Source organism: Phyllostomus discolor, chromosome 6 (assembly GCF_004126475.2).
Source record: "Phyllostomus discolor isolate MPI-MPIP mPhyDis1 chromosome 6, mPhyDis1.pri.v3, whole genome shotgun sequence".
Classification (NCBI taxonomy): Eukaryota; Metazoa; Chordata; class Mammalia; order Chiroptera; family Phyllostomidae; genus Phyllostomus; species Phyllostomus discolor.
In genome coordinates, this window is record NC_040908.2 from 24,829,063 (window position 1) to 25,117,420 (window position 288,358).

Consider the following 288,358-nt stretch of genomic DNA (forward strand, 5'->3'; position numbering starts at 1 on the left):
ATAAGAAATATAAAAGTTGAGCCCACAATGTATCATTCAAAATGTTAACAGTTGTAAAGGTAATGGGCAGCACATGCCTCTGAGGTGCGCTAGCGATATCAACCGTGCGGGCCCTGGGAAAGAGGCCACCTGGATGGGAAGCAGGATTTGAGCCTGAGCAGAAAATTAGGTAGAGATATGGCTTCAGCTCTTGAAAGCATTAAGCAAGGAATTAAGAGGAGAAATGGTCTCTCATTAATAATAACAAGGATAATAACAACAACCTTAGATAGCACCAACAGTGTACCATGGAAGCCCATTCTAAATTGACACATTAACTCATTTAATCTTAATAACAAACCCATGAGATAGATTTAGAGCCACTATCTCATTATAGATGGGGAGCTCAGGCACAAAGAGTAGGGTAGTTTCCCTACTCTACCCCTGAGTTACCCTTGAGCTACCGTAGGGTAGCTCCTGTAGGGTAGCTCAAGGTTACAGTTTGTAAGTGGCTGAGCTGCCATCTGAACCCAGGCTCATTCTATAGAACATATGCTATACAGCCCAGCCTCTCACTGAGCAATTGAGTCTGTTGACTAACATTTCCTTTCCAAAAATTGCACTGTTCTCCTAGGGGATGAGACCTAATCGAAACATGGAGAAACAGTGGTGACTAGGGTAATAGGGATGCCACATTGGGGGTGGTGACAAATTAATAAGTAACAACAAGAAAAGGCCAAGAGTGTTTTGATATGGGAAGTTTCCAGACCTGGAGGAAGAGAGTAGGACTTCTCATCTGTTTCAGTAACAAGGAAAGGCTTCTCACAAAAATGAACATAAACCCAGAAAGATGAGTAGGAATTTGCCTGATAAAGAGGTAGAAGACAGATTCACAGGTGTGTGAGGAACTGGCAGGAATCACATAAAGCTAGAGCAGAGAGAGCAAGGTAAAATAACCGAGGAGAATGGAGACAAAGCTGGCCACATTAAAGCATTTGGGCATTATAGAAAAGCCTATAAGAAGCCTTGGAGGGTTTTCTGCAAAGGAAACTAGAAGACTAGATTGGAGAGTCAAGAGTAGAAGCACAGGAAGAGGTTGGAAGGGAACTATGTCAGTACTCCAGATATGAGGGTGTCCACAGCACTTAGTGATACATTAGATGTGGTGGACGGGAGAAGCCGAGGGAGACATTCAGGAAGCAGCATACAGAGAGGAATGAAGGGCTCCAGACATTGAACCATTACCATCAGCACTGATGGAAAATAACAAATAAAAATATAAAATGTGCTAATGTTTAGCAGTTAATAGCATCAATCAATTGAATGTTGAAGGGAACAGATTAATCTATCAGGAAAACATTAACATTTGAGATGCATAATATTAAGAGATAAGAACAGAGAAACATTGCTCAAATGGTGAGTATATACACAGAGGAAATATCTCAATATACAGAGAAGGAGCACAGAAAACCAAAGCAGAGATTCAGAAATTCAAATACAGAATGGAAATAAGAGCCATTATTAATGAGTCCTACAGGAGTATCTCTTTCAATTTAACAGTGTGTTCAAACTTGGACAGGCTCGGTGTTAGAATGAATGGGCAAGAATTAGCAGCTAACCAGAAGAGAATCAATGGTCCACTCCCTTAATTTTCTGAAAACAAGAAATTAGAATCTACTAGTTGCATCATAAAAATGAGTATGCTAAAGAAGGTACCTTTAAAGGGAAATAAATTCTGGGTGGGAAGAGAGGTCAATTTTTGTTCCTGTGATCCACTATTACCCTTAAAAATGATTTTCTGAGAATTGAAATAAGCCATACATGTCTCCATAGCAACTTTTACTTACTACAATGTTGACTATTCAAAATCATTTGAAGATACTACTGAGCTCAATGGCAAATATTAAGAGTATATAATCTTCAATATAAAACTATCTTAAAGATTCTGTAGAGATAAGATAGAAGTACAAAAGATTATAAAGTATTATAGACTGTAAAATACAAATTAATTTTTTAATTTAAGCTTGAGACTTCAAAGTGTTTCATTTTTATATCAAGCAAGTTTCTCTGACTGTATTTGTTGATTCACTTTTATTAGGGATACATCAGTAGAAATTTGGGGGGAGAAATTACATATTATATTAACAACTCCTTATACTTTTGCATATTTAGCAAGGATGTGCATCAGCCTCCTTGGTGGACTGCCTCTCCCAACACACAGCAGGGGAGCTAGAAGCACGTGCCCTTGAAACAAGGTCTCTGTTGTGGTTTGAATTGTGTCTCCTAAAAAAAGATACACACAAGTGCTAACTTTTGGTGCCTGTGACTGTGACTTTATTTGAAAATATGGTCTTTGCTGATGTAACCAAGTTAAGATGAGGCCATACTGAACTAGGATAAGCCCTAATCGAAAGACTGATACCCTTGTCTGAAGAGGGAAATTTGGACACAGGTACAGATACGCACCACATGACGATAAAGGCAGAAGTTGGAGTGATGCATCTACAAACCAACAAACACCAAAGATCGTCAGCAACTGCCAAAGCTAGGAGACAGGCAAGGAACATGTCCTCCCCTGTTAGTCAGCTTGGGAGACCACAATAAAAGTGCACAGACTGGAGAGCTTAACAGAAATTCCTAATGGACTTTGCCCTGCTGGGTTGCAAACCTGCTTCAGGCCAATAACCTCTTTACTCCTCCTATTTTTCCCTTGTCTATTTTATACCTGTCCAACTACTGTACTTTGCAAATAAATAGTTTGTTTCCTAGGTTTCACAGGTCCAAAGGTGGGGAATAATTTTGCCCCTTGATGGACCATACTTCATGTCTCATCTAAACCTGATTTGGATGAATTAGCAGAGGAGATTTGGGACTTTGAGTTAATAGTGGAATGAGATAAGATTTTGGGAGATGTTGAAATAGGGTGAATATATTTTTCAAGTCAAAAGAACATGAATTTAGGAGGGGTCAGATGATAGACTGTTGTGAGTTGAATGTGTGTCCCAAAAAGATGTATTCAAATCCTCACTTCCAGTACCCAAGAAAGTGACCTTACTTATAAATACACTCTTTGCAGATGTAATCAAGTTAAGATGAAGCCATACTGGATTAGGATAAGTCCGTATCCAATGACTAGTGTCTTTATAAGAGGTACATTTGGACGCAGACACAAAGACAATGCCATGTGGTGGCAGAAGTAGACACTGGGTCATGTCATCTACAAGCCAAGGAACACCAAGGGTTGCTGACAACTCTCAGAGCTGGGAGAGAGGCATGGAGCAGACCCTCCCTCAGTTAACCAATCCTACCCATGCCTTGATTTCAGACTTCCAACCTCCAGAACTTTGAAACAATCAAGTTCTGTTGTTTTAAGCCACCCAGTTTGAGGCACTTTGTTACAGCAGCCCTAGGAAAGGCATACCATTTCCTTCGGTATACTCAGGAGAAAAGAGTAACTATAATTCTAGTATGTTAAAATAGAGAATCTTTTAAAAAAAGAAAGAAAGAACCTGACACCAACCTTTCTAATTACAAAATTCCTGAGTGTTTTTTAGGATCTAGTTTGCATATTTACATTGAAACACTCTGGCCTTAATCAGAAGTGTCCTTGTACCCTATGGATTGAATGTCTGAAAGGAAATTTGGAAGCTGTTGTCAAGATCTCCGCATATCAGAATGACAGGAGGATGAGAGTAGCCTTGACTGATCAGTCACACTCCCTAAGGCAAGGGACACTCACCAGAATTAAGAACTAATACATTAATCCAGGCATGTTGTGAAGGCTCCATGAACAACATGTAAGGTGATTTTACTACTGAAGATATCAAGGTCACCACGTTGAATAGGGTATCATCAGAGCACTAAATCAGATACCAAGATTAAGGGAATGTTCCAGTATTAGAACATAAAAGACAGGATGGGCTACAGTGTAGAAATCCAAGACACAAAAATTCCTAATTTTACTGTCCACTGAAGTGAGGACCATTTGAAATAACTTGTGCTTTATCAGGACTTTTCACTTTTTAGCAAGAATCTATTCATTCCCATTCTATCAAATTATGTCCCCAAGATTGATAGAACATATCATTTTTTTTACAAAATTGAGCCCTGGCTGGGATGAAACTTGTCCACTGTGTCACTCTTTCCACAGGAAGCAATGTTTACATTCTGTAAACATTGAAAAATAAACAAAAAAAAAAAAACCCTAAACTAAGGTCCTCTTCAGTTATTTATGTGAGAGATCTGCTGCACACACACACGAAGTCTGTTTTTCAAGGAGCATCTCTCCCAGAGATGTTAGGAAATAAATATGCACAAACGGTTGTCCAAATGCCGGCGATACACTAAATCTAAAAACTAAGGGTTCTATGAATCTTTACTTTTGAGCCTCTGCAGTTTAAGAACTCCAAATCAAACAAATAACCTTTCCCATCAAATATGTATTCATCAGCCACATTCAATTAACAGTATTATTTGACATTTTCCAGCTGTGGCTCCATTATCTGTCAAGGACACTCATTTTTGAGATAAGAGGAGAAGAAAGAAGTAAAGAAATGGCGACTTGTCTATACACACTGTGGCCTTTGATTCTTCCAATCAAAACCATCACCCAAATAACCAAGCTAAACAGTCCATTTTAAGAATAAAAAGAGGCTTCAGAAATAACCTTCATTAAGGAGTTGCTTTATAAAATTAAAGATAAAATAAAACTACAGGGAACTTTGATTCCTTAAGGATAAAAAAGATGAGTTACGGACAGTAAAGACAGAATATCTGGCCTTTTGCATTTTTTCCTAATGCATTAAATTAATGCAGTTTCAAATTAAGTCTGTGAGTTCCATTTTCTAACTTTTGTTCTGAAAACATAAATCCTACTGAAATGGAACAAGAATCAGTTGGAAAAACCTCAGTAGCAACGGTGGGAAAAAAGCTATGGAATACGAATGAAACTCAACAATCCATAACTCTTAATGCAGAATAACATTTAAAGTTTAACTAATCCCTAAGTAGCTTTTAGAGTCACCAGACCTAAATATATTGGAAAGGCAGTACCTGATATCAGGTTAAAATACATTACTAAAATCATGATATTTCAAGAAAACAAAAAAAAAAGGATTGATGTTTACCCTTTACCATACAGACAAAACTAATAATAATCATATAGGTATTTAAAATCAAAACATACCTGAGGAACTAACCATCCTCTGTATTTTGGTTTGAGTTTCAGTGATGCGGACATGTGGACATATCAGTCACAACAAATGCTATGCTCCATCAAATGCTCATTCCAGGTTCTTCATCTATTTTAAGAAGATTTTTTTTAGCACAGTCTCATTTTTGTTCAATTAAACCATGCAAAAAGGAATGGCAAGTCTCCCCACATATGGCACCTTCTGTAGTCTCTATAAAGTCTACAGAATAAAGTCAATTCTATGTCTACACTGAGTAAACATCAGATGGGATTTTCTGCTGTTCTCTTCTAATAAGGAGTTCTAATCTTTCCTGCAGGCCTCTATCATGAAAGAATATAAGTGCTTCTGTTAGGTCATTTCTGCCATCAGAAGTAAAGAGGCCAGGAAGGCTGAGCTCTCAGGAGTCTACTGCGATGAGATTTCCACAGGGCACAGAGCAGCTCTCCGCCTGCCCCCTTCATTGCTGTCCCTTAAAACTTCGTGACAGCAGCCTTGGAAATGAGCTTCTTCATTTCCTTCACACATTTGCAGAATAAGTCATCGTGCCATCCACGTTTGCCCCGAATAGTTATTTTGACTGAAGTAGTCTGTACCTTACTGAGGGCACACTTAATGTTTAAATGTAGGCAGCCCCACCTCACAAAATAAATTTAGAATCCGTCTTTGAAAATACTCTTATTGACATACACTTTGAAGATTCAGAAAATTATTATCATCATCAAATCCAAATTATCTGAAGGAAGAAATGTGAGTCTTTTAAGTAATAAAAACTTTATTTAGGGTCTCTAATTGAGGTTCACTTGCTTGGGATGTTCTGTGAGCCCCATCAAGTTCAATATGGCATGGATACCAAATGTAGAATCTACTTAGAAACTGAGCACAAACACACACACTCACAATCTTATTTTGCAGCATTTGCCAGGATTCCTATTCAGGGAAAGGAAAGACAAACTTGAAATCCATTTATACAATTTGTGAATTGCTCCCACTCACAAGTCATTAATAACTGAGGAAAAACATATGCATTGCATATCTATGAATATAATGGTAATTGGTTCAAACCTCATCTCTCTTCCATTTCTATGTTCTTTATTTCCGCAAGTTATTTATTTTTAATTGTATTAAATTCATTGGTTGACACTGGTTAATAAAATTATATAGGTTTCTAGTGTACAACTCTATAACACACTATGTGTATCGCTTATTTAAATGTGCATTGAGCACCTGAGCACGGGCCAGGCACCACTGCAGACAGTATCCATACAGCCGCGAACAACACGGAGAAGTCCCCTACTATCAGGGAGCTTACAGTCTGCAGGAGGGGCAGTGATAACAAACAAGTTAAAAGCATAAGCATTATCATTTCAGAAAGCAATCAATGCCGTAAAGAAAATAAAACACAGGTTAGCCTGGGGGGAAGAAACAGCCCTGGAAGGAAAACAACATTGAACTGAGATTGAATAACAGGGAGTAGGTGCTCATGAATTCAATGTTCTAGGCAGAGACGACAGGAAGTGCCAACCTCAGGTGGAATAAATGTGGCATATTTAAGGAACAAAGGGAAGCTCAGAGTGACTAGATCTATGGTGAGATCTATGGGGAGAATGGTGAGGGGTGACAGCAGAAAAACAAGCAGGGACAGATTCAGTAGCATTTTGTAAGCCATTGCAAGGTGTTGTATTTTGTTCTTAGTATGATGGAAAGCCCTGAAAAAATTTAATGAAAATAATTATATGATCTGCTTTACATTTTTAAATTTCCTTCTAGCTTCTCGGACCAGAGTGGTGGTTCACACCAGGCTGTCTGGTCCAGGGGGCTGCAAACTGAGGGGAACTGGAACTACCCTGGACTGAGATGACCTAAGGCTACCTCACTCTGCATGGACCACATGATGATACCTCGTTCAGCACCTGTACATCACAGGCAAGGCTAGCTACAGCCCACACTCTCCAGCCACAAGGAGAGGTCACTCTTCCTGCCACTCCAGCCATGTCATTTCTTGAAATAAAGTACCAGCAATGCAAGTAAATTCACCAATAGGACAGGCTGTCGCTAGATTACAACTGAAGTTACACTGTAACAGGCATCTATAAAATGCTGAAGAAATTCAGTGTGCAGAGAACAGAAAGATAATAAATCCCAGTTTGTAGCATTCAGTGATTTCAATAAGAAGTAGCAAGTCTATTTGTACTGAATGTAAATGTGAAAGATAATGGATTGTTGCCTAGCAAAGGGGAAAAGTGCTTTGTCATACAATAGTTCTGATTGTTATTTGTTGGAACAGGAAGTGATTGATGTTTGCTAATGCATATTGTTTAAAAGGCACATTTTTATGGGCTCTAGTCCTGTAAATGATTTTTTTAATGATCATGAATTCTCAATTAGCTGAAGCAGGAAAGTAAAAACAAATCTCCAGTGTGAAGTCTACAGAGGCCAACCTCAGAGGGGAAGAGGAAAATAGTAATGTCTGTGTCAGGAACGTCTAGTAATATCATTTCACCCACCCCTACCGGTGAAGGGGACTCTCCCTTTATCAGGGATGGAGGAACTGAGGCTCAGAGATGTTACAGAGCTTGACCATTATTATAAAACGCATAAGCAACAGAGTTGTCCCTGTAGCCAGAGACAGACCTGAGTACAGAGCCTATGTTCTTTACATTGCACCATGCAAGGTCAAAGTCAACAATAAAGGAATTGGATGTTGCCTTTAGGAGAGAAGAAGGTGAATTTCTGGAGAATCTGAATATAAAAAGAACTCATGTGTCCTTCCAAGAGATCTTCCATTCCCACCTGCTGACCCTCGCTGCCAACAAAGTCTCAGGGCAGAGCCACTATGAAGAAGGCAATTTGAACATGGCCTCTCAGCTTCCTTTTCAGATCTCCATCCTACCGAGCAATGCCTTCCTGTTTTCTTTATTTTCTTGGCCTATATAAATACCAGCATCTGCTCTCAAATCCTTCATTCATGTTAAAATGGAAGTTACTTATACCAAGCAGAAAAATCTAAAAACGATATTCATTCTATGAGAAGGAGAGATTTAAACTATTCAACTTTATCTCCATATTTTTCAGAAATGAGTCAGTAGACAGAGATAAGTTGTAGAGAACCGGGACCTGTCTCAGGTCCTGGAACCACAGCACAGATGGTATCTCTAGCAAGCCTGAAGTACACCCTGGTCCAATAATTGCCCATCAAAGTTTACCCGACTTACCTTTTACTTCTCTCCCCTCCAGCCAGCCTTCCAAACATACTTTGTCCTCCATTTCTTTAATTCAGCCACTACCATAAATCCCTCCTGAAATTCTCTCCTTCCTCTTCTTTGTGCACAACTTACTTACCCTTACATTACAGCTCTTGCTCAGGACCAGTACTGTTAAAAATAATTCATTTTTTAGCACAAAATACTTCCAGTGTTACAACTTTTAAAACATAAAAACACATTAAAAGGAAAATTTTTAATTCAGTGTGATTCTATCACCAAGGTAACCATTTTTAATCAGTTTTTCCTGTACCTAGGGCTTTCTGATCATTCTAGGTCTTTGTCCCCAATCTCTCCTCTTTCCCTTTTCTTCTCCCTCTCTTCTTTGAATACCATCAGTTTACTGCTACAGGCAGTTGCTTATTATTTATTCAATCAGTCCCTTAAGAAATGTTTAGTAAGCCCTCCTACCCTGTATCAGACATCATACTAGATGCCAGAGTGGTAAATGGGAGAGATAACAATTTCTGCCGGCATGATATTTATAGCCTAGTGCCTATTATCATGACTTATTACTTAATATATCTAACTTACTGAGTTAACAATCCATGCATTTTATAAGTGAACATTGTCTCCCAAGATTCAGTGAACATTTCAGTGAACTGAAACTCCTTGAGGTCAGAAAACACATAATGTCATCATGATCAAACACAGAGCCAGTGCCACTTAGCACAATGCTCAAAGGAAACCCAAGTCACAAAACTGGCACTTTCTTCCTATCAAAACAGCTTCAATTATGTGGGACAGAAACGCTATTGCTGGGCACAGTTGTTGATTTACATCTCTTCATTTATACTCTGTTCCATTTCATACTAGACTATTGTTGTTAAAAATACAGGGTGGAGCAAAAATAGGTTTACAGTTGTTCATATGGAAAATAATACAATGATTAGTAAATAATAATAGAAGAATAAACTCTGTGTCTTGTGTACTCACAACTGTAAACCCACTTTTGCCCAACCCTGTATGTAACAGAGTATAATTTTAATTTGAGGATTACAGTTTATAGTCTGACCAGGCAGAAATGAAGCCCACTTTATATTAATATGGTTTCTGACCAGGATAAAACTTAAAAACTGTTATCCGATCAGACACAATAAACAGATGGGGAATTATAGTACAATAAATGGCATGTGTTTAAAGTTTGTAAGATCATCACTGTGACATGCACAGTATCTGACACATCATAGATGCTCAAAAATATTTGCTAGATTAAATGAATGATGTTGAAAGTCTGGGGGTAAGAAAGGCAGGTGCATTATGAAGGAGCATTAGACTATAGGTCAGGTGATATGGGTTCTAATTCTACCCTAACCTTTCCAGATAAATTCCTTTACCTGTATGGGTCTTAATATCACATTCAAAGAGAGGTTTGGGTTATTTACAATTCAGTGCCTGAAGAGTAAATGCAAGACAAGTAACCCAAGTAATATATTTATTGTGACATATTTTGCTAGACTTGTACCAACTGAATACAAATGCATATGCATTCTTTCCTTGCATATGACTTTCAATAAAAAACTCTTAACTACAATAATATATATAAATCAACTTTTAAGGCATAGAAAGCCACCATATCCTATAAACTTATGATGCACAAAGTAGAACATCTTTGGGGGAAACTTTGATTACTCGACACTTCTCTATTAATCTAAAGTTATTAATGTATATCATAGATTAAAAAATAAATACTATGAGTTAATAAATGCAGAAAACTGTAAATGAATGAATGAATAAATGAATAATAAATAAATACTATGTATCCATCAAAGAGAACATTCGTTCCTTATTTTTCAGGAGAACCTTCTTTTTCCTTTAAAAACCTTTTAGTTTTTATTTTCCCTTCATTTCCTCTTCCCTGTGATCATTCACTCTCAATCTCCTACAACTCTTTACTGATAACAGGGAAATATAACCCAGATGAGACACATCTTTGCCATTTGGCTTGTCTAACTATACTAGTGAGCAGACATTGAAAATAAGAAACCTGCCTATAGAAAAGCTCATATAGTATCACAGAAGGAATCATTTGCCCTTTTTTTTTCTTTTTTTTTCCCCTTTCCTTTTTTTCACCAATCCCTTTTGGTTCTAGTATCAGGCTTATTCACATCCCAGATTACTCTCCAGTCCTGTCTCCCATTAGCCACCTCATGCAGAGCAAGTCCAGCCATATTAAACTGCAGCTTCAAAAACCTTCCATGCACATCCTTTTTTTATTTTACAATTACCGTTGACATTCAATGTTATTTTGTATTAAAGTGTGCAGCATAGTGATTAGACAATTAAATGCTTTACAAAGTGATTCCTCCAACATTTCCAGTACTCACCTGACACCATACATAGTTACTGCATTAATATTGCCTATATTCCCTATGTTGTACTTTATATTCCCATGACTATTTTGTAATTACCAATTTGTATTTCCTAACTCCTTCACCTTTTCATGCAGTGCCCCCAACCCTGCCCCCAGCAACCATCAGTCTCGTCTCCATGTCTGAGCCTGTTTCAATTTTGTTTGTTCATTTATTTTGTTCTTTAGATTCCAAATATAAGTGAAATTATATGGTATTCATCTTTCTCTGACTGATTTATTTCACTTAACATAATACCCCCTACGTCCACCCATGCCATTGCAAATGGTAAGATTTTGTTCTTTTTATGGCTCAGTAATATTCTGTTGTATACATATACCACTACTTTTTCATCTGTTCTATTAATGGGCACTGGGTTCCTTCCATGGCTTGGCTATTGTAAATAACACTGTAATGAACATAAGGGCGCCTATATTCTTTTGAATTAGTGTTTCCATGCACATTCTTATTTCAGAGCCTCTGCCCATGGCGAACCTTCTGTAAAAATTTCCTCCCAGCCTGGCCTCCCTTGTTTACATTCCTCCTGCTCATTCTTCAAAACTCAGCTTAGGCATCACTGTCTCTAAGAAGGAGTTCTTGACACAACCTTTCCTCACACTCCATCCTTGCCCAAATATTCGGTAAGATCTTCTCCCACAGGCCTTGCACAAACCTCTGTGATTATCACCTTTCATGTTTCTCACACTAGTTTATCAGCTTTTAGAAGATAAGAACCATCTCTTCTTCATCTTCCTTGCCCAATGGGAGAGCACACAGTAGGTGCATAAGAAAGGCTCACTGAATGAATGAATCAGTCAATAATAAATGAAAAACTTTCTGTACCAGATATATAAAAAATAAACTTAAGTGAATAAACCAAATACAGGGTCTCAGTACCTTTTCTCCCTCATAGCATGTTCTCCAAATAGCAGTGGATATTGTTTAAGCACATCTATTAAACTGCAGGCTTTATGAGAGCAGAAACCAAATTTCTTCCCTTTGTAATTTCTTCTAATGGTACACAGAGAGGAAAGAGCTTTAAAAAAATTTAGGACAAAAGTTACATCCACTTTATACCCCTTACTTCCATGGACATTTAATATTTCTCATAGGGTTGCCCTGGAACCACATACATAGGCTGCCTAGAAGTTAACCTCACAGGGAACCCCAAAATAATAATTTACATAAATACTTTATACAAATCTTATAACACTTGTGAAAACAGGAATATATATCTTTAAAACAGAGGACCCTCAAATAGCTTTGAGCCCAAGCTCTTCACTGCACTGATGAGACCAGTGAGACAGAGTTTCAGTGAGCTGTCCAAAGCTACACAGCTAGTTGGTTGGGGTCCTAAGTGGAGGTATCCACTGGGGATTAGAAACTTCTCCCAATATACATTTTTAAAGGATTTTTAAACTATTTTATGTATTTATTTATTTTTAGAGAGCAGAATGGAGAGAGTAAAAATGAAAGGTTGCTATAAGTACCATTTACAGTACAGAAAAATTATATATACATGTGCTATATATATATAATTTTTTATTCTAACATGTCCTGGAACTAGCAAGCCAATGGTAGAAAAGTCTATGTATCTCCCACCTCTTATCCTAGTACAATACTCACTCTAACCTGACTCTCAGCACTCCGCCAGGCCTCCCTGCTTACGTAGTTGTCAAAGATCAACGGACTCCCGGAAATGCCAGGTAAGAGACATCACAATAGCTGGATATTCCATCTTTTACTGTGAGTGGTGCTACAGCAACCTTTTATTTTTTTGTCTTCTTACACACACAAAAAATCAGATACTTCAAGAATTAAATTGTGTGAAGGAGAAGTCTAATGGCTATTTGTGAGAAATCAATTTTAATGGTAAAAATATGATAATTCCTGAAAATAAATCCAGTCCAAAAGCCTAAGCTTAAAAAGCTGCAGGGCTACTTTTTATGGGCATCTAAGTGCTCAGCGATGACATCCGTGAATTCCCCGAGTCCCAGTCCCCACAGTATAGGATAGAGATAGCTGCCCCGTCTACCTTATGAAATTATTTTAAGAATCAAATTCATGCATTTGAACATTTATTTTAACAATTTTTAACAAACACTTTTTAAATGTCACGATTCTAGGCATCCGTATTACAATTGTAGATAAAACAAAGTCCTAGCTTTCCTAGAATGTATGCATCCTAAAGAGCAAGACAGACAGAAATCAAATAAGTAGATGGATATATACTTTCAAGGAGTAGGGAGACCTCACAAGAAGTGTAAGCCAGGATGAGAGAACAGAAAATGTCAGGGAAGTCATGTATCTGTTTGGGGAAGAGAAACCTGTTCTCTCTGAGAGGAGATCTGAGGAAAGTGACCAGTCTTTTCTGCCTCCCACCCCTTACCACTTACCACACATCACTCCCACCTGAGCAATGGCCCACTGTCCTCTGAACAGCTCACGGTATTTCCCTGCTGCTCTTCACTTGTGCCATGCCCTACACCCAGATCTACCCCCGTATCCACTTTCAATACCCTATTTCTGTTTTAAAGACCAATTCAAAATACCACTTCAGGAACTGATGTGATCTCTCTAGCCTCTGATTCCCAATAGCACACTCATCATGCATGCATCTTCTTTACTCCTCCTGCAAGTATTCAGTGAGCACCTACAATGCATTTTACTTTACATTATGATTAATTATACTCCTCTCTTTTCCTTCACTTTCCACCTTCCTTACACCCTACTGAATTGTAAGCTCACTAAAGACATATCTTTTCAGCTTTATCCTTTCCAGAACCTGCCACAATGGCATGCATCTAAGAGACTAAATGCATGCTATCTGAATGGAGAAATGTTATAACCTAAATAGGAGGTACCATCTCAGCTCTCTTAAAAAAGAGAGAAATAAAGATCAGCTGTCCCACAAACATCCCCATCTGTCTTAGAATTCTCCTACCTCAAAATCACATGCCCCATGGAAGGACTGTGGTCTCCCTCAAATTTGTCCTCCCTTCCCTCCACTGGGTTCCATTTGAGTGTTGTTAGACAGAGGGCACGTGTCTACAGTGCGTAGTGCACTTACAAATAGTTTGCAGATCTTGCCTTGGAGCCAAGCTAAGAAGAGGATGCAGAACACACCCCGGGCACCCAGTAGACTTAGACATGACAAGGCAAGTGGAATAAAAACCTTTGAGTTCATCAGCATTGGAGCCCCTGCCACTTCAAGTTCCATGAGGTCCAGGGCAGCAACGGAACCCAAGTTCCAGGCAACTCAAGTCCTGGCTCTGATCATTTAAATCCTGATACATGAAATCTCTGAGAGCAAAAGAGAGAACACTGAGAGATACAAAGTTAAAATACAATAAAGAGATGTCAAAAATGTTCATTGGAGGTTAAAAAAATTGCATGCCCATTCTGAGAGAACTTTCACTTGTTCCATCAGTGTATCTGAAACCACCCCCAGTCATGTGTCCAAGTGTGCCAGCACTGCGACAGTAACAAAAGGCAAGTTGGTAAAGGGATTTGGACAAGATTGGACACCTACATCAGTTTGCTGTGTTCATACATCCCTCTAATGTTTTACTACCTGAATTCTGCAAAAAAACACAAATTTCAGTAATTCTTGGTTTGCCAATTTAGGAACATTTGATCTTGATGAATAGGCAAATATTTTTCCCTACAATTTAATGCATTCTGAACATGCTACATTGAGTTCCTTCTTTCTTTCCACTGCATAGTATTCCACTGTGTAAATGTAGCACAGTTTTTTGATCCGCTCATTTTACTGGTGGGTGCTTAGGCTGTTTCCATCACTTGGCTATCGTAAAGAGCACAGCTATGAACATAGGGGTGCACAGGCTCTTCTGAATTGGTGATTCAGGATTCTTAGGGTATATTCCCAGCAGTGGAATCAGTGCATCAAAAGGTAATTCCATTTTTAGTTTTTTGAGGAAATTCCACACTGTTTTCCACAGTGGCTGTACCAGTCCGCATTTCCACAAACAGTGCACTAGGGTTCCCTTTTCTCCACATCCTCACCACCACTTGCTGTTTGTTGTTCTATTAATGACAGCCACTCTGATGGGTGTGAGGTGACATACCATTGTGGTCTTAATTTGCATCTCTCTGATGGCTAATGATGCTGAGCTTCTTTTCATATTTCTGTGGGTCGTCTGTATGTCCTCCTTGGAGAAGAGTCTATCCAGGTCCTTTGCCCATTTTTTAATGGGATTGTTTGTCTTCCTGGTATTGAGTCAGATGAATTCTTTGTATATTTTGGAGATCAAACCCTTGTCCAATGTATCATTGGCAAATACATTCTCCCATGTAGTCAGCTCCCTTTTCTTCTACCATCTACAATAGTTTCTTTAGCCTTGCAGAAGATTTTTAATTTAATGTACTCCCATTTGTTTATTTTTCCCTTTATTTTCCTTGCCCTAGGAGATATATCAGCAAAAATATTGCCACATGGGATATCTGAAATTCCACTGCCTGTGTTTTCCTCCTACCTTTTGCAACAGCATGGAGAGAAATAGAGAAAATTTTGCTAAGTGAAATAAGCCAGCTGGTGAAAGACTAAAACCATATGATCTCACCTATAAGAAGAACCTAATGAACAAGATAAACTAACAAACAAAAAAGAGCCAGAAACATGGAAAGATGGAACACACTGACAGTGATCAGAGAGGAGGGGTATAGGTGGAAAGGGAAAGGCACTAGTCAAAGAACATGCATGAATGACCCATGGACATGGACAATGATGTAGGGATTGACTGTGGGAGCAGGGGTGAGCTGGGTGGAGGGATCAAAGGGGGAAAAACTGGGGCAACTGTTACAGGATAACAATAAAATATTAAAAATAAATCAGTATGCTACATTGACAGTCCCTGGTGTAACAGAAGGTTATTTCTGTTTTTGTTGTTGTCCTCTGACTTTAGGTAAGGACAAAAGAGTTAAGTGGAATGCCATAGTCATTTAGAATTTCATGTGCATTCCAACGATGTCAGTATTGGAATCAATTATACTGAAAAAGGATATTTGATGTATCCGAAAGAGTCAGTCATGTGGAAGAGTATACAATTTCTGGTACAAATTCTGAATCTTAGTTCTGAAAGCCTGATACTCACATAACCCAGACTGTGTAAATTTTCTGACCTTAAGTTAAAGCCTCGGAAATGTTTAGCATTTATTCTATAAAATACTAGAACAAGAGAAAGTACATGCTCGCTTCCCTGAGGCCTTCATCATTCCCCAGTGTTTTATCGAAAAATGTGTTTCAGTTTCTGAGTTGTGGGGATAAAATGGTGTAACCCAAAGTTTTGGGCTGTATTTTGTTGTATTAGAGAAGATCTGGTTTGACTGTCTTTTTGTGTAGAGTAAATATCAAAGTGGAAGAAAATGCTTTTCCATTGTATAAAACTTCCCACAAAAAAAACACCACCAGCAATATATTTTTTGATATCTAACCAAAATCTAATTCACACAGATCATTTTCTTCAGAGTCTAACAATCTGTAAAGTCCAAAGTTTTCTACAACTTTTTAGAACTATAGTCTGAGACAACAATTCACATCACACACTTTCACACATATGCAGAGACACATGTGAACTTGCGTGCATGTGCACACACACACACACACACACACACATACACACTAAATACTTTTTCGGCCACCTTACCAACGGATCCCATAGCTAGGTTCTGGGAACCAAAAGAGATAGGAGGAGGCATTGTAAATTTGTGACTGTGAAATGAGAAACAAAGGAGATCCAGGGAGAATATTCTAGAACAGCAGTAATTTGGGAGCCAAAGAGAGCATTCATCCAAGACAAGGGGGGCCAGTTGAAAAACCATACCCCCACCCCCCCAAAAAAAAGATCTTTGCCTAGGTTAAGCAAGTCTGAGAAGGCTAATAGAAGGCTCAGGCTTGAGTTCCTTTTGAGTCACCCATATGTAAAGCAGAACAACCTTCCACAGGAGTTTGGGTAGGGAGGGTATTCTTATAGCCATGAAGGCTATTCACACAAAGATATTCATTATCACAGCCTAAATATTCACTCTGGATAAAATGGTTAAGAAAATTGTCAGTCACTCAAAAGACTGGCATACAGTTATTAAACATGATGCCAATAAAAAGCTTCTGATTGCATGCAGGAAAGCATATATTTTGATAATAAATAGAAATAATCAAGATAGCAAACTGGATAGAAAAACAACTCTGCTAAAAACAAAACATAGTTTATGTTAAAAAGAGGGTTGACACAGTATGGAAAACAGTATGGAGTTTCCTCAAAAAATTAAAAATGGAACTGCCTTATAACCTAATAACTCCACTTCTGGGTATAAACACAAAGAAACCCAAAACACTATATCAAAAGAATACATGTCCCCTTATGTTCACTGCAGTGTTATTTACAATAGCCAAGTTTTGGAAGCAACCCAAGCATACATCAATAGATGAGCGGATTAAAAAGCAGTGGTACTTTTATACAATGTTATATTACTCAGCCCCATACACAAAAAAGCAAAAATCTTACCTTTTGGGACAGTATGGATGGACCTAGAGGGAATTATGCTAAGTGAAATAAGTCAGATGGAGAAAAACAAATACCATATGATCTCACTTATATGTGAAATCTTAAGAACAAAATAAACAAAACTAACTAAATAGAAACAGACTCATAACACAAAGAACACACTGGACGTTGCCAGAGGGGAGGGGGTTTGGGAGATGGACGAAAAGATGAGGGGATCAAGAAGCACAAATTGGAAATTACAAAATAGTCACAGGGATATAAAGTACAGCATAAGAAATAAAGTCAATAATATTGTAATAACTGTGTATGGTACCAGGCGAGCACTGGAAAGAAATATCAGGGGAATCACTTTGTAAAGTATATGATTGTCTAATTACTATGCAATATACCTGAAGCCAATAAAAATAATATTAAATATAAACTCTAAAAAATGAAATTTAAAAAGAGAAATGACAGATTACCTCAAAATAATAAGATGTTATACATAGTTGTAATGTTTTCCTTTTTGTTGTTGTTGTTTCATTTTCTCCATGTGTTTTCCTAATTTTTTCTTACTGTTAATTATTTTAATAATAAAACGCCATAAATAAGTTTTATTCATTTTCTAGGTTATAGCACCCAGAATTGTGCTATCACAAAACGAGCTCAGAAGTGGGAATCAGAAGACCTGAGTTGGAGCACAAATCTGTCACTGTCTCATGGTCTGGCGTTAAGCAACCTTCCTAGCCTCTGATAATCACCACCAGATCCGACACTTTCCCCAGTGCTTTGCCAGCGTTATGTCATTGAATATCCACATCAATGAAGTAAATAGATCTTGTTCCACCATTATATAGATGAGAAAACCAAGACCTTAAAAAAAAAAATCAAATAAATGCCTAAGATTATGGAGCCAGCCAATGGTAGCACTGGAAACAGAACTCAGTACTGACTCCATGTCTCCTACACTTTCATCCGTGAAATAAAATATGCTTCTTGAACGTTTCTACTTATAAGTTCACTGGAATGCAGAACTCTGTGATACTTTGCTCACTGATGTATCTCAAGCACCTGGACCAGTGCTTAAAACACGGTAGGTACTCAGTAAATATTTGTTTAATGAAAGTACCTGCTGAAGAGACTGAATTCATGCTTCTGAGAAGTCTGCAAACATTCTCAAAAGTCACCTTTTCACCTGCAACCTTAAATTTCTTTGAAGTCTCAAATTTCAACTTAGAACTTCATAGTCAACATTTCATAAATATCACAGATGTGGGTTAAATAATAATATCCTAATATGTAGTTTAACCTAAAAATCATTTTCCAAACTCTTCAACTCTTCCGTAACTTTAGTCTCCTTCCCTTCACCAAAAAAGTAATATCAGTGGTCCTAAAACATTCGACATATTTATCCTACAGTTTCTCGTATGCCTGGCACATCTTACATACCACCCTGGGTACATGCACTTGGGCTAAGGAACACGGATCTACGTGGCTTTCATGTTCTCACCAGCTCAAAAATGCTATGCTTTTGCAAAAGAGCACACTCCACCAAATAAAACTGAACTAGTGAGACATGTGATGGAACCTCTTTGTTCTGGACATAAAGCTTTTATGTCTATTGTCTAAGATGGCATTAGATTTTTTGGCAGCTGAAATAAATTAGCTCATTTTAAGCTTGTAATGAATTAGAAGCCCTATCAAATACGGGTGCCCAAATTTATGGCATCTCTGGGCCACACTGAAAAAAGAAGAGTTGCCTTGGGCCACACATCAAATACATTGTGCCACGTAATGACAAAAAAATATCACAATGTTTTAAGCAAATTTATGATTTTGTGTTGGGCCACATTCATAGCTGTCCTGGGCCACATGCAGCCCATGGGCTGCAGGTTGGACACCCCTGCTCTAGATCTTTCTTATAGGAACTATGGTAAACCCAGTCCCCATCTTACATGGGCCTATTTTTATTTTTTGAACCTCCATGCAGGATTTTATATTTCCTCCCTAATAAAACTAACCATAGGTTCAGGTCATCATTCCAGTCTGTTGAGAGCAATATTGAACCCAATTTTGCCATCTATCATAGCAGCCATCCAACACACATGTCTTTTGTGTCTTTATCCAAAGCATTTATTAAAAACAAAACAATGCAAGACAGAGCTTCAAGGCATGCCACTAGACACCTTCATCTAGGTCAAAGTTATTCATGACTGAGAAGGAACACTTGCCTAAGTTAAAGGACATATCAAAACAAGCAGGTGTGGGATATTTTTATATTTTTTAAAAAATGAGAAATTTTTTTTATCTCTAAAGGACTAGACACACTGAACTAGAATGACAAGAATTCATCAGCATGCTAGGTACTGTTGATCAGTTACCTGTGAATTTGCCCATCTGTACTTACATCCACTTTTGTCTGTAGGATATAGAAAAATTGTTAATTGTATGAGCTTCTAAATCAAGATCTCTGAATGATTTTATTTCATTGCTTTTTCTCTAGAGTTCAAAAACAATAGGTAATTTTTTTCTGGAAATTAACATCCATTTCACTGGTATAAATTCTGGAATTTTCCTTTTATCCATCACTTTTATCCATCTGAGGCAGGTGTTAACAGAGTCCCACTCACACACCCCTTCAGTCTGCCCTGAAGGTCACTGCACATGTCTTCATATCTGCCACAGGGCATCCTCTGCCAAAGGAGCCTGCCCAAACCCAAGAGCAAGGCAGAAAGAATTTGCCAGAAGGCTAATTCCCCAGGGCATCCTAATGAGGGATGAAGTTTGGTGAATCAATACCCCAGCCGATTCCCCTTCAGAGAGACAATTCTGAGGTATGTTCAGCAGTCTCTCAGGAGCTAAAATGGCATGAGCCTAATTCCCAACAGGAACAGCTCACTGATCAATGCACCTTTGCTTCTTCCTTTCATCTTACTTCTCCACTCCCATTCTGTGCTTCCTGGGGTCACTTTCTAAAAACCTACTGGTGCCCCAAATCCTTATCTCTGGGTATGCTTTGTGGAGAATCAAAAGGAATCTAATCTCCTATCCCCCCGAACTGGTCCATCTGTGTGATTTTTCTAAAGTTACTGAGTTTGTCCAATCTCATAAAAATGTCACTTCACTGCCCATAGATGCCACACATTTGTGCATACAAACTAGAAATAATTGAAAACCTACATAAGAGTGCTTTCGTACCCCTACCCCATCTCTCTCGTGCCAGAGCAGCCCTTACTCATGCTTATTCTACCATTTACAGTGTGGAAGTCATTCTTGTGGCTGGAGGAGAGGAAACCAAAATAAAAGTTAAGCAGCATTGTCTTTTTTTCTCTCAAGATACCTTAAGGTCATACTGAAAGTCTTCAAAAGGACCTAAGGTTAAAATATATAGGATCTGGCAGGAGTAACGCCTGCTTGAGTGTAGTTGGTATGGTAATAATTATAGTTTTAATTTGAACATGTCAAAAAATGGCATATGGTGTGCTTGAGTGTGACATCGTTATATTATAGAATTACATGCTTATGATTTTGTAATAAAAAAGGGGCCAGACTCTCTCTGTATGCATGTGTATATATGGTGTTAAGACCAAGCAATATCCAAATACTCAGTTGAAAAGTTAAATTAACCATTTATAAGACAGCATGTATCTGTTAAGATATTAAGAGACTAACCACTTTGGCAACTGGGAATACTGTGTTTTTATCATTCAAAGACCTAAATTTCAAAGTAGGATTCTAGTATTCTTTCAACAAACTCCCAGTATGTGCCAGCACTGTACTAGAGAATGGAAAGCTACATTTAGGAATAAACTAGGCCCCTTTAAGGGGTTTACATTTCAATGAACAGAACTAGGGCTAGGTATAGGGAAGAGTGATCCATCTGATCACTCCACACCACCTCCACAGAGCCATTCAAGTTGGATCTTCAACTTCTATATGAGCCGTATGCCACCAGAAGTAAATTATTCTCATATAAAGTTACTTAATTCATACCCTAAAGCTTCTGGGTCCTTTTAATAAACTGATATATCTTCCTTTTTTCACATGTTTTTATTTTCTTTTTCAATTTTACTTTTCAATAACAGTTTACATTCAATATTATTTTGTATTAGTCTCAGGTGTACTACACTTTTTCACCCAGATAATGAGAACAAAGAATAGACCCTAAAGTTCCCAGAATTCTTTGTTGTGTTCTATTTCCTCTTAATTCTCTTTCACTGGGATGCTTCATTTGGCTGAAAGTGAAGGCACCTTACTAAAGGCACAGGAGGATTATGCTGTCGGCAGAGGCATGGAGCAAATACGGCTGAGTCTCTGTAAAAGGACCTGTGCCCACGGGAAGCCTGCCAGGGTAGCACGTGGTGCCCAGCGACCGCCTCGTAGTCAAGAACATCAAGCTGCCTGAGGAAATGAACCACCGAGGGCACCGTTTCTGAAACTGCTACAAAGCACATCTATTCCAGATGTGCCTGGCACTAAACTGCATTAAACCCTGGTAGGAAACCGGGCTCCCACAATGGGGTTTCACATGTTAACTCTGAGGACAGATTTGGGGACATGTCACTTCAGATATTGCTTGTCTTTGCAAGCCTTTTCAGGCGAAAAACACACACAAAAAGTTTACTATGGACATACTGCCTGTGACTTTGTATACTGTTTACAATGACCTTTTTCAGAAAATCTGCTGTTTACATGACTCATTCCTTTTTTAGACTAGCATAGCAAGGGCTTTTAGAAAACCCAGCTCTTCAAATACCTGAGTTTAAAAGAAGAAACGCCATCTTCTATTATGTTTCTTTCATTAAAGTGAGTCAGATGTATCACCGCTGTTTAAGCAGAATAGTTTAACAGATTTGTTCTGAAAGGAAAACAGTTCAGGAAACACAGTAAGAGGTTTTCAAGCCCTTGCTATGGAAAAAAATGTCTGCTAATGGCCCACTTCCCCTCTTCCAGCGGAATGCCCTGTGATACCCACCTCTGAGACAGTCGGCTGTGAAGACAGGCACTTTGGTTTTCTACTCCTTGACCAGCTTTGTGGCCTTAAAAACCTAACTTCATCATTCTGAGACTCAGTTTCCTTCTTCTTTTTTCTTTTTTTTTTTTTACAAAAAAATGGACTCCTTAAGGATTAAAAAGGATGACACAGGGTACATTTACAATGCTTGGCAGGTAGCTCTATTCGTAAGTAACTGGTGGTACTGGAGTAACACCTGCAATAGCAGCAGCACACCCTGGGACAGCTTCTGACTCAGGACACTGCTCTGCTGCTGCTACAAGTTGTACCCCGGGTTCCGGGAGTCCACAGGTTTGAGCAATTTTCCATTATGTTTCACTCCTCAGTGTACCTTGGACAACTGAAGTTTTCATGCATGCACAGTGACTCAGGGTCAAGGACGACAGCAGCCTATTCCAGTTTGGGACACTGTCATTCCAGTGACTCTAACACGTCTGCATGTCGTTCAGAGAGATTTGTCTCTCCTTATGACAGAGGATAACGGAGAGGCATCCTCATTTATCCAACCTGTCCAGCAAATATTATTTATGTACATCAACTCTTACTGATTGAATTCTATTGTGTATTCAGCTTCTTACTGAAGTGGGAGCTGCCTGGACCATTAACTCACTTGACATGGGTATTTTCTAACACTATTAAATACTAAAGAATAAAAACCTGTCCTGCTCAACATACAAAATGTTTGCCATACAGATTAATATCAAGATATGTGCGAGTTCTAGAAGAAGCCTCAGTGTTTGTCGGGTTATTCGCCAACCACATTACCATATAGTAAAATATGTTGCCAAAAAAGCACTCTTTGGAAAGGGCATTTCTTGTGTTGGTTTGCCTGTTTTTGCTATAAATATAATTAGCCATGACAATTAGCATAGGTTCGGGTCCTCAAAGAAATATAATAAACTGAAATGAAACCCTGCTACAGGCCAGCCGTTGTAATAAAAATGAAGCATGAGACACAACCCGGGCGAAAATGCTGCACTTCCTCAGGCTCGTGGCAGCCAGATGCACCCTCTCCGACCCTTGTCAGAGCAATAAACATTTTATATGGGCTGGTGGGTGCTTTTTTATAAGACAGTTTGCACAAATGGCATTTTAATACAGAATATAATCCAAATTTATAAATTTTATACATTTCAAGGTAAACATCCAGACAGTACTAAAAATTCAGAGACAAAAATTCTCAATACATAAAATTCAAAATTTATAACAAGAAAACTAACATGGAACCCTATTTTTGGACCATGTGGGTATTGGCCTACGACTTTTAAGGGAAATTATAATTCTTTGTTGATCATTCAAAAAACACAAACTCTAAGCATCTGGCAGAAGCATTTTCACACTCTGATTTTCCATGGTCTAGTGTATGTAGAAATGTTTCATTCAATACAAAAAATGCTTGTTGTAAGAAGTGACCATATGTCATTTGGTGGTACCTTATGACTTCTGCAGTTCTTTATCATTCTTCCATTGCTATTTCATTATCATATAATGTGAGGGGTATGCTGGGACCCACAGATTTCTCAGATTATAGATTTCTTTTCTGCTCAATGAATACTTTGGAATTTTGAAGGTCATAAGTAGCAAAGATAAGACTGCACTTGCTCCTAAGGTCATGGTAACCACCATGAGAATAGTTCTTCTTAGTCAAGGACTGGGATGAGTTCACGATGGCCTCAGGGTAGAATGTCATGTGCGCTGATGAGGCTAAGCCAGAGAAAGGCATCAATGCTCAAGGAAGGGTTGTTTTACCTATACTCCACAACCCGCCTTGGTATTTAATGCTCCCGTAACTTGTTCTCCTCTCAAATAAAGAAATCCATTGTTCTGAGCTCTCTGGTTTTTTTCAAAGTTACATTAAAATAAGAAATTCAGTCTCACTGTTTGCTTCTCAAGCAGACAGATGTTTAAGAAATTACAAGTAACTTCAATATATGCAAATCTTACTTTTCCTAAAGGGAAAACATTGTTAATGATGTTCTGGCAGTGACAGACTTTTCTTCACCTAAGAAGGTCATTTGAAGAAAAATTACTTGTTATTCAAAATGAACACAGATTTAATGCAGAATCATCTACAGTGTTTCTTGGGCATTTTTACTCTAACGATGGGTAGATCTCAGAAAATTCACTGAGAAAAACTCATTTCAGAAATTCACACGACCTGTTTTACTGAGTCATCAAGGCCCTAATTACTCAATATCCATACTCACTCCCACCTATTTCTATTGGGAATAATCACCACCAATTTGGTAAGTGGTTTTCTTATTTTAATATGGCTTTAAAACAAGAACATTTATAGAAACATCACACTTCAGAGAGACTTGTACCAATTTCAAAGAGTTAAAAAAACTTTTTGAAAATGGGGACACCTGTAATAGTGTCAACAATAAAGAAAAAATAGAATCTAAAGAATAGGCATAAATTTAAGACCACCGATACTTTGCTTCTCATCTACATGTTTAGAAAATCTTAATCATACACTGACAGACTTATAGAGTGTTTTGTTTTGCTTTTATTTTGTTGGTTCATTAAGATGGTTTTACTTCATAAAGCTCAAGGAAATTATCAAGTCATGGGCCTGGGCAGCAACGGACAGTGAGTGTGTCATTAACTACGTGGACGACCTGTACCAGTATCGAACCCCTCACAACCTTGGTGTCTCCTACGGCAAAGTGACACGGTTCAACTAACGATTTCTAATGCCAGGCTTTGTATTTATAGCTAGTAAATACTAGGAGGACTCACCAAAAATTTCCTAATATGACAACTAATTTTTCTATGAATATTTTTAAAGACAATTAAGGTAAGAGGGTGGCCATATCTTTGCATGTAACTCAAAGAAAAGTTCAGAAGGGTACATAAACAGTCCATGAGAAGAAATTGTGTGTGTGTGTGTGTGTGTGTGTGTGTGTGTGTGTATGTGAAAGAGGGGTGCTTTATCTCTTTATCTTATGTTCTTCTGAAATGTAAAAATGTTTATATCATGAGCATGTAAATTTGTGATTAAAATCACTTAAAGTATACATGAAAATTTTAGTACAAATATTAATTTAATGATTTCCTCACAAGTACTATTTTTGAATTTCAAATATATAATTATTATCCCATGGCTATACTGATACTGTATAATTTTTTTCAGAAAATATTTAGATTTAGAGTCGTCTCAGTCCTAATGTTCTCTCCTTTCATCTGCCTATCCAGTTTCTACTAACTTTCAAGTCCTGTTTCTGCATTACCACCTTCTCCTTCCTCGGCTTCTCATAAGCAGCCCCACTCCAGGACATACACAGTAATTCAATCATGCTCCTCTCTCTCCCTCTCTTTCTCTCTCCCCTCTCTCTCTCTAACCCCTCCCTCCCTGCCTGCCTCCCTCCCTCCCCCTTCTCTCTTTTTCTTCCTAGACTCCAAACACACAGACTTGTCTTACTCTTCTTTGTTTCCTCCCAAATTCTTAGCACAGTGCCTGGCACAGTGCCTGGTGATGACTCTGTATATTTTATCCCTACAACATACTGTGATGGAATCTCACACTTTATAAATTATATTTAAGATATTTTAATACCACTGAAAACACAAGGAGAAAGAAAAAGAAAATTGTATTGCATAGTGTAAACATATGCACCTTATGGAAAGTAACAATTTGAGTTAAACGTCAGTGGAAGTATGCTAACTGGATAGGGATCTAGTTCTTTAGGACTGGTTTCCTTGGGCTTACTGGGTAGACTCAGATTCATCAAAAATGCCCACGGAATTCTGTTATCTAGATTTTTAAAATATTTTTCTAATCCAAACTTTTGCAATAATAGAAATTAAATTTAAATGAAAATGTGTTAGATTGGGTGGACAGTAAGAATCAGAATTATGAATTGCATCTCTCCATATGCCTTTGCTAAGTTAGCATCAACAAGTAGCCCATTTCTCAGAAGAGGGGCCTGAGACCAAGACTGAATCAAAGAAGCAACACATTTATAATGGACAGTAACTTGAATGGGTCCAGGAATTGCAAACAGGGAATTCAAAGTTCCCTTTTTAACACTCATTCTCGCCAATTTGGAGCTCAATTTTCTTATTTATAAAATAAATTTGTCATGCCTGCCTATAGGGTTATTGCAAAGGTTACATGGAGTGATGTATATAAAAGTAGCTCATAAGCTATTTATTGCATATGAATAGAATTTTATTTGTTATAGGGATTCCTTCATTCCTCTTCCCTACCCTCCACAGATTGGGCAGAAGTGCCATGGTGGAGTCGGAATGTGCCAATGCATGGGAACCACAAGATCTGCCTCCCTGTCCTTGCTCCTACCTTTCCTAAGTGGATAGCTTATGGCAGTGCTTTAACCTCTCTCTGCTTCAATTTCCCAGGGGAAAGAAAACAGTATCATATTTACATAGTCTAGAGACATTTGAAATAATCAAATAGAAAAATGGTTGCAAAATGCTTTGCAAATCAAAAAGTTTTCAACTAAGGCAGCATATTTGTGTCTTGAAATTGGGTGACAGAAAGATAAAGTGACTCATGCTAGAATGTGAAGCTATTATTTTACATAGGAAGAAACCAGGCTAGCACCTAATTTCAAATTTCTTCCACTAAACAATGTCAGTATTTGAGTAAGTATTAATAGATTATGTATACAAAACATTGGTCAGAAAAAATATATAACACTATAGAAATGGACATGACTTTCTAATAGAAAAAAAGCAAAAATATTTATATGCATAAAAAGATTAAAATAATTCACATATAGAGGTATTACTATTCAATTGCATTTATTAATCAAAACACATTTACTCTATGTACCTGACAATAACTTTACTGACTATTGACTAATTCATAATAACCACTGGTTTCCAGCCTCTCCTCCACTTTCCATGAAAACCAAAAACCCTTTATTTCCAATTCTAATGTTTGGGTATACCTGCTGCTTCTCCTGTTTGTGCAACTAAGGTTTTATTTAGGAATTGATCTCTCAGTCTTGTTCAAAATATTCTTGAGTATTAAACAACTAAGAAAAAGCCTGAGTTTCTGGCAATCAAAGTTTCTAACGCACCTTATCGATTAAGGTATAATGAATTGCTATTGCTCACTTTTTGGGTTTGATGTGTTTTTTAAAAAAAAATTATATCAACTTACTATAGGACACATTTCCTGATGTTTTTGCAAGTTTCTTCTGAGTTCAGAATAAAGATAAGTTTTTAAAAACTCGTTTCATACTTTGAGACAAGAATGAAAATGTGACCTTTTCACGTGTTGGTTAACTGAACACGGTTACATTGTGTGTCTTTTGTATTCATTTCCCTCTCCGGGCATAATCTTTACGCATTATTCAAATGTATTATTTTGACACACAAAAATCGTTCCAAACAAAGTTGCTGATCCTTATTTATATGTACAAAGGGATAAAGAGGTTCAATATATAAATCTTCAGATAAACAGAGTTTGTAAAATGTCATCCCATTGTGATCACTTCTGATTCTATAATTTTTGTCAATATCTGAAAGAAATCACCAAATTATTACAAGATACTGCAAAAGTACCCTCTTTCAAGAAAAACTTGCCTTTACCAGATTTGGAGCAAAAACAGCCTTGGAAACTCTGCCCTGTTCGTACTTAAGGCACTGCTGTCCTGTGTGCTATCGTCACTCATTCACACTCTTCTCCAACACTGGATCATCAACTCTTTAGGGCAGGGCCCATGCATAATCTATTTTTATAATTCAAAGAGCTTGGCACCTAGAAAGTGCATTGAAAGTATCTGCAGAACTGAGTTACATAACAAGTAATGTATACTGTAATTTTATAACTTTATCCTCTGTATTAACCTGTGAAGACTGAGAAAATACCATAAAGGACATGACTTTCACCAGCCATAAACACCTGCACAGCCTGCCTTCTTCCGAGAACCAAGACACACCTGCTCTTCTTCATCCTCACACCAGCACGAGTATGTAAAGACGTGCCAGAAAGAACCACACATCCAAGAGACCAACAGCTAGAACAACTGTTAACATGTTGTCCTGGCATCCCATCTGACCTAGCAAATCCCTTTCATTCTTAAAAGTGTTGCCTTTGGACGGTGAGTTACATGGCCCTGTTATTAATAGCTATGCTTCAGCCGTGTCCTTTCATTTCCTACTTGGAGACTTTGAAAGTAGGATCTGAAAAAACACAGTAATAGGCAAAACTGTGCAGAGAAAAAGACAGCGTAACAGGAGGTTGAGTTGTACATTTTCTGTTGCCCCTGAATTAACACATAAGACCAACGCTGAAATAAAGAGGCACAGCACATGCCACATTTTTAACAGAAAGGCTGCACCAGTCTGCATTCCCACCGACAGTGCACCAGAGTTCCCTTCTCCACATCCTCACCAGCACTTGGTGTTTCTTAATTTATTATATTAATGATAGCCATTTTGGCAGGAGTGAGGTGGTGTTGTATTGTGGTTTTAATTTGCACCTCTCTGACTGCTAGATACCAGTCTGGAAAACAGTATGGAGTTTCCTCATATAAAATTAAAAATGGACCAGCCTCTGACCCAGCAATTTCACTTCTGGAAATATATCCAAAGAATCCTGAAACACTAACTCAAAAGAATACAAAAACCCCTATGTTCATAGCAGTGTTATTTATAATAACCAAGATCTGGAAACAGTCAAAATGCCCATTAGTAGATAAGTGAATAAAAAAGCTGTGGTATATTTACACAATGGAATACTAGGCAGCAGTAGAAAAGAAGGAATCTTTTTGTAACAGCATGGATGGAACTGGAGAGTATTACACTAAGTGAAATGACCCAGGCAATAAAAGACAAATACTATATAATCTCATTTATAACTGGAACCTAAAGAACAAAATAAACTAAGGAGCAAACTAGAATCAGAGGCACAGAAACAAGGAACAGACTGATTGTTGTAAGAGACGAGGGGGAAGGTTGGGACTGGCTGAGAGAAGGTGAAGGGACTAGTCAAAGAACGTGCATGCATGCCCACGGACATGAATAACACAGAGGGGGTTGGCTGTGGGAAGGGGGAACTGGGTAGAGGGGGACAAAGAGAGAAAACCTAGGACAACTATAATAGTATAAACAATAGAACAATTTTAAATAAATAAATGAACCAAATGGCCAACATCAAGATTCAGAAACCTGTGTCACAGCTCACTGGGGAGCAACCAAACTTTCCTCAATATTCCCATGTCATCACTCCAGCCACGTCCCAATCTCGAGCTTCTTTTAGCTTATAAACTGGATTGGAAAGAAGAAAGAAAATGTGGGCATCCTGAGTTATTGACCTAGAGGGCGGTGCAGAAATCTGAGTGGAATGTAGTCATTCCCCCATGGAAGAGAGAGGCAGGTGCTCAGTGAATCATTCAGAGAGATGGGGCAATTTGAGAAGAGGAGACCAAAATCTCATTCCCCAAAGATATCTGCTTATGCCTAGAATTTAGAGATCTTCCTATAGAAGCAGGAGAAGAAAAAGCAAGACAGAGAGAAGAAACCATGGAGAGCCTGATCATCTTCTACCTGGAGTAGCAAAAAGTGTGCTCCTTAGGGTCACATGGACATGACAAACAAGAGTTGGACGTAGGCTATCCTGCCGCTACCAGACCTAGAAAGACTGGCTGCCAGGGAAGGTGCATTCAGAGACGTTGAGTCTCAACCAGAGACAGAGTTCCTCCAAGAACAATTGCATCAGGAGACACTGAGTCCCCCCACCCATCCCTTCTACAAAGGGTCATCCCAAATGCACACGAACTTCCAGGGAACCAGCCTTTGGATACCTGCTGCCCATAGGTCTCCAGTGGCTAGACTGTGTGGTCCACACTAACAGCAACAATGACAAGGCCACACAGAAGCTGGTTAAGAAGAGGACACTAGTACCTTTCTCCCCTCTGTTAACCAGTATTAATATATGAGGATCCAGAAAGACAAAAAGTCTTAATGATAACACAGCCTTTCCCACTCCAGGTAATCAGAGCTATAAGATTTAAGTTAGATAGGAGATTAGAATTTTAAAGCTAGAAAAGAATGTCAAGATCAACAGAGTTGAGGGCAACAATTAGGGCAAAGCAAAATTATTTCAAATTTGCATCTCACCAAGTTGACACCTAGTTACCAGAATTCAAAATCATGCTTTATTTTCCAAGTTCACCCTTTGGAAGTTAATCCAGACCTCAGAGACACAAGCTCGAGGTCTCATGTGCCCAGAAGGGTTTAGTGTCCAGCAGGGAGCGACGTCAGTCCTCCTTGCATCCTATGTTCATGCTCTAAGCATTAAATGGCTGCTCACAGGTTCACTAACTCATATCAATAGTTTATTTTAACAGTGTCTCACCCATTGATTAGAATTTGGCTGTAGACCCCAAAGCCTTGCCTGTTGTTTTCCTACCCAGTTTCCGAGGTCATGGTTTCACTCCTCCAACTCTGTCCCTAAAACCAAGGAACTCCTGTGCCAGGTAACCTGATGCCCAGGTCACAACCCATTCTGCCTTCATCACTTGCACTGGCTTCCCCTGCAATCTGCTGATGCAAGAAAAGAGAAAAGGAAAACATTCCTCATAAAAAATGTTGAGGATGCCTCTCAGAAATAGTAGCTTAAGAGCCATACTTGAATTTCCAAAGGGTATTCTTCTGAAAACATTCTGAAACACTATAGTACATCTATAGGTTTAAGAAATGGCTCTGATAAGAAAACGAAATTCCCTGTCCTAGCCTTACATAATTAGAGAGAAGTGTGGTATTAGCCCTAATAAGTCTCCGAGTCAGACTCGCTCAGGATTGACTCCCACCAGGCCGGAGGAGTGTAAAAGCAGCTGAGCTCAGTCAGAAACTGGCTAAGTAATAAAGGCCTATGTTAGCTGAGGGTGCCCTGAACCCTTTCTGCAGTCTTCACTGTACCTTTGTCCCTATGAGCCTCGTACTAAGGTCTTCAGTGTTGAATTACCCGTTGGTCAGGGGTCACAGATTTCTTGGCGTCTGACTTGATCAGGAATTGGAAGTGACCCCAATTAGTTCTGCTCTGGGTACGGAGTCCTGTTTCCTTTCGACGCGGCGATGGTCAATTTGGTGTTTACCACTGTGCCCATGGCTACCTACAACCCCCCTTATGGGAGAAAGATTAATAATAACAAATCTCTGTAAATACTGGTCTCAATTCTTATTGTATTTTTTTTCTATTACTGGTCTAGACTTAAAAGAAAATATTCCTTTGCACACATGTTCATGTCAATACCTCTTATACTGCACAGGTAGCCAAAACTCCACTCATAGATAGTCCAAGCCTTTAAATTCCAGGAGAAATGTAATCTTAACCATGTCCCAGCTCATACACACACACACAGCTCTCTATCACCATAACCACCACTAGCACCAGGCCAAGAGTCCAATCTGGAAAACAAAACAGCAAATTCTGCTGCTCCTAAGACAGCTAAGAAACAGATTAGAAATAAACCGCAATGAACAAAAACATTGTAAAATGTCTGAATAGGATTTAACACCATAAAAAGAATCAATATACTTAATTTTGTTTGGGGAAATGTTATTTGCTCTAAAAATCTACAGTGTGTAAAAAGGTAGGAAAGAAAGCTAAAAGTATGATATTATCCCTGCACACTCCCAATCTAGGATATTTAGAATAGAACCAACTTCTTGCTAGCACTCTCCTCTCTGTCTTTCCCATCCCTTTACCACCCCACATAATCATATGCTCAAGGTACTTTTCAGGAAGTCCCTTACATTCTTAGAAAATCATGGTGTGCACTTGGTGTAAAGCAAACCATGCTTACCCAAAGATAGGCTGTTTTGATGTCCTACAAGGAACATGGGTTCTGTAGTGAGGGAAGACCTAGGGTTAGCTCCTGGTTGTAACTATGCAAATGTAGGTTTATCACTTTTCTAAGCCTTCTGCAATATATGGTCATTTGATCCCATCTCTGAGTGTTATATTTATTATATGTTATGTATGTGGAAGAGCCGGCACCGACAGTTTTCTGATAGATGCTTTGCATATGCTTTGTAGTCCATAAACAAACTGAAATGGAGAAGCAGTTTCTGGATATTTTAATTATATATAGTTAACATCATTCAAATCTATTACTTAAGTGCTCTGTTTAAGTAGGCTTCATAAAATGGTTAAATAAAACATCAGTTTTTCCCCTTTTCTCATTAATTTTCAATTATTTACTCTTTCAGTTTTGGCTAGCAATGAATAGATTGTTATTTGCCCTCTAAACTCACCTGAGGAAACAACAAGAGTATTTGTTTTAATATCCTCAAATTCAAAACATAATCAAGATTCTGATAATCTGCTACGCTGGCAACCCCGAGAGAACATCGGGACAAAAATGTGATGAATAAGGCATTGTTTCCCTGTTTGACCACATTTTCATCAAAACAGCAAAATTCAGCATTGCTTAGCAACTTACAGTTTTTAAGTTTCTATTATAATAGAAACAAGAAACTATTTCCAAGGCCTCTTTTTTGTTGTTGTTGAAACAGCCTGCATGCATTTCTAACCAGCCACATGGAAAATAACACTGAGGCGTAAAATAGTAAGGGGCTGAGAGTGTGGTTGCAGGGAGAGGGGGAGGGGAAACACTTTTCAACTGTTATGATTGTCCCCTCCTTGCACACTCCATTCCAGAGATAAACCTTTCATAGGCCAGTCATAAATACACGAGACATATACAAGCCTGGTTAGAACAAAACCCTTCGCGGGATGGGCATTATCTGCTTTCAACCACCTGAATAATGATTACAATAAAATTGCTGGCTTAAAAATCAGAGCCACTCACTTTCTGTATGGATACAGAAACTTCTCCTGTAACACATTCAAACCTCTCCAGTGCTGCAGGGCAGGCCTGCCCCTAAATCACCATTTCCCCTCTGCAGAGGGAAGACCTATTCAGGTGGCTTCCTCCTCCCCAACAGAGGACAAACTGGACGCTTGTGCAGTGGAACTGGTCTTAATGCCTGTTGGCTTAAAAATTAAGAAGACTGGATGATAACTAGACTGATTATGATCACTTCACAAATATCAGATCATTATGGTGTATACCTAAAGCTAATTGAATGTCAATTACATGTCGATTTTAAAAATAGTGTCTTCACATTTAAATTCTCACATGAATTTTCTAATGAAAAATCTACCTCCAACATCTGAAACAGCAAGAAAACTGGACTTCACCAACCAGTCAGAGTGCCCGTGTCTCGGTCATCTGTGTACCCCCGGCACCCAGAGCAGGGCACGTGGCAGGCACTTGGCCAACACTAGCCGACCTCAGCAAAAGGCTGAAATGCGTTCAAGGACTAACCTTCAAAAGAATTTCTTCATGTTGGGGACTATCAGACTGCCAGGCTGCTCTGCACGGTTTTCCCACGTCTGCAACACAGTTTCTGCACCCAGCGATTTGCAGAAGGCAAGCCTGAAGGGCGATTCCAACCTAAGGTGTTTAAAAATAGAAGAAATGCACATGAGGGAAAACAAAACCCATTCTTTGGTCTGCTGTTCACTTGATGTATGTGCGTCAGAACTTTTCATAGTTATGTAATATTTAGGAAATTGCTGAAGTAGGACCTATCTAGTAGAAGTGGAATTTTGTCCTGAATCTCCACATGGACAGCTGTGGAACTGGGCTGAAATGTACGTCTCGTTCTGTCATTCTGGCCTTTTCTTGAGCTAAGCTGCAACAGTATGAAAAGAAAGCAAGTAAAATATAGAAAATACAGGTAATAATGGGTTCTTAGGGATCATTTAGATTCCGCCCCCCACCCATGGATATCTCAGAAACACCTCAGAAGGGTGTGTGTTTGTGTGTGTGTGTATTTGTGCATGTTGGAAGGGGGGTGGAGGGAAAAAGAGAGAACTCAGAAGGTTAGGGGTAAGAAAATCCTCAAAACAAACAAAAAGACTGGAGACTTTGTTATTGCCTGGTGTACATTCAACATGCATATAAGGACATATAGCAATATCACTGGTTGGGGGATGCTAAGGAGTTGTTGGTAACAATTAAAAAGGAGGAATTCCTTATCTGAACCTTATTGCTGCTAATTTGATTAAACAAGCTCTAAGTAAAATTTCTGAGTAGATTTTGTGTTCTCCCAAAATCAGTTCCACACAGATGGATTCCCGCTTGTTTCAGGGAAAAACCTCTGCCTTAGAGATCTTTCTGACCTAAATATGATCCACCGCAATATCTAGCACACAGTAACTACTCAACAAGCGTATCAATGTTTGTCTGAATGAAATAACGTTTCTCTTTAAAATCTACGTCCAGTTATACCTTGGGAACCGTTTTCCCATTACTTCTCATTTCTTTTTCTATACTTTTCTTTCTTGTATGTTTTCACCTAATAACTTATATTCACTTTAGTGTTCTTTTATATATCTGAAGGCTCCTGTCCAGATCTTACCGTCTTGAATCATCATAAAGAATATATACTTTAAAAACAGGGAATACATCTCCTTTTTCTTTTTATAGCCCCTTAGTTTAGATAAGGCCCTCCTCTTAAAAATTATAAAGTCTAGCCCTGGCTGGCGTAGCTCAGTGGATTGAGCGTGGGCTGGGAACCAAAGTGTCCCAGGTTCGATTCCCAGCCAGGGTACATGCCTGGGTTGCAGGCCATAACCCCCAGCAACCGCACATTGATGTTTCTCTCTCTCTCTCTCTCTCTCTCTCTCTCTCTCTCTCTCTCTCTCTCTCTCTCCCTCTCTTCCCTCTCTAAAAATAAATAAATAAAATCTTTAAAAAAAAATTATAAAGTCTGCAGAGTATGAAACTGGTAAAAGCCCCTTCCCTCATTCCACCAAACATACAGTTCAACTGGGACTTCTACCTTCTACATGATTCTACTGCCACAGCTCATTGTTCTAATAGTAGGTATTGAATTCCAGCCTGGCTAATCAGAACTTTTTCTGTTAGAGTTTTGATTCTCGTAGTACAGAAAGATTTTAAGAATGCAAACCCTGCAAGATGTGAACATAAATGTCCCACATGACCAAGTTTCCAACCACAGGGATGGCCTGCTCTGAAAGGATAAGGCCAACACAAGAAAATAATAGAAATGTTGAGAAAGAGGATTTTGAGGGCATTCAAATCCTTAACCACCATCTTGTATAAGGTCCAGCTAAACCCCTGACATTCCGGTGGTTGGTTTATTTTATTCACCCAATAAATGTTTAGTGAGCACCTACTACATGCCAAGCCTTTTGCTAGGCTGAGAGATGCAACAAAGATGAAAACAATATGGTCTCTGCCCTGGCAGGGCTTGTGAGCCATGTCCCCCAAATCCACGTCCCCCACTACTATCCACCTCTTTGCTTAAATTAGTTTGAATGACATCCAAAAAATTCCTAACTTCAGTTACTACAAATTCAGCTTCTGTGGACTTGTCTGTGAAGTTAATCATAACAATTCTTATGAAATTGAGTTGTTATGAAGTAGATTACAAAATCTACTTTCCAAACAACTGGGTCACCAACAAATTTTAGATCTTGATTTAAGCCTAAATTGCTTAAAATGTCCCTAAAGAATATGAGTACATCCTCTTCTGACTTACTCAACACCTAAGAAATCTCAAAAATTTTCTTTTACTATTTTTTAAAACACCCTCAATGTAAGCATAATGTGATATGACACATAGTTTTGCTTGCAGTGATATTATTTTCTTCCCCTACACCTACTGTGCAGGAACCCGACATAGTACTTTACTTCTTTTTCCCAACCTGAGTTCTTTTAAAATAAAACATAAAACTCTATGCCCATAGGTCACAGGTGGCAAACACAAGACCCGTGAACCTAATCCAGCCCTCCACCTTGTTTTATCTGGCCTCATACCTCCTTTCTACCTGGTGGCAGTGCCGAGCTCCCTGCCCCTAGTTAAGGAGTAGTTACATTTATACAGTCTTAAAATTACATTTGGCCCTTTGAAGGCAGCCACAAGGCTGATGTGGCCCCCAGAGAAAATGAGTTTGACACCCCTGCAGTAGGTGGTGTGAGACCTTCCTAGTGCCAACATTATCATAAGAATGACAATTATTTTTAATGTACCATCCTGTTAGGCAAAGAAAACTGGTTCACTTTCTACAATGTGGTCTTTCCAAACTGTGATTTGAGGAGGTCACTCCTCTGCTTCAGGTCCAACAAGGGATGTGCAAAGGATGTGAGTAAAACACCCCTTCTTCTGAACACCAGGCTGGTACGCCCTGCTGCCTGCCGTCACCCTTTGTGCCCTCGCTGTCAGGACACACGCATGTGAGCAATCTCAGCAAGGAATTCACAGGGGAGGCATCCACACTGAGCCCACCCCTCAATGTGCAGCCCCTTGCCAACATCGAGAAGGCAGCCTTCCCCAATTTTGTGATCCAGCGCTGCCAGCCCTCTCTCCCACTGCCACCCTAACAGAGCTCTTAGTTTTTATTTAAAGGCCTTTGGAGATCGCCATACGCATTAAAATAAAAAATTTTTAAATTGTACCATTTCTCACCAGCACGAGGTCACACGTGGACCCTAAGGGATAAAGGGTAGCTAAATGCTTTCCCACATTCTTCGCAGTCATTGCATTTCTGTCCTGGGTAGTTTCTCTTGGGCGTAATATGGTTAGAATTCCTTCTGATGGCTTTTCCATATAGATCATCTTCCTGAGGTTTGTCTCCAGGTTCAGTTAGTGCCTGTTGTTTAAGGCATAAGTGGTAGCTAAAATCTCTCACTTTCATTGACTCACAGGGATGCTCCGCCATAGAAAGTCTGCACTTTTCCCTGCCATTAGATGGTTTCCCTCAATCTTCATTCTGCTTCCCAGTGGTCTGTTTATTTTTAAGTTGAGACTATGGGTCTGCACAGGTGTCTTGGAGACTTCTGTCCTCCTCAGTCCTCAGCTGTTCCTGCTCCACTTGGGCCCACTGAGGCCGTGTTCCAAACGTTCTCCAGCATATCGTCTCTGCACAGCATTTGCTGGGCAGGGTCCAGCATTGCCCATGCATCTGGGAAGAAGTCCACAGCCACATCCTCAAAGGTCACCAAGTCCTCTGACCAGGCTGTCGGCAACCAGGGAGCCACTGCTTCCTCCTCCACATTCCCCTCCTAAAGACAGGTTGGTTCTTGAAAATGTCCCCTCTGAAGGAGACAAGGACAGCAATTGTCACCAGTTTATGTGATGATGACTGCTGGAGATCCCACTCCAGATGGAAAAACTAGAACTGCTCTTAGGTTCCAGGTAACCAGGAAAGCAGCGCCGCTCTGGGGCGCACTTCCACTTCCGGTCTGGGTTCGGAAGGGGTGGAAGGCCCAGGGCACCGAGGAGCAGCTGAGGCTGCAGCTGACCTCCAGGTCCAGGCAGAGGGATCCTACTGTCCTCCTGTGGGGAGAACCAGAATGCCAAGTCTTTTTGCCTAACCACTGCCTCCTGTTCTGGCTGGCTTCATCTCATCCTACTCACCCACCTGCACCCTATACCCTACCATCACTTGCTAGCTTCGCCTGGCCACATCAAGCCTGTCAGTTTCCACAGGCTTGTAGTACTAACCCTCCCACATCCAGGCAGACAAACAGCTGTTTCTTCTGCTTACAATAACCTCCATCCATTCTTGAATGCCTGGAGAACATTCACTCAAATGTTTCTCTCCTATGAAACCTTCTAGGAATCATCCCACTGGTTCACCAAGAAGACTAGTCCATTCAATTCTATAGGGTCATTGATTCTCGTTCATAACCCTCAGTTTTGAAGGGTGAGGGTTACATACTAGGCTGAGACTTCTTGAGAAGAAGAATGGTGCTTCATTAATCTTGAAACACTATTACCTAATACTATGCCAGGTACATTGATACCTCCTAAACAGGAGGAAAAAATCTGAAGAATTCTTGGTGATTTCAAATCTTGCTGAGTATGCTGTTCTGGATGAAAACAGGGGACAAAGTAAGAACCAATCATGATATAAAGTAGACTGGAGGTGTGACAAGCTATCTCCACAGGCCCAGATGGAAATAAAGCCACTATTTGTCTGTTCTAGCACTATGAGACCTGGAAGGAACCTCTATGAGCCTCAAAGAGGTAGCATCTCATGGAGGTTGAAAACACAGATGCTGTATTCAAGTCCAAACTCTAGCTCTCCCATGGAATAGTGCCATAACCTTGGGTAAGTTATGTGACTTCTCCAAGCCTCAGTATTCTCACCTGTAAAATGGGAATAATATTGGTACCTAATGGGTGCCTTTGCAACTACTTAGAAAACAATTGTTTTTCTTCTCTGTATAAGTAAGGGTTTATTATTAAAGGACTATATAATATATGTACCTATCCCATAAGTATCAATGACCTTCATGAGGATGCAGAAGAAATATAACCCTATTATGTTTATATGACTCTTTATATGGTTATTGTCCTCTAAATATTGCAAATTACCCATAATCAAATTAAATTATCACTCCCGAGTTCTGGATAAGCCTCATTCCTATATTTCACTATTTCACAGCAGTTGCAAATGTTGGTATGCTTGTTTGCTTTGTTGTTGTTTGCTTGCTTAAAATGGCTTCATTAAAGAAAATGTGACTATGAAATAATTTTTACAGCTCTGCAGAGGTCATACTTCATCATGATCAATTTTTGCACCTCTTGAGAGCTAACTAAGCCTTTTTGAACTCTTCAAACGGGAGCCAACCTCTGATATTGACAAGTGTGCAAACCAGCATGAAGATGAGGATCTAACGACAGGCAGTTTTCCATTCTTTCTGTAAAACAACACTTTCCTTCATTTAAAAAAAAAAATAACTTACTAAATGTCTCCGAATGTAAGATCAGAGGAAGGAGAAGAGTTAGAGGGTTAAAAAGGCAGTAGATTCTGGTCTACAGAGTTATTTAGAGGGCAGCAATTAATTTCCTTCAGAGTTCCCATCCCACACTCTGATTCAGTCAGAATAGTACTATTAGGCTTGTTATTGATCCAATAGGCATTCAATTTTAACTGGAGAATGAAGAAAACAGATGTAACTTATTTTTCTGTTAATCTAAGTGATACTTAGTATTGTTTGAATGAGATACTTATTTTCAAGAGTCCTTACACTCTGTGATTTTAATCATTTGACCAAAAGTTCTTAGGAACTAGAGGGTAATCTGTGACTTTTTTGCAGCAAAAGGAATGTAGCCAAAATAGTTCTCCACATCTCTGTGTTGGGCAAGTATGCATACTCCATTTTATTTACTCATTTTAAAAGGTGACATATTTTAATACCTTTCCTTGGCTTGAGAGTTAGGAATCAATACGCATGTGATTAGAAAACATTAGAAATATAGGGACTAGAACTGAAATGACCACTCTCAGGCAACCCAAAAATAAACTAATGTCCTGGTTCTTGAATACAAATGCAACCTTCACTCTCTGCTTAATGATTAAAATGTTCCTTTGAAACTAAATTTCTTTTTTCCTCTATTTTCAAGATGATCACTGATGAGGATTTTATTTTTGGTCTGCCAAATTATCCTTTTACATACAACTGACTACCCCCTGCAATAATGACACTTTAACTGAGAAGGTCCATTTTCTGTTAAGAACTAAGAGGGAAATATTGTGGGTATTTAAGTCGGTAAATAAAAGAACCAAGTGACTTTAGTGGAATAATCTAAAACAAAAACAAAATTTAAGAGATAATCAGGAAAATAGAATACCCCTCTCTGACTCTGGTATGATGAAGCCAGTTCATACCTACAAACAGCGCAGGGAGTTCAGAAAAATTTATCACATTGGCCTTTTGTTCCCCAAGTTTGTCCAAGTTAGTTCCCACTTCCCTGCATCACTACTTATCCTGAGCTTTCCTAGCACCTCAGCTTCCCATGATCCTCCGCCCCACCCCACACTTTTACCCATCACTGCCTTCTTCGACTCCATACCTCAGGCCTTGTTTTCTACCCAACCACTCATCAACCCTCCAGTGGGGACTCATCAACTGGACTCTTACAACAGGATACAACTTGCATCTGTTCTGCACCTCACTGAATGTTGCCACAAATAAAAGACTGTTTCCCTAGCCCCAAGGGATATACCAGCTGAATCAGCCAACCGTACTCACTCAAGTTACAGGGGAGGGAGGTTGAAGATTGATTATCTAAGTTTGTAAGGAGCCATAATTGCAAAGGTAAGGATGACACGAGAAAAAAAAATATGAACTTAGGAAAGAAAAAAAGAAATTATCAACACATACTGCTTACTACTGATAAACTCATAATGGCATGTCTAATTTGTACTTAAAATTAGTAAAAAAAAAAAAAAACCATAAACAATTTAGAGAAGATGCAGAGGCCCACAGATATTTCCATGTATTTTGACATTTTCTGAATCTGTAGTACATCTCGGGGAAAAATCATCTGACTAACATAGCTGGTATTTTTTATTCCATAACTTCCCAGGTACTCCTCAAACAAAATCTAAGAATTCTAAAAGTCCTACCTCTCTTTACTCAATTTTACTTGCATTGTTTTATATTATATTATTTTTCCTATTTATTGAATGAATTCAAAAGAGTACTTACAATATGTGCAAAATATATAATGAATACTCGTGCTGCCACTCGTCCCTAACTTCAAAGACAAACAGAGCCAGCCATGCTCCCGTGCACTCGCATGCAGTCCCCTCTCCACTGCTGTGTCTCACACTTTGCTCCCAAGAATTTTGTGTTTATTTATCCTAAACTGCCTTTACGATTTTATCACATATGGTTGTATCACGACAATGCAGTATTTGGTTTTGCATTATTCAAATGTTACACGAATGGCATGATTCTTCTAAAAATTGTTTATTTACTTCAAAATAATGGCTGATACAGGTTGACTCGTGTAGCTGAAATACACTAATTTTCAGACCTGAATTTGCCCTACTGTATGAATCCACCCACCATCAGCTCAGCTGGACATTTGGGTTGCTTAAAATTTTTGCAATTACAAACATTGCAGATGCAAGCATTTTTGGTTCACATGTGCGAGAGTTTCTCTTAGGCATGTGCCTAGGAGTGACACAAGTCTCTAAATATACAAGGTAGTATCAACTAGTTTTCCAAAAGAGTTTTGTCAACGTATTCTGTCAATCACTGAGAAATATGTGTTAATATAATCCACTCTAATGGTGGATTTGACTAATTCTACTTGTAGTTTTGGTGGGTTGGTTGCTTGGGGAGATGTATCTCTGTGTACATTTGTGTGTGTGTCTTTAAGTTCACAGAAACTTTTTTAATTGAATTTATTGGGCTGACATTGGTTAATAAAATTATATGGGTTTCAGGTGTACATTCTACAGTACATCATCTGTGTATTGCATAGTGTGTTCATCATCCCAAATCAAATTTCCTTCCATCACTGTTGATCCCCCTTTCCTTCTTCTACCTCCCACCATCCCCCCTTCCCTCTGATAATCACCGTACTGTTGTCTGTGTCTAAATGTTGGGGTTTTGTTTGTTTTATTGCTTAATCCCTTCACCTTCTTCACCCACCCCCGGAAGCCCCCTCCCCTCTGACAGCTGTCAGTCTGTTATCTGTGTCCATGAGCCTGTTTCTATGTTGTTTGTTAATTTATTTTGTTCATTAGATTCTACATATAAGTGAAGGGATTATGTAGTCATATGGTACTTGTCTTTCTCTGACTGGCTTATTTCATTTAGCATAATGCTCTCCAGGTCCATCCATGCTGTCACAATAGGTAAGATTTCCTTCTTCCTTAAGAACTATTACGGTTAGATAGCAGCTAAGAATGAGCGGTCAGAGCGGAAATAAAGCCAGGACCCTCGCCACTACAATCGGACAAAGAACTTAATACAGGAGGCTAGAAGCACAAGAAAGACATGTCTGACCAAGGAGCTCAGCAGTCATAGTGACTTGATAAGATTGCTGGGTGTCCTGAGCATTACAAGCAAAATAGTACAGGAGGAAAGGAGAGTCCTTGAGACTATACTGAGAAAAGGAGCTTCTATAAGCTTCTGTAACAATCTTACTAACATTGCCAGGTGTCCTGAAGTCACAGGCAACAAACAAGCAGGAGTTGTGCAGGAAGCAGGGCGGGGTGGGGGTGGTGGTGTTTGGATAGAGGGGCTGGTCCCTGAGATTCCATGCTGGGAAAGGGAGCTTCTGTAACAATTTTACTGAGACAAAGAGCCTTTACTGAGAAAGAAAGCCTTTGTAGCTGTACATTATTCTCAAGGGGGACGGAGAGAGAACCTAGAAGCCAGCTGAGGTATATAATCCTGGAACCCCAAGGGCTGGGTACCTGCTTATAGCTTTTGCTCAAGTGTATAAATAAACTTGCTGTCTCATTTCCACTATGTGTGTTTGTGTCTCACTTGAATCTGTGTCTTGCGAGCGAGATAAGAGCCAAGACAGGGAGGGAGCCTCTTGACTCAGGTCTCTGTCTCTCCTCGTCGGTAACATTGCAACCTTGCTATCAACTTGAAATCAGGGTCCAGCAGGCGTAACGCCTGCTCAAGTGCAGTTGGTAGGGCAATAATATGGGTGGGATAACTTATACCTTTAATTTGAATATTTCATCTACATGTCAATATGGCATGCTTGAGTGTGATATTGATATGTTATGGAATTACATTCTTAAGATTTTGTAATAAAAGTGTTTGTATTTAAAAAGAAGCATTATTTGTGCCAGGCCACATATTGTTAAATAGTGATTTTTTTATGCTTCTAGTAGTGCATTATTTGAACTTTGAATCCAAAGTTATTTGGTATGACAAAATAGTTTGTTTATTATTTTTCATTAGTATTAGCTTTCTTTATCATTTTTTAAACCTTTTACTTCCAATGGTTCATGCCCTTCTGTTTCATGTAGGTATCTTGTAAATGAAAGGCTCAGGCCAGATCCCCAACTGACCAGATTGCGCATGACCCAGTCAAGCCAGCTTCCAACCCTCTGGACTGCCCATGACTCAGTTGTCCCGACTCAAATGATAGCCTGAATTTTAACTAAAACTCTCTCCTGACACACACAATAGACACCTGGCGCCAGTCACAATGGCCGGTGGCCAGGCTGACCCTCTTGTCCCTGGGAACAGCCCAGCCCTTTACCTAACCCATTGTCCTGGCTCACATCCTGGAACCCTGAGGCCCCCACCTGGAAGAACAAGAAACTAACCCCTCCCCTAACCCCTCACAAACCCCACTCCTGCCTTCCCCCAGGGCTGAAGTCCACCGGGCTCAGCCTGCCTCTCAGCGCAGCAACAAAAAAAGGCACTTGAATCAGACCTTCTGGTTCCTCCTGCCTCTATTTCTCACACACTTCTAACAGTAAACAACCTGTATTTAAGTACTTTTATATAATCTAAAATATTCACTGTTTAACCAGAGATTTTAATCAATGTGCAATTATTATGTCCTCCTTTTCTATCTTTATTCCTTTCATTTATTTTTTACATGTTTACATATGCTATTTATTTCTGCCTTTCCTCCTTCCCCCATCCCCATTTTATTTATTTTCATATTCTTTGTTGATTATCTCTATTGTGTCTTTGTTTTCTATTTCACTGATTTTTCTTGCTCTTAAACCTGTTATTTCCTTCCTCCTGCTTTCTTTTGATTAATATTCTTATTCTTTTGTTAGTATCTTAAGGTCCTCACTTAGCTCACTAATTGTCAACTTCTATTTTTTTCCAATATAACATCTAAAGCTAAAATTTTTCTCAAATAAATTATTTTTATTGCCTCCCTCAAGTTTAATATAAAAATTTTGGCTTTTGCTTCTTAGCATTTAGTTTTATATCCATTATACCTTTTCCTTGATTTATGGGTAATTTAGAAATTTATTTTCATTTCTAAATATTAAGAAATATTTTATTTATCCTTCTAAGCTCTGACTTAATCATATTTTGTGGTCAGAGGTTTTGGCCAGAACAATAACTTTGCAATTTGATGAAAACTTGTTTCATTGCCAGTGCATATCAATTTTTATATTTGCCACATTTATAAAAACTTTTGAAAAATCTATGTTCTTTAATGTTGAACACAGAGTTTTGTGTAGTCTATAAACGAAGTTTTCACCTGTTGATCTCATCTGTACAGAGTTTGTTTTTCTCGTGTCTGTCTTTCCTATCAGTGGTGAGAGGTATGTCATCTCTCACTGTATTGGTAGTGGGTTTGTTGGTGCACCTATATTTTGAGGCCATTTTATAAGCTGCACACATAATTATAATCATTATATTTTTCTAATTAAACAAAAGCTTTTTGCTGTGTCATGACATTCTATATATGTTAAGATTTTGCCTTAAAATTCTTTTCTGAGATCAAAACAGCCACAACAGGTTTCTTTTATTAGTAATTGTCTGATAAACCTTCCCCCACTCTCACTTTCAACCTTTATGTATCCTTTAGATTTATCTTTTCTAAATAACATTTATCTGAATGATTTATTCTGTATGATCTCTGTCATTCAACTGGAGAGTTAAGTCTGTTACATTTCTTATCATTAGCGCATATTTGACCTCCTTCCTACCATATTTTTATTTTGTGTCTTACTTGTTCCTTTCCTTTTTTCCTGTTTTCTTGATTTTTTAAATTGAGTTTTCAGTTTCTTTTTCTTTAATGCACTTTTTAATATATTTATTTGGAATTTATACATTCTTTCTGTTCTTTTAGTGAGTACCCTTAACATTTCAGCATGCTTGCTTAACTTAGCAAAGCCTATCACTAAACTACCCCTGAACAATAAGAAGAGTTTAAAATATGTCAGGACTGGCCACCTCTGTTCCCAATTTACATATTACCAGACACTGTTGTCATTATTTCATTCAGATGATGTTTGTTTGGATTGTTCAAAGTATTTTTTTCTTTTATGTCTGTGATATCTTTTTCTGGAGAATAGTCTTTAGATTTGGAGGTTTTCTGAGAACAAATATCTTGGCAGTAGGATCTTTCTATAGGTCTGTATTAGAATATATTTTATATCATTTACATCATTTTTAATTGTAAAAATATGTGGTTTTAATTGCTTTAAGCAGAAGTATTATTTAGGGTAGCTGGTCCTTAATCCCTGCCAGAAATAAAAAAGCAAGTAAAAAATCTTAAATATTTGTAAAATGTGACCTAAAGAGGTAAATTGAAAAAAAAACTTTTTATACTAATAATTATCATCTTTCATATGAAAAGATAATCCACCTTAATAGAGCTTGTATTTGGGGGGTTGGGGTCTTTTTTAGAGTATATTTTATTGATTAGGCTATTCCCCCAACTCTTCCCCTCCCCCTCCCCACTGAAAACCCTCCATGTGATGTCCATTTCCCTGATTCTCTTCCTGTTCTAGTTGTTTGCTTAGTTTTTGTTTTCATTGTTTTTTTTTTAGGTTCATCTGTTGATAGTTGTGAGTTTGTTGTCATTTTACTGTTCACAGTTTTTGATCTTCTTCAATTTCTTAGATAAGTCCCTTTAACATTTCATATAATAAGAGCTTGGTGATGATGAACTCTTTTAACTTGACTTTATCTGGGAAGCATTTTATCTGCCCTTCCATTCTAAATGATAGTTTTGTTGGATAGAGTGTTCTTGGATGTAGGTCCTTGCCTTTCATGACTTTGAATACTTCTTTCTGGCCCCTTCTTGCCTGCAAGATTTCTTTGGAGAAATCGGCTGGTAGTCTTATGGGAACTCCTTGGTAGGTAACTGTCTCCTTTTCGCTTGCTGCTTTTAAGATTCCCTTCTTATCTTTAATCTTGGGTAACCTAATGAAGACGTGCCTTGGTGTGTTCCTCTTTGGGTCCAACTTCTTTGGGACTTTCTGAGCTTCCTGGACTTTCTGGAAGTCTATTTCCTTCACCAGATTGAGGAAGTTTTCCTTCATTATTTGTTGAAATAAGTTTTCAGTTTCGCGCTGATGTTCTTCTTCTCCTTCTGGCATCCCCATCATTCAGAGATCGGAATGTTTCAAGTTGTCCCAAAGGTTCCTAAGTTTCTCTTCATTTTTTTAAAAATTCTTGTTGCTTCATTCTGTTCCAATTGGATGATTATTTCTTCCTTCTGCTCCAAATTTTTGATTCGAGTCCTGGTTTCCTTCCTGTCACTGTTGGCTCCATGAACATTTTGCTTTATTTCACTTTGGGCATCTTTCATTTGCTCTTTCATTTTTCAACCAAGCTCAATCAGTTCTGTGAGCATTTTGATTACCAGGGCCTTAAATTCTCCATCAGATAGGTTGACTATCTCCTTATCGCTTAGCTCTCTTTCTGAAGCTTTGCTCTGTTCTTTCATTTGGGCCATATTTCTTTGTCTCAGTGCACCTGTTAAATGGTAAGGGGGCAGGGCTTTAGGTATTCACCAGGGTGGAACAACCCTCCTTGTTGCAAAGCAGTGCTGTCTGTGGGGGAGGGGCCAGAGAGGGAACAATATAGCTCACCTCGGTTGTAGCCCACTTCCCAATGAACCTCACTGTGAGACGGAGTTTCTCCCACCCCAGCAACCCCCTGCCATAGTTCACAGTCAGCTCTGAGCCTCAGTTTCCTGTTCAGCCAGCCCTGCCCACACAATCCGCTGCCTCGCCCGGGGGTTCTCTCCATCCACCTGTCTTACCGGTTTGGTTGGTCTAGTTGACTCTTTCTTTAATTCCTTGGTTGTCAGAGTTCCATGCAGTCTGATTTTCTGGCACTTCTGGTTGTTTATTGATTTTAGATTGGTTGTTATCCTCCTTTTGGTTGTGCAAGGAAGCGAAGGGTTTCTCCACCTCCATTTTGGCCAGAACCCCTAGAGCTTGTGTTTTGAATTAGAAAGATTTGAATAGCTCTAGCCCCATTACATGCCTTGTTTTCCAGATGGCTGCTGGCAACACATTCCTGAACTGGCAGAGGACAATTATTCCCATGGCCTTGAAACACGGCCTAGGTAATTGGCCCAAATGGAACACTGCAGCCATGTGTTTGGCTTCCTCAGCACAGCTCCGCAACCAAGTTCACCATCTTGATGGGTTATTCCCTCCAAAGGAAGAAGGCTGATTTTTCATAATTTATTCTTTTGAAAGAGAGAGGAACATGATTTGTTTTTGTTCCACTTACTTATGCATCCACTGGTTGCTTCTTTTTGTGTCCTGATGGAACATCAAACCCACAACCTTGGCAGATCAGGACAATGCTCTAACCAACTGAGCTACCAGACCAAGGCAAGCTGATTTTTATCCTTAACTTTATAATAATAATAATTCATATATAGAAATATAGCTGATAAATGTAGGTAGGACTAAATCAGAAAAGTACCATTTCTATCATCAACATAATAACTGACACAGACAGGGATCATCATTAGATACCACAAATTGTTGGATGAAAGAATTAAGGATAACAAGACATTCACATATTCTCTCATAGCATCCTAATCAAATACAAAGAAAAAAGCACATTTTACAATGTAGAGATTTCACATTCAAAACCTTAATCAAGTAAAGGTGTCAACCAATTTGGGGTCAACCTGATGTCACTTGCCTCAGTGTGATGCAATAAAAAATACCAACATGATCTATGTGGTATCTTGCCAAAAGTATTCAGCCTGAACTTAATCTTGAGGGGGAAAAATTCAAAATTCAAAAGGTGGAACATTCTATAAGACATTAAGTTTATGCTCTTCAAAAAAAGTGAATGTCATTAAAAACAAACAGAAAAAGGCAGGCAGAGTGTTTGGGGTTAAAACACTGAAGTGATATAACAACCAAATGTAATGCAAGAACTTTGATTGGATCTTGGATTTTTAAAAATCCCATATGATTTCACTTATATGTAGACTCTTTAAAATAGAAAAAGCAAACTAATAAAACAAATAAAAACAATTCATAGATACATAGAACAAATTGATGGCTGCCAGAGGAGAGAGGATTGAAGGATATATAAAAAAATGAAAAGGAGTAAGAGGGACTAACTTCCAATTATAAAATAAATCTGTTATGGGGACATAATAAACAGAACAGGGGATATAGTCAATAGTATCATAATAAATTTGCGCAATGACAGATGATTATTAGATTGATTGTGGTGATCACATTGTAAGATATATAAATGTCAAATCACTATGATGTACACCTGAAACTAATATAATATTGTATGCCATCTCATTTTAAATAGCTATATAAGTCACTTCCCCAGTATGGGCAGTATACACTAGGTAATGTTACCAAATTAATATTTGAGGTGTGAGATTGGCATTGTAGTTGTATAAGAGAATGTCCTTATTCTTAGGATTTACAAGCTGAATAGTCAAGAGTAAAGTGTTGTGATGGTCTCAACTTAGAATAAGAGAGAGGGAGAGAGATGGGGCAGGGGGAAGGAAAGGGGAAAGATAGCAAATGTGGCAAAATACTTACATTTGTATGAAGGATGTATGTGTCCATTTTCCTTAGTCTTAAAATTTTTCAAAATAAAAAGTTGGGGGAAATAATGTGGAAGATGATCTATCCATTCTTCTCCCTTCACACACACACACACTCTAATCCTGAAATGTAACCTAAGAGAGCTAGTTAAAATACATTTCATAGTGAAAGCTGATAAACACTGAAACAAATGTCTAAACAAGTCGGGGAATCTCCTCGTGGGGAGATCTTAAAACTTAGGTTGGGTGCGAGAGTGTCTAGACTGACTGAATATTACAATCACTCAAGCTAAATGGTTGGCCAAATGCTAATACCTCAATGCTAATACCTCCCCACTTACTTAGGATTTTCTGATCATTAATTTACTTCAAGGACATTTATTTAAGCTTATAATTAGTTGAGAATTCAACAGAACAATACAGCAAAATAATGTATTATTGAAGGTCTTTGAAACTACATTCAGGCTTCAAAACTGTGGGTCAGCACACTGATGCAATAGACCAGGGGTGTCAAACTCATTCTCACCAGGGGCTACATCAGCCTCATGGTTGCCTTCAAAGGGCCAAATGTAATTTCAACTCCTTAACAGTTAAGGAGTAGGTACATTTATACATTCCTAAAATTATTTTGGCCCTCCTCACCCTCCGTGAGGCTGATATGCCCCCAATGAAAATGAGTATGACACCCCTGCAATAGACTCTCAGAAGTAATATTGTGTTAGTACTCAATATCTCACAGAGCAGTTTAAAATAGAAGCCAGTTGTAACACCAATAATTATGGAAATACAATTTTTCCATAAGCCTAAAATCAATTTCTGGTCAATCTGGAATGTAAAACCAATTTATGCTAAATGTATGCTTTATATTGTTAGCTAAGAATGTATTTTAGTATGTACATTGTGCCCTCTTTGAAGAATCTGAGAATTTTAAAGTTGATTACAGGATTAATTTTTTCCCTGAATATTGTCAATATGTTAGGAATCATAAAATCTCTTGAGGAAAATAAATTTTTCACAAACATATAAATTTGTGAAAGAATGGGATGATTACAATGAGAATTATGAAACATAATGCAAATTTAAATGTATGCCAAGTCCTAATTTTGTAAGTTCTTTCACATTTGCATTAAATACAAACATAAAATAAGTCATTTTTATAACTACCAGAAATAACTGTGGTGATTAAACATCAAATGCATTAAACAATCTACAAAAAATACCAATAGGGTGCACAGCTTGAAAATATGAAATGTTGAACGAGTAACCTTACCCAGATATTGAACTATTTACATAATAAAGAAAACACAGTTATTTTAAGTGATAATTTATTTGTGACACTTCTTAAATGGTCTGTGGAGATATTTAGTCAAGGCTCAAAAGAGTATTTTATCCAGCAAATGCCTAAATCACAGAAGGAACTTTTTAAAGATTTCCAGGGTTGAAGATTTGTCTTGTTAATTAACACTTTTATCATCAAGAGCTTCTTCTGTTTACAAATGTTATCCCTTTTACATTTAATACCATTTTTCTTACTTAAAGTAAGCAGGTCAAAATCTGCACTGATACAATACAGTCATACTAATCAACTCCAAGTCATTTCAAAAGGACTCATCTTGCATTCTGTTATCCTGCTTCTTTGTATCTCTCTTGCAATGAGTGGCTTACTGGCAGAGCTAGAAAGCATACAGATCAGTGGTTTTCAATATGGATTCTGAGATGTCTTCATGATTTTCTTATACATTTCTCTGTCTCCTAACCAGCGATCCAGAGAGCATCCCAGAAAGCTGACATTTATCATAAAAACTTAAAGCATACATTTGAGGCTCACGTTCTCGGCTGTTCTTTTTTATTTAGTTTTTAAACTTCTCAATACTTTCATCTTTTCCTCTGTGGACCATTAATGTCAAAGTTTCTGAAAAAGTCATCAAATTTATAGACAGTGAAATTGGACATATGGATATTCTCCCAAAATTTATAGTTTTCAAGTAAAATGCTGACCAAAAAGTAATTACAGTAAAATTTATTTGTAATTTATATCCAGATGTTGCAATTTGGTTATTTAGCATGCCACAGGTAAAGAGAAAAATATTAAATTAAAACTATATTTAAAATAAGAAAATAACAACTATATTGCTTATAAGAAAGATGTCACAGGATCCAAGATAGTGAAGGAGTAAGTGAAAGCTACATAAACCTCCTCTCAGAACCAATCTGGAATTCCAACTAAATTGTAGAGAAATCATCCAGAATAACCAACTGAGCGCTAGATGGAGAGAAGCCTTATAACCACAAACAGAAGAAACCACTTCACCACAATGTAACTTGTAGGGAGCGCAGAGGAGACCTGAGAAGGCTGGCTGGGTTCCCATGGGCAGCAGCTGAAGTACTGAAGGGATATTTCAGTGGCCTGGGGGGGGGGGGGGGGGGTGGCGGGGGTTTCCCCTGAGAAGTATGGGGTCTAAACCCCAAGCTTGGTTCCCTACAATACAGCACCAGAGCAGGAAAGGAACCCAGATAATAGCCAGCTATGAAAAGCAGCAAGATATCTGTCTGCCAGGGAGAGATAGCTGGCAGAGAGCCTCTTAAAGGGCCAAAGCACAAAATTTTGTTTGCAGCCACTTACCACAGACGCCAGCAGAGGGAGGGCAGAGTGGACTAGAGACATTTGAGGAGAGTCTGGGGTTGGTGGCTCTGGGAATAAAACTAAAGGAACAGCCACCAGGATCCCTGTTCTCAATCACCCCCATACTTCAGAAGCCATTACTGTCATGCAGAGCACTATTCCCTGAATGGCATCACCCTCAGGGGAAGGAATAACTTCTGCGCCCAGGAATTACTCTGCCCCACACTGTGGTGCTTAAGCCAGGCTGCTGATCACAGCTTGATTAGATCAACAGCTGATCAGTTTAATGTCTGACTAGTTCAACAACTAAGCCAGAAAATACAAAGCAGCCAAAATGGAAAGACAAAGAAACAGACCCCAAATGAAAGACCAAGTAAATTTTCCATAAGAACTAGATGAAATGGAGAAAAGCAATTCATCAGATAGAGTGTTTAGAGTAATGATTATAAGGATACTCAACAGCATGAAAAAAGACATAGAACCATAAAAAAGGACCTTTCAGAAATAAAGAATGCAATATCTGAGATAAATGCTCACTGGGAAGAATAAACAGCAGGTTAGAGGAAGCAGAGGATCAAATCAGTGTTTTGGAAGACAGGGTAGAAAAAACACGGAGGCAGAGCAGCACAGAGAAAAAATATTTTTTTTTAAATAAGGAGAGCTTAAGAAACATTTTGGACAATGTGAAGCATAACAACACCTGCATCATGGGAACTAGGGAGAAGAGAATGAGTAAGGGATCAAGAACCTATTTGAAGAAATAATTACCAAAAATTTCCCTAATCTACTGAAGGAAAAAGTCATACAAGTCCAGGAATCTCAGGGAGTACCAAACAAGTTGGACCCAAAGAGGCCTAAACCAAGACACATCATAAATAAAATGACAAGGCTTAAATACAAGGAGAATCCTAAATGCCACAAGAGAAAAGCAGGGAATTACCTACAAGGGAGCACCAATTAGACTTGCATCTGATTACTCAATAGAAACATTTCAGGCCAGAAGGGAGTGGCATGAAATATTTAAGGTGATGAAAAGCAAGGACCTACTTTACCCAGCAAGATTATCATTTAAAATTGAAGGAGAAATAAGGAGCTTCCCAGACAAGAAGAAACTCAAGGAGTTTGCTAACACCAAACCAATACTCCAACAAATGTTAAAAGGCTTGCAAGAAGAAGAAGAAGAAGAAGAAGAAGAAGAAGAAGAAGAAGAAGAAGAAGAAAAAGAAGAAGAAGAAGAAGAAGAAGAAGAAGAAGAAGAAGAAGAAGAAGAAGAAGAAGAAGAAGAAGAAGAAGAAGAAGAAGAAGAAGAAGGAGAAGGAGAAGGAGAAGGAGAAGAAGAAGGAGGAGGAAACAGAGGGAAACAGTCTAACATAAAATGGCACTACATACGTATCTATCAAGAATTACCTTAAATGTTAATGGCTTAAATGCTACCACCAAAAGACCTGGGGTAACTGAATGGATAAGAAAACAAAACCCATATATATATGCTGCCTCAAACACCCACTTCAGATCAAAAGATACATACAGATGAAAAGTAAAGGGATAGAAACAGACATTTCATGCAAACGGAAAAGAAAAAAAGGTGGGGTAGCAGTACTTATATACAACAAAATAGACTTTAAAACCAAGGCTATAGGAAGAGACAAAGAAAGACATTTATAATGATAAAAGGAACAACCCAATAAGAGAACATAACCTTAGTAAACCTTTACACACTCAATATAGGAGCACCTAAATATGTAAAGCAAATATTGATGTATGTAAAGGGAGAAATTGATAGATACACAGTTACAGTTGGAGATTTTAACACCCCATTGACTTCAATGGATAAATCTTCCAGGCAAAAAATCAACAAGGAGAGAGTAGCCTTAAACAACACACTAGAGCAAATGAATTTAATTGATATCTTCAGAGTATTTTACCCCAAAACAGCAGAATACACATACTTTTCAAGAGGATATGGAATGTTTTCTAGGATAGACCATATGTTAGGACACAAAACAAGTCTCAATAAATTTAAGAAGACTGAACTGATATCAAGCATCTTCTCTGACCACAATGCTATGAAACTAGAAATCCATCACAAGAAGAACACTGAAAAACATGTAAAGACATGAAAGCTAAATAGCATGTTATTAAACAATGAATGGGTTAACAATAAGATAAAGGAAGAAATCAAAAAAGATAACTTGAAAGAAATGAAAATGAGGACACAACAACCCAAAATCTGTGGGATACTGAGTAAGCAATCCCAAGAGGGAAATTCATAGCATTGCAGGCCTATGGGTGGGGGCGGGGAGAGGGGACAAAAACACAGAAAGCTCAAACAAACTATCTAACTTTGAACTTAAAGGAACTTGAAATAGAACAACAAACAAAGCACACAGTAAGTAGAAGGACAGAAATAATCAAGATTAGAGCAGAAATAAATGAAAAAGAGTCTTTAAAAATGATACAAAAGATCATTTCTCAAAAGAAACCTTGCAGGCAAGAAGGGGCTGGAAAGAAGTATTCAAAGTCGTGAAAGGCAAGGACCTACATCCAAGATTACTCCATCCAGCAAAGCTTTCATTTAGAATGGAAGGGCAGATAAAGTGCTTCCCAGATAAGGTCAAGTTAAAGGAGTTCATCATCACCAAGCCCTTATTATATGAAATGTTAAAGGGACTTATTTAAGAAAAGAAGATAAAAACGGGTACAGTAAAATGACAACCAACTCACAGTTATTAAAAACTGAACCTAAAACAAAAACAAAAACAAACTAAGCAAACAACTTGAACAGGAACAGAATCACAGAAATGGAGATCACAGGGAGGGTTAGCAACAGGAAAGTGGAAGAAGGAGAGAGGGGGAAAAGGTACAGAGAATAAGTAGCATAGATGGTAGGTAGAAAATAGACAAGGGGAGGGTAAGAATAGTATGGGAAATGTAGAAGGTAAAGAACTTTTAAGTATGACACATGGACATGAACTAAAGCGGGGGAAGTGGGTGGGAGGGGGTGTGCAGGGTGGAGAGGAGTGAAGGGGGGAAAATGGGACAACTGTATTAGCATAATCAATAAAATATATTTTTAAAAAACTATACCACAAGACCACAGTAATCAAAACAGCATGGTAGTGGCATAAAATAGACATGCAGATCAATGGGACAGAATAGAGAACCCAGAAATAAACCCATGTTTATACATGGGTTTATAGACACATAAACATACATGTTTACATACAGATCAATGGGACAGAATAAAGAACCCAGAAATAAACCCATGTCTATATAGTCAATTAATATTTGACAAAGGAGGCAAGAACATACAATGGGGTAAAAATGATCTATTCAATAAATGGTGATGAGGAAATTGGACAGATACTTGCAAAAAATGAAACTAACAAAGAATAAATTTAAAATAGAGTAAAGACTTAAATATAAGACTCAAAACCTTTAAAAATTCTAGGAGAAAACAGGCAGTAAAATCTCTAGCATTTCTTTTAGCAAGAATTTTTCTGATAGAGCTCCTCAAGCAAGGGAAACAAAATAAATGCATAAACAAATGGGATTACATTGAGCTAAAAAGTTTTGCACAGCAAAGGAAACCATCAACAAAACAAAGAGGAAGCCCATTAAATGCAAGAACATATTTGCCAAGGATACATCTGATAAGGGTTTAATATCCAAAATTTATAAAGAACTTATACTACTCAACACCAATAAAACAAATAATCCAATTAAAAAAATGGGCAGAGGATCTGGATAGGCACTTCTCCAAAGAAGACATATAATTTATATGTAATTTTAATAAGTAGAGTTTTTCCTTCAATACCAGATGCTTCAACTGCTATGCATACCAGCAAAATAGAAATGAGCACAAAACTCTTCCCATAACTGAACATAGGCTCCATGGTGCGTTTGGCTGGTAAAGCCCAGGTGTATCCCAGGAGCAAGGGAGGCTGCTGGGAATTTGAGTTCTGACTTCTAAAATAAGAAGGCTACCCTCATAACTTAGGGAATTTCCAAAATATAGAAAGACTAAACCAAAGATGTTGAGTAAGCACCACCATGACAAATGTCCAATAAGCAGTGATGGGGCAGGACTCACTGTACTCATTGTACAAAGGGATGATGTGAAATAACTAAGATCACGACCAGGATATGGCAGACTTCCCAGGACATTCTTTTCCTGATTGAATGTCTTTCAAATTAATACTTCTAAAGAAACGAGACTAGCCACACACTAGATAGCCTAGCCGATGGACAAGTTTTAACACATAGAGGCAAAACTGCTTTCAGATCCAGTAAGCTGAGTGCTCTCACCCCAAGGCAGACAAAACTATCAATGTCTGAAAATGTCATCCCATTCACACATGACACCTTTGACATCTCAGCTTCTACCAAAGGCTTCAAAAGAGGGAGGAGTCCAAAGAGTTGGATGAAGGAAGGATTTTGAACTGCTGTCCACTGAATGCTTCAGAGGGCTTGAGGCCTATTTGATAATTGTGGACAAGCAGAACCTTGGTATCCATGTCTGTGAGAATTTTATGTGTGCTTCTTAAATTGTGAATTGCAAATGGGCAGGAATCCCAGGCTCACACTATTCTAATGGGCATTGGCTGTAATGCTTCCTTGGCAGAGAAGAAAACATTAAAGCTTCTCTCAGATGTCACTTGTTCTCCTCTCCTTTCCTTTTTCCCTGTATCTCAGTTTGCAGGTCTGTTCTTGCAGAAACATTTTTAATTTTTTGTTTTTGATTGATTTTAGAGAGAAAAAGGAAGAGAAACATCGATTTGTTGTTCCACTTATTTATGCATTCAGTAGTTGATTCTTTTTTTGAAGGTTATAATATTTTAATGTATTTACTTTTATTTTCTTAATTTTTTTCATTTTTCCCATCACTATTTATCCCCCATACTCTTTCTCACCTCTTCCCACCCCCTCCCCCACAGTCACTACACTGTTGTCCATGTCCATGAGTTCCTTCTCCTTTTTTTTAATTTTTGCTCAATCCCTCCTCTGTTCTGCCTCCCCCACCACCACCACCTACCCCGCCCTCAGAGCTGTCAGCCTGCCCTCTGAGCCTGGTTGATTCTCATATGTGCTGTGACCGGGGATCAAACCTGCAACCGTGGCATAGCAGAACAACACTCTGACCGACTGAGCTACCCAGCCAGGGCTCTCAGAACCACTTTTAAAAGTGACAATGATGACAGCAAAGCATGCCAATGACAAATATGCCAAGAGAGGATTTCCACACTTCTGCCAGATCTGGTGATGCCCTGACACATGCAGGCACCGTTTGTGCATGAGGACTAAATCACAAGATCTCAGAGGTAGGATTGTCCTCAAAACCATGGAACTCAGCTTTGTTCTGCCATATAAATAAGACTGAGAAAATATAAAAGTAGATTTGAGGTCTCTTCTATATGTCAAATGTAGCTACCATGGTTCTCCAAATGACTTAAATGGCAAATTCATTTTTCATCCATACCAGGGCACTAGAAGATACAATACAAATTGCATTTTTAAAATCTCTAATAAACATCTGTATAACTAGAAAAGTGTACTTTGGGACATGTACTAATTAAGAGACATTGTGACTTTAAAGGAGTTTTATGTTGAGGTTCTAAGTACAGACATATGGATATCTAAATTCTTCTTAATACCACAATGAAGAGGATTGGTCCGTACAATGCAGAATAGTTGTTTTGTTCATTTATGCTAGCTGTGCCTTGCTGCAGTGCAATTATAAGCTAAATTGCAATCTAGAAAAATCAGGTAACTATCTGTGACTGTCAATGTCAAATCTCTTTCAAAAGTTACTCCTTATTGTATCAGCAGGAGCATCTAAAAGTACAAAATTGTGAAATGAGCAAGCACCAAAGATCCTTTTTAAAAAGGCATTCAATTATTTGTGATTTAAATGACTAGGGCTTACTTAATAGTTTTCCAAAACAATTAGATTTTCTTTCATTATAACAGATGTTTTAAAAAACACTAAATTAATAGAATTTAAAATTTTGCATGTAAGTTTTAAAAATTAACTGAATTTGTGTCAGGACATTGAATTTGACTTCTTTATTCTGACTCCATGAAAAACAGTTCTAAATTAAACTGGGGTATTAGATCTGTCGGGAAGCAGTTAGTGCCCCTGGACATCATTCATATTTCATCTTGAAAAGTCTACTTCCCTCTGCCTTCCACTTCTGTCCTTTTCAACTCTACCCTAAATTTTTACTTCATTCTATGCATCCCGCTCAGAAAAATAACAGGGGCAATGATTTATTGAAAATTTTATGAAGTTCAACAGTGAGGTTAAAGAGTAGGTTAAAAAGGAAAGTGCTGTCTTGATTCTACCAATAGGTAACTTGATTTAATCTCTGTTTTGTTTTCTTAGGGTTTTTTCCCAACAGAAATTGTACTAGGTAACTGAGTGAAGTCCATAAAATGCCTTTAAAATCTGGAATTCATCTGCACTCCATGCAGCCTTGCCATGAGTTCTAAAATTTGAGGTAACACAGATGATCTTTGGCTATCACCACCTTCTTCAAGTTCATTGGCAAAGCAGTGCATTGTAAACGTATTGAGGTTAGGGAACCCCTTTTATTATCAGTTTTTATTTTTGTGGTTAAAGAAAACATCTCAGACTTCACAAAACATTCTGGATGGAGAACATAGGTTATGTTCTTTATCACTGACTTATTAAAATGGAATAACATTGAGATCTAAGCCAAAGAAGCAAAGAGTTCCCAACCACCACTGATGCTCTTTATTCTGCAGATTCTAACGCTATTATGTTTCATTGTTGTGTCCTTATTTTACCTTTTTGTCCTTAAAACATTGAGCTAAATCCTACTGGTAAACCACAGTCTAGGCTTTCTGCCACTCAGAGTTTTAATATAAAGAAAATGTCTTACTCATAGTAGAAAGAAAATAACCTTTATCCTTATATTCTATGGAAATATTGTCAGTGAGTTGCAAAGATTGTATAACCAATGAAGAACAAATAATTCCTCTAGAAGAAATTCAGAACATGAATAGCAGAAGAATATACAACCAAGAGGTTTAAAGTCATTACCTCTGAGTAAACAGAGTATGTATTTTTACTTCCTTTTTATTAGTAACAATTTCTGATTTAGCATAGCTTTTGTAAAAAGGATAGACAATGAAATTCGTGTTTCATTTTAAAATCACACAGCCAGACTTTATCTGCAACAAAATTACAGAGACCCCAACTTTCGGTCAAGATGGAGGCATGGGTAAACACACCTGCCCCCTCACATAACTGCAGCAAAAATTACAACTGCAGTACAAATATATGATGAAACATATATCGCCCAGAATTGTCAGAAAATTGAGCTGTAGGGAAGTCTAACAACCAAGTATTTAAAGAAGCCACCTTCATCCAGATGGGTAGGAGGGGTGGAGAGATGGAGTGGTGCAGAGAGGCACAGGGATGCAGAACAGGCAGTCCCACATCTATGTGTGGTAGATAAAAATTGGGAGGGATACCTCAGGAGTGAGGGATCCTAGCCCCAGACCACACCACCCAGCTCAGGGTTCCAGCTCCAGGAAGATCAGTCCCCACAAATTCTGCTGTGAAAACTAGCAGGGGTTGGGGTGGCAGAAGAAACTATAGTGTAGATTCTTAGGAGACTCCTCGTAAAGGCCTGCAACAGACTTAAGACTCACACAGACATACCCCCTCTGGGATTCAGCACCAGGGCAACAGCTGGAAGGGCACCAGTGGTATAGAGGGAGAAAGGGAAGTGTGAGTGGGAAGACAGCTTCCTCCCGGGCAAAACTCCAGGGGCCAGACAGCAGCATTGTCCCCTCTCTGAGTCCTTCCCTATGCAGAGCTATAGGGCAGTGACATGGGTTGTTCTCCGCCCCAGCAATTACCTAAGGCTCTACCCTACACGATCTAGGGTGAGCTTTCCAACAATAGGCCACACTACTAAGACAGGGAATAAAGGCAGCTCTACCTAATACACAGAAACAAACACAGGGAGGCTGCCTAAATGAGGAGACAAAGAAATATTTCCCAAGTGAAAGAACACAATAAAACTCTAGAAAAAGGCCTAAATGAAATGGAGGTAAGCAATCTGTCAGATGCGGAGTTCAAAACACTGGTTATCAGGACGTTCAGGAACTTATTGGGTATTTCAACAGCATAAAAAATACAAAGGCAGAAATGGAGGTTACATTAGTGAAATAAAGAAAAGTCTACAGGGAACCAACAGTGGAGAGGATGAAGTTTAGAATCAAATCAACTATTTGGAACATAAGAAAGATAAAAGCATTCAATCAGAACAGCAAGAAGAAAAAAGAATTCAATGAAATGAGGATAGGCTAAAGAGCCTCTGGGACATCTTCAAATGTGCCAAAATGCAAATCATAGGGGTGCCAGAAGAAGAGGAAGAGCAAGAAATTGAAAATTCATTTGAAAAATTAATGTGAGAAAACTTCCTTAATTTTGTGAAGGAAATAGACATAAAAATCCAGGAAGCACAGAGAGTTCCAAACAAGATGGACCCAAAGAAGACCACACCAAGGCCCATCATAATTAAAATGCCAAAGGTTAAAGATAAACAGAGAATCTTAAAAGCATCAAGAGAAAAGTAGAGAGTTACCTACAAAGGAGTTTCCATAAGACTGTCAGCTGGTTTCTCAAAAGAAACCTTACAGGCTAGAAGGGGCTGGCAAGAAGTAGTCAAAGTGATGAAAAGCAAGGACCCACAACCTAGATCACTCTATCCAGCAAAGCTATCATTTAGATTTGAAGGGCAGAGAAAGTGCTTCCCATACAAGGTAAAACTAAAGGAGTTCATCATCACCAAACCATTATATGAAATGCTAAAGGGAATTATATAAGAAAAAGAGGATCAAAACTATAAACATTAAAGTGTTAATAAATTCACAACAATCAAAAATTGAATCCCAAAAAACAGACCAGGCAAACAGGCAGAACAGGAGCAGAATCATAGGTATGGAGGTCATTTGTAGGGTTATCAGTTGGGAGGTGGAAAGGGAGAATATGGGACAAGTTGCAGAGTCTGAGAAGTACAAATTGGTAGGTACAAAATAGATGGGGGGGGTGTTAAAAACAGTATGATAATGGAGAAACCAAAGATCTTACATGTATGACCCACGGACATGAACTAAGAGGGATGTTGGAGGGAATAGGGGGAATGGGCGGAGGGAGGCAAAGGGGGAAAATTGGGACAACCGTAATAGCATAATCAATAAAATATATTTTTAAAAAATTACAGAGGTCCTTACACTTTTATTCAATCCTATGGTCTTGCAGGATGATCAGGATTTAAAAGCAACTTCACAAATATAAAAATAAAATTTAATAAAACTAATAATTTAATAGTAATAACAATAAACACCACAACATTATCTAAAACTTATAGTCCACACTATGTGTCAGGGACTATTCTAAATGCATCCACCTTATCTACCTTATTGAAATTTATCAAAGCTCTGTATGAAGTAGATCATGCTATTTCCCCATTTTACATGTGAGACAACTGAGATATAGAAAGGCCCAAGTACATAAAGTCCCAAGTTCACAACTACTCGGCTGCATGGTATCTCATAAGATTTATATTTGGGGTAGTGAATAATAATTTGTATTGATTTTGTTCATAGGAATCATTCTGCAGAGTGTTTCTTTTAGAAGATTAGAAATTTAGAAATCTTCTGGCTCTAAATTTCATGTTAATTGAAACACACTTCAAAGGCTATCAATGAGGGGCAATAAAAAGGAAGTTAATTGGAAAGTCTGAAGCTGTGATTGATCCCCTAGAGCACATGTTGGCTTTTCTTCCAAGAGCATTTGGGAGTGGAGTTTGTCCTAATTAAAGAAACTAGAACCTCAGGAGCTAGTCCATGACCCCTCCCTCCACATGGCATGGTGGGAAACAGCATTGCTTAAGCCCTGGTCCACCAAACAATTTTTTCTTCTCCTTAGAGTCCCACAATGCTTTGAAGTGCTTCCTTTTATAAGAGACCTAATGAGAAAGATGGATAATAAGCCTTCCAAAAAATCTGGGGTTTTTTTTAGGACAAATGACAATATTCTGCTTTCTTTAGAATTTTTACTTTTCTTTTATAAAAATTAATAACTCTTCATATAATATTCTAAATTATGATCCCTGAGCTTCCCCACTCAGATTCTTGTGAAATATTAAACAAAATAATCCTACCACCAAAGAAAAGCTTAAATGAATGATTTTTGTTGTGAATACAGAGGGCTGGTTTATTTCTCTTCGATGGCATGACGACTACAGTCATCCCTTGTGTCAAGGGGGAGCATTTACCTTCTGCTTCTCCCTGTAATGCAGAGCCTACTGTCGAGCTTTCTCAAAGCACATATAACTTATTTACAAGGGCCTCAAGACTGTTAGTATCCACATCAGAGAACAGTATAATAGTGATAGTCACTTGTGGCAAGAGGTTCTTTTATAAATTGCAAATCATTAATGCTTTGTTTTAATTTATTCATCTCTCTGGGGATCTGATAGTGATTGAATTCATAAGCTGATTCTGGCCTCTGGGCAAGTTCCATGCTGATTTATAAGGTGTGAAACTTTTAGTCAGTTCTGTTCTTGGGGATGTTATTCATCAAAATACAGAAGGGGATGGCTTAGACTGACGCCAGAACTCTAGGATTCTAGTTGTAGCTCTGACACTACCAAGGTCATTAGCCTTGGATGAGTTTACATTTCTGGGCCTCAGTTTTCTCAACTACAAAATAAAAAAATTCAAACAAATGATTTTTCTTGGGCCAATGTCAGTTCTGAAATTCTATAATTTTTAAGAGATTTTCAGTTTTATGTATGAGAAAATTGGAAAGCCATCCTGACTCATCAAAGATATGTAAATATTAAATTTTAACTGTTCAAGACAGAGTACACGTTATAAGTAGTAACTTTCTTATCATATCACCCGAGGCATATTCCCTAGGAAATATTGACTGTTTATATAATTGCCTTAGGGCACTATATAATTCAGATGGACACACAGCAAAAATTTTAAAAGGAAACCATATCTTAGCCTCTGCTTTCACCCATCTTTTATTTTTAATTAACCACGGAGTCCCTTTTTAAGCCCTTCTAAGATTATCGTAATTTGAACATGCCATCTCTTTCTTGCAGGGACCCCAACTAAAACAGTCACTACATCTCTTGCTACCATGCCATGCATGCTGTTTCACAAGTCAGGACAGAACTCCATGACTTAATCAAACATTTGGGTTCAGATATCCTTTAATTGCAATAAAAGCCACTATCCATAAAAACATTACTATTTTCTGTTCCTATATTTCTCTTATCAATTAGAACCTGAAATCAACAAAAATATAGGATTCAGGGATGATCAAAATTCTGTTATGGCCTAAGAACACCTTGCATCAGAATGATTCAAACAAATAAATCTAATCGACAATAGGACTGAATAACTGACCCACTATTAGTTCCCACCAGTACAGGAAAATGTTCTTGACAAGCTATCCCTTCACCTGCCCACACTTCAATCCAGCATATCTAGGGTTAAGCTCAAAAGGAAATGACAACTAGGAGGGCTTATGTGACATCACAAAAGAAGGACACTAAATGTTAATGTTGCTATTTATGTTGCCTTGGGATTAACATTAATTTCTTTTTTTCTCAGACCCTCCTCTATCTGGAAAAAATATAATGGAATTTCTATTGATCCTACCAAACAGGCAGAATTCTTAGACTATGGTGTCCTTGCATCCTGACTGAGGAAGATACCCACACACCAATCTCTTCGTTTAAATCAATTAAATAATGAGCCACAAGGTGCTAGAACATCTTAGCCTGAAGCAAACAAGGGCTAATTAATCTCAATGTTGGTGCACTAACTGAAAAGACTTGCCTATGCAACAAAAAAGAAGTTTCTAGACTGTGCATCCCACACCTGGGATCTTCAGGCCTGGGATTTCATGTCTGGGTTCCTAGGAGTCTTTAGAACCACAGATATGTGGTGCATGAGCTTTTCATGAGAGATGGACTCCACGGCCTTAATCAGAATTTCAAAGACATCTAAGAACTAAAATTAATAAGAGGAAATGGGCAATATGTCTGCTTCATTGGCTAGATCATGAAATATAGATTAGTAGGTAAGATACTTCAATATTATTTATTCTGATCCCATATATTCATCAGGCAACTTTCAGCTTTTGCTTTAATTTTCCACATCGGGTTTGGAAAGATACATCTTAGCATCAATAATTGCATTAACTAAAAATCAGCTTTATGGATTTGAAATAGATCTTTTTGTCCTTTTTCTCACAGCATGAATTCCCCTGAATAGGTTATTGATCGAATTTGCAGAACTCCTGGACTGGAGAACTGGGCCCAGGAACAACAATAATAATGAAATAAATCTCTGACATCTGAGATCTTTTCTGACCACCAGCCACATAACAGCCCCTCAGTGCTAAAGCTTTCACCTGGAGCTTTAATATGCCAATGTTGAATATCAAAAAAGCTCACATATAATGGTATAACTTTTTCTCATATATTTATTACTTTTTTCCTCACCAGGGAACCACCAATGTACAATTTAGTAACTATTAAAAAACTTTTGCTTGAAAAAATAGAGGTCCTAAGGATATAATAAATATATTTAGAGGTAACAAGGTAATAATTGCTCCTTTCTATCCAGATCAGTGGATTTCATTTCGGAGGCTATGTGCTAGAAGGTAATAATGTATTTGGTCAGCTTTGTCCCCAAATAGCTATTGATGTGATTTTTAAGTTTACATTTTTCTATTATTATGTTCACATAAAGGAGAACTCTCTTCAAAGGAAGTATGCTAGAAAGAAATCCATTGTGATACTGTAATGAATGTCCTTCACCAAATGCAAGATAGAGAATTAAGGCTGTAACTCCCATTTTCTTACCTATGCCGGAAAAGACTTGGTATCTCTAGTTCCCATCATAAGGTGCTGCCTTCTTGCACCATTTACCCATAATGGTGCTAAAGCACCCATAGAGGCTCTCCCTGTATAGCCTCCTCCATAGTCCTCAAGTTTCTTTCAAACTCTCTCAAAACAATCACTCAACTTTTCTATGGGTCAAAGCCAATGGTCATTTATTGATCTTTATCATCCTTAAGCTTCTACCATTTGACATAATGACTCCCTTCTCCAAACACTCTATCTCCTTGGTCCCTGTTTAACTGCTGAGATTATCCTCCTTTGGTTTCCTCATATCTCTCTGCTCATTCTCCCTTATTTCCATCACTGATTACTCAGTGTCTCAGCCTTTCTCTTAAATGTTGTGTTCACATGGCTCTATCCTTGGTGATGTTCTCATTGAGAAATCTCATCCACCACTTCTATGCGGCAACGCTCGCATTAGTATCTTCAGGACAGGCCACTCTGCTGAATATCTACATCCAGTGCATGTAAATACCAACCAGGCATCCCTACGCAGGTACTTCAGACTTGCCTGCCCCTGATGGAATTCATTATCCTCCTTAACCTTCCCGCTAGCCAAACTAGTCACTCCACCTAGGTATTCAAGTCAGAGGTGATTAACTCTCTCTGAGACCTTTACACAAGTAATATTGGAGCTTCAACCTCAGGAATAAATACAAATGTACTAGTTTAAAAAAAACATAAAAGAGCATTTCAAGAATGAAGATTTTCAAAAAGTAAATGAGTTGAGCACTTTTATGTGTCCTTTACTTTAAAGTTCCTTAAAAAAATTTAAAAAAACAAAGATGGGGAAAGTCAATGAGTCATGAAATATATATATATATACATACACAGACACACACACACTCACAGTAAATGGAATCTAAAGGAAGGAAATAGATAAAATGGAGATTCCAAAGAGAGTTGTTCTGAACTGAACCTAAGGAGTAGACCGGAGACCGAAGTACAGAACTGAAAACCAGAGAACCATAACTGCCTCATCATGTAAAAGGCCCAGCACTGTTTCTGTCTGGTTCATGCTGGAGCCAGTAATGAGGCCATCTGCTTGTAATGCTTGCTCTGCATGTGGCTTATGCCCAAAAATCTTCACGCCTTCCAGCAAAGTCATTTTTACACTGTATTTGACAGACAGAGCATGTGTTTGTGCTAAAAACACGGCAGGAAAGGAGTTTGGGGAAGTATCAAAAAAGCCTTAACCTTGCGAGAAGACAGACATGAGCTCTAAGGAGGTAACACTAAAAAGCTAGGAGCACTATGATGCTGAGGAACCTTCTAGAAGCAATTCCTTAGACCCATATCACACCATGGTAGGCAAGAACACATGTTTGGAGTTGTTTGGGGGGAAGACAAAGTACGGTGACCTCATTCTTTGCTTTTGAAATAAATTTATTTTCTTCAATATTTAGTTAAAAGTTAGAAAGCCAGAAATGACTTTGAAAATCTTAGTGAGAACCCCATGGCCAACTGGATAAAGCCCAAGTTACTTATCATGATCCTTTATAATATGACCCCAACTTCCTTTACCACCAAACATATCTCATGCCATTTACTATGATATACACTCAAATTTCTGACAATTCACAGATGTGGCATACTCTTTAATTCCTCCATATCATTGAAAGTGCAGTTTGAGCTGCCTAAAATGTAATTTTCACCTTTTTCCAAAAGGGGCAAGGAAAAGTGGACTTTCCCAAGATCAGACAAATTTTGAGTGTAGGACATGATAATAAGACACTAGATATGACAAAAGCATCAAAAGGAATGGTCACAAAGTTTGAATGGTCATAAATTTTATGCTATTGCAGTATGGCCCCTCCACTTCCATAATCAGTCCCATCACCATTGTCCATGCCCATGGTTCCCAAAATAAAGTACCGAGGAATAAATTTAACCGAGGAGGTAAAAGATCTATACTAAGAAAACTATAGGACACAAGAAATTGAGGAAGATACAAATAAATGGAAGCATATACCATGTTCATGGATTAGAAGAAATAACATCATTAAAATGTCCATACTATCCAAAACAATCTATAGATTCAATGCAACCTCTATTAAAATGCCAATGACATGTTTCACAGATCTAGAACAAATATTCCAAAAATGTATATGGACTCAAGAAAGACCCTGAATGGCCTCAGCAATCTTGAGAAAGAACAAAGTTGGAGGGATCACAATACCTGATATCAAACTATACTACGAGACCACTGTAATCAAAATAGCCTGGTACTGGCATAAGAACTGACACATAGATCAATGGGACATAATAGAGAGCCAGAAACAAACCCATGTCTTTATAGTCAATTAATATTTGACAAAGTGGGCAAGAGCATACAATGGAGTAAAGACAGTCTCTTCAATAAATGATGTTGGAAGAACTGGACTGGTACATGTAAAAAAATGAAACTAGACCACCATCTTACACTATTCAGCAGAATAAGCTCAAAATGGATAAAAGACTTAAATATAAGTTATGATACCATACAAATCCTAGAGGAAAACATAGGCAGTAAAATTTCACATATCTCATATAGCAATATTTTTGCCAGTATTATCTCCCAGGGCAAGGGAAATAAAGGAAAAAATAAACAATTGGGACTACATCAAATTTCCTACACTTAGAGAACTGGCCTTTGGTGTGATGACAGCAAGTCGTATGAAGGGATACCTTCAGAAATATCCTAATGGAATTTGTCTTTCCTCATAATCTGAGGATCTTACGAAGGACACTCTGTTAGATTATGCAAGGTTCTATTGACAAGGAACCTCAGCAGGAAGTTCTTTCTGGTCTTCAGTATTGGGAACAATTTTTCTTCACCTGGGAAGCTGAATTTATTTTGCTCTATAGAAACTCAGCCCTCTGCATTAGCAACTGGAAAGGTTGGAAGTAAATTTGAGGACCATCCTTTGTGAGACTATAGGACTCTAGAGCAAAAATCAGCAAACTTCCTCTAAAAGGCTAAATAGTAAATATTTTCATCTCTGTGGGCCATACTGACTCTATCACAACTAATCAACTCTGCCTTATAGTGTGAAAGCAGCCACAGACCATGCACCAATGGGTGTGGCTGTGTTCCAATAAAACTTTATTCACAAAAACAGTCAGTGTGCTGGATCCAGCCTCCTGGCTGCAGTTTGCTGACCCTGCTCTATGGCAGACTTTTGTAACAGTCTCAATCCTCATTCTGTTTAATCCCTTTAACTTCCTTTTCTCCTTGTGCTTTCTTACTCTGGTATTTATGTTATATGGCTATGGCTTATGTTCTTATGATGTCTTTCTGGTATTTTCTAACATAATAAATAAAAGTGTTCAAATTAACTGATTATGAGCTTGCTTTGTGGTTATATCAAGTAAGAAAGGACACTTGCCAAGGTTAATAGGACAAAGAAACATGTCAGATGGGATGGATTCTATTAGGAAATCTAAAAAGTAGAAAGTAATATTTTTTTCTCAATTTTTTCCTCTGGGTAAACAGCTAAAAAAAAAAGGCAGAGAGGGCCCAAACGGAGGAGGAGGACAACAGAAGAAAGGTAATGGCCAGGTAAGAAAGTACAGCAGCACTGGAGGTTGACCATAGGCCCTTTTTGTTATATCCAAGACAGCAATATTTGGAGTTTTCTGATTTTACTAATGTATTTTCATATTTCATGAAACCTATTTATAATACTGCTGTGTTTCACCTGCTTATTCCCACTGTGTTATTGCTCACTCACCTCTTTTGTAAACTCCTTAAAGTTAACTCACTCAAAACATACTAAATATTAATAAACACTAACATTATATACCAGGTGATGTTCCAGGAACCATGTATGTGACAGTGAAGAAAAGAGACAATGTCCCTACCCTCATGGCATTTGTTTCCCAGTAGAGAGGAACAATGAATAAATAAACAATAAATAAATACATCTGGAGGGGGAAAGGGTATAGAGGCAAAGCAAGAGGATAGAGAGTGATGGAGCTGCTATTTTATGTTGGGGCGATACCTAAATGAAGCATTGGAGAAAGCCATACAGGTCATATAGGGACCTCAGGGAAAGAAATTCTAAGGGAATTCTAAGGAAACAAAAAGTACAAAGTTCCAAGGCTCTGAGGTAGGAATGTGCCTGCCTTTAAAAAAAAATAACAAGGAAACCAAAGTGGTGGAGCACAGTGAGCGAGGGGCACAGCAGTAGGCAACAAAATCAGAGAGGGAGCAGAGGACTGGACCTCAGAGGGACTCCAAAGGCCCTGTTAGAACTTTGGATCTTGCTCATAAATGAAGGTGGCAGTATCATATGCCAGCATTCTGTTGTGTAACAACCTTTGCAAATTGGCTGTCAAATTATATTGTAGGGAGAGAAAATTTTAAAGCAAAACAAACAAATTTAAGAAAGGAAAAAAAAAAAAAAACTTTGGATTTTGTCCTGTGGGATATGGAAAACCAATGGAAGTTTTTGACCAGAGGAGTAATGTGATCTGGCTTGTAGTTCAGAAAGAACTTCATGACTGCTCCATAGAGAGTGCACAGTAAGGACAAAGGTAAAAACAGACAGATGGGTTGAGACACTTGAAATTATCCAGGCTAAAGAGGATGGCAGCCTGGACCAGGGTGACAGCAGAAGAGGTCATTTGTATTTACCTGAAAGAAGTATTCTGACACAGTTTGCCACCAACTTGGATGTGGGGGTATGAGAACAAGAAAGAAGTAAAAAATGACTCCAAAGCATTGGATCAGAAGAAACGGAAGAATGAACTTACCAATTTTCAAGATGTGAAACTCTAGGAAGTAACAGGGTTGGGAAGAAAAATCAAGTATTGAAATTGTTAAATCTGAGGTAGCTAAGTAGACATCTAAGTAGAGATTTTGACTATGTATCTAGTTATCTGAACTGAGAGTTCAGGGAAGAGTTACAGGCTAGAAATACAAAGTTGGGCATGGTTAACATATAGACGATATTTCAAGTCATGGCCTGGAGGAGATAATCATGGGAGTGAGTGAAATTGGAGAAATTAAGAATTCTCAACACTACACTCTGGGTGCTCCAACTTTAGGAGATTGGGGATGAATATGAGGAATTAAGCTAGGAAGAACAAAAGATAGTAGCCAATGTGGTGGAGGGGGGGATGAGGAAAGAGTAGACTCCTGGAAATCAAATATAGAAAATGTTTCAAAAATAATGGCATAATCACCAGTGTCAAGTGAGGCTGACAGGTCAAGGAGGGTAAAAACTGAGAGATAACCTTTGGTTTTGGCAACATACGGTCTCTGATCTGTCACTGGAGTAGTGGGTAATAAAAGCCAGTTTGAAATCTGTTCAAGCATGGGAAAAGATAAAGTGTAAGTAATGGGCATGGAAATTCTTTTCAGGAGTTCTGCTCCTCAGAGGGGAAAGCAGAGAAATTGACAGAAAGCACAGAACTCTATGCAAAGACAGGTTATATAGGACAGATATGGAGGTAGGATGTATAAGAAAAATTGTTTGCCATCCTGTGTGCTCCGCCTCCTCTTGTTTCTTTCTCTCTTTCTCTCCATGATATAAATCCTACCCTCCTCTATAGGTGCCTGGACATCCAGGGTCCTGAAGGGCCTCCCTATGCTCCACTGTATCAAAGCTCTCAAGAACAAAGAGATGACCCCATCCCACTGAGCAGATCATGAGGCTGCACAGATCTTCAATGGCAGATTCTTTGTATTTCTGACACTGATCAGTAATCCTGAACAAAAATGATGGATCCAAAATAGACTATCTCGAAACATCATCACAGCTCTACCGCCACCTCTATCTTCCCACTTAACCCTACTGCAAAATGCTATGATACAATGAATAACATCACTAATTTGGAAAACAGACGAAAGGTTAAAAGGTATTTTGAATCACAAATACTCTCTTTTTACATCATTGTAACATGTTGGGTTTCGTTCTGAAAAAGCAATTGGAATCAACCAAAATATCATTCAGTAGGTGAGTAGATAGATAAACTGTGGTATGTCCAGACGATGGAATATTATTCAGCACTAAAAAGAAATGAACTAGCAAGCCATAAAAAAAGACATGGAGGAATTTTAAGTGCATATTACTAAGTGAAACAAGACAATCTGAAAAGGCTACATACTGCATGACTTCAACCACATGACATCCTGGAAAATGAGGAAGGCAATGACAAGGTCAGCGGTGTCCAAGTGTGGGGCTGGGGGAGAGACCAATAAGCAGAGCACAGAAGATTTTTAGAACAATGAAAAATACTCTGTATGATAACAAAATGATGGATATACTCATATGACATTATAAATTTATCCAAACCCATGGAATGCAGAACACCAAAAGTGAACCCTAGGGTAAACTGTAAACTCCAGGTGATAACAATGTGTCACTGCCAGTCCATCCTCAGTAAGTAAATGTGCCATTCTGGGGAGCGCTGTTGGTAACTGAGGAGATTGTGTGTGTAGGGGGCAATGGGAGCACGAGAAACCTCTGTACCTCTCTCTCACTCAATGTTCTCGTAAATCTAACACTGCTCTAAAAAATTGTCTTTAAAAAAATAAAAGTACATCAATAATGAGTGACACAGGAGAGTTGATGTTGACTTAGAGTGTAACTTTTAAACTTCATGTTTATTCATTTAGTACACATTTCTGGCACCTACTATATGTAGGCAGTGTGCTAAGCACTATGGGGAGAAAACAAAGAATGAATGAAATAAGAGTGACTACACCAAAGAGATTATTTTATTCTCCTTTACCTCTGATGATAGTTAATTTTAGAACTTCAGATATTACTAAATCATAATTGTTTGCCTCAACTGTTTTTAACATGAGCCACTTTAATAAACTTCTGAATTCAGAAAAACAGAGGGAAATTCTCTAGTTACTTTTGCATCAGATTAGGCATGGTAACAAAGAATAGGTATTCCAGAAGTAAAGTTGAAATATTTTTTTAACTACTGCCATTCAATTATACTGTTTTTGTAGTAATATTTGAATTTGTATAGCAGTGTTTAAACATCAACTCTAATAAAAATTGATAGTTCAGAGGAAAATGGAAGTAGAACACATCCCTGAAATAGCTATTTATATGACAGTAAGCATGTTCTCCTAAGGTCAGATTAGCACCTTACGATGAAGTGAAATGCTAAAACTACACTATACTGTACCAAAACCAAAACATGCCACTGTTTTTATTTTTAAGTGGCAAGCTCCTATAGTACCAAAAAAAAATGCAACAGTTACAAATTTTTAATGTGAGCTTTTATTATCTTCTACACTCGGTTATGGCATTTTCTCTATTATATTTTTATTTATGAAAATCAAGACATTTTAAAGGCCCATTAGATGTATAAATTAGAGACATTTTAGCCCCCGGAATCTAAGTTTTGATTATTATGAGTGTGAATTGCATAGATTCTTTTTTCTTTACCTCTTTTGCTGTCAAAATGTATCATTTATTTTCTTACATCACAATACCATCGAAGGTTTGTAAAGTTGAATGCGGTGTCCCCTTGGCCTCGGCTCCCTAATGCACTTCATAGTGAGGCACACTAGTCATCCTCCCTGGCCAGCAGTATTCAACACTTGGGTTGCTCAATTCCTATCTCGTAAGTAACTGCTTCTTGGCTATTTGTTCAGTTACATCAAGGTGATGAGTTATAATTTGAGAATATTCTTCATAAAGCACTTTGAAAGAGAAAAAATGTCTCTGGTTTTACATATTTTACGTGTCCTGATTTTACCTGTATTATAATATATTAATAGTACATTCAGATATAGCTTTCAAGGAATTTTTTCTTCATGGCATTTTAATTTTATTAATCCCAAATCCACAATAATTGAGACAGAGTGAGTTAAATTGTGAGTGCTTTTAATCTCAAGGTCAGATTATATGTATGTCTCCAAAGTTCCTAAAATCACATACTCTACAGTGGATATTACAAAATGTTCTGCACACAGTCCCTTGTCATTCTGAAAGCCAACCACTCACAGCACTGCCCTCCAAAAGAACAAAAATTGTTTAACTTGCTGAGATTAAGATACTTCATGCCATTTGGAAGCAAAGGAATGTGAATTTCAAAATATCCCACAATCGTTTTTTATTAAGTCAGATTTTGTTTTTACCTATAAATCTTGCTAAAGTAATGGGCTTTTATTACAGAGTTAAATGTCACTTCAGTTTTTTTAGTTTTGTACTCTACTTGCAGTAGGTACATTATTTTTAGTGGCTTTTCTGAAATCAATCATTTTGGTACCAGAGTTGGAGTCTCTAACTTCTTGAGAAATCTCATAATAGCTTGCTCTTCAGTGCGTTGTTGATACAGAAACAAGCAGGCTGGGTTTTTTCCTATCTCTTCTCCTACAACTAGAATCTCATCCTATAAAACAAAATCAAGTGATTATCATGAGGGCCATTTTGCTTTTACTTTCCTTTCTATTTGAAACGCCAAAATAGATGAATTTTAATTTTGTTTTCCCCTTATCTGGACAAATTCAAAAAACATCAGTTTTCTTCTCATTGTTTTTATTATATGGTACTGCCATCTATGGGTTCCACTCAGAATAATTCTGGTTTGGGGTTTAAAGAAATTTAGGATTTAGAACCTAAAAGATCATCTAGTCCTCATCTTTTATTTAAAGACGAGAAACTCAAGACTCTAAGTGGCTAAATAACTTCAACACAAACACATGGCTAGTCACTAATAGAGGCTGAATTATCCCCAACATTTAGTATTTTTTACTTGTACATGTGATTTTAAATTCACATTTTTGCCTCATTTACAATTTGAACAAGCAAAAATATTTCTGTTCCTAACATCTGAAGATGTATTGTTTTTCAAAGTGAGGTAAAAATGAGGTATTTTAAATATATAAACATCTAACCACCTAAGTATCTTTATTATAATTAATTTGCATCTTTGTTTTGAGGATTTTTTTAAAGCAAGAACTCTGTATTTAAGACAGTTAAAAACTCATAATGTTAAGAATATATCTAACTAGGAAATTTAAGGTAAGTGTCATTTCTAAGTCAAAGGAATAAGTATTCAATGTAATTTTTAATTTCTCTGTAGTTATCTCCAAACACAAGGGGCTCAAGGAAAAAAAAAGTCTGACTATTATTTCTGACAATAATTGCAAAAAATATATTTTGAAAGTTTAATGGCAAGAAATTTTTTTGAAAGTTCAAATTTAATAAAACACATTGGAGTATAATGATTTTGAATTTTTTGGTGTTCCACTTAACATGCCAACACTTTATTAATAATTTTTACAACAATACACATGAATGGCATTGGTCTTTGGTTTGCTTTTTATTCAGCCATCAAAATTATGTCAGCTTCTGAAAATGAATTGGGAAACTTTTATCTTTTTCTAGGCTTCACCACAGTTTAAATGGTATTGGAGCTGTACATAATGTCATCCCCAAAGCCAACCCTCATTTTAGGTCATCGTGCTGCTTTTGCTCCCCCAGCTTCTCAGGGATTTTTGGGAATTGTTAGTATACCCTGAATCTGTTTCGGGTCTATGCAAGATGTTTTTATTTTGTTTTATTTTGTTTCATTTTGACTTAGAGCTTTATTGAGGTATAGTTGATATACAAAAAGCTAATGTGCACAATTTGCTGAGTTTGGACATATGCATAAACCCACGATATAACCACCACTATTAAATTAATAAATATATTCATCACCTCCAAAAGTTGCTTTGCAACCCTTCATGGTTTTTGTTTTGTTTTCATTTTTTGTTTTTCTTTGTGATAAGAACATTTAGCATGAGATCTACACTCTTAACAAAATTTTAAGTATGCATTCACTCCTTTTTCTGACATTGATCCTACTGGACTATTTCCTGATTGTACTAACTCAGTGCAATGACTGCCAGGTAGTAGCAGTTTCAAAAATCATACCCATAACCACTATTTAGCAACAAACACTAGAAATTAAAGTCTGTTTCTTAAACACTGAAATTGATAGATCAACCCACACTCGGACTTACCTACGGATCCTCCCTGACCTATTTATGAATAACTATCTAAGTTTAATGTGAAACAAGGCAATTACATAGTACGTAACTATTCAGGGAGAAAAATAACTGAGGTAGGTTGAACAAGTCATAGAAAAAAGTACATTCTTTCTGTATTTATCTACTAAGAAGATTCACAGTTATTTTAATGATCTTTTGCAAGGTGCAGAGTCCAGAAATTTCTTTGCTGTGTAGGCTAAGCCTAGAAAACTATACAGAAAAATTAAGTTAGTACAAAGAATAGTCCTTACCACTGCCCCCCAAAAGTAAAAGTCTTCTAACTAATGTCCATTGTAAATAGGAAAGTTATTTCTCAATCCTCCCTTTGTAAACCATGATTTTTCTCATTCACTAATCACATTATAAACAAGATAGGAAACAACATAAAACTGTTTCAAATGTAACCACATTCTCCCAGAGCTTACTGAAGGTTTAATAACAAAAATAATTATAATTAACATTTACACTGTGCTCACTATGTGCCAGAGAGTTTGACTCCCAAGTTCCAACTATTTAAACAATATTCTAAGTTTACTACATACAGAGTTCTGTATTAGATGCTACAGAAATTAAAAGCCTGAGTAATATCCAGTTGTGTCACCCCCAAAATTGTAGCCTTCTTAAAGAAATCATTGTACAAATCACTGGAATAAAGCAAATCCATGCACAAGAGAGAGGCAAACCAAGTGCTATTTCACATCAGATTAAAGTCCAGGCCAAGAGTATACACCAGGAAAACAGCATATAAAAGACAAGTAAGAGGGAAATTTCAGGTATATTCAAATAATATCATTACCCATTTTGGTAGGAGCTTCTGTTAGCTTTAAATTTTAGAAGATAACCTCAAAAGCTGAATTAGAAACAAAATGTAAAAGTCTTGTATGTCATAGTATATTTATGACTGATTTAGATGCAGAGAGTAACTGGAAAGTTCTATGAGCTCTGACCTGGAAAACTTGATAACAGGTAAACAGCAACAGGTGGCAAACAATGAAGGAGACTGTTACAATAACATCAAAGTAGTTGCAATGGAATTGAGAGAGTGGTGGGAGGAAAACAAGTGGATAGTCGCAGGAAGCATTTGGACAATGGAATATTCTATGACAGCATTCATTGACTGGATGTTGCAAGGAGGGCGGAGTCAAATACAACTCATAAGATGCTACCATTAGAAATAGAAAAATCAGGAGGGGAACACCTAAACGGAAAAATGACAAGTTCCTGTGAATTCAAAGTGCCAAAAACCATTCAAATAGTAGTCCCAGAAAGACAGGAGGGAACACGGATCTGCAGGTCAGGGTGCACAAGGTCATCTGAGTTATTTCCCTGTTGAAGAGATCATGAAACTCACAGGAGGAGCTGGAGTTAGAATGGCTTAGCAATAAGAGGGCCAATGAAAGAGCAAATGGGAAATCTTATTTTCAGAACCACAGGAAGAAAGGGGACTAAAGAAGGTACACACAGGTCTTCAGATAGGTCAGAAGACAACCAGTAAAAATACTATAGAACCAAAAAGAAAGTTTCAAGGAGGAAGTTGTCCAATGTTTCAGGCATGGAGATGACAATAAGGAAAAAGGCCTTAGAATAAACTGCAGAAGATGCTGCATGAGATTGCTGATGAATCTTTGACAGAAGATTTTTATTAGAGAGATCTTCCCAAAATACTCATTTTTACCAACAGTGCCTTTTACCAATGGTGTTAGATTACAACATTATGTGTTCTCAATTACTCATTTTCTTCTTACTTTTGCCATGCTTTTCAGTAGGATGAATGTATTTCCAACCCCACTGACTTTGAGCTTCACCTTATGACTTTTGGTGAACAGAATGTGAGCAGACTTACGCCACCTTCTATCAGAGATACAGATGAGGCCTCTCTTGTGTTCTGCTTTCGGCCGTGAGAATGGCATGACCCGGAGAGGGGCAGTTCCTTTAGCCTGTGTCTGGAATGGGAAGATAGATGGCACTAACCCCAGGTGAGCCCAGCCAGGAATGCTCAGCCAGCTCACAGCCCTCTTGTAGTATAAACTAAAAATACGTATTTGCTCTTATAACCCGTTGAGATATTGGAGATGTTTGTTTCCACAGCAAAAGCCGACTAATACATCACCTTTACACTGTTTTAAAATTTCAGAATCTTTGAAAATGTTGCTGTGTGAAGTTCCTCAAGACATACAAATTAAATATATTTTACCTTAATAGTGTCATAAAGTTGAATCAAAGTTTGAGATAAAAATCACGCCTACTAGCTTTTGGTCATTCATTTAAGTAATTTGTAGATATACGTGACTCTCTGTAAAGTACTTCTAATAATGTGATATACAAGGTATAAAGTGTGCTTTCTTTTAATTCGTCTCCATGGGCTCTGTAATAGCCATGCAGCCACACTCTCCTATTGCTTGGATTTACCATGGAAAGTATTTTTCCTCCCTGTTATTGTTGGCAAAAGCTGCATCATCTGGTCTGTTCAGAACTCTACAATCTGCACTGCCAATTGTGCTATTACAATGCCTCAAGATTTCCTCTACTTTCCCTTTATTCTTGCTACCTCCTTTGTGCCTTATGATTTGCTTTATGGCATTGTACTGTAGCTCTTGACATACAGTGCGGCACACTAAATTACCCTAGCTCAAATAAACCACTTACCATTTGAATATGCTCAAGCAATTTTAAATGTGATATGTTCCCCCTGGACTTGGCCTAAAAAATCAGTGACATAAAAATTAAGAGTACTTTAGCTTATAACCTGCACAATTTTCCCTTCGCTACTCCAATTTGTGATATTACTATAAACTGAAATTGTGTGTTTTTGAGGAAAGATAGTGCATTGCTTTGCAGTATGAAGATTTTTTCATTTATCATCACAATTTACTAAAATTATGACATGCTTAGTATATAAGAATATTGATAAACTTATGTTTCATATTAAATAATAAAGATGCAAAACATAATATAAATAATGAACATCTGAACATCTGTCCAAAATTTTCCTTTCTTTTATTTATTTTTTTATTGTTCAAGTACAGTTGTCTCCATTTCCACTCTCCCACAGCCCCCCACCACACCCATCCCTACCTCTCACCCTCAAACCTACCCCCTTTGGCTTTGTCCTTGTGTCCTTCATACATGTTCCTTGATGCCCCCACATTATCCCCTATTATCCTTCTCCTCGCTCCCCTCTGGTTACTATCAGTTTGTTCTTTATTTCAGTGTCTCTGGTTGTATTTTGCTTGCTTGTTTGTTTTGTTGAAAATAAGCCAGGCAGTGCAAGAGAAATACCATATGATCTCAAAATTTCCTTTTAAATATCATAAGGACAGTGCTGTGTGGTCAGAAGCATGTAGCTGATAATAATGTTACACCTGGAAAAAAATAAGGTTGAAGACATGCCCCTGAATGTGCTATTATCTTGAATACAGTCGTCACGTCTGTTACCATTGTTGACTGAAGCAGGAGGCAGCAGATGGCATGATGGGGCACTCTGGGGGCCGCCTAAAGTCCAGGTGGAGACAAAGGCGGGTACAGAACCGTAAGTGAAAAGATTAGAGAGATTTTTTTTTAAAGAACAAGAAAAGAAAGAAAGAGAACTCAGCAGCTTCCAAGGCATGGCAAACTGAGAAGGGAAAGCTCTCACTGGAAAACACATCAGAGATTTGCTCCGAGAAATGTTTTTAATAAAAGGAAATTTGGATTCTAGAAAACGGTACCTGTCCAAAGGCTCTTTTCGCTCTTCTATTACTTAAAATGTTTAGTTTTCATTACTCGTTAAATAATAGTACTGCCTGCCTAATTATGTTCTCAAGAGTACATTTAATTGTAGTTTCTACGTTCAGTGACTCCATCATTAAACCAACATACTATGACCTCATGATGTTCCCTCCCACTGGAGCACAATCAGAAAGCATAACCCACTAACCCCTTGGACTTCCCTTTTTTTCCCACAGAAGATTCATCTTGGATACATGTGGAAAAATATGGCATTTCGATTCCCCAGTCATTTCTTCCTTCAGCAATAGAGCACCTGTCAGCTTCCCTCTCACTGTGAGCTGTTCACTCTCTGTGAGCCTTAATCCCACGTGATCAAATGGAACTGGTGCTTCTTGACTACCCATCTGAACTCACCTCCAAATTCAGTTCTTAGTTCCACTGTGGAAGCTGAGGACAACAGGAAAGGTTTGACCTTAGAGTTTATTTTCTCAAATATCTCCACATATCATAAATGCCGTATTTCTCCCTAGTGTTTTTCTTCAGGTAAACATATAGCCGACATATCACAAAAGACCAAACATTAAATTTCTTAATAGAAACTATCAAAAGTTTAGTTCTCATGACTCATTAAATAATAGGACTACCCACCTAATTATGTTTATTTTTTAGTGTGTTTCTCCAATACAGTTTTGGAAACCACTAACAATAAAAACACCAAATTTCTCATCCCATGAGATTCCCCAAAGACGTAACTCAACAAGAGTGAGATATATAGGAGATCAAGATAAAGATGCCAGCCCATTTCATGAGGTTAGATAAAATTTTATTCATAAATTTCAACACACCATCCTTAGTGAAAATGTGTATAAAAACAAAATGTACATTTTCCCCTCTCCTGGTGAGTTTAAAAGTTTAGGCTCAAATATTAAGTATACCCATACTTAAACAATCAAATTATCAATATACAAGAACCAAACTGAAAGTGTTTTATTTCTTTGCCAAAATTAGGAGAGTTTACATAACACACCTTCTATGCTGATATTTTTCTCCTCTTTCTATTATTTCCTAAGATCTACAATTTTCTTTCATGTAGGCTTCAGTGCTTATTAGATTTAATATAAAATCAAAATATTGCTTCAGATTAAAACTGTATGTTATATTTTTAGGTTCCTAAAATGCCAATAAATTCTAGGCTAATTTTACATCGATATTTTAATATAACATATAAACAGAAGACATAATCCAGCTTAATTTCAATAAAAAATGTAGTTTGTGCATTAGGTGTTGTCACAACTACCACTTTACAGGTGAGAAATTATAACTCAGTGAATTGGGTTTGGGTTTTGTCTTTGTTTTTCTGTTTTTAATCTTGCTTTAGTTTAAAAGCAAGATTAGAAGGTGGAAGCACCACCTATGTTGGAGAGTTTTTGGAACATCCCCTTTCCTCCCTGATGCGATTCTACCTGAAGATCGAAATTCAACCTCTGGCCTGCCTTCTCGCACTGCCTGCCTCGCCTCCAGTCTCCCAGCACCGGACAGTCAGGCCACACCAAACTGCCCTGCACCTCTGAGCCTTTCCCTCACTATTCCTGGAATTTCTCCACTCTTCTTATGCCTTAAAACTCCTAAGTAATTTTGAAAAAAATCACAGCTCAAAAGTCATCCCCTCTCAAGAGAGCGTCCATGAACCCCCTCTTGCATTTCACGCCCACCAGACTGCATTATGGTCTCTCCCCCTCCCCCACCCCATCCCTTCTCTACCTTGCTCCAGAACCCCTCCCAGGCTGGGTACCCCTTAAGGACAAGGACTAAGGTTACTCTCTCCTAATTCTGTCCACTAAAATAATGCAGTCAGACCTTATGTTACTGAAACTTGAGTTCTAAATTTTTAACTGATGTATATTTTAGACTAAGTCCCAAATTAGTGTGTTTAAAGACTCCAATGGCTTCGAGTATAATTTTGTTTTATATCGTCGTATAACTATTAAGGAACTTCTTTTACCCCAGCTTGCCTAAATTATTAAAGGTACAATTCCATAACTGACTGGCAAGACAGACCAGCCACACTCCCCAAATTGGTCAGAAGATAGAATCTCAAATTATCTGCACACAACATCTTAGCTCAGCCGAGAGAAATTAAGTTTTTGGATGACTGACTAAAGTATGTGCAGTCCATTTACTCCTCCAAAGACTTCAATACAGTGTTTCCCAAGTACAGTTCATAGACCTCTTGTATCTTTGAAGACTTCCAGGGTGACTATCTAAAATGCAAATTCTAGGAAAGCACTTACTAACTAGTGAGCCAGAAGTCCTAGGGGAAGGGGGCGGTGGTGAATAGGAGAGATTCATAAATCTACACTTAAAGGAACTACCCATAATCTTCACTGCATTTGATCAGATCATCAAAGAATATTTGTATTGTTCCCTTAAAGAACAAATTCTACTGAGTTATATTCTAACCTCAGTGCTGTTTTCCTCCACTGATGAACATTATGAAAAGTCAATCTATTGAGACTCAACACTGTGTAATTTATGAGTGTTAGTGAGCACGCAGTTCATCATACTGTATCATATCTTTTCCCTAAGAATCCATAGGAAAATTTTCTCACTAGTCTTAGTAGGTATAACTCCCAAATACTATTCTGCATATGGTCATTACGAACCTTATCATCAGTCCCTTTTCTCTCCCCCACTGCTTACTAAAAAGGTCAAAGCCAAATCTCTTGCCCATCTCTAGCCAACACATAGAACTTTAAATCTTGAATTTAATGTACTATTATCATTCTTGCCTTCATTTTATTTGGTTGGCTTTACTTTCCTTTGCCTCATTTTTTTTCTAAAACAATTTTAATTTACTTAATCTTTCTATAGTTTATGCTCTGTTATAAGTTTATTTAAAGGCTTACAGGAATAGACAATTTAAAGACATAAGAATTTTAAATGAATAAATAAGTAAAGCATATCTAGAATGATTTTTTAAATTTAACTTTCTCAACTCATTTTATTATTGATTGATTGATTGATTGATTGGGTGACTTATTTATTTACTTCTACCCAAATCCCTGAGCCACACGTCTGAGTTCCTTTCTTTTCATGAACTTTTCTTGGGAAGTGTTAGCGTGGAAATGCATTTGCCATGGGGTTTCCCCTCTATATGATTTTCCTTTAGAATCTGTATTTCCTTTTACTATAAATCAATTTTACCAAATTATAGAAGACAGAAGAATTATTTTTTAAGTCACTCAAAATCCTATCATTTGAACACATCTATTATTTTTATTTTGATATATTTCTTTCCTTTCATATTTTGTCAATGTATAGCATTTATTTATTATTCAGCAAGCACCTTCCGAGTGCTGACGACATGCCAGTCAGAGTGTCACACACTGGGACGCAAATATAAAAGCAAAGTGATAGACTTCAGGCAGCTCTCAATCTAGCAAATGATACCAGTATGTGAAAAGGAAACCCAATACAATGTGATAGGTGTGGAGAAACGCAGGCCACCAGGAGCAGGTAATCCTTCAGCCGGGACCTAAAAGATAAAGAGGGGTTGTGTTTATAAACTTTGGAAAGAAGACACGACACGCTGCCACAGTGCGGTGGCTTCAGTGGGACAGTTATAAGAAAGGAGGGCATGAAGGGGTCAGAGGTCAGGATCACCTGCGTCCCACGGAAAGGAATCTGAACATTCATTCCAGTGACAGAGAAAAACCAAAGAGAGTTCCAAATGGAAGAGTGACATGATTAGATCTGCATGTCAACAATCCTTTTGGTAGCATCAGGAAGGACAGGTAGGAGGGGCAGCCATTGAAGACAGGTAAGCCATTTGGGTCTGCACTGGGAGTAAAAGTGAAGAGCCAAGGGATCCAAAGGATAAAAGTAAGGAGTGTTACAGATGATCAACTTAATCAGTGACTGGACAATAGGGGGCTGGGCAGAAAGTGGGGGGTAGGTTGGAGGAAAATGGAATTTAGGGTGACTTTGGTTTCTGGCTGAGGATGCTGGAGTGACCATGTTGCCAGTAACCGAGACAGGAACACCTGTTAAGAAGCGTGGACACAGAATTTCGGGGAAGGGAATAGAGGGGAGACTAAGGAGGAGACAGGAGTTCAGTGTGGGACACATCCTGTCTGCAGCGCCGGTGGGGCTCAGAGACACAGCCTTTGTCGGCCTTGCATAGACAGAGTTGGGAGGAATCTGGACAAAGAGACTTGGGAGCATTCCCTGAACAGCAGGTAGTTAAAACTGTGTGAGCAGACCTCCATGAGGGCTGCCCGAACGTGCCCTGGAGGGGATGGGAGGGAGGCAGTAAAGGCCTGAGGGACATGGATGGGAAAGTTAATGGCGGACAAGAAGAGAAACTAGCACATCCTGGAGTCGAGATTTGGCTACAGCTAGAGAGACACGCAGAGCCGAGGGAGAGACTTCTTTTTAATTCAGGGGTGAGAGGTTTGATTATGTTTTCAGCCCACAGAACACATACTTACAGAGGAGACAATGCTGAGAAAGGAGAGAGGAATTAATTAGTGAAGCAAGGACATGAGGGAAAATAAAAGGATAGGATCAAGAGACAAAAGCAGACATTAACCTAGAACCAGGAGGAAATGCTTTTCCTATGTAGAGAAGGGGAAAAAGAGAAAACATGGGCAGTGACAGAATGAGATTACAGATGTCGGGGAGAGACTGAAAGGCCCTTATGTCCATTAGCTTGTTGATGTTCTGGAGATAATGTCAAACACTGGTCGTGTACAGGGCAGGCAAGGCTCTCAGAAGAATCAGACACTATGAGAGGAGCTGCTACGGGGAATGAAAGAAAGACCCCCTAATGGTAAGGGGAGGACAGCCCAGCACCATCGCAGCTCCACTGTGAATTTACAGTGGCAATGAATTGGTTCATGATTTGCTTCCAGCTGCACTTGACCAATGAGTAAAAAAGCAGAGAATCCATATTTAAGCATTGACTAAAGTTGTGGACCGTTTCTAATTTTTGGTAGGAGAGGGGGCAATACATGACAACCATTAATGATAAGGTTTGCAGGATGGACCAAAACTTAGGCAGTGCTAAATAACAACAGGCCTCACCCTTCACTTCACGGAGGAGGAGAGCAGGCTGTGTGCCCTCTGCAGCTGGGAACAGTGCAGAAACGACTGAGCAAACGTTCTCCCTGCAAGCAGGCAAATCCCAAAGAGGATCTAGAAGGAGCTGATCCTCTTACACCCTCTTCAAAATTCACCAGATAAATCATTCCTCCTCTCCTGACAGGAGCAAGTGCAGGAACCAGAGCCAGGAGTTTTACTCAGCTGGAGGTCTAACCACAAGGAGCAGGAGTCAGGACAGTGTCCCTTCTATTGAGTTGGCCAAAAAAGTCTGTTTAGTTTTTCCCATAAAATAAAAGATACATTTTTCATTTTCACCAATAACTTTATTGATTTGGATATCTTGAGTATGTCAGCTACCTCCCGCTATTGGCTTCTGGTGGGTAAAGGCCAGGGGTGCTGCTAAGCATCTTCCAATGCATAACACAGCCTCACAGCAAAGAATTATTTGGCCAAAATGTCAATAGTACCAAGAAACTTCACAAACCACTTTTGACACCTCCCATCAGCCACAGCACCTTCTCCGTACACTGCACATGTCTTTTTATGCATCCCAGTTGCATTTTTCCCTTTCTTGAAATAATAAAGCATAATCTGCCAAAAACATTGCATATTTTCTTCTATCTTCAATATTAAAATGGCTGCACAGTCACCAATTTTTGTTTTTTAAATGCACACTGATATGACAGCTGTCACAATACAATTTAACAAAATTGTTTCAAATGAAGTTAAAGACAACTAAGCACTCCTAGAGCAAGCGTAGGAGAAAAAAAGTAAACAGACTTTTTGCCCAGCCCAATGCCTTTACACAAGCAGGAGAAAAACAAAGGGGATAGAAACTTGATGTGCTAGCAAAAGGGTGATTCTAGTGAGTGTCCGGGCTAGAAAAAGAAAGGAATGTGGATATGAGAGCCCAGTGAACATAAAGGAAAGAACTGGCCAAGGGTGATGATATCTAAGAACAGCCTTGGTGGGAGTGTGGTGGGTTTGGTGGAAAAGAAAGGATTTGAGAGATTTTTATCAGAGAGGAATGGAACTTAAAGCTTCAGAGAGCAAGCAGTTCCAGCCCATCACTGAAATAGGAGAATGGAGTGGATTAGGCTGCTGGCCACACTGCAGAGGAAAATCTCATGAAACTTGCCCTGGCTAATGTGGCTCAGTAGATTGAGCACCGGCCTGCAGGCCAAAAGGTTGCCAGTTTAATTCCTGGTCTGGGCACATGCCTGGGTTGCGGGCCAGGTCCCTTGTTGGGGCTGTGTGAGAGGCAATCAATCAATGTTTCTCTCCCTCTCTTTCTCCTTCACTCTCCCTCTCTCTATAAATAAATAAAATCTTTAAATAAAAAAGAAAAGAAAATATCAAGAAACTAGGTACTAGATAGGCTAACCCCAAGGACTCTCAGGTAACGCCCAGCTTGGCAAGACTAGATGTGGGGAGGAATACAATGAATCAAATGCCCAAGTCCTTAAAGAGAGGGAAGCAACCAGCTGCACTGGGTTAGCAGATGACACGAGCTGCTAGGACGACCCCAGCAACAAGCTGGAGGTGGGATGACCTAAATGTTGGATGAAGACTGGAGAAGGTTTTGTTTCTGAGAAAAACAGAAAAACAAAAAAACAAAAACAAAACATGCCTTAGTAGCAGCAAGAAAGTTAGGAGAATGCATTCATTGTCTTCCTTCCTTCTGCATTGTCACTGGAACATAAAAGAATGAGCAGCCTCCACTCGGGGCCAGAAAATGTGAGCCCTCCACTATTCCAGACTGCCTTCTTGAGTGTTAAAAATTACACAGAATGATGCTGAGGTCATAAGGGCCATGGAGATCTCCCCAAGGCACCTTCCTGTATAGTCTATCCCTCTGAGAAACTCTCAGTACTCATGGAAGAAGACCTGCAACACAGAAGCCTGGCTAGTTTGCATTCATCAAATGTCTCCTAATGGCTCAGCTAAAGAGTTTCCCAAGGTTATTAGTGAGTTAAGAATAAAATCCCAGTCTTCTAAACATGAGTCTAGGATCTTTCCAAGCACCCAGCAGCATTTATATGTGTTCCTTGACGTGGGGTGCTGATGAGACACCTCGGAAGTCAGCAGCTGAGAAAAAGGAGACTGGCCAGGTGGCACTCCAGGTACACCCCACCATTTCCACCGAAACAGCTTTGCTTCTATGAGTTTTATATATTGATGTTCCATTTGCTATTTGAAGTTAATATTTTAAAATATCAAGTGTCCTAGGCACATGTAAAAGTTTAGAAATAGGAAGTGATATTCTGGTATAGCTAGTAGTTGGGGGGCTTTGTTTGGGCCAACAGCTCTAACCTCCTCAATCAAGTGTGGGTTCCTTGAAAGTCAGAACATGTGTTGAACTTCGTTGAGTCCCGTCTCCGACAGGGTGCCCTACACAAAACAGTCTGCCAGAACATACATGCGGATAACAGATTTGACCCCTGGACACTTAATTACTCAGTGCCCTTTCCCCAAGTGTCTCCATTAATGGAGGTAAGAAGTAGGAAAGAGTCTTGTAGTAACAGAAGCATCATTTTCTGTAAGGCGTGAGTGCGAGCTGGGGCTCTCAAGAACAGAGCAAGCCCTGTTTATCAGCCAGTGTGTCTCACACCTGAGCTAGACACGGAGTTTGAGATGGGAACCGTGGTTGGAAGGTCCCTCCAGGGGCCCAGGAAATCAAATAATCCAATTAAAAATTGAGCAAAAGACCTGAAGAGACACCTCACCAGAGAGGATATACAAATAGCAAACAGGAACATAAAAAGATGCTGAACATCACATGTCGTTTAAGAAAATGAAAGCAATGATGAGATACACTATACATTATTAAAAGGCAAAAATCTAAAGCACTGACAACACTAAATGCTGGTGATGATGTGGAGCAACAAGAACTCTCATTCATTTCTCATGTTAATAAAATGGTATAACCACTTTGGAAGATAGTTTGGCAATTTTTTACAAAACCAAACATGCTTTTACCATATGATCCAGCAGTCATGCTCCTTGGAATTTACCAGAATAAGTTGAAACCTTACATCCATACAAAGCCTGCATATAAATGTTTATAGCAGCTTCACTCAGAACTGACAAAATCTGGAAGCAACCAAGATGTCTTTTAGCAGGTAAACGGGTAAATTAAATTGTGGTACATCTAGACAATAGAATACTATTCCCCTCTAAAGCCATGAAAAAGCATGGAGGAAACTTAAATGCACATTAATAAGCAAGAGAAGCCGATCTAAAAGGCCACATACTGTATGATTCCGACTACATGACACTGAGGAAAAGGCAAAACTAAACAGACAGTGAAAAAGATCAGTGGTTGCCAAGGACTAGGGGGAGGGATGGATGAACAGGCAGAGCACAGAGGATTTTTAAGGCAGCAAAACAATTTTTTATATGAAGCTGCAATGGTGGATACATATCATTAGATGTTTCTCAAAACCCAGAGGATGTACAACATCAAGAATGAACCCTACTATACACAAACATTCCAGAGGATTCACATGCCCAAAATATGTGTGTGAAACACTGATTGGGAGGGAAGCTGAGTTCTGGGAAGTCTCGGGGTGCCAAGTCACAGTTCTCTGCCCTGCTGGCTGAAGGAGGGGGAAGCTCACGCTGCCCTGCGGGGGACTCAGCGCACCCGCGTCCTTCCCGGGACTGAAGGAGAAGCCTTCACATTGTTCAGAGAGAACTTCTGCTGAATCGCACCCAGGAGAGACTCAATCAGCTTTCAGTGAGGGACACCATGAGACACAGCCCTGGGAATTTGTCACTGCCTCCTGCAATAAAGCCTTTGAAGATGCTGATTTAGAAAATGTGCCCTCTTAATAAAATTCTCAGGAGACACTTTATTCTTGTACTGTAAATAGCAGTCCATTTTCTGAACAATCTAATGGTTTTTATCTCTGAAGTAATCATATTTCCTTCTATACATTGACCAGGAGTGTAATCTGAGGCTCATGCACATCAAATGCCTAGAAATATTTTTAATATTCAAGTATTAATGCATTGATGTTATTGACTAAGACTCCTTATACATTTATTACTGTTTCTAACTTATTATAGGAGTTACTTCCCAAAAAACATTCATCACAGCTGGGTTGAAAGAGCATTTGGGAAATGTAGCAATGTCTTTTAAATAACTACACCACATTATGAGTCTCCTGAAGATTCCAAGGGGTTCACCTTCGTGGGTGTGAAACAAAAGAACAAGCAGCAAAATCTACTGAAGCAGGTCCATAGTCTTTTGATAGAAAAGTTCTTCTTAGCTTCCCTGAATGAGAGTTTTCCAGGAGTCCTGTTCTCCTCTGCAAGGTTATGCCTAGAATTTAAAAGCGGGCATTTCTGAGTTAGTTTCAGTCCTGACTCTTTTTATGATCCTGTTCTTTTTAGCCTTCCCCGGGGCCTTTTTTATCTACTTCCAATTTGTTATCTTCCTATCTTTTATGTATCTCACAAACTACTCTAAAATACTTTCTGCAACAAAGCATGTGCCAGGTGGATAAATGGGACCATAAAAGGATAGATCTTTATAGACCTCATGTTTCTTGGTTATAAAATGAAGAATTCAGAGGTATGATCCCTACTGTGTCTGCCCGGTCTAAAGCCCAAAATTCCATCAGAAGCTCTAGTACAACAATAAAATCTCCTTTAAAACATATCATATTTCAGATGTACTATCGCAACAACTTTCTAACCAAGAGCATAGTCATAAAAGTAAATAAATATCTATTTCAGAAAATATTCTATAACCTATAAAATGCCATTGCTTTTACTACATCTGATTTATTTTGTTTTTCTAATTAAATTTATTAGATTGACATTGGTTAATAAGAGTATATAGGTTTCAAGTGTGTAATTCTATGATACATGGTCTGTATTTTGCATTTTGTGCCCACCACCTGAAGTCAAATCATCTACCACCACCATATATTCCCCTTTTACCTGCTACTGTCTACCCCTTCCCTCTGGCAACCACAATACTGTTGTCTGTGTCTATGAGTTTCAATTTTATATCTCACATATGAGTGACATCATATGGTTCTTAGCTCTTTCTGACTACCTGACTTATTTTGCTTAGCATAATATTCTCAAGGTCCATCCATGTGGTCGCAAATGGCAGTATTTCATCTTTTCTTTTGGCTGAGCAGTGTGCCACTGTATACGTGCACCACTTCTCCCCTATCCAGTCATCTGCCGAGGGACACTTTGTTGTATCCATGTCTTGGCCACTGCGAACAGTGCTGCAATGATAAGGGTGCATGCATGTTTGAGAATAAGTGTTTTCTAATTTCTCAGGTAGATACCCGGAAGAGAGAATGCTGGGTCCTATGGCAACTCCAATCTTAATTTTTTGAGGAACTGCCATAAGCTTCTTTCCACCAGCAGGGAATGAAGGTTTCTTTCTATCTACAGCCTCTCCAATACTTGTTGGTGAGTTGATAATTGCTATTATCAACTTGTCTTGTTGATAACAGCAATTCTAACAGACGTGAGGAGGCACCTCATTGTAGTTCTAACTTGCATCTCCCTAGTAGCTAGTGAAGTCGAGCATCTTTTCATTTATGTCTTGGCCATTTGTATGTCTTCTTGGGAGAAGTGCCTGTGCAAGTCCACTGCCCATTTCTAATTGGATTGCTTGTTTGTTGGGCGTTGAGCTGTATGAGTTCTTTATATATTTTGGATATTAACCCCTAGTCAGAGTTGTTGTTTGCAAATATCTTCTCCCATTCATTTGCTTGTCTCTTTATTTTGTTGGCAGTTTCTTTTGCTGTGCAGAAGCTCTTTGTTTCCATAATAGTCCCATTTATTTATTTATTTATTTACCTTTACTTCCCTTACCTTTGGGGTCACTCCATCTGATTTTAGGGTAGTGCTTTATGGCTTTATAAAACCAGTAGAACAGACCAATTAAAATGTCAGAAAGAACCTTCATCTACACTTTTAATCAATTGTGTGTATTCCTCAATCTTCCACCCATTTTTTCCTTTAATTCTTTGTTCTATCTTTTCTTTCTACCAGTAGATGGAGACAGAAAATTGTGATTTGGAAGCAAGTTACAATGGTTTTCAAAATGTAACAACATAAAACATTGTGAATGTATTCACACTGAATGGTACACTTAACAAACAGTTAAAATGATACATACTATGTATATTTTACCACAATTATTTTCATAAAAAAAGTTAAATGAATCACAAGAGTTTGTAACCTTTAATCCTGAACCTGTACATTAGTACCTTGTACTATTCTTTTCTATTTGATATGCATGGATATCATGTATATTCAAAAAATTGTAAAACAACAGAATTAATTTGTAAAAATCCAACCTCCTTTCAATAATGCTGCTTTTTAAAGAAATATAAATGTCAGTTCACAGATAGCTGCCACAGAATTACCAAGATGATATTTTCTCCAAAGAATTTATAAAGTTTCTTTTATTTATTAAAAGAAACTTTATTTTAAACTTTATTATTTATTTTAAACTTTATTATTTATTTTAAACTTTATTATTTATTTTAAACTTTATTATTTATTTTAAACTTTATTATTAACTGATTTGCATAATGTTTTAGAGTGTTTCCTAGGGAATGTTTTCACCTGAACATGTTTTTGTGGTCCTCCCAACAGAGGATCATCCATGCCTACAGAACATACCGTGTCTGTTTCAATTCCCTCTGTCCAAAGAGAACATTTAATCACATTTCCTAAGCAAAGGCCTTCTTTGTTTTCCCTGGGGAAAAAACTCATTATATGTAGAGATAAAGATGCAGCTGGCAGTGGAGAAGGATATAAACATAGACATAGATGTAACTCTCATGGCCAGATTGAAAATCTTCATTTAGTATGAGGATCTGGAAGGAAAACATTGAAAACTTGAAAGAGGGAGAGAAAGTAAGAGAGAATTCAACCTGATCCTCATCGAGACCTTTTGTGCTTTGCAAGGTGATTGAAAGAGAAGATCCCCCTGAATTTTGATCCTCCAGCCTCAAAAGTTGCTAGCATCTGAGACAAAGACTTGCAGAGCTCCCTCTCCAAACCTCCGCATCCCTGCCTTGATATTACCACTTTAATTGTAAGCTCTCGCCTTTATGGCATTACTTCAAGATAGGACATCAGTACCTTCCCGATAACACAGAGAGACCAGTACAACACAGCTGCAGCACCTGCTTCCTGCTGACATCCAAGTGTGAACACATCCCCGGGTCCCCCCAGGTCCACCGTGCCTGTCCCTGAGGAAGACCTGCCTGTGCATGTGGGTATGCTAACAGAAAGTATCACCCTGGCCCAGACAACAACCCACCCTGACGGCAGAAGGGGAACCTACCCTTTTCTGCACCTGCAAATCCTAGCCTTGTGGAATATTTTGGAAAACCATCGAACCATGCATAGCAGCCAGTGGTCTCCCAGTACACATCACAGTAAATTCAAGGATAGCATGAAGTTTTGTATATTTGGTCCAGCCCAAAATGGTTCTATGCAAGTGCACAAAGAGGACAGAGTCTTCTTCTAGGGGACAGCCACCAAGAAACCCTCTATACACATCACTAACCCTTCCCTTGGCCGCAGGCCTCTCATGGTTGGATCTCTATGGTCTAACCGTCCCCACCCCTCACTCCCTCCCTGCGTTCTCTCGCTAGCCCAGATTCAAGGTGCAAAAAATGTGGTCACTTTTTAGTATTCTCAACTTATACTTTGAATAAATTGAGCTGCCTCTCAAAATTTACTTTATCAAGTACCACCATGAGAGCATATATTTCCTAATAACTCATAGTTATAAATAAGACATTTTACTAAAGCAAACACCCTGAACAGAAAAAGGAAAGGGCAATAATAAAGAGGTTGTAAATATATAAAATGGAATCTGTAAGAAGTCTCTTTTAAAGTCCCTTTGAAGATTTTTTTTTAAATAACCTTAAATCAATACAATTTAATTCACTAGCATAATGGCAATTAAAAGTTGTTACAAATAAGAAATATAGAGCAAGCCACATTACAAATATTTTTGTTGCCCTTTTAAAGATTTGTGAAACACAAGGTTGAACACGGTCATTTAATGCCTGTTAAACTGTCACCTAAATATCCTGTTCCTTTTAAAAGTACAATGTCTCTTAGTCCTAATGAGTCATAAATCTCTTACTGTTCAACTTGTGACTGATTCCAGGTTAAAGAGCACCACATAGCTGATATACATTTTTTATGCCATTAAATTGGTTTTGCTATGTTCTTTCAGAATTTTTAAAGTGTCTTTCATTTAATATATAGTGATTTTATATAATTAAAAAACTAAGACAATGTTTAAACTAAAAGCTTGAGCTTCATCTTATTCATCCTGAAGCAGGCTTCACCTCATTCATCTTTATAAGACTGGCGCGTAGTGTAACACCTGGCGTATTGCTGGCATCCAATAAATGCTAATTAAATTAAGAAAAAAAAGCTCCTCCACAATGAATTCCTCCCTGTATCTCAGCTAAAGTTGTATTGAGATCGTGACACCAGTGTCTAGTCCTGCCCACAAAGGACTTAAAACTTCTAAGAGGACTGTCTGTTGACACAGAAACTCATGGTGTATAGGAGCCTTCTCTACAGCCCTCCAGGATCCTGTGGTTATGTAGATGTGCACATTTGCATACAGTGCTTATATCCTGTATTTTTTTCATGGATTCTTGGAGAACCTTTTCCTGAATGCCTTGAATGTAGCTGTTGGGTAAACTGGAAAACAGCTACAAAACATTATTGTCCTTCACTTAAGTTAAAGAAGAGTGGAGGGATTTCGAGTGAATTGTTCCCATAATTTCTATTCCACCAGAATTATTTTTAGAAATTTAAAAAATACATCTATAACTTGGAAAAGCTTTATCCTGAGAGGGTTTTTTTTACCTCCAGAAATTAGAGAATTTATCACAACTTGTTTGGAGTCAGCAAACTGATTGTCCCCCGAGGTGGAAACCCCAACACCGGTAGTAGAGACCAGAAGAAAAAGCCACCTGAGTTTGAGGCCAATTTGAAACCAGCAGAGTGTGAAGCAGAAAATATAGCTTTTAATGTGTATCCCAGGAAAAAAATGAGAAAAAAGAATGCCACATATCGCATGAGAAAGAATACCCGTATATATCAGAAACTTTGTTTTGACTCAACAGCTTGTGTCAAAATACTTTAAAGTGTTGGTGTTTATGTAATAGTTACTTAGGTTCTACCAATTTTAAGAAAGTTGGCATAATATTTTTTATTGTTAGTGTTTTTCTTGATGTAGTAATATAGGCCTAAACATAAACCATAAAGATGCTTCTGATTAATTGTTAAATCTTTCATTTATCAACACTGTTTAGGATATTTAAAGAGCTTTGCAATATTCTTAAACATGGTAATGATGCAGATTACTGGGATAATATTATGAAGTTTGTTAAGAATGACATTAAACATTTCCTCTGATAAGATTAGTCACCTCAAAATTTTGGTAGGTTTCTGTGTCTAAAATACTTTGAAATTTCTCCTGTGTTCTAAAGTCAGGACACTGAGCTATGGATGAATGATTGAACACTTAACTCGTCCCATAACTGAATCCCACAGGAAGAACAAACCTAGAAAACTACATGAAACATACCTCCTCAGAAATACTATCATTCACTCTTTATTTTAACCATCTTCCAAAAATCTGCTATTTAAAAAAGCCACACATTATGCTATTTACAAATTTTAAATACTTGCAAATAGTACTACAAATATTTTAAATATTACTACAATTACATTTCCTAGTAGTTGTGCCCTTCCTGGGGTCCTGGGCTGAAACAGAGGGCAGTAACTGGTGTGTTGGTATGGTGCAGTCTAAGAGGCTCTGACTTACACACTTTTAAGCACTCATCATATTTCACAATTCCCAGCCCACTAAACCTGAGAGATGGACATGGGGAAGGAGATGCAGTTAAGACTATAATTACGATCTTATCCAATTTTTAGAAATGTGTCTCCTCTAGGACATCATCAAATGATCTTAATGTCTTCTCATGAGCCTTAAAAATCCTGTGACTGGCTACACACTCCAGTTAGCACTGAAAAGGTTTCCAGTGGATTCTGGAACCTCTGACACCTTGGCACAAAGATAATTGATTAGATTCAAAGATTTCTCCCCAACATCCAGCCAACATGAAGACTGTGTGAATTCTAAAACACTCCTTAATCTATATAAATCTACTCCAATCACAAAAGGAGACCACACACTGCTCAGAATAAAAGATATGGAAGGTTGCACAAAGCATTACCATGCATCACCACAAATGCACAGTCTCCTAAACACAAAGGAAGAAGACAAGTTACGCTTTCAAAGTTCTGCCCAGAATAACCATCACATTCCATTTCCCAAACACAATGGACCTTCCAAATTTTTAGTTCATTAGCATATAAGGAAGGTTCCACTCTTTAGCCAGCCATTCACCAGTCCATTCAGATCTTCACACTTACCAGGCCATTTCACACACACACACACACACACACACACCCCACCTGTGTACTCCCACCCCTACTCCAGTAACCCATTGTCTTCTCTCTGCTCCAGTTATACCATCCAGTAGACCACCAAGCAATCAAATACTCCAGTTCCTGGTGAGAAATTGATAAAACAATTACTCTGCTAGAAGTGAGACTTTTAAGAACCCTGAGCTTAGCTCTCTTTCCAATTTGGACAATGCACTTACTATTTCTGTTTCCCCTTCTTTTTAATGTGCTTTCAAACAGGGATGTGTGGTAGAGACTGATAGTGCTTTACCTTCTTCATTGTCCCCTACTCCACTCAGGGTAAGGACCCACCGGCTCAGCAACAGTGTCTCCACATTCCCTAACACCCCGTATCACACAGGGACTTAGTGTCAAACAAGGAGATAAAAGAGGTCGTGCTGTATGGACTTCTGTGGAGGTTTCTTAACAGGCTCTGACTGAGCTGGGAAGTGCCTTTTGTCCTCCTCGTTGCTTAGAACACAAACATGATGACTAGCACACCTGTGTGCATCTTGAACCATGATTGAGGATGAAGCCATTCTCCAAGGTGGTGGAGCAGAAACATAGCAGCTCCTGGCTCCCTGAAGATGCAGGGGAGGCCACCCCAGCCCTAGACAGCGTACCTCCAGCCGCCTTTCCCTGGGCAATGACACCTACAAACCTCTGTTGCTTTGGCTTTTCTGTTACATATAACTGAACTTCATTTTATCTAAAACAATGGTTTTTTTCCTAACCTGAAATGCATTAAGCCCCTAAGTGCTGACTTACTCATATAACTATTGTCCAGAAAAATGATATTCACCATAGAATTACAAAAGTATTCAGTAAAATAATGAGTAGTCCTTTCTACAAAATCATAACAGACCTGAGCACTGCCTTGATTGGTAGCTCCTGAGAGACACTTTTAAGAGACATTGTAAAGTAAACAGACATTGAGAACTCCAGCTCTACACATAACATTGTTTAAATGAAGCCTAAAGCACAAGTACTCTGATGGAGTAGGAGGTTAGTTCATTTGCTAAAACATCGGCAGCATCTTCCTCATTATTTTAATACATTTTTATTCATTTTAATAGTTTGCTTTTACATTTTGATCTCTCTAGTCTTTATATTTTCTTTTTAGATGCCATTTCTGCTAATATTCTGAAATGATTCATGAGTCACACAAACCTAACCCTGTTAACTCAGCTACGCCAAGGAGCGGGAACGAACTGCCTGCATCCCAATTAGTGTTCCCTGAGCCACCCCCCCACCCCGCCATCCCTAGGCACAGCCGCACTGAGCCGGCCCTCTGTAAAAGCAATGTGATAAAGAGCTGGGACCTGCACTGACAGCAGGAGGCTGAAGAAAGGAAGCATTTTGTTGGGAAATGCTTTAATAACGAGGATAGCACATTATTAATGTTTCCAGAGAAACACATATTCTAAATGAGGTCTTCAGGATAAGGACAATAAAAATCACCAACCTCTGTGGCCTCTCAAATGTGCAATTGCTTGACATTTGTCCTTGCTATCCAGAACTGGCAAATGAGCTTGGCCTAACTTGAGGAACTTCAGTTGTTGAAGTCTGAAAAATGTAAAATCCACACTATTTGGGGTAGTTGGAACATAGGACATGCTTATCAGCCTATCAAATTTTGTTTCACTGTTAGTAGCCAGTGTGAACCACTTCCTCTAAATTAGAAAACTTTCACTGATTTTACGAAAGCATCTGGACTAGGACTGAGCATCTAAGCATGTCCATTTTCCCCACCTCGGTTCTCAGCTCTAATATCTTCAGGAAGCCAATGTTACACATGGAACCACACAATCCAGGCACCTCCCTACTTTCCCCCCTTAGTGAAAGTGAACCAGTGAAACAGACCGGCATACAACACATAAGACATGTATTGCCAGGAACTGGCTCGAACAACTGTTGGTGCTATCTAGGCAAATCCGAAGCCTACAGGGTAAGCTGTCGGGAAGGGCAGGCTGGAACTCTCAGCAAAAACTAAAGCTGCTGCCGACAGGCAGAATTTCTTCTTATTCGGGGAAAGGCTCAGTTCTATTCTTATGACCTGTCAATTGATGGAGTAAGTCCCACACAAATTATCTATGAAAATCGCCCTTCCTTAAAGTCAAGTGATTATAGACTTTAATCACATCTATAACATACTTCCACAGCCATATCTGAATTAGTGTTTAAGTGACGGGTAAAGACCATCACACCTTTCCTTTACCAGCTCTTAGTCACAAACACTTAGCACGTCAGCAGGATCATCGTCAGCCCTGATTACAACCCTTTCAATAAATACTAACAAAGAGGCCGCAAATATTCGAGTTTTGATCCTCACTTTCCCATATTGTCTCATGTTAGAGGTTTTCAAGGACCTTTCATTGCAAAAGTTACTTTTCACTTTTTTATCCTCTCAGCCTCAGCCTTCATAATTAAAATGGACATTCAGGAAGTGCCCCATAAAACACTATTCCCACTGAAGTCTGTCTACGGCGAGGGAAAGAAAATTCCCAAGGTATTATGTAATAATTTTCTCGCTGTTCCCTCAAGTAGGAATAGGAGAGGGAAGCAAAGGTGTGGCCTGGCTCCCGTCCAGCGACCTGGTTTGACCTTTCCCTGAGACAAGACCCCCTGGGTCAGGCTGAAACACTACAGGTTCTCTTTCCTCCTCTTTTTCCTCCTCCTTTCTCATTTATCACAGCAAAACTACACCCACTCTATCTACCCACCCTGGAGCTCCTGCTCTGCTCTCTCCACAACATCGCAGCATTTTTAACTAAGAACTGTTGCATTCTGGGGCAAGGGACACAACCCAAAACAAAGATAATTTTACCACAAGTGAAAATATACCATGACAATGGTTTAGTGGTTGAGTTTAAGCTCAACCACTAGTGGTTTAAGCTTTCTGTGGTTGGGGGAGAAGGAAGGGGAGGCTTTTAAAAACATGAGTAAAGGGGACTGAAGAAATTTATTTTCAAAGACACAGGCTTGGGTCTAATTTGTTTCATTTATTAATTGAATGACCTTTGACAAGTCTCAGCCTTCTCGTGTTTCAGCTTTCTTGCCTATAAATAAGTGGGAGAGGCTTTTAAAAAATCACTAATTTTTTAAAGGTCCACTGTTTTTTTATCTTATGACTATAAAGCAACATAACATGGAGAAGAGTTGGCCAGAACAAAAGAGTAAAAGAGTAGCTTAATGAACAAAGGGGGTGGGTAGGATGGGGACATCTGTAATAGTGTAAACAATAAAAATAAAGTAAAAACAAACAAAAAACTACAAGGATTATGTTTAAAAGGAGGTTGGGCACACATCACTCAAAAACTTTGTCAATGACATGTTTTAAAAATAAAACCTTATACAACTAAGGTAAAAGAGGAAAAGAATAAAGAACAGTGAAATGTTGAGTTTGGAAGGAACAGCAAGAAAAGGAAAAGAATAAGAATAAGAATGCAAGAAGAAGAAAAGACGGGGTAAAGCACAGGAATGCATGGACATGCACAAAGAGGGAATGGTGGGAGCTGGGGCAAACCCAGTTCGTGACTCCTCCACAGGAAGTAACTACGGCTCATCTCTGCCCAACTGCGGTCATGGAAAATACAGACCTGGTGCTGTCAGATTTTAACATTTTTCAAGAAAAGCCAGAAATCTGGACTCTTATATGACCTCTCCTCATTTTTAAATGGGGGCAAACTAATTCAAATTCTAAAGAATAAAATGCAGAACACACCCAATATTCCTGCAGGTAGAGCATCATTTCAGGGCTGAGACTGGGGCTAGGGACGTGAGGCACTCGCCTCATAAACAACATCTAAGGAGACACCAAGAACTTCATTAGTCAAGATAAACAGTATTGTAATGCAATATTTTTATCCAGTAGGAGACAGGAAGAAAACAGGCTTGGGCGTGAAGATAACCAGCATTTGATCTGAGATACTGTGAGGCACCTAGGAAGGAGCCTCTAACGCATCTGAGAATAGGAAAGTAACATCAATAAGTGGAAGGAAAATTAATACTTATTCAATATCTGTTACGTGCCAATCTACATATACCACCTCGTCTACTAACAATTCTCAGCAGGACTCTTTAATTATGAGGTTTAATCTCTGTTAGAGATGTTTTAATGGATATTAAAGTTACTGCCCCAAGACCACACAGGCAGCCAATGGTGTAGCTGGCACTTGTCCGAATTCCAGGTCTGTCTGATGCCCAAATCTATTCTTTCCAGTAAATTGCGCTGCCTGGAGCAAGTCACACACATCTGCATGTCATCCATAAGCCTCGAAGTTGGATGAGGTTCCCACAGAGCTTAAATGACCCTTGCTGTTCATGGAGCCTGTGTCTTTAACCCAATGACTCCCTCGGGGACGGAGCCCTGTCTTCCTCTTGCCACTTTCAGCACTGGAGTCTCTCTTTGGATTAGAGCATTTCCACCCATTGACCAGCTTCCCATTGAGCCATCTTGTCTTCAAGTATCACAGTCTCTGAACTCCGCACCCAACTCACATGTAAAGACACCCGTCTTCCTTCCACATTTACTCACACCACTACATACGGCCTTGACAAAACAACCATTTTCCACACTCTTTGGGTCCTGGCCTTGACCACCAATTTCTCTCAGGACTTGCATGTGACTTCACAGCAGCCCCCTTACCGTGCTGACAGAGTTTCCTTCTTGGTCACAACTTTCCCCAAGTGCCCTGTTCAAGAAACTAATAATTGGGGCAAACATTTCTCAAAATATGACATCAAGTACTTCTTACACAGTTGATTAACTAAAGAACTAGGTTATTTGTTTTCAAATAAACGTTTTGTCTCCACCTTCCATACATTTCTTACAGCCCTGTCCTTCCCTTAGCCCCGCATCCTCCCTGCACTGCGCCAACACAAATCCTATCCGTACTTCTATAAGGAACTCACATTTCCCTCACCCCATAAAGCCTTTCACCAGCCCGGCCTGAATCAATCACTCTCTCTATGAGCTACGATAGTGCTGATTCATTGAACACTCATTTGCCATCTTATGTCAACAGCACATCAGTCTTATCTCCCTGACTGGATGGTAAGTTCCTTAAGGACAGGGCCACGTCTTAGATTTTGTTAGTGCTCCCAAAACTTCAAGAACAATGTAGGGGCTCCAATACATATGCCTGATTGACATATTTCTATTGCCAGGAAACCCCGAGTTATGGGCTTGTATCCTCCTAACCCTCATGTCTTTGACTTTTTATTTCTAAAATAAGAATAATATTCCATAAAATCCCAGGGGTGTTATGAAAAAAGAATGTAATGAAAATATTTTTAGCCCTGGCTGGCATAGCTCAGTGGATTGAGCGTGGGCTGCGAACCAAAGTGTTGCAGGTTCGATTCCCAGTCAGGGCACATGCCTGGGTTACAGGCCAGGTCCCCAGCAACCCCACATTGATATTTCTCTCTCTCTCTCTCTCTTTCTCCCTCCCTTCCCTCTCTAAAAATAAATAAATAAAATCTTTAAAAATATATATTTTTAAAATATCTACTGACATTTGGTTTCCTTCCTTGCAATTCTTTACCATTTTCTGCCCCCAGGTAGGAGACGGAAAATACAGCAAAGAAAGTGGGTTTTAACCTCAAGGGAACTACAACAAATGTGCATGCAGTTCTCTTTCAACAACACATGGGAGTGGGCTCTTCCTCATTTCTCGAGTTGAAACCCATCTTGGAATGGCTGAGAAAAGAGGGAAGAAAAGACACGAACTATTTGTGAATCCCCACTTTTTTAAAAAATTATTTAAACTGGGGGAAAATAAAACTACTTTGAATTGACATTGTTATTTTCCCCCTTTGTGAACATAACAGCTCGAGAACAAACAAGATAAGTTATAAAATGAAGAATGGTAGATGGGTTCTTTGCACATTAAAGTCACAGTGTACCAATTCTGACACCTATCTCCCCTCACAATAAATATACAATAAATGATTGTACGTAATGTCAGAAAACAATTCGTGCTGCAGAACCAAGGACACTGCGCCACTAGATGTGCTTTCGGCACTTGTTTTCCTGACTTCTTTAAAGTAGGTTAAGAAAAAAATCTCTCCCGACTAAGCGGAGAAATCATTATGACATAAGAATTCAGTGAAATTCCTCCCTGTTAGAATTTGCTAAAAGAAAAGTACCAGACAAGGGGACTTCAGGGATGAGTTTTCATAACAACAAATTAGTGTAGCACCAAGGCAGCACCATGAATTTAAATGAACTGTATGATATTTTCTTAAGTTTTCATGTAATTGTTCATTTCTTCTAAGAAATAGTTAAGATTACTGATTCCTTTGCATAAGTCAATACCTTCTGAACAATAAAGCTAATAGCCCAGGAAAGCCTATGAAACGGAGCCAGGTCGTGTCTGTTTCCAGGGCGCTGTTCCAGGAGGTGAACAGCAGTTTCTATTTCTAGTCGACGACTGTCTTTATCAAATTACTTCCTTGACTCAGTGACAGCTTTTTACAACATATTCTAAACAAAAGCTTCCATTTCTCATCTTTGTTCTGTGAGTTTAAGAATGCATTTTTTAAAGTAAAAGGATTGACCACTATTATAATTATGTGGGTTTTTAATAATATTGAAAAAAATCATGTGTGTGTAAAACTAGTTGTACAAAACACCACTCTTACTCATGTATGTATCCATCACGGAAACATAGATGGGTCTTACTAACTTCACTAAGGTTATGTTACCATGCTTCACAATTTTCTCTGGCATTAAGTTCCAATAGGGGCAGAAATGCAAGTATTTAAGTCTAGTAACATTTTTTTTTACCCTTGTGCTCTTAGCCATGTGGCCTTTCCAAAAAAAAAAACAAATGCAAGAAAGGACAATCAAGACAAAAGAGGCAAATACAAGGAAGTACAATCCAAGAAAAGCTTCTCCTGGAGATGAGGGATAAGTCTTTAAATGTTAGGTGATTATGTTACATCTATCTTATTACACGTGAGATGGTAATGACAATGATTGTTCACCCTCAGCTTCTCCTGCGTAGCAAAATTACAAAATGTGTTTTTAATGAATGCAGCACACTGGTTATGTTTCTCTGACTTCTATTTGGCTTAAAATGGCTTAAAATATTATGTAGAAAGTTTTAACTCTAGTAATCCAAAAACACTTCAATCAGAAAACTGTTTAATATCTAATTAAAGGACATTGTGGCTTATTTTTCTTCTAACTCTTATAAATGTTGGAACAAATTGCTCACTAGGTATTCTGATGCCACAATAATTTGGTATCCTGGAAAAGCTAAACCATACTTGTTTCACTGTTCTGTAAGTAAGGAAATTGAACTGGATGATATCCATGGTTTCTAAGATTCTCAGATTATTGACTGATTTGCCTAATTTTACATGTTAGAATTTAGTCACAGGAGCACCATTGACCTTGAAAATTTCTTAAATTAGAGAACAATCATGGCAGATGCAAGAATGGATGAGCCCAGAGTTACCTGAGACTTGGACTGTCCCCGTGGCACAACATTTTTCCCATTCTAACTATGGAGTAGTTTGATAATCGCTTGGGTTTCTAAACTGACTGAGGTTGGCCTGAGAGAGGCCTGATTTAGTTTTGACCATCAGGTATGACCTCAAAGCAGTCTCTTGGGGGTAAATAATCAGTCCTAAACTAAACCCTAAGACAACTCTGCCTGAGAATCCTAAAACACTTTATATGTAATTCACAAAAGCCCAACTCCAGAGGGTTATGGCAAATATTTTTATTTTATTTATTGTTGTTCAGTTACAGATGTCCCACCTTTTTCCCAATTGCTCCCCCCAATAATTGAACCCCACCCTGTTGTCTGTGTCCATGAGTCCTCTATTCATGTTCTTTTGCTTGCCCCTTCCCCTTCTATCCCTCATTATCCCCCTCCCCCTGCCCCTCTCATCACTGTCTATTTGTTCTTTATTTCTATGTCTTTGGTTCTATTTTGCTCATTTGTTTGTTTTGTTGATTAGGTTGTACTTATAGGTGGGATCATATGGTATTTGTCTTTCACCGCCTGGCTTACTTCACTTAGTATAACTCTCTCCAGTTCCATCCATGCTGTCATGAGGGTAGGACCTCCATCTTTCTGCTGCATAGTATTCCATTGTGTAAATGTACCAGTTTTTGTATCTACTCATTTACTGATGGGCACTTAACGCTGTTTCTATCTCTTGGCTATTGTAAATAATGCTATGAACATCGGGGTGCCTCGGTTCTTTTGAACTGGTGATTCAGGATTCTTAGGGTATAGTCTCAGCAGCGGGATTGCTGGATTGAAAGGCAGTTCTATCTTTAGTTTTTTAAGGAAATTCCATACTGTTTTCCACAGTGGCTGCACCAGTCTGCATTCCCACCAACAGTGTAGTAGGGTTCCGTTCTCTCCACAGCCTTGCCAGCACTTGTTGTTTGCTGATTTGTTTATGATGGCCATTCTGACCAATGTGAAGTGGTATCTCATTTTGTTTTTAATCCACATCTCTCTAATGGCCAGTGATGTTGAACATTTTTTCATAAGTCTATGGGCCCTCTTATGTCTTCCTTGGAGAAGTGTCAGTTCAGGTCCTTTACCTATTTTTTAATTGGGTTGTCTTCCTGGTGTGGAGTCATATGAGTTCTTTATATATTTTGGAGACCAAACCCTTCTCTGAGGTGTCATTGCAAACGTGTTTTCCCAAATGGTTGTTCCCTTTCCATTTTGTTGATTTTTTTAGCTGTGCAGAAGCTTTTTGGGTTGATGTAGTCCCATTTGTTTATTCTTTCCTTTAATCCCTTGCCCAAGGGGATGTGTTGGTGGAAATGTTGCTGTGTGGGATATCTGAAATGTCCCTGCCTATGTGTTCCTCTAGGACGTTTACTTAAGTCCTGTATCTATCTAGAGTTTTTTTTGGTGTATGGTGTAAGTTGACGGTCTAGTTTCATTTTTTTCCATGTACATTTCCAGACCTCCCAACATCACTTATCGAAGAGGCTATTTTTACTCTATTCTATGCTTCTGCCCCCTTTGTCAAATATTAACTGACAATAGAGACATGGATTTATGTCTAGGCTCTTTACTCTGTTCCACTGATCTATGTGTCTGTTTTTATGTCAGCACTAGACTGTTTTGATAACAGTGGCCTTGTAATATAGTTTGATATCAGGTATGGTGATCCCTCCTACTTTGCTCTTCTTTCTCAAAATTGCTGAGGCTATCTGGAGTATTTATGGTTCCATATAAATTTTTGAAATGTTTGTTCTATATCTGTGAAATATGCCATTGATATTTTGATGGGGATTGCATTGAATCTATAGATTGCTTTGGGTAGTATGGACATTTTGATGATGTTAATTCTTCCAATCCATGAACATGGTATATACTTCCATTTATTTGTGTCTTTTTTAATTTCTTTCTTCAGTGTTATATAGTTTTCTGAGTACAGGTCTTTTACTTCCTTAGTTAAGTTTATTCCTAAGTGTGGGAGGGCTCTGTCCACAGAGCCCCCCAATCCACCATGGATGAGGATAAGTCTACCAAGACATGATCTGCTTGGGGAGGAAGGTGGCTGTTCTCTCAGAGAAGAAGGGCCATGAACCAGTTCCTCAGTGGGCTTTTATTGGGTTCAATTTGCACAGAAATATAGGTAAACCTCATCAGTCATTGTCAGGCAGTAAGGATCAAACAATAGATAACATTCAAAGAACTATGAGGGCTTATTCTGAGTCAGGGACAGTTAACAAAAGGGCTACAAAACTTTGGGAAACAAACTCATTTCATGCTTGGACCCTTATCAGAAAATTTAGGGCATTATTAGCAAAGCAGGTTTCACAGGACTTTATGCATTCTTTCTTAGGCCTGATCACCCTGGGGAACCACCTGTTCCTGCCCAGGGCTGCAGTGCCCTCTGGCATTGTTTCAGGCTTAAGTCAGGTGGGGGAAGTAAGGCAGCCAAAAGATCAGGAGACTTCTTGCAGATAGAATGAGGTCTCAGGCTGTATCAAAGCCGAGGGGTGAGAGTCCATCACCCCTTTTTCCTATAGCCCCCGAAGTCCTTCCCTGAGGACCTCTTTGTGACCATGTCTGTCTTAGGTCATCCCTCCCTTGAGGATTCTTACCCATCATTGGCTAACCAGTTATCTGCCCAGGGCCAAGCAGGGTGAAGTAAAAGGGGGCAGAGGTGGTGCCCCTGCCAGGAAGATAAGCTTTGTCTCTTCAGTGGTCCCAAGGTTTCTTTACTCAGCCTTAGCCATGGAGGTTACAGCTTCTGAAACCAAGAAGGGTGGTTCCCAACACCTAAGTATTTTATTTTTCTTGTTTTTATAGTAAATGGGATTCTTGCCCCTGCCAATTTCTGTTTCTAATATTTCATTATTGTTGTACAAAAATGCCTTCAATTTCTAATGTTGACTTTGTATCCTGCCATTTTGCCAAACTCATTTATAAGGTTGAGCAGTTTTTTGGTAGAGTCTATATAGTTTTCTATGTACATTATCATGTTATCTGCAAAGAGTGACAGCTTTATTTCCTCCTTTCCAATTTGGATGCCTTTTACTTCTTTTTCTTGTCTGATCATTATGGCTAGAACTTCAATACTTTGTTGATTAGAAGTAGTGAAAGTGGACACCTTTGTCTTGTGCCTGATCTTAGTGGGGAAGCTTTTAGTTTTTGCCTGTTGAGTATGTTGTTGGCTGTAGGTTTCTTGTATATGCCCTTTATTATGTTGAAGTATGCTCCCTCTATTCCCATTTTTCTGAGTGTTTTTATCATAAATGGGTGCTGTACTTTATCAAATGTTTTTCAGCATCTATTTATATGATCATGTGGTTTTTGTCTTTTGTATTGTTTAAGTGGTGTATTACATTTATTGATTTATGGATATTGTACCATCCTTGCATCCCTGGAATGAATCCCATTGATCATGGTGTATGATCTTTTTAACATATTACTGGATCTGATCTACCAATATTTTGTTGAGGATTATAGCATCTATGTTCATCAGCGATATTGGCATGTAGTTTTCTATGAACAACTACATGCCAAGAAAGTTTAAAAGCTGCATAAAATGGACAAATTTCTAGAAACATATAATCCTCCAAAATTGAATCATGAAGAAGCAGAAAACCTAAATAGACCAATATCAGCTAGTGAAATTGAAGCAGTAATCAAGAAACTCCCAGGACACAAAAGTCCTGGGCCAGACAGATTCACAGGAGAATTTTACCAAACATTGAGAGAAGTGCTAACCTCAATTCTTTTCAAACTATTCCAAAAAATCCAAGAAGAGGAAAGACCCCTAAACTCTTTTTATAAGGCCAGTATTATCTTAATTCCAAAACCAGATAAAGACAGAACAAAAAAAGAAAACTACAGGGTTATGACAAATAATTTTTAACAATTTAAAGTGTATGTATGTTTAATCACATGCACATATACACATACATACAACTTAGGGCAAGTTGTACACTCTGTTAGAACATTTGATTTTTTTTTTACCTATCAAATGAAAGGAACAAACTACTGATCCCTAAAAGACCTGCCAGTTCAAACATTCTATGATTCCTCAAGTTATTATAGAGCCCCTATTCTACCTCCTTTAAAAACGGTGATGAATGAGGCAAAATTTTTCAATTAAAAGAGAATAGCCCTGGCCAGATGGCTCAGTTGGCTGGAGAGTGTCCCATACACCAAAAGGTTGTGGGTTCAAATTCTGGTCAGGGCACAAACCTAGTTTGTCAGCTCAATCCCTTGTCAGGGAACATATGGGAGGCAGCCAATCAATGTTTCCCTCTCACTTTGATGTTTCTTTCTCTCTCTCACTCCCCCTCTCTGTTCCTCTCTCTCTCTCTAAAAGCAGTAAAATATATCCTCAGCTGAGAATTTTTTTTAAAGTGCATTTTCAATTTGGAAAAGACATTTAAAATTCCAATGGCATATTGTAAAGAAAAAGTTTATGCTAGACTTAAAGTGTAAAAAATTTAATCACATTAGTTGTTAAAATGAAAAAAAATCAATGTGAACCCAAGCCCTTAAATAAATGAATATGCATGTTTGTGTGTGTGAATTACATTTCTGTCATTAGAAGTAACCCAACTCAAAGTTAGCTCATCACCAACATTCATGTGCACCCCTTGCAACAAAAAGAGCAAAGAAACTTACAAGGTAACTAATCCCAAGTAAAGAATCATAAATAGAATATACCTGGTTGAGGTTAAAAAGTAAGGATACTGTCAAAATACATGTGACATTGAGGTAAGGAGACAAGGAGACAGCTTATTTTCATTGCCAATTTGCAACTACTTGAGTATCCAATAGCAAAGAATAGCTAGTCAATTAGTACAAATTGGGCAATTAACTATCCATTATGTTACTTTTAGAAAAATAAAATTGTAAATTTACATAAAACTACAGAAGCAAAATGATCCTAATGATAAAGTTACTTTATATTATTTTTAACATAGAGATTAATATACGTTAGTATTCTCTTCTATTAAAAATATAGCAAATGCAAATATACTCATCTTAATCTGTGTAAATAGAGTGAATACAAGGAACTGGAGTAAGTCAAATTACCTCAGTAATGGCAGAGACCATTCCAAACCAGGAAAGGCTCATTACTAGTGGTCACGTCCAAAGACAAGGAAGAAAGATAAGCCAAAGTTAATCAGTATCTCTGGTCATGTACAGAGTAACTGTATTCCAAGCTGGTGAATTAGTCAAAATACTAAAAGGGTGATGTTTTTATTCAGGATTTATCCCTTGTCTCCTGGGAGAGAAAACCTTGATAACCTTAAAAATTAAAATAATTTGTTGCTAGGTATTAAGTATAATTTTCTAGTCATGCTTGTAAAGGAAATCAAAATGCATCAATTTCAGGAGGTTATAGCATTGTCTAAAGGGAACTTAAAGAACATACCATTTGGAGGAAAACAAGTTCCAAAAAACTAAAGCCAGTATGAAAAGATATACAGTGAGCTTAGAAAGTCCCATTGGCACAGATTTATTTCGTTTAAAACAGACCCAGGGCACAGCATGTTATCTCACATGGAAAAATTGCAAATAGACTCCAATAACTAATCATTCGATGTCCCAATAAAAAAGCAGTTGTTTAATAATTCAGAACCTATAACTTGGGGAAGTTCAAAATGGAATTCTAACCTAGGAAGAAAGATATATAGTAATAATAATATATTCTAAGTTAATAAAGCAATAAACTTAAATTCATAGAATAAATACCTCTGGAATTCACTTAATAAGAAGTATAAAAATAAATCATAAGAACTTTGGTAATTATTGTGTCTTTTTCCTGATATTAAGGTACTCAAAACTCATTTTAAAATGTGATATCTAAGCACTTAGTTTTTCTAAATGTTTAGAAGAACCTGATTAATTGATTTTGTAATCAATGTGTCTGTCTCTACAATTTCAACCTTACAAATTTACAGTTTAGTGTATTAGTTGCAAATAATGTCTAAGAGTTTAGAATTGTGTTTTAGAACAATACGCACTAGTCAAATAGACCATTTAAATTTAAATAAATTAAAATTGAATAAAGTTAAAAAACAGTTCCTCACTCTTACTAACCATATTTAAACTGCTCAATAGTCACAGGGCTAATGCCTATCATACCTGACAGCACAGACAGAGAAGCCGTATTAGCTTATTTTTAGGTGTGTTAGTTAGGGGAGAGACTATCCAGCTACCTTTGTTAACACTCAGAAATACACTGGTTCGACTGGCCCAGTCAAAACAGAAGCCCCCTTTTTCTAATCTAACAGTCTAGAATCACACGTGGTCCCCACAGAAAATTGGTAAGCAGAGAGGCAAGTTCAGCTCCATGATGTCTCCAAGGAGCCAGGTACTTCTTTCTTGTTTTGCTGTCCCACAGGGTGCTGTCCTTTTCTGCATGACTGGAACTGGCTCTGCGACACCTTGTCAGCATGTTCCAGACTGTCAGATGAGGAAGAAGGAAAAATGAAGAAAAGAAAAATTTCCTTTGCAGAGAATAAATGTTGCACTCATCACCTCCACTCACACCATTGTGGCTGAAACAGGACTGCAGGCCGCATCGGGCTGTCAGGGAGGCTGCAAAAGGTGGTCCAATTGCGCGGCTGTGTGCCCAAGCTACAGGCTGGAGGATGTTATTCTAAAAAAGAAAGGTGGGAGAATGTGTACTAAGGAACAATTAGCACTCTGCCACCGAGGAATACTGTTTAATGCATTTATTTTTGAAAGTGGAGCTTAGAACATATTTAAACAGTGGGAGGTATCCTTCTCCTAATTTAATAGTCCTTGGAAAGTAAAACTCATTGATGTCCCTTCCACAGTTATATAAATTCTACCTCAACACATTTTGTCCTTGCCTAAGTAGTATAAACTGGTAAGATAAAACTTACAGTTACATTTAAAAACTCAACAAAAAGAAAATTTTTGCTTACTTACAAAAAGTATCAGTATCCATTTTAACTCACTTGACTTCTTAATAGGGAAAAAATTCTTTAAGGGATATTGCCACCCATAAAATCTGTACAGTAATGTACTCAAGTCGGTACTGCATAATTATGGCGTTGTACAATAGCCAAAAACAATAGTTAAAGTATATAATAAATTTAACAATACTATGGGCATGTTTCATAGATTAAACTCAAGTTCCAAAGTAAACATTGTATTTAAAGTTTGATTTTGTGCCTGAGGAACTAAAGAAGACATTATTAAAATATGCTAAAATTTATTTTTATTTAATAAAACATTATTTGCTATTAAGCTGCAAGCCTAATCATTTTCAACCTGTCAATGAAAGTATTATATTGTATAATAAGTTTTGCAAGCTTACCTACCACTTGTGCAAAATTGTTTAACATTCTTTTACATTAAATATTTAAATCATATATTTTAGACAACAGAAATTAGTAATATAACAATAAAAATTACAATATCATAATTATCTTTTAGCAATTGCCTCTGGAAATTCAAAAATGTGATCCATAATTGTTACTAGTAATCTTTTTTGATATGCTTTTGTTCAGATGAAAATGTATGAAGAATTTTATTTATTTTTGTGTTCTTTTTAAGATAAGAATATATTTCAACTGGTGACTAAAAACATTTCAAAAAGCAAAACTGATAGTGTTGCCTTAAAATAAAAGATTTTCAGAGCAATAATTCCTATACAGTATTAAATTATATAGTTTAGGGACCCATTATACTGGTAAATCAACATTTATAAGTTAGTCAACAGTGTCTGAAAGGAAATTGTGTACCTTTCATTATTTGTTAAGTTGACCTTAATAATATGCTAGATGCACCATTTCCAAAGAAAATGAGTTCTACTTTCCTCAATTATTACATTTAAGCAAACAGCCCATGAACTCACTTTTAATAACAATCAAAATATTTTCCCTTCCTAGTGGCACTTAACAGCTAAGAGGAAACAGCGTAATATGAGGACACGGTCCTCTCAACAGCTCCCCTCACTATTGTTTGTTTTCAAATATTTCCCCCTCTGGCCCCCCTCTGGCCTACGCTGCCCTCTCACATGGACATTTCTACTCTGTCAGGATTAACCCCAGCAATGTTCCTCCCATTCAAGAAGTAACATAAAGAAGAGAAAGTGACGTTTTAGAATAATCATCTTGAATCTACAGCTTATTTAAGAAATAAAATAATTTACCTATTTTTCCACAATACGAGGCATCAGATATTAAGAAAAAGTGTTATAGTAGAGAATATTCTTAAAAGCTAGATTCAGTAGGAAGAATAAAGCAGGAAAAGAAAAGAAAGGAAAGAAAAGAACCCCCTATAACTGCATAGAAGAACTGACAAGAAATTGAGAGCAATCATCGGGGCAAAAATGATGACAAGCAGAATCCAGAGGGAACGAAATGCTGATGTTGGTGTCTGTCACGAGAAGATCTGCTGATCCATAGAGGCCTGTTAACTTCATGCTTATCAGGCTACACCACTAAAGAACAGGCATAAACACAAGCACTACATCCAGTGGGAATTTAGATCACAGACTCTCATCAAAGAATAAAATCCCTGAGAGATGATGATGCCTCACTGAAAATTTTATAGACTCTGTACTGAACTGGAGAAAATAAATATTTGCTCATTTCATTTTCATTAGACCTGGGGTGAGGAGGAACGATCATCTCTTCTGAAACTTTGTAACAAGAAGCGTAATCTCAGCTGGACTGGGGCTGAAATATTACTTGCTTCTGTGGCTCCCCACAAGCCTCAGCCAATAATTTAAAGTTGGTTATGAATCAGCAATATGCCTTGGAAGCAAGCATACTACTCTGGAAGAAAATACCTTAAAACAAAAACTTGAAAGAATTATCATAGATAAACTCCCAAGGAACATAAACTCACAATTTTAAAAAATCAAAAACACATGAGGAACCAATCCAAAATGGGCAAAAGGCAACAGAAACAACAAAAAAGATTAGATCCTCCTGGGTGGCATAGCTCAGTGGATTGAGCGCAGGCTGCAAACCAAAATGTCGCAGGTTCAATTCCCAGTAAGGGCACATGCCTGGATTGCAGGCCACAGCCCCCAGCAACCGCACATTGATGTTTCTCTTTCCCTCTCTTTCTCTCTCCCTTCCCTCTCTAAAAATAAGTAAATAAAATCTTAAAAAAAAAAATTAGATCCTCTTAAATGGCAGATGTTAGAATAATCAGGTAAAGTATTTAAATCAATATACTTCCTCTATTTAAATATTTAATGAATAGACATAGGGCATCTATCTAGAAGGGATTTTAGATTTTTATAAAATGTTTCAACTACTAGAAATCAATTAAAAAGTTGTGACCTACTTAAAAGAAATTAGACAAGACTTGAACAAGGACTTCAAAAAAGGCAAAGAGAGAAAACACAAATGGCCAATTAACACATCAAAAGTGTTCCATATTACTAATACTCAGCAAAGTAAAAAGTAAAATCAGGGAAGGTCCCATTAAACACCAAACACACTGGCAATTTTCAGAAGTCTGACAATGTCAAAGTTGACAAGCATGTACAGCAAGGCGGATCTCTTAATCTCATATACAGCTGGTAAGCATTGATACATACACTTTAGAAAAGTTTGGCATTATCTATTAGAATGGGAAATTCCCCCAACACTATGATCCAACAATTCCACTAATGTATAAATACACAAGAGGGCCTCATTCAACACTATACAGCAAAGGTTCAGAGCAGCCTTGTTCATAATACCAAAAAAAAAAAAAAGAACCTGGAAACTACCTAAATTTTCATCTGTAGCTGACAAACTACAACTATATGCAAGAACATAGATGAATTACATGATATAAGCAAAAAGATTAATATGTATCTCCAGTATCTATCAAGTCTAACACAGGTAAAACTAAACTGTATTACTTAGGGATGCATTTACAAGTGGAAAACTATAAAGAATAGTAAGGAAATGGTTTATCATAAAATTCAGGATTGTGGTTCCCTTTGGGATAGTTAGTTATGATGAGGAGAGGCAAATGGTATGCCTCGGAGTGCTAATAATGTTCTTAACCAGGGTGGTGATTATTTTTGTAATTATTTATTAAGCTCATATATATTTTATAATGCTAATGTGGTTTTATGGCAATATAAGTTTATAAGTTAATATAGAAATAGAAACTAAAACCTCAGAGGTTTTGCAGAGGTCATTATTATTCAACAATTATTTCACGTGTTCCTCTACATTTTACCATCTCCTTGGAAATTAGGTGGTGGCCAATGTGATTATTTCTGGCTAATGAGCTATTAGCAGAAATCATATGTGTCCCTTCTGGTCTGAAGCACTTCAAAACCAGCATACGTTCTCCATACTCTCTCTCCCCTGCTGTGGCAAGCCCTGAATCCCCGCGTTGAAATAGCGAAGCCACAACATGTAAACCACCCGGATTCATGGATCCCAGCCCAGAAGGCAGGTGTTCTGCAGAGCTGCTGGGCCCCCAGTGCCTGAGTGAGGCGTCAACTCCATGTTTAAAGCCACTGAGTGTAGGGCTTCAATGTCTCTGCAGCGTAGCCTAGCCTAAGTGACCAATACAAATGAGACCTAAAAATATTGAACAACAGACTCCTCAGGTTTTTTAAAAAGAGAAACGTGAAATAGAGGTAAAGTGACATGGAAAATAAAATGAAGTCTAGTACATGTCTAATTACAGTTCCAGAAGAAAATTCTCCACTGAGAATAGAGGGAAAAATAAAATTCAGAGACATTGGCTCTGGATCTCTCAGAATTGTTTAAAGACAGCATTCCTCAAATTCAGGAAATCCTGGATGAAGAGAAGGAAGTCCACAGCTAAACACGGGGCTGCAGAGCATCAAAAGCAAAGCGAAGGTGTAACAAGTATGCGGAGACCAACATCACACTACCTGTAAAGAAACAACAGTTTACTCTGTCAGGTGACATCTACAAACCATAATGACATCCAACATAGTAAAATAGTGTCTTCTTAACACTAAGAGAAAAATTAATTGTTTGATGGGTTAGTTAATTAGATTGCAAAACCTTTCCTATCACTCCAGATACTCTTTACACTGCTCTATTGTTTTCACTTAGCACTTATTACCTTGTAAAATATTGTATAACTTATTTATTATATCTACTGTTTATTGCCGCCCTCACCAGAATGTAAGCTTCATAGATGTCTTACATAGTTCAGCAATTTTTAACTAGTGTGCCACCAGCATTTTCAAAACCTGCAATACCTGACTAATCTTTTTTCTCTTAGATTGTCAAATAAAAAAATGACAACAACAAACACAACAATAGCCATCCAGGGTGAGCAAATCAAAATTATACCTATTTTCTGTCATATCAGCAATAAATTTTGATATGTTTTTCAGTGTGCCACAGCATTTTAGTAATTAGTTTGTGTGTGCCATGAAAAAGGTTAAAAATCTCAACAGACCCTGAAATAAAGATGCAAAGTTAAGTAGTTCATCTGAAAGACAAGAGCAGAAAGTACAGTGAAAGGCTGGGAAGTGAGAGAAGAAAGGGGAGAAAGCCCTTACAAAGGTGTACAAAAGTGAGCGAGTTTCTGCTGGAAAAACAGGTTTCAACCCACCTGGGTCCCGTGGAAAAACTGGGTGGAGTGTGCATCCCACACTTCACTGATTGAGGAGCACTCATGGGCACTAACTCTACAGCATTTCTAGACTGCCCACATGGCCGAGATGCTTCAGTGGCTAGAGCACACCAGGCCAAGAGATGCAGGAAGGTATCAGTGTACATGGGAACTGTCCACCACACACCTCAGAGATGAGCCAAAGGGATACGATGGGCAGGAACCAACCACCTTGCTACCATAGAGATCTTTGTGAGCATGTATTTGGAGGGAGAGGAGGGTTGTTTTGTGCATTAATGAATTTATTTTGATTTAAGTGTAGTTGGTAAATAATATTATCTTAGTTATATTTGTTTCAGGTGTACAATTTTGATACCTTACAAAGCGATCATCACTAATTCTAGTAATCATCTGTCACCATGCAAATCTATCACCATATTATCCCTACCGCTTCCCCTCTGGTGACCATCCCTTTGGTCTCTGTTGCTATGAGTCTGTTTTTTGTTTTCTTTTGTTTGTTCATTTGTTCATTGTTTTAGATTCCACACATGAGTCAAAAATATATGGTATTTGTCTTGCTCTGACTTATTTCACTTAGCATAATACCTTCTAGGTCGACCAATGATGTTTAAATTAACATATCCCACAGGTTGAGAAAAGATCCTGGAACATAGTAGGTAAACAAAAAATTTATATTGACTACTGTTGAATAAATAAAGGGTCAAAACATCACATAAAACTAGAAAATGTGTACATGTGTAACTAAACAAAAGAGAAGATTCCCGTGTGCCACAATTTGTGGGATATAGCTAACGCAGTACTTCGAGATAAATGGATAGCCAGAAATTCTTCAATGACTGTTAAGAAAGACTAAAAATTGATAGTCTAAGCATCCAATTTAAGGCTTTAGAAAAAGAACAATAAAATAAGCTCGAAGAAATTCAAATGAAGATGATAAAGACAAGAACAAAAATAAATTTAAATAGACAATACAAGTATGATTTAAAACACTAAGTAAGCCAAAAGTTGCGTTTTGCCTCTTAGTTACCAATTAATTTCATTTTGTTAAAAAAATATTCAGGTTGTATTGTGTTACCCACAATAATCTTTATTTCTCATTCTCTGTTGCATCTGTAGTTGTGTTCTTATTTTAATCACAATTTGGTTTATTTGTGCTTTCTTTCTCTTTTTTCCTTGACTAATATTGATGAGAACCAACTCATGAGAATCTTAGCAATCTTTAAGATTGATAACAACCTTAGCAATATTCAGCACCTTCATAGAAAGAAAATCTCAGACCCAGAAGGCTTTACAGGAAAGTTTCTACCAAATGCTCCAAGAACAAGCCATTCCAATTTTGCGCAAACTTTTCCAGAGACTAGAAAAATAAAGAAATTGTTCAAAGAGACTATTCAGTCAGCTATTGTTTCAATAATGCTTAGCATTTTGCAACTACAAATGATTGTGTGTTATTGGCACAGGAAGGTAAAAAGAGATCAATAGAACTAAGCAAAAAATCCAGAAACAGAACTTTGCATAAATACAGACATCATATGTGGTGGAGATAGAGGTGCAGGAAGAACCATGCAGTGGATTGTGCTGAAGCAAATGGTTTTTCATATGGAAAAAAAATTAAACTGAACTGAAGGATGTAAATAAAAACAGCAAACCTTGAAAAAGTTTTAGGAAAAAAAATGCAGGTGAATTTCTTTATGAACCCCAGATAAGGAAGAATTTGTTTAACAGGACAAAGGAGCACAGACCCTAAAGGAAAAGACCTATAAATTCAACCACTTTAAAATAAAGAAGTGGCAGAAATAACTTGCAACACATATATAATCTGCAAAGGAGTTAAAAAACTGTAAACAGTAGTAAAAATGAAAACCTATGAGGAAAAGTGAGCAAAACGCAAGCAGACACTTCACAGAAGCAGAAACACAAATGCGAAATTTGAAAAGGCACTCTGCTCTCATCTGAAATCAAAACATAAATCTAACCATGAGATTTCATTTTAAGTGCACCAAACTGACAAAAATTAAATAACCAAACAATAAGAAGTGCTGATGCAGAGGGAGTTTTACACGCTGCTGAAATGGCGAGAGTATAAATTCACATGACTACTTTGGAAAACAACTTGTCCAGCAAAAATGATCTAAGAAAAGCAATTTGTCTACCAAAAAAAATAATAATTATCTAGCAAAATGGAAATCCACATATCTATCACTCATCAATTTCAACTCCAAAGATTAAAATCTAGAGAAAGTTTTGCATGTATTTACCAGGAGACATATATAAATGTATTTAGAACATTATTGTTTTTAATGGTAAAGTAAAAAAATTAGAAATAACTCAAATTCTTACCAAGAGAAGATATGAATGACCTAGCAAAGACTGGAAGATCACCTGAATAAACTATAGCTACACGCACCAACAAGAAGCAATCTAACACATAACGTGAACAAACCATGTCCCGGAACACATGTATTTCCTTTCATTAAATACCAAAAGCATGCAAATGAAACAATATATTATTTGGGAACATACATACAAGGTAAGGCTATCAAAAATGAGGAAATGCTAACCACACAATTAAAGACTGGTGTTAACTCTAGGGGTGAAGGAGGAAGAGGCTACCACTGGCAAGAGGCACACTGTGAACCTCACAGGTACTGGAACACCTATGTACACACATTACTAACTCCCTTAACTGTTATTAATTTTTAAAAATTCCTTCCGCACAAGTTATTTTAACATACCAATCCACAAAACAGCAATGCAGTCTTAGCACTCGTCTAAAACCACATGCAGCTGCCTAATGGCCATGAACAAAGGAAAGAAGGGGCAGAAGGGGCAAAGGATGGGGCAGAAGGAGAGCCCTGTCCTCCCACACTTCTCATTACACAGTGTGGGCTCAGCCTTCCCGGCTCACCATCAGTAACATCTCCACAGGGTTCTGGGTGTTATTACAGATTGGAAACTCTACTGGCCGGGCCCCTCCTGACTACTGCGAACAAGAGAAGAGACCTAGCTGACATACTGCAGAATCACGTATTCACCAGACATACGCTGCAGGAATACAACATACGACATAGGCACAAAAAATGTACAATATTTTACCCTGTATTTGAATTAAAATGTAAGTGTATTATATAATAGCATATGAATTAGATTAAACCTATTTTTAGAAACTCAGTTATTAAACTAAGAACAATTAAAAGGCATGATATCTATTAGTTTCTTTTAAAGTTTAGCAGTTACTTATATAGAGCTAAGTATTAACCCACCATACAACACAGCAGTTCCACACTTACATATTTACCTAAGAGAAATGAAAACATATGTCCACAAAAAATGTCCATATGTCCAAAAACGACCTACTCAACCAGCTCTTCACACAATAACCTAAACAGCAAACAATCCAAATGTCCATCAACAGAAGACCAGATAAAATAATGATGGTATGTTTATACAATGAAACACTACTCAAAACAATTTCAATTAACTACGGAGACACATAACAATGTGAATGAATCTTAAATCTTTATATTGGGCAAAAGAAGCCAGACATAGAGTATGCATTATGTAATTCCACTTGCATGAAATTCAAAAGTATCCAATTCAACCTACAGTGATTGCCTATGAGGTGGAGAACTGGTCATTGGAAATGAGCACAAGGAAACTTCCTGGAGTGACAGAGACATTCGGAATCTTGATTGCCATTGTGACCACATGGGGTAATTTATCAAAACTCACAGACTCATATCATATACTGAAGGTCTGTTCCTTTCTCCATATATAAATGTTACCATAAAAGGATATTGAACTTTGAATGGCATATATCAGGTGAAATATTTTATTTTGCTAAATGATTATTCTACCTCTAATCACTGGAATAAGAAAGTTTTTCTATTGTATGTGTCTCATTACAAGGGTATTATTCAGTCAGCCTTTTCAGAGAAAAGGCCCTGGGAAAACCATACATGGATGCACTAAGCCTTCTTTGAAAATGCGTACAGCAGTTTTGTAGATACATTTACACTAACAGTAAGAAATGGACTTGGTTTAAGGATAAATGGTAATGGAAAAAATACAATAAAAAAGTTGATTCTAGAGTGCTCTTTGTTGGCACAAGTTATTGGAAATGATCGGCCATCACCAAACTTCTCAACTGGTTGTGAAACTGAAATGCATAGTGTTTACTTAACGGCGAAAGCTAGAAAGAATACAGAATGAGGGGAGAAACTAAGAAAGCCAAAAACCTTTGGATTTATAGTGTGGCTGAAAAAAATGTTTCCCAAGGTGAAAAAATTAGCAAAATATAAGAAAAACAATAGTAGTAGTCAAAATTCATCATAAGCATTCTCTTTCCTCTTTAACTCCAAGTTGCGTAGTTAAGATAAAAAAGATAATAAAATCCAAAGGCAAAATACAAGGTACTGGGCAGCTCGACATGTGGCCCTGTGCTGGGTGAAGTATGACTCTCTACCATTGGAGTCTGGCTTATCCCACACCCTCACCCACTTCCATCTGCAGACACACACAGTTTATTAGGCCTGTCCAGATCCAGACAAGAAATTGAGTGGTGCCTATTGAGAAATGAAAATAGATATAAAAAGCTGCAGCTTTCTTAGCGAGAGAAATAAAATTAAGCCCCACAATGTACTGTGAAGCTGGTATTTTGCTACAGTCAAAACGCACTTTGGAGATTATCTCTTAGTAATGATTTGTGTCTGTTGCTAAGCACTAGGTTGATGTTATTTTTCAAGATTCATCACTCTGTGCCACTCTGGACACTAACAATGGATATGAAAAAGGAAAAGGCTCCCACAAGAGACAATTAGGGCCAGTGGGTAGAAGTTAAGGGTCACCAATATCAGTGCAAAATGAGGAAGACAATACTTACGCTCAAAGAATGAATGGGCTGCTTTAGTTCCCCATGATTCATGAATCAAACCCAACCCAGATGACAACTTGCAGGATTGCTGCAAAGGCAAAAACTACAGTGGTTCACAGAAAGTGCTTTGGAATAAACACAGGTCTTCTGTTTAAAGGCTAACTCCATCATCTACAAGCTGTTTGAATTTGGCCAAAAGGGGGAATTAGCAACTCCCAATCTTATTGTCCTTGTCCTTGCAAATTCTGTCCTTGCAGATTAAACGAGATGGTGTGTGAGCAGGGCAGATGAAATGCACATTCTGAAGAGTGGTGAGAAAGTAGAGTTACTTACTTTATGGTTTAATAACATTTTATACATCAAAACTAAAGAGATGTGGTTCTTTTATTTAGAAAGAGAATATATGAATCCTGTCATTTTATTTGAAACACTAATCACTCTTCAATTTACCAAAAATAGAAATTTGCCCAGGGTCATGTTGCACAGAGGAAAAAATAACTCAGGGATTGCAAATGTGCGGTTTTCACACAAGCAAACACGTACCCAGTCATACATCAGGATCCTGGGGTGGGAACGTGGGCAGAGGGCTGACTGTTTGAAGCAAAGGACTACAAGGAGGCCAAAGGAAGGAGAAAATTTCATGAGAAGCCACCCTGGGCCCAGGGAGAGTCCTGCAGAGCTGGCCCCCAGCTTCAGACCCTCAGCACAGCCTCTCTGGAGGCCCCAGTGCCACACCCACTCTGGGCTTTGTTTCTCCGCGAGAAAATTACCGAGACCACGTCAGTTGCTTGAGGATGTATTTAATATAAAACAGACTGTTAATCTTCTTCTCTATAGTAAGATGTCTGGGCAGGGAAGCAAACATGTTATTATATCTTACGGCAAAACTGGTATTGTCTGTTTTGCAAAATGGTTACCTCTATTGTATCAGGGAGAGGGGATTGGCAAGATCAGATTGCTTGTATGTTCCTGACTGTATTTTCCTCCAAAGCAGCAGAAAGATTTATGGAGACCCTTTGCAGATACACACGCAGACCCTAGGAAAATCGTAAGTGTTCAAGTTCATGTCTGGACAATCCTTTCTACTCCTTTTCCCTTAGAAGAGGCTATGCTTGTTTTGCTTTGAATCAATATCCCTCACTCCCATGTGTCAACTCACCCAGACCTATTGCCATTTTAAATACTTCATTTCTCATTATGGAATGAAGGGCTTGATTTGTAGTGTGGGACTATAGGGCACCTGAGGAAAACGCTGATCTGCGTGTTGGGGTGACTGTGTCTCAGGTAAGAAACAAGAGGGTTCCTATCCTTTAGCTTTCCTTTTAAAAAATATCATACTATTCCTACGCTGACCCCGAGAGCTGTTGCCTAGGTCATTTTGAACAAGTCATAGAGCCAAATAAAAAAAGGGAGAAACGAACTTTAGCTCTTCTTCTTCATGCCCCTCCCCTTTCCTCACGGGGCCACCTTCTTTGTCCGTGTGAAGAATTGTAAGCCTCTGTTGACTTTTTGTTCCAAGTACTTTGCAAATGTTTTAGAAGCAAGATCATTTTTACAAAATTACCCTTTATGGTCGCCATTTCTCCCCTGCTTAACTTACATCGTTTTTTATCTCCCCTGAGATCCCCAATGCTTGGAATACGTTGTTAATTCTCTGTCCCCTGTACCAACCATCTCAACCTGAGTCTCTCCCTGAACTCTTCATTCCTCTTACATGATAACCAAGTATCGACCCCCAAGCAAATGGCCCAAAGCTTCACAGGCCAAATGTGATCCGACTCAGTTCTTTCGAGGCACCAGCAAGCCCAGAACCACAGGGGAGTTGCTGAGAAAAAAAAGAGGGGCCCAGAGCTTAGTCCATCCTGAAACAAGAATAAGCCCCAGCCTTGTCCACAGTGACTGGGGCAGCCCAGGAGCTCCTTGCGACTTTTAAAAGACGGCATTCATTCTAATCATCTCTTTCTTTTTGCCAATATTAGGAGCTTTTATTCTGTGCCACGGACCAGCAAAGTTAATAGAATCTCCTTTCCTAACAATTAGATTACTTTTGTAACCATATGTACCAAACAACCCTGCGAAAATTATGCTTAACCTTATTAATAAATTTTTATTTTAAATATTAATAAATAACTAACAGAAGATCAACCCACAAATGGGTATTAACTTGTCAACCCTGTTAAATAACAGATTTCTGTTTACTACATTGAAAATCACTAAGTAAAATCATAAGCACTTTTAACTGCTTGCTTTCTTGGAAAATAGTTCCTTCAGATGACTTAAATTGGAAACAGAAGCAAAACTGACTTCTCCTTATGTCAAGTGAATGCAGACTAGGCTCCGAATTACTGTGGAATTTGTGCAGCAAGAGGGTAGCACCCGGGATAGTTCAGTAATATCTCCTCTCAAGATGAAGTTTACTAATGACCTTTGGGAAGAAGACAGCCATTTAAAACACTTTGAAATATTAATTTGAAGAAATTTAAGGAAAAATGCAGCCACCTTATCAGTGGGCTGCTTTCATTTAAATAGCAGAGGGCAATAGGGAATTCAGCTCAGTGTCATTTTTAAATTCTCTTTTCAGTATTCAGGCCCACAGAGGACAGGCACGTCCTACATGAAAAAAATGTGCTTATCGCCAATGTATTGAAATGGTTCAGTCACAAACAGCGTCTTACCAGAAACCAGAAACCCGCCACATCAGGAGGGAGTATGTTCTAGGGCTTCTCACAGAAAGGAAAGGCCGGTATCTGCTGGTGACACAAAGTGCTTTGGGCATCATCCTCTCTCTTCAAACACTCTGTGTTCCAGTGCTGCTTCGGTATTTCTAATTACGTTGGGGGTAAAATCTGAGCACCACCTAGTTTCACTTGTGTTAAGGAAGGTATGATCTCAGCTGAATTGATATGAGGAATGCAGAGGGATAACTAGGAGCCAGGATAGGATCCATGTGAGGGTACATAGAAAATCCTACACTCTCAAAATTGAAGACTGTTTCACTATTGAGAGAAAGAGAGGAGAGAGAGAGCAAGGCAGAGAAAGAGAGAGAGGGAGAGAGAGAGAGAGAAATTTAAAGAATTAAGCATATGGGCCCTAGCTGGTGTGGCTCAGTGGACTGAGTGACAGCCTGTGAACCAAAGGGTTGCTGGTTCAATTCCCAGTCAGGGCACATGGGGGCCAGGTCCCCAGTAGGGAGTATGTGAGAGGCAACCACACACTGATGTTTGTCTCCTTATCTTTCTATTATCTATTTTTATTATCTATTTTTTTAAAAAAAAATTTAAAAAAGAATTGAGCATATGGGATCAATTCATTCATTTATTCAATAAAGATGTGTTGAGTGTCTAAGCACATTAAACCAGGTAGTATTATAGGCACTTAGGATATATTAATGAACCAAATAAAGATCCCTGCCCTCACATAGCTTACATTCTAGCTGAGGAAAACAGATGATAAATAAGAAACAGAGCAAACAATGAAGTCATGTAAAATGTTATGTAGTAAGGTGCTCTGTGCCTACAAGGGGACAAAGTGGAGAGGGGTGACAGAGGCTTTACCTGTCACATTTGGGTAGGTCAAGTTAAAGTCCATGAGAAGGTGATGTTAAAAAAGACTTGATAAAAGTTTGTCCTCAGTAGTACATCATTCACTGAATAGCCAAAAAAAGGCAAAAATTTTAAAATAGGTGTTTTGTCATAAGAATTATGTCTATAAATATATGTATCTATGTATATTTATTTTCTATCAATAGAAATAAAACTTTTCTTGTAAGCATTACATCTAATGCTCTTTTAGGGGTTATATTTTTAATCTGATGTTTTCAACCCGGCCTTTAATTAAGTTACTTGTTGCATTACACGTCAACTGAAAAATATGACATTTAAGTGTCAGTAATTAACATCTGATCTTTAGAAAACACGTGACGCAGAATTAGGTGACAGGTGTATTCAGCCTGCACGCTGAGCTGTACTGCACGCTGCACTAGATGCTGCAGATGTAGCGATTTCAGACACACAAAGAGCTCAAGGAGTTTACAGTTTACTATTAATTGCTGATACTTCATAATGTTCCACATTTATTACTATACCAGGCACTGGTCCAAGTGCTTTATACTTATTAATTCACATAACCTTCATAACAAGATCATGAGACATAACTTTTTAAATTTCAGTAAGGAAACTCGGGCCAAGCGTAGTTCAGGGTTTGCTCAAGGCAACAAAGCCAGTCAGCTGAAAACCCAATATTTGAACCCAGGCAGTGTGCCCTGGAGCTGGCCCTCTCCATCCAAGAGGGTACAGATCAGTAAACAGATCTGTTCCACGAGATAATAGAGAAACACGTGCAGAAGACATTTAGATCTGCCTAAAGCGGGGCAACCGTCAGCATCCGTGTTTGAGTGCATGTGCTAGTTTTCAGTGGAAGCCTGCATCTCAGCAAGTTATTTAGCACTGGCTCTGCAGCAGAGGTGGTAAAAGATGGGAATAACTTCAGGCAACCTCAAGCAGAAGCAGGGGGCGTGGCTCTGATGGCAACTAGGGCTAAAGAGTTCATCCCGACGCCCTCTCACCAGGCACGGCGCACGCAGGCTGACCCATGTCAACCCTGCGCTCTCCGTTCCCCCACAGGCAAGCTGCCCCCCAGAAACAGCCCTCCACCACAGAGTGCACTTAAGTTACAAGATCACGTTAACAAAGTAATACGGTTTTTGCTGTCTTTGCACATTTAGATGATTTTTATTTGCCTTTTCACAAGTGTTTTCAATTAAAATTCTCCTAGACAAGAGTACTTTGTGTATCCTATTAACTGTCTCATATAAAGTTAAGAAATTTCCCCCAGTAATATTGTTTCAATGTTATAAATGGGAACTAGTAAAATGGCTATAAAGTTTAAACAGCTTTAGAGAACATTAAAAGCATTAGAATTTGTGCTCTACGATTAACATATAAACATCATTGATCTACTTACCAAATTAGTACTGTTTTATCATAGTAGAGCAGGGCACAATTAAAGATTATTAAGCCTTAGATAAGGAATTTATAGAAATAATATATTAAAACAACCTTTTAAGTTGACATTATCCTGCCTCCTTTTTGTAATCTGCTAAACTGTGTTACTTAGTTGATGATCAATAGAAGAAAATCTCATTCGAGGACAGAATCAAAGGAGCCACATCTGTCACACATATTAATTAGTGCGTTATTTGACACTTGTCCTCAGATTGATATGAGATGAAGCAGTGAGCAACATTTTTAAAATAAGCTCTATAGATTCTTTTTCTAAGACTGTGTCACTTACACTTTCATAGTAATATCCAGTGTTAATATCCAAGAGTTAGACTTCTGATGACCTAAACCACCCTGGGAATATCAAGTTCAATATGGAAGGCTGGCCCAAGGTCTGTGTGCTTTGCTGCACTAGGTGTCATGTGTTTCCCAAGCAAATTTCTTGGTGGAGAAAACAAGAAAAGTGTTAGAAGCGAGGGTCCCCAGGAAGCAAAAACGACTAAAGAGAAAGGACAATAAAATTAACTGGGAAAGGCTGGCAGTGTAGAATCACACTGAAGAGGCACCAGCAACCTTAATATTTCTTAAGGGCCTCACAATACAATAAGTGACATTTATAATTGAGAAGTACAAATTGGTAGTTACAAAATAGTCTTGGGGATATAAAACACAGCCAATAATATTGTAATAACTATGTGTGGTGCCAGGTGGGTACTGGAAATATCAGAGGAATCACTTTATAAAGTATAAGATTGTCTAACCATTATACTGTACACCTGGAACCAATACAAAATAATATTAAATGTCAATGGTGGCTGAAAAAATAAAGACAAGGAAAGAAGTAACCAGACAGGAGACATAAAGATCTCAGACTGACTGTGCCCAGACAGCTAGAGAGGCCTCCTGAGGATTCCTGCGGAGAAGGTACTGGACACGCAGAAAGGAAAGCGGACACGCAGCAGACAGCAGGGAGGGGCACAGGGTTCTGCAGGGAGCCCACGGCATGGAGGGCAGGTGGGGGAACTGAAACCCAGATCCCACGTCAGCCCTCCGAAGAGGTCTTCGGGGAGGGAGGGGGTGAAGACAGCTTTAAGAGGCAACATGCTTGCATCAGTTTTCTATTGCTGACAAATTACCACAAATGTAGTGGCTTGCAAACACATTTATAACCTGACAGTTCTACGTAGGTTAACAAGTCTGACACACATGTCACCAGGCGTGTCAAACATCATCAAGGTGTCATATTCTTTTGTAAACTCTAAGATCCATTTCCTTTCCTTCTCCAGCTTCTAGAAGCCACCCACATTCTTGACTCATGGCCCCTTCCTCCAGCTTCATGCCAGAAATGGCAGGTTAAGTGCTTCTTACATAACATCACTCTGGCCTCTTCTGCCTCCCTCTTCCACGTCTACGCACTCTTGTGATTGGATTGGGTTCACCCAGATAATCCAGGGTAATCTCCCCCTTCTCAACTTGAATCGCATCTGCAAAGCCCCTTTGGCCATGTAGCATAACACAGTCACAGGTTCCAAGGACGAGGGCATGGGCACCTCTGGTGGAAGGAGGGGTGACATTATTCTGCCTGCCACAGTGCTACAGGTAAGAGGTGACTGGGCAAGAAGTTATCCTAGTTTCATCCCATGCTTATTCCCCTCAGCCAGCATTCCTTCCTCACAGCAGGCGAAGGGCTTGAAGACGCTGATCACACTATGTGTCTCCCCTGCTCGGACTCCATTGGAGGCTTCTCACCCTTTGGAACAAATCCCAGAGTCTTTGTCATAGACTATAAGGTTCTACATCATTCAGCCCGCCCACTGTATTTAAAACTTCTTGCACTGGCACCCATAGTAAGAAACTCATTTTCAGATCACCACCTAGCATGTGCTACATGCACACATACACGCCTGGTTCTGCAAACCAGTACTCATCCTTGCTATATACTGCACTCTCTGACACTTTCAATTCTGATTCATTGTTGTTTTTAATTTATTTTCAATGTTACTGATTGCAACCCACTAACAAACTGTGACTCTTGGTTTGGAAACACTGATCTAGCCCTACCTTCTCTCAGGCTCCAACTCCCAACATTGTCATCACACGCCCTCAGGACCAGACACACTGACGTCCCACCTCAGGAGGACCTCTGAAGGACATGTTTCCCCAGGACGCCCCAGCACCTGCTCCCTCGCTCATCCGGGTGTCTGCTCAGTTGTTCCTTTATCAAAGATTTTCCCTGATCGGCCCACCTGGGATAACCCTCCTGCCCACCCCCAGCAGTATTTTCTACCCCTTACCTTGCTTTAATTCTTATTCTCAACACTTACTACTGCTTTGCATATCATTTCTTTGTTCCTTCTCTCCCACCAGAATGAAAAGTCTGCTAGGACAGCCTTGTTCCTGATGTAATCCTAGTGCTTGAATGGGGCCTCCAAACAGACAGGGCAAACTCGAGAATTAGTTATAGGATGACTAAAACATGAGTAAATAAACAGATTGGTAGAATTAAGACTATACGGGTTATTAGTATTATTACAGTATAATTTATATAATTATAAACATTGGTGATTACCATTTACTGATTATCTATACCATGTCAGATGCTATGCAAGACAACTTAAATAAGTTATTTCTAGTTATCACAACAGCTCTGTAAGGTACTGATTTTTTTCAGATTGGGAAACTGAAGCTCAGAGGTAAGTTTCTAGTCCAAAGTTATATGATCTGTGAAAACAACCAAATTTTTCATATATAACATTTACTGTCAGGCATTGTCCTAAGCAGGTTATGTGGAGGTGCTGTGATTGTTACCCTTTTACAGATTAGGAGACCCAGGCATGTGACTTACTCAAGGGCAAACAATCAACCAGTAAGTGGTGGCACCAGAAATTCAGCACAGACGGTCTGGGGCCAGCACCACAGTCCTCCTGCCCAGAGTAAGGCCCGAGCACCAACAGCATCAGCATTGCCCAGGCACTCACTGGACATGCAGAACAGCACGCTCATCCCGGGCCTGCACTCCCATGAGAACCCAGGTTATTCGAATGCACAGTTGAAAAGCTCCGCCCTAACCAACCATACTGCCTCCTAGGTAAGCAAGCAAAGATGGACAGAAATAAGTTTATGACAGTAGGGCTATAAATAATATTTTACTGTAAGTATTAAATGTAATTTTACATGAATTCAACGGAAATATAATAATCTGAAAAAAATGAAAGGAAACTGCTAAACTTCAGATAAATGACCTTTCACCCCAAAACATTATATTCCATTAGGTAAGAACAAAAAAGTACATTAAGAGACTAAAACCATTGCATTTTCCTTATTTTTAACCTCATGCTTCTGCTTTAGATCCCACCACCCGACTCCCTGCTATGAAAAATGAGAAGTCAGAATTGTGCCCTTCTTCCCTCTTTCCCTCCTCTTTCCCTACCTCCTCATCTATCGTGGTACTTTATTATTTTTTCACTAAGATATAGAACATTTCCATTCTATTACACCACTATCATCCCCTAGTTATTTCGTCTTACTTCCACATTTCCTTGGATTCCATGATCCTGCCACAATTCGGTGTGGCTTTACCACATCTCCGTGTCTGATTCAGTACTTTGCCTAATCCTTTGACAGGCTGGGGCTTTTTGTTTGCCTCATTTTTTGCCAAGTAGTGCTATTTGAAAGGGATCACAGGTATCAGATTCCACAAATTCTTTCATCTTTCAGAATGCTCAGCTGCTGCCTTTATAAATAAAGGAAAACCTGGCCAACTGTATTATATGGGATCATACATTTCTTCGGACCTCTGTAGACACTGCTGCTTTGTCTCCGAAAGTTCCCTCACACCATGTGTACCTTTGTTATTTGTGTGTGTGACAGCAACATTAACATTAGATCTACCCTCTTAGCAAAACTTTAAGGGCACAATACAGCACCATTACCTTACTTACAATTCCTTGTGCATCGCCTTGTTTTATTCTCTAGTCCAGCAACATAAGGAAAACCTCCTGGTAAAGATCTCATGCTTGTTCATTGGGTATAAATTACGTTACTTGAAATTTTATTACTAAAATACCCTGAATTTTTTTCATAAAGGTTCCAGGAAGTACAAAGATTTCTTGGCAACATATGACATTAATGCTAATACCTAATATTCCTAATATTCACTATGATTTATAGTTTAGAAAATGCTTTCAGAAACAAGGGGTAGAGCTATTCTCTCTTCTGGGAAAGCCCGATGAAACGTAGTACGTAGTACCAAGGCCCAGAGAGGTATCATGCAGCCTCCTCTAGGGTTCTCCCAGTAGAACTGCCTCCTTCTCCAACTACACCTCGATCCTTGGGTGTCTCACATGGATTAGCCATTCCAGCTCTTCTCTGTAGAGGCAGGTTCCTTTTGCATGTGTACCCCTCTGTTCCAGTATGAAAGAAAATTAATGTGAACTCTCTTTCTACCACTTATAAGTTGTGTGCCTCTCAATTCTTCATATGTGAAACTGGAAATAAAACACTGACCTCAAGCCCTGCCCGGTATGGCTCAGTGGATTGAGCACCAGCCTGCAAACCAAAGGGTCGCTGGTTTGATTTCCAGCCAGAGCATGTGCCTGGGTTGCAGGCCAGGTCCCCAGTAGGGGGCATGCCAGAGGCAACCACACACTGATGTTTCTCTCCTTCTCTTTCTCCCTCCCTTCCCCTCTGTCTAAAAATAAGTAAACAAAATCTTTTTTAAAAAAATAGAAACACTCACCTTGAGATTGCTCTGAGGGCCAAATCACATAAAGATTTGTTTATTCTCACATGGATTTTATCATGCTTTTTGCCTTGGTTCCTCGGCCTTACCCATTATTGAGAAACAGAAGAGCCCTTCCATGTTATCACCCTTTTAGGTGTAGGCACATTATTTTTCAGTTTCCTTATAAATGGAGTTGCTACTTTTGAGGGTTTTTAATTTAGCATTTTAATATATTTTTATTAGTAGTACCTAATATTATTATATTATGGTCAGAGAGCATGATCATATGATAGCCATTTGGGAAAATATGTTAAGGCTTCACTTCTGACTTATATGTGGTTACTATTTATAACTATTGCATCTGTGCTTGGGAAGAATATGTATTCTTTAAAGTCTTAAGGAGCAGAGATATATCCCTAACTTTCTTTCTATCTACATATTACATCAAGCTTCTTAAATGTGTTGGTCAACTCTTCCACATCCTAAATGTTTTTCTACTTATCAATTTCCAGAGAAACTGTTTTTAAGACCGACCCACTTTGCTGTTTGCACATCTAGTTTGTTTAGACTAAATACTACGTATCATTCCATAACCCACAACTGCCCTCCACTTAGCCATTCTCTGAGGTCAGGGACCCCTGGATACCCTCCAATTTCTACTTCCATAAACAACACCACAAAGAACATTATCACTTGTGTCCTCTTGTGAATGAACACTAAGAATTTCTTTGAGGGATGGCATTACTGGGTAATAAAATATGTGTGTTTAATCATGCTAAGAACGAACTGTAAATTACTTTCCAGAGTGGCTGGGAACTTTGAGCTTTCACCACCCGCACATGGGATCTTATTTCCCCACAGGCCTTCAACACTGTGTTAACTCCCATCTGGTTTCCACAACTTGATTGCGGTAAAATAGCTCATTATTCTCTTCGCTTACAATTCTGATTATTAGTGATTTTTTTTTTGCACTCTTTCTTCATATATTTATACTTTTCAGGATTCTCCTGAGAGTTGCTCATCCATGTATTTTGCCTACTTTCCTATTAGATTCCCCATATTTACTCAGTGATTTGGGTTTTTAATACATTCTAAATACTAATCTCCTGAAAATTTTAGACATTGCAAGGAGATTTTTTCAGTTTTCATCTTTCTGTTGACTTTGTCTATAATGACCTTGGGAGGGCAGTCTATCAATCTTTATCTTATTAGTTTTTGCTTTCAGGAACTTTCCTAAGAAGTCTTTTTTACCCTAGATCACAGAAATATTCCCTCACATTTTTGTCTTTTAGTTTTATGGTTATACATTTGCTCTTGAGTTATATATGCCATCTAGAGTGCAGAGTTTCAGCTTCATTTTTCTTCATGTGGTGAACTAGAAAAGTTCCCCAACATGTCTACCAAACAAATGAAAATTATAGCCCTTCACTGCTTTTTGTTTCTACCTCCTCACTGAAATCCTGATGGGGTTTGGTTGCATGTATAGACTAATTTTAGGAAAACTGACATCTTTACTATTAGGTTGAACTGTCCCTGAGCATAAGATCCCTTTATTTATTAAGATCCCTTTATGTCCTTTAATGCAGGCTCTGGCAAATGTAAGGTGTGCTTGAGTGTGGTTGGTAGGGTACATGAATGTCTCACACCAGATGGACAGCAATTTGAACATTCCACCTAAAATGTCATATGGTGTGCTTGAGTGTGATATTATGTCACAGAATTCCATGCTTATTATTCTGTAATAAAAGATTTTGTAATAAAAGGAGGCATTATTTGTGTGGGGCCTTGTATACCTTGAATGATTTCTCTATAAAAATCTTGTGTAATCTGCCCAGGCTGGAGTAGCTCAGTGGATTGAGCACAGGCTGCGAACCAAAGTGTCGCAGGTTCTGGGTTGCAGGCCATGACCCCCAGCAACCGCACATTGATGTTTCTCTCTCTCTATCTCCCTCCCTTCCCTCTCTAAAAATAAATAAATATAATTTTTTAAAAATCTAGTGTAATCCTGGCTAGTGTGGCTCAGTGGATTGAGTGACAGCCTGAGAACAGAAAGGTCGCCGGTTCCATTCCCAGTCAGGGCACAGGCCTGGGTTACGAGCCAGGTCCCTAGTTGGGGGCCTGCAAGAAGCAACCCATCAATGTAACTCTTGCACATAGATGTTTCTCTCCCTCTTTCTCTCCCTCCCATCCCCTCTAAATAAATAAATAAATAAATAAAATCTTGTCTATACTTTTATGTTATTAGATTGTTCATCAATTTAGTTTCTATTGTAAATACTACAGTATATTCTTTTAAACTTTACATTTATTACTGGTAATATAATACTATTGATATTTGTAAACTGACATTTATATGACAACCTTGCTAAACTCTATTTCTCATTATAATAGATTTCTGATTGTGCTTGTTTTCTAGTTACAATGAAATCAACTACAAATACAGTTTTCTTTTTCCTTATATTCTTATGTCTCTATGCCTTCTTGTTGTATTACTTTGATAAGAATATCCACAATGATAATAAACACTGGTGATGATAAAAAGGCATAGTTTTCTTGTCACTAATTTAATTGTACTGTTTTTAAAATTTCTTCATACCTATAATGTTCATTGAGATGTTAGATATACAGCTTATGAAGTTAAGGAACTTTATTTCTATTCCAGTTCACCTGAAAGTTTTAATTATAACCAGAAGTTGAACTTTATAAAAAAAAATTCTCTTCATGTATTCATATAATCATATAATAATCTCTTATTCTATGAATGGGGTAAGTTGCTATGATAATTTTTTTTTAGGTTAAACCATCAGACACTCCTCAGATAAATTCTACTCATCACATTAATTCATTCTTAGATTCAGGTAAAAATAATATTTTCTTTAGAACTGGTGCACTAGTGATCATAAGTACAATGGGTATTAATTTCTTTTTATTGCACAATCATAGATATAGAATACAAATTTTACCAGGTTTAAGAACAGCTTTTCCTCTTTTTCTAGTCATATAATAATTTAAATAAACCAGGATTATCTACTTTTTGAAAGTTTAGTAACATGCATCTGTATGAGTATCTGATCCCTTTATTTTGTTTCAGTTTTTTTCCTCCTTTCTTTATCTTTACCTGATAGAAATTCTTCATTCCCTTTTCTACAATTTTTTTGATGACTTAATTTTCTTCTACATGCTTTAGTTATTACCTTTAGTTTTTAACATGCATAAAACTCTAACAAAGTTCTAAACAATATCGACTCCAGTCTTCTTTAGCACCGAACACCCATCTCCCACGATAATACTGTGGAATGCTTGACTGCCACTCAGATGAACTTCATTTTCACTGTCAGTGCTTATTCAGACTAACCAATATGTCCAGCAATATCGTAGCTCTCCACCGGTTTTTGCTTCTGCCTCCTTCCTTCAGAACCCAATTTCTTCTCTCCTGACACTCATTCTTTTGCAGCTGTTAGACTAATGGTCTTTAAGCCGTAAGTGTTCTCTTCTCATTAATCTGACAGTGTCCACATTACACCTTCACTCTTGTATTATAGTTTAACTTGGTATAGGATTCTAAGCTAACAGTTACCTTCACTGAAAACTTTCAAAGTGTTATTCCATTTTCCTCTACAGTCTACTGTTGATGGGTTATCTGTCGGCAGGCAGCTCCTCTTCTCTCTGGCTGATTCTACAGTTCTATGTCTTAAATTGTGCTGCAGTTTTCCCCACAGGATGCCTCTATGTAAATATATTTCATATTCTTTAGAACCTGTGTGCTTCTCCAACATGGAAATGGATATATTTCTTCAACTGTGTAAGGAAATATCAGGCATTACATCTTTAATTACTGCCTCTGGTCCATCTTTTATTTCCACCATCAGGTTTATGCTGGGCCTGCTCACTGTCTCCCCCACGTTACTTAGCTGTTCTTCCATAGTTTCCATCTTTCTATCTTTTTATCTGTAGGGTCAGCACACTAAGTAACTTCCTCAGATCCATCTTCCTCTTTAATCACCTCTTTATTGTACCTAACATGCTATTTAAGCCATTTATTAAGCTTGTAATTTTAATAACTATTTTTTATTGTTTGAAGTTCTACTTGACTTTGTTCAGACTACATGGTCTTTTTCTGTAACATTGGTTCATTTGTTATGATTCCTATTCCTTCATTCAGCTCTATAAACCCTTTAAATACACTTACAGTATAAAATCTTCCAGATTGTTATACTTTCTCCACTTAATAGAGCACTTATTCTCCTAAATCCTGTATCAGCTAATTTTCTCTCATTATGCATAATTTTCTCACATAACTTATAGTTTTCATTATGAGCTCATCTTCAGTTAAGGGTAGTATTTTCTAGGGTGTCTCAAGGGCTCTGTATGAAAGTATCCATATAGAGAGGTTTAACATTTGCATTTCTGAGGACTCTCAAATTACCTAAACCAGTTTTATGAACAATTGTGATCCCAATACTGTAATAGAAAAATAAGTTCAATTCAGGGATTTGATTTCTGGTAACTGACCTTTTTTTTTTTTTACTTCATTTATAGTCCTTGGCACCCAGAAAACTTCCTGTGCTTCCTCAGTTTTCCCAGGCTTCTTTCCATTGATGGGATAGCTACCCAACGCTCCACGCCTTATGTTAGCACACCCCTCAACTCTCTGAAGAGTCAGTCATGTGCTTGTTCATCCATGGCTCTGGCCTTTGAGTGCAGTCTTTATTTTGCCCTTAGGTACTTCATGTTTTAGAGCTCAGGTTGTATCATTATTGTCACATAGTATTTATATATTACTAAGTATAATTATTAAATATGACTGCATAATTTCAGTATTATTAAATAATTGTTATTAACATTAATGGTCTGATATATTCCATTTATAGATCATAATTAAAATTAATCCATAATTATGAATAAATAATAGATTCTTTATTATTTGTAATTATAAGTAGAATGAATTGCATTTAAATAATAATTGAATATATTATTAAATATTATTATTTTGGTTTTGTATTCAGATGTGTCTGTAATTATAGCATGAAAAATGTAAATCTACATATTTATAATATGTAATATTATTTAGTCTGTTTCATAGTTCTCTTGCCCTGATCCTCAGTTCTCAAACCCAATCTCAGTTTGAAATTTCCCACTCAGTCATTCCCAGCACTTCCATGCAACTTAAAGACACACTTGGAGGAAAGCAAAGCAGTTCAGAGGTTCTTTGAGTTCCTTGAATCTGAAGTTCTATGTACTCTTCAACCCACTTTTTTTATTCCTTTAAGAAACTAATGTCATCTAAAGGGGGTGACTGCTCTTTTTTAATCCATAAATATATCTCCTTTGGCTCTCTTAGTAATACCTGCCCTGGTCTTCTGCACCATTACTGGATATTTCCATTTCCCTTTTAGTGAGGTTGCCTTCCTAATTAAAAAAAGCACCTCAAGACTTAGAACACAGGAGATGTGCTTTCAGACAGGCCAATTAAAGGCAAGCTTTGCTATTTCATTACAAACACCATCAGAAATTAAAATGAAGATCTAATCTTATATGCAAAAGAAATCCCTGCTGTTTTCAATATTCCTCTAAAGTGGGATGCCTTTGCTTAATATAAGGTAATGTTTCATGCAAAGTAGGAAAGACATTTACAGCATTTGCAACTCAACACGGTCCCCTCATTGGGGGAGGGGAGCCTTTTTTAATAAACAGCAAACGAGAAAAGGACTTTATTTTACATGTACTATATATTATATGCATACATATGTAATACCTTGTTTTGAAAGTTGTGTTGTATTTTCTCCAAAGGCAAAGGCAATGTAAACTGTACATATGTGAGGAAAAGATCAGTACGAAATACAGAGGGATCGCTTACAAATCCACGTCTTTAGAATGGTAGTGGAAGGCTTTATGCTTCAGGAAAACAGTGTGTTTTCATCAGTTATGTAATTATTTGCTCATCTTTATCCTCTAAGCTATTTTAGTGAGGTCAGTTTTAATTTTTTAAAAAAATATGCATAATGTAGGTTCATCTTCCCCAGTAAACAATCACTATGCATTGTGATTGACTTTGGGTGGCGGGCACACGATGCAATATGCAGATAATGTGTCATAGAAATGTATGCTTGAAACCTATATGATCTTATTAACCAAATCACCCCAGTAAATTTAATAAAAATAAAGAAATGAACAAAATCAAATGTCTTTTCAGTGTTCTTCAAGCACTCTTTACCTATCGTGTCTTCACCAGCAGTAGAGAAAGTGCAATTTGCACAGGGACTCTCAAGCTTCCTTATTTTGTAAGCAGCTACTAAACTGCACATGAATTGTCTTCACTCAAATACCCTTCTATCTGCTCCCCTATGTGCCCTTTAAATGTGAATATCAAGTGCTTACTCAGAATAATTTATTTGTAGTACCACCACCAAAGACTTCTAACATCATCTAACACCTTGCATCATGCTTTGTCCTAATTAAAGTATAAGCAGGGTTAAATGTAAAGGCGCAGTCAGATACATTCTGTGGATAGCGATGAGAAAAGAAGATTTTTGAATACCCCTTTATTCCTCCATTCTATCCGTTGCCTCCCCACCCCACTTCTCTATGGTCTATTAACAGTGACTGGAAGGACTAAAAATATATTGACTTTTGGTTCTTGACACATACCTTATTCATAAACTTTTCATGTTTACATAGGAAAAAACAGATTCTTTAACACAGCAGAAATTATATTGTTCTACTACATTCCTGTTGTTCAATTATTCAACCCTTGTGATTTTTCCAAAAGAGTAGCTCTTCATATATATTTTCTACTGGCAAAAAAAAAATTCTCATTGTTATCTTGGCAGGTGGAAAGCATGACAGCTGTTATAAATAACACAGATATCTTATATGCTGGATCAACACACAAGGTAAACAGAAACTGCTCGTTTGAGCGACATGCCAGAACTCAACATCTGAGAGATTCTTTCCTCCTTTTCAAAGTCGTCAGCCTGAAGTGTATCTTCACGATTCTCACAGACAATGGGCCTCTGCTCAGAGCGTTTTTGGAGCTTATCTTTCAGAATAATCTTCAAGGCCTGGTACACAGTGCTTTGAACAGCCTGTGCGATAGCAAACCGTAATCATAGAAGAATTGTGCTTGTTTTGTTTTAAGATATAGACATTATTTGCAGCCAAGTGAGAGGTGTTCGCGTTGGATAATGTATTTGGGTTTGCTCAAATACCAGGTAGTGAGACTGTGAGGTAATGGTGCCTTATAAACTGATCCTGAAACTACGGTGAACTGCAGAGTTAGCTGAGAAAACAACAGCATCATAGCAACAAAAACAAATCACTTCATAGCAACCCCTCGGCAGGGCAACACTCCTCTTATTTTATAGTTTAAATACTATTGTATTTCTTGTGTGAAATTCCCTTTTGGTTATGCCTCATATTCACACTCTTTAAAAGCAGTTAAAGAAATTTGCTGAAGATATTTCTTTGTTCATTTGTGTAGGAATTTTTTAAAGATTATTTGCCAAACTATGCTTAGGCTATTCGGGGAAGGTAAGATCTTTATGGGGGAAATGCTGGGATGTAAACATTGGAATTTTTTTCACCACAGAGTAGGTTTCCTTGGTTGCATAAAGCATACACATGTTTGTAAGCGTCCCCTTTCCTGGGGCAGAGAAGTGGAGGAAAATAACAGGAGATGCCACGGACCTGTAATTAAAAGGCGTCAATTCTAGTTTTGACTGGTCTTTTGGCTAAGTGACTTAACAAACATCAATCTATTTTTTTTTCCAACACAGACTCTTATCAGCCTCTGAGGATTTAAGAAATTAGGTTAAATGACTTTTGAAAGCCCTACGGAATCCAGTTGCAGCAGCAGACAGATCTCTGGAGCCCTGAAGGGGGAAATCCAGAAACACCACCATGAACTGACGACCAGAGTTCAGCTCCCTTCCCATCTCTGACCCGTCTGCTGCACGCTCGGGCACAGGGACAGCTGGAGCGGGCAGGTGAGAACCCAGAAACACCAAGGGTTCTGGGATGGTGATCATAATCAGCGATCAGAGTACACATCACTACAAGAGACACCAGCTAGTAACTGGAGACAGAAGGTATAGACATATGACATACTGTATAGCTTAATTTATCTACATATATGGAAAGATAAATATACACCATAATGAAAAGAGGCTATCTGTGAGGTAGAATTATTTTTTCTTCTTTTTTGTTTCTCTGTATATCCTATTTTTTTTTCCTAAAATGAACACATAAGAATGTGAATAAACTCGATCATTATGAAAATGAAACATTTAGTAGCAGCAGGACCGCTGTGCACACAAAACGGCTGGGCACAGGTCATCCCAGAAGCAACGCCCTGGCTTGTCTGGCTCAGCAAAATTTCACATCAGCTGACTGTCCATTTAAACATTGATATTATGCTCAATACGTCAGTCAGAAAAAGGCACACACCACAGGACTTCACCCACATGTGGAATCTAAAGAACAAAATAGATGAACAAACAAAACTGAGACAGGCTCACAGACCCAGAGAGCAAACTGGTGGCCGCCAGAGGGGAGGAAGGTTGAAGGGAGAAGGAAGCCCAAGCTGGCAGTTACGAAACAGTCCCGGGGATGTGAAGCACAGCACAGGGAACACGGTCAATAATACGGTGATAACTATGTGTGGTGCCAGTGGTACAGGGAATATCAAGGGGGTCACTGTGTAAAAGTACATGACTGTCTGACCACTACGCTGTACACCTGAGACCAGTACAAACTAAAATTGAAAGAAAAAAAAAGTTCACCCATTAAATCCAAGGTCATTTATTCCTGTGTAACTGGAAAACCAATGCCAATAAAATATACAGGCTGCATTGCTTTCATATCTGTCTGAGCTGATTTTTAAAAAAGATTTTCCATTGTTTTGTACTCAGAAAAATTAAGGTTTTTGTTTGTCTCTTTGTGGTAATAATGCTACCAAGCAGCATTATTCTGAAAGTTGCCAATCTTAAATTATGATATATTTAAATCTTAGAAGCTGAAATAACATTTAGTCCCTCCTTTTTCCATCATTATTATCATTGTTCAATGCCAAAATGTTCTTCGGAGAGCACCCAGAATGAAAGACAACACCCATTTCCAATAACTTACAGAAAAGTGTGGATCTTAACGAGCTTTTCAAAGGGCACCAGGGAAGAGAAATCCTTGTGAGTGAATTACTATGTAAAAATTGCAGGATGTGAGAACTTCTATTTGACAGCTTTTGACTGGAAAATTATAAGGTATCCATGTTATGTCTCAAGGTATTCATTTTCTTCAAATTAGGCATTGGTTCAAATACTCTTTTTAAATACCATTGCTTGGGGGCACACTTTTTCTGGAAGAAAAAAAGAACACTAAAGTGTAGTCTGGTATTATCACGGGCCTAATGGTCTCTGTTAGCTCCAGAATTTACTGAAAAGGATTTTAGAAAACTTTCAAATCAACACGCTGCTCAAGGAGGTGGGAGAATGGGTAAATGATGCATGCTGATTCTGGACATTATTTTAGCAGAGTTTCCAAAATAAATTATTTAGTTCATTCTTAACTTTCAAGTTATCATTTGGAAAATATACGATTCCTCTGAATGGAGCAGATTAATATATAACTCCTTCTATTAGAGCAAAATAAAAAAATCTTGATTTCTATAAATATCACATACAGATCCCTAAGTCCAACAGATCTTGCCCAAGGTCACGGCCTGAGGCAGACTTTTAGCACCATGACCTTTGCTCCCTGGTGTCACTCCTGTGAATACGTTACATTCATTGTTACATAATTACAAGGCAGATGTATTTAAGGTTACTGACCAGGTGGCCTTAGCTGGGGAGATAAGTCTGATCATCCCATAAAATTAATCTGATTACTAAACCTTTAAAAGCAGAAATCTTTCCCTGGCTGGGAGCAGAAGAAGTCAAAGAATGAGAAAAATTTGATGTGCTGTTTTCATTTGAAGATGAAAGGGGCCACATTTTAATTCAATAACAACCTCGGTCCTGCAACGGCAAGGAACTGAATTCAGCCAACAACCTGACTGAGTGTGGATGTGGAATCTTCCCCAGAACTTCCAGATCAGAGCCCAGCTAGTCACGCTCTTGATTTCAGTCTGGTGAGGTCCTGAGTAGAGGATGCTCTGAGCCATGCTTTACCTAACTTCTGACCCACACAACTGTGAATCAGCAGATGGACATAGTTCTGAAGTGTCTGGTTTACAGTAGTCTGTGGCAGCATCAAGAGAAAAGGAACAAAGTCACACAGTGAACAAGGGGTCAGATCCGCCGCTGGCTCAGACCTGGGCTGTCTGACTCTCACTCTGGCACCTTTGGACACTGCACTGCACAGTGTAGCCACCTCCCCACCAGGTGGGTCGGCACACACCACCACACCTGTCCCTGCCTGCAGGTGCCTCGCTCAGCCAGGGCCATGCCCCTCTTATGAGGTCAAGGGCACCAGTGCATCTGATGGCCCAAGGAGCCCCACAGTGTCCCACACACAGGAAAAAGCCACATGCTCGTGAGCCTCCACGTCACTGCCTTCGTCCCCCACAGCAGTCCTAGTGCCCCGGCAGTGCCTTTATAAAGAGGGCGACTTCCCTGGCAGCCCGGAGAGTATCCTGGGCTCTCCCACCGACCCCAACGTTGGCCACCGCAGTTTCTCCAGGGTTAGGCAATATCTCAGTCCACGTGACAGTAGAAAGAAGACAGGCTTTGACATGCCGCGGCCTGGGTCGAAATCTAGATTCCATCCTTTACTAGCTACACGACTTGGGCAAGTAATTCAACATCTCTAAACTGTTCCCATCTAGACACGGAAGGGAAAATGTTTCTGCCTCAAAGAGCTGTGGTGAGCATTAAATTAAGTATTCCTAAGTTTCTTAGGCAGAAGCTGGAAGGCAGTGAATGCACAATTATGTTGCTTGTTGTTACTTTCTTCTGCCACTCAGTATCAGGAATATTACGCTCCCTGTCTTTCCCTACCTTTCATTTAGTTTGCCCAGTGGAAACTCACACCCCTGATTACCTTAGAATGTGCTTTCCCTACCCTTGGGTTCAGTGACAGACAAGCTTACCTGATTTTAAGAAACACCTCACATACTTGTTAAAAGTTCAAATTCAGCCCTGGCTGGCGTAGCTCAGTGGATTGAGCGCGGGCTGGGAACCAAAGTGTCCCAGGTTCGATTCCCAGCCAGGGTACATTCCTGGGTTGCAGGCCATAACCCCCGGCAACCGCACATTGATGTCTCTCTCTCCCCCCCCCCCTTCCTTCCCTCCCTAAAAATGGATGAATAAAATCTTAAAAAAAAAAAAAAAAGTTCAAATTCACAGGCTGTGTCTTAGAGCATTTATTTCAGGAAGTCTGGACTGGGAAGTCAGGTAGGCTCCAGAAATACACATTTTTATTAAGGGCGTCTGATGATTCTTATGAGCCATTCTAGTTAGGGTCTATCTAACCTGGGTGTTTGCAGGCGCCGATGCTGGTTGTTTGGGAAGACCCACGTGCCAGGTTGTCCAGGAAAGCCAGGAACTTTGTGGTATCACTGTGGGCACTGTCACATGGATCTTGTAAGGGCAAGTACAACCACTTCCCAGCTCATGGCAGTCTGCAGCAGCAAATGCAGAGCCCCTTCTTGAGGAAGTGTGCCCTCCACCCCACTCTGTCATCCAAAGAGGCTGCCTGAGGTTACCGGTGTGCTGGGAAGGGACAAATGAGAGATTAGGCCCAGCTGCGCTAGAGCAGAAAGCAACAAACACCAACAGCGCTGGCTAACAGTGCCTGGCGGGGAGGAAGCACTCAATAGATGGTTGCTGGCCTACGTAAATCCTGACCAACTGTGTGCAGCTTAGTGAGCGACCGGCTAGGGATGCTGCTTTCCCTGGGGTCTGCCCTTGGGTTTACTGGGTGCAAGAGGATCATAAAAATCATCAAGTCACTACACATCTTGCAAGTGTACAGACCCCAAGAGTCATAGATAAAGGTGGATTTATGGGAAGCTAATTGAACTGAAAGAAAAGTATAAACCAAGCAAGGTGTTCTGATGGTCATATATTTTTGTAAAAGTTGCCAAAGAAGATATTTTTGTACTCTTTTCTTTAAGAGGGCTCACAAAATTCTATAAGCTTCAGGCTCCATAAACCTGGATCGACCACCACAGCTCCTCGAAGGGGGGCTTAGAACTGCTAATCGCACAGGGAAGTAGGATGCCTCAGACAGCCGTGCCCTCCTGGCAGCCTGGAGGTTGTGCTGAGAAGGTCAACACCCAGCCGTCCCCTGCCTCAGGCGTGGCTGATGCCGTCTCCACCCCATACCTGGCCCACAGCATGGAGCTCCCCTCCCTTGCTTGACCCCAGAGGCTGCAAGGAGCCAAGGAAGCCCTTCCACCAGCCCTTTTTATGGTCCCAGGGCTTGGGGTTTCTCCCCCAGCCCCTCCCACATGTGCCAATTCCATTCTGTCCCCAGCCCAGGGCCCTCCAATCCATCCCCAAGTCAGTGAGCATGCCACCTGACCGTAGACAGCAAGGTGGCCGTAAAAAGTGCTGATGCCTGATGCACAACCATCGCAGTACAAACACTCTGTGATTCGATTTGACTTATTTGTTTTATGGAATTTGTAGATTTCAGCTATTGGACTAAGATCTTTCAGAGAAATAGATTGCAATTTACTGCTGTTTCTCCACTTTTTTTATTACTGCCTAATTAAAACCTACAGTTAGCAAGCACTGTGGGGGAAATGTTGGTGTTATGCAGTATGCATTTTAATTGTGTGCACAGCCACCATCTCTTCTTCCAGCAGCCCAGCTTCTCTGCAGTTACGTGTGTGTACACGTCTCAGGTCCCATTGGGTGCTGAGGACAAGTGGGCTTAGGGAAGTCGGGCATAAGTGTGAGCAGGACATTTGGAGGAGGCTCAGCACGGACCACGGGTTTTTCTTCTCTGGTTGTATGCCCCGTAGCCATGAGGCTAATTACTTTATTACAGAGCTGGAGACTCGGGCCAGCCACTCTCCCCTTGTGCTGTTTCTCCTGGGAGAATACAGAACACTCAGGTGGGTAATGAAAGGAAAGAGGACTTCAGATTCTTGATAGGAGAACTGCCACCCCATCCCATAGGTTCTTTTAGTCAGCAAACATGTGCCGTCATGTGTGCCGGTCCCTGCACTTGGCCCTGGGAGTAAAGCAATAAATAATAATACACAGTCCTTGTCCCCAACAAGCTCACATGCTAGTAGGGGAAGGAAAAAAATCACATCCATAAATACATGGCACCACCATGGGATTTACTAGACATATGAGGAGCAATTTGACATAACGGAAAGAACATGGACCTTGGAATCAGAAAGACTAGGGTTCAAATCCCACTTTTGCAGTGTGTCTGGCTCTGTCACCTTTGGAAAAGCTACCTCCTGGAAGACCTGTGATTTCCTCACGGTGAGGGAACACTGTCCTGGAGAGCGCTGAGAGGCTCATGGCTGCCAGGAGGGTGCGGCTGTTGAAAGCACCCTCTTCCTCTCACTGCTCCAATCCCCCTTTGAGGAGGTGGGGGTGGGGGGGTTCCAGGGATGAAGGATAGAAATGACAGATGTCAAGTACCTGGAACAGTGGCTTGAATATCATAGGCATTTAAGAAATGGTGGTTATCCTTGTTGGCAAGTGTTAGAAAACACCATTTTTCACGTCCCTGGACTACTTCGATAACCACAAATGCCAAAATCTCCTTATAGCCTCCTTATAGCAAGCCTCCTTAAGGCATCCTGAAATTTAAAGCTGATCCTTTGAGGCTCCACTTTAAAAGCTTAGTAGCTCCACCCTCCAGGGGAAATCCTGTCTTCTTGGGATAGACTGTCCCCTGCCTTCCTCTGCAGCTCGCTGCCCAGCACTGGCCCCACCGCCCTCTCTCTGCTCCCTGCAGGGCAAATTCCGGGCCATCCCTTGCTTCCTCTGGCCTCCTCATTTGGGGCATTCTGTTGCCATGGTTGTCTTTCCGTCCACCTGTGTCGGCTTGTTCAAACCCCTTTGAGAAGCCACACTCCAGCCACTGTCACATCCCACTCAACTACTAATGGAATCCCCCCTACTTCTCTTTCCACTTTCTTATTTGTCCTGCTGCAGCCCATTCTCCCAAACTCGGCCAGGCTTGTACACACGCATGCCATTACAGCACTCTCTCCTCCTTAAACCCTTCCGGGACTGCCCTCGCCCATAACGCTGACTCTGCCTGCTCTGACCCCTCAGGACCTCCCACTCACTTGCTGTGCTGCACACACACGGGCCAGTCTGCAGTTCCCCCAACCCCAAGCCCCTCCCTCCCTCCCATGCACCCCAGCCTCCACTCAGAGAATGCTGGCACCCGGACCTACTGGCCGCTCAGCCTTCCAGGCTCAGCCCCAGGACCACTTCCTCCGGGGTTCGTTCCCCAGCTCCTCAAAAAGAACATGCCCCGTTGTTCTCTCTCGGGGTGCCTGTTCTTTTCCTTCATAATATGAATCATACTCTATAATTATTTTTGGTGTGTTAACATATGTGTATATTTTTTTACTTAATGACTTTCTTTCCCTCTAGATTATAAATTCCAGGAGGACAGAACCGTAGTCCGAGAAGGAAGCCAGGAACCCACACAAATGTCTGAAAGCAGACGTCTCTGGGAGGGTTTCCCGAGGCCCCTGCCCTTCTGCCCCGGCACACTCCAGCGGGACCCACCAGCCTCCTCCCACCTCCTCCCGAATGCTACGGTGCTTTGCAGCGTTCTGTTTATATGTCGATCTCTCCCCACAGGACTGTGAGCTTCTTGACACCATGGTCGCTCTTCTGTGTGTCCCCAGCACAGCAAAGAAGACTCCCTCCACCCCCACATCTGGCAGAAAGATTAACTTATGAAGGTAAAGTTAGGGTGGGATGGATAAAAAGGTGAAGGGGAATACAGTTGGTAATACTGTGATAAGTTTGCATGGTAACAAATGATTCTCAACTCAGGTAATCACATTGTAAGGTATATAAATGATGAGTCACTATATTGTATACCTGAAACTAATATAATATTGCATAACGACTATACTTAAATAAAAAAGATTAAAAATAAAGGTAAAGCACTCCTAAACCTGCAGATAAAAATAGAGAAGCCCAGCCTTCAGATAACATTGTGACAAATACAAACAAAGCTTTGACACACTAGACTATGCCTAAAATGTTCGCCATCGTCAGGTGGCAAGATTGAGTATTTGGTAAAGTAAGACTGGCACTGAGCTGCACCTGCTGCATCCCGCCTCACTCCTGACAGGCCACCAGCCTGGTTTCCTGTTGACACTGATGCCTCTGATACCCTGAAGAAGGCCTTTTCCAGAAGAAGAGAGGCATGGAAAACGTCAGGAGAAGAGACATAAAGGGAAGCTACTAAGGGCAAGAGGAGGCAACGAGCCTGAGCTCTGAAGTCAGAGACGGTGCGAACTCACAGCCCACGCAGCACTCCCCCTCCTCAGACCTGGCCGTGGGTGGGGCCCTTGGCCTGCTGTGTGCCAAATAATATATATTGCCTGCTGAAATTACAAGAAACAGCTAAAGAAACATGTTTTCACACTCACAGAGCTCAAGTCTCTTCAGGCATGTGAACGTTCCACACTGGAACCAACACAAACACCCGCCTGTGGGTGGAGCTGCAGAAGAGGCTGCGCGGTGGAAGCCTGCAACCGCGGAGGGAGGGTGGGGCCAGGCTCTGCAGCTGCAGGCCCAGGTGTGATGGGCAGCACTACCACTAGCTGGGTAGACGACTTGGGCATGTCAGTGTACTTACTCCCTAATGTTTCTGGGTACTTACCTCTAAGAAAGGGGCAGAGGTAGTATCTGCCACATAGGGCAGTGATGAAGATTGAGTGCATTGGGTAATACAGAGAGGGCTGGCACTGATAACTACTACACAAGGGTTTGCTGTTTCATTATGATTACTCTGCCAGATTGGTCAGGTCAAAGAAGGATTCCTAAGAAGTAAGGTTTCAGCTGAGATATCCAAAGACTAGTAGTGTTAACTGGTTGAAGTGAGGAGTGAAGAGCATGGACAAGTGTCCACAGGTAGGAAGGGCAGTGGCAAAGCCCAGGATCTAAAAGCAGGATGGTCAGGCCGCCACTGAGAAACAAGGTCAGGTCCAGCACGACACTGTGAGTGATGCTGGGAGTTTTATCTTCATCCCACGGGCGACGGGAGCCACTGGGTTTTCTGAGCAGAGAGAACAACAGTCTAACTGCAGAGTGGAGAAGAGACTAGTGAGGGCACAGAGCAAGTGCTGGTCTGTGAGCTGGAAGGTCACTGCAGAAATCCAGAAGAAATGGGGACAAGAGGGACGGTGACACCAGTAATGAGCCATGGACAGATCTGAGACATGCTTCTGAATAAAGCTGATAAATGAGATGTCAAGTGTGACTCCTAGGGACCTGGACGGATGGTGGAGGCACCCACTGAGAAGGAGGACCATGGTGTGGGCCTTTAGGGGGCTCGTGGAATGAAGCGGAAGGTAGGGATCACCGTGGGAGTGATCAGAGGGCAGGGGATCTTGGTGCTCTTCCTTTGGGGGAGTCACTTGACCTGCGCATCTCCTATTCTGTTCATAGTTCTGCAGGCAGAGGGAACAACTGCTCATCCAAAGGTCATTTATAGTTGGCTATAAAAAGCAACGATGTAAGAACAATGCATACTTCACCTGCTCCTTCTCTCCCAGACCCCCGCCACCTGAGACCCCCTCCAGCAGCCTGAGATCAGCAAAGGGATAAAAGATAAAGTTCTCAGTGGGTGGTCCACTGAAGCCAAGAGCTGCCTGTGTGTTCGAAGGGCATAAGAACAAAACCACGTTCTCATTGGTGTGCAAAGAATCCAGGTAAATTATCGTAGAAACCGTAAGTGGATTCTAACATCATTATTTCTAGCCACCCTTGACTGAGCACTTAGACAGTGCCCCGTACTGCACCTACATTGTCTATCACCCTCACACAAAACCTATAGGGACAGGAAGATCCAGAGACTAACATACATACCTGCAGTTACATAGCCACTGAGTGACAGAGCAGGGATTTGGAACTAAGTCTGCATGACTTTAAGGCCAATCTTCTTTTTTTAACCCTGGTGATTTTCTTTGGTTGAGCAACACTTCGGCATTGACCCCCATATGCAAAAGAGACGTTTGAAGGTGGTTAAAGACATTTAAAGTGAAGCACTTGGCCGCACAATAGAACAAAGCTCATTGGCCTCCGCAGAGATCAAAACCACAACCTTGTCCTTATTTGATCATTCTGCCACAGGAGTGCTTCAGGCAGACAAACACTTGCCCTCAAACAGCTACCGAGCATTCTATATCCCTTCAGCTTTTATAGGTTGCTCATTTATCAAAACAGCTCAGCCTTCCCAAACAAGCCACTGGATAGAAGAGAGATAAGTGATGCTTCTGTAAATTAGCAAATGGAATCTGCAAAGAACTTGAAAGGCAAGATGTAGGGTGCTGGAAACCTACCTTCAGAGATGTGCAGAACCAGCTCCCAGAGGTCCAGGTCCTGAGGAACGGGTTCCCTCCATTGGCCTTGCCATGTGCCCAGGCTGCCACCTGCTGGCCATAGCATGCATCTCCGCCTCCCCTACAGTCCACCTGGAGACCTGCACAGCCTGTAAGCAAATTGCTCACACTGTATCACCACCTTTTTGCATTTCAAGGTGTCATACTCAAGAGCAGTTTTGATTCTCTGATCAGCCTGATAGCGCAGAAAGCCAGGTGGAAACCCATGCATGTGCAGTCAGCAGGGGAAGCGGAACCAAGCACACAAGGGAATATTGTGTGAGGGACCCAGGACAGGGATGCGCAGCGGGGAGGAGGCTGTGTGGGCTTGTGACAGTCACTGTGGGGACCTGCCACGTTGGTGAACCCAACTGTCTAATTTCCAGCATGCTTAAGGCTTTTTTACTCTCCCCAAATTCTTCTTAAATCTAGTGAGGTACCTTCTTCCTGCCTGTTCTCTTTTCCTCTAGCGTAGCTTGTGAACCCAAGGGCAGGGGAGGTTTCCAGCTTGGGAACAACGCGCTGTTATTTGACAAGACCACAGGCAGCAGTCTTTCTTTTTAAGAGAACTCCAATCTTCCCCTTTCATTCACTCACAGCATGAAAATGAATCACTGTGCTTGAGCATTTTAAAAATTAAAGGCTCAGAAGGTACATGCTGATCAAAAGCTGGTCTTCAAATACCTATTTCCATCAGCTATTACTTTTCTTAAGATTTTTATTTTGCTTGATTTACCTCATGGGGTATTACATAGATGCAGTGGTATTGGAGGTAAAAGTCAGGGACCTATCTGGTGACCTTTCCCCCATACGTTTGAAGTTCAACAACTCAATCAGAAATAAATTAGAATCACTCCCTGAATCGATTTTCTAAAGGGAGACACTGAAAGAGTCTTCCTTGCCCAGATTTCCAGAAGAGGACCTGGAATCTCTCAGCGTCTGACCAGTTTTCGGGTTTTCTACATGGTTCAGTAAACCCCACTACCATCTGATTTCACATGTGCAATTAAAACAGACACGGCCCGTCTCCCCAGGTAATCCTGGTCATTCCCACGGTCTCAAGCACACCCGACTGTCAGTTACTCCCAGGTCTGCGTCTTCAGTTTAGGACACTCACCTGAGGGCTAGGTCCCTCTATGTAACTGCCCACCCGGGGTGAAATATTCCACAGGATCCCTGCGCTCTCTGTCTAAACTCCAGTCTTGGCCCCCGGGGCCATTTCCCAAACTTGTTCTTCCCTGGTGGAACAACTCCAGTTAATTGCAAAATTATCCATTCAGTTATGTAAACCCAAACCCCAAATGTCACCTGATGTCGCCACCCTTTATGTATGATTGGTCACAAAGTCCTATGATGTTCACTACCTAATAGAACTATTTATCCACTTCTCTCCAGCTGTACGAACACCGCCTTTTCCCTTGGACTATTGACACGGCCTTGCAAGTATCTACCTCTCCCCGAGCTTAGTGCTCTTTCCACCCTTTTCCTTCTTCCTTTTCATCCTTCGAGTTCAAGAGTACAAAACTGATCACACCCTCGACACCACAATTACAATACAGAAAAGGAAAAATTCATAAGATTAAAACCTATTGCTCTGGAAAAGATCTTATTAAGAGAATGATAAGACAAACTATAGACTGAGGGGGGAAAAGTGCTTGCAAGTCATATATCTGACAAAGGACTTGTATTGAGAATATATAAAGAACTCTCAAAACTTACCATTAGAAAAACAACAATCCAATTCAAATATGGTCCAAACACATGCACAGACATTGCACAGAAGAGGACACACAGATGACAAGCACATGGAAAGGTGTTCGATGTCATTTGCCATTAGAAAAATGCAAATTTGGACTACAATAAGATAAAACTACACCCACCAGAATGGCTAAAATAAAAAATCAGATTTAGGTGAGGATGTGGAGAAACTGAATTGCTAGTGAAAATGTAAAATAGTAGAACCACTCTGGAATATAGTTTGACATTTTCTTTTAAAACTAAAAGTGGACTTATACCATATTATCCAGTCAGTGCAGTTTTGGATACAGAAATACCCAGAGAAATAACTTATTTTCACACAGAAACTTACACATGAAGGGCACAGCAGCTTCGTTTGCAATAAGCAAAAGCTACCCAAGTACCTTTCAATAAGTGACTGGTTGAACAAACTGTAGCACAGAACAACTATTGATACAGTCAACAGCTTAGATGAACCTCAAGAATCATGTTGAGTGAAAAAAGCCAGTGTCAAAAGGATGTATTTTGCACAATTCCATTTACATGACATTTATGAAATGACATAATTATAGAGATGAAGAACAGATTAGTGGTTGCCAGGAGCTAGGAATGGGCAGAAGAGGTGAGTGAGGCTATAAAAGGTGAGATGAGAGAGTCTTGGTGTAATGATACATTTAGGAATCTTGAGTGTGATGAGACAATGCTACACATGTAATAAAATCTCATACCACTACGCACACACACAAATGAGATAAGAGTATAGATTAACTGCTGAAATTTCCTGGTTTTCATATGACACTATAGTACACCAGATGCTCCCAGTAACAGAGGCTGGGGAAAGGGTGCGTGGGACCTCCCTGTGTGTTTCCTTGCATCTCCCTGTGAATCTATAATTATTTCAAAATAACGTTTTAAATAACAGATCAGGTCAGTCCCTCTCAGAAGTTACTTGTAGCCCTCATTATTCATAGAACAAAACACATCCACCTGTACATAACACTTAAGATCCTCCATTCCGACATCATTTCCTAGCTAGCATTCTGGTTAGCTTTACTGTCTTTCATCTCCACACTAGGTGTGCTAAAATGACCACCATTTTTAGGTAATGTTTGCCTTTATTTCTGTGATTACAAAAAAAAAATGTATTCATGCATTCTGAAATTTCTCCAATTTTTGGGCTATTTGGTAAACTATTTGCATGCCTACGCCAAATTAATCTATCAAACAACTACCTGCCCTACACACTAGAGGCTTTATGCATTTCCTCTGCCAAGAAAGGAAAAATGGGGTGCTGGGATAAGAGCAACCAATAAGTGAGAAATGGTGGAAGAAGTCCCCGGTCCTAGAAGACATTCCTCCATGACTGCTTTTGCTCATGTCGCAAACACAGTGTATTAGTTTCCGAGGGCTGCAGTAACAAAATACCATAAGCTGGGTGGTTTAAGCAACAGAAATGTATTGTCTCACAATTCTGGAGGCTAACACTCTGAAATCAAAGTGTCGGCACGGTTGGTTCCTTTTGAGGGTTGTGAGAAAGAGTCTGTTTCCTGCCACTCCACTAGCTTTTGGTGGTTTGCTGGCAATGTCTGGAATTCCTTGGCTTGTAGAAGAATCACCTCAATCTTTGTCTTCATTTTTACATTAAATTCTTCCCTTGTGCATGTTTCTGTGTCCAAACTTCCCCTTTCATAAAAGCACCACTCACTATGGATTAGGGGTCTATCCTATCCCAGTATGACCTGACCTTAAATAATTATAGAAGCAATAACCCTATTTTCAAACAAGGTCACATTCTGAGTTCCAGGAGTTAGGATGTCAACATATGAATGGCGGGGGGGGGGGGGGGGGGGGGGGGGCAATTGAACCCACAACACTCATAACACTATCAAGAAAAACCCTGTTCTTCCCTCTATTGGAATGAATGGTCTCCATATCAGCGATGCCCCTGGCACCAGAGGACACACAGAACTTGGTGTGGAAACTCACTGCAGCTCTCTGGGAAGACTCTCACGTTCCTCACTAACGAAGACATGCCACAAGCATGCAAGTATGCTTGACACTCTGTTAATGAATATTTGGTGGCCTGGCAACTATGCAGGTTAGACCACTCTACAATCAAGCTGCTAGTTACATGGTAATGATATTCCAATGCATATAGCTGACTCACCTTGGGCTGATTTAGAACCATAAATTTTCTGTAAAATTTTTCAATATGAAGACAATACATACTGGAAACAAACCATAGTTGGTAAGTAATTCATTTGAAATTTATAATGGCCAAATGGCTTAATGCAGGTATTTTAACAACTTATGGAGAGGTGTTGTAAGATTAAAGTAGATGTGGTCCTTCTAAACACTGCATAGGAATTGTTTAGTGGCTTTGAAGGGACAGAGCATGAATGCAACAGACTCTCTCCATAGAAATTCTCTGCACAGCCCACTTTCCTGTCCAACAACCCAACCCTCTCAAAAACATTCAGTGTGGATGAGTCAATCTAACCAGTTCCTGGGAACCAAAGCTGCAATCGCTGTCTGATGACTCCTGGCACCTGGTATCTTCGGCATCGTGGCACCTGAACCTGAACTTCCAACATAACATCCTGTGGGTATGGAAGGGTACTTTCTGCTGCATTTGATAAAGAATTATCTGTGCTTTTTAGAAACATCCATCACCTACTCCAAGAGTTTAAATTTCCATCAAGATGTTACATGAAACATCCATTCAAGGAAAAATTAGGATATGGGAAGGTTTTGTGGAAAAATGTCATGTGAGATAAGAATGGGCTGATACCTAGGAGGTGACTTTCCAAAGAAAGAGAAGAGAATTGCCTTCTACAGTACCTTTCTGCCCATAACCCCTGAACTCCTGCCTCCTCCCACTACCACTTCTGCTGGCAAATAATACTCTGCTCTGGGTAACAAAGCCAGGCAACCTGCATTCTGCAGCCAAAAGGATGAGAAGAGGACCAGCACAAAGCTGCGAAAGGGACTGTGGGCTGGAGTGAGAGTAACTGGGTAACGAACGCAAGCCCATTTCTCCTTCCTCTTGGCTATAAATGCAGTAAAATCATAATGATAGAGATTTTTTAAAAAAGGTCCGCAGACAAATGGATTCACGCTTTACTTTTGTACTTGAACATTGTATACTCTCTCCAAGGCCCTCAAACAACCGCCCTCCCTGCTGGATGTATTAGTCAGCAAGGGCCACCATAACAGCATCGCAGACAGTGGGGTGCTTAAACAGCAGGAATTTCTTTCTCACAGTTTTGGGGGCTGGAAGTCCAAAATCAAAACGTGGGTAGGTTTCCTTTCTCCTGAGGCCTCTCTCCTTGGATTGCAGATGGCGTTCCTGGGTGCTTGCATGCCTCTGGAGACACCTTTCCTTATAAGGATTCCAGCCCTCTCAGACCAGAGACCCTCCCTCACGACCTCATTCAGCCTGCATCATCTCTTTAAAAGCTCTGTCTCCAAATAGGGCCTCACTGGAGTTAGGGCTTCACAATATGTATTGGGGGGTGGGGGTATAGCTCAGTCCGTAACACAGGAGTTAAGTCATGTGACTAGGAAGCATATAAACCCAGGGCTGCCTTCCAGGCACGGTCAAAGGTTCCTTCAGATGGAAAGCACCAGGTGGTTCTGCTCTGCCCTGAGAAGCTCAGAGGTTGAGACAATCACAAAGACTCTCAAGCCACACTCGTAGATGCAGGCCACAAGGAAAACCTGGGGTCTTCTGCCACAAATCCAACCGTAAGAGCTCTCTAGCACTTTCCGTATATCTGTATATATGCAATTATAGGGAAGGAACATACTAGCTTTGATGCTTTTATTTTCATTTAATACACACTGATTGGTATACTTTATAATATAGTATGTGAATGTGGAGAAAAGCTATGTGAAAAATTCTGGTCTCTACCTGCACACAATTTACAGTTGCTCACTGGGGAACACAGTCAGTCACCTTCTCTGAACACCTCCTTTGCAACCAGCAGAGGAATAAAGTATACATCTGCTCCTCAATATTAATCAATGCAAAAATGATAACATGTATGCAGATACAAGCTACATGCTTTCTTCATACAATAAAATAAAACTCTTCTCCATGATAGGCTTCCAGTTTTACAAGCCGAGAAAGACAGCAACAATTTTTCAATATCACTTAATTGATTAAAATGGCATACTACCTAGATTTCACAACTTTCCTGCTTTTGCTTACTCCTACAGCATGCCCTAAAACCCAGTTGTAGGCATAGTGAATTGGACACAAAGGAAAGTGGAGAGTGTATGTGAATGTATTTACAAAGCCAAACTTGCAATGCAAATAGGCCTCTTATCTGGAAGGAATATGGAGCTCCTCTCAATTTTCATCCATCCTCAGATCAATCACTGAGCCCTGAAGGTCACTGCCGATAAGTGGTGCCCCCGCTGGGGCCACATTTCCCTTTGAGTAGGAAACTGAAACAAGCAAAGTGTCTTTAAGATTCATGAGTAGATACAAAGCAGAAGAAGTCCCTTAGGGCTAACCGCAAACAGGTTAACCATGGGAAAATTTTTGGTAATAAATTATACATGTTGTCAAATGGAAAAGCTAAAGGGTAATGTGAATTTAAGGTTGAGAAAGCAACCGGCCAGGAATTCCCAAATTTATGTTTCATATTAGTTTAGCGATTCAACTAACCTACAGGAGCTATTTAGCAATCAATATAGGTCATTTTATAAACGTAAATCATCCTAACTAATTTAACTTTTCTGAGCTGGATTCCTTTTAATGGACCTGCCCAGTGCTCATCTCTCCACATTCCACACCATTGGATGCAAACGGACAACAGGGTAGTCTTCCCAAAGAACACGGCCAGCCACGTCACTGCAGAGCTGCCTGTCACCACACAGCATCTTCACGAAAAGTAGGAAGATGGCACACCCTCCTCAAGTTAAAAGAAAAAATAGTGTGTGTGTAAATTACTGTATGAACACACAATCTGAGTAGCTTGCCAGAGCTGGACTCTCACCTGCTCCTGTGTGCCCAGAATGCCAGGCAGCAGAGGTCACGGGCAGATGCACAGAAGTGCCGGTGTGCATGTTCACACACCTGAACACACACTCTCCACCCCCAGCGGGGGACGCTATGGCAGGGTCAGGGTTTGTTAAGAGTCTAAATCAGACCACCAAGATTAGCGGTGAGAGGAACACCGAATGCCCACGAGGGCTTCTGTTGGAGGAGTCTTCCCCGCAGCCTCCAGCACTGTGCTGAGAGCCCTGGATGTCCCCCCTGCCCACCTGCTCTCAAGTCAGTCACTGCAGTGCTTTTCAAAATGTAATGGGAGGCCTTGGAGATTCTCACAGTGCTTTCAAGGGGCCATAAGATCAGAATTTTTTTCATAATAATAAGACATATTTTTCATTCCTGTCTTCCATGAGTGTACAGTGGAGTTTTCCAGAGGCTGCATGACATGTGATAACCTCATCACTCCGAGGAATAAGGGAATGTGTGCTTCTGTCTTATTAAATTTTCACAGTGCTAACTAATACAGTAAATATCAAAAGATAATAACCCATATAAATAAAAGCTCCTTGGAATCCTCAATCATTTTAAAAGTGTAACAGGGTCTTGATACCAAGAAGGTTGTGAACCACTGAATTACCATATGTCTACAGCATGACTGACAGGCCCTAAGAAGCAGCGGCCACGTGTGGTGCCCATGATCACTCCCTGCTCAAAACCTGCCCTAGTTCAGGATTAGTGAGGCAGCGGTAAATGCACCCTGGTTTTGAACACACATCTATGAGGTCTATGTGTGTTCGGGAAGTATCCAGCCATGTCATGTCATATGAAAAACAGAGACATTTATTGAAGACGATACGAGGTACAAGAAACACTGTACATAGGACAATGATGCCTCAGTCCCCTTCAAAGTAGGCACCTTGGGACCTCACACAGTTCTCCCAGCATCATTAGCAACTGCAGTACGATGTTCCTTCTGCTCTGGTAGCAGAAGCTGTGGAATGAATTTTTCCCCAACATGTTTCATACCAAGATCCTGAATCAAAATCTAAGACACAGTAGTTTTTGGAATCCTCGGATCAGCTTCTAGTTCTCGAACTGTCAGTCACCGATCTTTGTTGATTGCAGCCCATACATTTTCAGGTGGAGTTGCAGTTCAGCATTCTCGGGTGTCCTGCTTGTTGCAGGCCTTCCAGAATGTGGATCACTTTCAATGGATTCTTGACCACCTTTGAAGCATTTGTGCCACAATTTTATTTGCGCCTCACTCATTGCATCACCTCCGAATAGTATCTGTGGAGGAATGTTGAAGCTTAACACTAAATCTGATGCAGATTCGTTGCTCTGTTCACTCAGTCACTTTGAATGTGATGGCCACACAGTACACATGCTCACTCATCTACCACCCCACTGACTAGTACAGTGAACTCATTATTGTTCACACATGTGCATTCCAGTCCATTCTTCTTGGCTGCAAGGTTACATCAACGTCATGTAAACCATTCTCGTTGAATGGCTAGGCTTTTCCGGGAAGACCTCTAATGTTTGATCACTTACCAATACCACAACAAATACCAATTTTATCAATAATTGGTCAAGTGCCCAAAGCCGTAACTCTAGTAAAGGTGAACTGAAGAACAAGGCTTCCTCCTGCCTGTTGTCTTAATTCTAGAATGACCAGCTGTGTGAGCAGATGCCTCGTCTACTTACCAAACTGTCTGGACAGCATGCCCAGCCTGCCTTACCTACACAAGTACAGGGAAGAAGCCCATGGATGCCAAGGGCAGGAAGAGAAGGTGCAGAGATGAGCAGAAAGCATTTCGGAGTCCTGTAATCTGTCCCCTGGGGAAGTGTAACCCAAGGAATATTTCATATGCTGACTAGTGAAATTAGCTATTTTCCCCTCAACTGAGAGTAGTGAGTAATAGCCCAGAAGTAAAAATACTAGGACAGCAATGAAAGGATCTCCTATTCTTATTAGAGATGGTAACATCTCATGACCTGGTGCAAAGCAGTCACTCAAGTGATAAGTAATAGCATATGCTGCGGTTAATAGGAAAAGAGGCAGAAAAATAAGAGATCCCCACCTTCTCCCAAAGCAGATGCACCTGTGCAGCATCCCTCTGGCCTCTGACTGTGCCTCTGAAGCCCTGGGCACTCAATGTTCTTTCAGGTTTCCAGTTCAGTTGAATGAAAGCTCTTTTCCCTTGAAAGTTCTACTGCAAGGTCCAACAAAGCAGTCAGTGTCAGGATATATGGAGAAAATCGTGACTTGCAAATTGTTTGCTGAAAACAAAACGAAATCCATAACAACTATCTCCTATCATTAACATGACCTCAGCGTGTGAACTGAAGAGCCAGGAAAAGATGTGGCCTATGGAATGCACGTAAATACCTATGAGTCCTGGCCCTGCCAGTGAGGGAAGATGCAGAAAAAAATTAGGGATCAACTCAAAATGTAAACTGGTCATTGGTTCCCATGTAGCAATAAAGTAACCTAGGTAAGAGTTACAGAATTTCATCTATCCAAATCAAACAATAAAGGTGAAATATGTCACATAAGAATTAAGAAGATCTTAACTTAGGCTCCAGGGACTTAGGCTGCAAAACAAATGGCATTTATAAAGCAGGGTTTGGGGCAAGTTTCCTTGAATGTCTAAGGAAAACCTCTCTGAATGTCTGTAGTCCCAGCTCTAGCCTCAGCCCCAAATCTCTAGTCAATTAGCCTTCTCAGCCAGGTGAGAAGTAACCCCAATTTGCTCAAGATGGTGACCTTATCTTCAGTGGATCGGGGGTCTGTAAGTCCAAAATATTGGCAGAAAGATATAGAGATGATAAAGTAAACAAAAATAGGGTACCGATATTTTCAAATTGCTTAGGAAATCTGGTACATTAAAGCATCTGACAGATTAAAATATGTAATTGAACAAAAGCTATAATTGAATAATTGATTTTCAGACTTACAGTTTTAGTTCAAAGGAATAAGTGGATTTGCCTATGTTTGTATATACTATTAGAATATATAAAATTACTTGAGATTTATAATATGTATAGATTTTATTTATTAAATTAATTAGAACATTTTAAGTACTTAGAGGTGATTTACATGATATAAGAATTTAGTTATTAAGAAAAGCAAAGCCACTGAAGTTTAAAATATTTAAGAAACTGGACTTCTGGCCAAGATGGAGGCATAGGTAGATACACTTAGATACACTTAGCCTCCTCCCATAACCAAAAGAAGGACAACAAGAAATTTAAAAACAAAAACTAACCAGAACTGCCAGAAAATCGAACTGTATGAAGTCTAACAACCAGGTAGTTAAAGAAGAAACATTCATCCAGACTGGTGCGCTGAAACAAACAAAAAAATATATATGGCTCAAATGAAAGAACAGATCAAAGCTCCAAAAACAGAACTAAGAGATGAAGAGATAGCCAACCTATCAGATGCAGAGTTCAAAACACTGGTAATCAGGATGCTCACAGGAATGGTTGAATATGGTTGCAAAATAGAAGAAGTGAAGGCTATGTAAAGTGAAATAAAGGAAAATGTACAGGGAACCAGAAGTGACAGGAAGGAAACTGGGACTCAAAGCAACAATTTGGACCAGAAGGAAGAAATAAACATTCAATCAGAAAAGAATGAAGACACAAGAATTCAAAAAATGAGGAGATGCTTATGAACTTCCAGGACAACTTTAAACATTCCAATATACAAATCATAGAGGAGTTCCAGAAGGAAAAGAAGAAGAGCTAGACATTGAAAATTTATTTGAAAACATAATGAAGGAGAACTTTCCTAATCTGACAAAGGAAATAGACTTCCAGAAAGTCCAGGAAGCTCAGAGAGTCCCAAAGAAGTTGGACCCAAGGAAGCACACACCAAAGCACATCATAATTACAATACCCATGATTAAAGATAAGGAGAGAATCTTAAAAGCAGAAAGAGAAAAGGAGACAGTTACCTAAAAGGAGTGCCCATAAGACTATTATCTGATTTCTCAGAAGAAATCTTACAGGCAAGAAGGGGCTGGAAAGAAGTATTCCAAGTCAGGAAACGCAAGGACCTATATCCAAGATTATTCTATCCAGCAAAGCTTTCATTTAGAATGGAAGGGCAGTTAAAGTGCTCCCCATATAATAAAGTTACAGGAGTTAGTTCATCATCACCAAGCCCTTATTATATGAAATGTTAAAGGGACTTATCTAAGAAAAAGAAGATGATCAAAAATATGAACAGTAAAATGACAACAAACTCACAACTATCAACAACTGAACCTAAAACAAAAGCAAAAACAGGCGAAGCAAGAAATTAGAGCAGGAACAGAATCACAGAAATGGAGATCACATGGAGGGTTATCAGTGGGGAGGAGGAAGAAGAAGAATGAGGGAAAAGGTACAGGGAATAAGAAGCAGGAATTCTAAGTACAATATAGACAGGGGGAGATTAAGAATAGTATAGGAAATGGAGAAGCCAAAGAACTTATATGTATGATCCATGGACATGAACTAAGGTGGGGGAATGCTGGTGAAAGGGAAGGTGCGGGACAGAGGGAAATAAAGGGGACAAAAATATGGGACAACTGTAACAGCATAATCAATAAAATACATTTTAAAAATAGGCCCTGGCTAGTATAGCTCATCAGATTGATTGCGGGCTGCAAACCAAAGGGTTGCCAGTTCAATTCCCAGTCAGGACACATGCCTGGGTTGCAGGCCAGGTCCAAAGTGGGGGCCACGTGAGAGGCAACCACACACTGATGTTTCTCTCCCTCTCTTTCTCCCTCCCTTCCCCTCTCTCTAAAAATAAATTTTAAAAAAATAAAATAAAATAAAATATTTAAGAAACTATAATTCATCATATTAATAAACTCTTTTAAATGGCTTGGTAACATTTACTAGTTTCATAAATAGAATAGTAATAATTAGGAGTTGAAGGTAACAGTTCAATTAAAAATATTTCTACTTTATATTTTCAATACATTAAATTCTGATCTAAAGAAAAGTAACTTTTCTGTGAATGGCATCAGCCCCGAATATCACTAAAACACACATGACATTTTTGATTCTGTGTTCCCTTTGATCCTGGGCTCTTGGCACTTGGTCTTCTAGAGAACATAACCCTGATCCATAAAGAACCAGCTTTTCAGAGGGAGGAAGACTCATTTACATGTCAAATGTGATTCTATTTCCTTACTGTATTTAATCTCCAGGAATGGCCTCATAAAATACTAACAGTCCCAGTTCAAATTAGTATCTGATGCTTCATTCCATTATCAAAACCACTGCTACATAATTTATTGGCCAGCAGAAAGGAAACCCCTTTTCCATTTGGTCCTCAGCTCCAGGTAGATCAAGTTCCAGCTGTCTGTGTCTCCATCAATACTAATCAAAATTACACCTCCTGCCTACAGAATGTTTTAGAAAGTTTAAAACCCCTGGTTGGCAGTATCGGTTGTAAATATTGACAACCTGGGCGCTGAGTGTGGCTGACAACAGATGGAACAGAGAGAGAGGGAGGAGGAGTCCAGAATGTGGTAGAAATGCTAGCATCACACAGTGAGGGGTCAAAAGACTAAAATATCATGGAAGATGAAGAATTGGAAATAGAGCTTTAGGTATATTATTTAAAGTTATAAAAGTAACCAATAAAACAACTGAAATTACAACTATAAATTATATACAGACACATGCATGTACATTAGGAAGAGAATAGGAAAAGAGAGTAATATATATACAGCCTTATCTTTCATATCAAAAAGAAGGTATATATAATATATAATAAATATATACTATATATTATAAATTAAAAATATGATCTGGAATATCACTGCCCAGTAGAGTAGCCACCAGCCACATGTAGCTATTGAGCACTTGAAATGTGTCTAATCCAAACTCAAATGTGCTTCAAGGATGAAATACACAACAGTTTTTGAAAACAATATAAAATTGTAAAATAGCTCATTAATAAGGTCTACTAAATTATATGCTGAAATGATAGTATTTTGATACACCGGGTAAAATAAAATGTTTTATTAAAATAAGTTTTACATGTGTACTTTTACTTTTTAATGTGGTCACTAGATAATTTTAAATTATCTGTGTGCCTCACATTATATTTTTATCCCACAGGACTACTCTAGAGTTCTGCCATTAAACATCAAAAGAACTAAAAATACAAATAAAAGGTTTCACCTCAGGGAAATAGAACTGAGGCAAGAGGTACGTGAGGCAGGAACCAGCTGATTTTTTTTATCAAAAGCTCTTCTATATCATTTGAGCTACCTTAGGCATGCATTACCTTGCAAAGAATATGAAATACTTAAACAGATTTAAAATGACAGAATAACATATCACAAAGAGATAGGCAGTGAGGCCATAGATAAGGCTGCAAAAACGCAAGGACAGCACAGTGTGGGGAGGGAGTGCAGCCGGACAATGTCCACGGGCAGGACAGAGTCACAAGGCCAGTCTTGGGCCAGTGTGACAGCACAAGGAATCCTTGCGGCAGGTCCCTGTCAGTAGCTTTCACAAGTGAAACATATTCCCCAGCGCCATTTCAGTTCATCTTTGTCCCCTGTCCTCGCTCTTATCAAGGCCAGTAAGTACGACTACCGCCCCAGTTTCTCTCTACCCTAGAGCCTGATCGTCACAACATGTTGAGCACTGCCATAAAAACCATAAAGTCCTTTCCAATTCCCAGGTGGCCCTCAATGCCCCAAGTAATCGTGAGGTCCCAAGTCAACATCTCCCTCCTACAACCTCTCTCTCTTTACCAGCAGGAAACTCAGTATTTCTGAAGGTATCCTCCTTAAGAAAGATTTCAGCTGTACCTAGCTATGCGTGTCCACCTCTGAGTTCATAACATTTGTACCTTTTAATGTGTGCTCACACAGTAAACAACATCCCAGTACCTAAGATAGTAAGAAGGTGAACTTATTCGGGCAACAAATATTTTTGAGTGCCTGCTTACACTGAGCCCCGCCCTAGATCCAAGGGACGGCAACGAGCAAAGCAGCACCCTCTGCTCTCTTGGAACGTACATGTTAGTGAGAGAGACAAGTGACAAACAAGTAAACAAATATATATTCCTAATATAATTTTAAGTAACTATAAGTGCTGTTTAAAATAGTTTTTATAACTGCATGAGAAAAATATGCAGATTAATGAGATAGAGGGTGGTGGGACGGGGCTTGGGGTGACTATTTTAGATATTTTTACTGAGGAAGTGATACTGGAGAGAACACTTGAATGATAGAAAATAGCCGACCATGCAAAAATATGGGAGGAGAAAAGTTATTCCTTGCAAGGAAGGACAATGAAAAGGGCTTCAGATGAGAATGAATTCGTGCAGTCAACAGGGAAGACTGGATGAGGAGGAGAGGGAGAAAGATGAGGCACAGAGGCAGCCCACCTCCTGTCTCACAGGGCCATGTGGGCCCTGGGGTGCATTTTGTTTTTTATTCAAAATGCAATGGACTCATCAGAATATTCGGAGGAGAGAATGAATTAACAGGACTTTTGACTAATTGCCTTGTGGAATTAGAAGTACATAAATAGTCCAAAGATCCTTCCCTCTTTTCTTTCTCCATTTTTAAGCTTAAATAAGAATTAAATCAGAATTTTTTATTCAGCATAACTTTGAACTCACCCTGGACCAGCGAGCAAATAACTGACTGCTTACAGGGTTGTGTCACTCTCCACTGAGCTCTGCCATTTGCAGGAGAACTCAGGTTTCACACCTAATTGCTTCAGAGTTAGCGAGTATTTACTGAGCCCTTTCTGTAGACCATCACTGTCTACGTGATCTTATTCCATCTTCGTAACAGCCCTGTGACAGTGGGAAGTTTGTCCCACCCCAGATTTGCCAGTAAATGACAGGGTCTGGACTTGCACCCGGTTTTCTTGATGCAAAGCTCCACACCATACTGTCTTTTTTACAGCCCTCTTATCAGGCATAACAGATTTTTCTAACATTTTAAAAGCAAATATCAAAATGAATAATCTACTTGGAGGTAAAGACTGGTAATTCCTGTCAGTTCCTGACAGTGAAATAGAGATTCAGCAAAGGAGAATAATTTTTTGCAATGAGGCAAGTTGAAAGTGGCCAAGCTGGGTGGGATGATTTTTAGATTTTCCCAAACATTCCCAGTGTTATCCAACTTGTCTCTGAAAATTCAAAGCAGAAAGACATAAATTAAACCTAAGAATGAATATGGCTTTCAAAGTCATAAAGGTCAACTGTACTCTAGATATGCTCTCAAAAATCCCTGCATAGCATCTACAAAAATGAGAATACTCAGAGAATGCTTCCTTCCGAAGCAGTGATGTGGGAGAACATGTTACGAAACCGAGGCAGCAACTGGGTGGGTGGATGGCCAGGAACAGCAGGAAGCCTGGTACCGTCCCAGGCCAGCGCATCGATTCTACCAAGTAATTAAGGTTCCTATAGATTAGTCATTACAAACTGTTGACCAGGACAAACTGTGCTTTAAACTGAAAATGTATTTATCTTGTGATTTCTCAGCGAGATTTGTGTCATATTGACCAGGATAGATCAATCTTGAAAAAGCTAGTGAAAGAAAAAGGCATGATACATGTACTAAGATTATAAAAATAATACATTGTATATGGCTGCTCATACCACTCTGCTGCAGCAATGTCACTGAAGTAAATGGAGGGAAAAAATCTATTACAGTAGAACATGCTTTACTGCACTAATGTTTTCCTCTCAACTTTAAGATGTATTGGAAAACAAACTGTTGGGCCCTTCAGGAATTATTTGTTTCAGTATTTGAAACAAATGCATTGATTTTTAACACTGGAACATATAATCAAGATTTAGAAACATTCACATCGAAATGATCTTTGAAAGGCAATTTGTCAGTATTTCATTTGTCCAACCTCCAAATATTACACTTTTAAAGTCTTTTTCCTGGCTCCTCTATCTCGTGTGTAAAGTAATTTCCTTTAGAATTATGTCATTACTTAAAAATTGCTAACTCATCATGCTTTTTTATTTCTTATTCCACCTACAAAATTTAAATACATATGTATGTATTTTATAAATATATATGTATATGTATAGTAAAGAAATAGAGAAGGTCTTTCTTTTAATTGCATGACTAAACTGATAATGGCTTTGATGTTTAAATAATTATGGAGTAAGTAAGAAGTTAATTAAATGGCTCAGGGATTAAGTTTCCTTGCACCTTTTGATGTCGTCATTCCCAGTACATGGCCTTTCCCTGAAACGGGACAAGAAGGTGGAAGGTTGTACGATGAGTTTTACGACCCAGCCTACAAGTAGTGTACATCACTTCCAACCGTACTTCACAGGACAAAACCCAAGCATATGGCACCACACCAACTGCAAGGGATAATGGGAAATAAAGTCCTACCTATATCCCCAGGAAAAGGATATAAAATTTATTAATACCTCACAAGTTTCTAACACCAAGAAAAAAATTAAATTATATAACGATATGGTACTCAGATTTCCTTGTGTAATTTCTAAAAACAGTTCGAAGCTTTATCTCAGAACTTATTTTCATGCACGATTTTTTAGCCTTATGAAGAAAACTCCATGAGCAGCTGGCACAAAAGAAAGGCCTTACGATCGATGTTCTGAAAGATAAATAAAGCTCTGAATCTATGGTTCAAGTCATCTCTGGAAGCAGTCCTGTAAACGTTGATGAAGACAAGTTTCTAAATACACCAAACTTTCTAGTACTAAGTCAAGCCCAACCACAGGCAGACAACCCTACCCCACTTTCAACTCCCATTCTATGGTTAAACTCAGACAGTGGCCTCCTCAATGTCCCACCACACTGCTTCAGCTGAGTTCAAGGCCAACTGGAACAGTGTAGAAAAAAACTAAAATATAGGCTACCCCTAATATGTCCCTCAATTCACTCAGCAGAAAGTGAAGTGTCAGATGGAGAGTGGAATGAAGTGGCCGATTACAGCTTGTATAACAAAACGCGCAATGCCATAGTGTGTGTATGCTACCTCTGCAGGCAGTAAGTCCTCCCTCACCAGAAGGTGCCGGCAGTGACTGCCTGAAGGAATGCTGGAAAGGGCTTCATGACTGAGTGTGAAGCCAAAATGATATCCACATGCCATTCAACGCTCAGGTTTCAAAACTCTATACACTTAAACTTCTCAGCTGGTTTTTTCAAAAAGTAATTATTTACCAAGCCACACCTCCAGCTCTGTGCCATCAAAGCCCCTGGTTCAATAATTATGGAAGAAAGACAAAAACAGAAATTTTGATCTTCTACGACAACCTAAACGAGTGTTTCAATTTGTCTTCTTCAGATAGCTTATTGTACTAGCTATCACTTTCTTATAATAAGCAAATCCAAAATATTCCATTTAAATCATTTTCAACTCCAAATAGCATTCAGTTTTGCCACCTAAAAGGACAACAAAGGTAACTTATACAGAGAAATGCAAACAGGAAATCAAGGTACAACTATAGTGAGCTATAGTTGTCAGAGGTACAGTTTTCAAAAATTATGTGTAAAGATCCATAATTGCTGACTTTTTTTTTAAGATTTTATTTATTTATTTTTAGAGAGGGAAGGGAGGGAGAAAGAGAAAGAGAGAGAGAAACATTAATGTGCGGTTGCTGGGGGCCATGGCCTGCAACCCAGGCATGTGCCCTGACTGGGAATCGAACCTGCAACACTTTGGTTCACAGCCCGCGCTCAATCCACTGAGCTACGACAGCCAGGGCTTAATTGCTGACTTTTTAAATCTGGGTCTATAATTATACCCAGTAACATAGGCGATCACCATGTTTTTAATGGTCAAACCAGGTTAAAACTAGAAATGATAGAAAAGCTTGATCTAAAATACGATGACCAGCAACTTCAGAAGGCTAGGGACTGGTTCTCATTAGCATTACTGGAGTTAATAATTTCAAGAATGAAAAGTATGGCCAGGATTGTAAACTAAACTTGGCATTTCTGGCTGACTAAACTCTGCATGTTGCTGATAAAAACCGCTGTTTCTTATCTAGCAAAACATCTGCCTTTTGATGCTAAAAGTGGGATCTGAGGGAAGTAGGGATCTTTCCCAAGGCAACTTGATTAATAGTATGCCTCCAGATTTTAGCTAAATTTTGGTGAAATCAGCAGTCCTGAATAATTGTTTTCACAAATAATCTTGATATGTAGTAGTTCCTTTCTTTCCCGGATTTCAGACAGGGGGACCCTGAGCTGTGCTCCTTTCCTTCCACAAAGCTCTTGCCTTTCCAGTTCTCTCACAAGTCAGCGGCGCTCACGCACCCGCCCCCACACCTGTGCCCTGGGCTGCCAAATATCCTCGCTCGCTGGTTTCTAGGAGTTTGTGGAGAGAAATCATCTGAACGTGGAGAAACAATGAGCAAACAGATGTAACATTTTTAAAAGGACTTAAAGATTTATTTCAAGGAGTTCATTTTATTGCAACATGGTGAAAATGCAAGAATAAAACTGTGTTCTCACATAGACGGAGGGGGGCCACTGAGGGCAGGACAAGATAAAAACCACTGTGAAGGGTGAATCATCTTTATGCAAGGCGAGGAGAAGATGCTTCAAGGACACAGCAAGGTTTTTAAAAAATTAAGGAGAGCTGATGGTGGCTTGAAAACATAAAATACGTCCTAAGAACACATCAGAGGAGGTGAAGGCAAGAAAGATAGAGATGAAAGAGAGGGAAAAGGAAATGGAGAGAAACAAGCAAAAAGAGAAGACAGGAATTAAAAGAACTGAGTTCACACCCCCAACCATCTTGGCCACATCACTCGAGCTGTTCTCGTCACCAACTCGTCACCACCACAGCTGTAACTTACAGGGAACTCACCATGCCTTGATCCGTTACACAGGTCCTCCCCTCTGATCTGCATGGCGACTTGACAAGCGAGATCCTGCCACCTGACTCTATTCCACTTATAGACTGGGAAAGATTCAGCAAACTCAAACAATCATCCCATGGTTTTACAACTTGAAGATATAAAACCAGGGGTTTTCCTTGTTTGGAAAGCATATGTATCATTTGAAAGCGCCCATCGTTTCCACAATGGTGGGATACCTCCTAAATGTAACCTACGAGAATCTCAGTCTCTTCATCTAGAAAGGGATTATTATAATTCCTGCCAGAGTCACCTGAGGATGTATGTGTGTTGCCTTTTGCCACAGTCACTTACTTTGTTCTTTCCCCTGAGTCTCTGAGAAAACTAGCCAGCCTGCCGATCTGGGCTGGGCTTGAGGGGGCAGTTGTAAGCATCTGAGCATGTGCCTGGTGGTCAGCTGGCTGTTGGCTGACCCAGCACGACACCAGTGGGATAACTAGCTCTGCTCCCGTGTCTTCTCATCTCCAAAAGGCAAGCCCAGGGTTGTTTCCATTGCAGAGGCAGAGAAAGCATGCAAGTCCTCCTGAGTCCGAGGATCAGAACTAGCATGAAAGCATGACATCATTCAACCCCACATTCTGTTGGCTAAGTAAATCACGAGACCAGCTTACATGCAAAGGCTGGGGAAACAGATCCAAAATCACATGGCAAATGGAGTGTCTACGTGAAAGAGTAAAGAATTGGGGCCACTTTGCAATCACTCTACCATTAAAATGCATGTAAATATGCTTTATAGACTGTAAAATGCACCACCACTAACTAAAACCCTAACTAAAACCCACTCTTCTTAAAAAGCACCAGCCTTTGCCACCAATCCAAAGACAGCTTGTTTTCACAGCTGTCATCACCTCCAGCTGAGCTGTGCGAAAGAGCTAGACAAAGCCATATGATGAGAATCGGTATATCAGACTTTTTTATGCTCTCTGTGTGCAGGTGAGATTTCCCCCCATGCCCTTACCCTGAGACTCCATCCACAGTTACATTCCATCAAACTAGAAATTTCTTCCAGAATTAAAAATCTAGAAGAATTTCCAGGCTTAGTGTCATTTATTCTGCATCTTTCTGAATCTGTACAACATTCCTCATTTTTTAAATTAAAGTATCATGCTTTCCTTATAAAGCAAAATCCCAAATGTTAAGTCCCAAATTCATAGTTAAAGTGATTTACAATCAAGCTCTATTGGTACCTAACACACATAGTCTGGGAGGACTTCAAACCAACACTGGAATCCACATGAAATTCCCTGTGATTTGAACGCAAAACTGCTGCAACCAGAAACTCCAGGGAGTCTCTTTTCTCTCCCAGAAAAACTTATCTATATTTTTAAATTCCCCATGAACCACATCCAGATGCATGTGCAAGGAAATGTTAACATTAACTCTTAGGATGTCACATAGCCTCTCCAGGCCAGTGGTTCTCAGCCCCAGCTGACCGCACATTAGAATTACCTGCAGAGCTTTTTAAAAGTCCCCATGCCCAAGTCACACCCAGGACAGTCAAGCCAGAATCACCGGGGAAAAGGCATAAGTGCCAGCATTTTTACAAGCTCCCCAAATGATTCCAGGGTGCCCCCAAGGTCAAAAACCACCACGTGGAGGCCCTTACCTTCCCTGCCTATGAATGGAAAGCTTTGCATTACATTCCGGTTTGTATCAGGTTTGCAATTCTATTTTTCTCTTTGAATAGGTAGCAAAAGAGCTTGGCTATTTCCCATTAAATTATTTGGAAGCAGTGTAGAGTAGAAGCAAGCTTTGGGGTCAGAACTGCAGTTAAATCCCTGGTCAGTTACTTATTAGATACATGACTTGGAGCAAGTTATTTAACCTACTTAGCCCCTCTGAGCCTGGATTTCCTCCTACATCAAATGGTATAATAATTCCTACCACATAAGGTGTTAGAAAGATTAAGTGAGGAAAGTTTTTATAAAATGCTCCCATAATAGACAATCAATACGTATCCATTTCTTTTCCCTTTTGCCTTCAGATTCTTGAACAAGTTGCCGGTCATCCTAGGTGACCTGCTGTTCACTGCTGAAGAAAAAGGAGAGGACAACATTCAAGTGTTCATTAGGTGGGTCTGTCCCCTGTGACGGGGCCCAGCTGTCTGCCTTTCACACCCATCAGAAAACCCTGATGCCAATTCCCTTGGGGAGAAGTATCACTATATATATTCACTTGCTAGGGCCCACCACACTGGGCATCTAAATGCCACTTGCCCATTGTCCAGACACATCACTGATGGGGTCTTTATTTTTTTCCTCCATCAGCCCAAGAAGCCTGAGGAAGACCAGGTTTGGGGGAAAGGCCACACAGGAAAGCATGGACAAAGACCCGGCCAGCCTCCCTCTGCACCGGATCGGCTCTCCAGAAAAGCAACAACCTAAAAATGACTGCAGAGTAAGGCGATATCACCATTTCAGCTACCAAGGAGCGAAATTGTCTCTGGGGAGTAAAATTATTTTCTTTGCTAATTATAAGCCTCCCAGACAGATCTGCAAATACATTCCTGCACAAAGGAGTCTCTTTAAATTGCTGTAGGTTTTTTGTGTGTTTTTTTTTTTTTTCAGGAAGTCTGGCGCCACAAAGCAAATGAACCTTTTTGTCTTTCGGGCTCTGCGTTTCTTCATGGGTAACAAATAGGAGATGCATTTAGATTTTCCCAAAAAGTATTTTTAACTGAGTGAATTGCTTTTCTTGATTCTGACTCATTTTCCAATTACAGAAAATCTTTAAAATTAAGATTGAACAAAGTAAAAATTGTAGGAATATTGTTGATTAATTAATTATATGTAACCAAACACCATACATTTATGGAATACTTTCAAACTGACCTATCCCTGCAGAATCTATCTGCCTTCTTCAGCCCCCCAGCCCTCCCCTAGGGACAGGTCATGGCTGCCTCTTCCTCACCCTGATTCAGATGAGCTGTCCTACACGCGAGTATGGCAAAACCTGCATCCCTCTGCCCTGACTAATTAAGTGTTATCACCTACAGTTTTCCTAGTCTTCATTTTGTTGCTTATTAAAGACAAGGATTTTTTAAAACTGGTATGCTTAGCTTCTATGGCACAGGGAATACCTAGCCGATAATTAAACCTGTCCAAAATGGCACTGTTTTGATCAGAAGTACTGAGTTGTCAGCGAATGTTATGTGTCTCACATTGATTTTATACCTATCTCAGCAACATTGGTAGTTATCACAACTTAAATATTCTGTTCTATTTTTCATATGTGTACTGCATGTCAGAGGTCCTCAGACTGTGACCCGTGAACGGAATCAGGCCGTCTGTTTTCGGGAAGTGGGTGTTTACTTGTTGTACATAGTCACTCCCACTCCTCCACACACGTCTGCAGACGCTTTCCCATTGCGAAGGCGGAGCTGAGTGGATGTGACAGAGACTGAGCTGCAGGGCCAAAGACATTTACTGTCTGGGCCTTTACAGAGAAGGCTCTCCAACTCCTTTTCTAGACTTCAGTCTCCCTTAGAACAGGGGCTTTGTTACACACCCAGCAGCCCGCACACAGCGAGAGCTCAATAAATATTCGTTGGCCCTGGCTGGCGTGGCTCAGTGGACTGAGCTCAGGCTGCAAGCCAAAGTGTCGCAGGTTCAATTCCCAGTCAGGGTACATGCCTGGGTTGCAGGCCATGACCCTCAGCAACCACATATTGATGGCTCTCTCTCTCTCTCTCTCTCTCTCTCTCTCTCTCTCTCTCTCCCTCCCTTCCCTCTCTAAAAATAAATAAATAAAATATTTAAATAAATAAATAAATAAATATTCGTTGCATATTAAAGTTTATCATCTCAGCCACAAAGCTACTTGTCAGGTACAGGTCTTCAAAAAAAGAAAAAGCAGACCTTTGTGCCTTATTGACAGATACGTAAGATGAACACACCCCTAATTCTTTAGCTGAGAAAACTGAGGACAAGAAAGCTGAAGTGATTCTCCCACAGTCAGCAAAGGAGAGGCACAAACTCCCGCTGCACAGTTGTTTTTCCTTTAATCAGTAAGTGGCCGTGTGAATTCAGCCCACTCCCAAGAGGACCAGGGGTCTGAACACACGTGCATGCTGTGATAACTGCACTCATTTGGAACTCTGAGTTCTGACTTATTCCCTGAAGTTCTTTAAATGCTCTCCACCCCAATACGTCTTCACAAATTTGATCAGGGAATAAATAATATGCATGCACTAAAGAACACAAAGAATAGCTTTGCAACAAACTTTGTTAACTAAATCAGTGCCTTCATTTGGCCAGAACATGACTGAATATCGGACCATGACACTGATGGGCCTTCCCAGGCCGTATCTATTCTTTGTAACGGCACCTTCACACGGGGTGGCACATAGCGGCCTGTTGACGTGAGTCACATTTTCCAAACCAGATTAGACTCTGTCACCCCCACCAAGGTGATTGATTACCTCACTTAATTCTGCATCTTTGGCTCATTAGATATATGCATACAGTTTCCCTCTCACTCGAAAAACCTTTGAAATTGTTTCTTTCCATTAATTCTTACCTCCTAGGACCACATGACTCTTGCAGAAATTAAAAGCCCTGCTGTATGCTTTTATGGTTTTGTCTGACCATTTGATTACAAATTCAAAGGGCTTTCTACAGAAATCGAGCCTTGGGTAACTGGGGAGCACCGGCTCATGTGTGGGGCCTCCCACAGGGCGGGGGGCGGGGGGCAAGCAATACCCAGTCCTGAACACAGAGCATCCCCCTCCACACCCTCTTCAACAAAGGAACGGGCAAAGAATTATGCTACTTCCCCAGAGTATTTCAGGAGCTTAAATCTTTCCCAAAATGTCTACACTTTCCTTTGAGGGTCAATTTTAGAAAATGATTTAACTTTCTCTCTCTGGCTAAACAACAGAATGAACAGTGACATCTGGGGGTGTGGAGAGTAATTTATATGTACCTGCTCTCCTTCAAATTCATATTTGCAATAAGAGCCTTATGAGGTACAAATTGTCCCTCTTTTCCAGATGAAGAAAACCGAGTCTAAGAGAGATACATCACATGGAAACTGACCCAGTGAATGGTGGAAATGATGTCTAAAAATGCAACAGATTTTATCTAAGTAAGGCACATTTTATCAAATTGGGCAATTTTCAATGTTTTCAATTTATCATGTTCCCCTTTAAAGCTGAAGTCAGCAAGTTTCCTGTAAAAGGCCAGTTAGTAAATATCCTAGGCTTGGCAGGCCGCAGGGCCTCGCTGCAACTACTGAACCCAGCTGGGTTGTAGAGGGCAAGTAGCCCTGGACAATCTGTGAATGAATGCGCATTGCTGTGTTCCAATAAAACTTTATTTGCAAGATCAGGCTGTAGTTTGCTGATGATGGAAATGTTCTGAAACTGGATTCTGGTGATAGTTACTCAACTCTATAAATGTACTAAAAATCATTGACTTGCATTCTTAACATGGGTAATGTTATATTACATAAATTACACTTCAATAAAGCTGTTAAAAACAAAACTTAAAAAAAAACACTAAATAAATAAACCAATGCCCTGGGAAAGTTCCAGTGCACATTGATTATTCCATCTACTGGCTACATATTTTGACAGAAATTTCTCCAGATCTGATATCCCAAAGAAGGTAGTGGTTTGAATCTTAAGGCTTCCACCTACTCCCCGAAGTGCAAGACAGAATAATTTCATTCTGACAAGTTACACTAACAAATAGATAAGAATCACCCAGCACAGCTCAGTTGCTCTGTCTCTTGCCAGTATTGGGTGAGAAAGAATGCTGGGTTTGATGTCTCCAGTGCACTAGGGCAATTTTTCTTATGCCATCATTTATTTTTTCCTACAAAAGTTCTTTGTAATCCTGTCCCATAAGGGGAGGATCACAGACAAATAAATTATGGGACAGAAGCATATTAGGGCTTCAAAGTCTGGACGCCACAGTCACACCTCACTTCACTTACCATATTTTTCAAACTATAAGACGCACTTTCTTTCCCCACCCCCCACCCCCGCCAAATTTGGAAGGAATAATGGTTGTTAGTGATGCTGTTGAATTCTGTTTACATTTATATTAGCGAAATATTTAATAATAAATATTTCACCACATTTTTTGCTTCAAAATTTTTTTTCCTATTTTCCTCCTCTAAAACTTGGGTACGTCTTATGGTCCAAAAAATGCAGTACTTAACAACCAGAAATTGGACCCCTAGTCTATGCCAGGCACTGTGAAGGGCGCTGGGACACACAGGCATTAGACACAGTCCCTGGGCCCCAGAAAGAGTGATATTTCACATGGGAGAGAGGCCAGGAAAGAGTTACAGCGCAGGAGGTAGGTCTGGCAGGTCTAGGAGGTAAGCCCAGAGCACAGTGGCAGACACAGAGGGACATCGAGGCCAGACAGTCCTGACAGTCAAGTTAGCAACCCGATGAAAAGGGAGAGGGGGAAACAAACAAACTTCATGAACATGAAGTTTTATGATTTCGAAGACAAAGAACAAAGAGAGAACAGGCCATTTTTAAGGGAGTGACAACAGTCCAGTGTGTCTGCAGCCTCACATGGGAGGTGAGCCTGTAGCACGATGTATACCCTACAGCATCTGCTGTAACATAGATCAGCAACATCTGCTGGTCTAGGCACCAAGATATGCCTTTAAGGTTAAAAAAAAAAAAGAGTATCCTCAAGGTTAAACTGCAGAGTGGGATATCAGTGGCCTTCTGGCTCTACTCTTCTCTCCAATACAGAAATCTTATTCCAGTGTTCTAAACAAATGATCATCTGGTCTTGGTGTGGACACTTCCAATGACAGGGAACTTACTGCCTCAAGAAATAACTCACTAGAGAGTGCTTTATGTCAAATAGGAAACCGCCTCCCTGCAACACCTTCCTGACTTCACCAAGAAATTGGCCAACAACTTCTCCCCAAAGAAAGGCTCAAATCACAGTAAACAGAGGCCAAAGATCAGGCTTAGAAATCTATACAGTCGAACCCTCGTCAATACAGTGTTCAATATCCCACCAACCACATTCTAAGATGCAGTTGATTTCTCTCTCTCCAGAAACCCATGCCAAGCCAGAACCAGTGATCTTTTTGAATCAGGACACATCTACGAGGGGGACTGGGCATCTGAACCTGAGCTTCTAGACACAAGAAACAAGGAAGGCCAAGGAGTAAGAAGAAGAAAGAAAAAAGGCAGATTCTGTACCAAGCATAATGTAGAAGCCAAAGCACATAGCTCCATGGGTAGGAGCTAAAGAGAGAACGCCAGAACGAGACAGACACGTCCCAGAAGAAGCAGTTGTGCTGCAGTGGTTCTGCTGCATGACTCGGATTCACAGGGCACGAGGGAGCCTTGCACGGTACAACAGAGACGACCATAAAAGCACTTAAAGTTATGTGCAGGAAAAGAATAGTCCCAATCCCCGAGTCAGAAATATGTTACTCAGCTGCAGGGAGAAGGCAGAATTACTCAAACCTATTTTGCTTTCCTCTTTGCTACTACAAAAAAAGAAAAAAAGATGCTGACTCTGCAGAGTAGAACACACATCGTCAACAAAGAATGGAAGCCAGGGATGGATGAGAAGGCAGTAAGATCTGGGAGTAACTTCTGCTCTATGTGAGTTCAAGGCCATGGCCCAGATTAATTGAATTCAAGACACTGAAAAAACCTGCAGATGTTTTCAGAGCCCCAGAGCTGCAAGTGTGTGTAAAATCCGGGACAAAGACTGAAGCTAACCTAATATCTCAATTACCAAAAAGAGAAACAGCTCGGTTCTGTGAAAACGCGAAATTATAGACTGAGAAGCTGTAGAACTAACAAATAGATGGGAGAAGACTAGAAACACGTAGGGAGGGCGAAAGCGGCAAGGAGCCATGAAGGACACATGCAACGAGCATTTAACAGTAATAGAGGCAAACGCAAAACTGATGATGTCGAACTATGTTCCCCGTGCCAGACACTGCTCTACGCACTTAATCCTCCAACCAAGCCTAAGACGTAAACATTATCACCCCATTTTACAGATGAGAAAACCAAGGTACAGTCTTCACAGGACTTGCTCCAAGTTGACTGCTAGTAACTGTCAGAACCAGGATTTGAACCACTGTGAGGTGCTGCCACCCTGAGAATTTAGAGTTTGGTAGGGAGGTGACCTTAGAGGGAGAAGCAGACACTGGACAAAGTTGAAGAATGGATAAAAGCTGGAGGATGAGACCGAGGTGGAATCAGCACCATATGTGGAGGCCATGAGAAAGAGGGCCCTCCCGGGGGCTCGGGGGGCATGATGAGGACAGAAGGAACTACAGTAGGAAACGTGAGGCCAGATGCAGAGCACCTTGATCAGGATGAAGAGGACGTTGACTCTCAACTCTCGGGTGCCCCACCGTTTTGTGTAAGCCTTTCAAATCTGCGCCGTGCTCCCAAGATCTCCCTTCTAATCCTGCTAAAGGCACTTTTTTTTGTTTTTTGGGGGGGTTTATATTTTATTGATTATGCTATTACAGTTGTCCCATTTTCCCCCTTCACTCCCACCCTGCCCACCCCCTCCCACCCACATTCCCCCCCTTTTAGTTCATGTCCATGTGTCATAAGTTCTTGAGCTTCTACATTTCCCATACTATTCTTGCCCTCCCCCTGTCTATTTTCTACCTATTGTCTACGCTACTTATTCTCTGTACCTTTTCCCCCTCTCTCCTCCTCCCACTCCCCTATTGCTAACCCTCCATGTGATCTCCATTTCTGTGGTTCTGTTCCTGTTCTAGTTGTTTGCTTAGTTTGCTTTTGCTTTAGGTGTAGTTGTTACTGTGAGTTTGACTTTTTTTTTTACTGTTCATATTTTTTATCTTCTTTTTCTTAGGTAAGTCCCTTTAACATTTCATATAATAAGGGCTTGGTGATGAAGAACTCCTTTAACTTGGCTTTATCTGAGAAGCACTTTATCTTCCCTTCCATTCTAAATGAAAGCTTAGCTGGATAGAGCAATCTTGGATGTAGGTCCTTGCCTTTCATGACTTGGAATACTTCTTTCCAGCCCCTTCTTGCCTGCAACGTCTCTTTTGAGAAATCAGCTGACATTTTGATAGGAACTCCTTTGTAGATAACTGTCCCCTTATCTCTTGCTGCTTCTAGAATTCTCTCCTTCATTTTTACCTTGGCTAATGTAATTATGATGTGCCTTGGTGTGTTCCTCCTTGGGTCCAACCTCTTTGGGACTCTCTGAGCTTCCTGGACTTCCTGGAAGTCTATTTCCTTCACTACATTGGGGAAGTTCTCCTTTATTATTTGTTCAAATAACTTTTCCACTTGTTGTTTTTCCTCTTCCCCTTCTGGTACCCCTATAATTCAGATGTTGGAACGTTTAAAGATGTCCTGGAGGTTCCTAAGCCTCTCCTCATTTTTTTGAACTCTTGTTTCTTCATTCTTTTCTGTTTGATTGTTCCTGTCTTCCTTCTGGTCCACTCCACTGATTTGAAACCCAGTTTTCTTTCCATCACTATTGGTTCCCTGTGCATTTTTCTTCATTTCACTTATTGTAGCCTTCATTTGTTCATCTAATTTGTGACCAGATTCAACCAATTCTGTGAGCATCCTGCTCACCAGTGCTTTCAACTGTGCATCTGATAGGTTTACAATCTCTCGCTTGCTTAAAAGTACTGACTGAGGGGCTTTTAATTCTGTTTGAGCCATCTTCCCCCCACCCTTTGGTCTGGTCGCGCCTGTTGTGTATGAGGGGCGGAGCCTTAGGTGTTCACCAGGGTCGGGCACCTCAGTCGCTGGGCTGTGATGTTGTATGTGGGGGCAGGGTCCAAGAGGGAGCAATGGTGCCTGCTCCATTCTCTCTAGGACTTCAGTCCTCTCTGCCACTTCCCACAAGCAGATTGGGCCCTTCTGGTGCTGGCTCCCGGACGGATGGGCTTGTGTACTTTCTCCGACTCTGTGGGTTTCCCCATGGAGCCTCCTGTGAGGCTGAGAGAATCTCCTGGCTTCAACCCCCACAGGTGTTTTCAGTCGGTGCCTTCAGGCTTTGTTTCCTGGCACTAGATCCCTGGGTTGTTTGGTCTGTGTTGCTGCCCATTTTCACCTAGTTTATCTGCGTGTGACTGTGTGACCGCGCACAGCCAGCTGCCTTGCACCCCTCACTGGGTCTGCTCATTGCCTCCCGAGCCTGATGTCTGCCACCAGGTCCTTCAGCTGCCCCTGCCCATCTGGGGTCCGCCAACTGCCACCTGTGCCCTGCACGCCCGCGTTTGCCAGCCACCACTTTTTCCTGCCAGGACCGCTCGACCCCTCTCCATAGGCCTCCAACTCCACCCCTCCTTACCGGTCTGGATGAATGGTTGTCAGACTTTCATTCAGTTCATTTCTCTCTGTTCTGGTTGTTTTTTTGTTTCTAAATTTTTGTTGTCTTTAGTTTTGGTTGTGCAAGGAGGCACAGTATGTTTACCTACGCCTCCATCTTGGCTGGAAGTCCTGCTAAAGGCACTTTAAAAAAAATTTTAGATAATTTTTTACATTTATTTTTCAGTTATAATTGACATGTATTAGTTTCAGGTGTACAACATAGTGACTGATTAGACCTTACAAAGTGGTCACCCCAATAAGTCTAGTACCCATCCGACTGTACCCATACACAGTTATTACAGTATTATTGACTATATTCCCTGCACTAACCCTCGCCAAATGGCCACTCCACCTGCTATGGGTAAACCTTAAGTCAGTCTCCCAGGGACTCAAATGGGGAGCAGCACAAAAGTCAAGCTTGCCTTAGAGTCTATCAACTCAGTCCCCCTCCAAAGCTTTAGCCAAGAAGGGGAAACAGAAGGCAGGCACCTTCTGGTCCTGCATTTCCCCTCTTCTTCCCACAACTCCTTGGGATAGAAGGGGCAGGTTTTCTTCCTGCCCCCTTCTCTTTTGTTAGAACCATGCCCCAATCCTCACTTCCCACTTCTTCTAGAGTTACAGTGATGAACAGAGTATAGAGACAGACAGACAAAGAAAGAGACCACTTTTAGGTTCATAAGGGAACCTAAATTCCAAGGTGTTTCCAAAACCACAATACCCATTTCATTTAGAACAGGGGAGAAACCCAGAGCCCCACCTGCTGATCGGGCTCTCCCCTACTCTTCTCAGGGCCCCTAAGGAACTTAAAGAGTCCTGGCGAGTTACTGACACACGTTTAGTAAACCACTGACACCGTCTAGCCCAGAGCCCTCCAGCAAATAGACAGGGCCTTGAGGCCACACATCACTCAGCAAGTCTGTCACAGAGTTGGCATGAGAGCCCAGGTCTCATACTCTCTGGCCAGCTCTTCCTGCCGCCTCTCAGCTGCCACGCCCAGGTCACTGTCGAGCACAGTGCTCCCTAGCAGCTTCCGACTATAAGTGTGCTGGAGCTTCGTTACAACATGAATTTCAGTTTAAATCTCCAAATGTACTTTTTTAAGACAGGAGTGTTGATCTCTCCGGAACCTTAACCCCCAAGGGTAAGACCTGAAGCGTGCTGCTATAAAACTTTCAAAATACCATGACCTCAGCTATCCTGAGATCTGTGCCTCCCACAGATCTAAGTGTTTTGAGTTTCCATAAGTGCAAGTAAATTTTTTCATCACAAAATGTGATTTCCTGAATGGTGGAATGACCACAGCAAGACAGCATGACCCAGTGAGAGGACATCGGGTAAGGAGACACGGGTGCAGGAAAAAGCCTTTTCATTAACCACTGCGTACACTTGAGCACGGCCTTTTCCCTGCAGTGGGCAGCAATTTCATATTCGACAAAACGCACACTCCAGTATCTCCCCCGCCCCTCTCTCAAGGATGTTGGGAAGATAAATCAACAAAATATATGAAATACTACAAGCTCCTAGGAAGGAAAACACTGTATAAATTTTCAAGTTTCTCATTAGTAAACATAAAAGTCAAGTTTCCCTGAATATAAGATACTTAAAATAAAGCATCCTGTATCATTTGGTGCCAAAAATTATTACACTATTAACGATGGGAGCACACTGGTGTCCATTTTAATTAGAAACTTCACGTTGGAGTTGTGATTTTACTGTTATTTAAAAGGACAACGATGATTCAAATAGACAGAAGCCAAATTTCTTTGCTATCTCCTGTTGCAGGAAGTAAGTTAAAGCATTGAATTTTAAAGGGACACATTTATAATGTGTGTATAACTGTGTTAACAGCTAATAATCTGAAAAGCTTAAAGGAAGTAAATTGTGAACTCCGTGCAAACTCAAATACTTCTTAATATCTTTACTTCGCGCCTTAAACAGTCATGATAATAATGGCATCTATCCCATTCTACCCAAAGAGGAAACCACAGAGACACAAATGTGGGGCACCTTGGTCCCACCCCATATTATCCCCCCCTGGACTATGGACACCCGCGTGAGCCAGTGGGCTGGCGAGCTGGACAGCCCTGGCATGCGGAGCAGGACTCATGTGGAGTCAATCACTTCCCTCTTTGCCCTCCCATTCTGCCTTTGCCTCCGTTAGAGAACTTGTCTACTGTGTTTAGTAATTAATTACTCTTCCACAGCCCCAGTAAGACAGTACACTCTTAAAGGTCAGGGCCATGTCTTATTTGTATCTGGACCCTATGCATGTGACATGCAGGTAAGAAGTTGCTGCTGCATTGGGTGGTCACCAGATCACTGGGAACCAATACTCCCAACTGCAAGTGCCCCATGAGCTTCGGTGCCTTCCCAAACCCCAATTCTGTGCACACAGTTGATCTGGGCTTGGCAATATTTACTCCAATGTATAAATAGGCTTGATTCCAGGGTTATAACCAAGGGCTTCATAGTCACTACAGGAGAAACAGCACATGTCAGCAAAAACAGAAAATTCCAGCCAATTTCCTCCCCAGCCATAAAACGTAGAATACTCACATTGGTGTTTGGTTTGTAACATGAACAAGAGCAGCACCTGCTTATTCTAGCACCCCAATGTTCATCAGCATCATCTCCCTCCATCTCTGAGATTTACCAGTAATCCAGAAGTATCCTGAATATTTTTATCAAGTTTGGAGCCTGAATTCATATGCCCTTTCAGAGCAAATTGGATACTGATTTCCAGATGAAAAGAAAACCCTGAAGTAAAGACACAACAGGTATATTCCAATAATAAATTGCATCTTTAAAAAAAGATTTATTTGTTTTTACAGAGAGGGAGAGGGAGGGAGAAAGAGAGGGAGAGAAACACTAATGTGTTGTTGCCTTTCACACCCCCCCAACTTGGAACCTGGTCTGCAACCCAGGAGTGCCCTGACTGGGAATTGAACTGGCGACCCTTTGGTTCGCAGGCCAGCACTCAACCCACTGAGCCACACCAGCCAGGCTAAACAGACTCTTAAAAACAAAGTATCACTGATAAGAACACTGTATCCTATCACTGATAGGAACTTTCAGAATTATTGAACCCACTCCCTCATTTTTTCAACAAAGTGACTTGGCCAGTGTCACGGGGCCATGCAGAGTCAGAGCAAAAAGACTAAAATTCAGGCCTCTACACTCTCAATCCAGTAAGTGTGGCAAACCACCCTCATTTGCCCAAGGTTCCCAGACATGGAACTTCCCATTTTAACAGCAGGACAAGCCCAGGCAAACTGTTTGCCTAAAACTGGGGGGTTTCCTAGGATACAGAACTTTCGTGCAAAAACAGGAAAAGTCTCGAACAAGCCGATAACAATTGGTTGCCCTAAATCTCGTGCTCTCTTCACTACATATATCTGTTCCTTTTATCAGCTTGACACAATGTTGGTAACTCTGCCTGGACCACAAAAGCCCAGGAAGAGCCCGGCAATGGGAAATGGAGTCTGATGGTTGTTGCGCAGCTGCGGCCCCTCTAAGAGGGACAAAATTCTATCCATTAATCATACCATATAAAGGATCGAAACTAGAGCCTCAAGGTTCTCTATGAATTTTTCAAAATAATCTTCAGGTCTTTAAATAATTAAAAGCTAAAAATATTCAAGAGGAAGAAAACAAACATCACGAAAATGAGCATTATGCAGCCAGTCCTGTTTAGGTACCAAACTATTATCATATGTCCAGACTCATCAACTTGTCGCTTCTGAGCAAAGAAGGCGCACAAAGTTCAGCTGATTCATTATCCTGAGAGTCAATTCGGAACACAATCATGACTTATGAGGCACTCCTCTGACACCGTAATTAGCCTATAATTCCTGTGCGTCCAGGGAAGACTTCAAGCCTGTGTTTAAAAGTCTTGGAGCATTTCCCACAAAAAAGAGCTTCAACTGATATTTCAAGTTCTTTGAGGGAACTTGGGATTCTGGGTGCATGCTAGCTCCATTTATAAAAGGATTCATTTTTTCCCTCCAACTTCAGTCAGGAGTCCCACAACATCAGGCTGTTGGGGAGATTCAGCAGGAAAATACTGCTGTATTGGCCAAACCAATATCCATGAGGCCGTAGACTAACCAGCCAGCCAGACACCGTGCACTTCATTCGTGCACACTCTCAACCTCACAACCGCTCTTCAAGGTCAATGCCATTATCCTAAGCATGTAAGTGAGAAGCTGAAGCCCCGTGCACTCACTGGTCCCCAAATCAAGAGCTAGTAAATGAAAGGGCCAGTTTGAATCTGGGTGTCTCTGGCACCCAACTCCAGGCCCCTTCCCTGAACAGGTCTCCTCCCAGACATACTCTCCCCACCAGAGAAGCTGCTCAACCCCCATGGGCTGAGAAGGCTGGATTGTAAAGGACAGCATGCATCACACTGTCCATCAAAGAGACAAGACTCACGGGAAAGGAAAAGGAAAACATCTAGTCGAACAGCTCTACTAAATAGAAAGAAAATTCCACTTTATAATTAAAGACAGAAAAGGCAAACATCTTTGCCATAACTCCATATGTTAGTTAAACAATAAACCAACTAGCAGTATTTTCCAATATAGCCACAGTTAACAAGCTATGAAACACAATGGTCTTCAATTTGATCTTCCATAAAAAAATCTCTTCTCTGATTTTGGGGTAGTTAATATCACTAAACAAATCCCTACAGTCCGCACTCCACACAGGGGCAAAATCTCTTGCTCCATGGAAAGAAATTCTCTGGAATTTTCTACTCTTAGAGGAAATACAGGAAACAATAAATTATAACTCACTGAGTGACAAGAATGGAAACCTGGAATTTATACTTTCCTTTAAAAAAAACTGCTTACATTTGGCTTTCTTCCTCTTTTATTCTCTCCCTTCAAGAAACAAACCCAAAGGAAACTTCCAGCAATTTCAGCTGGAAAATTAACATTCCAGGTTGCTCTCCTTCCTTCCTGAGGATGGTGATAGTCTGATTTACTGCCTCCTTGCCTGGTTTAATCAGTAAAGAACACTAAGTACAAGGTCTAGATATTTTAAAAGACAATTTACTATTGAAAAGGGCAATGCTGTGAGCAGCCAAAAGATTTCAATGCCCCAACTATTAATAAATTCCCTTGAGCCTTTGAAACTTTTCCAGCAAGATCATCCAAATAGCAAGTCCCCAGAACCTTGAAATTGAGCACTATGAGTTTCTAACCTGGGGTTCTTGTCCTATTAACTTTTCTTGTTGTGCACTGACAGGTTCCTCCAATTCCTTTGCTCCCGCAGAGCTCTGGAGATGGCCCTCTCTGTCATCACGCAGGGCCTCACTCTCTGCAGAGTACCCTGGTAGAGAAAGGGGCCTTTTGGAAAAGCCAGGAAGCATTCCTGCACATTCTTCCATTTTTTTAGAGGAAGTACATGACCATGTTGAAAAACAAGATTTGAGAATTACAAATATGGAGCTATTGGAATTTCTTAGGGAATTAAGTTGAAAGTAGGAAGACAGAGGGAAATTCCATTCACTCGGAATAACTGGAAATGCAGCTTTACAAAAAGGTAATTTAAAAAGTGATTTCTGTACTTCTGAAAGGGGCTCACATAAAAGCTGTTAAAAGGCAATTCTCCCCAGTCCTTTCCAAACACAATTTACATTACATTGCACTGAGGCAGGACCTGTCAGGAATTTGAGTCTTACAATGGAACATTGTACTTCTACAATTCTTGAAAGGTTTACACCGAGTTTGAAAGTCCTTTGTACATGGGAATCCCTCTGACACAAATACCAGGAAGAACTGAGCCTGTGTAGCTTTGGGGACCAGAAGGAGGTACATGAGCTGCTCCCAGCCCTCTGTGTGACCCCAGCTGCTCCCCCAGCTCAAACCCCAGGGCCCTGGCCCACCAGCTCCTCTCTCATGCTTTGCCAGCACATTTTCAAGCTCATCCCCGAATTCCTCTACAGCGGCCTTCAAGGTGGGCAGAGGAAATGGGAACAAGATAAAATCAAAGCAATTACTGCTGCTGCTTTTGAACAGTTCTGATAAAAAAGACTTATTACATGAGAGAGGCGGTGGTTACTACTATCAACAACCAGGATTTACAGTTACAGTGAATTTCAATGATCCATGCTAAACCTATCCCTCTCTAGCTTGACTGCTAGTCTCCAATAAAGATAACCCTTCCCTTCAGTCATGATCTCAGCCTTTCTCCTTCTACTGACTCTATTAGAAAAATTGCTGAGTCACTGCCTTGCTTTCCCAGCAAAGAGACTCTGGTCACAAATTTGCTAAGTCCTATGAGCTCATCCCTTCAATCCCAGCCCAACCTAATGGTGGTTCTTACCTCTTTCATCGTCCAGAGAGAGGGGGCACTTTTTCGTCCAAATACCTTTTTAACTTTTCCATTACTCCTTGTCACTAAGGAGTCAGTCCTCACCCCTGGCACTAGGTCTTCTCCAAAAAGCAGCCTGAGCCAAGGAAAGCTGAGGCTACTTGGAGCCACACGGAGCCAGTACTCTTCTGTTACGAGGCTGGACTAAGTGACCATCAGTCACTCACACACTGTGCCCCTGCCGCGGCCATGATGCTCAAGCCTGCATTCAGATTCAGCAGTTTACGATGGTCCTTCAAAGGAGTCTGTGCAGTGGTCTGTCCAATGGGGCTAGGTCCCCATCAGCCAATATGAACAGTAGGATGTGAAGAGAGAGCCCAGAGAAATGCCAAGGACATTCCTCTGGGAGTCAGAAACTGAAACTGACGTTGGCTAAGCGGTGAGGCAAAAATTTCAATTCTACTCTGTTTGGCTCTAAACTCCATGAACTTAACCACAACTATCCCACTTCTTATATTAATAATATGCTAATAGTTGTTGCATATGGACCCATATGCTAAGTGCTTGACTGGGCATTACTATACCCAACTTTTAAAGCCAGAGAAACTAACTGCAGTAAAATATAAGTGTAGTATCAATATTTGAGCCCAATTCTGTCTGACTTCAAAGCCATCTGTGGGACTATTCTAATGTACAATGAACAGAGCAGGTTGAAATGAGGAGCATTCGGACTGCAAACAGCACCCATGGCTACGGTCGGCTTGGTGGCGGCTGCATCAGAGCAGGACTGGCTACGTGGGAAGGAGCAGTGGGAACAATGGCAACATCCCATGGTGGCAGTGTGGGCCGAGAGTGTGCCAGCAGTGCTTCTGGGCCTCTGGTAGGCTCTGGGAACGCAACAAAGCACCGGCACATCTCAGACCTTCAAGGGGCCACGGCAGGAAGGAGCTGGACTCGATATCAGGAGACAAATTGGGCAGCAGCCTTAGGCCAGGAGGGGGTCAAACACTGCCTGACCCTCCAGCTGTTCTGGCGCACACAGGACAGAAGGTGGGTGAGGAAGTTGGCGAGACATCGGTCAGGGCCTAGACACACTGGCCACCAGGCTGTGGCCCATAAACTCCATGGTATTTGAAGGCCTCTGACAAAACATAAGCCAATGAATCAGGTTAAAAGCAGAGATTAGGGGAGAAGAAAGTGCCAGGACCCAGGAAATCTGAGTAGGAGCTCAAGCTAAGGTGGCTCTGGACAAAACCATAACCCCAAACCTCCCAACAGCAACTGTGGCCTGACAGAAAAAGGCTCCCTGGGCCCAGCATGAGTCCCAAGTGGCTCCCGAGCAGGCAGAAGTGCAGCAACATGGCTCTAACTCACTAGAATCAGATGTGTTACCAGGAAGCCCCCCAAAAGGGCATGCCTTTACTCAGCAATTAATTCCCATAAAAGTCATTATCGTGGCTATACATGGGAAGATTTAAATGCCAAATTATACACAAAAGGCTGCCTAGACTGCAAATGACAATAGTGTGGAAGGTTAATCTTACTTTTTATTTTGTCCAAAATCACACTATTAATGGTGACAGACATGCACAGTTCGAGAACAAGCCACGGAGAAAACCCGCTCTCTCTTCTCCCTGCTGCTCCCTCAGATGGCTTCCGTCTGAGAGTCAGCCCAGCCTCCTCTCTGTTCCCGACTCTCCTCCAACCCCCAGCCCTCAGTTTCCCCTTTTACTTCTGATCAGCCACCAACATTTGAGTGCACAGGTGCGCTAAGCAAACACTGTAGGAGCTTACAGGTAAGCAAAGCAGAAAAGAGAGAGAAGGTGGCATCTGGCGTCTCAAGGCACTGACCTGGAAGGCAATGATATGATGCAGGTAAAAAAGCCGTCAATCCCCAGAGCAAGAGAGCATAGACACGGGCCCAGTCATGGCCTTGCGGTCACACTTCTTTGGCAGCTGGTATGGGAATTTTTTACAGATTTCATTTATTTATTTTTAGAGGGAGGGAGGAAGGGAGTAGCAGAGGGAGAGAAACATGGATGTGCGACAGAAACATTGATTGGTTGCCTCTGGTATACTCCCAACCAGGGAGGGACCTGGCCCACAACCCAGGCATGAGCCCTGACTGGGAATCAAACTGGTGACCTTCTGCGTGTAGAGAGACACCCAATCCACTGAGCCTCACCAGCCAGGGCTGGAATGGGATTTTTTTTATCATAAATCAGCATTTATCTTGGCACTCTAAAAGTCTGGGAGGTTGTTTGGACAAAGGGAGAGAACAAAGAAAATACATTCTTCGTGTTTTGTATTTCACTTCAGTTTCTTGAATATACTTTATATCCTGAATGGAAAATTAGACCCAGTCACTGTTTGCTCTCGAGTTGCCAGCAACCATGGGATGGCATCTAGAAAATTCCCACCCCCTACTAAAACATGCAAGCAACAGACTCTCTCAATGAGAATGGGCAGCCTCCTGGGGCTCCCGACCCCATCGCTGCCACTCTGATTACATTCTGCACCCAGAACCCCAAGTCGTACAAACCAAAATGTTTTCCCTGAATCGACACTGTGCTGAGAATTCAGTTGCCTCATTTCTAAGCTAGGAACAGGAGCTCGAGTCAATCTCCCAGACCTAAACACAAAAGCGGCTGGTGTCAGCCACTGGCTTCGGGGTATGCCTGTGGTGCCCCAAGAAACCCAACGTGGAAATTTAGTAATTTCAGAAAAGGAAATGAACTTAGGGCAGCTTGCAGGACTGTTTATCTTTCCCATCATATACTCTCCCTCAAAAGACCCCAAGCCCTGAGCGCAGGGCCCTCCTAGGGTGATGGTTTCATTTGTGGTCCACGCATGGTTAAGCACCTGGTTCTGAAAACGTCAGTGGGAAACTGTCCCTAGGACAGGCGTGTTCACAGCTAGCTTTGTGAGTGTGACCTTGCCAAGCCCTCTAAATTCTGAGCAAAGAAAAAAAGTAGCTCAAGTCCCTATTTCCCTTATCTGATGGCCCAGCCGCTGTAGCTGCCTTCAGTAAACCAGTAAGCTAACCTCCCCAGTGTACAGACATCAGTGTACAAGATGAAAGCTTTCTGAGTTTTATTCACCTTACCTGGGATGCAGCCACAGGATTTTGTTAAGGCTATGCATTGTCTTCTTAAAATGGTAGGCATTTTTTTTTGGCACAATAATAAATCTGATCACCATGGAGCCAGAGGAAATCTCTGGGATTATAGGAATGGCTATTCATATTTTTTATGTAGTAAAGTAAATATCTATAGGGCAGAAATCCTGCCTAAGAAGATTTTGTGCCACTTCGCTCTTACATAAAAGCACTATTTTCCCACAGCAAGGCTTTGGGTATCAGTTCCTCGGGTGGAGCCCCAGAGAGTCAGCAGCTGCAGCACACCTGAACAGTGGCGCTCACCCACACGGGTGTTTCCAGTGAGTGCACTCAAAAATCGGCCGAGGGCTGCAGACCCTGTCTCTCATAACAGGCACACAGGCACACGGGAAGGGCGTTTGGGATTTCAGGATGTTCACATCCCACAAACGCCCGTCCGCTTCTCTCCCTGCTTTGGCCCTAGTCCTATCCCTCTTTCCCGATGAAAGGGGGTGTTCATGCAGGGGGTGCCAACTCACTCCAACAGATGACGTTGCCCCCTTCTTTCATAGGAGTGTCTTACCCCAAAAGAGGAGGCTCTCCGTAGTTTTCCTGAATCTCAGTTCCCCCACAAAATGGTAACTATTATATGTGCCAACCCACTTCATGGGATGTTGTGGAAATCAAATAAGGGAAGAGCCATAAATATACTCTGAATTGTGGATCAAACACTGCACATTTGTGCGATATCGCTGGTGCAGAGTGCATGTGTCAGCTGTAATGAGTTCCGTCCATTCTGCTTCCAAACTCTTCCATCTGTTTGCTGAACACACCAGACTGTTGATCTGATTTTTCACTGAGGGCTTCTGGGGTTCACGGTGCTTACACACGCCTTTGAAAATGAGGGTGTGTGTGAGGGGAACTGCAAGACTGTCAATTCTTTAACGACAGCGTATTGGCACCTGGGGAACAGCCAAACGTTGCTGCAACCCCCATAATCCAGCGGCCTCCATAAATCAGCCTGATGAGAAAGAAATGCTAAAGCAGGGATATTGCTTTCCGATGCCTGGAAGAGAGAATGAATGGCTTGAAGTTTCCTTTAGGGGTGACCTACTTGTCCAAGAGCCCATTCCTCAAGTTGTCATGTGTCACCAAGGACCTCCAAGATGGGACACAGGGAGAAATAAAGATGATAATGAAAATAGTATCCTGTGTCCGTCTTAGCCTTTTTTGCATGTTAACTGCTTTAATAGGTTTAGAGTGTTTATTGGTACAAATTTCTTTGTTAGGATAGGCTAACTGTTGTCACAAACACATCCAACAATATACAGCAGTCTCACGTCCAGTAGGAATCTATTTCTCCTTCACACGAACGGTTAAAGGAATGTCCTGTTTGGTTCCACAAAATGGTGCAAGGCCCCAAGCAAACAGAGGCTCTGCCAGCCCCAATGCGTGGCATTCAATATGTCCTGGTGTCGACGTGTTACATACGGGAGGGCAAAGAGCAGAGAGAATTGGTTTGGGGAGTTTGATGGAACGGACCTGGGAGACAGACATGACTCCTCTGCTCACATTGCATTAGCTACACGGACCTGCGGGGGAAGCGGAGACATGCAATCTAGCTGTGCACCTAGGAAAGAGAGGAAATAGATTTCCATGAGGATGTAGCTCCCTCTTCCCACAAATCACTTTTTAAAATAACAATTAATTTTTGGCCAGCATTTGGGTGAGTAATCTTAGCTGGTTGATTTATTCATGCTCATCCACTTAACATGCATTTACTAACCGTCATTTCCATGCTGATCACTCTTTAATGGCAAAGTCTCTGTCATCATACAGTTTACATTCTAGTGTGGTCAAACAGACACCAAACAAGATAAATAAGTAAAACGCATGGGATATTAGTGATATGTAGTAAGAAAAAAATAAAATAGGGAAGGAGGCAGGCAGGGAGTGTAGGTGAATGGTGGTATACCACTTCAGGTAGCAAGGCCGAAGATGTGGAGGCAGGACAAGAGGAGCGAGGTCTCAGGTAGGAGCCTTGCAGGGTGCCTCAGACAGGTGAGTCCAAGGCCCCTGGACGAAGCTCCAGGTCTTTCATCTCCCAAGGTCCCTCATCTGCTGAACTCAAAGACTACTCCAGATTTTTTACAAGACAACTGAATAATGACTGACACATTTTCCTCCTTTGTCACAACCTGCGCTGAAATGATTGTACTCTGGGCCTACAGGTGAATGGATGTTCTCTGGAAATCTAACAAGCTGCCTTTTTTCTTTTGTGTGGGAAGCATTTCAATTCAATGAGGGAAACAAACCCCATCAACTTCAAGTACCAGTGAGCAGCATTTATTTTCTGCTGGGACATTAATTAATCAAACTGAGCTGACAAGGACAAATGGTATCACAAGGCAGGGATGCAAGGGCATTTGCTGTCTCCTAAATTGTCAAATCAAGTACCCATCCTGCAGCCTGCTCACGGGCAGTACTCACAGCTTCTTTGGGTACTAATTCCCTTTCTGATGTTGCCATAGCAACACACATGGCATATATGAGCTGCCCTTATTGTGGAGGAAGGAGGTTCCAGGTGAAATCTTTGAAGGAGAAGCACCTTTCTGTTTGTACTGCAGACACAGAAATGAAAGCCTTTTAGTCCTTGGAAACGGAATGGCAGTATCTTTTATTTGTGCAGCCCCTTCTACAGCAAGAGGACTTTGATGTGTAGGCCCCGTGAGCCAGGGCAGGGCTTATCTCCATTTTACAAATTTTACAAGCTAGGAAACTGAGAAACAAAGAAGGGAGAACCATGAAGACTACAGTATAGGGAAAAACTGAGGGGAAATTATCAATGGTCTTAAATTCCAAGCCAAAGGGCATCAAACAATTATTAGTTAAAAATTACTCAAAATACTAATGGAAGAACTACCCCCTCTTTTTCTATGACATGTGTTCTCACTTAATCCTTGTAACAGTCCTGTGAGATGAGAATTATATTCTCCTCCACTTTCCAGATGAGGAGACTGTGGCTGGAAGAGTTAAGTCAAGCAGTCAGATCACGCTGTCATGCAGAACGGCACTCATGGGAAATGGGGGCTTTGGGGATGTTCTGAGAAAAAGGTGACGTGATCTTTGGGAGGGTCGATCCGGCTGCTGTTCTGGAAGCAGACTGTAGAGAAACAAGAGCAGCAACCAGGAGCCCCGAGAAGCTACTGCACACAGAGAAGGTGGTGGACGGGAGGGACAGCTGGGTGTCCCGACCATTTAGACAGGGGATGTGAGGAGAGGAAGTGAGTCAAAGGCAACTCCAGCTTTTCTGGCTTAACAATGGAATGACGGGTTGTCACCAGCTGAGATGGCGAAGGCTTCCACTGTTTCAGGTTCGGCGAAACTCAGGGGAACAGGAATTCAGCATGGACAGACTCGGTCTATGACGTCAGTTAGACATCCCGGTGGAGATGCCAGGGAGACGGACAGATAGAAGAATCTGGAGTATCACAGTCTGGGCTGAATTTCTAGGAGTGATATTGGTAAATAAATTTATATATGTTTCATGGATATGATTCTATAATACATCACCTGCATTTGTATTGTGTGTTCACCACCCAAAGTCTCCTGTCTCCTTCCGTCACCATTTATCCCCTCTTTGCCCTCTTCTCCCTCCCCCAACACCCCTTTCCTCTGGGTCACCGTACTGGTATCTGTATCCATGCCGTATTTTTTGTTTGTTTTTGCTTAATCCCTTTACCTGGTGCACCCAGTCCTCCAACGCACCTCCTTTCTTACAGCTGTCACTCTGTTTTTGTACCTGTAAGTCTGTTTCAATTTTGTTATTTTGTTCATTAGATTCCACATATGAGTGAAATCACATGGTATTTGTCTTTCTCTGACTGGCTAATTTCACTTAGCATAACACTCTCTCCAGGACAATAACAATATAAATAAATAGACAGATAAATTAATTAATACATTTTAATTTATTTAAAAAGTCTGTTCTGAACATACCAATTTTGGAGTCACTGGCATTAGATGGTATATATAACCATGAGACTAGATGAGATCACCAAGGAAGTAAATACAGACAGAAAAGAGGAGAGGACCAAGGTGCGAATGCTAGGACGCTCCTACATGGAGAAATCAGAGAGAAGAAAAGGAACCAGAACAGCAGACTCTCTGACGAGACATCACATAAATGCTTTCAGTCACACACCATTGGCCAAAACAGGTCAGGAGGCCACAACTAACCTGAAAGGGAGCCAGGGAGCACACTCCTGTGATCAGCCACCAACCCGCGCACATCCAACTTCCAAGTACGGCTGACCCTTGAACAACATGGTGGTTAGGGGCTCTGGCCCGCCGTGCAAAGGTCCATGTATAATTTTGACCCCCCCCAAAACTCAGTTGCCCCTCAGTATCAGTGGGGGGTTGCTTCAGGACCCCCACGACATCAAAATCTGCAGATGTGCAAGTCCCTTATGCAAAATGGCTCAGAATAACACATACGGTCCCCCTCTGCATCCAGAGACTCGACCAACTGTGGGGCATAAACAGTATTTTGAAGTCACATTTGGAAGTCCACAGATATGAAACCTGGGAATATGGAGGGCCAACTATATATTTACTTTTTTAATCTACATATAAGTGAACCTGCACAGTTCAAACCCATATTATTTAAAAGTCAACTGTACTTCTCTGAGTCAGTGCCTTCCTAGCCACTGCGGCTGTGAGTTGTGAGCTCAGGCCTCTCAGCTCGTCGCCGGCATCACAACAATCTCCCAACACAGTTTCCTGGCCCCTCGCCAATCCCGTCTGCATGCAGCCACCAGAGGCCACTTTTGAAAGCACATTCTGAGCCTTTGGTGGAGTCCCATGGATTCGAGTCAGTATTCACAACCCTTAGAGAGGCACAAGGGTCCCCGGTGCCACTGCTGCCCACACCCCCGGCCCCTTTCCACCCCTCTCTCACACTCACTTTGCTGAAGCCCTTACAATCATCTCTCCCTGGCAGGGTTCACACCCCTGTGTCCTGGCCTGTGCTATCCCCATGGACGGAGACACATTTCCACCATTTCTTTTACTGACTAAGTCCGAGTTAGATTCGACATCAAAAATCAATTCAGGGAATTTTTACTTCAGGAAGCCTTCCCTGACTCCCCCAGTCCGACTCAGGTACACGGGTGCCCCCACCCTACGGACACTTGAGTCAGAGCACTCTCCAAACTCCGTGCGGCCTCTGTTTACCGAACTGGTTCCTACATGAGATTTTCTAGCTTCTTGAGGTCAAGAGCCAGTACCTAGCCCCATGCCCGACATAGCAGGCATTCCTTCAATGCCAGCCGAATGGGCCCCCCGGTAAAGGCATGCCAGGCTCTGTGCTGGGCACCGGAGTCTCAAAGACTAATCTCGCCACTATTCACAGAGACACGCATACAGTCTCTGGTACTGCCTCTGGAAGAAAGAGCCAAACCAGCAGGAGAACTAAAGGCAGAGAAAGAAGACAGGATTAGTTTCCAACCAATTCAGGAGGCAAATGTTTCGATTTCCATTCCTTCCCTGACCCCAGCCACGGGGGGCCTTCCTTTGTAATAAATGATGTTTGCCTCTTCCTTCCCCTTTTCTCTCCACTGAAACCTCGTGCTCCCCGTCCTTCCCTGAGAATCCTGACAGGCCTCAAGGACAAATGTAGAAACATAATGGAGGTTTTCCCTCCTGGAAAACACATCAGTTCCTTAAGATGCTTTATCACAATGAGCAACAAGCTATTTCCAAAAGAAATTCAGACCCATGACTGGGGATTAGTGTCAGGGTTGGAGACCACAGTGGGGAGGAAAACAGGGAATTTCTATCTGTTTCTTAAGTTACAAACTTAAGTGCTTCCCTTTTCTGACATGGCGCTAGTGAAGAAGTGCTGCTCACCTGCACACAGGTAGCAGGTGACTGCTCCACCATCAGCCACTGGGAGTGCTGTGGACAATGAGGGACAGTGAACCCTGACGACCCAGTCTGAGGCCTGCGGGTCCCTACACCTCTAGTCTGACCTCACTAACAAACTCATCAGAAAAGAACTGAATTGCTTACAAAGTATTTTTGTATTTATTACATATCAAATTGAAAACAAAAGCAGAATTTTACTTTATGCTGGTTCCAAGAGATATAACCACCATGCATCGTACTCCCTAGACTACGTGCAGTATAACATCACTGACTAATCAAAGAGGCGCGACAGTAAGTAAGGTGGTTACCCAGTTGTCTGGTTCTGGAGGGCCTCGGACCAGCTGCTTAACTTCTCAGTTTCCCTAACTGCAAAATAGGTTAACGAGAGTGCCTACTATCCTGTCAAATGGTTTCTCAGCCTCGATGTTATCGATCTCCAGCGTGGATAATTCTGCGTCCCACGGGGCGCCCTGCACGCTGCAGATGTTTGGTGTCATCCAGTAGCAACTCCCCTCCCTGTTGTGACAACCAGGATGTCTTCTGCTATTGCCAAATGTCTCCGGGGCTCGGGCAGGGAGGAGAAATGTCCTCGGTCGAGAAAGATGGCCGCAGTGGAATAAACAAGTAAGCACATATAAAATGCTTGTTCCTGGCACACAGCAAGCGCTCCACGACTTGACCCAGAGGATACCAAAGTCTGGAGGGGGGAGAGACAGTTTGTTCTGTAACAAAGAGGACTTCCCTGTTCTCGGAGAGCTCCTAATAAAATCACATGTTTCTGAGTCACCCTCCACCCTTCAAAGGCCGTGGCAACTGGATCCAGGTGGCCTTGGCCACTGACAAACTTACAGGCACTTACATTATTTTATCTCTCCCTCATCTCTATTAAATAATACAAGCAATTTGTTAAAAAGAGCATTTATTATCCCCCTTGATACTTGAATGCCTGCTTAGCCAAAGACATTGTACACTACACAGAATGTTTTTATTGGACTTTATGAACAATAAAAATAGCCCATCTGGCCTCACTCTTTTTATCTTTAAAGGCCATTTTGTAAGAATATCAAAAAATTCAGTTTCCTTACCGCAGGGGAAAGTGTTGCATCTCAGGGACTCTTTGGTGCCCGACACTCTTCTGGTGCTCGGAAATAGCCAAAGCAGCCATTCCACGGGCAGACAGCTCTTGCTGTTGGGAAGTCTATCCTTACCCCACGCCTCACTCCCACATCCTCTCCGCACATCATTCGGTCCAGTGCTCACTGTGCACCTGCTGAGTGCAGGCACCGTGGCTCTTAAGCCACATGCCAGTCCTACTGCCTTTCATGACGGAAACCAGATAAATGAAGATACTGACAACCTTCAATGTGGTCCTTTCTTCCTAGACTAAAGTTCAGTTCAGTTCATGATGCCTCACAGGTAACGGTGTCCTGGCCCCAACCATCTCCACCCCCTTCTTCCAAACAGGCACTTTCTTTTGTCAGTGGACTCTTCAGATAAGGTGTATACACCACACTCAGGTGTGACCTGACCCTTAAAGAGCCCAGCAGAACTATCACATCGCTAATCTACACCCAACCCACAGTGCAGCCCGAAACGGGCCGTCCCTTTTAGCGGGCGAGGCCTCCCACACTCTTACACTTTTAAGCAAAGTAAGACCTTGGGTCTTTTTCTTACAAATTCTATTCCAGCAAATCTATTCCCATCCTATACCCTCACACATCACATGCTGAACCAAAAATGCATAATCTTCTTTTTATCTCTACCATATTTAATCTTGTTGTCTTGATGGACACCCAGAATGACAAGATAGCTTTAAATGTTCCTTCTAGAAATCATAGTATCAGCTACTTCTTCCTCCCATTATTTTTCACCAACAGCTTTAGGTTCTCCTAAAGTTTGACTGAATGAGTTATTGTCTTTATCTAAACTATTGGTAGGCAAACAATAACCCATGGGCCAAATCCATTCCATAGTTTGTTTTTGTCAATAAACCTTTGCTAGGTCACAGCCGTGCTCACTGGCTCACATGTTGCCTAGGACTGCTCTCCCACAGCGGTGACAAAGCCAAGTGGTTGCAACAGAGACCATATGTCCATAAACCAAATGTATTTGCTACCTGGCCCTTTACAGAAAAAGTTTGTGGAAGCCTGAATGAAAGTCTTGAAACATGCAGAATAGAATCCAGGCAAAGACAGCACGTAAGGGCCTGCAGTTGAATACAACTGATTAATCAGCACAGTTAAGAACAGCGATTCACATGATTTTGAATCTGTGTAAAAATGTGATCATTTCTAGGGTCTGTGTAGATTTCAAATAGACTTTGCTTTTGGCATTGCTTCAACCTAATAATCCCATCAACATTAAAATGGAATTAATTAATTAACTGTTGACTATTTAATTCAGAAATTGTTCTGCCATTGCATAGATAGTTGAAAGGACGGAACTGGAAACAGAACAAGTAAAGTGTGAAGGAATGACAGGAGGCTGGAGAGAAGTTGATCCTAAGGAGCAGGCAGAGGTCCAGAACCAAGAGGGGGCTCTGTAGAGATGTACAGGTTTATTCCAATGGTGGTTAATGCTCCCCACTCATGCCGGCCTGGCTGTGTTGGGGGCTGACATTGCTCTAGAGGCACCAACTTGGAAAATGACCACAGTCCCTTCCTGTGATTGTCAGGTAGGCCCCCTCACTGCTGCCCCCACAGACAGGGGATGACTGACTCTATTGGAAGGCAATGCCTGCAAGGTAGTAAATTTTCACAGCCTTAAATCCAGGCTACCCAGAGCCACTTGCCACCCTTTAAACTTTATGCCCTCTTCTCGTTTCCAACCATCAGTCCCCATGGCAGGTTCCTGGAGCCTGAGCGCACAGTCTAGATTGTGCAAGGCAGGCCTGGCTGTTGAAGCAAACGATACCTGCATCCACACACACACACACGCGCATGCACACACACATACACATTAACAGAACTCTAGTGCTAACAAGCATTCAGCTTGATGCATTGAGCCTGAAAATTATCTGACAGCAGTTCTGAGAGTTACCAGGAAGAGAAAGAATATTGCCAAGGTTAAAGTCATGGGCTTTGGTGTCCAACAGACCTGGATTGGAATCTTGACATTTTACTGTTATTTGAAACCTCCAAACCTTAATTTCTTCATCTGCAAAGTAGAGATAATAGTAATGCCTCCTCACAGGGCCCATGAGCATAAACGATAGCATGTATTTGGAGCACAGTGCCTGGTCCCCGGTAAGTATTCAGTAGATGCGTATTGTTGTTGCCATCGGGATCTTCACAATTATTTTAACAAATATGTAAGGACTATTCGAACTTTCAATGATTTCTAAGAACATGCCCAAAGCACCCCCTCTGAACAACAGCACTGAAACCCACGCCCACCCTGCTCGCGCAACAGCACGAGGGACACACAGCACTGAGGTTTCCCCGAGGCAGAAGTGCAAGCACTAATGCAGACGTAGGAAGAATGTGTTCAGTTCACTGTGTGCCTGGGACACTCTCAAAAAAGAAGTCATTATATTACTAAACAAGTAATTGCCTTTGTTTTTATTATTTTTCCAAATAAAAATCACCCATGTCGAACCTAAGAGCCTGCTGCCCAGGAGTAACCCTTTCCTGTAACATTTGTATTAAAATGTGGGTTCAGAGGCTTAAAGAAAAACACCAAAACCCTGTGGCTCAAATGAGACAGAAGTTTACTCCACTCTTATGGTAACAGTCCAGAGATGCCACAGGACTTGTGTGTGGCTTAAAAGTCACAGGGTTTGTGCACAGGGCTCTGCTCCACAAGAGCATCCAGGGGCCCGGGCCCCGGCCGTGCTGTTCTGCAATCTCCCGTGGGCCTGAACCAGCAGAGCTAGCATCACCAGGGAACTTGTCAGCAATGCAAGTTCTCCTGCCCCACCCCAGACCTGCTGAATCAGAAACTGGGGGCGAGGCCCTCAGATCTGCTTTGCCAAGCCTTCTAGGTGCCACTCTTCTTATCTCAAAGTGAACTTACACCACTTCTGTGTTCCAGACCACGGAAAGGAGGAGAAGAAAGACAAGTCATGTCCTGTCAACCAAGTGAAATGGAAATTACACACATTGCATATTCTGCTCATCCTCCGTTGACAAGATGTACGGTCCAAAGGACACATTTAGCGGCAAAGCCAATGCAGTCTCTGGAAGGGTAGTCATGTGGCTTGGTGAAACTAAGGGCATTCACTGCCGAGATTACAGCAGGAAGAGCTGGGAACCAGAGGGGGTTCTTCCAGCCCACAAGTGAGGCTGGAAGGGCATCTCCCAGGGGGGCTCCAGCTGGGAAGAAGAGGGTGCTCCACAGAAGGTGGTATGATTCCAGAGTCTCAGAAAGAGGATCTGAATTAGTGCTGGTAAGTAAAAATTGCACTGGACACAGTTAAATCGGGCGGGGAGGCTTTATTCGACACTCTTGCAATAGGGCAGAGAGACCAAACAAGAAGAAAGGCAGGCAAGCTGTTAAGCATCACGGTGAGCTTGTGCAGAAACATACTAGAGGGAGTTCGGGAAGAGATCGGTCAAAGTGACCATGTTCACTAATGATACTTTCGAAAGTTGGACTTGTAGCTGCCCACAGAGCCCAGGAGATGGGGGCACGCCCTTTCTTTAAGACTACAGTTCAAAGAGAGGGCTCCCGTTCCTTGGGAAAGACATTCCTGGCAAGAGGCTGGGAGAAGATTTACATCTCAAGGGGCAGCGAAAAAATTTACAAGGGAAGGTGTTCTAAAGTGAGTGCTCTAAGGAAAGGCCAGAGGCCCAGAGCCCGGAAGGAGCCCTGCTGTCGGGCTGACACACGAGTCCAGCCGAGTGGGACCAGGATGCCCCCCGCAGCGGCAGGCTCCTTCCAAGGGACAGGGGCCCTCTGCACGCGCCTTCCTACAGAGAGGTCCTGAAGCCCGGGTCTGCCGCCCTGCCTCTGTCCCCACCTCAGCAGTCCAGAGCTGATCTCCCTTGCACTGCAGAAATAGCCCATGTTTATGTCGAAAGTGATTTCTCTTTCCCTTCAGCTTTGGCTTTCTTTCCTCTCCTTTGGCACCTAAACTGTTAGGATTGTGAAAAATCATTTCATTTAAAGAGACAGAATTGAATAGCAAGGCTTTCTTAATCAGTTCTCAGCACTGCACCAACTTAGCTGACTTTGCATTTTTTTAAAAGCTGCCGATTAATGTGGCTGTGGCTAGTAGGCATTCTCCTGTGTAATTCTGGGCAACCTTTACCTCAGTAGCATAGGTACAGTTCTGCCCAGAGACAAGATTCTCTGATGGGAGACCATTGGTGAAAAAGATTCTGAAACACTCTCAACAGCAATTCATGCAGAAACAAGAAGAAATTCCATCTCAGGGGAATTGGTACGACTACAGTTGAGAGCCTTGACTATAAACAGTTCCTACCCCTAACTCTGGATAAAAGACGACTCATTCGTTTAAGCCTCTCCAAGGGAGACTCGTCAGAGCTCACGTCCCCTCCCTTCTGCTGGATGGGAAGGGGTCCTTCCACAGCTCCACTGCCATCGCATCACCTATTTCCTTTTCATCATAAAGCTCAGCATTTACATCGTGCCAACAGACTTGTTTAAAGCCCAAAGTCTAAAGCTGCTTCCCCACCCCACCTGCCGCGTGGCAGTGGCCACTCTGGCTCATCCCACAGCAAGGGAATGCTAAATTAACAGCAACGTGGCTGCTGCGCAAACTTATGGAAAGATTCTACTCTGAGGTCTGTTCCTGCATCCTTCCCACTGAGCTGGGGAACTGACCCTTCTGTATCTCAGGAAACACCATCCAGGTACCTGAACACATGGGCCCGGGGAGTCCCTGAGATGGTCCCTTTGGGTGAGTTCCAGGACTGCACCCTGGGAAACCCGTTAGATTTGTTGGCCAATTTAGGCAGAATATGAACCAAGTGGAGAGGCAACTCCCACTTCATGGATTGCCGCAGAGCAAGGTGTCATAACTACACAGGTGGTCTGGGGGGTGGGTCAGATAGCCCCTCTCTCCTCCCGAGGAAAGCCATGTGGGACCATGAGTGAGATCCCACAGGGAAAAGAAGGAAACAGCTGTCACTCATTGTGTAGCACATGGCCAGAGACCAGGGAGCTTCAGGCCTCATCGGACGGACCTGAGTCCAGTTGGGGCAAGAGAACGAATCCATCAACCTGCAAGGCCGTGGATCTGCCCTTAAGACCTGTGCCACCTGATGTGGAGCTACCGCTGAGGCCAGCGTCACCTTTCAGGAAAGTTTTCTTGACTCAAACAGATAAGCTGTTACACTTGAGCTTTATTTTGTTTTATTTTTTAATATTATTAAGGTTTGTTGTTTTTATAAAACATTATTTAACTCATGTCCATGTGTGCCTACTGCTTTTCCATCAAGCCTCAGAAAGTGTTATAAAAATTAAATAATAGATCTTATTTTAAAAAAAAACCGCTTTTAAATACTTATACAAAAGTATGTTCTCAAAGGGTCCCCCAATAAATTCAATAATTTATTGAATTTATGTCCCCAGAGTGGGACATTTAAAGAAGGATAAAGCCCCGCCCACTGTCCACCTGTGGCGTCCCCAAGAACAATGCTTGAAGCCCCACGTGCCTGGATTAGGGAGAGGTCCGGCCTCCTCTCACCACCACATTCATGGAGCCACAATCCACACCACTGAAATAATAACCAACGTAACACCATGAAATGGAAGATACTTACCCCAAGAACCTAAGGACAAGGAGTGGTTTCAATTCACATGCGACTTGGTTCCGAGCTTTCTGGAAAACAAGGCAAAAAGGAAGGCATCGTGAGCTTCCTGGTTTGTCTTCTCCCAGTCTAAGCTCTAGCAGGGTCCAAATTTTCATCTTTCTGGTTTTATAGAAAAAGAAACTCAGGCAGAGAGAACATAGGAGTTCTGCACAAGTTTACAGGCCTGGGCTGAGTCTAAACTTGAACCCCAGTTAAGAAAGCCTTGCTGAATGCCATGCCATTTTGCACCCCAGTGTTTCCCTCCAGCCCTCAAATACAGCTCTTCCCTCCACCTGAACAGAACCAGGCCCACGGTGGCCAGCGAAGGCTTTGGCAACAACAGGATTCATACTTAAGAATTCCCAGGTCATTAAGCTGGAGTTTGCATCTGATTATGCATGTACACATGTACTCCTAGAAGGCACGGAACTGTGCTCTTCCACTAACGAGTTGTGTGAACTTGGCAAAGTGATGGAGAAGGAAACTAACACCTGTGACCAGGTCAGCTGAGCTAGGAGCATTTGCATATATTCACCTTATTTAGTTCACCTGAACAGCTTGCAAGATGAGGGTACTGAGGCTCAGATGAGAGCTGAATAGCTTGGCCAAGGTTGGCAACTGTTAAGTCACAACATTAAAATTTAAAATCCAAGTCTGTGTGACTCCAAAGCACAGGCCCTTCCCTAAAACAACATTGGTGCCAAACCCTACACTGTCTTTCTTAGTGTACAAAACGAGGAATTGCACAGATGTTTACTAAAAAAGACGTATGTGTACATGTGCATGTACATATGAGTATACGCACATACAAAGGATCCTAAAGAACTACCCCAAATGGTTGACAGGAGGTTTTCTCTGAGGTGAGGAATGAGCGTAGCAGAGAAAGAGTGAGGAGGAGGGGAAGAAGAACATATATAAAACTTGAATCCTTTACTGTTAAAATGTATCTATGTAACATTTGTGCAATTAAAATAAAATAAAACAAAATAAAGTGGAGAGGTTTGAACCAGATAATTCCATTAAGCCTCTTCCAGCTATTCTACTGTATATTTCTCTTACTAAGTAAGCAGCGGGTTCAGCAGCATCCTGCACACCCATTTCACCTGAAAATGCAGGTTGGTTTTACTAATACTAAAGCAACTGCGCCACCTAGTGGCGATACTGAAAATTACATCATGTGTCTACCGTTCAGCCTTGAGGATTGGGGGAATAGTTTAATTTTTATTTAGCAAAAACAAGTAGCTCATTTAACTTGATAAAGGTAACTTTATTTATTGTAAAATTTACTATTCCACAAGTCAACCAAGTCTGTCTTCTATGTCACTCCCATGCTGCCATATTTCATTCTCTTAGGTTGAGAGACTCACACAGTGTCACAGCCAGAAGCAGACACCCATGGAAACTGGCCGCACCATTTCAGAGGAGGAACTCTGTCCCTGGGCTGAGGACCTCTCCTTTCATCAACAATGCCATTCACCCCACAGCACCACCTCGAGTGAGCTACCAATGGAATACCAGGAAGAAATCTCCCTAGAAAGATCCCACCCACAGGCTCTGATGCTGGATTAAGAGGCAAGTCAAATCGAGCAGCACTTAAAGTCATCATCTTCAAGACACATCCTCAGAATTATTTGGAAGTGTGGTGCCATCCAACTCCCCATAAAAGCCTCAAAGTGTAAACTGAGGCCACTCCTGCAATAAGCCCCTGGCTTTCAAACATTCCTCAGCAGGTCCACCCTGTACCTGTGGGTGTTTTTACAAGCTGCATGATGGATTCCCAGGACACCAGTGAGCCAGCACAGTCAGCAGAAATTCTGAATTTGAAAAATGCATGGAGCCATGACCCGTGTGGCTCAGTGGATTGGGCGTCATCCCAGAAAGCAAAAGGTCGCCGGTTGGATTCCCGGTCAGGGTACATGCCTGGGTTGCAGGCCTGGTCCCAGACTGGGGTGCATGCAAAAGGCAACTGATCAATGTTTCTCTCACACATCGATGTTTTCTCCCTCCCTTCCCCCTCCCTCTAAAACATAAATAAATGAGATCTTTTTTTAAATGTTTTTTAAAACACATGGAAGAGTGCTATTCCAGAAAAGAGTGATACGCTGCATTATCTAACTTTCAGCCCTCTCATTTCCAAAAAAACTCACGAAAAGGGGGACTTTCAAATGCTCCTGGTGGAAATGTGCCTTGTTAGAGCATTTCTTAAAAGCAATCTGACATCTGCCCTGACCGGTGTGACTCAGCTGTTTGGAGCATCTCCTCATAACCAAAAGGTTCCGTGTTCGTTCCCCAGTCTGGGCGTGCACGATTCCGGGTCCAGACACACACGGGAGGCAACCAGTTTGTGCTTCTCTCTCTCGCATCGATGTTTCTCTCTACCCCTTCCTCTCTCCCTTCCTCTCTAAAAAACGATGGAAAAATGTCTTCAAGTGGGGATTAAAAAAGTTTTTTTTAAATAATCTGACATCTGTTGCGACCTGAAATCATTCACAAGACTGTGTCTATAAGGATGTTTCTCGTGGCATTGTTCCTAGTAGGGAAGGGGTGGGAGGGAGAGAGGATGCCCACAGATAAGGGAGGGGTGCATAAATTACGGTACTTCGGGGCCATGGAATTTTATGCCACTGCTAAGAGTGAATTTGAACTATAGAAAATAATTTGAATAGATTTCTGCAGGGTACTACTGAGTGGGGAGGGGCAGGGGGAGCTAGATTGCAGAGCAAATTCCTTTAATAAAATAAAGATCAAAAATCCTTGTATAAATACAGACATATGTGCATGTTTGTTTTGCATGTATGCTTGTACATCATACTATAAGGATAAAAAATAGAGGGATACATACTAGATACGTTAAAGAAAAGAGGTCGATAGGGGAAATATATACATTAATTTCCCATTAAGCTTTCTTGGGAAAAAATGTATAATCTCTAGAAAGTTCCAAACAAGTCTAAAAGTCACCAAGTGACTGGCCTGCTGGAACACCCGTAACAGTGTCCTGTCAGAACTCATGTAGAGTGCGCTGGCCTCTGCTTGGAGGGGGAGTGGCAGAACACAGGTTGTTTTTCATACAAACACATGCACACGTACACACCTGTGGCAGGAGCTCTGCGAGCAAAGCACGAAGCCTCGTTTATCCTGCCAGGAAATGGAAGTAATAATACGACAATCCCATAGTCATTTTAAGGGTACAATGAGATCACACATTTAATGCGATTAGCACAGGTGACTAGCACGCAGTCAGCCCTCAGTAAACGGGGAGAGGGGAGTTGCTACTGTTCGTTATTGCTAAATCAAGACCAGTGGGTGCCGTGAGGCTCCGTCTCAGGCAAGCCAGGCAGGGGCCAGACGACCGGCTGCCTCCCCAGTGGTGTAAGGGTGTCCTTCATGCAGCAGGAGGCTGAATCTCGTGGACTCTGACGTCTCCTCTAACTCTCTGCTCTGTGACTTGGCCTCTCTGTGATTTAACACATGCGTAGAGTCAGCAAGGCCTCCGGTTCTTCCCATCCCACCCTGCCCCAGCTGCATCTGCCAAAACAATGAACCTGCATAACAAAATAAAGCAAGAATACAGTGAAGTCTATGACCTGGGCAGAAGAAAGGAGGGGGAACAATGTAGCTATAGTCAGTCCCTTTATCTTTAATCACCTATTTCAATACCTGATTTTTACTTAATAAATGTTTCTTGAATGAAGTATTTCTTGGCATGCTTGCTTTCTTTGTTCTCTATTTAATGGAACCATTGCCTTTCCCTTGCCTGTTAGGAATAGCGAGGCCAGGCATCACCTCTCTGCCCTCCCCCAGAGGTGTGTGATTTCGAATCAGGTTCTCATTAAAACTTAAGCCCTCTCTTACTAACCCATGTTGGATTCTCTGTCACACGGGGGCTGTTAGCCTTTGCGTGGTGGGATGTCTGTGTCAATAAGTGAGGTCTATAAATCCACCGTTAAAATACGTTGTAACACAAGGAAATCAATAATACTGAAATACGGTTCTGTCCATGATCCCCACGGCTCCACTAATGGCAAGTTAGAACCCAAGAGGAGGGACGCAGTAAAGGGTGCACTTGACAAAGACACAGATTGAGGCTGAGTGCAGAGCACTGGGCTGCCCTTGGCCCCCAGCTCCCCACTTCTGCGAGCAGCTCATCATCAGCTCCACACCCTCCTCTGATCCCAGGAGGACAGGTTCTTTGAGTTAGCCACCTCTTTCCTACTTTCTCATTCTCTACTGTTCTGTTTGTCATGCTGGACACCAGGTAGATCAGATGTTACAAGGGTCATTGTCACAGTGAAGTGCATGGAGCAGCGACTTTGAAACGAGCCCACACAGATTCTGAACCCCACTCCTGGCCTGGGGGAAGTCGCCAAGGGCTTCTTCCTCCGAGGCACAGGACTGGGTTTGAGTAAAGTGCCTGGCGCAGAGCCTAGCAGGTGGCTCGTGCTCCGTAACCTGATTCCCTTCCCCTGTAGAGGCATGTGCTGGTTACTTCTGCTCCCCACCTATCCTCATCTGACTCGCTGCAGCAGGAGGTTGGCAAGCATGAACCACATCGACGCAGCCTTTACCCTTTGCCTTCAGGAAGACCCAGATATTGAGAAGCACCCATTGGGTACTGGAAGGAAAAAGAAAGTAAAATCAGGTTCTAAAAATCCTCTAGCTCCCTCTCTAGTGGGTCAGCTGAGAGGACTGCTCGCCTCTAACAAAGGCAGCCCCGTGCATAAAGCTTCTTCAGACTTCTGTAACCCCTGGCTCCCTCGTCCTCAGGGCAAAGAACAGGGTGGCTCCTGGGCTCCCAGCCCTGGAGTGACTCACCACCCCTTGTTAGCTTCCCTTCATCTCACCCACACCATTGTAAACAGTCCCTTCACTAAGTCTCCCCAACCGCCCCAGTGGTGTGACATCTGTTCCCACTGGAACCCTGAGTGACACGGACAATACCTGACAAAGTGAGGAGGCACCTAGAGCAACCTGTGAGGCGTGTGTCACATCATTCAGGCACAAGCATGTGCACACACCCACACACGCACACGCGTGCATGAGCACACTTGGTATTTGCTATGTTGACCATGCCTGGGATGAATCATTCACAACCATTTCCTTGTCCTGGAAAGACTGGCCCTTCTTACACTTGAAAAAAGAGGAAGGACACAAGCAAACGGTTGAGAGATAAAGCTAATCAAATTCTTCACGGTTACTTACAGCAGCATACGAAGACCAGGGTAGAAGGCGAAGAGTTAGAAGCTAGATTTCTCCGGCTGTATCTTCATTTAACAGATTTGACTTTGGAATCACGGAAAAATGTTATACAATTACAAAACAAATTAAATGATCAAACAAAGCTGAGATTCAGAAGCAAAATAAACCAAATGGAAATATGTAGTAGCAGGATGCCAGCACCGCACAGGAAGGGACTCCTGCTGAAAACCTGAAGACGCGGTCATTGGACAGTTCCCTCCTAGGGGGCGTGACTGGGGGCAGGGGTCACAACGAGTGGCAGGTGCAGCCCCAGGAGACACCGGACAATCACTCTCGATCATCACAGGGGCCGAGAGCTGCTGCTGGTGTCCGGTAAGCAGGCACTAGAAGTGCTGCTGAACGTTCTAACATGCACAGGGTGGCCCTTCACAGCAAAAAAGTTGCCCAGTCCAGATGTCAATGTCGCCCTGACAAGAAACCCTGTTTAGAACAGGAATCCGCAAACTTTTTCTTAGACGAACAGTAAGTATTTCGGGTTTGGTAGCCACCCAGTCTCTCTTGCATCGACTCAGCTCTGCCGATGCAGTGAGAAAGCAGCCAGAGACAATATGAAAATGAATGAGCGCGGCTGTGTTCCAATACAATTTTATTGACAAAAACTTGCAGTCAATTCATACTCGTAATTTGCTGCCCCCTACATGAGCACAAAAAAGAACTGAAAACTGCTTAAAATGAATTTAATAATTATATCATTGATTATAGTCTGGGTATTTGCGTTGTGAGACAATGCAAATAAGTAGTTATGTTGGAATCATTGGGAACTAGAATTTTCTGTATACTAGGAACAAAGAACTAGAAAAAAAATATTTCAAATGTTGAAAGCAGCAACAATATCATATAGCTTGAAATCTATCTAGTAAAATATATGTAAGATGTCTACACTGAAAACTACAAGACATTTCTTAGATCTAAATAAATGAAGAAATATGGGAGGTTTGTGGAGTAAAAGGTTCAATATTGTTAAGATGTACAATCTCCTTAAATTGGCATATAAATTAAATATTATATGTAAAAATGCAAACAAGCTTTTATGAAGAAATAGACAATGTGATTCCAAAGCTTATGAGGAAAGTAAAAAGTTCTAGAATAGTCAAATAATCTTGAAAAAGAAAAATAAAGTTGGGGGCTTTACCTACATGATTCCAAGACTTCCTGTAAAGCCGCAGTGATTAATACGACAGGGTATTAGGTAGGGATGGGCAAACAGACCAACGAAACAGAGCAGGGTGGCCAGAGACGGACATGCATAAAGCCAATCCGACAAACTGGTTCTTACCAGGTCAACTTAAAGGATGAAAAGAATCTTTTTTACAAATGTTTCTGGAATGAATATAATAGATACCTAGATGGGGTGTGGGTGGAAGGACCTCAACCCAACCTCACCCCAAACACAAAAATTACCTCCAGGTGTACCACAGACCGAAAAGCGCAGCATAAAACTCTCGCACTTCTAGAAGGAACCACAGAAAAACACCTTTACTATTTCAGGGATGGCAAAGTCTCCCTGAACCCGACACAAAAATCACATGCCATGAAAGAAAGAGTTTGATAAATATGACCTCATCAAAATTAAACATTTCTGTTCTTCAAAAAACACCGCCAAGAAAGAGAAGGCAAGTCACTAACAGGAAAAAAACTATTTTCAACATATACATGTGACCAAGAAACAAAAACAAAAAAAACTGTATTCAGTATATGTAAGTAACTGCTACAAATCAGCCACAGGAGGATGTGAAACCCAACTAAAAATGTGGAAAATAAATGCAGACACTTGTAAACATACATAAACACAACGGCCAGTCAGCACACGAAAGGTAACCAACATTGTGGAACACCAGGGAAATGAACACTAAAACCACAATATCGCCTCATTCCAAGTGGAATGACAGAAACTGAGAAGACCGGCGAAGCCACACTCTGGAAAGGACGCAGGGCCGCCAGAGCCCTCAAGCCGAATGGTGTGTGCCCGTTGCCACTGCGCCAGCTGGGCCACCAGCTGACCACCGAGTCCAAGTGCGGTGTGTGTGCACAGTCGTCACTCCCTCCACTTTTGGGTGTGTGCGAAACGTTCAGTAACAGAAACTTTAAAAGAAAAAAAAAAGAGTGCAACTCCGTCACCAAGGAAATGACCCTGATTCTCAGAGAAAGATACATTTCTCCAGCCCCAACGTTTAATACCCAACAGTGTAGTACTGGTTGTTTCAAGCTCAGGCTGCACGTTAGAGACTTTTTTAAAAATATCAGTCCTGGGTCCTGTTCTGAGCTGGGTGAGTCTGAATGTTTAGAGGCAGGGCCCGCATGCAGCATTCGTTTAAACTCTCCAGGAGACTCTAGTGTCCAGCCGTTGACTCCTGTTTGCTTCCCATGTGCCCTCTTTGGATGTTACAACAAGCAGGAGCCTGACAAGAAAGAGAACTCACCCCATATGAGACATCTGAAGAAATCTGGGCATGATTAAGAGACGAAACACACTCATCAGGAAGCCATTAATAGCCCTGCAGATGAAGGGATGAGCCACAGAATGGTGTTACTGGAACCCAGTGAGGACAGAGGTCATGCAAGAGCCAAAGTCACGGATGTGACTAACGCAGGAGGAAACACAAACAAGTCTCTGACCTCCCTTTCCTCTCCTCCCACCTCCCAGGCTGGCAGGGACGCACTCTCTGGGGCGGGGGAGCACAGCGCCGGGCGGGAGCCGGCAGAGTGTGCAAAGAGGGTGGGCAGAGGAGAGCCAGCATATGCGCCAACCACAGAGATGCCAGCAACCCCAGGTCCCCACCTCGGCCTGGCCTGTCCACCCAACACCTGACTGCCCCTCTTCCTCCTCACCCCTGGGGATCGAGGAGCAACCGAACCCCTTTCTTGAACCCACCGAGAGGGAAGAGGTCAGAGGACAATCTCAGGGAGGACCTTGCATTTCCACAGAAACTCTGCCTCAGTCACAAAGAACTTAAGTCACCAGTCTACAGGAACTGTGGAATCCTGTTACATCACCAGCAGACAATTAGTTCCTGATTTTCCTTTCCTGGCTGCTCTTTAAAAAAATTACTTCACTTATTCATTACAGAGACTGTAAAGCATTGTTTCCGAAGACTGTAGCTTGAAACGCCGTGTGAAATCTCATCCTTTGATGTGGAAAGGTCTGGGGACATCACTCAGACCATCCCCCTCCTTTCACAAACAGGGGGACTGAGGCCAGAGAGGTGACGCGATTTGCTTAAAGTCACCCATCTGGCTGGCAGCAGAGTCTGACTCACAGCCCAGGGTGCTTCTCACCACACCACATGGCCCCCCACAACTGGAACACTGGACCCCCAGGGTAGCGAGATCGTGTAAACCCCTGCCACTTCCATTTCACCCTTCATCTCCAGACGGGACTGCCCAGATCTATTCCATGGCCATTACTTGATCTATCGCAGAGGGCAGGGCTCTTGAAGCTGAGAAAGGAAATGAATGCCAACTGGCTTCCGTCTGGCTCCCCAGGGAGCGCCTGATCCAGGAGGCAGGTGCTGAGTGGGCCACCTGGGGCTGCGCCAGGCTGTCCCAGGGAGGCGTGTATGAGAGGGAAGCAGGCTTCCTTCGCTTCCTGATAAAAAATCTAGTCGGCTACCAAACCCATGGTTTCTGGCGTTCACCCTGCCTGTTGGCCTGGGAGCTGGCAACTCAGACCCTGGCTGGGCTGCTGCAGGGTGAAGGCTTGGGTCACTGGTGCAGTAGGAGGTGGCGGGTAGGGAGACACAGGTGGTGGGAGACACTGAGGCAGCAGATCCCAGGGCCCAGAGCCAGGGAGGGGGCCCAGGGAGCAGCATGTCCTCCCCAGCTCAGGGCGGAAGGCAGGTGGCAACAGGGCAGAGGATGAAGGTAGCTCTTCTAAAATAAACTCAGCTCTTGTGAGTCTGGGAGACTTCAGTGGAGGTCCAACCAAGGGTAAGACAGACTGTCTCTCATAGCTCCTGACAGCTCGCAGAGCCACATCCTGGAGAGGGCAGCAGAGGACAGCTCCTCCGGCCCCCAGCGCTGTCACTCGAAGCCCTTCACAGCACCGCACACTCTGGAGTCAGAAACGTAATTGTCTGTTTACTGGTTTCCTGTCTGTCTCCCCCACACGACTGAGTTCCTCGAGGCCAGTGCCCAGTGCCCAGGACAGCACCTTATGCCCCACAGGCACTCAGAAAGCTCCCTGCTGGCATTGTCAAATAAATGGATGACTCTGAAACATCTTTATTCCCAAAGAGGGGCAAGCCACTTGCAGAGGCAAACAAACTCTGGCCTTTGTGAAAAGCATCGATTACAGAATACCCTGGGTCTCCACTCGCCTGGCAAACTGGAGCCCCACTCCACCCTGTAAGGCTGTAACATTTGTAGAGACTTTACAGATGTTAAAGCACTTCACGTTTATTATTTGATTCTCAGAAATATCCTGTTAGTTTTTAAATTATTACTTACTTTAAAAAATAGAGCAGCCCTACCTTTAAGAAGGTACATGGCCTCTAAAACAACTTCATTGATCAGTACAAACTCTTTATTCTACCTCCAAGTACGACGCGCTACCCTCCACCCCCATCGTAATCAGAGTCCCGGCTCCGAGCACACACGCCAGGGGCAGGCATTATCGTTCCATTTCTGCAAGAGAACACGAGGTCCTGAGGAGATACTGGCTTTGCTAGCCCAGGTTAGACTTACAGCAAGAGCCAAAACGCCTCAAAGGATTTAAAAGGAGAAAAGGAGTATCAAGAGGTATATCCTCTGCCTCTGGTAGAGAGAAAGCAGACGGGAAGAAAACAAGGAGTGTCGCTGGCAGTGTCGCTGGCCCTGTGATTAAGCAGCGGGATTTGCTAGGTGGCAGCTAAGCCTCCATTTAGCCCCGGATAAGAAGAAAGTGTGCTCTCGGGCCACGGGGAGAGCCAGTCCACGCCCCTGGGCACGCACGCTCCCTGCCACCCCTCTTCCGCGTGTTCACAGAACCCTGTCTGTCGGAGGGCACAGTGCTCAACACACACTAAAACGACTGCTGTTATTAATAGTGCCAACTGTGTAGATTTGCATAACTCTATTTCTACTAAGAATTTAAGCCTTTCACACATGTTGTCTAATTCTTTCTCAGATTTTGTATTAGCAAAACGTTCCCAGGTTGCTACATAAATACATTTAAAAGTCCCTTAAAATATGTAAACACATTTCAGCCTTATCTATATCCTCTTCCCCCTGACCCAGGTTAGCACATTTCCATTTTGATTATCTGCCTTTGAAATACCAATTTTCAAAACAGAAACCTAAAAGAGTAACTACCGTATTTTTCCATGTATAATGCGCACTCTTTGCCCAAATTTTTGAGGCAAAAATAAGGATGTGCATTATACACAGGTATAATGATTACATGCCATGGGTATAATAATGGCTACAATAATCCTGTGTATAATGCGCACAAAACCATGGGTACGCATTATACACAGCAAAATACAGTATAAATCTCCAGTTTCTCACCAAGTTGTTTCCTTTCCACACTTCTGCTACAAGCTATACAGAAGCTTCTCTCCTGAGGGCTTCAAAAGTGCAGGACTCGCCTTCCCCAGCTCCCCTCCCTTTGGCATTCATTCTGCTCCTGGGATAATGAGAAGGTGGAGACAATAGTTAATACACATTAAGTGTCCACTCTGTCCTGGGCACGGTGCCAACTGCTTCACATACATTGTCTTACCTAAACCTTGTAGCAGACTTCTAGTTGCCCCCTAGTATCCATGGTAATAGGAATTTTAGCTGGGCCCACATCCCAGTATCCACTGCAGCTAGGTGCGGCCTCTGGTTATTCTGTGGGCAGTAAGTATAAATATCTGCGGAAGCTTCCAGGAACACAGCGCCATCCTCAAGCATGGCTCCCCTCTCTGCTGCCTTCGCAGGGATTCCGCCGGTATTTATAGCCTCGGAACCTAAAGCAGCATCCACTGATTGCCTCTGCTTTGACTTTTTCCCGATTATGGTTCAGACATTGCTCACTTTTCGTTACTCTCTCCATTCACCCCTTACATCTTGAATATCTTTGTTTTGTCCTCCTTAGGCCAACCTTAGTCTGGAGGAAAACAGCCAGCCAGTCTCAAAAAGGCTGGAAAATTTCTCCTCTTGCCCTCTTCTTTCTAGAACCTTACAGACCCTCCCCTTGCCTCAGCTCTTTCCAATTCACATGTAACACCATTATTCACCAGAACCCATCCTACCCCGGAAAAGAGACGGCCAGGCTGGGATCCCTGTGGCTCTTACTCTGCGTCTGCTGACGTCACCCCCACGCCCCCACCTCCTGCTCAGAACCTACCTCCTGGCCCACGTTATCTCACCCACTTCATATCTTCTCTTCTCTCCCGACTGCTACAGACATACTGGCTTCTCCCCGTGACCCCAAATTCGAGTAAGAGGACAAACATTTATTGTTATCCCCATTTTACCAGTGGGAAAATGGAGGCACAGAAAGATGCGAGGATTTGTCCAAGATTGCACCAAAGAGGGCAGACATCACCCTATCCTTTGAATCCCAATCCAGGACCCTTCCTCTTCCCCTGCATTCCTTTCTCACATTCTAAAGATTTCCTGAAGATCAGGCAACATGCAGCAACTTTTATTTTCACTTCTGGGCACATCTGATGACTTCTCCAAGGACCCTCATCAGGTCTGCACAGAAACGAGAACCAAGTGGTCTTCACTCTACCAGACCCATGCTCTCTCTACAACAGCACAACACCACACAGCCAAGTGAGGTGAGACAGATAGATGGATGGATGGATAGATAGATAGATAATAGATAGATAATAGATAGATAGATAGATAGATAGATAGATAATAGATAGATAGATGGATGTATTTCAAATGATGGACTTCCAGGTGTGAAGGAGAGATTAATACAGTTTGAAACAGTGAGTCCCTCTGCACTAGAAGGACGCACTCATGAAAGTCGAGGAGAACCCATGGGTCAGAGAGAAAAGAGCCTGGGCCTGAGCCCTGTCCTGCACCAGGGCATCAGGAGAAACAGGGCTGAGAACAAAGTCCTAAATAATCTGTGTGACCTTGTACAAGACCTTTCCTCCTCTGGAGAGTGCTCCCATCTTTAGCCTCAGGGCTCACTGAAACCAGGCACTCGGTTGTTTGGGGGACACCGAATGTCATGCAGAAGCTGCCACGGCGCTGAGGGGGAACCTCCTGAGATGGGGCTGGAGAAGTGGGGCCTAGTTTACCTTATCTACTCAACCAGCAGTAATGGATTCAGGGGCAGTGGATGAAGGCAAAGAAGTCACTACTTCGTAAGGCTAGATGTCTTTGCTGTCTTTGTAGCCCTAGTTTTTATCACCCAGAGAACATTCTGAATATTTGACGAATAAAAGAACAAAAGGAGTGAAGTGGAAAAGAGACTAGAAAGTTGACCAGACATCCCTCTTGGGAGAAGATGGCTCCATATTCAATCACGATATTTGGGTCCACATCTCAGACACCTGGGAGGCTGAGACTGGAGAAGAACAGATCTTCCTACTTACTCAACAAGGTTTCACACATTCATTTTTAAAGTATATTCACACACTTATCCTATTTATTGTGATATCAAAAAACAACCAACAGAGGCTTTATTATCACAATTGTATTTTAAAGAACCTACTACTCAATAATTTTCAAGCAGCAGATTCCACATCCAGAAAGGAGAGGATCCGGATATTCTAACTCCAAACCTGTGCCTGTTCCAGGGTCAAGTACCAGGGGAGCTGGACAATGCAGGGTTATCACCCACAAAGGGAGAGCGTGGACCACATGACAACACAAAGCAAAGAGAGGCACATCACACCATCAATTTTCAGTTTTTGGAAAGGGCTGCCAGATCCATAAGCCTCACCACTGGCCCCTGGATGGCCCAAGGCAGCCCAGAGTGTGACTGGAAAAAGGAAGAAGTGTGAATGAGTGTCTGTAAGCCCAGCCCAGAGGGGTGGGGATGGGGACTCAATAGGCAGTTATAGTCCATTACTGGCCAGGGGTTGGGGAAGGGGGAGAAAAAGGGGCAGAAAACTTATATTTCTTGATGACCTACCATGTGCCCAGTTATATGATACTCTCCATACAGTGTGTCTTTACTATCAACAACAATGCTCTACGGCCAGTGGCATTAAGCTATTTAACAAATAGGGAAACAGAAGCTGAGGGAAGTAACCTCACTTGTCTGAAGTCGGACAATTAGAAGATGGCAAGCCCATGACTCAAACTCAGAGGACTCTTTGCAGTCTGTGTGTCACCAAATTGTAAAGCTATTAGCAAAGTTCCTGAACAACCGAGGACATCACAGGGAAAGAGAAATGGCATACAATGGAACTGTGTAGACACTCCGTCAGGTCCTACACATAGCACAGCAGTATTCCTAGGGTATATGTCGTGGGGACTCAAGAGTTATCGTCTTTTTGGTGTTAATGACCATGAGGCCATATTTCAGTTCACAGGCTGCTGAATCCTGAGATATCTGGAGTACAGGAGTATTCCTAGGGTCACCAACTCATTCCCATTTGCCTGGGACTTTTCTAATTTTAGCAAGGAAAGCCCCACGTCCTGGGAGGCCTCTCGAAGCCTGGCAGACCAAAGCTTCACCTCCTAAGCACCCCCGACCCACTCAACCGTGAGACTGAACATGTGCCACATGAACCACTTTCTTAGCCTGTATCAAAATGGTTCGACCAGAAGCAGCAAAAACAAAAGCTGAAGGCTGGCGCTGCTCTGAGCTTCAGGTGAGCTCCTGAAGTCACAGTATTAGCCTCCTCAGAAATCAAGGATCATCCTAAGCGGACGAAACCTCAGCCTGGAAGAAGCAAAGGGGACAACAGAATACCGAGGAGATGGTGGAATCCCCAGCGTACCAAGTACCACACACCAGATGTCAACCCTTGCTTACTTTGGGAAGCTGCCAAGCACCTAATGAGCAAAAGAAAGGCTAGTTCAGATGCCTCTTAAAAAGAAATTAGCCAGGGAACAATTAAAAGCTTTGAATAAGCAATTAGCCCAACTGGCAATGACTTATAAATCCTCCCCCGATCAAAACAGTTCATTGAAATTATCAGCCTTTGAAGGGGAATTAGTCTTTTTGAAATTAGTGAATGTGTCATTAAGGTGATGAAGGACTATAAGAAAAAGGGCAATAACACACTTATTCAGAAATAAGAGGTCCAAACTCTTGATTCAAAGCCACAGTAATTAAATCAACAATGTATTTAGCCAACATGGGTGTCTGTGAACTATCATGTTAAATATAATGGGGTATACTCTAAGTCACCTTGGAGCTGATAGATTATCCACCAAACTAACAGAAAGTTATACGTCAATTATATTTCAATATAAAATAAATAAATAAATAAAGCGTGTTTATCTGTAGCACTGAGCCAATTATTCAAAATAGTGAGGTCTTTTTACCTTATTGAAATATATTTACATACATGTGATAACTATATATATGTACAGTTAGCCTAAAATGAGCCAATATATTCATTTTTATTTTTCATCAAACTTCTCTCTAATGAGAACTCAACTAAAAAGAGATTACATCATTTTTATGTTTCTTTATCTACCTAATTTAACTAATCATTCAGAGTCTAAAAAAAAATAGCAAAACAACCACTTTGTCTCTTTGCCCAAAGCTTGACTCCAGGAGCTAAATTTTTGGCTGAGGTTGACATCTGTATTCTTTTCCCAAGCATTCGACATTTATTACCTGGGAGACTTCTTCGCCAGCAGAGCACATATTAAACCAGTTACTAGAAGAATGTTTAGATTATATATGTTAATTTACATTTGACAAACTTGCTTCTCTGATGCCTGTTGGGACACCAGCTAAATGTGCAATCTGGTTGTATTTAACCAAACTCACATAAACAGAAAAGCCAAATCCCCACGAAGGGCATAAAAACATGAATTACATGATCCAGTGAGGGTTCCTCAGGGAAATGGTAGCTCTCAAGAAAAAAAAAATCATCCAAGGTAAGTCACAGTCTTTCATGATTCATGTATTTTTTCATTTTGTGGTCTTTCTCCAGAGAGGTAAAGAAGCACTCTTAGAAAAAATACAGTAAGTAAAAAATAGGAAAATACAATAGACTTATCTTTTCCTTTTGAGTCTTCTAGATCATGTTTGATAGTTAAAGGCAAAATTACAGTACTGTCTGATGTGGCTCTGAGTGTATGCAGAGGAAATATTTAGGACACTTCTATTATAAAAAGGAAAAAGAAAAGGACATAAAGAGAGGTAAATTTTCTATACTTTTCGCAAGACTGGTAAAATGACGACACCAGCAGGCCGTGATAAGATGGATGTGTGTGTGTGTGTGTGTGTGTGTGTGTGTGATGTAATGCCTAAAGCAGCCACTGGAATCACTCTACAGAGAGAAACACACTAAACACTGTATGTAAGTCAAAATGGAATTCTACAAAACGTTCAAGTAACCCACAGAAACACAAGAAAAAAACCAGACCATTTCAAAAAACAATAAGATAAAGAACAAATAAAAAGCAAAAGATAAAATGTCAAATTTGAACTTCAACATAACGATAATTACATTAAATGTAAATCATACAGTTGAAAGTAAAATGATAGGAAAAGATACATTATGCAAACATTAATCAAAAGAAAGAAGGAATCGCCATATTAATAGCAGATAAAGTTGACTTCAGAGCAAACAAAAATTACCAGGGACAGAGAGGGACATTAAACAATGATAAAAAGACCTATCTAGTAACAAAACATAAGAATACTAAATATAAATGTACCAAAAAATACAACTGTAAAATATGTAAAGCAAAAACTGATAGAACTGAAAGGAGAAATAGACAATTCCACCAGAACAGCTAGAGACTTCAACACTCCTTGATCAACAATTGATAGTATAACTAGACAGAAAATCAGCATGGATAAAGTACTCAATACCATCAATCAACAGAATCTAATCAAGCTTGATAGAACACTCTACCCAAAAAAGAGAAGAATACATATTCTTTTCAAGTGTCCACAGAACATATAACAAGACAGACTATATTCTGGGCCATAAAACAAACCTCAACAAATTTAAAAGAACTAAAATCATATAAAGTGTGTTCTGTGACCAAAATGGAATTAAACCAGAAATCAATATCAAAGATAACAGGAAAATCTCCATATACTTGGCAATTAAACAAGACACTTCTGAGTAATCCATGAGCTGAAGAGGAAGTCTCAAGAAAAATTAAAAAATACACTTAACTGAACAAAAATTAAAATACAGCATAACAAAATTTGTGGGACAGAACTAAAGCAGTGCTGAGAGAGAATGTTATAGTACTAAATCCACACATTCGATAAGAGGGGAAAGAGGAAAACTTTCAATTTAATAATATAAACTCCCACTTCAAAAACCTAGATAAAAATACAGCAAAATAAACCCAAATCAAGCAGAAAGAAGGAAATAACAAAAAGCAGAAAAGAAATGTCCAGGCCCAGATGGTTTCACGGGGGAATTCTACCTAATGCTTAATAAATAACTAACACCGATTTTATACATTATCTTCTAGAAAACAGAAAAGAAGACTTCCCAACTCATTTTATGAAAGTAGTGTCACCCTGAAATCAAAACCAGATAATGACAGTACAAAAAAACACTACAACTATCTCTCGTGAATAGTGACATGACAGTCTTTAATATAGAATGAGCAAATAGAATTCAGTAGTATAAAAATACTTATGGAGCAAGAGCAAGTGGGGTTTATTTCAGGGATACTAGGCTGTTTCAACATTCTAAAATCAATCATTGTAAGTCGCCATATCAGCAAGCTACAGAAGAAAACAATCACATGATCATATCACCCAACACAGAAAAACACTAAACAAAATTCAATACCCATTCATGATGTTTTTTAAACTCTCAGAAAAACTGGAATAGAGGATAACTCCTTAAACTTGACTTTCAAATATCATCTACAGTACAGTTACAGCTAATATTATACTTAGTGGTAAAAGACTCGACTTCTAACATGAGGAGCAAGGCAGAGATGTCCACTCTCACCACTTTTACTCAACATAGTGTTACAAGTTCTAGCCAATGCATTATGGCAGTAAAAGGAAACAAAAGGCATCTACAACAGAAAGAAAGAAAATACTGTCCCTATTTCAATGATATAATTATCTACATAGAAAATCCCATGGAATCTACAATATATCTCCTAGGACTACTAAGGAAGGTTGCAAGATACCAGATAAACATTTAAAAATCTATTGTATTTCTATATACTAGCAATGGACTTGTGAATACCAAAATTAAAAATACAATATCATTTAAAATAGCTCAAAAAAACAAAACACTCAGCTATAAATCTTTTTTACCTGTGTTTTATTGTTCAAGTACAGTTCTTACTTTAATCTTTTTAAATATTTTTATTGATTATGCTATTACAGTTTTCCCAAAATTCTCCTCTATATCCCCCCTCTGCTCTGCTCTCCCAACCTTCCAGCATCCCCCACCCTTAGTTCATGTCCATGGGTTGTACATATAAGTTCTTTGAGTCCTCTGTTTCCCATACCATTTTTCTCTCTCCCCATCCACCTTATGCCTAGTAACCAAGCTTCTTCTTCCCTGTACCTTTTCCCTCCTATTCCTCCCTTCCCCCGCCCCACTGAAATCCCTCCATGTGATGTCCATTTCTCTGATTCTGTTCCTGTTCTGGTTGTTTGCTTTGTTTTTGTTTTCGTTGTTTTTTTTCTTTTAGGTTCATTGGTTAATAGTTGTGAGTTTGTTGTCATTTTACTGTTCATAGTTTTGATCTTCTTTTTCTTAGATAAGTCCCTTTAACATGTCATATAATAATGACTTGGTGATAATGAACTCCTTTAACTTGACCTTATCTGGGAAGCACTTTATCTGCCCTTCCATTCCAAATGATAGCTTTGCTGGATAGAGTAATCTTGGATGGAGGACCTTGCCTTTCATGACTTCAAATACTTCTATCCAGCCCCTCTTGACTGCAAGGTTTCTTTTGAGAAATCAGCTGATAGTCTTATGGGAACTCCTTTGTGGATAACTGTCTCCTTTTCTCTTGCTGCTTTTAGGATTCTCTCTTTATGTTTAATCTTCAGTAACTTAATGATGATGGGCCTTGGTGTGTTCCTCTTTGGATCCAACTTCTTTGGAAATCTCTGGGCTTCCCAGACTTCCTGGAAATCTATTTCCTTCACCAGATTGGGGAAGTTTTCCTTCATTATTTGTTCAAATAAGTTTTCAATTTCTTGGTCTTCCTCTTCTCCTTCTGGCACCCCTATAATTCAGATATTGGAACGTCTCAGGTTGTCCCAGAGGTTTGTAAGAGTCTCTTCACTTTTTTGAATTCTTGCTCCTTCATTTTGTTCTGGGAGGATGTTTATTTTTTTCTTTTGTTCCAGATCATTGCTTTGAGTCCTGGTTTCCTTCCTATCACTGTTGGTTCCCTAAACATTCTGCTTTATTTCACTTTGAGTATTCTTCATTTGTTTTTTCATTTTTCAACCAAGCTCAATCAGATCTGTGAGCATTTTGATTATCAGGGCATTTTGATTACCAGGGCTAAATGGAAAGATATACTATGTGTACGGATTAAATTCTTTAACAGATAGGTTGGAGATCTCCTCCTCACTTAGCTCTCTTTCTGAGGCTTTACTCTGTTCTTTCATTTGGGCCATATTTCTTTGTCTTGGTGCAGCTGATAGGTTGTAAGGGGGCGGGGCCTTAGGCATTCACCTGGGCAGGGCAACCCTCTTTGCTGCGCTGTGGTACTGCCTGTGGAGAGGGGCCAGAGAGGGAACAATGCAGCTCGCCTGCTCGTCTCTTGTCTCTAGCACACTTTTCAGTGGACTCTCATGTGAGACTGGGAGCTTCTCCTACCACCACAACCACCGTAGCCCACAGCCACCTCTGAGTCACCTTAAGTCAGCCACTCCCTTGCAGCCCACCAAGCTTGGCAGCCAGCCCCACCCCCAAGGTCTGCCGCATCCCCGCAGTTTTTCTGAGTCCACCCTTGAGGTCCACCGCCTTACTGGTCTGGTTGTTCTGGATGATTTTTTCTTTAATTCCTTTGTTGTCAGACTTCCATGCAGTTTGATTTTCTGACACTTTTGGTTGTTTATTGATGTCAAATTGGTTGCTATCCTCCTTTTGGTTGTGTGAGGAAGTGAAGGGTCTCTTCAGGCAGAGAAGCATAGAAGGGTCTGAGGCGCAGAAGGGTCTCCCTACGCCTCCATCTTGGCCAGAGCTCCAGGTATAAATCCTATAAAACATGTATCTTACTTATATGCTGAAAACCATACAATGTTGGTGAAAAAAATCAAATAAGAGCTAACTAAATAGAAAGATATCCTATGTTTATGGATCAGAAGACTCAACATATTAAGATCTCATTTTTCCCCAAAATGTCATACAGATTTAATACATTACTATCAAACCCCAGCAAGATTTTTTATGGACTTATACAAGGCTACTCTAGAAATGTTTATGGAAAGACAAAAGAACAAGAATAGATGAAACACTTTGATAAAGAAAGTAAAATGGTAGGAACCAGTCAATTTATTTTCAAGACATATTATATAGCTACCATAATCAAGACCGCATGGTACTAGTGGAGGGAGAACATCGATCACTAAACAGAGTAAAGAACACAGAAGCAGACCCACACAAATATGCCCAGCTGATTTTTGACAAAGGAGCAAAAATAACTCAATGAAGGAAAGATAGCCTTTTCAACAAATGGTGCTGAAGGAATTGGATGTCCATAGGCAAAAAAGAAGAAAAAATTAACCTCTACCTAAATTTCACATCTCATACAAAAATTTATGCAACATGAATCATAGACTTAAATGTAGGAGGTATGTCCATAAAGTATCCAGCATGTAATATGAAAAATAGAGACACTAATTGAAGAAGATACAACAAATGAGAAACATTGTACATAGGACAATGATAGCTCAGTCCTCTTCAAAGTAGGCACCTTGGGACCTCACACAGTTCTCCCAACTGCAGCACAATGTTCCTTCTGCTCTGGTAGCAAAAACCACAGAATGAATTTTGCCACAACACGCTTCATACCAAGATCCTGAGTCAAAATCTCAGACACAGTAGTTTTTGGAATCCCTGGATCAGCTTCTAGTTCTCGCACTGCCAGTTGCCAGTCTTTGTTGATTTCAGCCCATACACGTTCAACATTCTCAGGTGTTCTGCTTGTTGCAGGCCTTCCCAGAACATGGGTCATTTTCAACAGATTCTCAACCGTCTCTGAAGCATTTGTGCCACAATTTTATTTGTGCTGCACTCATTGTATCATCACCAAAAGCCTCCTGAATCAACTGAATAGCTTCCGCAGAGGAATGTTCAAACTTAACACTAAATTTGATGCAGATTCATTGCTCTGCTCACTCAGTCATTTTGAATGTGATGGCCACATGGTACACATGCTCACTCAATGGCATCTACAGCCCCCACTGACTAGCACAGTGAAGTCATCATTATTCACACATGTGCATTCCAATCTACTCTCCTTGGCTGCCAGGTTACATCAATGTCACCCAAACTGTCCTTGTTATATTAATAATGGCTGGACTTGCTTAATCTCCCTGAGCCTGTCTTCCCAAGTATAGAACTTTAGAAACAAAACTTTGGAGAAAATCTTCAGGATCCAGGAGTAGGCAAAAAGTGCTTAGACTTGACACCAAAAGCATGAGACATAAAAGGAAAAATTGATAAATTAAATGTCATCAAACTTTTAAAATTTGCTCTGCAAAAGACTTTTTAAGAGGATGAAAAGATAAGCTACATTCTGGGGAAAAACACTTGCAAACTACACATCCAACAAAGGACTAATATCTAGAATATACAAAGGACTTTTTCCTCTGCAGCCCTAATGCATAAGTGACTGAAAGCAGTGCCCTGCTTTGGGTTACAATTGGTGAGAAGAGCTTGAAGGCAGTAGGGTCCAGGGATCTGCCAAGGGAAAGGGTCCCATGTGCAGCACAAGATGGAGACTCGGGGTGAGTTAGAAGGGGAAGAAAAGTATTGCTCTAGAGAGACACTACAGAGTAGTGATGCTGAATGAAACCTTTGGAGTGCCATTTACTTGGGTTCAAGTCCTGGCTCTTCCTTCTGTTCACACATATGATCGAAGACTTGTTTAATCTCCCTGAGCCTGTCTTCCCAACTATAAAGTAATGTCACTAATGGTCAACTGATGGAGGTGTAAGACTTAAGAGGTTTATAAAGTGTTTTGCTCAGTTCTTAGCATGTAACAATGTTGGATAACTCTTAGTTTCCATTTTTGGTGTTGCTGTCATTGTTATTATCTTCCCACTTCACTTAGGTCCAGTCTTAGTGACAAAAATGTGCAGAAGTGAGACCCAACGGGGGCACTCTCCACCTGCCCTCCTCCCTGGGACAGCCACAGAGCCTCCAGAGTGGCCTTCCTGATGTAAAGTGTCAGCAGTTGCTTTTCCTGGCTCACCTTTCTCACTCAAGGTTCTGATATGGCAGCTTCCTGGTGACAGCCATATCTTCTGGGCATCCTATCAAGCATGGTCAAAGGCTCCAAACTAAAACACCTCCTGCCTCATGCTGTGGTACAGTGGAGAGAGCATACGACCTGGAATCAGACAGCTGAATGTCATCTGCTCACTGCCTGAGCATGGCAGATTGGCTGCTCTCCAGATTCATCCTCTTAAACTGGATGTGCTGTCATCCACCTTGGAGATTCCTTATAAATGAAAAGTACTCATCACAATGGTAGGTGACAAAAGAAATGACAGCTATCACTATTGTACATTTGTGAGCATCTCTGTTGAATTCTCTCTTGGATTCTGAGATATACTGAAGATTAGAACCGGAACCAAGTTCAAAGATCATGTCTCCAACCACATTCTCTTATACAGAAGCTGACTATTTCAATCGACCTAACTCTCAAAGGCGCCAAGCCTTTATCTTTCTGTTGACAGGAAGTCCTGCCTTTTACATGTTACCCTTCTCCGAGTTCTCCCTGTTGCAGGACGCATATATGCATTCATGACTGAGATCTGTGGTTGTGGCCACCGCCACAGTTCTCATCCCATAATGGTGCCATGAAGAAGAAAGCTGGGCCTGCACAATGAGACTGACGAGCCCATCTTCCAAAATGAGAAGGGAACTGGTCCTTCTGTGTCACATCCAGCTATGGGAGGAAGGGTCCTCAGCAGCTGCTTATTGATATAGCACTTCAAATTCACAAACAAAACCAATTTGTCTTGGATAGCTGGGTCTAGATGGGTTCAAGGTTCTGCTGCCACATTGTACCCAGACACTTAAGTCTCGTTTTAAAATCTTATTTTCCTTGCCCAATTCCTTCTTCCTTCTATTGAGTTCTCTCTCAGTGCCTTCCATCTCTCCCTAGAATAGGACTTCAGTCAGACACATAGGCACATGCATCAGTCCATCATACATATCTCTAAACGTTTCAGCGCCCACTATGGACAGCGATGAAGTCTTTTCCTAGGCCATGTGCAAATAAATTGTTGCATATAGTTACATGGGATTAGCAATGTCTTCTACTCACCAAGAGTCCCAGGTCAGCCATACCAAGACCCACTCTGCTATAACAAGTGAGGGAAACTCAAGGTTAAGTGATTCAGTTAGGACACATAAGCAGCTGTTGGCAGGGTGGGAACTAGAACCTCAGTCCAGGGCTCACCCTCCTGCACCACACTCCCCCCTTTCATTGCACAAGCTCCCTCCTCTCTGCTGATGCCTTTGATTTAGCCAGATGGTTGACATATTTTTTTTGTTGTTTGCCAAAAGGATGATTTGCTTTCCAAAAATCTCAAATTAAGCAGTTCATAAGTGCTTCTTAAGATAAAAAGAATTGAATTCTTACAAGGCATTGTAGAAAGCAACTTGACAGGACCATGTTGCTTCTGTTTCCTATCTCTGGATGCCAGATGCCTGCTTTCTCCTGTCTAATCAAATAGGGATTTGTGATTAGGTCTGAATTCTGAAACACTGTTTCCTAGAAAAGGCCTCAGAGCCACCAGTGTCTCTGCAAGAAAGGGGAAACACTTTGCCAACCCAGTATTGGCATGCCCTAAGGTACTTTCGAGTCCTGAACTCAGCTAACAGTATTTTGGCAATTGCTAAGTTTCAGAAGCAAACGAAAAGTAAGATCTGAAGCTCTGCCTACTTAGGGGGGAAAAAAAGGCAGTCCAAGGCTCCAAAATGACCAGGCTAATCAGTGCCACCTTTCAAGTGAAAACTTAAATTTTAATCGTCCAGTTACGCATTGGTAGCAAGGTATTTGATATCACTTAGGACAAAAAGTTTTTGACTGATATTTTACCAGAAGTTTTATTTTCCATGTGTCAAAGCATTTTGCAGGTATCTTACATCCCACCCACCTCAAGTAACTTAAGATAAACCAGTGCAAAGAAAAATAAATGGAGACAAGCATAAATTTATCTGACCACATTTTAGAAGAGCTAACTCAGAAATGACAATGCAAATTCACTGTTCTGGAGACGGTCTAACAGATTGCACCCTTGACTTTTCAAGGAAACAGCATCTCAAGTTGTTAAGCTCTTTCACTAATTCATGACTATTTTATAGTCAAGACTCCTTGTTTCCAACCCTTCCCAGAACCTTCTTTCATACATAAAATCACTGACCCATATGCAAAATGGGAGAAAATGTTTATTAGTTTGCTCAGACTGCCATGACAAAATACCACATACTGGGTGACTCCAACTAACAGAAATGTATTTCTCACAGTCTGGAGTGTGCAAGTACAAGATCAAGGTATTGGCAGATTTGGTTTCTTCTAGGGCCTCTCTTCTTGGCTTGCAGACGGCTGTCCTCCTTCTGTGCTCTCACACGGTCTTCCCTCTGTGCACATGCCTTACTGTCCTTCTCTCCGTGTGTCCTAATCTCCTCTTCTTATAAAAACACCAGTCAGGTTGGAGGAGGGCCCACTCTAACAGGCTCAGGTTTACTTGATCGACTCTTTAAAGGCCCTGTCTCCACACACCGTCCCACTGTGAAGTGCGGGGGTTCAGGGCTTTGGCATATGAATCTGAGGGGACACAACCCAGTCCTTAACAGCTTGTCTGTATGGCAAGTTTCCAAATTATATGAAACGATAAAGTAACCCATTCTTAATTTAAGAGCCCTGTGGTTTGGGGTGGGGTGGGAGGCAGCTGTGCAGAAAGATGCAGCCAGGTCTAACATGTGGTTTATTTTAGGGACTGTATGTGTCTTGTTCCCCCAGAATACTTTGCATGCCTTCAAACTCCCTTAATGGGGCTTCATTTTTTTTCCTTATTTCAAATAAAGGCTTTCTTCTGTTAAAATGCAGACAGCTCCAGACAGAGTCTCATCTGTCACTAAGACTTCAGTACAGCCATCTCTTCCTTCCTGAGAGCAATTTCTGATGAAGGACAGAAAACTGGGCACCTACTTATAGGGCCAGAGAGGAAGCGACAGGATCATGAAGGGAAGCGAAAGGAAAAGAAGTAAGAAGCTGGGGACATGATAAAGACCTAACCGGCTTCACCATCTTGCCTGAATAACACAGACTGAACATCATATTCTAGTCCACAGAGCCAGAGCCGCTGCTGGGAAGCAACTGCTGAGGCAGAAACTGTGTTCTGCAGCTAGCTCCCCCTTGCCCTTAGGTGGAGCCCTGTAATGGACTCCTGCACAATGGATTATGGGCCATGACTGCTCCAGTTTAAGGTCTAGCCTGTGAAAATCTCCTACACTTCTTCCGACCTCTCTTATTTCCATCTACCAGTGGGTGGTAAAGGATTCTAAAGCTCTAAGAAATGGCAGAACCACAAAATGAAAAGAGCCTGGGTCCCTGAATCACTGCATGGAAGGCCTCCCACACCTGTACTGAATTGTGATGTGAATATTCCTGTTGGCTCAACCACTGAGAATTCAGGGATTGTCCCTTTTAGTACGTGGCAATTCCATAATTAATAAGTTAATACAGCCAATGTGTTGCTGAGTTTAGCCAGGAATTAATATCCCCTTCAAAAGTGGATGGTTCATACTAGCTTACACCAAAAATAAATACTAAGAAAGGTATTATTTTATTTTTTAATGGGAAATGACTTTTATCTAGCTATTACTACTCAGTGCAGGTTGGCCTGTATTGTCACTACAATAATCACAGATAGATAGTCTGTAACTACCACCACGTTTCAAAATAGCTGGCATAAAGAGAACTACACAGTGTAATAATAAAACACTACTAAGGTGAAAAGGGATTCCCATTAGAAGCCAAGTGTCCTGAATTCTAGTTCCACCTCAACACTAACCAGCTATAACCAGGAGCCTTCACCAGTCCAGTCAGTCTAGATGCCTGGGTGGAGATGCTCATGTGGGGAAGCAGTGCCTCCTAGGAGTAAAGACCAAACCGAAGGAGAGTTGATCACAAGCTTTATGCATAGAAGGTACTCAGTAAGTACATATTCAATGAAGAAATGCCTCCAAAGGGACTGCCTGGTAAAGCAATTCAAACTAAGGCAGCAGAGGGCGAATGGGGATGTAAACGTTCACCCCAGCCCCTCCCACCGAGCTGAAGAAATGTCTCCACGTGGTCTTGCCTATAAAGGATCCAGCTCCATTTCCGAACAGTCGGAACAGGGCAGAAATATGAATAAATCTGGGAGTGACGTGTAGCTAAAAAGTATAGTCATCTGTTTAAGTCCTGCATCTGAAATTTAAAAATAAAAACAAAAATACCATCTGTCTTGCAACACTGAAATAAAACCCAAGTCTACTTAGTTGAAAATAATGATGTAAAATAGACTTCTGTTTAGTCACAAGCGGAGGGCTTTGTCTATCGAGTCACATGAAGGACCCAGACTAGTGGCTGGAGCATGGTAGACACATAACTGTTCGTGGAGTGAAAGCATCAATAACTGAGCACCTGTGGAGCACAAAGCCCTGTGGCAGACACTGTGACTGAAACCTCTCCGGAGGCTTGTAGGCTAGTGAGATAGAACCACGTCTCCTTGACCCATTCGAACCCACAGCAGAATGACATATGTGCTATAGAGAGGTTAAAAAAAAAGCATGCTATGGGGGCAGGGAGAGAGAAGAGTTGATTCTTATAGGGAGGAAAAGGAGATACGGTTCCAAAGAGCAGATGAACGTAGGCCCTAACATAGAAGAATGGCTGAGGGAATGGCATGGCCAAGGTGACGGAGGAGTGGAAACCCCTGGCTGGCTCAGAAAGGCCAGCCACAGGGAGGCACTTCAGAGACAGCTGGGAAAACAGGGGTGGGGCCACATGCCAGTGTCTGGTTTGACTAGTGAGCAAAATCTTATTATGACACAGGAGCATACATGGACCCTCATAAAGGGGGGGGGTTCTTTTTTTTCTCCCTCCAAATTTTGTAAAGCACTTACTTTTTTTTTGCTTCATAAATTACTTTATTGTTGTTCAATTACAGTTGTCTGCATTTTCTCCCCACCACTCCCCCCACAACCCAACCAAACCCACCTCCCTCCCTTGCTTCCGCCCTGCCCCTTGGTTTGTCCATGTGTCCTTTATAGTAGTTCCTGAAAACCCTTCTCCCCGGTCCCCTCCGCCCTGTCCTGGTGAAAAGGAGTTTGACACCCCTGCTGTAGGGTATTCATGTGAGTCTAAAGAAAGGATCTTCTAAGAGTTCCTCAAGGGTCAACACAATTCAGGTGGTAATCTGTGGCTATTCAAATTACTTTAAGGGGTACAGAAACAGGGGAAAACATGGACAGATAGGTGTCCTAGCTTGAACTGAGGCTCAGAAAAATGCCAAAGTCTTTCTTCTATTCATTCAATAAAAATTAATTAATTATTGTAAATTGTTTAATTAAAACATTTACTTTGAGCCCTGGCTGGCATAGCTCAGTGGATTGAGGGCAGGCTGGGAACCAAAGTGTCCCAGGTTCGATTCCCAGCCAGGGTACATGCCTGGGTTGCAGGCCATAACCCCCAGCGGGCCAGGAGAGGCAACCCACCTTGGACAAAAGGATGCCGATGACTAGCACGGACCTGACTAGAAGGCAGGGTGAAAGTGGACAGCAGCAAAGGCAAAAATCTTCAAAACACTCAGAAGAGATCAGAGTGGACCAGGAGAAGCAAAATACCAGACGCTCCTTCCCCAGGCCCCATTCCCATCATCTCCACCCAACACAGGACTGTGACAGGTATCAGAATCAACTTTATTGTGTCAAGCCACTGAAATTTGAGGATATTTGTGACAGCAGTTAGCTTACTATGGCTATTATCAAGAATAAGAAAATGTTTATTTCTTTTGCTTTTTTGATTATATGACATAAAATTTGTACCTAGTCAGTGATAAATACTAAGAAAATGAAGCAAGGTGACATGAGTGATAGTGACTGAAGGAGAAATAGAGAAATGGTTTTTCTCTGTGAAACATGATATTTGAGCTATGACCTGAATATTGAGAAGGAGCCAGCTATGTGAATTTCCTGAATATGAAAGTTCCAGACAAAAAAATTATGCAAATGCAAAGCTCTGAGGCAGAGATGAACTTAGTGTGTTGAAGAAACTGAAAGAAGGCCGATGTGGCTGGAGCAGAGAGAGCAAGGGAGAACAGGAGGGGGTGAGTCAGAAAGTGGACGTGACCATCCCATGCAGGGTCTTAAAGGCCATGAAATTAAAAAGTCTGAATTTTATACTAAACTCAGTGAGAAGCCCTTGGTGGGGGTTAAAAAGGGAGGTGATAGGATCTGATTTATGATTTATGTTGCTGGCTGTTTGGGGAAAGGCTTAGAGTGGAATAAAGATGAAAGCTGACAGAACAGTTAAGAGACCATTAAAAGAGTCCAGAGGAGGAATGTTGATTGTTTAACCTGAAGATGACAGCTGTAGAAATAGAAAGTGAATGTGAGAGATGTATTTTAGAAATAGAACTGATTAACTAGATATGACATATGAGAATAAAATGAAATGATTCCCATGTCTTTATCTTAATAAACTGGGAAGAGATAATGCCACTTCCTGAGAAAGAGACAGGGGGAACATTTTTGGGAGAAGGAAGTGAAAAGAATAAGGGTTCTGTTTGGGCCCATTACAGTAAAGGTGCCTGTTAGACAACCAAGTCAGGGAGGTATTTGACATCAAGTAGGCAGTTTGATTTATGAGCTTGCAGCACAAAGAAATGTCAAGACTGGAGATTTACATTTGGGAGTCATCTGCATATAGATGGTTTTAACACTATGGCACTAAATGTAATCCACCAGGAAAATAGTGTAGCTATAGTGGAGGACCCAGGAAGGAGGCCAGAAGGTCAAGTGAAGAAGACAGAGCCAGTGAAGAGATTAAAAGAGAGCATCCAGTGAGATGAGGTGGAGAATCAAACAAACATGAGAAGCTGCTGTCATAGAAGCCAAGCCAAAAAAAAAAAAACCTACCTGGGTTAGCTTTACTCTGAAATTAGCATAAATAGTTCAGAAGGTTTGCTGCATTGCTTAGAGCCTTGAGTCAATCATTTCTATCTCATTATTCCCCATAGAAAGAAAAATGTATGCCCTTAGTCTCCTAGGGAGCTGACGAGCATATTAATAGCTCTGCTCCTCCTCTCTGCCCCAGGGGTAACTCAAGCCTTATTGGCACAAACTCAAGAGTCTTTTCCATAGTCAAAAAAAAAAAATAAAAAACCAATACCTTTCAGGAAAAATAATTCAAATCAGCTATGCCTTTGAGAAAATATCTTTATCTCTCTTTCTCTCTCATACACACACACACACACACACACACACATATGAATATCAAACTTCAGACTACCATCAGACAAGCCACAGATGATGAATGTGGGATGATCTGCTTACTATTAATTGGGCTACCCTTGGGGATGTACTTTAAATGAAATATTTTTATGGTCTTCACCTTCAGTGGAAACAGTTTGACCTGCTAAAAATATTAGCTAACTCAACACTACATGACCAGTGACCTATTTATAAGCTCATTGAGGATAAAAAAATTTTAAAAATTGAATGACATACAAAAACAAAAAAGCTTCCTTAATCATACAACTCACCTCATTTCCAACATTAATTATAGCCTATAATAAAATAGTATTCTAGTAATATAAAGTTTCCAGGTTAGCCAAAAAGAGCTGTATCAAATTTTGTACCAACTTTAATAGACCACCATCGTATTACTTCAAGTCTTGAGGCATCATAGTTGGAAACCTTCAGGGATTGTTTATTTGCTTGTTTTTATTAATGTTGTCATAGATGAAATAATGTAGATAGTTATTAGTTATTTCCTCCTTATTCTAGTCACCCACAAAAACCTAGAGGTCCATCTTTAGATGTCCATCAAAGCACATAAATTGCACATAAAGGTATCTGAATTAATTGATCCAGAATATTTACATCCCCAAATAAAGAAAAATTTAATTTCCCCACTCACTAACATGTATGTACATAGTCTTCCTCAAAAGCTTTGCACACAAAAGGGTCTCAGATTCTCTGAAGACTGCCTGTACCCTCACTGCCCTAGAGTTTCCAAGCTAAGCACTCTGGACTTAGAACATTTTCTCATATGATAAAAAGGGTGTACCATGTACCCCTTCCCCTTATTTGCCACCAGGAACCAGAACTTTCACTTTCCCAACATGTAGTCTTAAGAGAACTAGTTTTATTCTTGTGATGGTGGTGATGGTGGTGATGGTGGTGGTGGTGATGGTGGTGGTGGTGGTTGTGGTGGTTGTGGTAGTGGTGGTGGCTGCTCTCTAGGAAAATGGTCAAGCCCCATTGAGGACTGGAGTTCGTGTCCCGAGTGTATGGGCCTGGAGATGCTGGGAGCTGTCCCTTGTCCTGAAAAGCCTGGGCCAGCATTGCCAGGAGCTGTCCAAGGTTCCAAATGCCCTAGTCGAGTGCTTCTCAAATTGCGGTCTACAGAATACCTGTATCAAAATCAACTGGGTATGCATGTTAAAATACAAATTCTTGGTCCATTCCAGAACTACTGAGTCAGAGTATTTACAAGTAAGGCTCAAAAATCTGCATTTGGAGATTCTTATGTCTCAGGCAAAGATGATGTCTCCCAGTTGTCAGTACCACTTTTTTAGGACTGGGGACCACTTATTCATATTGAACTCACTGATCACTGTAAGTTTACCTGATACCTTTAATATTACCTGTGTGTTAACACTCACAATGAGTAGTTATTCCTGAAAAAGATATTAACCAAAGTTTCCAAAGTTTCCAAACCAAAGTTTCTTCCACATTGTTTCTGTCACAACTTTGCACCAAATACAAAAATTCAGCAGCATCAAGGAATCTCAGGAAAGGCAAACACTTTTTTAAGTCAACTTCCTTGATCTTTTAGCAAGTCCTTCCTGTCTATCCAAACTAGTAATGGAAATAACTATAATTATGACAATATTTACTAATCATTCACTCTGTGCCATCTATCAAATCCATAGCAATAATAGTAGTCAAAACAACAAAAATATATTGAGAGTGTACTACATTCCCAGCACTATTCAAAGCTCATCACACAACTGTCACATTTAATCCTTATAATAAAATGTACCCATGATCCCAAAAGGGGCAGAAAAAAATTGCACCCAATTTGTACCCACTTATAGGTTTTGTCATATAAATATATGATACTAAAGCTAATACTTTGGCAGTTTTTTTAAATGTTTGAAAGTGGGGGAAAACACAAATGTCCTTTATTGATTATTCATGGTATTCCTGGCACTCTAATAAGTTTTCCTCATTAAAATATCACAACTATTTATGAATGTGCTATCTGTATTTTATCAGCTTTATTGAGATACTGACATACAATAAACTGCACATACTTAAAGTGTGCAGTGGGTTTTGATACACCTGTGCAACCATCACCTCCAACAGTCTGCCTGTGCCCTTTGTAATCCTCCCTCTCACCCTTCTCCAGCTGCTTGTGCCCGGACAACTGTTAGTCCACTTCTGATGCTATAGGTCAGTGTGTGTGTTCTGGAATTTTATCTAAATAGAATCATATAATGTGTACTCTTTTGTCTGCCATCTTATACTCAGCAGGATTATTTTGGGATGATCCATATTACTTCATTTATCAACATTTCATTCCTTTTTATGCTGAGTAGTATTCCCATTACCTCCATTTTATACATTAAAAAATATGAAAATAAGCAACTGATCTAAGGTCATACAGGACTAGATTCAAACGTAAATCTGCCCAACACAAAAATCCCCAGATTTTCCCACTAAAAATTCTGCTTCTTTTCCTTTTTAACTGAGAAACATTTCCACATACATCTTCTGAATAGAAGAAATATAGCCTTCAGAAGGAGCAGAGTATACTGATCCCACACACACCAAAAAATAGGTTGTTGGATGATTAAAGAGGTTGTCAACTATCCTCCCCACGCTCCCCACCATGCCTGCTTTCAACCATACCACCTCAATCCTTGGGTTTCCCATTACTAAGTCATTCACCCCAAAAAGAACCCCAGGATCCTGGGCCTGCCAAGGTACATGAAGATCACCACATGCAGGGCCTGGGCAATAGCTGGCATCCCATCTAATAGGCCAAAAGGGAAGGGAGTATATGGGGCCGTCACCTTTACAGTAGCTGCAAGAAGCATCCAAGGAATTATGAAGGCCTCGTTAAACTGAGTCACCTGTATGACTTCCTCTGTGAAACAGACTTAGAGTTAGAAATGAAAGAGGAGATAACAACTAGAAAATTTGAAAAAATAAAACATGAAAAGGGACTTACACTTACCAAACTCCCAACTGCTCATTGGGTGATCTCAGGCACCCATGACTCATGGAATATAAAAACTTAACAGATGATTGTACTTTTTTCCATAATCCTCAACATAGTTTTGAGGAGGAATTAATAACACTAGTAACGATCACTGATTGTTTATTCTGTTCCAGACATCAGACAAGAGAATTTTATTCCATTTCCACTGTATTGACAAGGAAACTAATTCTCAGAAAATACAAGTGACTGGTCCAAGGTCACACAGCCAGAGACTAATTAAGTCACAGACAGAATTCAAATCTCTGAGTCTTAGTCCAGGGTCTTCCCATGACTCACGAGGACTCCAAACTGCTCTTTACCCAACCACCTCCATGCATTGTGCCATCACTGGCCCCATCACAGGCTGGCCCTAGAGTGCATGTTGACTTAGGTCACTCAGTTTCAGCCCCCTGACACCTTATCTTACCCCATCAGGACATGTCATTCTGTGTGCCCTGCCCTTGGGAAACTGTTCAACACTAGAGTCAACATAAAAGATATTCCGATAAATTAATTCTGCACCAAAGAGTTAACGATTATAATGTTATGCTCTTCTGGGCTGCCAACTGGGGCTTAAGAAGACAATGCCTAAAAGACTGATGGAATGGTGGGCAGGACTGTGGGGCAGGGATTTTCAAAGTCTGATAGCCACACATAATAATGTCATAGATTTAGGGACTCTAATTCCAGGCAGAATAAACTATTCCTCTTTCAGAGGGGCCAACTTGGACTGCAGTTTGCCTAGGGAAGAAAGAAGTAGTAATCATTATAGTCAAATAACAGTAGTAATAATTGGAGCCAACATTTACCAATTGCTACATAGTGGGTATTTTTACCAGTAGTATCTCAATTAACCCACAATTCCATGAACTGGGTGCTAGTGCCAGTCTCCTTCAGGGATGAGGAAACTGAGAGACAGGGGCTAAGTAATCTGAGGATCAACAGCTGGTCTTTCAAACTCCAGAAGACTCATTCTTAACCAGTTTACAGATCTCAACCAGTTCATAGATCTCCACCAGTTCCCGTTTGTTTTGTTTTGTTTTGTTTTGTTTTAATCCTCACCCGAGGATGTTTATAGATTTTAGAAAGGGGAGGGGGGAGAGAGAGGCGGAGGGCGGGGGAGAGAGAGAGAGAGAGATCAGGTGCCTCCTGCACGTGCCCCGCCCAGCGATTGAACCGGCAACCTAAGTATGTGCCCTAATCAGGGATTTAACCCACAGCATTTGATGCACAGGATGATGCTCCTACCGAGCAACCTGGCCAGAGCCAATTACGGTTTATTATGCACCTGTTACATGCCTGGCACTGCGTGAACCTTAGGCATATCAATTTATTGAAACTTTACAGCAACCCCCTAAGGTAGGTATTACTATCCCCATTTTACAGATGAGACCCAGCCAAGAAAGAAAAAACTGAGTAAGTGCAAAGCTGCAACCTACCACAGGCAGTCTGCCGCGTGAGCCTGCGCTCTCATTCAGCATGGGTCATTCCTATTCGAGTCTAGGTCTTTTCTTTTTCTAGTTTTAAAGGCTTTCCGTTTCGCGTGCCAGAAAGCCAAGCGCGGCGTCTTCAAAGCAACAGCGCCAGGAGTTACCCCTGCACACCACAAGGGGGCGCAGCCCATCCTGGGCTGGAGAGCAGGGCTGGGGAGCCGGGTTGTCTCCCGAAGCAGCAGGGGCTGCTCTCTAGGCCGCCCCATCCCACAGCAGCCAATCGGAAATCTCGGTAGCGGCGGAGCGCTCCTCGCGGGCACAGCGGTGGAGGAAGACTGGATAATTTTCTTAAGGGGGCACCTCGTTTCCAGAGATGGAAAGTGATGCGTACGTGGCAGGACGTCCACAGAAAACACTATGGCCGGGAAGAGAGGCATCCAAGCATTTTTACCTGAAAAATTATCCAGGTGAGAAGGCTCTCTGACCGGCCCTCCTACGGCGGAGAAGGCGGCAACCAATCCCGACAGTCCCTTTACACATTTACTGCCTCCACCAATCATCGCTCTGCCTTCCCAACCTATCACGAGGGCTTGCCGGTCACGTGGCCCGGGACGAGGCGGGGCTCCTTGTGGCCGAGCTGCGTGCGAGCGGACGCAGAGTCCCGCCCTGGCGCGGGAGAGGTCTGTGGGTTGGGGTCTGCCGAAGCCCCGCGGGGCTCTGACTGTGCCCACCGCGTTTTTTTTGCAGGTGCCGCCCTGGGCATGGGGCTCGGTTCTAACCCAGAAGTTTAGGTTGGGCCCGCGATCATTTATCCCAGGGTTTTGCACGTGCAGTTCCACTGATGTAATTGCGCCCACCTCCACTGTCGGGATCCCACGCAAAATGTCACGTGTCCCCCTTACAGGGATCGATCATGTCTGATTTATTTTATTTAATACTCCCACATTGAACTGAGGGTACGGCCGTATCTTAAACATTGTTGCACCGGGCAAGTGATTTAAACTCTGTGCAGCACTTTTCTCAACTGTAAAGTGAGGATAAGAGTACCTCCTGCGTGAAGTTTGTGCGTTAAATTAATTCTTGTGAAGCACTCAGGAAAGTGTCATGCACACAGCAAGTGCTCAGAAAATGTTAGCCACCTTTTCTCCTGGCACAAGCTTGTAAATACTCAACAGTGTTTAGAATCAGTTTCACATACACATTCTCAGAGGTTTCAATTTCAGCTCCTTCCGAACTGCTGTAAGAAGGGGATGGTAAAAGGCTGTATATGTATATGTATATGTATATGTATATGTATATGTATATGTATGTGTGTAGATATAGATAGATATAGATACAGATATAGTATTTGATTATGAATGTGTCCGGGGTGTTTCAACATGTTACCACAACTGAGAACCGCTCTCGGGAGGAGTTGAAGTTCTGACTGCAGCTTGCTAGCTGAGTGGCCATGGAAATTAACTAAAGTTCTTTCTAGTTCCTCACCTGTGATTGGGGGTGGGGGGGGCGGTGATGATAGTATGCCTACTTCAGAAGGTTGTAGTGAATGCAAGTAATGCCTGAGAAGTGCTTAGAACAGTGTCTGTCCTGAAATAAGCTCTGGATTTTTCTTCCTTCCTTATCCCAAGTCCACTCTGGGAGCAAGGGCAAGAACGTAATGGCCCGGGATAGTTCCATATGCTCTCCCTCACACTGGTCTGCCGCTTTGATTTTCATAACACACATTCGTATGTTATCTCATTGAATGCTCACAACAAGGTGGTGAGGCTCAGAGCAGTTACTGATTTGCTAGAATCCTAGAGCATCTTTCTGGTACAATTTCATACATGTGCATTTGTAAGAAAGCTTTTTATTGTACTTGTAAATTTATTCTACAGCCTGTTTTTTTTTACTCAACAGTATATCTCAGATCTTTTTATGTCTGTAGCCCTATTTTTAATTACTTCCACCTTTCATACCTGAATTCATTTAACCATTCTCGTATTGTCATACATTCTAATCTTTCTCTCCTTTAAAGCAAAATATATTGTTTCCAAAATATTTTGATTCATGACCAAGCATTGAATTTGCCATGTCTCTTGAATCATACATATACACATATACATATATGTATATATGTACATATATATATGCATATATATTTTTTATTCTAATTTTTAAAGCCAAATTCTATTGAATCTTCCTCCGAGCCCAAGGCTTTATTGCTCCAACTCTGAGTAACTCCAGACCCAAAGATTCAACTCACCAGGAAATAAAATGCTTATGGTCAAGAGTTTCCACCTGGCTCCAACTTTCAAACCACAAGCCCAAGGCTCCAGCAAACTGTGGGACTAGAGTCCCAGCTCCCCTGAGAAAAGAGTTGGGAAGGGATGCCCAGTGAGGCTGCAAAGGACTGATGATAACTCTGCATTTCATGGCACTGGAGTCAAAGAAGCTCTTTCAGACAGCCCCTCCCCAATGCCAGGGTTTCTCAGCACCTCTGCCCTTGCATCTACCCCACCCAGGTCCATCACACACTATATCCACCAAGAACTTATCTGCAAACTCTCCCCGTCAAAAGAAGACACACTGACCTACTGTCAGATGCACTCCTATTCCAAGAAAGCACCCGAGAAACCCTGGCAGAGCTCCCAGCCCGTCTCTCTCTAGGGTCAGGCTCAGCTGGGAGATAGAAGGAATGCAAAGAGGTCATGGGCACCCATCATGACATAGGGGACCCTGAGACATCTAGTTCTAAAATGTAGCTTTGCAGCCAGGAAAGTTGCTTATCTTCCCTGAGCCTCAGTTTCTTCATCTGTCAAATAGAAACAGAGGGAAAGGAGTGAGAATCCAGGATACACAAATGGAGGAGGGGGACATGCAAACATTACGTGCAAAGCCGTCAGGACTGAAGTAGGGGCAGAGGGTGGCTGGACAGATCAAAGCCCTGCATTCTCCCCCTTGGGATGGATGGAGCTGCACATACTTTATATAGTCTTCTTCAACTGAGTACAATGGTTTTAAAGTTCATTCATGTTGTAGCATGTATTCGTACTCCTTTTCCTTTTAATTGCCAAACAATATTCCACATATAAGTTACCACATTCTGTCTATCCATTCACCAGCTGATGAACAACACAAGGTTGTTTCCAGTTTGGGGATACTGTGAACAATGCTGCCGTGAACACTCACTCACGTGCAAGTCTTTATGTGGACAACGTCTCCATGTGTCCTGTGTGGAAACCTAGGAGCTGAATTGCTAGGTTGCCTGATAACTTAATGCTTAACCTTTTGAGAAACTGCCCAACTGTTTTCCAAAGTTACTGCATTACTTTACATTCCCTCCAGCAATGTCTGGGGACCCCATCCTTTTAATCAGACAGTTAACAGGTTATGTAACTATGTAGAGAAATCCCTTACTTTTAACTCCATAACCAGTTTGGGGAGATGATTGCTCATGTTACTCTCGCACTACCATGTACCACTTGTCTGCTCACAAGACCTCTTCACTCTGGCTATAATACTGTAACAGAGACTGCCCCACACAACTAGTCCAAAATTACATCTTTCCTGCTCCAATTCAATTAAAGTCACTTTTAACTTATAGGAGTTGTTAACAATTTATTTCTGTGTTTGTGGTTGTTATGGCTGGATGTGTTAGCTCCTTGTTCTTTAAAACCAGAAAGAGCTGAAGAAAGTTGCCACCTCACCCCAATGCAGTAGCGGGAGATGCCTGGTGTCACGCCACAGGAGTCTGGCTATGCCTCCGCGCTGACTCCAGCAACTTAAAATGATGCCAAAGGGTGGAAACACAGCCAAGCACATTAAGTAAAAAAATGACAAAGACACGGAATAACAGGCTTACTTGCAGACAACTGCTTTTTCTTTGTCCTGGGATTGCAGAAGATGAGGAGCTTTGGCCAAGGGTTTTAAATCAAAACTACTAATATTAAAATTTACTTTCACTTTTAGCCTTAAACAAGACAATGTGTGAGGATGTTTGAAAAACAATACTATGTTATTCTCTTTCAGAAATTATCATTATGCTTTGATTGCTATGTATGTCGTATGTTGTCTAAAATACCATTACTTCAAAGTTATGTGAATCCTTGAGCATGTGAGAGCCACTGAAGCCGCAGTGGAGATTGGTTCACTGTTTACGGAGAACCTAGACTCACCTGGGCGAAGTTTAAGGCACTCCCTGTCCACTGGGAGTATACACACCAATGCAAAAAGAAGTCATAGAGACTGTCGTTTACAAACATAAGTATAAATGTGTTTCCAAGACAGAAGCCAAGCATTCCACTTTCCAGTCCCCCTTGCCAAAGGTGGCAGACAGGTGCCTCAGATCCCTCCAGTCTTGCCCCCACTCAGGTGTTGACTGGAACAGGGAGGCCCTCTGAAGAGCACCCATTTCGCTGACACAGACTACAGCAGAGCTGGTGTGGCTCCGAGGCCAGCAGCTGGAGCAGCACCTTCCTGATTCCGCAGCTCCCTGCTCATGGCAGAAACAACACCTCCCCCCGCCTGCCCGGTCTGCACTGCGATTCCAGGGGTTCTTCCTGAAACTCAGCCGTGTTTCCTAAGGCCTCCCAACGACTCTGTATGCAGTCTACATCCTCAAAACAAATCATTTTCTAGTATGTATTCCATTACCTGAAACCTTGAGCCCTGGCCATTCTTCTAATTAACATACTCCATACATCTGTCATGCAAATAGTCACACACACAAATTCATGGAAAGGGTCAGTCTGATCCAACTCAATCAGAATGAATTTTCCTTGAAAGTGTGGAATTTTAACTAGGTCTTGAGTAAAACAAAAGACAGGGGTATAGCAAACATCTAGATTAGTGCATAAAGCATAATTAATGGCAAAAGGATTTCCTGTGTTAATATGCCTGGGAAGGGCATTTAATCAAAAATGACAAGACATGCAAAAAAAAAGACAAGATAACCTCAAATATCTGGTGTTCAATCAAAAATAACAAAACATGCAAAAAAGGGGGGGGCAAGATAAAATAACCCACTGTCAAGAGATAAAGCAATCGACAGAACCAGATTCAGAAATGACCCTAATGTTGGAAATATCAAGGACTTTAAAATAACTCTGAATAATATGTTCATCTAATGGAAAGGTGAGCAACATGTATGAACAGATGGAGAATTTCAGGAAAATTGAAACTATATAAAAAATCAAATGGAAACACTAGAAATAAAAGTCATCACAGAGAGGAAAAATTCCTCTGATAGGCTCTTCAGTATATGGGACACAGCTGAGGAAAGACTCAGTGAACTTAAAGACAGGTCAGTAGAAATTGTCTAATTGAAATACAAGTAGGAAAAAAAGAAAGGGTATCTTAAGAGCTATGTAGCTATTGGACAATATCATATCATCTAACCTACATGTAATTGGAATCTCAGAAGAAAAAAGAATGGGATATAAGAAATATTTGAGTGATAATGGCCTAGAATTTTCCAAAAAATAATGAAAGAAATCAAGCCACACATCTGAGAACCTAAGAGAGCTCTAAGTAGGATAAAAAGAAAGGGGAACAAAACACCTAGGCACATCATAGCCTAGATAATGAAAACTAAAGACAAAGAGAGACTCTTGAAAGTACCAAGAAAAAAGAAACATCACACAGAGAAACAAAAAAGAAAGAATTACAGTAGATTTCTTTTTTTTATTCTGATTATTTTAAGATTTTTTTTATTTTTAGAGAGGGAAAGGGAACGAGAAAGAGAGGAAGAGAAACATCAATGTGTGGTTGCCACTTGAGCGTTCCCTGCTGGAGACCTGGCCCACAACCCAGGCATGTGCCCTGACTGGGAATCAAACTCACAATCCTTTGGTTCACAGCCCAGCGCTCAATCCACTGAGCCACACCAGTCAGGGCAGTAGATTTCTTATTGAAAAATGAAATTTAGACCTGGCTAGTGTGGCTCACTTGGTTGGAGCATCATCCTGAACACCAAAGGGTTGCAGGTTCGATTCCCAGTCAGGGCACATGCCAGGTTGTAGGTTCAATCCCTGATCGGGGCACATACAAAAAGGCAACCAATCAAGGTTTCTCTCTTTCTTCTCTCTCTCTCTCTCTCTCTCCCTCTCTCTCTCTCTCTCTCTCCCTCCCTCCCTCCCTCCCTCTCTAAAAGCAATGAAAAAATATCCTCAGGTGAGGAAATAAAACTGAAATTTTAAAAATAATAATACTATGGCAAAATTTATACCACTGTCTCAAGAAAAAAATTTCCAATTCCAATGGATTCCATAATTTCTACAATATTAACCATTACCTGCTTCTTTTACAAAGTTTACTTTCTATGTAGCTTGTGGGCAGTTGAAACCACTCATTTGGAGTCCCGAAGCACCTTGAATTAGAAATTCTAGGGAAATCTGGAATGAAGTTTGGCCTTCTCAACCTCCTTAAATTGTTTCATTGTATGTATTTTGCCTGTAAGAAGGTTGGTAATATAAATTCACACAGTTAAATGTAACTCCTATTGCTCTTGGGTTATGAAATCACATAATAATCAGAAACTAAGTACCAGTCTCACACTGAAGAAGAGTTCTTTTTCCATCATTTTTGTCATGTTGTGCCTTTTTCAAAGGGTCATGAAATGATAGGATGGTGACTTACAAGAAAAGCATTTCTTTGAGGACTGGCTTTCAGGTCTCTTTCAGTTTACCCTAAACATCCCTTTACAACTCTTATGCCAGAAGAATCAAGACCACGGTAGTTACAGGCTACTGGCAGTCTAACCATTATACATAGTTAACACATCACAAAGAGAGAGGGCCTCTCCAGTAGCTCCCTTAGCAGATATGGGGACCTCCACTACACCTCCTAGCAGGGCCTTCCAGTCAGGGTTAGTTCTTGTTCTAACAGCCTCTCCGGATCATCGAGGATGTGCTTAGGTGCTATACCCAAACCCGACAAGTGGTTGCTTCTTAAAGATTAGCTGGGACGTGGAATCTGAAACCATATCAATGAATTGTTCAAACTCTGCTACATTAGAAGCCATTGGTCTGTTTTTGAACTTTGAATGGATCTTTCAGTCATGTCATGAATTAGTTTTTTTGGAAAAAATTGGATCTCTAAGTTGTGTGGCACCTTCCAAATATTAATACATTTCATTATACAGTAATCACACCTATTAATATTGCTACCAGTCTCATCAGTAAAGCCTTAGAGTATTGGAACAGTGTCCCTTGCAATATGATTTTTCCAAAATGTTTTTTAACTTAGAAGTTCACATTTTATCACTGGCAACAAATACTTGAAGTCCTGTTTTTGAAGTGACAGACTCACTCTGATAATTTCCCAGAAAATGTCTGCCAGATACCCAAGATTTAATAACCATAGTTTTGTAAGTCATTCTTTCAAGTAAAAACGGTGTTTCATGGAAACAAAATCAACCAGGCCAGCTCACAGTTCAAACACTCACACTGCGTCTCAGTGAGGAGCGAGCGGAAGCGTTCTTTGCATACTCCCCGTTTCATCACGCAGTATTAAAAGGATGTGTACTTGAGGACTAAGATTTAATAAAATTAATGATTTTACTGTTTGATCAAAGATATTCTTCAGTAAAATTGTTTTTTTTAAGATTTTATTTATTTTTAGAGAGAGGGGAAAGGAGAGAGAAAGAGAGGGAGATAAACATCAATGTGTGGTTACCTCTCATGCACCCCCTAATGGGGACCTGGTCTGCAACCCAGACATGTGCCCTGACTGGGAATCGAACCAGTGACCCTTTGGTTCACAGGCCAGCACTCAATCCACTGAGCTACACCAGCCAGGGCTTTTTTTTTTTTTTTATGTAAGTGCATGGCAATGAAGAATGTAACAACTACCACTACAGTTGGGTAGCACCGACTTCAGTTGTTGTATGGCGCCAGCAGTCTTTGGCACCACTGTTTTTGTGCCGTGAGAGCAAATGTCACCACAACAAAAAAGGCAAATACCACCGGGCACTACTATGAAAACATCTGGCCAAATGGACCCCAAGGTCACGAGGTTCAGGTGAGAGATCACCCTGTAGGCTGGGGAGGTGGTAAAGAGGCATTATTCACCCTTCTTGTCAGGCAGGTTGTAGGTGTGGCCACACTTCTGGCAGCCGTGGACAGCACAGGGGTGCAGGCGGGCACAAGGCTTACAGGTCAAGGGAGGGCTTGATGGTGCCACCCCGCAGACAAAGCACCCAGAGCAGGCTGGACTCTTGCTGAATGTTGCAGTCTGAGAGAGTGTGGCCATCCTCCAGCTGTTTGCCTGTAAAAAAAAAAAAAAAAACAGATGCTGCTGGTCACACAGGGTGCCTTGTCTTGTGTTTTAGCTTGGACATTCCCAGTGGTGTCACTGGGCTCGACCGCAAGGGTGATAACCTTGCCAGTCAGGGTCTTCACCAAGATCTGCATCTCTGCAGCTGCTGGGGAGGCTGCTCGGGCGTCCTTGAAGAGCTCGTCAGTAATATTTTAACTGAAGCAATATTCTCATGGGAAAATGTAAGCCAAGGATTTAATCTTGAGCCACACTATTCTTCTTCAAGTATAAAGGCCACGGACAACCAGTTGTGATCATGCAGGAAACCGCCACAGACTGAATTTAAGGAAACCACAAAATTGTTTGGAACTTTCAGCACAAGTCTGGAGTGCAGAGGTTAGTATTCCATGTCAATAACTGAAGAACCAAAATGAAAAGATGGGCAGAGGGAGACAAAACTATAAGTGTCATGAGCTCAGATAATGTCCAAATAATTCAACTAACTGAGAAATGGGACCCTGGCTGGAGTAGTTCAGTGGATTGAGCATGGGCTGTGAACCAAAGTGTCGCAGGTTCGATTCCCAGTCAGGGTACATGCCTGGGTTGCAGGCCATGACCCCCAGCAACCGCACATTGATGTTTCTCTCTCTCTCTCTCTCTCTCTTTCTCCCTCCCTTCCCTGTCTAAAAATAAATAAATAATTAAAAAAAAGAAATGGGAGAATCAGAAAAGCAATTGTTGTAAAATAGAAAAAGTTCTCTGACTACCTCTGGTTACTAGGTGAAACTAAGACAGTATCACTTAAAACTGAAAAATCAAGGATCAGATGTTTATTTCCAATCACAGAGATACAATCCTGAGCAACAAGCTAGAAAAGAAGAGAGAGAGAAGTAATTCACAACTAATGTCAGTATGGTTCATGTTAGGCAACCAGGAGATAATACCTAAATATCTAAAAGAGATAACTAAAGGTAGTATATAATAAAAATATGTGTTAGTGATAGTCACTAGAACTATTATATACACCTTCCTAAATACCACAGAATGAGAAAGAAATAATACTTCATCTACTGAAAAACCTATTGGGTCTGTATAATGTAATGTATGTATTTGTGCAATGTATAAAAATAAATATGACAAACCAAAACCAAATAAATAGTGATATATTTATATATGTACATGTCCTCAAGTCATCTCGAAAGAAAAGTATTTTCAAACAGGTTTTAAAAACCCAATTTAGTGCCATATAAAGAAGTATGCAAAAAAGAAGGGTGAAGGGTGATTTCGGAGGAAAATTGATTTTAAAAATGGTGGTATATTCATCAAATGGAGTACTACTCAGCAATGAAAAGGAGTTACTGATACATGCAACAACGTGGACAAATGGAAAATTTTATGGTAAGTGAATTATATCTCAAAAAAGCAAAAAGCAAGGTGGCTGAATGAGACTGGAGCCACTGCGTGGTCAGGACTGGAGACTTAACTGAGGGGGAGTCCGCATAGACATGGCGTGTGACACCAAGGGAACAGACAGTCGCACTGGGGCAGCACACAGAGACAGGAAACAGTGGGGCCCTAGTGCCCACAGAGATGGCCATACTTAGAGCTTGAGTGGCAGAGGGACAGAGGGGGACAGAGCAGGAGAGGCCCAAGAGGGAAGGAATGAGGGCCATAGGGAGTCACAGCCTGCAGGAGTCCCTTCAGCTCAGCTCCTGCTATTTAAGGTACTGCCCTGAGCCGTGATTCCGCGCACAGATCTAGGTCAAAGGGCATGGGCACGTACAATGTTGACAGATCCTGCAAAGTCTCCCATCAACACTGCAGGAAAGCATCACTAACAGATAAAATCTATTTCTGCTCTGGATTGGGAATGAGAGAACCAAGGGGCCTGCCAAGGCCGGAGAGAACCAGAGCGGCTCGGAGTCCCAGGAGAACAGGCCAGATTTGGGATGCGGGGCGTGACCTGCCCCAGCTGGCAAAGAGCCAAAGCAACCAGCAGAACTTGGCAGAACCCCAGGGCTAAGGGGATCCCTGCTATGCAAACAGAGAGGGGCCCATCTTGGGGCCTGGGAAATGGAGCAAAGCAGCAAGAGATATACAGTGCAGGGTGAGAGTCCACACTTTGGACTCTCAGGTGGCCACTAAGCTGCTGTGTGACCTCGGATAAGTGACCTCACCCACTCTGGGCTTCAGATAGCTCACCTGTCAAATGTGAGAACTGGCTAGGATCCTCACCCCATTAGAACACTGTGGCTCCTGGTTGAGCAGAAAAATACATCTTTCATTTAACACCAAAACTGGGGCAGTTCTTCTTCTAGAGGTTTTGTTCCTGTGACAGTTCCTCCATTCTCTGGACCCCTCCGGGGGCCCGGAGGTCCTGGCTTCAAACAAGCTCCAACCAGAACAGCTCAGTTCAATTCAGAGAGCAGTTACTGAGTGTCCCGGGTGCGATGCCATCACCATTATGTCGCCTGGATGGCCAGTTTTCTCGCTGCTCACTTGTGCCTTTACAGACCAGTCTCAACACAGCAACTCACTCCAAGCAAAAGGCAAGATCAACAACTGCCCACAGCATCGCTGGGATCTCCTACAGAACCTGCGCCCACCACACACACCCCTTCCAACATAAGCACACTCCCACCCCAGGGCCTTCATACATCTTGTTCTCTCTGCCTTCTCCCAGGTGGCCACTGGTCCTGCTCCCTCAGTTTATTAAAGACTCCGCCCAAAACTAGCCTCAACTGAGAAGTTTCCCTGACCTCTTTATACAAGACAGCACCCCTGGTCCATCGCTCTCATCCCCCTTATCCTGCTCGCTTTCCTGTGCAGCGCTCATCCCCACCTTCACACTGTGTCCCTCTGTTTCCTGCTCGCCCTCTGCCACCAGACTGGGAGCTTCCTGAGTGTAGGGCCAGCTGTTTGCCCTGTGCCTGGAGCAGTGCCGTGTAGAAGAGGGTCTTGGGGTACAACTGGGGAGAATGAATGAATTCTCCCACAAGCCCCAGTCACAGAACTCAGTCAGCCCCACATGTTTTCTGAATGGACACCCAACTCAGTAAGACAGGTTCCTAAATCAAGGATTTGACCTTTTTTTTTTTTTTTTTTTTTTTTTTTGCAGGGTTTGGCATATCTCCAAGCCTGAGTTTTCCTGTGTGAATCTGAAGGTCTGCTAGCCTGGGACAAGCTCCGAGAGGGGAGGAGCAGGGTCCTGTTCCTGCCAGCCACAAAGAGGGCAGTCAGAAGGAGCTCAACACCCAATAAATGCTTGTGTTCTCCACGCAAGAACAAACCAGAGACACTGGCGCCCCCTATCTAGGAAGCTGACGCCTGGGTGAGGGGAAATGGGATGGATTCCCGACACCAGGGAAGTCCCAGGCGTGGGCGAAGCCCCTGCATTACTAAAGGCCTTAGAAGACAGCCCGGTGGCTACACTCCCGACGGCAGCGCAGCCCTGCTCCCTCGTGGCCACTGGGGGCAGTGCCGTCATGGGAAAGCTTAGATAACGACTTAGGGAAAAAAAAATGTTTTCATTACAGGAGTTGCCTGACTCCATTGTCGGCAACCGGGAAGACATAAAATAAAAGAATCAAAAGTAATTGCATCAACTGAATACCTTTACATTACTCGAGCTCCCAGTCTTGCGCCACTTTATACCTAATTCATAGACCCAATCACACACCTGCAGAGAGCCCGCCACGTCCCAGGCTCCGTTCTAGGCACTCAGTGTCTGCGGAGGAAACAAATATTCGCTGCATTTGTGCCACTTACGTTCCAGCTGTATTCACTCTGCATTTGTTCTGATATCTTCACGTTTATCACAACCTGTGTTGCCACATGCTCTTCATAAAAATCACTGCTGATGGCTGTGGTTTTTGCTGTCTCTATGTCCTTGGTCCTGGACGCCTGAATGTTTCAGGCCTGAAAAACCAGGGTGCATGACTTCTACCTAAATACGGCACCTTCACTCAGCCGCGGCCACCTGTGCACATTATGCTCTAAGGCACAGGTGGCAAACGCAAGGCCTGAGGGCCAAATCCAGGCTTCCACCTTGTTTTTTCCGGCCCAGCACCTTGTTTCTACCCAGCGGCAGTGCCGAGTTCTCACTTAACTGTTAAGGGTAGTTACATTTATACAGTGCTAAAATGACATTTGGCCCTTTGAAGGAAACCACAAGGATTATGTGGCCCCCAGTGAAAATGAGTTTGACAGCCCTACTCTAAGGACTGGAGATACAGCAGCAAGAAAGGCGGGCAGAGCCCTGAGCCTCCTGTGTGAAGGCAATATGAAATGCATCATTGCAAAAGTAGTTCTAATTCCACTGTCATACAGGGAAGTATCAGACAGGTGCCCCAACCTCATGTGACTTCATCTGAGCGGCCCACTCTCCTGGGGAGCTCTCCTTTAAACCCAGGACTCTGAGAGTCATGGGGCTGGGGCCCAGCAAGGGGAGAGCAGGTCCGGCACCTGGAGCCCAGACCGCTTGGGACTTGGCCAGCCATTGAAGAATGCAGGCTCGTCCTCGGGGCCACACAAAGCCACTGTAGGGTTTGGAATGTTTTGAGCAAGACCGACCTTTTTATTGTTTTAATTTAAATTTTTTTATTGTTCATACTATTATAGTTGTTCGATTTTCCCCCTTTTGCCCCTCTGCCCAGCCCACCCCCCACCCCTATAGTCAATCCTACACCGTCCATCATCCATGTCCATGGGTCATTCCTATATGTTCTTTCACTTGTCCCTTCCCCTTCTTTCAACCAGTCCCCACCTCCCCTCCCCCCGCCCCCACCCTCACACGCTGTCAGAAACTGACCTTTTAGGAAGATGCCCTGGAACCAACAGAACCTGCAAGAGGAACCCATTCATGACAGTAACACAAGGGACAAACTATTTGAAAGTCACTTAATCAAGAAGCACGTAATGTGTATCTACAGAAAAGCTGTAAACTTTCCTCAGGGACAGAAAAGAAGACTGCAATAAACAGAAAGACACATTTTGTCTTACATGAAAGATATATTGTGAAAATGTGATGTTTCCTTCAATTTACCTGTTTGCCACATACATATGATACCTGAATTGCAAAACCCCTTTCACACTTCCCCGACTCCCAACACTTCCCCCGTAACACACACTGTGTGACGACTCTTGTGATTGCGTGTTTCAGTCTGCTACCCACTGCACTGATAAGAGAACATTACATTCATCTGTAAAATATAAAAGTGAAAATAGCCTGAAATATAACCTTACTGAGCAATAAAAAGACAGGGTGGTGCAAAGGTAAGTTTTACAGTCATTCGTCTGAAAAAGAACGCAATAATTAATAAATAATAGTATAAGAATAAAGTGCTTTGCAAACTCACAACTGTAAACCTACTTTTGCCCACCTCTGTATTGACGTTTCACATGAAATCTAAAATGACATTCAGACAACTACTCGGGGCTTCCCCAAAATAAAACTCTCACAATAATATAAATAGAATCTTGCTTTAAAGCATTCCTATACTTATTTTTAAATGGCATTGTAAAATAATTAAATGTTTTCCCCTGACACTACCACACAAACTTAGAATAAACCCATCCAGTTAGCTGGTGAAGCAGAAACACACACTCTGACAAGCTTCTGGGAAACTCACGGCTTTTTAGACATTCTATTAACATTCTTAACAAATGTTATGTCTGTACCACTGGCCATGTGTCAAGATTTCTAAACCACCCTTTTTGTTTGTTTGTTTGTTTCAGGAAATAGACAGTTTTTTGTCTCTGATAGCTTCTTCTTTGTGATTTTGCCAGAAAATAAAAGAAATATGTTCATGATTTCTAGCAGCACTTTTGAACTCCACAGCTTTCTGGGCAACACATATAAATATTGTGCCTTGCTACTCTTACTGCCACCACAGCAAAAGGGACAAAATAAAGGGAATATCCAAGAGTTTTCTCACAGCAAAGCAAAGTACAGCACCATGTAAAACAATGAAATGTTCTTTAGGAAGAAGGAAGTGTGTTACCAGACCCTGAAGTGTCAGGAATTAACCAGCGAGCCCAGACCTGGCTTGTTCTGCAGGGGGAGCTCGGGAACCCTCTGCACGTACCCTGGGACCCCATGAGAGTGGGAGAGTTCCCAACTGGCTCCTACAGACCCATGAAGTTCTTCTGGAAACAGAGGGGTGAGCCCCACCTGTGCTTGGACTGGGCGGGGCCGCCAGCAGGAGAGGCTGAGTCCCTTTGCTGAGGGCACACTCCCTGGAGGCCCCTGCATCTCCCAACAGTCCATGGCTCTGCCTTGCTTCAGGAACCTTATCCCCAGCCGGCTGTGTGCTGGACACCTCAAAGTCACCACCCTTCCCACCTCTTCTCCGGGCCCCTTTCTTCCAGTTCTGAAGTCCTGGAGTCCTTGAAGAGTGAGTGGTCCCCAAACTTCAGTGTAAGGCAGCCTGAGCTCTTGTTCAAGTACAGACAGCTGGGCTCCACCCCCAGGGTTTCTGGTCCAGTAGGTCAGGGTGGGGCCTGAGAGTTTGTATTTGTAACAGGTGATGCCGATGCTGCCCGCCAGGGACTACACTTCGAGAACCACTGCTGCAGAGGGCTAGAAAAGTGGCCAAGTCTGGCCACTCACAGCGAACACTCCAGATGTGCTATGTTCTCCAGCCCCCAGAGCACTCCTCAGCCTCAGACATCAGGGGTTGGGGGCCGGGGTGCTCGAGGGCAACAGCAGGAAAGTGGTAGCTTCACTAAAGGAGCCAAACCATCTACCTTATCTTTGCCAGAAAAATTCTTTACAGCATGGTGATAATACCCACCAGGGGGCAGCAGATCCTCAGGAGAAGAAGCTTTCCTACAAGGAAAGGAATTTGAATCCTCAGGGCCCCTTACTGAGGACGCTAACATTCCACTGAGGACCCGGTGGTTGAGATAACAGGACTCCTTGTGTAATAATTCTTTATATTCTGTTACTGTTTCATGGATGTCAAACTTTCTCATATATCACGTCATCCAAACTATGCAATAGTCCTGAGGCAATGAAGCATGAACATCTCTGTGTGACTGTGTCAAGTCTCAGAAAGGTGAAGTTCAGGTGACTTGTGCAAGAGCAGAGGGCTGGTCACTGATGAGACCAGAAACTCAAGTGCAGGCTGTGCGACTCCTCATTCAGTCCTGTCCTTCATGCCCGTCTACAGCCCGGAGCCGCGATTTCTTGATTGTTTACCACACGTGCATTACCTCTCCTACTCTTCACAACAACCTATAAGGTTTGTTCTCTAATCATCCCCACTTGAGAGACAAGGAAAGTGAAGCGAAAGAAATTAAGTAACTTACACAATTAGGAAATAGTGAAGCTAGGATTTGAACTTGTGTTCATCTAATTTAATAACCCACCAACACCTATGGCTTCCCTATTTTCACTTGCGATCAGCAGCTAATTGTTGAGCATTTGTTGAGCACTACTGTGCTAGTCACTGGCCGTGCACTGTGTTAGCCTTCAAGCAGTATCCAGTCTGGGAAAATCTAAGCTGCCCCTACCAGCTTCCACAGGGAAACCCACCAAGGTCAATGCCATGGTCCCCATTTCACAGATGAGGCAACAGTGTCTAGAGAGGCTAAGGAACTTGCCTGAGGCCACACGACAGTAAGTGATGGGTCAGGGATTTGCACCCTGGCCGCTTGCCACACCTGCTGCTTTCTTATACCTCTCTCAGCGCCAGATTTTCTGAACCAAAAGATTGGAAATAAGAAATGTCCCCGAAACACATAGGAAATTCTGCCGTGGTGGTCATCCCATCAGACCACTGTGGCTCAGTCTGCAGCCCAGACTCCCTCCAGGCAAGACCCTTCTTCTCACCCACAGAGGCCCCTTACCTTTCCCGTTGCCAAGGCAGGCTTTTCTCCTGGAGCGGCCCCAAGCAACAAAGGCAGACCATTTTGCATGCTGAGGACCCTTGAATAACTGGAGGGTCAAATGAGCTTCCTCAGGACCCTCTTCTGTCTGAACCCAACACCACCAAGAAGCACAGAGTAAGGACAGCACCTTATGTCAGACCTGGGGCCAGAGGCATGCAGCTATTGTCTTATTTTGGCCCTGGAGTCCCCTCACCCTAGCAAGGCCCACTCCCAGGGCATCCCTCTGGTTCTTCCAGCAGATTCCAGTCCTCCAACTGCTGAAGGCCCCTCCTTCTCACAGCTGCCATTTCCTACTGAGTTCACTTGGAGACTCTCTGCTTGTGCCCCTTCGAGGCTTTCGGTAGATAATGCGCCCCCTCCCGTACTGCCCCCTAGAGCAAGCTCACGTGCCAGGTATACGAGCAGTGTTGGAGCATTTCCAAAGAACATTGAATTTGGAAAGCTGAGTTCAAAGATCTGGATATAAAACCCAGTTTTAGCACTAGCAGGGGACTAGCACAAGTCCCTTAATTTCTCTGCACCTGGCATCATTTTCCTGTCCTTATTCTGGGTTACAATGGCATGAAACAAAGTACCATGGAAGGCACTTTGAAAACTCTTAGCTGCAGCACAAACATTAGCTCTCTGCTTACTGCCTAATGACACAGAGAAGAAGGGGAGGGACTTAAAATGTGGGCAAAGTCCCAATACCGGGGGGATCACGAAGGATGCATTGCTCCCCTGAAATGAAATAATAATACAGTCGAATTCGACCTGCACCCTCACACTCTCCCTCTCATCCATCCCCCAGTTGAAGTTGATTTATCTTCCCCTTATGTCCTTTCCCATCCAAAGTATTTGGAAGTTTGACAGTTTAAAGTATAATTGCACAAAGTAATTCACAGATCAAAGTGAAGTCATGAGGAATATTAGAATAAAAATGAAAATAGAGCCTATCAAAATTTGCAGGTTGCAGCTAGTGCAATGCTTAGAGGAAAATTTTAAGCTCTTAACACTTATAAATAAGAAAGTCTCAAGTCAATGAGCTAAACTTCTACCTTAAGAAACTAGAAAATAAAGAGAAAATTAAACCCAAAGCAAGAAGGAAGTAGTAAAAATAAGGGTAGGAATTTATGACATCAAAAACAGAGAAAAATCAGTGAGAAGACAACAGCTGATTCTTTTTTTAAAATTAACAAAATTGATAAAATACCTAGCCAGACTGACCAAGACAAAAAGAGAGAATTTGACCATTACTGTTGTCAAAAATGAAAAGGAAACATTATTTTCTAACTCTGTGCTTTCCCTTTAACCAAACTGTGGTTAATGTATAAAACCAGAAGGCCGGTTTATGATTCTTTGATTAATCATTAAAAGAGGTCCCTGGAATTGCTGTTTCAAATAATCCCTTTATTTGGTGCTTCTGAGGTTACGCCCTGGGGCTGCCCATCACAGGAAGGTTCCTAAAGGTCAGGAAGTGCTGCTTTCTTGTGAACAACATGGGAAGTGGTTGTGGGAGAGGAAGGGGGAAAAAACAGCTTGAAATTGCTGAGAGAATTGTTCCATCACCTGCTTTTTAGCAGCGAAATCTTAGGAAAAAAACACACATGGAAATTAAGACTCTGGACCTAGATTCCCTTCTCGTGTTATCAAACCTCTCCCATTACCCCAGTTTGAAGATGCTCTAAGATGTTGCTTGGAAAACACAACCCACATCTGTTAAAAGTGGTTCCAGAACAAAGGGAAGTCAGCCAGTCTTTCTGGCACTTGGTCTCCCGCATTCCCGTTTCCCCTCCTGGGTCTGTCCCCAAGACCTGCTACCCCTGGGATTCCCACCCCGCCCGATCCCAGAAGTCTCCCCACAGACTCCTGGTCCACCACCTCAACAGCCCCTTGATAACCCCTCGTCTTTCGAGGCCCAGTTTGGACCCCCTTCAACGTGGACAATCCTCCCTTCCTCCCTTCCTGAATGAAATCGTGCCCTTACTCCAGCCCACACATACCTTCACCATAATAATTGTAATACTGTGTTTTGTTTCCTGATCTTGCTCACTGTAACGCTGATTTTGTTAACACACCTCTTCCCCATTCTGGAATTAATGTTTCATTCCTTTATGTGTCCTCAGTCCCTAAAATACTGTAGAAGCACAATAAATGTCAGTTGAATGAACCTGAGGCTCACCTGCTGTTGTTTCTCCACAGTGACAGCCTCTTGTGCCAGGCGGGTCCAGCCTCCGCTTGACCCCGATAGAACGGAACCCGAATTTGGCCATAGCGCCACCCGGCCGCGGAGCGCGTTCACCTCTGCCGGGACGTTGTTTGCTAACCAGGCTGCCCGCAGCCCTGACTGCACTTCAGAATCATCTGGGGAGCTTTTTAAAAACACTGATGCCCGGGCCTCAAGCTAGACCACTGAGTCAGAAGCTCTGAAGAGGGAGATTTTAAAAATCCAAGGCATTTTTAAAGCTTCCAGATGATTCTAATGGGCAACCAAGGTGGAAAACTGCTCTCCTAGCAGAAATGAGTCTTGGGTTTATGCTACCTTCAGATGTGGAAGAATTCTCAGGTCAACACCACTTTCGTTTTCCAATCTTCCCTCCAGGTGTGGGCTCCCAGACCTTTCCCTCCAAGCCGCATGCACCTCCACCTGGAATGCAGCCCACCCGTCAAGCCCACCCAAGATCCCACATGTCCAAATATTTAAAAGTTATAAATCAAGCTAAAAACCGTTAAAGACTGTATGTCCTTTCCTCTTTCCTTGACAAGTATAACATTTGTAACATCAAAATTGAAAAATGTGTGCAAAGCTATGGTTTTCGTATGACTAAAAGTTGGCACGGTATCAGAGGACTGATTGCACATGTGTGGTTGCACGCCCTGATGAACTGACGTGTAGGTGGGTGATGCAATAATTAATTTATTACACATTTATTTCATGAAGTCTGTGTTTCTTGTCCTTCATTTCAGCAGATCACTAGTTGTGTTACTATAACAAAAAGTTTTCACAGTGGTGCCAAATATAAGGTAGTAACCATTCTAAGTGTCAATAACACTCTTGAAGCAATACTTGGATTAGAAATGAACCATGAATTTTACACACCAAGTTCAAACTTTGTAATAGGGTCAACTAGTGTTGTCACTGGAAATTCAAAATATTTTTAACTCCATTATAAAAATTGCTGTCACTTACATAGTCAGTTTCAGTTTCTCTTAAACAATATCTAGATCTATATGGTTATTTCATAAATTTTTTTTTTTACATTTTTCTGGACTGGGTTATTATAAAGAAAACTGAAAATAGCAATATGTTGGTTTACTTGTTCAAATTTCCCTCTGATCAACAAGATACCTTAATCTATAATGCCAAAAACAGTCTGCAAAAACCATATTGTATATAATTGAATCTCCTTCAGAGTCATGCAAACATTTTTGTTTTGTCATTTGAATTTCCTTGTGTTTTACTGGAATTGTATTTTTGTTGTGTATTTTTCACAGTTTTTTAAAATTTTGAATAATGATTTCCTCTAAAATTTTAAATACCTGTTTAGAATCCCTTTAAAAGTGAAATAACCAAACTTGAAATGGTTTTGACTTTTGGTTGTTTTTATTTCTGTTTTTTGTGAACTTTTGCTAACATTATAGCAAGTAAGTTTATAACAAATAACTTGATGGTGAGAATTCAAAGTTAATTTCACCTTCTACTAAGGACCAAGGTTTGTTTTGTTTAAGGATCTTCCATTGTTTGGTTTAACTCTACCATATATTTCCTACCTCGTCTAAATTAAATCTAATGGGCCCTGGCTGGTGTGGCTGAGTGGATTGAGCACTGACCTGCAAACCAAAGGGTCACTGGTTTGATTCCCAGTCAGGGCACATCCTGGGTTGTGGGCCTGGTCCCCTGTGTGGGGGCTTGTGAGAGGCTATGCACATTCATGTTTCTCTCCCTTTCTTTCTCTCTCCTTTCCCCTCTGTCTAAAAATAAATAAACAAAATATTTTTTAAATGAATTCATTAAATCCAATTGCTTTAATAGCATTCCACTGGAATTCCCATTGTAGAGCCCAGTGTTCATAAGTCAAATTTGATGTGTTTCATCAAGATGTTCCACCTTTGGGCAATAAAATGTAATATTTTGAAAACAGGGTATATAATCTCTAAATTGTTCCAAGGAATACTAGTGCTACTAGCACAGCTGAAGCTGTGTATGTCTTTGTTGAAATTCAAACCACTGTTCAGAGAATGCTTCTGCGTTTCAGCCAGACTTCTGGATTATACACCTTTCTCTCTGTCAGTCATGTTAGTATCGTTATCATAGGCTTACCCTCAATAATCTTTTAAATCAGTGGCTACATTTTAAAGTTGTGTCTTCTAAGACAAAGTCTGTATTTTTCACAACAGGTGTAAAATTTAAAAACTACTCATTAATTTCAAGTTTCTTGTTTTCATCTGACAATTTAATGAGTGTCATAAATGTAAGTCATTGAACATGACTTTTGACTTAGTGACAATCTGGTTGAAGTGAGTAATATTTTCTTTTTTTAAATTTGTGCATATTTTTGTCCTTTCATTGCCCATTAATTTAACAATCTCTTTTTAATCTTCCATCCTCAGTCATGATCGTTTAGGTTTAAATCTCTTTCATGTTTTATCATTCTAGCAGCAAACTTTTAAATCATTTCTGTAAAACCTAAACAACTGTCCAATGTTTTCTACAAAGATGACACAATTAATACCACGAAAAGCATAATTCTGTTTGTCTAAATATTGGACACATAACATTTCTATTTTAAGACTGTGCCAATGTTCTGTGTTGGTGGTTACTTGCCCCTGTTAAACACTATTAACTGCTTGCTGTTGATTCACCTTGTTCTTCTCAAACACTTGCTTGTGTGATTATTTTTGTTTACACAGGATTCTCCTCTTCTGGCCACACATATCTTCTCTAGTCAAAGGTAATCTTCAACATTCATTACGGTTGGTACAGGACTAAGAAAATACCATCTTTGCACCCTGGCTGGCATAGCTCAGTGGATTGAGCGCGGGCTGCGAATCAAAGCATCGCAGGTTTGATTCCCAGTCAGGGCACATGCCTGGGTTGCAGGCCACGGCCCCCAGCAACCTCACATTGATGTTTCTCTCTCTCTCTTTCTCCCTCCCTTCCCTCTCTAAAAATAAATAAATAAAATCTTTTTAAAAATTTAAAAAAAAATACCATCTTTGAACTTAGTATATAAAAGCCAGTTTCTATCATTTCTTTCTCCAACTGAAAGAATTTTGGTATAAAATAAAATATTAAGTTTTCTGTCATATTCATCCCAGTCTGGTAATCATTCGTCTAGGCAGGGCTGGGATGCAATCATTCCATGGTGAGAAGGGCTTCGTGGGCCATGTACGGAGGCAGCCTGCCCCAGGCACAGCGAGGGCCCAGCTCTCCATTTCCCTCTTCGCCTCCCATTGGGCTGATCTCATGGATGTCATTTCCTTCCTGTTTTCTAGGCAGGCACGAGTTACATCTGTTTTGTGAATTCCATATGAATTATTCCCTTTCACGTTCTCATTGTTTTGGTCACTAATTAGCTCTTCATTAAGTAAATAATTTTTAAGTTTCTGTATAAAAATTGTATATGGAACGGTCCAAGAAAAGACTACTCATTTTTATTATTTCTGCAGTTTTCAAAGATTTAGCAGATCACCTCTTGGGCAATTTACTGTGTCTTATCAGCTTCTGAACTTGACTCCTATTTTATATTTTTATCACACTCTTGACTTGCATTCTCGAATTGCAATTGAAAGGATTAACATAACATGTGATTCCATTGAAAATATGCCTAATGTGAGTATATTTCATTAAAATGTAAAGAAAGGAAAAGTTATTTTTACATATATTTTAAATCTATTTTAATTATTTTTAACATTTAAAACTATCCATTAAAGTGAAATGGCAAAAATACACATTATAATTAATAAATATAAAATTTTAAATAAGGACATTTTAATTTTGTTTTCTGAAAATTTGATATTATTATATTTAGCGTCTTTATAAAAGTAAAGTACTCTTTACTTTTAAATTGCATTCGAAGTCTCCCTGGTCGCTTGCTAATGTAAAGAACGAGCATTATGCCTCACACATGTTCCACTCAGATGTACCTATCAAGATACACCAATTAAAGGAATGGGACTTGTTATAGATATTTAGCACTTCTGGAAAATGATATTTGGTAAGAACTTACAGCATTGATGCTAGCTGAGACGAATGTTTTAACACGTTAATCAGACTTCTCTCTCCCTAAGGACTCTGCCACTGAAATCCTCCTTGCACTTTGAAGCAGCGTCCTTTTCCGAGACTCCAGCAACACAACCCTGGGACCTTCCTCACGTGGAAACACAGCCACCTTTCCTTCCAAGGACACACCACTCCCAACAAATGGAGAAGCATTTGCTGGAGCCTGCATGGTGTTGGAAAGTGAAAGTCTGAAGTTGCAGGTCACACCGTGCCAATGCTAAGTCCCACACCCGAGGGACACGTCTCTGTGTGTGTAACATGTGGGGCCCCCTAGAGCCCTCCTGCCCAAGCCCAGGAGTCTCGGGCCCCACCCTGGCCAGGGGCCCCACCTCCTTGATGAGAAAGACACTTCCTTACCTTGTCCCAGGGAGCCTTTCCCCTGGCTTCATCTTTACACTAAGACAGCATCCTCTGAGACACCCCTCCTGGGAGCCTGTGGATCCACCAGAAGACCCCGCCTCTCCCCAGCCTGATTCTCTCTGCCCTATTTACTTTGCCTGGACACTACTCACTCTGCAAAATCATTCAAGATACTGTCACATCACCAAAGGCCTGGCATTTCCGCCCCAGCAACACATGCAGACATCCAAACTGGCTCACAGTGTGACTACACTTCAAACTAATGCCTCATTTTGTTTTTCCACATCTGAGAGCAACATAGCAGGCGGGGTGAATTGCTGGAACTCTGGAGTCCCGCTGCCTGGGCTGGCATTCCAGCTGTGGCACTCACAACCTGTGTGACCTGAATCAGGCTACTTATCCTTTCTGAACCTTAATTTTCTGTTCTGTAAAATGGGACTAATCCCTACTCCAGCACTGCTGTGGGTCAACCACACACATAAAGAACCTGCACGTAAGCCCTGGCTGGTGTGGCTCAGTGGATTGAGCTCGGGCTGCAAACCAAAGCATCGCAGGTTTGATTCCCAGTCAGGGCACATGCCTGGGTTGCAGGCAACGTCCCCAGTAGGGGCCACGTGAGAGGCAACCACACACTGATGTTTCTCTCTCTCTCTTTCTCCCTCCCTTCCCCTCTCTAAAAATAAATAAATAGAATCTTAAAAAAAAAAAAAAAAAAAAGAACCTGCATGTAGTATGCACTCCATTGCTCTTTTCTTTCTTTCTTTTTTTCCTTTCATTATTTGTTTCACATTTGGTTACATGTTCAGGAACAGCCTTATTTTACATTAATAAAAACATTATATTTCTTTCTTCAGGCTAAGCACATGATACATACCACAGGTAATTCTCCAAACCACACAATTTGCTGGGTAAGGGAAAAGCATATTAAACCATTTTTAATTTGCATGACAACATCAACCACTTGTAACTGGCAAACCTGGTGTGCCAGCTAGTCTCAGAATTGCAGCAACTGCAAAAGTCAGCATCAAGCCACTGTCAGTGGTTGCCTTCAGGGAGGACGTGCCATGCAGGAATAATGTGGCAGTGGCGCATGTAGGGACCCGAATGCGATGCTGCGTCTTTGCCCCTGGTCCTGGTTCAGAGCTCCTGAAACCCTTGGCATTTCCTAAAGGGTCAGAGAGCTGCAGGTGTCCTGATGTTCACAACAAACTTTTTTCAACCACACCTGACTTTGTATTGATGAGATAACGTTGGAAAGCACCTAAAGATTGGAACTGGTTGCCACGGGAACCGACCAGTGTGATTGGCGAGTTGGACCTTTCAGTCCCACCCTCTGCCAGCCTCTGGGGACGGGACCCAGGTTGGAGATTGAATTCAACAGCCAATGTCCTGTGATTTAGTTAGTGGTCCCTGTGCAATGAAGCCTCCACAAAAACCTGAAAGGATGGCGTGCAGAGAGCTTCGGGTTGGTGAGAATGTGGAGATTTGGGGAACACTGGTGGCTCAGAGAGGGCACGGAAGCCCCATCGCTCTTCCTGAGTGATATCCTTTTATGATCAACCAGTAATCTAGTAGGTAAAATGTTTTCCTGAGTTCTGTGAGCCACTCTAGCAAAGTAATCAAACCCAAGGAGCGGGGTCACTGGAACCTCTGATTTATAGCCTGTCCGTCAGAAACACAGGGAACAACATCTGAGTGGTGGGGTGAGCACTCTTGTAGCTCCGAGCCCTCGGCCTGTGGGATCTGACAATATCTGCAGGTAAATAGTGTCAGAATTGAGTTGTAGAACGACCAGGCGGTGCCAGAGAATAACACTGGAATTGGGAGCAAAATTATACTGAGTTAATTGCACCGTATTTCTGATATGGGCCACCAATGCCTGGTTGCCCCCTATTGGCGGTGCTCAAGCAGGGCCAGACTGAAAGCCCCTCCCCCTGCCCTGTACCCAGTTTCTCTCTGGGCCCCCCCTCCCTGCAGCCACTGCCCAGGACCCTGGAGTTGGCACGGATCACATGAGCACCCTCCAACAACCTGTGTCCTTCTGAGCCCCATCACTAAACTCCGTTTCTAGTGCTTCCCGTCTGGGTGTGGTGTGGTTGGTGGTCGCTTTTTCCCCGGACCTACTCTAAAACCCTGAAATCCTTACGGATCTGCGATACCAAAATGCCTTATACAAACAGAACACTCACAGCTTCTGTCTCCGTGGGACATCCAATAGGTCAGTCTCATCCATTTACTGAAACAAAAACCAGTCAGACCAGTTGTTTGGCATCATGTGGGCCAAGTACAAATAAACGAGAAAACAGATGGTGACCCAAAGAGAGGCTGCACATTTGCATGAGCCGCGGGCCCTGCTCTGTGCCCCTCCTCTGTGAGAGCAGCGAGGGGGGCAGTGACTGGGACCACTCTCGGTGGTGGGGCCAGTTTCCCCCACCAAGGCTATGATGGTTTCCAACCAAGAAAAGCCCTCCAAAGTCTTGAGAATGCTTGCACAGCAAGAAAAGATTTTGCTCTTGTGTGATCACCTGGGAAACAATTGTCCGTTTCTCCCTCTTTGTCCCAGATTTAGAGCCTAAAAGGGGATCCTCTGGTTTGGTATTTTATGTTGCAAGGACACGAGATAAAGACTCGTTCTCTGACATGCTAACATGCAAACCGCCAGGGGCATCTCCTCACAGTCTCACCCACGTTCTCTCCCAAAGGAGAGCCCTGATTCTCAGGGTCTCGCTGTCCGCCAGCGGCCTCTGTCTCTCACCTGCCTTCCTCTTACCTGTGTCCCCCACTCAGCACCAGAGTTCACTTCTCGAAATGGCAGAGGTGGCTGTTAAGTGTTCCTGCCGTTTCTCTGGGAAAGAATTCATTGCATTTCTCCTTATTTCAATGTAAAAAAGAGCTGCCTACAACTTACTGACATTGCCTACTGATCACTATTCTTAAAAACAGTTACTGTGTTTAAACAAGGAAACACTAGCCCCAATCATAAATTTACCTTAACTCGATTTATTCATCCCATATTTATTTTACAGGATTTTAAAAAACTTGTATCTAGCTTGAGGTTTATCTTCTGAATCTCCATATTCCCAACACACATCCAGCTGCCTGCAGTGAATATTACATGGACTCCCTCTGTCATTTTGAACTACCTCTTTTACAAAGAAAATCTTTCCCACAATACAAGAAAGTATTACCACAGTGTTTAAATCTACTGATCTGGAACTGGTATGAAGATGTTATTCAAATAGACCGTACAGATTGGGCCTCAGTCCTCTCACATGTAAAGCACTCAGATTCATTATAATTTGGAGGCAGTCTCTGAGGCTCTCTCCTGCTCACGGTTTGTTCTTGGTCACTCTCACGGGCCCAAGGCAGCAGGAATCCGCCTCCCAGTGGGAAGAAGCAAGGACCAGAGACCTCGTTCAACTGAGAGGGGGAATTGCAAGTGCAGCGAAAAGGAAGCTGTTGCAGATCCAGACGAGAAATGCCCAGGGTGAGCACAGGCTGGGGAAAGGTGCTGCTCCACTACCTGCCCCTCGCAGCCACAGATACAACCACACACACACACACACACTGTACCCCTACCTGTAAACACCACTCTCACAGTACACTCCCCATGCACACACAACACACACATATCATATACAGACACCACACACAGTCCACCCACCACACACACACACACACCCACAAGCATCCACACTGAGAGTTGGCTCTGATTCCTCCTCCTTAGTTTCCAATCTTGTGTCTGGATTTAGAAACTGCTAAGGAAGTAGGAGTTGGGGGTGACCAGTAAATTAGAAAACAAAAATGGGCTTTGTACAGGAGGTCTCTTGGAATCTCCCAAGATGTCTTCGTTCAGGCCTGGACGGCTTTTCTGCTGTGCACGGGGAGGAAGACCGGGGCTGATGCCTGGGCGTGAGGCCTCGAGGAAGAAGTTCCTAGGGAGAGGAGAAACCAAGGTGGGGAAGGGACAGACGGTGGAGGGCCATGAGTACACCCAGGACCCCAGGGTGGGAAGGATCTCTCGGGTTCTGCTCTAGGCTGGGCTGTCCTTTCCTAAACTCAGAGAGCCATCCTGGACCCAAGGGGAAGTCGCTGCCTGGACTGGTCAGAAGGGACCCTGGGCTGTGGGTGGGTGAGGACCGAACCCCCAGCTCATGTGCAGGGCCAGAGGGCAGTCCTCCTCCGCCGTCATGGTCCCAGACATCCCACAAATGGCCCTTTCACTGAGAGCTTTTTAACACTCAGGCTCTCAAACTTAAACTCTCCACCCTTCAGTTTCTCAAAGTCAGTCTCATTCGAGCATTTTATAAAAGGTCAAGAAGTGTTGCCACCTACCTCAGAGACATGCAGCTTTTCTCCCCTCCTCTTCCTTTTGAAATGATAGCCAAACCCCGGCGGTTTCGTTGCCTGGGAGAACACTGTGCCACACGCAACATCTGTAAGCAGTTAATTTTCCAAATGGGAGATGGTCACCACAGATGCAGACCTTCTCAAAATAAACACCAGAAAAATATCACTCCAGCAAAAATGCAAGCTCAGAATCCATGGGAGGGGGTGCGAGGTAGTGGGCCCAAGGAGAGGATCCAGTTTGCACAGATAAAAGCCGCACTGTAGCTGGCCCCATGCGCAAAAGCGAGAGAACTGGAACCACAGAACTGAGGACCAAAAAAAAAAAAAAAAGAAGGATCTTTGGGAGTGGGAGCAAGTTCCAACCTCCCCGCTGGTGGGGAAAGTAAGGTCTGGGGGCAGGGAGTGAGTGCTTATCTGTGTCAGGGCAGAAACCCAGGCCAAGAGTTTTTAGCACTATAATATGCCTCATTTTTATTTGAATGTTTTTAGGGGGTTTTTTTCCATTTAAGAAAATAAAACTCCTCTGACCTTTAACTAGTATTTTAGGCCCATTTGGGGTAGAAGGAGATTCCCATCCTGGCCTCCTGGAAGTGGGTGCTTCCTCCCTCCGCCCCCTAGTCACGCCCCCTTCCCCTTGCCCTGCAGCTGGATGGCAAGCACGGAGAAGCCAGGACCCTGCAGAGGCCAAGGTGGGGTGCGACTGATGGAGGTGGGAGATGCAGGACTCCGCTGGGGCCGCTGCTTCTTACCCACCTTATGGAACGAGGTGGCCAAGCCTGAGGGCCTGTGCTCTGAGGCTGGAGAAAGCCAGGTCCCTGGGACCAGAGCGAGTTAGAGGGAGGGGGGGGGGGGGGGGGGCAGTGCCGGCTGGAGATCCAGCTGCACTCACAGCCTCCCACAGCCGGGCCTTTCCTCCGGCTTCAGGAATAAGGTGCCTCCGGCCAGGAGTAAAAAGAGGCGGGGAGTAAATCCCCAGTGAGAGACCCGCACTGCCTGGGCGGTCAGGCGTTGCAGTTGTTTCGGGTTGGAGTGGGATGGAGGGAATCTGAAAGAGAAGCGCTGCACTGACAGGAGCATACCGCTCCAGCGGGCTGAGTTCCTGGACAGGGCTAACGCGGCACACTCTATCAGCCTTGTTGTTGTTAGTTTATCCATCTCGGCCCCTACAGGATGGTTTTCTGCAGCGAGGTTTCAAAAGACAAAAGCTGAGTTCTGCCAGAAGAGAGAAGGGAATAGATAAAAGAAAAGGCTAGAAGGAAAGAACAGTGGACAGGCAGGCCTAGGAAGTGGGGGACCCATGTAGAGGACTGGTGGGACCTGGGAAAGAGGTGGAGAGCCCCGACACGATGGCCACCAGGGGGCGCTACTGCCCCACTATCGCCCTGGGACGGGCGGAGACTCAAGTAGGGTTTCAGAACCTCAAGTGGGCTTCACTCCCTCCCCCACCCGACTCTAACCCCCAGACTCTTCTGACGGTTTTGAGATCTCTCCTCTTGGGCCCCTAAGGGGTGTTGCAGAGGACTCTAAAGAGACCCTCCCCTGTGAGCTTTTTTCTGAGAAACAGGATGGAGGCACCAGGACCTAGTGAGCAGTGCAGAAGCCCCTGGGATTTGCCCCCCAACTCTGTTCCCCATAGTTGAGGCCAGGCAACCATGGCGGGGAATGTGTATGGGTAGGAAGGCATCTCTGCCTGCAAGCTGCAGGAGGGTTTGGCTCAGTCAGAGGACCTGGCTGGCTGCAGGGGTCGCCTTTACATGCTCTGAAGCTCCTTTTCCCCATAGCATCCAACAGAGACGTGCTCACCCTCGCTCTCTTTGTCAAATGGCAAACTCAGAGAGGACTGAAAAGGTAGGCCACAGCGTGAGGTGTCCACCTGCTGCGGACCCTGGAGGGGAGGCGGAGGGACACCCCGTGGCAGGCAGTGGCTAGGACTTGCACGTAGGAGCTCAGAATCGGAGCCCAGCATTGCATGGCCGTGGGGCCATAGTAGTCACCCCTGCTCTCCTGTGTCTGAGACCCAGCACCTGTCGTCTAGAATCAGAACATATCCGCCTCTAGGCAGACACCCTGACAAATTCTATATCCTCCTCGGCTTCTCTGTTTTCAGTCTGCTCCTCAGACGCCAAAAGCTCCCATCTCTACAAGCTTCCTCATGTTACCTTTTCCAAGATGATGGCTTAGCAGCTGTTAGTTACAGTTCAAGTCTACTGAGGTCTCTTGAGAAGATTTTAGGGAGACCTGGGCCTCCCAAGTCTACATCACAGAATGGGTCTTCCACCAACACAGATGTTCTTTCAAAAGGTATTTATTGGTCTCCTCTTGCTTTTCTAGGGGCATAGAAGAGGCAGGCTTGGGAACCAAGTGCATTGGGACTCTGGGCTACTTGTTCCAGCCTCAGAAACCACTTCCGTGAGGGTCCTGAGCTGTGCAAGGCAAGCTCAGGTGTGATTTTTTTCAGGTGACAACTGAGAGTCTGGCCCTGCAGAGACAGAGACACCAGCAGAATCCAGGCATGGGTAGGAGGATCCTGAGCTGTCCATCCTCAGCGGGCCCCTGCCCAGCAGGCTGCTGCAACTTGGGGAGACCCTCCAGCCTCAAACCAGGACTCAAGGAAGAGGAGCTGGGTTGGAATACTAGGACCAGACTATGAAGAGACTGTGGATTCATGAACTGCAGCTTATGCCATTGGGGGAGGGGACAAGTGGGAATTCTGGAAGTGAGGGCTGCCCAGGCAGCCAGGCTGCCTCTGACACACCCGATCCTCATTTGGATTTGAGAAAAGGAGACTTGAGAGCAGGAGGAAGGCACCCAGGAGCCTGCGAGTCGTGCCTAAGCCTCCGGATCCCACATCTGAGGAACATGACTTACTATCAGCTTTGAGTGGTGGTAGCACCGTCGCCTCTGAGGTTTAACCAAGGCACGATTGTTACTGATTGAAAACATGAGACCGAATTCCAGCCCCTCCTCCCTCCAGTGGCAGGCTGAGGCTCCACATCCATTTCCTGCCTTGGTCAGAGTTGGCTGGGGAACAGGGCAAGCCCGCCGGTGGCTCCCGCCAGGAGAGGCTGAAGAGAATAAATGCAGAGACAGAGGGGTCCCAAAGGGAGGGAAGCTGGACCTGAAGAGTCAATGTCCCCTCCCATCTCATCCAAGTACTTCTAGAGCCCCAGGGCCCATGTTGAGGGGGGCGGGGGAGGTCCCCTGCGGTGAGCCATGATGCTGTGATGCTCTGCAGACCACCCCACTGCCCAGCCATTTCCCACAGGAAGACAGGCTGTCCTTTCGCAGCCACGTCCCCCTGGTCCTGAAGACGCTCAGCTCTGCAGCCAGAGAAAGTCAAAGACACACGGAGTGCTATCAGAGGGGTCCTAGCAAACGCGAGTTTCACCAAAGCCCCCACAGCGTGCAGCCAGGGTTCAGAGGGGTAAAGCAGGCTCGCAGAGCCGAACGTAGCCTGCAGCTCTGGACTCCTGACTCCCAAGTGCTTCCTTTCTGACATATTTCTCAGAATTTTTCTGGAAAGCCCTTGAAAGGCATAAAGAAATAAGCAGCTCTGACCCACGTATCAAAAATCAGCTCAAAATTGTGACAGGCGAGTGGTCAATACGGCCCTTGGCAAATAAACACCCCACCCCACCATTTCGTTTAGCATGGTCCTGGGGGCGGTGCCCCATGGAAAACTAGGATTCACACTTTTCTGTTTTCCCCTCAGCCCCCTCTCTGGCAAATGAAGCCACATCCCCACCTCAGAGATGTGCCATACAAAGGCACACCCATCAGTCCTGAAGTCGCTTCTCCAGCTGACATGCAAGAATAAGGGAGTAGAAAAGGCCCCAAACAGCCAGTGTAGACATCACCACACCTAGGTTCCAAAGTTCAGGCCATTTGCTCACTGAAAACCCTCTTAGACTCATGCAGATCCTTTTAACTCTTGTTTCACAAATGGTTCTAACAAACTTACCTACCAGATTTTGGGCTTTATTGTTGTTATTCAGTTGTTTGATCCATGGAGTATCAGTAGCCATGAACAAATTAGAAGAAAGGGTTTAAACTGTTAATGACAGACATACTGAGAATCATAGACAGAAGTGATAGTTGTAAGACAACAAGTAGCAAAAAAGTGCACAAATAGAAGTCCCCAAAGCACTGAAACCTGGAATCATTTTAGCATGGGGCCAAATAGCCATGCATGTCTCTGTGGATCTGGATATATGACTGTGTGCCCAAATCACACATACAAAAAAGGAGTCCTTCGACGCATCTTTGGATTCCAAGAATAATGGCCCAGCTGCACCCAGTTCAAAGGACTCCTAGAAGCCCATACGTCATTTTCAATGTCAAAAACGAGGCACCCCTCCCTGCTCAGAAACCAGGCCCCTGTGTTAGCACTTCCTCTTCAGATGCACTAAACATGCAACAGACAGATGCACTCAGCACTTCCAGCTGGCACAAGGATTCTTCGGAGATGGTACACAGAAGCAGCGTGCAGGATGCTGGAGGAATGTCCAAAACCCTTGAGAACAAGCAATAGTCAAGCTCCCATAAGCAGCTCAGCAACTTCTATTTATCTTCAAATAATCGACATACCCCAGATAATCTTTCTTTTCTGTTTATTAAAGGAGGCCCTGAGAGCTCCTCAGCCCACTGCTGAATGATGGGATGAACGGATGGATGGGTAGTAAGTAAATAAAACTGGTGACATAGCTGGAGCTATTTGAAAAAAACAAATCACCTTATGCAGTCCCTGGCAGACTTTTGCTGATTCACACATTTCTCCCAATGCATCTGCACCAGTAAGGCCTGCAGGTATTCAGATGTATGTGTTTTAGATAATTTTTTTCTGCTTGTATTCTAGGGTGACATCCAACATTCAAAGGAAAGTGAAGACTTGAAAAACACAGAAAGAGCTTCCCAGACAAAAGAAAGCTAAAGGAGTTCATCACCACCATACCGGTATTATATGAAATGTTAAAGGATCTTCTTGAAGAAGAAGAAGAAGAAAGATAAAAAATACTAACAATGAAATGGCAATAAATACATATCTATCAACAATTAAATCTAAAAAACAAATGAACAAACAGAACAGAAACTGACTCATAGGTACAGAGAACATTTTGGCAGATGGGAGGGGGGCTGTGTGAAAAAGACGAGAGGATCAGGAAATATGAATTGGTTGTTACAGAATAGTCAGTATAGGAAATATAGTCAACATTATCCTGATAACTATGTATGGTATCAGATGTGTATGAAGTTAATCAGAATGGTCAATTAGTAAAGACATATAATATCTAGTCACTGGGGTATATATCTGAAACTAATATAATGTTATGTGTCAACTGTAATTGAAACATAAAAAATGATTTTTAAAAACTGACAAAGCAAAATGATATTGATATCATCCTGAAAAAAAGTTATCCATTGAGAAGTTTCTAAGTAACCAGATGGCTGGCATCAGTAGATAGAAGCATTGTGTATCCATTCCTTCAACAAATATTTATTAAGTGTCTGCTCCATGCCTGGCTTTCTGCGAGGCCCTGAAAAACCTCAGGCTGAGTAAGACTGATTATCCAGTCAGCCTCACGAAACCACAGCATCTTGAAGCAGAAGGAAGAAAGCAACCACGTGTGGAACTTGCCGCATGCCTGGTACTGTGTTCTGTACCTTCCTACGATATCATTTTCTGTCTCATGGCAACCCTCAAAGTCGGTGCAACCCTTAAACAGATGAAGGAGCTGAAACTCGAGGAGGTCGGATAACTTGTTCAAGCCGCGTCACTAGCAAGAGTCACCATGAAAACTGCAGCCCATTGTTCTTCACAGCCCAAAGTAGGGGGCCTGTGATGAGCTCCCAGAGCAGACTGGAGGGACGCTGCAGCCATCTGCTGCATCTGTTCAGGAGAACAGTAAGTGTGATCCCACGAGACAGATGAAGAAACTGAGGCTCAGAAGTCAGATGTGGGAATCAAAGGAAATAATATATATGGGGTCTCCTGGCTTTGGATCCAACGCATACGAGGCACTCAGCAAACACATGTACATGGGTACAGTCTCCAGACCCTCTTCCACACGGACCTCCCACCCCCAGAGGTCCTCGACGTCAGCGTCTGCACACAGTGAGCACCCCCAAACACTTCCAGAAGTGGGCGGCCCACAGCCGCTGGAAGCACTCTGCTCTGGATTTGGAAGGTCTCACTGCCCTGCGACCCTGTGTGCCCAGGCTGCACCGGGTGTGAAGAGGTAGCAGGAGAACATACAGGCCTCCCCCCAGAGGTGACACTTTAGATCTGAAGACAAGGTCTGCCCAGAGAAGCACTCGAGAACTCTCAAGATTCCAGGGGCCAGAATGGGGGCAGAGGAGGCGTGGTAGTCTCCCTCTCCCTGCCTCAGCCTCAACTCTCTCCGTCCCAAGAGGGAGCTGAGCTGACCCCCAGGCCAAACTTCCCGGACAAGGGTGGCCAGGCCTCCCCCGGATCCTGATGTCCCACGAGCTGAGTCTGCGTCCTCCCTCCCCCTTCCCCTCCCCCTCCCTCTCCCCCTCAGTCCCCCATTCAGCTATCCTCCCGCGGGACTCCGCAGCCAGCCAGGTATCTCCTCGCCTGTGAGAGACCGGCCTTGCTCTAATGTCTTCCATCTACGCACCGTGACAAAAAAAAGGATCGAAAAGATGATTTTGTAACTATGTTAAACCAAAGTCAGAGGGAGCAAGGTCCCCACAATTCCACCATTGGCAAACCCTAAGGTGTGAGTATTAAAAGTTCAAGCCCTTGAAAAGGGCCTTTTGGATTACATTCCAGCTCTACGACTTCTAAACAGTAAACCTGGACAAGTTAGTTGACCTCATTGGCCTTGATTTGTTCATCTATAAAATAGCTCCTCCCTCAAAGAATTGTGGCAAAGAACTAAGGTTAGCAAACCATGGTCTGTGGGTCAACTGTGAGCTAAGAATGGTTTTTGCATTTTAAATCATTGAAAAAAATTTTTTTAATATTTTGTAACACATGAAATTATATAAAATTCAAATTTCAGGATCCTTGAATAAATTTCTATTGGAACATAGCCAGGAACATCTGTTTAAAAATTGCCTACGGTTGCTTTTCTGCTACAACAGCAAAGTTGAAGAGTTGCAACAGACATGTGATGGTGCATGGCCTGAAAGACTCACTGTCTGGTTCTTTACACAGAGTTTGCCAATCCTGCCCTGGCCAGGTGGCTTGGTTGATTGGAGCATCATCCCGGGCACCAAAAATGTCACAGGTCCGATCCCTGGTCAGGGCGAATACCTAGGTTGCGGGTTCGATCCCTGGTTGAAATTGATCCCTGGTTGAAATGCATGCAGGAGGCAACCGACCATTGTTCCTTTCTCACATTAATGTCGTTCTCTCTCCCTCCCTCTCTCTCTAAAATCAATAAACATCATCAGGTGAGGATTAAAAAAATTAAAAGCTTGCCAATCCCTGGGAAAGAGAAAAGGAGAAAATGCATCGAAGCGCCTAGAACAGTAAATACCTACAAAATGTCAGCTATCATTTTCTCTTGTTACCACCTAGCTCCCATGGGCTTTTGGAGATACATTCCCAAGTCATTACCAAAATTTTCTAAGTTATGGTTAAAATCATTGCATAGAACAAATTCCCCTGCAGAATATATGGTGGTATCTAGTTCTAACTAGCATTATTAATACATAATACACTGATTGTCCTGAGCTCGAAGAAAGACAACGGAAGAGAGGCCCCTTCCTCCCAAAGCCATCCTCTAGATTTATTCTTACTGGAATACATGGTGGAAGAGCCTGGAATGGAAGCAGACAATAACGAAGTCTCTAGATTTCTTTGTATCACAGCACAAGGACAGGAGAAAGGGGCTTAGAAGTTTCATCCAATCGCCCCTGCTTTACAAATGAGGAGTCTGGGCCATGATGATGAACTAAAGGGACTTGGCCAAGAGTGCCCGATGCTCTCTGCCACCCCCGCATCTCAGCGCCTCTCCTGCCTGAGCTTCCTTCCCCCGGGGTTTTAAACCCTGGACCCCAGGGTCATGTCCTGACCATCATCAGGTGTGACCTTGAAAGCAGTTTCTGCGCTGGTCCTCATTTCTTAGATGTTAATAATCTTCACAGCAAATCAAATGCGCTATTTAAAATTTATTTTATTTTTTTCATTGAGGTGTAATTGGCATATAAAGTGATATTAGTTTGGTATACAACGTAGTGATTCAATACGTGTCTACATTGTGAGGTGATCACTAAAATAATTGGTTAACATCTGTCACCACTCATAGTTATAAATTCTTTCTTGTGATGAGATCTTTTATGATGTACTCTTAGCAACTTTCAAATAATTATAGTCACCATGCCACACATTATATCCCTGTGAGTTATTTGGTAACTGGAAGTTTGTACCTTTCAACCCCCTTCACTCACCCCAGCCCCCTCAGATCCGTTTTGAAAACAAAGCAACATCTACCCAGCCCCAGCCTTGACATCCGTTTCTGAGCAAGTGCAGGCTCTTTCATGCCCCTAATCAAATCTGTCCACGTTTAGTCAGCTTCTTCCCTGGGTCCTGGCACCGGCCTCACTCCGCCGCCCGCCGAGGGCCCAGAACAGGTGGGGAAGGTGAGGAGGCACTGCTGGGGCAGGGGGACACAGCCCTCACGGCCTGCCCCTCCCACACCAGGACAGAAGAGGCATTCACGTTCCTCCTCCATGTCATGATACCCACCGAAATTACCTTTAAATGAGGAAGAAAGTCATTATTTCATTAATAGGATTGCGTCAATTGAGGAAAACTCGTCTCCAGTGTAAACAAGTGGAATGTCTTTGCGCTCTATGAAAACAAGGTTAAATTACTTGCAGATCCGGGTGGAGAGAGAGACGTAGGAAGTGAACCTGAAGCCTGACACATTGAAGGTCTGGGAACCGAAAATAATAGGAATTGTTCTGATTTTTTTCAGCAGAATCCAGCTCAGAGATGGGCCCGCCCCTTTGCAGAACCAAGGATTCCTGGGCCTGACCCTTGGCTTGTGAGAAGGGCGGCAGCTTCCTCCCGTGACCACGTGGCTTACATGTGCATCGGGAAACGCAGCCACCACACGCCCAGGCATGGGGCCACCCCAGCAGGGGGCCGACCGGGCCGGGATAGGGCTCCCTTGGCCTCCTCCGGGAGAGAGTGTGGTGATCTGGCCGAGAGAGCAAGAGGCCAAGGTGCTGAGAAGAGTTTCACATTTTAAAAAGAAAGAGAAAAGTGAAATGAAACATATTTGACCTGAGAAGAAATAGAAGACCTCTCTAGTTGCCAAGGTGACAAATTAGACAGGGAGGCCAAGCCAAGGCGAAGTCCTCGGGTGTCAGTCGGAGGAGCCCAGATGGAGCGGACGAGGCTGCGGGTGATGGGACAACTTCTCCGGGTCAGGCCGGTGGGGAAACCTGTCGGAACGCTCTGAGGAGCTCCACACAGGCTGCCCTTTGTACCGGTATTTATCTAAGTCGTCAATTTTATGGCCACATTACCTTCCCAGTCCGCAGGAAAGCAGATATCGGTGCCTTTGAGAGGCCTGGCTGCGGTTTGCCCCACATAATGACAGATGCCAAAAACAAAGGGGAGGGGAGAGGGCATTTGGGAGAGACCACAAAAGAGCCTTTATAATTATGCCTCTGCCTCCCTGGGGGGCCTGCCACTCCCTCTCCCCTCTGCGGAGGTGCTGGCAGGCTGGGGGTGGGGAGGTTGCTGCCTTCCCGGGGTGTGTGGGGCAGCTGCCTAGCACGCGTCTATTAATAACCGTGCAGGGACTTGCAGGGAGCTATTACATCGCTGTCTCTCTTCTCCAGGCTAAATAGCAGCAATCCCTTTAACCTTTCTTCATGGGCCTGATTTTCCATCCCTTTAATCATCCCTGTCACTTTCTGCTGCATGGGCTCCACTCTCCCCACATCCCTCCCAGGGCCAGAGAGGCCGAGCCGGCTGGAAGAATGGGCCTCACGGCCTGAACAGCTCGCTGCTCCTTTTCTCTGCACTCCTATCCGGCCTGCCCTGTGGCCTTGGGGCCTGGGAAGCCCACGGCCTTGGCCACCGCCCTAGGCTGACTTACTGCCATTCATGACCCACTGGAGCTCTTCCCTACTCCCATGGGGATGTTCCCCATGACCAGAAAGTCACTAAAATCCAAGAATCTCCTCTAGGCTGATTTTCTCTTTCCGGCCAGACTCCAGCCTATCACATGGACCATGAGAACAGCCAGCTATCCTGCCGCCATCTTCCCCTGCCAAAACACTTTCAAGCCAACTTTAGGGATAATTTTTTAAAGCAAATGTCATTTTGATCACGTCCCTCCCCGACTCAAGAGCCCTGAGGAGCTTCCTGTTACTTTATGGTATTGCAAATGTAAACACCAGATTCTGGGTCCAGAGTGCTCTTTTCTGCTCCTTTCTGCCCGTGTGCAGACCCTTGTTCCAAAAGCTGTCCCTAGTTAATGTCCTCGCTCCACCCAGCCGTCCCCAGCCAGCCATCCTCACAACTTCCTATTACATGCTGTTTGGGGTGTACTGAGATATGTAGATATATACAGAGAGAGAGAGAGAGAGAGATGTAGATATATATTTCTTTGACAACAAAGAGGAGAAACCAACCCTGACTGGTTGAAGAAACAGGCATAATTTGGAAATGAAAGGCATCATTTGCAGAATTAAAAGAAGGGCTGAGCCCCGCAGCCTAGGAAAGGACAGAATTGGACAGCTCTGGAGGTCTTTCTAGAACATTGCCATCAGATGTTCCTTCAGCTCTTCCATTCTTATTTATTTTTGCCTAAGATTCAGAGTTTGGGGACCTAGAATCTAACACAAGCTTCGTGACAGGAGGGTGGGCTAGCCCTGTACTGGCACCCTCTCTGGAACCGCACTCGGTGGGGACAACTGCCAGACTTAGCAAATAAAAACACAAGATGCCCAGCTAGATATCAGTTTGAGGTAAACAATGCATAATTGTTATAAGTCTATCCCATGCAGTAGTTCCTGGATTTGCCTTCCCATTCTCCCTTTCCCCCGGTCCCACTCCGCAGAGCGTCTAGGTGCGTGGGCATCCCCTCTGACCACCACAGTACCCTGTTATACATCATGCCTAACTGACTTCTTCAGTCCATCCTCAAGGTCGCTGCGGATTTTATTTCTTTCTCTTTAATTTTAATACCCCAGCTTAAATCACCTCAAAACTACATACAGTAACCAACACAAATAAAAAGACTCATGTGCCCTTTGGCAATCATTTGTTATTTACATCTTTTTTACCTCTACTGAGGGGGAAAAAAACAACAACTTTCTTTGCCTTCTCTTTTTTGCTGAATACTTCAAAAATGGTCCTAATGCAATTTAGTGTCTGTGTAACTTTTTCCAGTTTAACATGCCTTTGTACATTTATTACTTTATTTAGTATCATAAATTACCATAATTAGTGAGTTAAGTGGTTAGTTGGCACTGGTAGTACAGGTCCCCATTTCACAGATGAAAAGTTAAGACTTTGAAAGATCGATTATAAAAGCTAGCGTGGATTCAAAGCTGTGGGCCCAGGACTTAGAACAATGTGTTCCTTCCTCTCTATCAAGGGTCAGCAAACTTTTGCTGTAAAGAACCAGAGAGTAAATATGTCAGGCTTTGAACACCATATGCTCTCTATCGTAACTACTCAGCTCTGCCATGGCAACACAAAAGCAGGCATGGTCCATACATAAGTGAGTGGATTTCTGTTCCAATAAACTGTATTTACAGAGGTCAACAGGCCATATTTGGCCAATGGGTTGCTAACTAATGCCTCCTCTGTACCACACAATAAGCACCTTTCAATCTTTATAAGTCTGTCAGAGCTTGCCTCCAATGGGGATGCCATGATTTCGACCTGTATTATTAGCATTTGATATTAGTATTAAATGCTAATTTTTCCTTCCTTCTTGCCTCTCCTGTGTCAGTATTGTTTGGATAATAACTATCTTGGTTTCCCACTACACCTTTGGACCATCCTAGACTATAGCAAAGTTTTCTTGTGTACAATGAACATGTTAAGCCCGTCCTTCCTCCCCTGGATCCTCCTTGACCTGCATGCGTGATCCGTTCTGACAGCCCTTGGGAGGGGGTGCCTTTCCAGTATAGCACATTCCCCAAGGCCCCCAGAATGAACCAGCCAATCATCCTTCCAGTTTGCACTCACTCCAGGTTTCATGTGCCTCCTCCCTTGGGCCTTCTCCAAGTTTATCCCAGGGAGACTCATGTCCTAGAATGGTAACCTCACTAGGAGGTCTTCCTGCAGCCTTCTTCACCTCTGGTCCAGGAAGGACGGAGACTGTTTAGTTCTATCTGCTGCCTGTAGAGTGGGAAGACTGACTCAAGTGCCCTTCCTAGGGAGGCAGGAGCTTTCCAGAGCAAACCAGCTAGTTTGGCGTATACTTGTCAATGTTTGTAGATCCTGGGACAGTGAGGGTTGGGGGACTCTGTGTAAATAGCATCCTTCTGGGCAAGAAGGCCAGTTGCTTAGATGACTGGAGTTGCAAATCCTCAGGCACGGTGATGGGCCCCCTGGAACCAGAATTCTACAATGTAGGAGCCAGTGGGACAGGACTGACACCTCACACGAGGGATTCCAGGTCTTGGATGGGCTCAAAGGTACTCGTGTGCACACCCTGAGCATAAAGTCCAAAAAGACTGTAGAGTTCAAAGTTGCCCAAATCCTTCATTCACAAGTAAGGACACCGAAGCCCAGAGAAACCACTGTAGTTTATCATGATGCCTAGGGGTAAGGATTCATATTGTCTTTATAAATAATACCCATAAAGATACTGATGAACTTGATCAATGAAACTGCAACTTATAACTCTAAAGCTTTCCTCAAATATCAATATATTTTATTTTAAATAACAGGCAGAGAATGTGCTCAACCCAGCACAACCCAAGAGCCATGAGTGAGATCAGCTTTTTCGAAACACTTGAGATTTGGCTTTTTCAAGTCTTCCATGTGCCCGAAGGCAAGGTTCTCCGGGAATGCTCGCAGCCCCCTCTACATGTCTTCATAATTCTCCAAAAGGGGGAAGAGAGGCTGCAAAGGGTAGAAGGTACAAGGAACACTGAATACCCTTGCTATACCATTTGGTTTGGAAGTTGTATGACCTGTTGCAAATAATTTAACTTTCCTAAACCATGTTTTCTGATCTGTAAAAGAAGTATAATAACAGTACTTATCTTGTAAAGGTGATGTGATAATTAAACGAAATAATGCTCACAGAATGCCTAACCTAAGGCTGACTTAATAGTAACTACTCAAATATTCACTATGATTGCAATTCTTGTTGACATTCCAGGCTTTTTGCCTGAAGTCCAACTCTAATTTTGAGTTGGCCTCTCTGCCCACTTTTCTGACTATGAAACAGGGATAATATGTTGGAGAGATGGATAATTAGAAGTTAGTTACGACCTGTGGAGAAAGCTCTGCCTCCTCACCCAGAGCCACAGCTTGGCCCACATGACCTCTGAGTTAAGAGACAAAGTGCCTGTCTGAGCTGGGTGTCCCTTGAGGAGGTGGCTTCCAGGCCAGGACCCAAGCTGTCTGGAAGGGGTAATGGGCAGCTGCAAGTCTCAGGTTCAAAGAATTAGGGAAACAGACAAGGAAATGTGAAAAAGGCTAATGCTCAGATCTTTTTTTTAAGATTTTATTTATTTATTTTTAGAGAGGGAAGGGAGGGAGAGAGAGAGAGAGAGAGAAACATCAATGTGCGGCTGCTAGAGGTTATGGCCTGCAACCCAGGTATATACCCTGACTGGGCATCAAACCTGTAGATCTTTTTTGTGGAAAATATTTCTGGCATTATGGTTTTTGAGTCAAATGGTGTCATCCTTTGAAAGTCCTGCAGAGGAAGGACAAGGGGAATCAAGGAATCCCTACAGCAAATGACAAAGAGCCCAGGACAGATCCCATGTAAGGGTCACGTTATAGGGGTACCTCAGTGGGCCTGACTGTAGTATTTGCAATATCGCCAAACCATTAACATTACAAAGACAAAGAGAAAAAGCAGGCCGCCTAGAACTCCCTTTCTCAGCGGGAGAAGAAACATGCTAGACAAAACAACGCTCTCGCCTTTTCCCTGGGTTCCTTGGCAGCAGCAGAAACACTTCACAAAAAGTTCCAGGAGGGCTTGATATTGAGTTTGAAAAGTACAAATTCCCAAAACAATCAATGACTAAAGTAGCAATATTTTAGCCCTTCACAGGAATCTGGTTATTATTACCATTAATGCCAAGTATCTTGTTTCTATTCTTTTTGATTTAAGGTAATTTTCTTTGTAAAAGGCCTGCTTTGTTAAGCTCTGTGCTGCTACATTGGTTTCAGGAGAAAGAGAACCGGGCACGTCGGGGAAGTATCGTGTTGTGCTGAAACTTTAGAGGCCCTGGTTGTGAAGAACTCCTTTGTTTTTGCCCTGAACCTCATGTGGTGCTTCAGACTTCATTTTCTAGTTCAGTGCACTGATTTCGGCATTGTCCACTCTGATGATGATATCTCTTTGAACGTGACCATTTCCAAGGTCTCTGGGAGGCTGGGCCTACCTGGTCGGGCCTGGCTATGACCGGGCCAGAGAAGACCCAAGTCAAGGTCTGTGTCTAGAAAGAGACTGCACGATTCAGGGTCCACCTTACAGACAATGAGGAAGCACAGACACCAACGAGTGACGGATCTAGCTCAGCGGTCCTCAACCGGGGGCAATTCTGCTCTTCCCTCTCCTGCCACCAGAAAACATTTGATAACATCTGAAGACATTTTTGACTATCACAACTTTTGTGGGGTGGTGGCATCTAGTGGGTAGACAGCCAGGGAGGCTGTTAAACATCCTACAAAGCACAGGACAGGACGCACAACAGAGAATTATTCAGCCCTAAATGCCAACCAGTAGTGTCGAGGGGGAGAAACCTCGATACACGAGGACACAGAGGGAGCCCTGCCCAGGCTGGGCCTGACCCACCTCCTTGGCCACATCTCACCCCATTCTCCTGCACTCCCTCAGCTCCAAGCACGCAGGCACCTTCTAGTTCCTGACAGCACTGTGTTCCCTCAACATATTCTGACCCCTCTGCCTGCCAGTGTCTTCCCTCCTATTCCACCTAGTTCATGTCTTCTCGTGCCAAGATCTCAGCTCAATAGATCTTTTCTCGGGAAACTTTCCCGTCAAGACTAAGTCAAATCCCCTATGACATGCTCTCTCTTCTTTATGCTTTCTTTTTTCAAGGGTTTTAAAAATGTCTTCATGGATTTTCAGAACTCCCCAAGCTCCCTACCTCTTAGCTCTCGAGTGTATGGGCTAACAGCACTAAGTCTGGAGCCAGATGGTTCGTGTTTGAGTCCCCATTCTGGTGTGTTCTAGTTGTGTGAGCTTGGGCAAGTCACTTAACCTTTCTGTGCCTGTTTTCTCCAGCATGAAGATAATAACTGTACCTAACTCCTAGTGTGCTATGAGGATTAAATGAGAGATGCCTGTGGAGTGTTTAGGACAGTGTCAGGCCCATTGTGAGCACCCCATAAAAGTTTGCTTTAATTATTAATTAGAGAATTAAACACTGCCCTGCTGAGATATGGAGGGACGTAAGAAAGAGATGCGGCATTTTCTCTTCCTAGCAGCCTGGCCCTGCCTCACCCACCGTCTTTTCTCCACCAGAGGCATCAGCTCAGGTCATCTGAGGCAGGGGAGTCAAAATCAACACTTTCTATTTAGAGATAAAGAACTTGAGACCCAGAGAGGTTAAAGAATTTGGAAAAACCATATAGCAGGTTTCTTTCTACCTGATCGGACTGTCTCTTCTGCTTACCCCTTTCCCCTTTGGGGTCATCACTGGTGCAATTCCAATCTACACTAAATGAATATCCCATGGCAAATATCTCCATCTGACGACAGGTCCCTGCTCCCCAGCCTTCCTACAAAAGACCAGGGAGCTATAAGATGCAAGCTTATCAGAACAAAGCATACCCACCAGAACACAGAGAGGTTCTTAAATCAGAGATTTAAGGTGCTTACACAACAGCCTGGAGGGGAAAAAAAATCTAGGCCTGCAAAAAAAAAAAAAGGAGACCAAGGGGAAATAATAACCTAAATAAATTAAGAAAATACTGAGGCTGTCTCCTGAAGTTTTCTGCCATTACATCACTGACCCTGAGACGGGGCCCAAGCAGGGCCTCCGCGGGGCTGTGCAAGGCAGGGCCGCACCTCATTTGTTTTAACTCCCTCAAATCCTGCTTCACTCTTTGACGCCCTCCCAGCCTCTCATGGCTGGTCTTACTCTTTGTCCAGCCCCTACTGGTTTCTGTAAGCTCCCTCTTCGCCAGCACTGTGGTAGTTCAGCCCAAAGAGTGCCTGGGGCCTTACCTCTCATGGAAAGCCATGTGCTGTCCAGACTGCGGAGCGACAACGGCCTCTGACTTCTTGGTCTGGCCATACCTGGGGAACCCAGCGCCATCTGTGGTCCTGCACTTTAAAAAGGACACGAACAAACTGGGAGAGCACAACGGAGCACAGCCAGGGAAAGACACTTTATTATGGAGGGGACGACTGGGTGAAAAAGGCTTAAGCTGTCTTCAACAAATATAAGGCTGTTGGGGTTTTCAGGTCCCCACAATGTTACAGAATGAGCTAATGTGAACTTCTAATTCCTCCAGAAACCCATAAAAATACGGGTAGAATATAGCAAAAAAATATTATAAATATAGCTAAATTCATAAAAATGAAGTAAAATCTCTAGGTGCCAGGAAAAAAAAAAAAGAAAAGAAAAGAGGGAACTCCTAGTTAAGTGGCAAGCTTCAGCTAACACCGTGATGGCCCAGGGAGAATATTGACCCAAATACAGGCCCTAATGTTTGGAGGCTGGAGTTGTATTGCCATCAAAGAGCAAAAGGTGGGGCTGTGGAGTCCTGTGATGAAGAATCTAGAAGCACCGAGTGGAGACCCTGACAGGACAGTTACTTCCATTTAAGCTCCACTCACAGGCCTAGGGACACCCCGGGGATACGACTCTCATTTCAGGGTTTCAAGTAAGGAAACAAAACTGCCCCTGAGGAACGAAACTTCAAATCATCCCCAAACACAAGCATGTTGGCAAAATTTGTATTCTTTACCTGGTGTATTAGTCAGGGTTCTCCAGAGAAATAGGAACAATAGGGTGTGTGTGTGTGTGTGTGTGTGTGCACAGAGAGAGAGGAACCAATTTATTCAAGGAACCGGCTCATGCAATGGTGGGACTGATGAGTCCGAAATCTTCAGGGCAGCCCAGGAGGGTAACACGCGGATCTTTCCAGACTCCCCTGCAGCTGGGGGAGCATGTGTGCAGATCTGGCCAACAAAACATGCACACAATATACCAGTAGGCTTCCAGGAACGGCGCTCTCCCCTTCCCCTCTACCCTTTTCCCTTCTTCCTAGAATGAAGACACATTGTTGGGCAGGCACCGTGTGACCATGAAGAGAGGACAAAGTCACGTACCAAGGACAGGAGAAACAGATGGTAAAAGGAACCTGGGTGCTTGATGATATCCTTACAGAGGTGCCCCAGCTCTGGACTACTTAACTCTGGCCTTTTCACTATAAAATAAACCCCTCGATATCTAATCCATCATTTTCTATTATTTGCAGCTAAATGCAATACCAAATTGCACAGCATATTAAACATTTAAGGATAACCACTAAAAGAACAGAATTTGAATGTATTGACTTTTAAAGCAATAAACAAAAAAGAGATGAAATAAAGAAAACTCGGTCAATATAATAGAAGGGAGAAGAGAACTATAGAAAATAAGAGATTAAAATGAAAACAATAAGATATCAAGATAGCATTATATTGAGAAAGTAAATAAAAATGAAAAGGATTAAAGCTGTGTGTTAAAGGATATAAATGCTAAGATCAAACAAGAAATCCAACTTTTTGTTTTTTCTGGTAGATCCACAGGTTTTGAGTGTCCACTAGAAAACAGGAAGATTGAAGGCAGTGAGATTGGGAAACATACACCAACAAATCATTATCCACAAAAACAAGTGATGAAGCAATATTAAAGTCGGGAAAAAAATAAGGGAAATAGTTACAAATGATAAAAAGAAGAATTCTGTAGGAAAATGACAGACTTGGGTATACCTAAAACAGAAACAAGGGAGAGGGGTGGGGAGGGGGAAGAAAGGAAGGGAAGAAAGGAAAGGAGAGGAAAGGAAAGGAAAGGAAAGGAAAGGAAAGGAAAGGAAAGGAAAGGAAAGGAAAGGGAAAGGAAAGGAACGAGACACGGAGAGAAAATCCAAGGAAAGGAAAGGAAAGGAAAGGAAAGGAAAGGAAAGGAAAGGAAAGGAAAGGAAAGGAAAGGAAAGGAAAGGAAAGGAAAGGAAGGAACTGACAAATTCAGCAGTATCGTGAGAGATTTGCTCTGGAAGCAGACTAAGACAAGTGAGTCGAAGTTACAGATGGGAAGGACATTGGCTCAGTCTATGGAGGAACTTTTTTGACTTACAGAGCTGCCCAAAAGTGAAATGGGCTGCCTTGGGTGGCAGAGCTCCAGAAACATGGAGGTTTTGCGAATCTGTATGACCCTCGATGAGGCTGTTGCTGGCACACGCAGGCATCTGACCCCTAGCTCTCTGAGGGCAGGAATCATGTCTGTTCAGTTCACGCTGACTGACCCAGTGCCTAGAGCAGAGCCTGACACCTAACAGTCATCAATAATGTCTACTAAATAAAATACTCAGCCACGAAAAGGGATAAAATCACTTCTCAAGTGCCCTTCAATTCTAAGATTCAGTGGTTCTGACATACTCATGCCTCTGCTCTTTGTCCTTATTCCACTCTGGTGCCCAGAACCACCACGAATGCAGGAGACTCAGGGTGGTGCTGAGAGGCAAGGGAGGGGGAGGAATGGACGGAAGAGTAGTAACACAGAAGCCTGGAGGATGAGAGCCAGCTCTGCAAAGAGCTTCCAAAAGTCTTCCTGCCACAGAAATTCCACTTGGCCACAGTTGCTGCCCTGGCCGTGGGCCTGGAGGGGGATGGTGGCTGGCCTGCCGCACAGGGCTTTCCATCCAGCCCATCTTGTCTGTGCTGCTTACAAGGGTGGAGAAGTGTGACTGCGAGCGGGTCACCTGGTCGGCCAGGTCCATAAGCCGAAGCTTCTCCCACATACGGGGTTCTGGGACACATAGGAAGGGGATGAGCCCCACAGCTCTAGGGAGTCTTTAGTCATGGAGGAACCAGGTTTCTGTACTTGGGATCCCTCTAGTCTGAGAGGGAAACACAACCCTACCCTCACGGAGCCTGTTATGGACTAAAGTCTGTGGCCCCACCTCCACCCCCCAGTTTCATGTTAAAATCTTAACCCCCAATGTGATGGTGTTAGGAGGTAGGGTTTTGGGGAGGTTGTTAGGTCACAAAGGTGCAGTCTTTGTCCCCCTGGAGGAAAGCTCCCTCACCCCCCTCTGTCACGTGTGGGCACAATGAGACTCAGCCACCTGAGAACCAGGAAACAAGCTCTCACCAGACACGGAATCTGCCAGGGCCTTGATCGTGGACTTCACAGCCTGCAGAGCTGTGAAGAATAAATGCTGTTGTTTAGTAGCCACTGCGTCTATGGTACTCTGTTACAGCAGCCCGAACGGACTAGGACAGGGCTGCTAGAATGAAGGCCACATGCAGTCCCTTTCCTTAGGAAGAAAATCGAATCCGATGGAGCAGAACTGGCCCGGCCCTCAGAATGCCCTGGTCAGAGTTGGCTGTATCTCCTGCCATCCCACCGGTGCAAGACGGAGGAGGGAGGGGAATAGCAGGCTGAGGTCCATTTCTGTGATGAATGGAGCCTGTGAGCACTGCCGCCAGCGGGCCCCCTGGGGGACATTCGCACAGCCTGGCCGTCAGGGTTAGGGCTCCCTTCCCTTCCTTCCCTCTGCACCATGGTGCCTGACCCACTGGAGTGAATCCCGAGCCCTGGGCCTATTTCTAGCTCAGGAATGTTGGCCCTTTTGTCCTGTCCTGCTTTCCCTCTGCTCTGTTTTCATTTCTTTCCCACCCTGTCTCCCCCGCCCCCCATTTCCCAAGCTCGCTCCTGGGAGACCAGACCCAACAGCCCACTGGTGATCTTGTTTTACATGAGACATTTCCAAAAAAGACAAAAAAATCCTTTCCAGGAAAATGCCATTTTAAAAATTCAGCTCCAGACACTGCGGCAACATTAGGAAAACAAAGGACTTGGCAGAAAGGTTTTCTGAAGCTGGACTTTCTGAAATACCTTTCCCAAATTGCCTCCAGTGGGAACAACGCCAAGGGGCAGCTCTGGAGCACCAGGCGATGCTGGATGGACAGTGACTGCTGGTTTTCACACCATCCCGGCCCTTCTTTCCCTGGGATCTTCTCCCAGGCCCACGCAGAGAGCCCTTCTCAAGGGCTGCCAGAAAAAAGCAGCTGTCTCTGGAGGGTCAGGAAGTGCTGCTGGTTCCTCCCTCCGGAGGAGACTGCTCAGTCCCTCTCCAGCTCTCACTGCACTGTGGGGCCAGGCTGGAAGCCTGGGGGACAAACTGTGGCTAGTAGGGAGCTGTCTTCTCTTATCACCCAAGTGACAGAAATACACAATTTCCCCTGGGGACCTACACAGTGGTGCTTTTCCTCTTGCATGTATCAGGTATAATCCTGTTGATGTCATACATAAAATGATAGTAAAGGCCATTACTAAGCACGCTCCATGTGTCCACCACTAACCTGCTCCTCATATTTGTTTTACTTCATTTGATCCTCATAATGATTGTTATGGGCTGAGCTGTGTCCCCCCCCCCCAACCCCCCAAAAACTAACATGTTAGAGTCCTAACCCTCAGTACATCGGAATGTGACTATATTTGGAGACGGGGCTTTTAAACAGGTACTTAAGTTAAAAGGAGACCTTTAGGGTGGGCCCAATCCAGTCTGACTCGAGTCCTGATAAGGAGGACCGTACACACAGACAGACATGGCCATGGAGGAAAGACCCTGTGAGCACATAGCGAGAAGGCAGCCATCTACCAAGGAGAGAAGCATCAGAAGAAACCAAACACCTTACTAACACCTTGATTTTGGACTTCTGGCCTGAAGAACTGTGCAAAAATGTTCTGTTTTTTAAGCCACCCAGTCTGTAGTATTTTGTTGTAGCAGCCCTAGCAACCTAATGCAACAACCCGTAAGATTAATGTTGTTATCACCAACTTGCAAAGGGCAAAACAGTCTCAAGATGTTATGAGACTTGCCCAGCAAGCCAATAAGAGAACAACAGTTTGAGAGTCACCTGTCTGACTCCAGGATACAAACTCTGAAGCACGGTGTTTGTTTCTCTTCTGTGCCCCACTATGTATGTGCATGTTTTATTTATTTCTTGCCGCATAACAAGCAGCCTCACAATATAGTGGATTAAAATAGCAACACATGTTTTGTTCACTCATTAGTAACTGGGAGGAACTGGGAGCTTGCAGGGCTAGCTCATCGCTGCTGCACTTGGTGTCAGCTGGGATGGCCCCAAGGCTAGACCAAATCATCTGAAGTCTCGCTCATTCACTTGGCTGGCGATTAATGCAGGCTGTCCAGCTGGGACCTTCGATGAGGCTGTTGGTCCAAAGAGTCCATGTGGCCTGAGCTTCCTCCTAGCATGGCAACCAGTTCCAAGGGTGAGTGAGCATCCCATGAGACAGAGCCAGGGAAAAGCTGTGTCACCTTTTCTAACCCAGTCTTGGAAGAACGACAGCATCACTTTCACCACATTCTCTTTCTTAGAAGCCAGTCATGTTCAAGGGAAGAGAAGATCAATGCTGCCTTTGATGGGAGGAGTGTCCAAGAATTTGCAGACATGTTTTAAAGGCACCAGGGCATGTGCCATTGACACGATTTTCCATATTCTGTCAGATGTCTGTGTTTATTTGTCAGTAGCATCGTATCACTGAAAGAACATTAAACTGGGGGTCCAAAGCCCGGAGGAAGAGACTTCCAGCTGTATGGGGCCATGATTCCACAGCCCATGCATGAAAAGAGCAGGACCTGCTTCCAGTTGGGCCACCCTCGTCTGCCCGGGACTGAGGCTACTGAACATCATTCCAGTCTCTACAATAAACACTGATTGCGGGCAGAAGAGATTTTAGGATGCTGGTCTTCTGACACTTCCCTTGATTCTCAGTTACAATAACCTGAGTTCTACCTTGTTCCTGTGGCCAGGTGGCTATCTTGGAATTGTCACAATCCATATACTGAGGACTCCCTCAGGGCTAGGCACAACCACTGGCACTTTGTATCTGTTATTTCACTTAGCCATCGTATCGATCCTATGAATCGGGTAACATTATTAGGTGACATAATTACCCGTTTAACACATGAAAAAACTGAAGTTCAGGGGCGGTAAGTAACCTGCCTAAAAGTTAGTAGAGACAGAGCCTGAACTACAGGTTGTGCCCTAGCTGGTACTGTTTCCTCCAGGGCCTGGCATCCCGCCCCTGGACCCCTGCCCAGCATCCAGGGCCTGCTCCCTGTTGGCAGGCTTCCTGCACAGCCCACTGCCTGCCAGGACATCTGACAGCTTCTAGATTGTCCGTCTCTCTGCTCCACTCACCTTTTGGGGCCTCGCCATGCTTTCTGTTGGAGTTTATCCCTGCCCCCGTTGTGAACTACTCAACGACTCCTACGTGGGGTCAGCCACCACACTGTGTTCACCCTCCTAACCTACATCCCAGCCCTTCACCATCTGCCCCAGACTACCTTGGTAATGGGAGAGTGCTTTGGCATGTCAGAGCACAAGACCAAGCAAGACAGCATCGTGAATGGGCAAAATCTAAGGCCCCAGAGTCAGATCCATCTCGGTCCAAATCCTGACTCCACCATTTATTACTAATGTGTAAGAATAATGAGGCCCACGTTGCCTCATTGTGAAGATTCTCTGTGAGTTAACATGTGTACAGGGCTTGGCACTGTGCCCACCACATAATAAATGCTTAATAAATATTAGTCATCTTTGTTGTTGTTATTCTCAAAAATAGTTGTAAAAGATCCACTAGAAAGCCTAGCATATGGTAGGCATTCAAAAATGATAGCTGTTAATCTTGTTGTTTAAGTCCTGGAAAAGCTACAGGAATTCAGAGAAGGGCCAGATAACAGGGTAGCGAAGACAGAAAACAGGCTGCCCAAGCAACTGTGCAGAGCTGCGGCTCTCTGCCTAATCCGAGAGCTTGGGTATGACTGGCCTTGATTAAGTGGAAATGCCTTTTCACGGAACTCCCATCTTCATCTGCCTCAATTAGGAGACGACAAGAGCTTCCTGAGCTTGGAAGCCCCTGAGAAAAGAAACTTCTAGGGAGAAAATCAGAAACACCCTCTGTGCTCCTGCCCAACACCCCCTGCCAAGACAATGCGAGCCACCAGCCACCACAGTCTGCCCTGGTCATCCAGTTGTCCCACTGGTCTGTGGTTTCACAGGCTTCATCTGAGGCTGTCAGTTAGTTCTCAGAGAGCTGGGGAACATGGTCAGGGTATGTAATAGTTTCCCTGCCTCAAGCCCACTCCAGGTTGAGCTGTTAGCAATAGGTGGGCAGAAAGCAACTCTCAGGTTTATAAAAGATGAGCCGTCACAGGCACACACATCTTTGAGCACTGGGTGCTGCAATGCTGCTCTTGTTCTCCCCCATCACATTTTTTTCTACTACTACTTTCCCAGGATCCTCAGAGCCACATTCACCAATGCTCATAGCTCCTGGGTCAATGCCGACCAAACTGGGGGGGTGTATGAAGTTGAGCAGACCCAATGGCTTAGAACGATGTCACCAGCTCAGTTCTAACTGCTTGGCTCCTGTGTTCTTCCTGATTTTCCTTCAAGCCAGATGATCAATGAGGTGACAGCAATTTCCCCCAGACCACTCTCATTTCCCCCTTCCCATCTGACATGGATCTGGTGCCCTCTGCAATGACCTCTGCGAGCCCACATTACCGCTCATGTTGCCTCGGAGTCTGAGTTCTCTCCTCCCCACTCCAGGTTCGATCCACTCTGCTACAACCCACCCTTCTGCCCTGGCTTCTAGCCCCTAATTTTGCCTAGAATCCAGCTCCCCTCTGTATTAGTCTGCCATCTCTGTGATAATACCATGTAATAAACAACCCCCAAACCTTAGTGGCTTATAAAAAAAAAACAGACAGTTCTTTTTCTCACTCACAGTCTGTGGGTTGGATGAAGGAGCTCTGATTCAGGCTGTGTGGTCAGGTACAGATGAGTTTCACATGTCACTCATGCTGGGGCCAGCAGCTCCCTGGGGCAGTCTCTTCTCATTATGGATGAAAGAAGCACAAGGAAAGGTTAGTGGAGACTTTCCACGACTCTTCAACTCAGAACTGGCCACATTATCAAGTCCACCCACATTCCATTAGCCAAAGCAAGTCAGCTGGCCAAACCCAGAGTCAAATGGATAAAAATATATTCTCCACTTATTCTAGTAGGCTGTGTGCAAAGCCACATGGCAAAGGACATGGACATATATTTCGATTACAGGCAGGGAGTAAAGAATTGGGAATAATGATCCAATATCCAACATTACTTCAACCAGCACCCTTTTATGAGCTCATCTGAGGGAACTTCTTGCTCCCTGCTGGCCTGCCAGGCTTCCTCCCTCCTTGCCAGCTCAGGCTTAAGGACTGGCTCTCTGTGGACAGACCTGTCACATGAAGAGCCCTGACCAGTCGACTGCCAGCCATTGGCTGTCACCTGCATCTCCTACCATGATTTACCCACCTGATTGTTCCTCCTGAACTCTTAGAGAAGCTCGCCAGCCTAATTAGCTTCTCAGTCCCTGGCACATCCTGACTTCAGAGAGGTAGAGCTGAGAACAGGGAAGCTGGAAAGCTACTGGGGAGCCGAGGTACCTTCTTCCACCGTCTCACTCTCCCTTTCTTGCTACATGTTTTCTCTCATTGCTCTCTCTGTACATCTGCTTCAGTTTTCTCTCTGGGCACCAGCTTTCTCCACTCTTCCACTGACTTGGTAGGAGAGGGCCCGCTCCAGTGCCAGGGCTCCAGAAGCTCCCACTTTCAGCACTATCACCAGCTGAAGAGCGTTCCACTGTCTCACTCCCAAAATCCCAGAGAAAGACCCCAGTCAATCACGGCCAGGATCAAGTAGCACAAACATGGTTACCCACCCCTCTAGATGGAGGGAAAGGGTGGCGTGGCTGTCAAACATTAAAAACAACAACAACAACAACAAGACTCCAAACTGGAGTCCACTGGGCTGGCTCTAGTCACAAGATGCATTTAGTTTGGCCACAGATTTTTTTAAAGATTTTATTTATTTATTTTTAGAGAGGGAAGGGAGGGAGATAGAGAGAGAGAGAGAGAAACATCAATGTGCAGTTGCTGGGGGTCATGGCCTGCAACCCAGGCATGTACCCTGACTGGGAATCAATCGAACCTGCGACACTGGTTCACAGCCCAAGCTCAGTCCATTGAGCTACGCCAGCCAGGGCTGCTACAGATTTTTAAACGTTTTGTATTACTTGACAAAATTTAGAAATTGAGAGTTGAAATATCAATCCAGATGTTTCCTTAAGCAAGTAAATGATCTCAACTGGAAGACAGTGTGAAGTTACCCTATGGGGCCCAACATCATTCTGTGTTCTTGATCTAGCTGTGGCTCATACTTTCATGTTCCATTTGTGAAAAATCTACCAAGCTATACTCTTAAAATATATCCACTTTTGAATATGTATATGACACTTCTTTTAAGTTTTACAAATTTAGAAGATCTGGCCCTGGCTGGTGTGGCTCAGTGGATTGAGTGCCAGCCTGTGAAACAAAGGGTCTCCAGTTCGATTCCCAGTCAAGACATATGCTTAGGCTGTGGGACAGGTCACTGGTGTGGGGGGTGTGAGAGGCAACCACACACTGATATTTCCTCCATCTCTTTCTCCCTTCCTTTCCCTCTCTAAAAATAAATAAATAAAAATCTTTTAAAACACATTTAGAAGATCTGGCAACACTGAAGCCACATTCTAGCAAGGGATAACTCAACTGGAGTGGAGTTTTCCATAGTGCCCTACTCCCCACTACTCCCCATTCTCTTCCTGTCACTGAGGCGGGGGGTCAGTAGTCATTTATCATCATCTTGGATATGTTCTTCTTACAGTTGAGTTAAGAAGAAAGTAACCTTTTTTTCTTTTACTTCCATAACTCCATCAAAATGGGGGAAACAAAAGCATACCAAAAAAGATGTTCTTTTTTCTTAGAAATATGGAAAAGAGATTTTTCTTTTTTTCAGAAGTTAAAAACATTCTTCCAAGTTTGACATGCAAATAAAATGTGTCAGTATCAAAGAAATAAAAAAGAAATCTAGCCAAAAGGGTTGTGACCAGTATGTGGAAACTTGATCTAAAAGCGAAGGATTGATGCTTTAACATGTTTTATTTTTCAATCCAAAAAAAAAAAGAAAAAGAAAAAGACGAGAATACTGCTCAGGCATTGAAACCTTTCATGAATGGTGAGTTTATTAAAAAGTACCTACTGAGGACAAAGGAAATTCATGCCTTGAAACAGAAATAAGTATTTGCAAATGGAAGACTAAACAGAAGTGCTGTTGCTCAGCAAGACAATGACATGGCTGAGAACTTACAGGACAGGCTGTAGGAAAAAGTTCAGTCATTTGTGGCATTTCCTAGGGCAGCATATGAGAGCCCAGTTAAAATAATACCACCCAGTCAGCTATATTTATTTATGGTTCCAAAAAGACTTGGACATGATTGGAGAATTTGGGGGCATGGTGTCCATCACAGGCACAACTTCAGGAAATGGCTTAGCTTTGTGTGTTGAGAAGTCATGAAAAATTTAAAGCAGACAGGTCAAAATTAGTAAGCCGGGCTATGAAGCAGAGCTCCTGAGATGGTCAGCATTAAGACTGATCCTGTTTTCAAACTTAAATCCCAAGTGGCAAATTTTGCACAACCATGGAACCTGAATGATTCACCAGGTATTTCTTTGTGCTAATAAGTTAAAATAGAACATATCATGAACCTAGTAAATTGGATTCACTTCCATGACTGAAAGTATAGAAATTTCAACGCTATACTTGATGCATCGGATATTCAATAGTCATAATATTCATGTGTTCTGGTAAATTAAGGATAGCTGTTATATAATGTCTTTGATTTGCAGATGGGTGGAGCAGTTGAAAAATTATGAACTTGTTTTCATCATCCAACAAAAAATACTTACCCCAACTCACCCACAAATATTGGATCGAGGTATTGACCTCTTTGGTAAATATCACAAGCCATCTAGCCATTTGGGTACTTCCCTGCATGAATCTTCACATGCATGCAAATGGGCTATTGAATTTGCTCATCCTTAGTGAAATTATATCTTTGGGAAACTCATTTGGCAAAAAGAAATCTGGCCCACTTTCCTCTGCTGAAATCAATCATCAGAAATGAAAGAGATTACTTAAACTGCTCTCCCAAAATCATGGGGTTGAAAACAGAATTCCAAAAAACATTCTAATTTTATGAAAATTAACTCCTGTAATTTGACTCACCTTTCTTAATTACTATTGTGTGATAAATGGGATTTTTGAACCACAACGGAGTCCCCAAAACTAAATTTTGCAACATTAGAATGCCAAAATTCTATGAATATCTCAGGAGTAGTTAGTTACCCTAAATATAAAAACCATCACACAAAGATTCTATCCATGTTCAGCCATGAACAGCTGTTTCCCATTATGAAATCAAAAAGAAAAACTATTGCTCTTAGTTAGAGGATTCAAGGCTGAATTCTATACAGCACATCGCAACATGAAATGCAAGACCCAACACTGACATGTTGGGGCAAAGGAAAAAGTGTCACATTTCTGCTTCTAAAGCAAAGAAGTAATGAGTTATGAAAGAAAAAAATTAATTAAATATTTCTATTTTTTCAAATGTTATGTTTTTCAATTTCAAACTTAATATATAATCTCCAATATCATACATGTTTGTACTATGTTATGTGTTTATGCCATGGTCAAGTAAAAATGAAAGAAAGTTTGATTACATTTCTGGCAGTTGATTTTTCTTACACCCAGCCCCGTTTATTCACTTCGTTATATTTCTGGATTCTGCAGGAATCTGAGTTTGCAACCTCTGGTGTATTATAGTTTTTTTTTTTCACTATGTTTTTACCATTGACTGAGTGAATGGTAAAAATAATATATAAAAATCCAGAACAGAGAAACAAGCTTGCTTATCTTACCATCTTGACTCACAAAAACAAAAACATGTACTTACAGGAAATATGCATATATAAAATGTATTTTAATTAAAAATGGAATCATATCACACATAAAGTTTTATAGGTTTTCAATATTATTAAGTGTTCTATGACTCAAGATTTTCATAGCTACATATTATTCTATAATATATTTGTAATAACTATCTTAACTTATTTGCTGCATATTGGTCTTAATACCAGTCCTGGCTCTCCCCTTTTCTTAACGACTGCCATGTTTTCCCTCATAATGTCATATACCCAGCACCTTCATTTTCACTTGTAATTTCCAATAAAGGCTGGACTTGGTTCCAGTTAGAACTTGGTAATTCTCTGAGGGAGATAAAATAAGAGCTCAACTTTGGGGGCCCTTCTTGAGCCCAATAATCTCTGGCTCATTGACCTTGAGCTTCATTTTCTGGACCCTTGTTAATTACTATTTCCTCAGAGGGCAATAGTTTTGCTGCATGATGAAGGGTCTCCAGTTGGTTCATTCACCTATAGGCCGCCTTGAAGAGAGCCAGAGCTATCCCAGAAAGATTTAAAAAACTATCCGAGTAAGACATGCCTAAATATGGGGAAAGAGAAAACCTCTCTGTCACCTGCCTGCCCATGTTCCCAACCCCACTCTCACCACTATTTGTATTAAACACATATGTCCACAAATCTCAGACCTCCTAGTCCCAGGAGAGATATAAGGGTAATTGGAATGCCTCCAATCTGACTGGGGAGGCAGTGCTGTCAATAAGGAGGCCTGTTTAATTGGGAAATCATCTTTCACATCCTTGGGAATCCCCCAGTTTGACAAGAAGCCTCCACCATCAGGAAGCCTTTCACTTGATGAAAGAAATTCAGTTTGCTGCTCTGATCAAAGGCTCCCAGAAAATGTGCTGATGGCATCAAGTTGGCAGTGCAAATAAGCACATGAAAATAAGCGAGAACTTGCAAGGTGGGGAAAAGACCTTCAGACCACCTGCTTAGGCTGCAGCTCCAGGACTGCAGAGAAGGGGTGAGGGAAGAAGAGTGTCCCTTATAGCAGCTGAATGAGGGACATCATGAACTTACCAGGGCAAAAATCTGTAGGATAATTACCTTTAAAAGAAATTATAAAGATCTGCATTGAACAGCCTACGAGTAAGTTTTTAAGTAAGAGACTCAAAATTGCATGACTAAACATCACAGAGGAGCACATGCATTCACCCATTAAAATTAATTTTTTAGGTAGTAACCCTTAATAAGGAAAAAATGGGAGACACCCTTCATCAAAGAGAGAATTTCAGCCCATTTCTGCAAAAGTAAAAGTTGGTTAAAGAGAATGGGCTAGCAAAGCAAAGGAGGCTGCAGAGTAGGAGTCTTGACCCCCTGGAATTTTTGACCATCCCCTAGAGAGGGTCATGACCTGGAGACAGCAGACAAGGTGACTGATGAAAGCGCAAAGTGAAAGAAGAGTTTGAAATCCGTATACAGCTCCTCCCCCCACCTCAGCTGACAAAATTGCTTGCAACCAGATTTTGCGTCCTGAGACTAGAGAATGGAGAAAGAAAAAAAAGAGGAGAGAAGGCCCTGGCTGGCAAGGCTCAGTGGATTGAGCACCAGCCTGCTAACCAAAAAGTCCCCTGTTTGATTCCCAGTCAGGGGACATGCCTGGGTTGTTGGCCAGGTCCCCAGTAGGGGGCGCACAAGAGGCAACCACACATTGATGTTTCTTTCCGTCTCTTTCTCTGTCTCTTCCTCTCTCTCTAAAAACAAATAAATAAAATCTTAATAAAAAAAAAAAAAAAGGAGGGAGGAAAGAGGAGGGAAAGGGACCAGAGGAAATGAGAAGAGAATTGAGGAGAGCTCTTCTCTAAGGAAACTTCATTTTGTAGAACAGAAGCAGCAACAGTTGTTGGTGGTGCCCCAGAGTAAAGAAAGCTCCAGCATCCTGGCATTTCAGAAACCCATAGCAGGATGGCCAGCCCCACCCCAGCCCTCATTCTCACTCTAACCAAATCCTTCCAGTGACCACCCATACACACAGCCCCCAAGCATGCTTCTTTGTCCTTCATTCTCACGTATGAATGACAGCAGAGGCTCCCCAGACACTGAGGAACGCCTGCAACATGAAAGAGAGCTGTAAAGAGCTAGGTCCTCATCCATCACAGCCAGAAGTCAGAAGATAATGTCTGAAGTTGATAAATCAAGGAGAAATGGTACAAGAATATATTTAGAAATGCTTTAGAACTGAAAACAGAAAAAGATGAAAGTAGATGCCTCTCAGTAGCAGAGCAGGGGGCAGAGGAGTGGGGTAGAAAGGGCAGATGACTGTTGTTTTTCATTGTAAGCCCTTCAGTACAATTTGGTTTGATTTTTTTTTAACTTTTAAAATATTGTTAAGAAAAGGTTACATGGTAAAGCTATTGCCACAAAAGGGATCATCAGAATAATTCATTGCTATTCATCTTAACTTTTTGTTCCTCAAGTTTTAGTTTTTCTTCCTCATTTTTTAAAGATTTTATTTATTTATTTATTTATTGTTGGAGAGAGGGGAAGGGATGAAGAAAGAGAGGGAGAGAAACATCGATGTGTGAGAGATGCATCAATCAGTTGCCTCTTGCACACCCCCAACTGGGGACCAGGCCTGCAACTCAGGCATGTGCCCTGACTGGGAATCAAACCAGTGATCTTCTGGTTTGCAGGCCTGCACACAATCCACTGAGCCACAGCAGCCAGGGAATGTTCCTAATTTTTTTAAGCAACCAATACAAATGGAGATTCTCTTAGCAATTATTGCCTATATGTCCATTCCAAGTAGTATGTTACCTTATGTTTCAGGGAATTGTTAAAGAGTAGGAAGCAAATGATATAACCCCTAAGTTTTCTTTTTTTTGTTTGCCAATTAAACCAAGGAGAAAAAAGAATTTAAGACCTAAAGCATCATGTCAGACTCTCCCATCACCCCCAATATTTCTTGAGCACATACTATGTGCCAGACCAATATCGTCAATGCCAGAGATGCAGTAGTGAATGGGACAAACTCCTATCCTGAAACTCACATTCCAGTGAGAGATGGGGGAAAACTATCAACAAAAATAAATAAATAAGTAAATAAAAGGGGGCAAGATTAGACAGTGTCAAGAACTATGCAGAGGACTGAAGTGCTTTAATGATAGAGAGTGGCTGAGGAAATACCTTGGTGTTGATGATCAGGGTTGGCCTATTTGAAGGATGACAGTGAAGCTGAAGTATGAATGGGAACAAAGAGCCAGCCTTGTAAAGACTGGGAGGTGGAGGAAAAGGAGCAGCATTCCACCTAGAAAAATCTCTAAGTGGGAGAGAAAAAGGCTTTTAATATGACAAGTATGCATTCTAAGAACAGACAGACAGAAGGTCATTATAGTTGAACTTAGTAGGTAAGAAGAGATGAGAAGAAATAACAGGATGACGTAGAAATTGCAGGGGCCAGACCGTGTTGAGTTTTTAAGCCATAGTAAAAAATTTGGATTTTATTAAAAGCATAACAGAAAGCCTTTGAAGACATTTAAGCAAGAGAGGAACTCGATCTGATCTAGGTTTTCAGATAACTTCCTATCTGGAATGGTTGGAGGCCAATTAGCTCATGTCTTCAGACAATAATCAGATAAAGGGGATTCAGGTGAACTCAAATCAAGTTAGCATGCCTTCTTTTAGGAAGCCAAGTTTTCATTCATTCGTTCATTCATTAGTTTACTCAAAAGTAGTTATTGAACATTCGCTCTCTGCCTAGCACTTTGCTGGGAGTCCGAGA

At 41.5% G+C, this 288,358-nt stretch overlaps 1 long non-coding RNA gene across 2 annotated transcripts; it reads right to left on the minus strand.

The window, feature by feature from the left end:
- Positions 1 to 33,609: 33,609 nt before the first annotated feature.
- LOC118501066 lies at positions 33,610 to 195,789 on the minus strand. Of its 2 annotated transcripts, none has more exons than XR_004903638.1 (3): positions 195,723 to 195,789; positions 144,663 to 144,811; positions 33,610 to 33,737 (listed from the first exon to the last, which is right to left on the minus strand). It is a non-coding gene; the product is annotated as an uncharacterized LOC118501066 (long non-coding RNA). The 2 variants fall into 2 exon arrangements; XR_004903637.1 differs by lacking the exon at positions 33,610 to 33,737 and adding an exon at positions 94,608 to 95,059.
- Between the last annotated feature and the right edge of the window lie 92,569 nt (positions 195,790 to 288,358).